This window comes from Cydia pomonella, chromosome 14, assembly GCF_033807575.1.
Source record: "Cydia pomonella isolate Wapato2018A chromosome 14, ilCydPomo1, whole genome shotgun sequence".
Taxonomy (NCBI): domain Eukaryota; kingdom Metazoa; phylum Arthropoda; class Insecta; order Lepidoptera; family Tortricidae; genus Cydia; species Cydia pomonella.
This window is the reverse complement of record NC_084716.1, coordinates 12,013,251-12,301,608: the sequence shown is the minus strand read 5'-3', so window position 1 is coordinate 12,301,608 and position 288,358 is coordinate 12,013,251. Positions and strand designations below refer to the sequence as shown.

The 288,358-nt window shown below is 35.7% G+C and overlaps 3 protein-coding genes and 2 long non-coding RNA genes across 6 annotated transcripts; 3 read left to right on the top strand and 2 right to left on the bottom strand.

The window, feature by feature from the left end:
• Positions 1–118,248: 118,248 nt before the first annotated feature.
• Positions 118,249–145,807, top strand: LOC133524972 (guanylate cyclase soluble subunit beta-1). Its single transcript, XM_061861146.1, has 15 exons — positions 118,249–118,412; positions 119,195–119,214; positions 120,544–120,617; positions 121,425–121,525; positions 121,732–121,850; positions 122,209–122,364; positions 123,138–123,291; positions 124,012–124,166; positions 124,374–124,505; positions 124,651–124,733; positions 125,241–125,411; positions 140,027–140,264; positions 140,845–140,982; positions 141,246–141,403; positions 144,691–145,807. Exons 2-15 carry the CDS (start codon positions 119,212–119,214, stop codon positions 144,809–144,811), a joined length of 1,803 nt encoding a protein of 600 aa, XP_061717130.1. The 5' UTR covers positions 118,249–118,412; positions 119,195–119,211; the 3' UTR covers positions 144,812–145,807.
• LOC133524973 (uncharacterized) lies at positions 141,557–144,325 on the bottom strand. Its single transcript, XM_061861147.1, has 3 exons — positions 143,667–144,325; positions 142,550–142,783; positions 141,557–142,232 (listed from the first exon to the last, which is right to left on the bottom strand). The coding sequence occupies exons 1-3, from the start codon at positions 143,794–143,796 to the stop codon at positions 141,571–141,573; spliced, it is 1,026 nt and encodes a 341-aa protein (XP_061717131.1). The 5' UTR covers positions 143,797–144,325; the 3' UTR covers positions 141,557–141,570.
• A 1,658-nt stretch (positions 145,808–147,465) lies between the features above and the next one.
• LOC133524970 (uncharacterized) lies at positions 147,466–148,554 on the top strand. The gene is made up of 2 exons (XR_009800497.1): positions 147,466–147,745; positions 148,314–148,554. It is a non-coding gene; the product is annotated as an uncharacterized LOC133524970 (long non-coding RNA).
• LOC133524971 (uncharacterized) lies at positions 148,553–150,176 on the bottom strand. Its single transcript, XR_009800498.1, has 2 exons — positions 149,922–150,176; positions 148,553–149,809 (listed from the first exon to the last, which is right to left on the bottom strand). It is a non-coding gene; the product is annotated as an uncharacterized LOC133524971 (long non-coding RNA).
• Positions 150,177–156,770: 6,594 nt separating this feature from the next.
• On the top strand, positions 156,771–287,249 carry LOC133524968 (glutaredoxin domain-containing cysteine-rich protein CG31559-like). 2 transcript variants are annotated; one of them, XM_061861142.1, is made up of 5 exons: positions 156,771–157,014; positions 216,139–217,697; positions 257,236–257,469; positions 279,023–279,088; positions 285,706–287,249. In XM_061861142.1, exons 2-5 carry the CDS (start codon positions 216,312–216,314, stop codon positions 285,880–285,882), a joined length of 1,863 nt encoding a protein of 620 aa, XP_061717126.1. In that variant the 5' UTR covers positions 156,771–157,014; positions 216,139–216,311; the 3' UTR covers positions 285,883–287,249. The 2 variants fall into 2 exon arrangements, with proteins under 2 accessions (XP_061717126.1, XP_061717127.1); XM_061861143.1 differs by lacking the exon at positions 156,771–157,014 and adding an exon at positions 198,028–198,048.
• Positions 287,250–288,358: the final 1,109 nt, after the last annotated feature.

Here is a 288,358-nt window from a genome sequence, read left to right as displayed (position 1 = left end):
TTAAACTATTACAAATGATAATTATAAAAGACAAATATTTTTTCATCGACTTTCGCCAACATTTGAATATATGTAAAAACTTCGAAATATGTCACCTACTCCAGCCACTCCGAGATACTGTGTTGTAAAAAAGGATCCCGCGATATAAAGAAACACATCTCAATTTACAGCGCGTACAGGGAAAACGGAAAAAAGTCGCAACATTCCTTTAAAATCGCATCACGTGAAGCCTTCGGGTAAGTCCATTACACACACGATCGGCCTCCTTTTGTACCCTTCTTTATGGATCCTATCAATTGTCCCTTTCGTCGGCTTTAGGTGCGAACGTTTTTTATGGGGCTGTTTATGGAACTTTTTGTGGTATTGTGAAGGCGATTGCGTGCGAGTGGACCGTGGGAGGTATGGTGTTATTGGTTTTTTATTCGATGGATTTCATGATAGTTTGGCGATAGAAAGACAATAAATTAGGCTTGTACTTTTTCACGTTTATTTCCCATAAAAAAGTGCTTGTATATAAAGTGGAGTCCAATAGAAATTTCAAATAATGTAACTTCAATACTTCGTAATCTTCTTCTTCGATCTTATCAACAGTTAATATACTTATACATTTTATTTTTATTAATGTCTTGAGTGAAATCAACCTCCATACATATTTGTTTAGAGTTAGACCAAGATAAGTCTGCAATGATTTTGATAGCACACGCAGTGCAAGTACTGGTTGCAGACTTGTATTGGTCTGACTCTACATTCTTTGCTTTTTCTATAGGACTGCATACATCTGCGAAGAAATTCAAAGGTATATGTGAAGTCCCCAATCCGCATTGGGCTCTCGCGCATGAGACGAGGCCTGGGCCCAGCAGTGGGACGTATATAGGCTGAATTATTATTATTATAGGACTTTGGTATACGAGCACCTTTCAAACCTCACTTCAGTTCTGGTTGCATCCTAATAAGTCCATTTACTCTGGTTCTCTCGGCTACCTAATTCCAATAGGGGTATAGACACTTTATTTTAAATAGAACGTGGCCCTTACAATCATAATTAGGTATTCCTAGTTTTTCCTACAGGATCCAGGTCAGACCGCAGTCATTTTATACCATGAAAGTGACAAAAACACAACACTTATAGACACACGTACCTACGTATACAGTTACGTGTTAACAGTATTATTTTGGCTGTAGTCTTTTGTAAGGTACGTCCCCAGTCATGATGACATTTAGCTGTGCCCTACCTCTCTTTTGGTTGAACTAAATTTTATGTCATATCCAGGTCTAAAAATATACTCGCAAATTATTACTAAGATTTCACTAACAAATTCAATTAATTCGGACGCTACTCACAAAACTACTAATACAGTTCGTTTCTTGCATCGTTTTGTGAAAATTTATATTAGCTCGTTATTGGAAATTCTAAACATTCCTTACTTCAAATTTATTTATCTAGAATGTGGAATGAACAGCAGCGGGTGTTAAGTTTCTTAGGCGAAGTTGAATTATAATTAAAAGCTCCAATATCAGAGATGTTTTGAAATAGAAGGAACGTTCCTTATTAAAATAAGGTCATGACCATGACATGTTTAGAATCCCGTACTCGAAGTGTGCCAACAAAAACTTACATGTAATGATTGAAATGGTTAAATTTTTATTATAACGTAGCCTGCAAAGTCAATAACAATCTTTGTTACAACCGCTAAGAAAAAATATTCATTTCGCGAGAGCCAATCCTATTACCGTGGAATTATATTGCAATCTTATTATTGTTGCACTCAAAGACCCTTTAAACAATCTCCCGCTTTGCGTCCTGTGCGGAAAATTTTAATTTTAGAGCCGCAAACCAATCTTCTTAGCATAATTTACGGGACCGTTACTGTAAATGCACGTTTGATCCGCTTGCGGAATATTAAATAAGCTATTCGCTATTTAATTCCCACACTTTTATGACAACACTAACTTTTGCAGTAAAAAACTTCTTGCATGAGGAATACGGCAATATTCCCGGCACCAGGCCGTGAAGCGAATATTAGTTTGTCTTTTTGCGTCGTCGAACTCTCCAGTTACTTGTTCAGTAAAATATTGAAGCCTTGTCTGCTTCAAAAATCTAATATGCTAAACTACGTTACAGAAGAAAACTTTAAGCAATGTTTAAATTTTCAGATGACCCCGTTCCAGAAGATGCAATGTACAGAGCCACAATGTTCCATGGTAAACTCCTAGTGGAATAATTTACAAAATCTTCTTCTTCAGTCGGTCCCTCAATGCTAGGATCGTGACATCATTTCCTTCTGTTGAAGACCAGATTCCTCCCGCCAAGCGCATGGACTTGTGCGGTATTAATTGCATAGGTGCAGTGATTTGAGCACACCATCTAGTAGGGGGAAGGCTCCCAAAATTTTACAAAATATGATATGTAGTTTATGTCCTTTTGTCTATAGAGAATAAATCAGAATAAAAACAGACTATTTAATTTAGTTAGTTGAGAACAATGCTTTGATTATAATATACTGTAAGGGCTAAATTAATTTTTGTAGTCGGCGAGGAAAGGCGCCGCCGTCAAGGATGCACATGGTTCTTACTATATAGAGCGACACACATTCTGGTACTTAATAGCCAGTCCAGTATGGTGCGTAGGGAGCGGTTCCAGCGTTCCAATATGGTTCCTTTCAATCAAGGGTTCTTCAATGAAGGAGGACAATTTGGATTGCAGATAAATCATGAACACGTTACAAGTGAGGTGAAACTTACATATCGAGAATTTAAAAAAATGTCGAGTGACACAAAAGTTTTGTGCATACTTAAAGCTCGCGTTATATCATTCTTTATGAACTCAGAAACCGTAGTATCTTTTTCACTTATCATCTGTTACCCATCAAAAACGTTTTTAAACTTTGTCCACTCGCAATAAAGTTGATATTTAGCTAGTGTTCAAATAAGTTTACCTTCTTTTTGCGTGGGACATATAAAGTCTGAACGATTAGATTTTCTCGGACATTTCACGCAAGAGTTTTTCAATCACGCAACGTGGATCACTGTTTTCGAAAAATTGTTTTTTAGGCATTCTGTTGAGTAGTACCTATTAAGGGTTAGCGTGGCACCAAGAAACTTGTATGGATGTTGTTACGGTATTTTTAATTTACTTGCAAGTAACAGAATAAAAAATATAATAATTTTGAGACCTACTTTATGGACTTGTGACTTTTTATCATTCAAAAACTGTTGAAAAAAAGTATGTGTCACAACAACCCAGTTCGAAAAATTCCTGAAGATCAAATTTTATAGTCGCAAGAAGTCTAAGTCGAATATTTCTAAATTTTTTTTTTATTGTATATTAACCATTTACATAGGACTCCCTCCCTATTAAAGTGATCAAACGTATCGAAATAAATATTATACTAGAGTTGAGAGCCCATACATGACAAGTACGCAATTATAGTTTGGAATACGAAATCTTAATTCAACCATTACAGTCGACAAGTAAAAAATTGTATAATTAAGATGTTATCCAAACAGAGCTCATAACATTTGGAAAGGAAGGGAATTACGGAAATAATACAATCGAATAGGATAATAATAGTCTTTTTTATAGCCAGCAGGGTAAATCGTTTCATGCTCATTTTATCAAATAACTGTTAAGGGCCTGGTTTTTGTAGAGTTCCGTACCCGAAGGGTATCAAAGGGTTATGCCTTTTTTTTGTCATGGGAGGCAAATAAGTAATAGATTAATCGCCTTTTGGTAAGCAATATTTTAAGAAAGGTATGTGTACTGTGAATGTCATCTCGTTTTGTGTGGTAGGGCATAGCACAGCCGATGTCATTCCAGATCTAGAGCGGAGCCCAACTGGGGAAGTACCTCCATCTTGCAGAAAACCGCAGCCAAATAACACTAGACCCTACTCATAGTGTTGTGTTCTTGCCGGTGAGTAAGGTTGCCAGAGCTCAACGAGGGTGCGGAGTGCTGGGGTCGGCAACGCGCATATGACTCCTCTGGAGTTGCAGGCGTTCATAGGCTAGCGAGACTGCTTCATCAGGCAGGCCGTAAGCTTGTTTGCCACCGACAAAGTATAAAAAAAAAATAGTCATCGCTCATGGACACCTGAAATACCAGAGGGCTTGAAAGAGCTTCGCCAAGTACGCTCTTTTCTTGAAGGATTGAAGGTCGTATCGGTCTACAAATAGGTACCACATTTTACTATAGTGTTTAGTACCCAGTATAAGTGAGATAAACGTTTTTTTTTTAAGTCGATAATGAAAACAATTTCATATTATTTACGACATGCATGGTCACTCTGAATATAGAATACTTCCGTCAAATAGCGGTACCCTTCGCTTAATCAAGGACAAATGTCAAATTAAATGTTTTCACATTTAAAACAGTAACAGTTTAATTTTTTTAATTAAAGTACCTACTGTCAGAACAGGGAAAAAGGTTTTATCTTTGTGTAAGCTGACCATGATTGAAAAGGATTAAACTTTTATTTGACTAAAAGGAAAAAATAAAATAACAAAAGTTTGATTGATTTTCTGAGATGAACACGATGGGTTACGATCCATAAACATTTACTGTGTGTGTTGGGTTGCTCCTGCTTACGTCCCCGAATCAGCCGGTATTTTTAAGGTGGAGACTGACTTGTAACAGTTGTAACATTTCGGTGTAATGTAACACGATACGACCCAAGCCGCTCGATGCGAACGCTTTGTGCTCCACTCTGCTGTCAGTTTTTACGCGAATCCCTTTGAATGTTGCATTACAAGTTTGCGAATTGGGTGAGTTTGTTTTGGGACGGGATTTTTCAATCAAATATCTCGAATATGGAATGGGATAGAGAGAAAGTTCTATCATTTATTGACGCTTTGACAGGTTATTCGTATAAAGATAAGCATCCCGCGATCTGCAGTTCCGGTTAGCCTGAGACCTCGCGCTTGCGCTCGCGCAGCGGATGAATCTGCGCATGGTAACTGAGCTGGCTGGTGGTGGTGAACTGCTCGCATACTTGTTTGTGTAAGTTGCTGCGGGAAAAATATATAAAAAATGCCTACCTATCCACCATATTTCTATGTCAAATTTTATAATAACCTAAAAAAAATGCATACGTTATAAACAAATGTACTCGTCAATATAATCAATTCTTAGTATAAGTATGTTTACTCATGTGAGTGAATTGTAATATTCTTATGAGTAATAAAGATTCTTTAAATCTAAATCTTGTCCTTATAGAAAGCGATGTTTTGTCGGTCTCGGTCAAAAATGAGCGAGGCGCTTAAGATGAGCGTTGTAACACGATCAACGTGAACTTATACATAACAAGCAAAGGTTACAAGTCAGTCACTACCTTTATAAGATCCCTTGTTTACCGCTCCCTCTGTTTGAGTAAGAATTTTTTTCCGCATTAAATTCTATAATAAGCTTATACTAGACTAATTACCTCTAGGTCGCGCATTATGAGGCATAATCAATCCTTACCGCTCATCGGTAATTTGTAGTCAGGTATCACACTAGGCACTTACATGTAAGTTGACGTGAGCTCAAAAAAATGAGGCGACCAATGTATAATAACAAAAATACAGGAAAACTAAATATACTCAGCAGATCTCATCCTAAATTTTTAAAGTAATTTAAGTAAATGGTATATATATATATGGCCGTTTGAGTATTAATATTGAACTGAAACTGAACTACTGAACTGTACTGGAACTGACACTGTAGACTCACACTCGTAAGTACTTATGAGGGCGTTGATAAGTGATGAACGCGAGCCTTATTTCCAAACCGTATCAATGTTGCAATTCATTGAAAAAAAGGGTTGTCAAAAATACGTAGGTACCTTAAATTCGCCTTTAGTGCATGACATCATCTTAAAAGAGTATGCGAAAGTTTCCCGCAATACTACACCTTAGTGACCTAAGCCGCAAACTTAGTTCTAAAGTTAGCAAATAGTACCTACTTTGTGGAGAGAAAAGCGCAGCATTGAGTCGGTGTCAGTTGTAGTTTACTTCAAAAGATGTTCTGCTAGGCTATATAACGGTTTTCCTCTTCATAAATCATTATTTTTTAAGAAAAACTGGTTATAGATTATGTTATATGTAGACAAAGACTTCTGTTATGTATAGGACAGTTTTATGTAGTTATACAGTTATATATTAAGCGGGTACCTAATTATAAACTATCTCATTTTGGAGAAAATCCATATTTTCATCACACTTGCTCGAAAAAGATCTTATTTCATGCAGGTGTGCTGAAGGACAAAGGCCTATAATTTGTCCCCGCGGGAGTTATGGATTGTGAAAAGAAAAGTATAGTTTCTTTAATTATGTCACATATTCATACAAACCAAGTAGCTTAAATAAGTTCTACTTTTAAAATACTGACGTTTATAATTTAATATTATTGTTTATATATAAAATTATTTAATTTGATAAATTTAACAACCGATTAAAATATTTTTACATAATTTTCAATAGTGGCTGAATGCCCAATAGGTCTGTGCCTTCGATACCTCACCTGCCAAGAAATAACAAAATGACGCACGAATGTTTGATATGTCACCGTATTTAAGAATTATTTCGCTTAAAATTTAGTTTTTTCTTTGCAAGTGTGATGAAAAACATTGTGTGTAACTCCGGGGTAAGAATATTGCAAACTCGGGTCTTTAATTACCACCGTTGTATCCAAAATGTCACTCACCCTCGTTGCAAAATGTACTATAATCTTCGAGCAACACCGGCATTCGTACTATTTCCCTTCTGCCGAAGCATAGATAGGTACAACTGTACCTATGGCGGTGCATGTTGTGACTCGTCCATACACAAGAAGAGATCGATTGGTGCAAGATTTGTCTGTGACGTATGTCATTTTGTATGTATTTGTGTCGTCATTACAAATTGAATTTTGTATGTAGTGAGTGAGAAGTGCAACTGTGTCCACGTTTCCCCCCGCAAAAAATCAGAGGCAGAATGCTTTGTACGGTTAGATATCGCTTAGGCTCCTCCCTTTCTACGTGTCGGAAGCCGGTGTTGCTGGAAGATATTAATAAATAAGTTTCGAAAACGCTTTCGAGTCTATGAAGGCGCTAATGAAGGGTAAATTATAAAAAAAAATTGTAATACTTAGGCAAAAAAAATTCTAGGTGTAGTACTAAACATTTTTCATCATTCATTCAGGTTTTAAGGTTTATTATTTGCCTTAAATTGGAATATTTAAATTTATACCCCGTGAAAAAACACCTACAATTTCATTAATTTCATAAGATAAAAAAAATATTTACATCTTACTTAGGTACCGCAAGTCTCGTTATTTACATTTTCCTGGCTCTTCATATTTGCGTGCACACTTTTTAAAATTAAGCAGGGTCCGACCCAAATATTTACCCGCGGGCTGATTACCATAAGGCCGCCTCGATTATTATGATGACGTCATTTACTTAATTGCTTTATTACATCGCAAAATATTCCATTATTGATTGATGGGGTGTTTTTAGTTTAGCAAAGCCATTTCCGCCAGTAGAATAAGGCGCTGGCTTTTAAAAATGTAGACGCGATGGGTTTTCATTCCATAGAAAATTGGAATTTTGCGGTTTTTTCTACTGACAAAGAGGGTTCCCCAGAATATATTTATTCTACTAGATACTGTACCGACGGCGAAATATATAAAAAATAAATTCCGCGCGTTCAACGTCAAATTTTATTACAAAAAACGAACAAAATGAATTCATACTAATGTTATTATCGTTTTTAGCACAATAGATAAAGAAATTTTAAACAACAACTTAGAGTGAGGCCACACTGGTTGCGTTGTGTTGCGTCGCGTTGCTTCGTCGGAAGCGTCATTGTAGCGTCACGCTGCGCCTTTTTACATATATGTTTTATGACTTGCCACACCAATACTCAACACAACGCTATGCACAAGTGTGGCCTCACTCTTATGAAGTTGTCTAGTTGACAATAGTCTTATGTTACAGAATAGACATGCAAAGTATGTCGGCACCCAAAGTATTGTAGTATATTTTTATTGATTCCCCTTTAAATATTGTCATTAGTCAATAAATTGTATATAATAAGAGGGCCCATTTATTATCAGTTCGCCGGAAGATATCGGCCTGTCAGTTATTTGCAAAAGCTGACAGTCGCAAACAACTGACAGGCCGATATCGTCCGGCGAACTGGTTAAACGCATTGATACGCTTGATCAAGTTTGCTCGGTTAGTCAATGTCTCAGGGCCATAAAGAAAGATTGGAAACACCAGAGCACGCACACATAGACCACTAACAATTATAGCATATTTTATACTTATCTAAAATTTGCGTACTCTAAACCAACCTTGACAGCGCTACAGACGTACCAGAATTAACTAATCCACATAAGCGTTCCTGTGGGCATATTACAGTGTCCACGGTAAAATATTATCACTATATTCTCCGCCACGGAGGGTGATAAATTTGACGCCCGTCTGAGCCACAGAGATCCTAGTTGAGAAATCCAAGTAAATGCTCTTTATAGCTTAGAATTTTCTAGCTCAAATTGTGGTTTGTTTATAGATCCCGGCGCATCCATCAGATGAGATGAGTCTGGTTCCATATTTTCATCAATGTTATCGTAATACGATTTTGAGTACAGTATTTGCAATTAAAAACCGACGTCGACTCACTTGCCTATTTATTGTTAATGTTTTAATAGAAAATCCTGTTCCCCGTTAATTAAGACTGCCGAAAATATATAATATAAAATAAAATAAAAACTATGCCAATCCTCGAACGCTACTTTTTTAACGTAAAAAGTTTTGAGATCCCATTTAGAGCCAATCTTGTCATTTCAAAGAAAGTTGCCATTACCGAAACTCAAATTACAAGGTGTAATATATTATTCCCTAATGAATAAACAAGGCTCTGCCGAAATTTATGATATTTATTTAAATCACAATATCTGATTGATGAAACCAGAAAGGATCAGAAAAACAAGGCAAATTGCATAAATAAATGCGTCGATTGTATTAATTTGGATTTTTAATTGGAATTAGTCGAACACTCGATCTCCTTTAGGAAGCTGGATTATTACTATAAGACGACCTAGACTGCTTTCCAATCAGTCTTCAGTCTAATATTCAATATTAGTGCAAACGTCCTTGCTACGGAATGCTTTGAAACATTTTCGACGTTCTATCTTACCGACCCCAAATGTATAACACTTTTGCACTGTATGCCGTTGCAATAAGGCACAACTTATAACTTATATATTTGATGAACACTGAGAGCAAAGCCTAATTAATGCATGGCTCGTTGAAGCATTCGATGAACTTATTACTATGCGATACACGACTTGAATGCATTGATCACTAATAGGATTCCTGATCTTCCGAGAACTTTATACCTAGCTGGTTAGTAGGCTAAGGAGATACAGTCAAGTTTAAATACGTTTGTCAGTGAGGACAGCTACCAGATCATATTCTGCTAATGTAAAGACGCTAAGCACGAAGAATTTCGTCGTTAGCGAGCTATGGAGTAGATATTAGCAATAAAATTGCTAATATATATTGCAATGGTGGACTGGTAGACAATGCCTCAAGGCGTTAAGTCCGCCATTTGTACTCTTTTTGTAAATTTGGGCAATAAATAAATAAATAAAGTTGAACTCATACTCATTCAATTATTTAATTAGTGATTTTAATTTTATAAATACACCTAGGCGACTCCATTGTCATCTCTGTCCATAATGCTACCATCACCTGTCCGTCTACTAAAAATAAGAAACGATCAATCTGGTTTTAATATTTTGGAATGATAAACTAGTTATTATGTGACGTAATATGAAAGAAGATCCTGCTCAATATCTCGTAAAAATGTATATTCCTCTACAAAGAAAAAGCATCATATAAACTTTTCTATCAACGTTAACACCAGCTAGTCAAAAGTGGCGTACCTACATTCGTACTTTTAGAGATCCTTTTCAAATATAACCTGCGACGATCCGTTACATTGATTTACATGACATCGGCTTAAGATCTTAGCTGTATTGTTATAGGGCTTAAAGCGAATCACCTCAGACTAACTAGTGCAATGAGAGCTCAGAATATGAATACTGGCTGAGGATCTTAAGACCAAGATAAACTGGTAATGGGTTTACTGTTAAGACCTTTTTTCTCTAAAACATTTTACTATACGATTTATTTGAGAAAGAATCTGGATTTTTAAACAAGGTTATATTTACTCTAAACCTTGTTTCAGTGGATTACGAGTACCAGGTATGTGTAAGGTTTCGGTCTTGTCTGTAATTCAGAAGTATAATTTAATTAAATTACTTGAAAACTACGAGTATTATAGGATAGTGAAAATCAGACAATATCTACGTAGGATATGCATGAATATTTTTACTTTTCGAGTAGTTGACCTATGCCTTACAGCTGAGGACCTACCGTGAATCACGTTCCAAGTGTTGCCTCTCTGTTGCACTTGTAAATTCGTTCGTAAGTGTGACAGGGAGACAATACGTCGAACGTGGTTCGAAAGCTATAGTATTGCTGACATTGTAGGTACCTACTTAATCGATAACGCCAATCGAAAATCTAAATCGTTCATGACAATTACCGCGTGACTTTTCTTTTCAAACTGGCATTCCAATGCATCCATTCGAGCATGTCATGAAATATCTACCTTATTACCTTCTCTTAATAACAAAATCGCAAAATCTGACAGTTGGATGGATTTATGTTTGAAGTTAAGCGTATGTGGTAAAAATGTTTTTGTTTCACTCGGTGGCAATTTTTTTAACCCTCGTGCCTTGAAACCCTCGCAACGCTCAAGTTTCTACCTTTTGAACCACTTGCTACGCTCGTGGTTGAATGTTGGTATCTTTTGCTTGTGACGTTGTACACATCGCGCGCTTGATCAGTAAAGATGGCGGTGCTCGGGTCGAAGATCCTCAAAAACTAATAGAAACATGTCGAGTGTTTATTTGACTTATTACGTGACATTAAAATAATCTAAATATGTTCGAGTCTCACGGCAGTAACTATATATATAATTAAACGGTAAATTTTATTATGCGGGTAATAAATATAACTTTAAAGCTTAGGGACAGGGACAAGTCCCTGTCTTCTGGGAAAATGTGGTGTTTATCACGTGATCTTATTAACTTCTTCACGGGAGTGCAATTCCATTAATCGTGTTTATTACCTGAAGGAAATGAGATATAGCAAATGCAATGAAAGTAAATGAAAGGTTTTCTATTTTATGACAAAATGGAGTAGGCATATTTATTCTCGTGTCTATCGTTCTATATCGGTATTAAGTCTTAAGTTATTTATTAGTTAAACAAATGTACACGTTATAATTAATATAGAGCATATTTACATACGTCGTAAACATATACAAATAAAAATCAGACATAAATATTAATAAATTGCTCTGATAATTAGCTTAAGATCTTTATATGTAATACTGTCTTACTATTCGTAAGTGCTTGTTGCTAGGCCTACATGAATAAAGTATATTTGAATTGAATTAAATTGAATTGAATAATATAAAAGTACACATTACTTTCCTTTTCGCGAAAATTTAAGTATTCATTATAGTGGTAGAACGGATGCTCATCAAGCCAGCGTTTGAGGCGACATTTAAAAATGGCCATGTTTGGGGCGCCGGTGATGGTATCAGTTAGGTTATTGTAGACGGCAGGCCCCATGACATGAGTGAGCTTGGCCGTCTTGGCCAACTTGCGGCTCACGCCCACGAGCGTTACGCGTGTTGTAGTTATATACCATACTATATCAGCCACCTGTAAGGTGACTATAGCTGGTAAGGTCAGTATTCCGAGTTTTTTGAAGTAGGGTCTTGCAGGAGTGTTGTGCGGTACTCTGGCGATTATTCTAACCGCGCGCTTTTTCGCGCTTTTATTAAGCCCACCGTTTGGACTTATTTCTATTGTCCAACAATGTTTAAATAAATAAGTAAAGCAAGAAGTTTAAAACATACTTCTGAGTCGCAAATAATAAACATCAAATATGAAACACTGATTTCAACTTCCATTTTTAGGCCTCCGTACCCAAAGGATACAACGGGACCCTATTACTTAGACTCCGCTGCCCGTCCGTCTATCTGCATGTCTTGGAAATCGTAGCTCTCCAACGGATGGACCGATTTCGATGCGGTTATTTTTACGTGAAAGCTACTTTCCTTGCGGTATTTGGTGGTAGTGGTGGCTTAGGGGAATTGAGGACATACGTTTGCCGAGCAATTTTGCATTAAAATTCGTGAGTGTTTTAATGTGTCTGCGTATTAGAAAAGTTTTGTTATGTACATATACCTACTGGCTAGTTTTAGATGTTATTTTTTGTGAACCCGTGTATCTGTGACACTCAGTACACATTTATTAATCTAATAAAAGTACTGAGCAGCTTCTTAAAATTATATAACACTTAAAACTTCGAATATGGCAATAAGGATTTAATCTCGCTCTAGTAGGTATAAATCGCACGATAGAGATTGGGATAATATAACCTTAATTAAATCTAGATCATATATCACTGAGTTATGCAATACAATACAAATCCTCTTTATTGCACAAACTCAGAATAAATGTACATGGAAACACCAGTGGCGTAGCGTGCCTTGGCGGGGCCCCGTATAAAAATTCGTTTGGGGGCCCTTAGGAAGGGTAAAGATTTCTCACAAAAACGCACGTTGGGGGCCTCCGTGGCCCGAGGGCCCCGTATAATTGATACGGCAGATACGGCGGTAGCTACGCCCCTGGGAAACACATAATACATGAAGATAGAGGTAAACAACAGGCGGCCTTATCGCTACAGAGCGAACTGTTCCAGACAACCTTTAGGTAGTGGAGAAATGAAATTTTTAATTTAACTAATTAGGAGGTGCAAAAAAACTAAATTAAAACATTATAGCAGTAGAGACAATATCTTTAAAATTTAAGTCTACAACGTAAGGCAATACATAAACATACATACTACTTACATAATTATATACCTACATATATACAATACTATATAATTGCCAAAAGTGATAACCAGTAACGCGGATAGAAACACTAAGGAAGAGACAGATAATAATACCTACTGTTACATACTTATGTAAATACTTATGTAATGTTTGTGTTATGTTATACTTACTGTTCTTTATATCCTGCTATCCTAAGGTTGTCTGAAAGAGATCGCTTACAGCGATAAGACAACCTTTCTTTACATTGTAAATCTGTTTTTAAATTTGTTTTCTTTGTGGTGCAATAAAGAATATTTACTTACTTACTTACTTAATAGTCTAAAACGGGATTTGAAAATAACAAGGGATGAGCGCGTCTTAGTTTGACAGGAAGAGAGTTCCATAACCGAACAGCCCGAAAAGTGAATGTGCAGTTATACAATTATTATTGAGGCATAATATATGTTGCTAGTACTCGAAGCTATAGATAGCAAATACAAACTTAAAATCTTAAACTCTATTTAAAAAAAATCTTTTGTTAGTTTTTATTTTAAGTTCATATTTTTGTAAGTAGATTATAAGATTTTCATTTTGTATTATTAAAAGTCGAATAAATTTTGTTTGGAAAAGTCTTAAAAAAAACTTTACCTATCTATATTAAAAACTAACAATCACAAAAACTATTCACAAAATTCGCCCCGCGTCCCTCCAGGTGCAAAGGAACCCAACATGCTCGCCGCGTTGCCTCGTAGAACCGCGATGGACAACCTTTGCATAAGGAATGACCTGGAGCGAGGGTCATGACCATTCTCTATCAAACGTCTGCCCACTTCCCCAATAAACGTCTTGACTCCAGCACACCAGCAGCCAGAAGTTTTCACGGCAAGAGGGACAAATAGGCAGTTCGTCAGCACCGCATACTTTTCCCGCTTTCGAGCCGCCGCTAGCTCAGACACTGTCCCCGCCGAACGCACACGGCGCGGCTAATATGCGAAACAGCAAAAGCGAACCTAATATAGAGAGTTTTCGAAACTCCTTATTAATAACTTCCTTATTGAAGCCTTATAAGGTGCTCATTAGGCCTTAAACAGCTTCATTCTAAGCACCCTGTTACATTATTCACGATTTCTCCACATCTCATGCAAATGCGTTTCGCTTCATTTTTCTCCCTAGCCCGTTTTACACCCACCTGTCTTGTTGAACAATAACGATTTGCTGTAGAGAAAAGTTATTACATGCTGGTGAAACATAAAATTTCAGACGTGCCGTGCTACGTCAACGGCACTATATTTTGTCGATATTGTATTATGTAATTTAAATATGTGTTACAGATTGTGTGCAGTAGAGACTGCACGATCCCACAGTCAAACCATGTAAACTGTTTTGTGGGACTCCGTATCTGTTTGAGATGTATCATTTTATGTTAATAATAAATAATAATAATAATAATCGGATAGATATCGGCGTCAGCAACGCCGTAACGACAGCGTTGCAATTTATGTAGGAGATTGACAGTCAGTGCCCGCGTCAACGCCGCAGCAGCAATGCCGCTGCCGTTGCCATTCGAATGGTTGTCAGCTTAAAAGCGAGTGACTGCACATAGCGGTGTAATCTTGATTCGTCAAATAATTTTTAAATATAATAATTTTCTTCAGTCGTTCCCTTAATGCTGAGGACCGTGACATCATGTCCTTCTGCTAAAGACCAGGTTCTAGGTTCCAGGTTCAGGCCAAGCGCATGGACTCGTGCAGTTTTAATTGCATAGGTGCAGTGATTTGAGCAAACCATCAAATAGGGGGAGCCCCCCCACCCCCTCCCTAATACTAAATATGATAATGTAAAATTAATAGTAAATAGGGATTATATCTACGTTAATGGATTTCTACGGTTAAAACGTGAGTCTTAATTGAATTGGAGTGGATTAAAAGGTCGAAACTAAAGTAATCGTCCTTTTTGCCATTAACAAGAAGCATGAACTCTATAAAACCTTTACCAGCTACATATATTTTAATGTTTTACAGCGCACTAACTGCCCACGACTTTGTCTGCGTTGGATTATGTACTTCAAAGACAGACAATACATTACAATACTTACATAAAGACGGAGGTAAACAAAAGACGGCCTTATCGCTAAAGAGCCAATCTCTTTTAGAAAACTTTCAGATAGTGGAGAAATGAAACTATACATTTTACCAATTACGCGGCGCAAAAAACTAAAATTGATAACTTAAGAATAAGATAACACATATACATATATATTAATTACAAATAGAACAAACATTAATCTATATGTAAATAATACTATAATACATATACACCTACATATACATACCTAGTTTCTTTAATTATAATTATAATACCTATGAACATACATTCATGTAGGGATAGGGAACTTATTATGCTTTGTTGAAGGTACTTACCCACCTGTTTTTACATGAAAACGATTTCGCTAAAGACATTTCGGTCTAATGATAAGACATCTGTTAATAGATTTTATTTTCATTCTGAGATGGTTGTGGTATAATATAATAAAATATCAACAACATACCTCGTTGATGTCATTTCGCTCAAGTGATGTTAAAGCGATATAATATTAGTAACCTTAAGTGCTCTTACTCAAGTATACCCTGAGGTGATTATAGATGCTCGGTTGTTCTTTCCAACTAAATTTAATGGAATTTTCTGCTAGCTAAACTAAGTAATGTGTACTTTTCTGTCTGTGGTGTAGGATCAAGTACCGAGTACGTAAATGTATTTACGTAGCATTTTACATCGTCTTGCACTTACATATTATTTATGAATTGAAAGATATGTGATTCGTTTACAGTACGTTTGAAGGTGATCGTTTAATCTTCCAGAAGATTGAAAATTTCAAGCCTTTCTTCAATGCTGATAATTGAGCTTTTACATAAGTAGGTAAGTACATAAACTGCTATTATAATTCTAATTAGTCTATTCCATATATTAAATATTCCATACTGGACTTACTCCGTTGGTTCAGCGACCCAAAATGAGATTTGGCCTCCGACTCATGACGCGCCACCTTTCTCGTTCTTGTGCGACTTCTCGCCAATTGTTAACTCGAAATTCGTGCGGATCCGCCTCCACCATGTCGCTCCAGCGATACCTGGGGCGTCCAATAGAACGTCCACTTACTAGACGACTCAGGTATACTCTTTTCACATTCCATTATCTCTAAGTGACCCAACCAACGGAGCCTGTGTGAAGATTTTTTTCATACTAAGTGACCCTATTCTTCCTCATCTGATGAAAATTTACGACAGAGCTTAAGAATAAGCTGGTTTGTAGCCCAATGGCAGCTTTCAGTGACCTACTGAGATTGTATTTATTTAGTTCCTATCAGTATCGTAACGTCTGCGTGCATCCAGTATTTTAAAGTCCGATTGCAAGAATAGAGAATATGAATCTCTCCTGAATAATAAAGGATAAATTCATTATCTCCCTCCTTACTATGTATAAGCCTCTTATGTTGCGTTAAACATATTAAACCAGATTGTTAGAGGTACAAACCACTTTCCACGGATCGCCATTTCTACAGCAGAAAAGTGCGGGAAGCCATTGAAATAAAAAAACATTGCAATTTCAATCGGGACGAGGGTTTCGGGATCTCATCCACATGGAATCCAGTCATTAGTATATGTAAGCGAGAACGAATATCGACAGTCGAAAAATCGAATATCGTTAGTCTAGTGTGTCGACAGAGTAACATCCCTAGTGCGCAAAATGTTCAAGTCAATAAACAAGATCAAGTGCGGGTAGTTCGAAAAACTCGCGCGGCTAGAAGATGTTGATGTCAACTTTAGCCAGTCTTCTCCGAGACCACGGGGACAACGCCGTCCTCGAAACGTCGGAGGTAAATTTAAAACTTAATACGCGATTAAGTCCCGTTTGTGTTACTTAATAAACCACGGTGAAATCTATTTCCCTCTCTAGGAAATTCAAACCCATAGACCGTCGAACTTTACTTTAACTAACGTAGCTGAAAATTTAATTAAATATCCAGTTCCCCAAACCTTAAGTCGTAAACAATTTTGAAATTTAAGTTCATTTAGTTATTAACAGTAAAATCGCATGTAAAGCAAAATGGACTTTCGTCATTTCATCTCTCGAATACAGATTATAACAAAAGGTCTTTACCAACTAACCCCAAACATTCAGAGGTCTCATTAAATAGAGAACTAAATCGATGTTTTCCGAAGTAACTTTTCAGTGACTGTTAAAATGAACAATTGGATAGCTCTAAAATGCTAACGAATCCAAAGGATTTGTGTAGGGGAGAAAATACAGCAGGCATTTTGATCCAAGGACCGATGCGAATGACGACATAAAAAATATCGAAAACAGGGTCGAATATCCTTCGATCTCGTCGCGTAAATAACTCTTAATTCATGATTGAAACAACTTACGCTGATATCACAAAACGTTTAAATGGAACATCTATAAACCGTCGCATTTAGTTAAGTAGAACTTGTTGGACACTCTGTCATAATATATTTACATTTAGTCAGAAGAGACCAATAATTTTATTTGTTTGTATCATTTTTATATTGAAATTTGGTAAGTGGTGATAGATTAGTCAAAAATCAATACTTTTCTTGTGGTTATGGTATTTGCCTACCATAAGGCTTGCTGTAAGCTTATTTTCTATCACCGTTGTATTTAAAAACATAAAGAGGGGATAACTTTTTGCGATAACTCAAAAATAGCTTTTTTCGGAGCGATTATTTCCGAAAATGTTCACTACTTAAAAAAATGGTTGCTGATGAACCATATTAATTTCAATAGACCTATCGCATGACACTTATCATCATAATTATATAGAGTTATTACGAAAAATAACATCCCCACTTTACGAACACAGTGGAGGGTGCCCTATAAAAAAAGTCTACTTTTATTTCACCATTTTGTCGGCATGATTGATCTTTATACCCATGCCAAATTGCAGCTTTCTAGTACAAACGATCACAGAACAAAGCCTCGAACGGACAGACATACATGGCAAAAATGGTTTAGTTGACTACGGAACCTTAAAACGTAGAATAAAATGTAACTGAGTGGGTGTAAGCACGGTATTTTGCCAGAAATGTCAGAGACATCATTCGGATATACTTGTATGTACCTACATTTAAGTGCGATCACGTTAATGAATTATGTTCCTGACTAAATGCTCTAATAAAGCAGTTACTAATGCCCTGATCACATACCGGGTACAGTGGTGTGACAGCAAATTGGTACTCGGCCGAGAGAGTAGGGTGTGGCAGGGTGGGTGAGCAGGTGTTCACACGCATTTTGATTTTCCTGACGAGTCAGTTCACTCTCGAGAGATTCGTCAGTCCGTCAACGTGAATAGCAAAAATAAAAATAAATCTCCACTCGCAGAACACTACTGGCAAGTAACGTGTAATCGTGTTCAGTGGCGAGCGAGTCGGCGCGGGGTATGCTGAAAGGAGTGCGGGCGTGGGCCCTCGGCCTAGTAAACAAAACGAGGTCCGAGTGACTCGTTCGTCAGTTTGTGTGCTGAGTACTAGGCCGAGTACTCGTCACAAAGTACACACGGACCGAGCACTCGGCCGAGGCACTGTCTCGCCACTGTACTCGGTACATGTGATTAGGGCATTATACCATACTCATATAATATGTATCACAAGTTAAAACTTAATATTTGACTGACGGATCTTTTTTTAAATCTGGCTAATTTAACGAAGTATTAAGTTTGCTTTCAAATGACCGTCTTTTGTTTTTAATTAAATATGACAAAAACAAAATTATAAGTAAGTAGTTCTACCATACTTCGTTAATGGATTTCAACAATTAAGACTTGAGTTTTGATTGAAGTAGAGTGAATTAAATATCTGAAACTAAAGTAATATCCTCTCTAGCATTTTCAAGCCGCATATGATTTATTTTAATTCTGAAACAGTCATATCCACGTAGAATGAATTCAGTAAATATAATGAAATGAAATGAAATTAATGATATGAAAGCATTTATTTCGGACAAAAACATCCATATTATGTTAGTAATGACTTACGGCTCATTGTGTAAATCGTTGTATTATAAAATAAAATAAAAAATATTTATTAGATATCTTAATTCAATGTATAAAATACTCAATACAATATTTATTAGTAAATGATTTTTTTTTTATAACTAATGATTATAACACGAGACTTACTTTTCAATATGAGAGCAATAAAATGGAAAATCGCTAACAAGCCCGATGATAAAGTCAAGAGACAAATATTTCCTCTTACTAGAAAACCAACTTGATAACTTTATAGAATGAACTAGAGTTTATATTGAACCAAGTTTAGAAGCGTCTCAATCAAAGTGCAAGAAGCGGAAGAACTTCCATATTGCCATTAGAAGAAATAATAACGCCTAATAGAAGAAAATGAAATAGGAAATTTTAATATAAATATCATTATTCTCTTTATTTATCTGTCATCTTATTATTATCAAGTTTTATTATTATTATAGGCTCTATTAAAAATAACTATACTTTTACAGCTTAAAATAGTAATACGTTTCAACATAGGTGGAACCGTTATTTCTAAAAACAATTAAGTTACAAATATACTTCATGTGAATACTATTTTTATACAATAATACATTAACTAATTTTAGAAAAAATACATTTGATTAACAATAGTTCAAATGATATTTAAATCATTTCAACAATAACATTTGGGAAGTCGTTAATAAAATTGTAACATTTAATAAAAAATATCTAAGTCATTAATTAATTTAATTTAAAATTAAATTAATATAAGTATATTGAGTGGAAAATGCCTTATAGTTAATGTCACCATCACATAATGTAATGAGACTCAGCTTAGAGATAAACGAAGGTTTCAATAAAATACTCCGTTGCGTGTATTGGTCGATCCGTGGTAAAGAAGTTGGCATCCAGTCCCTTGACTTCGACCCCTTCCAGCTGGTCTCCTGTAGGCAGCATATGTTGACATTCCGTGCCTGCAGTATTTTCGCTAGCTCTTGACTTCTACCCGTGAGGGTGCCCAGATTCCACGTGGGCAGTCTTAGTCAATCTTGTATTCGGAATTGCGAAATTTTGATCTTGTCTTGTACGTCGTTTACGGGGGACGCCTTAGTATAATCTTCTTTGTTCGCATCTTTCGCATTTCCATCACTGACGTCGCTTCCGGGGTACGTCCTTACGCCTTTTATCATGTTTGATGAGGATAAATAAGGTTGACTTAGTTTTTACGGCCGGTTGTCATCTGACACCAAGGCTGTATCTTACTATAAGCCGTTGACCCATCAAGAGGGCTCTTCCGCCACCATCCCTTCTGAGTGCTCCAGCCTAACCACCCAGCGCTGCACAGACCTCGCCTCCGAATACGTCAAAGAAGTCCTGTACAGAGGTTTGATAACAAAGTGTCCTTCTCCGGCCTGTTGGTCTGCGGGAGGTATTTGATTTCCCTCCTACCCTGCATATCTGTCGAGTATTCCCCTATCCGCCACCTGGGGTGGGTGAGGCTCCCCCGAGAAAGCTGAAAGGAGCATATAAATTTGAAATATTGGTGTATTTTGTAAGCTGCCACTGGATTAAGTACTCAAAATTGTAAGAAATATTTATTTAAGGGGGGCACTCCATACATGTAACTAATTATCACAAAAAAAAACCGTTTCTAAAGGCCGAAATAATGTTTATCCCTCTTTAACTGTCAAACCAAAGTTCAAAAAAATATGAAAAAAAAATCGTGAGATTAGCCGTAGAACAGAGTACTAAAAAAATATACTTTGAACATGATCGGTTGAGCCATTTTTGAGTTTTTTTTAAACCCTTAATAAAAGGTCGTAAGTGCAGCGTAAAAACGCACTTTTTCGCGACATGCCGTTATCTAGAACATCGATAGAACTTAAGTCCCATATTTCTAAAGTAAATACCTACCTTCTTATAATTTGTCTGATCGGTTATTATTATTTCATTATTTTAAACTTTGATTCAATATTACTATAATATACATTACAATTTAAATTAATATTTAAATATAATGTCAAAGTCAGACAGGCAAAATATATGAAACAAACAACCAATTGTTTTTCGCGATTTCGAGGTTGGTCCTATAGTAAAAGTTGCTCAATATGACCTATATATTCACCCCGTAAATTATTGCAGGTGACTAAATAGACATTCTGTATAAGTTTAAATACTGGTAAAAGTATTAGTTTTTATCGTCATCCCAAAAATATCCCAACAAAATGTAGGTTTATTTTTAAGTTACATAATTAAAGTGAATAAAGTTTAGTAGTTCAAACTAATTAAAATGATTTATTTCCAGCGCAGCGTTAAAACGTAGCTCCTCCTCTTCGCAGAAGCATTAATAATTAGGTATGCCACAGAAATTAATTTTAGCATTGCGTTAATATTGCAATTAAAATCTCAGTTCCTTTTGTAAACTCGTATCTTCTACACTTTGTATTGAAATGTGGACTTTCTTGTTTCGCTGTTATGGTTCCATTTTCTGTCATATAATTAATATACCTGTATATATCGAGGGTCAAACTTAACTTCTAAATTAGCCTGGAAAGTAAACTAATATTAATAATGTACAGAGTTATTTTCGTAAATTGGAGTCAATTTTAAACTACCACTTATTTTAGGTAAGTGATATTTAATATTGTAACAAACATTAACATATTAAGATATCCAGAAGGACACACATTGATTGATTAATTTGATTATTTATTAATGTTAACAACTTTTCGATGTCTGCTTGCTATACTCGTACTATTGTAATTTCAATGACAGTGCTATAACATATTTTTCTTAGTTATGGTGGCCATTAGAACTTCGCAGAAAAAAATCAATAACTAATAGATTTAATGCATTTAGTTGTACTTAGGTTAGCCTAATAATTATATCACGATAATTATACACAACAAAAACAAATATTATTCGCATTTTTATATTTTCGCTATGCAAATAAAATCATGTCGACTCGTACAGAAAACTGTCGGAGCGTAAATGTTTTCCTACGGCCATACATGACATGTAAATACGAGAAATATGACCCATTTCTACCCTTTAATCTCTGCCCTTTTAATGAATATGCCTGTGCATGTTGGCCAGATATAGCTTGCCGTGTTTGTTGCCGTGTTTCCGTTTTCCTGCGAACTTTGAAATAGGATTGCGTACCATGTTTGTCGAGTGAAACATTGTGTACCTAATGCGGAAAAGGAAGCATGCCACATTGCAGGCGAATCTGCAATATGCGTGAATCAGAGCGATTCCTTTCTTTATAATTCCTAAAATAGCGTAGCATTCGAACTATAAAAAACTTTTTTTTTTTACTTAAATCTTCTTTATTTGCCATGCCACGTCGGCGACCACCTTTGTCATCTCTCTCCTGCTCTTGGCCATTCTTGGCAGTATGGCTGCGTTATTCACGTTCGTCCATTTTTTAATGTTGTTAAGCCAGATGAACTTTCTTCTTCCCCTTCCCCTTTTGCCATTAAGTTTTCCTTCCGTGAAAAATAAACAAATACAAAACAGAAACATTGAGCGCTTATAAGGGAGAGGTAGAGGTCGGTCTTATGATGAGTGGTACAGCTAAGACCGATCCCTACCTCTCCCTCTATCTCTAGCGGCCTTCACCAAGGAGGAGTTTGGGCCAAAGAGTGTCAAGTTTCGGCGGTTGCGCAGCCGGCTCCCAGAAACTGCGCGGTTGCGAACTATATCGCAGCTATAATTCTATATTTTTAGTTTTAATATATATTAATAATATGCATGCTAGTTTTAAGGTATTTATCTATGGGCAACTATTGGTGCCTGAAAATTAAGATTTTCATTCATTCATAATGCCGCGGCAATCCGTCGCTCTGGATTTCATTGGGGGCCTGACTTTAAACTATGAACTACTTTGCAGCGGTACATTGTGAGAAAGCCACTATACCTTATCTTACATTATACCTTATATTTTAATGGGAATCCAGCCTTAACGGTGGCGCTTTTGTACTCTGTCGCTTGCCAAATTAGTACAAAGTTAACTCCGACTGATTATATTAATTCGAGTGCCGCTCCTTCGAGGAAAAATATATACAGCTATTGTGATCAGAGCAAGATACAAAGATTTGACGGACAATTTTTTACTTTGACAAACTAGCTAACCAAATATTAAACATACGAACGATTTTTGACTGCGAGTCTTGTAACATTATGAACACAGTTATTACAACCTTACAACTGTTATTACAACGAGGCAGCTCTACCAGTAAGGCTAATGTGTTGCTGTTTGTATTATGTTGTTTTGTACAGAGAGAATTGATTGTAATAGAGAGGTAAACCCTAAGACAAAAACATGTCCCTTATTTTATGGTGACCGCAAAATATATGGCGCTGTACTGCGCCATATATTTTGCGGTCACCGAATTGTCAAACGTCATCTTTTGACAATCAGAGTTACCACAAAATGTATGGCACTGTACACAGTGCCATCTCGTTTACCTGTCAAATTCGAAGCGTGAAATTGTCTTAGATTTTACGCATCTTTGGTTTTGTAAAATGTCAACTTCAGACGCCATTATTTGCAAATATGTATTAACCCAGATCCTTATTTCAGTGAGCTAAATAAGTGTTCGTTTTAAAGCACTGAGGAATTCGCAAAGAAAGTAAAAAAAAGAAGATTTATCTGTTTGCTCAACTTTTTAAAATAGCCAGGAGATAGGTCACGTGGAGTTTCAATAAACTTTCAAAGAGTGAGATTTTAATCAACGGTTTTTCCAGATATTGAACGTTACAAAGGAAATTCTTTAGAAGAAAGCAACCAAGCCAAGTACAAAAGCTTTCTTAGTAGCCTCTCATATATAATGTTGCTTGTGTAGAAAACTATATATATTAATATAAATAATAAATACTATAGATAGGACGTAATTACACAATTTTACTAAGTCCCACATTAAATACTGTTTTTAAATACTGAGATACATATAAAACACTCAATTTCAGGAACAATTATCCATGCTCTTCACATAAATAAATGCCCTTACCAGGACCATCGGCGTCATAGGCAGGCTCGCTACCCACTAGGCCAGACAGGGGCCCATTTCTCGAAGGTATGAGTAATTATTAGTGTATTGCCATGGTAACCCATACGACTTGACAGGGGCCCATTTCTCAAACGGTACGTATTAGTCTAATATTATTAGTATGTTGTTGTTGCCATGGTAATCCATGCGACTTGACAGTTCGTGGACTAATATTATAAGTGTCATACCGTTTGAGAAATGGGCCCCAGTTCGTGGACTAATAATATTAGTCTAATACCGTTCGAGAAATGGCCCCCAGGTAAGCCAAAACGAAAAGAATTTCGACCCAATTACCCGACTAGAGCGAAGCAAAAGGATTAGCACAGCGGTTAATGACTTACTGCCTAGATTTTATTATTTTTATGTAAATTCTGCTCATGTTACATTTTATCTTTTACTTCCTTACAAAAGACCAAAATTAATGTTTTTGAAAACTCCCTAAAAAGGATAAAGGTTGTTATCGCGAACGTAACAAAGGTAAACAAAATAACTCACTTTGTGCTTATTTATGAATGTCCCTGCTATTCGCAATCTTGTTTCGGGAGCCATAAAATATTTGTATACAATTCTAGCCAAAGCGAATCGCACGGGAGAATGTTTCCATCGAAAGGGTCACATGAACATAATAGCGCCGCCATACAATAAAAACCGTCCAAGTGCGAGTCGGACTCGCGCTCTAAGAGCTCCGTACCATCTATAAAAACGGCATAAAAATCATATTTGTTGTATGTGAGCCCCCTTAAATATTTATTTTATTCTGTTTTTAATCGACTTAAAGATTTCAAAAGGAGGAGGTTATCAATTCGGTTGTGTTTTTTTTTTAAATATTTGTTACTTCACTTCATAACTCCGTCATTTCTAAACCGATTTTAAAAATTATTTTTTGATTGAATTTGTATATATAGGTATAGATTGGTCCCGTTTTTGTCAAAACTCAGTTCTGATGATGGAATACATGAGGAATCGAGAAAACTCCTCAAATGTTAAGGGCATAAATACATATAAGTAGTAATTTTTGTATTTTCATCAACAAATCAAGCATTTCCATTTAAAAAAGTGACATTTGATGAAGTGGAACTGCTGATGCTGATCAGAATGGAACTCTTCAACAAAGCATAGTTCCCGCTTGGCGATCTGTCGTCTTCGTTATGTTTGATAGGCAAATTAGATTTTTTTTGTCAAGCTTGAGTTCTGATGATAGAATCCACGAGGAATCGAGGGAACTCTTCAAATGTGAAAGGCATATATAGTAATTTTTGTATTATCATCGACAAATAAGCTTATGAACAAATTCATATGAAACATTACGCAATGACGTCACGGTCAAATTACCTACTTTTTATATTTCTATCCTTTTTAGGGTTCCGTAGCCAAATGGCATAAAACGGAACCCTTATAGTTTCGCCATGTCCGTCTGTCTGTCTGTCTGTCTGTCTGTCTGTCTGTCTGTCTGTCTGTCCGAGGCTTTGCTCCGTGGTCGTTAGTGCTAGAAAGCTGAAATTTGGCATGGATATATAAATCAATAAAGCCGACAAAGTCGTACAATAAAATCTAAAAATTTAATTTATTTTAGGGTACCTCCCCTACACGTAAAGTGGGGGTGATTTTTTTTTTCGCTTCAACCCTAGAGTGTGGGGTATCGTTGAAAAGGTCTTTCAAAACTAACAGGGGTTTTCAAGAAACATTTTTTGATAAAGTGAATATATTCGGAGATAATCGCTCCGAAAGAAAAAAAAAATGTGTCCCCCCCCCCCCCTCTAACTTTTGAACCATAGGTCCAAAAAATATGAAAAAAATCGTGGAAGTAGGGCTTAAGAAAGACATTAAACGAAAACTATAGCGGACATGATCAGTTTAGCTGTTTTTGAGTTATCGCAAAAAGTTTTCCCTTCATAGTAAAAAGACTTACTTTAATTACGTACTGATTATGCAAATTTGCCTATTTGTTTAACTCGGGTGAAAGGTACCATTTACTACACTTTAAGCTCCAGTTTAGCTTATTGTGACGGAAGAGTAACTACGGAACCCTACACTGAGCGTGGCCCGACATGCTCTTGGCCGGTTATTATTATATAGAACTTGTGTTTAAAAATAACTGCTATCTATGTTTTCCTAATAATTATCTGGTGATTTATTTCATGCATGGTGTGAAATAATTTATTTTAAATACAGTCTAATATGAAAAGGGAAATCTGAAATGAGTTAAGGTGGGCGCAGTGACAAAAAAAAACATTTTTTTACCTTCTTTCTACATAACCCCATAAACCCAAAATCAACAATCATCTTTCTTTCACCTGGTCTCACTCATTGAAGTCGTTTTTTTTCTTAAAAATTATTTTAGTATTTGTTTTTATCACTAATAAGCGATATATTCCAGACAAACTTCAGATAGCGATTCAGTGGCTAGAAATAAAGTTTAAAAAAGTGATATACATCATCAGTGAAAATTTCAACTGTCTAACTATCACGGTTCATGAGGTCGATTTAAACTCCTACATCATATGACAACGACATACATTACGGAAATATTTGCCTCTTTTCATGAAAATATATAAAAATGGTAATATTTTCAGCTTTCCTTCGTTTGCAGAGTTTTCGTTTTTTTGCGGACACGATTTCCGTGCGGTTCTAAAAAAGCTTACATTATTCTGCCTCAGTATGGTGAATAATTTTATTTCCGGTCCTTTTAAGTTCTTGCTTTAAAATTACGTACGATGAAAACGTTGAATTATCATATTAAATGTTGATCCGCAGTTTTAGCTACGGAGTAGCTTTTGAGATTTTTTTTCACATTTTAAGCTTCTTTTGATGTATTTTTTACATTTGCGACTGCAACATCTAATAATGTTATAAAACACGTAGTTACGTACTTTACATACACATTTTAATGTACTTACTGATTTTAAGTACAATTTCTTTGTAGACCACTGTAGGTAATACACGAAAATCGTTGACTTCGAAAGCTGATTTGATAGGTATCGTCAACTTCTTTTAGGTCGAAACCCTGCAAAAGCCGAAGGCTAAGCCCAAATGTGCAGCGTTTGAGAACAGTGCTTCTCGCGAGGTTGAAGGCCAAGCAGCGATAGCACGTTAGTGCAAAAAAAACAACAAATACAAAAACAAGACACAACACAAATAACAAAAAAAAAACATAACACAACAGCACCAAGTGCAGCGTAATGGAAACCCTCCCTCACCACCGCCGATGCACGGCGCGGCGTACACTTTTCCGCTTGCTCTTCCCAAAACTTTTCGCGCAAAAATTGCGCTCATATAACAAAACATGGCCTGTAATTCCAGTATTTTTCATCACACTTGCTCGAAAAATATCTTGTTTCATGCAGGTATACTGATGGACTAATCTAGCCCCATACAAGACATGCAAACCATCTTTCAAAAGACTTAGGATCTTACCGCTGCTATGTTTATACATCTTAGAAATCTGCATGTTTGTAATGAGGCATATGTATTTATTTACAACAGCTGAAAGCGCCTCTACCAGAAATCAACGGGATCCTGGAAGGTTGGTTCATAATTGTGTTCCCAGGACAGCATTATATTCCAATCACTGTTTCGTTATGTGCATGAAACTTTTTAACAAGTTACCAATATCTATAAGAGAACTGCCTGTACATAGATTTAGAAACAAATTAATGAAGCTATTATCTGATAAAAGCTATTATAGTGTAAAAGATTTCCTCTCTGAAGATATACAGCCAGATTTGTAGTAGTTTTAAGATTTTTGCATGCTAGTACAACCTGTTTAGTACAAATAGCAGAATAAGCAACCAATTGTCACTTACCACCTAAAACACTTTTGTACCTTCTTATTCTTTGCAAATAAATAAATACAATACAATACAATACAATATATTGTTCCCGTGGAAGTTATAATAATATATAAATATTTATATAAATACCTGGTTTTTCAAAATTTCACTTACCCCCCTCGTCACACAATGTACCATAAAAAAATCTACAAGCTGGCTTAAATGGCTCTTTATTCTCTCATTAATATTCGTGTGCCGTCTTCCTCACGTTTCTATATTTTAAAGCCCAAAAATAATTCCTTTTTAAAGTTCAGAAGGCGCGCAATACATGAATTATGCATCAGAACAACCAAGTACGTCTATCAGAGGTTTATTTTTAAAGCTTAAATAAGGTAACCATAGAATATTGAATGAGGCATGAGAGCAACAGAGTACGTTCGTATTTGCATAGATCTTTTTTGCAAAAAACGCATCGCAACGTCCTCCCCCCTATAATTTGGAAGTCCCTGTCTCATGTACAACATCTGTTAAGGCAAAAGATACACCAGTATAACGATAAAGTTTTCATAATAAACCCCCGCCGGTAGAATCACAATGTTTGCGAAAGCCACCGGCCTATATGTTGACTTAAGCTTTATTCTCTCGTATATTGAGTTTACAGTGCCCTCTACCGGTTGCAATTTAGCAAGTAATTATACACTGAAATGGCGGTATATTTGCAACATATTATGTTGCAAATTAAACTGGCATTCTGTACAAAGTATAAAACTTAATAGATTATATACAAAACATTTAGCGGCCTGGACCATTCAAATATCTTAAGAGTCCGCAGCAAGCTCGGCCGAATTTCACCTTTCCATACAAACAAATTTTCGTTCTCATTTTGACAAAGGTATTGAAATGTAATTAAACTTTGCACATAATTACAATTAGTTTATATAGCTCCAGGTTATAAAACAAATAAAAAATATCAAAAACAAGTTTTGTATGAAAATCTTACATTCGTTGAAGTATTTTAACTATGGTATCTGCTATATGGTACCTTATCCTATTGTAAGTACACAGTTTCAGAGCAATCTAGCTAGGCCTTTTAAAATGAGAGCGTAACTACGTTTGTATAGATAACCCAGATTGCTGCGGACTCTTAAGATCTTTTCCCAAATAAAGGTCAAGTTCGTTTAAATAAATATGTTTATCATCTGTTGATCATTAATTTTAAGTGAGTTGTTATGTTCTGTTCTTAATTACAGCCTCTTAAATAAATAAAAAATCCTCACCTAAAATATGACCTAGCGAAATAATGAAGTTCTTTCAGCTTTAGCTCAGAACCCATGAGAAAGAATTTTGAACAACAAAAATTCCTTTTCAAAGAAAATACACCGTTTATCTGAAAACTCAGATGCTCTTTTGTAAGCTGATTCTAAATGAATAGTCGGAGAGCCGGATGAACGCTGAATCAGTCTCATTATTTAAAAAATGTTGAGAGGCTTGTGTACACGGCGTTAAAGTGAAAATTTTAAGACATAACTATTGGTTGGTACAAAGTACAATTTGTAATGAAATGAAAAATTTGGAATTTTTTTGGTAATTTCGTAAATCGATTACACACAAAATAACAAGATTTTATAATACAGTCCCTGGCTAGAGCTCTATTCTTCCCCCATGTCCTTGCACCTATTGTCTGATCACTAACTGCCCGTCCTATACCACCACCACCAAAAGCCCCGACAATTTTTTGCTTTTCTGTTGAGACTGGTGCTATCGAGGTTTCGCTGTACTATTCAGCTCTAATAACATATGCCAGTAAGGGTGTATTCCCATTTCTACCCGCCGGGCACAGATAGGAATATGTGCATGCATATGAATCATTCCCATATGTCCCTGCCTCATGTATGGCGGCGGTCATGTGTGGCGTGGACAAATGAGCATACACCAACAGTAAGTTGATGACAAATACTATCGACGCTTGGGCTCCTGTACTTCGTTGGGTTCAAAGAGATTCAAAAGGCGAAGGTCAGAGTTTAGCCTCTGATTGATTAATACCTGAAATTCAATACTCAACGAAAGTTTGGATTGGGAATTAATAAGTTTGAGGCCCCTGAATAAATTTTATAGCGTAAAGATATTTAATCACTCACAGTCACATACCTTCACATAAACACTTTCACTTACATACAACTTAGTGAACTTACCTTTTTAACTGACTAAACTCATCATTCGCTTGCCCTTATCCCATTCATTTGGGGTCGGCGCAGCATGTCTTTTCCTTCCATATCTTTCTGTCACCCGTCATCTCATCGTTCACTCGCGTTCGTTTCATGTCATCTCTCACACAATCCATCCACCGTTTCCTAGGTTTTCCTCTGCCGTTCCATCCCTACACATTCATTCGTAATACCTTTCTCGTCACATGACTTTCATCCCTCCTCATTAACTGAGTAAAGTAAGATGACCGGTTTGGCCTAGTGGGTAGTGACCCTGCCTACGAAGCTGATGGTCCCGGGTTCAAATCCTGGTAAGGGCATGTATTTGTGTGATGAGCATGGATATTTGTTCCTGAGGCATGGGTGTTTTCTATGTATTTAAGTATTTATAAATATTTATATATTATATATATCGTTGTCTAAGTACCCTCAACACAAGCCTTATTGAGCTTACTGTGGGATTTAGTCAATTTGTGTAATAATGTCCTATAATATAAAATTAAAAAAAAAGTGTTTGTACTTAATTAAATAGGAAGTCATTAAAAAATCTTATATATAATATAGTAACTTTAAAAATAATAATGATATTCTGTTAAAATAAGAGCCGCAATATTTCTACATTCCTCAGAGATTCCCACGTTACAGGCTAAAAATAAATATATTTTTAATTTAATTTCAATTTAATTCAATTAAAAGTATCTTTGGTAATCAAACTATTAATACTGCAGTATTGCATCGAGACATTATTGCCGCCTGCATTGCTGACGCAAATGTCAAAATACTGTGCAGCAACAACGATTTTACAAAAGGTAGTTTTATCTAGAAATGTATATGAAATGGCGTTGGCGTTGAAACTAGGTCCAAGGGTCCCGGCGCGGACAAGTTTTTTTCAGAAATCGCGAAGAATTTTTCAAATATTACATAGAATTACTGGTGCAGTTTAAATCCGAACGAACGGTACCTTTCGATTTAGATTTACTATTTGGAATAGAGTACTACTTAGTTAGGTCACATGTTTTTTATACCATTTTTCAAACATTACATAGAATTATGCAAAACTGAGACAGCAAATTACGTTACATTCTATTTTAAGTAATTCAGCCTTAAGTAAGCTTTCAACCCAGCTATAATGAATAATAAGGGATCTGTACTTATAGTTTTTTTTATCAGTCACCTTTTTGACAGAACTTATATGACCTGACTAAGTTTTCTACAGACATGTAAATTTGGAAAAACGAAAAGGAATCAGCAATAATCATGTTCAAATTAAATTCGCATTTTCTCAAATGATTCATTACTTTATCTCCTATTTAAACTAATGATCTATTAAAACTTTTACCTAGTTTATAACGTATTACGTGCTTAGATGCCAAGGATGCTAGATCGACTCGAGACCACTTAAGGCTGTGTTTTCAAGATTATCAGATGGGTACATCAAAACAGTTTACATATTTCCATAAGGTTATATACAGTGCTTAGAAATAGGTAAAAGAGTAATACTTTTGTCACGGATAGATATGTCTATATTAAAGTTAAAATATTGCAATTTATGTGAACATTCTTTCATTAATCCAGGTTAGCGAAGCACGTAATAAAAAAAGGCAAGATGCAAAGCTGGCGTGGGGTGAACGGAAAATTCTCTTCTCTAATACAGTAGACGCTGCGGAAGAATGCCATAATAGGGCTGCGGCAAAGTCGCGTAACTAAGGATTTAAAAAATCTGAAATTCACATTGTCAAGTATATTAGTAGTTATCTTACTGTAGACCTCGCAAAAATCAATGGCTCCATCATTTTTCCAAGAAAATATTAAGAAATCATTTATAAGGTACTTGACCCATGTCAGGCCCAATGCCTAATAAATGTTTTTTAATCAATATTTTCTAAACCAAAGCTAATAGTCTAGACCGTTACTGGGCATTAGGACCATACATCGGGGTTTTTGGTACGGGAATAATTTCGTGTATTTATAACTTTGCTTAATGTAAAATAATTACAAATCAATGAATTAAAAATAGGTAGTAAGCTCGAAATTTGCTTAGAAATGATAAAATAGTCTCGGTTTTTAGAGTTTTTACCTATTTTTTGTGCTAGCCTCAAAACATATCCGTACTACAAACCCAGATATATGAATTTAGGACATGTAACAAACACACAGACGTAGAGTCAACAAAACTATTATCCTAGCACCATTGATTTTTAGAGTTCCGTTCCAAAGGGTCAAACGGGACCCTATTACTGAGACCCCGCTGTCCGTGCGTCCGTCCATCTGTCGGTGTCACCAGGCTGTATCTCACGAACCGTGATAGATAGCTAGTTGAATTTTCTACAGATTATGTATTTCTGTTGCTGCTATAACCACAAACACTAAAAACAGAATAAAATACATATCTAAGGGGGCTCCCATACAAATAAGTGATTTTAAGATAATGGTGCGGAACCCTTCGTGCGCGAGTCCGCTTCGCACTTGGCCGATTTTTATTCGTTACCCTCAAACTCTGTCTGAAATGAAATGAAATGTCTGAACCGATTTGGATTAATTTTTTTGTTAACCAAGTACCAAGTTTTAAAATTCAGTTCTTATGATGGACACATTCTGGACAGGAAAGGATAATGAACTCCTCAAATTTTATAGGCTTGGAACCCACTTCACGCATATAAATAGGATAATATTTTATTTTATCTTGTTTTAAGTTTTCCCTTAACATATTCACCGCTGAGCTACGGTCTTAGTGCTACGTCGTGGCCGATAACTTAGGTTTCCCGGTATGTAGCGGAAATGTTTCGTAGAGGCAAAACGACAACGTGTCGTCATTAGCGCTGAATGGGTTAAAGTTAATATTTCGGCAATAAAGTACAAATTATAATTACCCAGTTTTACCTTTCCGTCATCGCAAGTATAGCGAGGCGTTAAAAATAAATAAAAAGGCCTGGAAAATAATGGGCGACTCATTAACCCAAAGGATTTGCTCCGTTCTATGACAATGACAGTGAATGGAACTGCGTTTTGTTCTGTTGGTTAAGAGAATGAGGCTTTTCATTGTTTACGTTTTAACGCTTTTCTTTTGAAGGCTTGGATAAATCTGTCGTCGTAAAATGGATAAATCAATCTTGTGTAGACGACTTAGACGAGGTTATGTTGTGTGTCTTGTAAATGTGGCTGTTGATCTATAAAATAATAGCTTCTGCATGTTTCGCCTGCGTGGAATGATGATGATGATTGATACAAAAACATCATATATTGTTCTGTCTCGGGATTCAAACTGTATTCATACCAAGAGGTGTAGCAGGGTACTCTATCAAAAATTGCTTGCAAGAGTTTCATTCTTATTTATTTCACACTGCCTTTGCGAATTGAAATCAAACACGAGTGGCATCTCGGCCGCCTGGCAATTGTTTGTTAATATGTAAAAAACAACTTCTACTCGTAATAATGCTGCCTGCGTTGCATAGTAAAAGAAGGTACTAAACAGTACATTTACATGTATTTCACAGTGTTCCATTCTTGCCTAACCATACTTACTAAACTTACATCCTTGCTAAACTCACACATTATATAGATGAGCTTTTGGCCCATATTTATAAAAACATAGTGTTAGTGCCTCGAGCCTAACTTGTTATTGATTGATTGATATATTTATTCGTTATAACATAGGTAGGTACATTGTATTGGTCTTAGAGGTAAAGCATATTGCGAACACTATGTTTTGCCGCTTGACGTACGAGTTTGTTTTTATATAAAATTAAGTTAACATGCACAGGTCTAAGGTATTCATGCTTCATTAGTCAAATCAATTACAAAAATAATAAATCACTTCAGAAAGATAAACTCACAATAACAATACAATATTAAAGAATGTCAACAATGAAATTTTATAGAACTACAAATAATGAACTAAAAATAGAAAAGAGCTATAAATCATTATCATTCATATATAATTATACAGGTTGTTTCATTTTTATTTTTTATATTTTTTCTACAATCATTAATAAGTAGAGAGCTGATATTTTTCATTTATTTTCTATAAGTCACGGCAATATTCAGCAAAATTTGATATTGACACTTTTTGTGTGAATTATCGCTTGAATTCCTTATCGCTCGCCGGTTCATTCAGTCTCGGTCCACCCCTTTTGTTGGATGTATTGTTGTGAACCCTATTGAAATAACCTTAGAGCTCATTATATTTATATTGCTGTGTAATTTGGGAGCTAAATCGCTTGCAGTAAATCATAATTGTATTTACAATTCGTTCTCAGTACCGGGCTTAAATATTTTTAAAACTTATTTAAAGTGTACCCTACTTATACTCCCGAAAGAAGCAAATCAGTTGAAATATATTATTTATAACGCGTATTGTACTTGTATTATGAAGTATATATTTGTTATTAATTTGCGCATGCATTTAGCGATAGTTAATTCTGTACGACATAACTTCTATTTTACTTATAGTCTTAATTTTCCGGTCATAATTTAAACATATACTACCAGAATACTAGAGGATTGCGCACTAAAACTAATTCATTTAAAAGAAATATTCAATTGAACACTTATGACGTCATATCATTAACGGAGACATGGCTATTCGACGGGATTAGTAATAGTGAATTGTTCGATGATCGATACCTCGTATGGCGAGTAGATAGGGACTACAGTCGCACTGACCAACGGTACGGAGGCGGAGTTCTGTTGGCAGTTCGGAAAGAGTTCACCACTCACGGGCGACCTGAGTGGCACTCCTCGGCGGAGGATGTCTGGGTCACAATACTAACAGGTTCGCGTAACAATCGTTTGAATATTAACATATGTACATTGTACTTATGCTCAGAAAACAATGGTAACTCTTTTAATACCCAATTGCACAATTTTACAAACAAACTAAATGACATAATGATATCTGCTCCAAATGATATATTTGTCATATTAGGAGATTTCAATTTACCTAATATAGATTGGCATTTACTCCCCGATGGCCTTATCGACCCACGTGGGCTGGCCGGAGAAACTCAAGTATTTTTCTTTGATACCCTAAATCAACACAATTTGGACCAGTTCAACTTAGTACATAATGTTAATAACAGAATCTTAGACTTAGCGTTCTCGAACGAACCGCTTCTAATAAATCCCTGTCTCTGTCCCCTTGCTGAACCTGAGGACGCTCACCACAAGTCTTTGACATTACAACTGTGCTTAATTACCTCGACACCCCTTGCGTCTAATACAAGACAAGTATATAATTACAAAATAGGCAATTACGAAAAGATACGCGCCGAGCTAAATATTTTAAACTGGGATACAATTCTTAATGATGGGTCTTTGGATGACGCCTTATCGGTTTTTAATTCAACTATTTACAATTTAAGAGATAAATTTATACCTCATAAAATTGTTTTCCCAAATAAGTATCCTCAGTGGTTTAGTCCGGCTTTAAAAAAAGTGTTGAAAGAAAAACATAAGTACTTTCAGAAATATAAAAAGTATGGCTGCCTTTCTGATTTACAAACTTTTTCATTACTTAGACGGAGAGCTAAAATGTTAGAGGAGACTTGTTACAAAAACTATATCAGCAGAGTCGAAAACGCGGTTGTAGATAATCCAAAATATTTTTGGTCATACACTAAATCGCTCAGTAAAGGATCTCAGAGTCTCCCAGCTGTTATGAAATATGATTCTACTCAAGCCGATACTGGTGAATCTGTTTGCAATTTATTTGCCGATTATTTCAAAACTACCTTTCTCTGCAGTAGCTCAAGTGGCGTTCAACCTATGATTGAACCTACCGCTACTAACACTAGCATATGCGACATTGAAATTAACTCTAACGAAGTCCTTAAACTGTTAAAGTCTGTTGATCTTAACAAAGGGGCAGGTCCCGACTTTATACCGCCTATCTTAATTTCAAATTGTGCTGAAAGTCTCGTTAATCCCCTCTGTGTTATTTTCCGTCGATCCCTGGCTGAAGGCACTGTCCCTAGAATCTGGAAATCTGCCTTTGTTACTCCTGTGCATAAGTCTGGTGACCGTTCTAACATAAAAAATTATAGACCTATATCGAAATTATGTATTTTTGCTAAAATACTAGAAAAAATCGTCCATAGCCAAGTTTACTCATCTCTTAAAATATCTTTTATCACCGAACAACATGGGTTTGTTAAAAATAAGTCTACAGAGTCCAATTTATTAATATTTTGTGATTATACTTCACGTAACATGGAGTCTGGTGGCCAAGTAGACACCATATATACTGATTTCAGTAAAGCGTTCGACAGAATAGACCATCATATACTAATTCAGAAGCTATTAAATTGCGGCATCCACGGAAATCTTTTTAGATGGTTCACTTCTTATGTGCAAAATAGATCTCAATCGGTTGCAATAAACGGTTTTACTTCATCCTGGGTTGGCATTCCTTCCGGTGTGCCGCAAGGATCTTTGTTAGGTCCTTTACTATTTGTCATTTTCATCAACGATATCCACTGTATTTTTAAACACTCTCATTTTCTTCTTTATGCTGATGACACTAAAATATATAGAGCTGTTAAGAATGTTAACGACTGTTTGTTATTACAGGATGACCTAAATAGATTTTCTAAATACTGTATCGAAAACAGATTAGACCTTAATGTTGCAAAGTGTCATACCATGTCGTTTACTCGCAAACCCAACCCAATCTTGTTCAACTACACACTTAACTCGACTAGCATCGCCAATTCACATTCAACCAGAGATTTAGGTATTTATCAAGACCCCAAGCTTCTATTTGATAACCATATAAACAAAATAGTACAGAAAGCCTCCAGGTCTCTAGGCTTTATCATGAGATCAACATCAAAATTTAAAAAAGTAAAGCCTATAAAAATATTATACTGCTCGTTTGTGCGATCTATCCTCGAATATGTATCCGTTGTGTGGAGTCCTTGTTACGACATCTACATTAAACGAATTGAGTCCATTCAAAGAAAGTTTTTAAAATTCCTTCAATTCAAAACTAAAACTACAGACTTGTGTTATCGTGATAGGTGCGTAAGACACCATTTTCTTCCCCTAGATTTAAGAAGAAAAATCACTGACTTAGTCTACTTAACTAAAATCTTAAACGGATCTGTTGATAGCCCGGAACTGGTTATGAATATTAGTTTTCGTATCCCCAGAGCTTCTTCTAGACACTACCGACCTTTGTCACTTCCACCGACCAAAACCAACTATCGTCAAAATTCATACTTTGTCCGAGCTCCGAGGTCAATGAATGAACTGTGTCATAGCAACGATCAACTGGATTTACATCTAATGAAACCTGCTACAATTAAAAACCTCATGGCATCTAGTTTCTTTGCTCCCCTGCCTGCAGAAGATTAGCATAGGTTTAATTTTAATTTATTGATTTAAATAAGAAACAAATTACTTCTTTCTTTTCTCATAGCATGTTTTGGCGTTTGTAAAGTCTTTAATTTTGTGCTAACCTGTAATATGACTACCTTTGTATCCTGTCTGTGGAAACCTGTAATTGGCTTCCCTGATACATATTTATGTTAACCTAGTTCTAGTTTATTAAGCTGTTGGTTTTCCGAATAAAATAAAATAAAATAAATAAAATAAAAATTTGAAAAAAATACTTTTTAGGGTTTGAGGGATGCCGTGAGGTTCCAGGGGGCAGTAGAGGGCTTAAAAAATTGTATGAAGTATTTTCTCATCACAGGACATCATCTGGTAAAAGTTTCGAAGTCACACTCTCACAATTTTTGATAGACTACCCTGCTACACACTTTCAGCTCGATCGGTTCAGCGGTTTAGGCGTGAGGAGGTAACAGACAAACAGACTTTTGCATTTATAATATTATATTAGCTTTTGCCCGTAACTTCGTCTGCGTGGAATTAGTGATTTGGGTAGCTTTTATTTTACGCAATCTGCTTTTTATTGATTCCCCATACAGTATTCCTTATTTGAGAGACAACTAAAACGCCTAGATAAAAAATAATGGCAATCATTCAATTTGAATATTATGCTTACATCAATTATCAGGCGATGCATCGCAACTATCTCACATATCTTACTTCCACCCCGCTTATTACCCTCTTAAAGTATGATTTCCGGGATAAAAACTATCATATGTCCTTCCATGGGACTCAAACTATCTCTGTACCAGATTTTAACTAAATCGATTCAGCAGTTTAAGCATGAAGACGTAACAGTTTGACAGACACACTTCCGCATATGTATAGCGGCATTTAAAAATTATTCTTACGAACGATAAAATCAAAGATGAATTATTTATATAGTATAGTATAGTATAGAAAAATTAAAATTGAACAAATCGTGCCTTGAGCAGCTGAAGAAGATAAATATGATGAGATTCTTATACAAATTAACTAAGCCCCAAAGTAAGCTCAAGAAGGCTCATCACACAAATAAATGCCCTTACCGGGATTCGAACCCAGGACCATCGGCTTCATAGGCAGGCAAGGTCCGGCCAAATATTTGTTCCTGAGTAATGGGTGTTTTCTATGAATTTAAGTATATATATATACATTGCTGTCTGAGTACCCACAACACAAATCTTCTTGTGGTTACTGTGGGGCTTAGTAAATTTGTATAGAGTGTATATTTGTTATTTATTTTATCACATAATCTGTAAGCGACAGCAATATTATATTACCAAACCCACATCAATATTAAACTATCAACGTGGAAATTCATTCAACAAAATCAGGACAAAACTTGCAGAAAACCCTTACTTCACAGTTGATGCCTAACTTCGCCCAAGTAAAATATTGAAATAATTTTACCAAGAAATAGATATTCTTTCAATTCACTGCAGAACAACTGAGTAAAAATACTTACTGAAACTAAAATAAATAAAAATTATAAATTAACCTATCTTCGCCACACGTCCCTAACTTCGCCTTATTTTTTTAATACTTAATGAATATACTTAATAGAATCAGGCTTTACTTTGCGGAAATCCATACTAATTAAAGGCCGGCAACGCACTTACAACCCCTCTGGTGTTGCAGGTGTCCATGGGCGGCGGTAATCGCTTACCATCAGGTGATCCGTCTGCTCGTTTGCCTCCTCCACCATAAAAAAAAATATATTCAAACAATTTTTTGTTTTAATTCTTAATCAAAATTATACTAAAATCGATCCCTATAAATAAATGTTGCATACGCCCATGAATTCCATGATACAATTTATAATATAATTATGATTTGATGATATTCAAGGCAAAGTTATGTACTAAAGGGTTACTTTATTTTTTTGTTTGTAATGAACTGCAAGATTGATTACGGGGTTTATTCGCTATGTGCACGACTATCACGCAACCTAGCAGCCGCAATTCTAGAGGAAAACGTCAATTCACTACATTTTATAAAACTACTCCAAAACTAAAAACTACTGAACGGATTTTCACACGACTTTCATTTATCAATAAAGTGATTCATGAGGAATTTTCAGGTATATACGTTAAGGTTTTGTGTAAATTGGTTGAAATATAACGTTGTTGTCGGAAAAAAACACACTGGCAAGGAGCTTTAATCGAAGATGCTGCCTAATCCGCTAAGCCTGCCTAATAAGCTATAACAACACAATGTATGGTGGGGTTGTCTCTCTTTCATAAGTCAAAAAAGTCCGCAATCTTGAATGTCTATCTTTTAAGGATAACTTACTATACCCGTTCTTAACTTCTAGAAAAATATCATATAGTATGTGGCATTTGCAAAGTTATTTACACGGATTAATAATTATCAAATTAAATACGTTACTTATATGCATTTCATACAAATTACAATGGTCTCTTACACCATACAATTTAAATGAATATTTCAGGAGTAATCGTAAATTAATGTTTCATTTCGAGCCATATAAGTTGTACGAAATGTAAAAGACGCTATCCACAGTTAGTTCTAATTTTTACCACCTTATGCGCTGGGATCGCTCTACTTACCCCCACTATGCACTTCGCACGGTCCCAATAGTAAACCCATCAAAACCACCAAACCAGTAACAATAATCACTATAATTACAGTGAGTGCCAACAAAACGAGCCATGAGGGTGCTAATGCATGCCCTCATTGTTTCTAAAGGCTTTGTGTACGAATGATGGGCGTGTCCCGGCGTGAAAAGAGGCCGTTTTTCGTGCACTGACTTTTACAAAGAAAGCTGGATTTCCTGATTGTAAATGTTCGTAAAAGAGCGTTTTTGCTGTGAAATTTTGGGAGACACTTAATTTCGTGCCTTGTTTCTTTTTTTTTTGCTGACGTTTGCTGGCGGAATTGTTTTCATTCCTACAATAAAATTATCCTTGCATGAAAGCGAGTTCGATTGCATAAAAAAAGCGAGTGATGCATGAGGCGGAACTCACACTTGGTCGTTTTTAGGTTTCCGTAGTCTAGTACCTATTAGGAACCCTTATAGTTTCACCATGTCCGTCTGTCTGTCCGTCCGCGGCTTTCCTTCGTGATCGCTAGTGCTAGAAAGCTGCAATTTGATATAAATACATAAAATGGTAAAAAAAACTTAAAATTTTTTTTGGTGTGGGGTATTCTTGAATAGGTCTTTAAAAGCGAATACGGGTATCCAACAATTTTTTTTGATAAAGCGAATATTTTCGGTAATAATCGCTCATAAAGAAAAAAATATGCGTCGCCCCTTACACTTTTGAACCATGGGTCAAAAAAATATGAAAAAAATCGTAAAAACAAAAACTTAATAATGACTTTGAATAAAAACTATAAACCATTTTGGAGTTATCGCAAAAAGTCTTCCTGCTTAGTACAAAGACGTACAAAGCGACGCGATGGTACCCCCTTTTGTACAGTCAAGTAGGTACACGATGCTTACAAATATCCTCGATTTTATTTTTCAGCTCAAAACAAATTAGGACAGTATGCCCTTCAACCCCCGTCAATCAGTTAATAGACTAGGTATTTTATAAAAAAACCGGCCATGTGCGAGTCGGACTCGCGCACTGAGGGTTCCGTACAAAAATTTACGGTTTTCGCAATTTTTCCTTTATTTCTGCTATAAGACGTTGCTTCGTACCAATATAATAAATTTCAAGATTCTGAGTTTACGGGAAGTACCCTGCAGGTTTTGATTCCCTTGCGAGTGTCGAAAATTGGGAATAAACGGTTGTATCTTTTGATTGCGTTGGCTTAGAAGTTTGATTTTTTCACAGCTGTAAAGGACAATAGACCTGAGTATTTCATATAAATTCCAGCTTGATACCTCCAGGCGTTCCTGAAAAAAGGGTCTTGACAGACAGACGGACGGACGGACGGCCAACAAAGTGATCCTATAAAGGTTCCGTTTCTTCGTTTCGAGGTACGGAACCCTAAAAATACTATATTTTAGTACTCAATCTACTCACTAATGGACTTGTTTCTAGTCCCATGAATATTGATGTATTTTATTTATTCTACGATCTCTCTACGAAGACCAATCATCGAGTAATTGGGTATTTTATTCATGTCACGTTCCGCAAAAATATAAGGCGGGATATTACGGCGCCAATATAAATATCTGAGCAATAGCACCGTGTTCAGTCCGATTTTTAAATATGTATCGATAATAAATTAAGATGTGTTGTGTTAACAGTTGAAATAAATAAATAAATATTTGGGACTAAGATATAAACAAATCTAATCTTTAAGTAGAGATTACGCTTAAAGGTATCGGTCGCATTTTTTTTTAATTCCGTTAAATTCGGGGTACGGTAAAGTAGGTACATTGAAGAAAACTGAATGGCATAGTGTTTTTTTTTTAATTTTTAAAACTTTTTTTAAATTTTTTTTTTCATTAAAAGTAATTAATAGCTTTGTGTTTTAACACTTTCACGATTTTTACACATTATTAACTAAATTTGAAACTTGATACGCGCTTAAGTCCCGTTATATTAGTTAGCAACACGGTTTTGTTAAGCAGATAATCTGTTACGTTATTTGTTTCCCGCGCTTTTCAAACTGCGATATCGGTTGTATTAAAATCGGCGATGCTGACATATCGGCCGATATATCGGTATCGGTATCAGTATCGTTACATCGGTGATGTATTACTTAAAGTATTGAACTAACAAGTAGACTTCCAGTTCTTTGCCTGTTTTTTGACCTTGTTTGGTATTCATTTTATTTTTGTATACAATATAAATTTAGAATATTACAAAATCAAGAGCTGTTTTCTAATTTCAGTTTAAAATCAATAGCGTGAAGCAGTAAACAAGTTTTTTCCAACAACAAGTTTCTAACGAGCCAGGAATAACTGTAGATGAGAGTTTATTTTCTATTTTCAATTATCTTGTTTTCTTGTACAGTCGCTTGAAATTATGTTGAACGGGAATTTGTTTATGTTGTCTAATTGATTTGTTTTTTGGGGAAGAAATAAAAATGATGAAGCCACAAAGAACAGTCTTTTGCAAAGACATTGCATGTCCGTAATAATAAAATCTATTCTAGGGCTAATGTTTATTACTTAAAGTAACCTCGTGTTGCATGTAAAAATATTTCTTTCCATTTGAAATTTAACAGCTGTCAATAAAGTTTAATTTTTTTTATATATGGCTTCGTATGCGGTAACGAGTTAAAACTACGTGTCTAATTTTAGTATATGTATGCTTACATAATAATAACCAAGTATATAAGTATCTGAGTAACAAATGTGGACTGTATTGTTTGATTTATTTTTATTCATTTAAAATATTCACAAGGGTTTTTATTTATTTAAAATATTCACGCTCGAAACCGAATTTATAGTTAGAAATCACTAAAAAATTTAGCATGGGGATTAAATCTTTCATGGCATATTAAGGTTTTTAACCGACTTCAAAAAATAAGAACGCGCGAAACTCTTAATTTATGTTCTATTTCTAATTCTGTACACCGAAGGATAAAGTTTTTGCCTTGACCAAAATTAAGTGCTCGAGTGGAGACCATGGACTAGCAAGCGCAGCATAGGACGACCACCCACAAGATGGACAGACGACCTTATTAAGGTCGCCGGAAGACGCTGGATGTGGGTCGCTTCCAACCGGTACATGTGGAGGTCCAAGGGGGAGGCCTATGTTCAGCAGTGGACGTCTTATAGCTGAGATGATGATGATGAAAATTAATAGCATTAACTTTATCAAGATTAATTTAATATCTTCGGAAACAGGTCATGAAGACAATTTAGAACCTAAATCAACATATCACCTAGATATTGCGGGTTTTGTCAACTGCTGTTGACTGTACACAACATACGGGAGTTGCCAGCCAGCCTTAAAGTTTATTTCCACAGACTTTGCTTTGATCCCGAGTATCACATACACTCATCCGTTTGGGAACAACCGAGATGGGTCAACAAACAGCTGTGACTCTGTCCTCAGTTTCGTATTTGGTTTTATATATGCCTTTATTTATTTAAAATTTATTGCAAGAAATAAATAAGAACAAAATGCATGCCTCAAATTTCAAAAACTTTAGTACGAACGAAACAGATACATTTGGAGCTAGGCTCAAAAATGTTGAAGAAGAAATATAATTTCCCTGAAACTCTAGGTCCATGGGGTCCCAGCGCGAAGTTTTTTGCAGAAATCGCGAAGCGTCTGGTTGACGTAACCGGTGACCGAAGTGCTGGTGGTTTCCTCGCACAACGTATCAGCATTGCGATACAACGAGAAAATGCCGCCAGCATCCTTGGTACAATGCCTCAACGGCCTATTTTAGATTTAAGTTAGTTATTAATAGTAATACCTCTGTATATATCCATAATGTAAATAAATTAATTACTTTAATATTTTCTGGAGTAACATGGCATCACTAAAGCGACTTGCGAATATCTTTCAATAGAGGACATATTGTTTCTTTGGAAATATTATACCTGGGGCCTACCCCAAAAACGAAATTCGCAGATTGCGGGGATGTTTCTCTTTTACTCTTGCTAAGACGTAGTAAGAGAGATAAATGCCCGCAATTGAAGAACTTCGATTTTCGCGGTAGGCCCTCTGGGCGATCACCGTAAAGTACCTAATCCAGTGCACTGGGGCGACACTAGCAAATGAGCTGCTAAACGTAAGATAAGTAGGTACTAACATGGTTATTTAATTTTAATGTAATCGGAATATTGTTAAATTTTATTAATTAACTTATTTATTTATTTAATTTATTGTAATGTATTATGTTTGTTTGTATGATCCCAGATGGTCGAAATAAATGATAATTTAATTTAATTTAATTTAATTTTTAAATATAGCTTCTACCAGGCGGTCCACTTTTCGAAGAATTGGGAAGCATGGAGAGCAGTAGCATATGGTCACGATCCTCAAACATAAGGGAATGATTGGAAAAAGTAGAACTATTTATCACATCGTCAGGTGATAAACAAAACGCTCCTAGCCTAGTCGGGAGTGACCCTGCCTATGAAACAGAAAGTCTCTGGTTCGAATCCTGGTAAGGGCATGTATTTGTGTCTTCATTACGAATATTTGCTTGCTATAGTACAAGCTTTGCTTAGTTTGGGGCTAATAGGTTGTAGGTACTGTATAAAATTATCCCCAATGTATTTATATTTATTTAAAACTCACTAATTTCTACCACAAGGCCAGAGCCATATTGATCCGCACGGTAGTACTAAAACAAGGTTGTTTTTTTTGCAACTACTTTTGTTTTCACCCGACGACGTATGGATTCCAACGACAACGATACCGACGATAGTATGTACTCGTAAAGCCGTTTGGAATGTAAGCCTAATACAAACTTATACGTTATACACTCGAGAATCATTACCCTCCCTTTTCCGTCTGTCGGTTAAAGGAAACTTTGATCACATTTCCGCCAGCATTAAAGCCACCAGTATCAAAGAGATGCGAAGTTAATGCAACCACTCCATACAGAGAATTTGGATTACTTCGGACATTTTGGATATTTCGATCAATCGAAACGACAAAATTAGTGAAAGGCAAAAGCAAAAGTAGTATTTAATGCCAGAAAAGCTAGGAATGAGGCGCGCCTTGAAAATGGCACTATGTATCTGATGAAATTTGTTTTGCGCACCAGTAGCTCGTATACCACAACTTTCGATACATCTCGCTCGCACTAGTTCGCGAGTTCTAGCGAGACGCATAGAAAGCAAGTTACGCATACGATAGCGAATATGTAATTGTGAAACTGGTGGTAGCCTTACTGGTTTAACAATCTTTGAAATGGTTATGCTCTGGTTTATTGGACAAAACAACAGCAAAAAACAAGTTGATTGACACATACCGAGCGCTCACCGATGAATGATAAATGTCTGTTGAAAATTGTCATTTAAAATATAATGAAGGGGCCATTAGACATCATCATTATCATTTTAGCCTCCAGTCTGTGTCAGTGCTGAGCATAGGCCTCTCTTCGTGAACGCCACTTATCCCGGTCCTGGGCCAGTCTCATTCAGAAGTGTCCCGCAATTTTTCGAATGTCATCTACCCAATGAGCCAACGGACGCCAGGCGCTTCTTTCACCCGAAAGCCATCACTCTGCCCGACAACATGTCCCGCCCCATTCCATTTTAGATAAAATATTTTAGCATTACACATAAAAATGCTATAACGCCTGACACATACAGACGACACCATCGCCGCCGCTATGCTTATTTTTTTTTCATTTCGCACTTATTTGTATTTCTCTTGTTATTCTCCCTTTCCTCCTCCTTTTCTTCCCCGCACCTCTTTTACCAGACCAGACGACAACACGGCCAGCATCGCGTTAACCCCCTTCACCGTCCCTTCCAAATCAAAATCCCTTTCACCGTCTACTATCTACACCAAAGATTTTGCGAGATCATAGCTAGTCATCCAAATGGGCCCTTATTTTGTGACACGTGTTTGTCTTACGTCGCGTCACGTTCCTGGCGTCACAAACGACTTCAAATCATAACAATGGTTGTACGTGGCTCGTGAGTGCTCATGTTAAGCAAATTCGAACCGTGCGTGCTTGGCTCTGAATATTGATGAAATGTAATAAGAAGGAAAATTCTGGGCTATAACTGCGAAAATTGGATTTCGCAAATTGCAGGCATCTTGCTCTGTCACTCTAATTACGCCTTCGTTTGAATAAAAGTGAAAGATCCCCGCAGTTTGCGAATTTCGGGTTTCGCGGTAGGCCCTCGGATTTAAAAATATAAGATTAGGAAAGTCAATCCATAGGTGCATAATAAAAAAAATAGGCTAACAATGTATTATAATATTGAGACCCTGCGAAGTGCATGGTGGGGGTAAGTAAAGCGATCCCAGCGCATGAGGTGGTAAAAATTAGAACTAAATGCGGATAGCGTGTTTAACATCGAAATGTTAGAGTGACAGAGCAAGATGCCTGCAATTTGCGAATTTCGGGTTTCGCGGTAGGCCCTCGGATTTAAAAATATAAGATTAGGAAAGTCAATCCATAGGTGCATAATAAAAAAAATAGGCTAACAATGTATTATAATATTGAGACCCTGCGAAGTGCATGGTGGGGGTAAGTAAAGCGATCCCAGCGCATGAGGTGGTAAAAATTAGAACTAAATGCGGATAGCGTGTTTAACATTTCGTACTAGTTAAATGATATTAAAAGCGTACTAGTTATATGGCTCGAATTGAAACTTTGATTTACGATTACTTCTGAAATATTAATTTAAATTGAATGGTGTACGGGATCATTGTAATCTGTATGAAATGCTTAATATAAGTAACGTATTTAATTTGATAATTATTAACACTGTATCCGTGTAAATAGCCTTGCAAAGGCCACATATTATGTGATCTTTTCCTTGAAGTTAAGAATGGATATAGTAAGTTATCCTTAAAAGATAGACATTCGACATCGTGGACTTTTTTGTAGACTCACGGAAGAGAGACAACCCCACCATACATTGTGTTGTTATAGCTCAAACGGATTAGGCAGCGTTTTCGATTAAAGCTCCTAGCCAGTGTGATTTTTTCCGACAACATCGTTATACTTATTTCAACCAATTTACACAAAACCTTAACAAGTTTTATACCTAAACCTTCCTCAAGAATCACTCTATTGATAAATGAAAGTCGTATGAAAATCCGTTCAGTAGTTTTTAGTTTTGGAGTAGTTTATAAGATGTAGTGAATTGACGTTTTCCCCTAGACTTGAGGATGTTAGATTGCGTGACAATCTTGCACATAGCGAATATTGATAGTCTACCTATGTTTGGACATAACTATATAAATATCTGGTAGACCGACCGTTGCTCGGAAAACATATAAAAACTAGAAAGGAACATCGAAGTCGATATATATATATATATAAGAATTTCTCATTTAAAGGTATAAGATAGATATAGATATAATTACTTATATTAAATTCTCATACCTATCACGTTGTATTCAGGCAGTACGGATAAATTGGTTGCATTCTTATCGTATTTCGTGTCGACTGTTACTCTTGCACTTATATTCTTGTTAGGTTAGACCACACGTACATCTCAGGTCCCCAGTTTTTATTTTATTGCACAACAGATCGTTTTGACGCTAAGCCGAGTCAAAGAAAGTACTAACAGCATTCCGAGTGTATTTTCAGACAGGTGCGACTGCCCAATTTTAATGGGTTGGGCACTAAGGTAATTGCTTAAGAAGGAAGAATCGCTTTTCGAATCTAACGAAATAAAGGTAATTTTTGTATGATTTTTTATTTGGGGAGAAAACGGTTTCCACTAACTAAATCTTAACAAATCACTTTGATTTTGATATCGATCGCTTCAGCATAATATATTCCTGGTTTATAGGTTTCGCATTAAAAAAAATATTTGTTAAGCAAATTTTGAAAAAAGGAAAACCTATAAACCTAGTTTTTCATTGTGTCAATAACATTAATCATGGAGAATGGTAAATATTTAGAAGTGGAAAAATGTTTTCCCTTTTTGTATGGACGATCACGTGGTATACTTCCCTCTTAATTTAGGTCATGTAACAACTCGCCTACCCTCTATTCCAATATGATTATTATTTCATCACCGGTTAGTAATTGAGGGTACATATAACTCAGGCACAACCAGTTGGGGCGCTACTTGACGTTATAAAAGGCAAGGATCTAGCTCGGAACGAACAGTTCGTGTTTAACTTTAGACTTGTACAGTTGAATTTAAGAAAGTATTGTTTGATATTGAAGTGAATAAAATTGGTGGTTTTGTACCAAAGTGTATTATTGCCACTACCTCGGATTTGCCTATTGGAAGGTTTTTAGTGAAAATAGATAATATTAGTTTACTCGTATTTATTTTGATCTAGTGAGTGTAGTATAATTTTAATTGTTTTAGAATATATCTACTAACCTACTTTTTTAGGTATCTAGTTTTAAAAAACTAGGTACCTACCTACTAAAAAACTTTGAAACTTTGGTTCAAAATATAGAATGAGGAATTACTTTCAGGGTTTTCGGATTTTTCTTAAGCTTACACGCAACTACATTGACATAAAAAAAAAACAGATGCTTGAATAATCAATTTAGCCTTAATCTTGGTTGGATTCAAGAAACCGCTTATTTGTAGCAACTTATCTTTGAAACTATCAGCCTAATGACCGGATTTTATCTTACTAATCTTCAAAGTGGCTACCGGCTTACTTGTTGATGAATGACCGACTAGAAAATCCATTTGGGGCCTAATTTAATGGATTTCCTAAATAAGCAGTGTTATTATTAATGAATAAATTACTTCCCCTTTTGCAGTTCGGATAGACTGAGTTATATGATGGGAAATGATTTAAAATTATTATTATTATTGATGTATGCTATTTCAACAAAGCGTTACGTAATATATTTGGATGTATTTCATGAATGATACAATGTGTACCTAAAACAACTAAGAGGCCAATTTAAACGTACACTGACATCATATTTGAATCATGTTATTTTTAATTGTATGAATCGTTGACGATCCCCAACTCACAAGCGGTATTGAACCTTTAAGTCTAAGGAGATACTTGGCCTCCTTGTGTGCATGTTCTACCGCTTGTACAGTGGACTGTGCTCTGCGTGAAGAATTGTTTGACATGATGCCAACGGCCGCTTTCTATCACCGCATCGCTCGCCGTCGGCAGGGTGTTCATCCTCACACCCTAGAACCTAAATGGTTGCGTACTGTGCGGTTTAAGAGGAATTTGCTCCCGCAGATACTTCAGCTGTGGAATGAGCTCCCTGTCGAGGATGCCATACCAAGCCTACAGTATGGGGTTCTTTTAAAGGGTCGGCAACTTACTGGTGACTGCTTACCATCAGGCAGGCCGTATGCTTGTTTACCACTGACGTGGTATAAAAAAAATGTTGTTGTGCGTTTAGCTTGCGATAATACATGTACGGACAAGTACGACCCAATTGCAACTGATGTCATGCACAATAACTGAATGACGTCAGTTAGATATGTCATTTTGATATCAGTGTACGTTCGAATTCACCTGTGAGACGGCGAACTGGTAATCAGTGGGCTCCGCCGATATCCTAATATCGGCCTGTCAGTTGTTCGCGAAAGCTGACAATCGCGAGTAACTGACAAACCGATATCGTCCGGCGAATTGGCAATCAGTGGGCCCCTTTAGTCGGTAAATATTGTTTTAAATTATTTATAAGTAACACTTATTAAGTATGGCAACAATGTTGCCTACCAAGTTATTTAATTCATTTCATAGTAATTTTATTGCCAGGTAAGGCTTGTTTTGGCCGCAACATCACGCATGACATGACATGATCCAGCATACATCAATCCAGTGAATGATGACGTGTCAGTACACCTCACGGTAGTGAGACAAGCGATGTACTATTAATCATATCATAATTGTCATGCGCGGTAAGCATGACCATAATACGTCGAGTATTCGGGGTAGTATTGTTCAAAAAATAATATCAATTGCTTTCTGTATTCGTCTAATTCTTTTTTAACAAAGAAATCATATTGGATCTATTGTTCTATATCAAATAGAGAAAAATATCATCATTTATAATTTTCGACGATATTATATAGCCATAATATTATACGCCTCACCACGATTGCTTACTTTTAATTTTAATGAGATAACAGTGATGACCAAAAAATCTTTTACATTTTCGTTTAAACGATGATGCAATGCACAAACACATACCTACATGTATTGTACATTATTTTCATATAGGTTTATTCACAACAATTTTAAACTTTAAAGGTTACAACGTAATTTCTAATTTTCTACTCCAGCTGTTAGTAGCGCTATTGGCCCTCCGCTATCCATCTTTGAGACTAAAAACGGCTAAGCCTCTTCTTATTTTATTCAACTTACGTCCTTTTAATATTCGGCACAACAATTCCTTGGAAACGTTATTATGGCGAATAAAGCGGTTATTATGAAAACGCTGTTTCACGCTTCACTTGTCACAGTCAAGGCTCAATATCTTGAAATTGAAATTTACAGTTTGTTGGGATTTTTTAAAGCGCTAGTAGATTCTGAAACGGAGTTTTAAAAAAGTCGAAGCGCTTTGGATCACAATGCGGCTGCCATAAATTAATTTAGCAATCTTAAGGCGTTTCTCGAGGAACTGTATCGATTCGAATCCTGAGTTTTTTACTTTCGCTCGATTGAAAAAAAAATCACGAACATCACAACAAAATGCACTTTCTTTTTACAAATTATGCACTAAAACTAAAAATATGAAAATTGCTTCTAAAAATCGGCAATATAATGTTTGATAGAACGTTTTGAATACTTTATTTATTTTAACGTATAGGAGATTAAAACTAAAGAACATGATATTCGCGCTGTTAATATCATAGTCCATAATGCCTTTTTCTTCCCTATAGCTTGTAGCCTATACGCTTAGCATTAGTGCACAGCGACAGGATCTCGCGCGCGACAGATACGCGTATTTTTCTATCTGTATAAATAAGAAAGGTATAGATAGTTTCATGTACGAGATAATGTCGCGACGCAACTCATACTAAGCCTACTAACAATAAGTGACAAACGCTACGTTGCGTGATGTTATGAAATAATGACGGCGCCGCCCGGATGGGATTGGTCTTTGTCATTTCCTCCTTTTCCCCGAGGCAAGGGGTGGATTTCTAAAAATAAAATAGCCTATGTAAAACTTCACAGTTTCAAAGCTAAATTTGATGAACATGAGTTTAGTAATTTAGCTGCGAAAAAGTAATAGCCAGATAAACAGTTACTTTCGCATTTAAAATGTTCCTTTTACGGTTGTATAGTTCCGTTTTTTCTAAGAACAAAACCAAATTGTCCCTCGTAAAACCTGACAATATTAACAAAAAAAAAAACCGTACATGTACGAGTCGGACTCGCCCACCGAGGTTTTCGTACAAATTTAACTTATTTTTATTTTATTTTAATTTACAGTTTTCAGATTTTTCCCTAGTAGTAAGACGATATTACTTGCCAAATTTCAGAATTCTAGGTCAACGGTAAGTACCCTATAAATTTTGATTCCCTTAAGAGCGTAGAAATATAGGTACGTTTTTTGCGGCATTAACGGCCGTATCTTTTTTTTACGGCAACTTAGAAATTTGGTTTTATCACAGCTTCAAGGGACTGTAGACAAGAGTACATGGTTTTAATTTCAACTCGATACCTCCACGCTTTCCCGAGATAAAGGGTCTTGACAGACAGACAGACGGACGGATGGACGACAAAGTGATCCTATTAGAACTCTAATAGTTTTTTTCCTTTTGAGGTACAGAACCCTAAAAATGCTGATCTCCATATTGTATAAATTAATCAACAACTTGTATTATTCATTCAATTCAAATTCAAACAGACATAGGTACTATTTTTTATATTACTCTGAAAATTTTCAATTTCGTCACACTAACATTATAAATGCGAGTAGGTATGTACTACTATAACGCCGCGCCGGTGACTGTGAAACTGTAGGGCTTGCAAGTTTGCGGCGATCCTGGATTTGTTAATGACCGAGTTGCCCACGCCCCCCTCCTTTGTGGCAACCCTGACGCTGCTCTTTGAATTTACTAATTAATCTAGTTTTTGCTATTTCGGTTTCGTGATAAAGCATATATGGTTCTGTGCATAAATTTGTGGGAAATTAATATTTGTTTTTGAGCGCTAAGCTAATTTTAAGTCTATTTTGCCACATACGCGGAGTCATTGTAGTTTCCATGCAGATGTAAAGTATTTTATACGAGATATTATTTATTTTAATTCACAAATAAATGAAGGATACACGAAAAAAACATATCTTGTGACTTTAGTAACATTTTGAGTAATTGTGTTTTTAAAGTTTTGAACGATGTATACGTATTTTACGTAAATACGTTACTTCCGTGACCAGTATTGATATGATGGTCCTATTTGTCCTCGTGACATCGTGATAAAGACAGCGTCCGTCTCTCTCAATCGCGTGTTGTTAAAAAGTGACATAGGATAAAGCCATCAAAAAACGGTTATTTAAAGCTCTAATAGATCTAAAATACCAGGCCCAACATTAAACTTAATAGGTATTCTTGCTTTAATGCATAATAGGTACAGGATAGGTTAGGGAGGATGGCCCAAATGTCAAACATTGAAATAAAAATTAAATTAAATTTATTGGGTTATAGCTAATATTATTTAACGCAATTGCAAACTTAAAATTTTTGGGACAAATATTCGAACATGATAGAATAGACACTTTAACCTAAGCTTCAAAATATCGAGCCGCAAGCTAAAGTAAACAAAGTTTTTATCCTTTTGTAAGCAATAAAGAATTTGCATAATAGACACCGAAAGTGATCCAGCGCGCTCCATAAATATTCATCGCGTCTAATTTGTGATTAGACCTTTATTCAGGCTCGTTATTCAGGGTACGCAATAGTTGAGTGCCCATTACTTTGCTGCGTTTTGTGGTGATTTAATCGCAGTGATACTTAACGAGAATTGGTTAGTTATAGGTTAGTGAGCATTTATCCCACATATTAGGCTAGTGTTTAAAGATGTATGTGAGCTGTAGTGTATTGACGGTTCGAGCGCTTACGTCATAGTGACATCACTGATATTTAGGTGTCAGTCGATGTCAGACCGCGAGCAAAGCAGTCGTGTCACGTGATGTTTGTGTTGGCGAGCCGTTGGAAATCCATTACATCGTATGATTCACTATCGTAAATACAGAATATTACACGAGCTAAATAGGGGTTTATCCAGTCTACTTCCGCTTAAAACAAATTCTTTATGTGACCATGATAATATTCCCTATCTAAGTATAGTATTCCCTGTCTAAGAGGAAGTTGGTCATACGTTCCTAAAAGACATCGGGGCAGCTTATTTAATATGACACTACAGTGCTTTGATCATTCCCCTCTCTGTGTCAGTTTGGGTATTTCGATAGACAATTGGAGCCCTGCGTGTTTTCTTAGGCACTGGTCCCACTACCGATGATGAACGAGAAGCGATTATAGCTAGACACTAGAAACGAGTCGGCGAGCAGTGAGAAGCGGATGTTTACTTCAGATAGTTTTGTCGCTCAGCTATAAAGCGAGTGTTCTAGTGCGACGCGCGATTACTCCCACCACTCGCTCATGCGGGACGTTCGAGCATACAGACCTGTACAAACCTACACGCGAGACGCACGCATTCAGCAGAAAAAAGTTTATTTCAAGTAAATATGGATGAGTTTTTTCTTAGGTAAGTGTGTAAAACTATCCCTGTCTTTTATAAAATACATCATCATCGTCGTTCAATTCAAATGATTATTAGAAATTCATAGTAAATACGTGCACTCAAATCCACGCTGAACTGTGGCTGAATGATCTCTGGTTGGTTTAGCGAGCACAGCTGAGCGAGATTCATTGTTGATAGCTTTTATCGTTGCGAGTAACTAGCGAAAAGACAGTCTCACTGGCAGTGTGAAGAGCCAGGGATCAACAATAAATCTATCTCTCTCTTTTCCCGACACGGGATCTTTATCTTTTGTTCGTTTCGATAAAAAAGTCAATAGCTAATCGCTTCCTCACCCTTGGTGAGACTAGTGCCTTAGACCCATTTGTAGTAAACCATTATCCCCATTCAGTACTACCCGCATTTTCATTCTAACCTGTCTCTAATTACTAAACCTTACCTCATTTGTTTGCTATAATTACTTTCGTATCAAGTGATCCACCTCAACGCTCAAAGCATTTCTAACAAGTTTTACTAATCCTAAAACGTCAAGGTTTGTAAACTCTGAAAACAACACACTTAAACATGCTTTCGCACTCTCCTATTTCCCTGACCACGACGTTTTAGTTTCGGCTTCATGCCTTGGTGTTAAAGTTCTAATTTCATTGACCAAATTTTTGTTTGTGGCATTAAAGTGTGATACCTTTTATAAAGCGTGAGGTCGCAAACAGTTGGTTTCGTTAGATTAATGTAGTGCGATGTAATCGCTGCGGCTCGTTTGAGTTACATTGCTGTTTTTATTAACATTGTTTAATTCAGTGAATGTTTATGTATTACAGACAGGGTCGGTATAAATTATCCTATGTTCGGTCGGTATTAATTAACTAATTACAAAATTACAATTTTAAAGTACATTACTAAAAATGACATTCACAACCTAAAGAGGAAAAACGGGCTACGTCAGAAACGGGTGAATGGAGTCAACGAATCATAATAGCCTTACAAAATAAGACAAATACACGTTTTATTTATAACTATTTATTAGACATGCTACCCCTGTTCTACATTGTACTCAATTTCTATACAAGAGTACCTCGTTTTTGCTCTTAATTATATTTCAAATTAAATAGTTAAGTACAGCAAAGCAATTACCTATTTCCGTCATGCAGCGTAGTTAACAACGATTTTCAGCACACTGGTTCTAATTCTATTTCCCTTGACATTAGCCACAGACCATAAAATGAACTAGACGTAGCAAACGCTCGTACTTTGTGTTATTATTAGGACAATGATCAAACACCAAACACCCATCTGTTGCGCTCCTATTTTGTGCCGTTTTAAATCTCGGATGGTGGGTGATATAATAGAAAATGATTTTCCTCAATATAATGTTACAAATTCAATCGAAGATGAAGAAAAGTAATTTTCCATAAGTATATAGATTCCTTTTTTGAGGTGAGGTGAAGCTGGCGGTTGTGGCATCTAGTTCAATATACCGGTCTGTGACATTAACGATAGATGGAGGCAAATAGATCCGAACGCCGAGCAAATACGGGTCGGGCGCTAAGTCTCAAACGAGCGTACATGATTGGACGATTTAAACTTGACAACGCTTTATTTGGCTTGCGAGTGTGATAAATTATCGTTGATAATGAACAGAAACTGTTATGTGCCCCTGACTGCTTTGTGTCTTATATAAACGGACTGTAAAATGTTTAGGTAGGTACACATTTCGAAAACGTCATTTCTTAGAACTGACAGTATATCTTGTTAAATGTACTTCAAAACAGGCGTAGCTAGTTTAACATAAATTAAAAGGGAAACATTTTTTCACTCCAACGCTAACAACCATTATCAGCACGCAATGTACAACAAAACACCGCTCCTCTTAGAATTGCCTTAGAAATTAGCAATTTATTATAAAACGTCTTAACTCCAAAGTCGCGCTGTTACATTTTGAACTAAGATGCAATGCGTGATAATGTCTAGAATTGAATGGTGGAAATACAGAGGATAGGACCGAAATTTGTGTTGTTGTATGTTTTATTCATGGGCAATGGCCACGCGAAGAAAATACGTTTACCTGAAGCCTGATAACAACTAATGAGAGCGTTTATTTTACGAAGTTTGCAGCTCAAAAGGAAGTAGATAATTTAGATAAAATAATTGAGTGAAGTATACTTTAAAGTAACATTTTTTTTCGAGATATTGTACCTAATATATAAAGTGAACCATTTGTATTACAGTGTAAATTATAAAATAAGTTAACTGTTAAATAACTTATTTATTAGGTATACATAGTAGATTGTAAACTAAGGGATGAAAGGCACTCATTTCTGTCGAGGTAATTTGGCGCTCAAACGCAGTGAGAGCGGCAATAGTTCGAGACTGAAATGGTTACTTTCACTCGATTAAAACATTCTACTTTTCACTTCGAAGACAAGGAAAGTAAAATACATGTTTATTAAAAAAAACATGACTAAGTACAAACTTAAGCCCTGGCACTTCCAATTAACAATTTACGTAAAAGTATCGTTATTTATGGTATGGGGAGTTAAATATCAGAATGGAAACTCTCCAACAAATTCATTTATCAAAAATTAATTGCTTATCGAAAAAAATAAAAAAACGTACTTACTTGGAATGTAAAATGCACTAGTTGAGAAACGTATCATTCATAGAACAACAAGGACCCACTTTGAGAGCATGAGAAATAAAAAAATCATTTTTTGTATATTACGTCAACTGCTTCAACGTTGCGTACCATGCAAAATATTGCTAGGTTCGAAAAAACAGTGATTTTCTTTAATTTTGTGGTGATATGTCGTATTTCTCTTAACGGTCACCCTCTTCCCATTACTGACAATTAAATATATATAGTGATTTAATTGGTTGAAACACTAAATCGGGAGTCGTTGAATTTTATAATTATTAATAGTTGAAAAGGGGCCTTTGCCCAGAAGTGTGACACTTAAATTGGCCAGGAAAAAAAGTGATTTGGTGGTAGAGTACCAATGATTTTCAAGCCAGCCAATGTTGAAGCAGTTTACGGTATGAAAAAAATTACGATTCAATTTTTATATCGATTTTTATAATTTTTGCCTTTGCTTGATTTATGCTATATGTATATATATTATCTAAATTAATGAGAACATAATAAAAATCCTTAAATACGCAATGAATATATTTTGTAATATAAATAAAAAAAGCCTACTTTAATCGAAAAACATCATTTTAATTAGTAATTATCCTTTTTTCTTTATTGTAATTAAAAGAAAATTGAATTTTGTAACCTTGTATTGTGTACTTAACAGACTGAAATAATAAAACAGACAGAAAACCAAATTGGCAAGCCCGAGTCTTACATAATAAATCAGAATTCCATTTTTATTTTAAGTTATTTGGTCAGAAATTACTTACTATACATATTTAGCCTTTTTTCACCCTATCAATAAAATCTTAGGCGAATCTCTCCACCAGACATGCTAGGTACTACGCGCCACGAAAAGCGCTATGAGCAGCCACAGATACAAAACTACAGCTTTTTACAAAAACAATACACATCGCAGCAGCAGAAGATTATCTATTATCTACTAATAAATTGTTGACAAAAAATGCATGTTTGTCACAACCTTTTGTCGCTGACTGTACTTTTCTTACCACGGGCAACTCACACTCATCGAGACAATTCTAAAAACCCCAAACACAATTCAGTTGCGTTGTTTTAACACAGAGGTCTTATGGCTACCTCCATCATCAGTTCAGCTCATCATCCTCCTGTCTTCATCATCAGATCAACTCGATGGTCTCATAATTGCATTGTCTCCCGACTTTATATGCAAATTTTCAGCTCAATCGGAATTCCGGAAGTGGGTCAAATTCAGTTTCCAAGATTTGACACCAACGAAATAACATACATATTAACAGGGCAAGTTAAATAAAAGCTTGTAAAAACAGCAACACAGTTCAGCAAATAGACCACAAGGGCACTTTTACACGTCAACATGGAATTTATATACAAGGAAAAAAAGCACATCAATATTTATGAAAAATAATTAACTGAATACAATGTGATGTTATTATTTAGAGATTCTGAAATAAATTCATTTATTTAATAATAAAACATAATTAGGCTTAAATAACGACAAAAAAATAACTGAAAATATCTATGTAAACAATATTATTATTAAGTAGTTAGAGATCTATAGAGTCGCTTATAGTCGAATTACAAAAAAAAAAAAATAACAATCTAAAATTATTTAGAGGTGTAAATGTCTCTGAGTGTCAGAACTAAAAGATAATATAGTTCATCAAATTATCGTTAGAGATGTATAGGGTCTCCAAGAGTCAACATTCTGTGTAACTAAAACATCCATTAAGATAAAAGAAACACAGGAACCGAATGACGCAAGGTTATTGCCATCTATTTCTTCTACATAATACCATCCTTACAAATCAAATCACTCTCAACAGTGGAGTTCTTTTTTTCACAGTTTTGCTTCTGGAGTCACACTAACCCACCGCTAAAAAGCCGCTACGATAATAACTAAGTAATGCTCTCGTTTTAAAACGACATATCTGCTTAAAAAATTACATGAAACTTACCTTGTACATTAACGTAACATATATCGCATACTGGTAGTTTTCGTTGCTAAACAGTATTATACAAAGAAAATAGAGCGAGTAGCAGTTTTGTATTATGCGAGCTGTACGCACGTCAGATACCTCGAGACAGGCCTCGAATGAACGAACACGAACAGCATCCTTGGTACCAATACCTCAAGGACCTATTTTAGATTTAAGCTAGTTAATAATTTAGTTTAGTTTTTGTACAGTTACTGTAATGCCTCTGTATATATCTTTTATGTAAATAAATAACGTTATAATTAAATATAGTTATTTTCAATCATCTTACCTTACATACTAACATAATATACAATATTATTATGATAATGCAGTTTATAGCATAATTAATGCTGTAATTTTTTTTTCATTACAATGACAATTTTGTCGCAATCCTGAAAAATAAAATAGTCTGCAGCAACTCTTCAATACTGTTATAGTTGGAATAATACCTTTAACCGACTCTGTTATTAAATCATGCATAACTTATGATCTCTGCCTCTTTGATTCTAACACACGGAATCCTAAAAGCAACATTGTTTACCAGAAGACCGATTCTGCTTTTTCAAATAGTGATGAGAAAGTTGTAATTTATCCGCAAGATTGGAAAAGTCATTTGATAGCAATTTTGCTACCTTTTTGGCTGATACATCTTTTACGTGATGATTTTAAATGATCAATATTTAATTGTGTTCACTTGGATTTAATATGTATGTTTGTTATTATTATTTTCCTCCCTTTGGTGTGGTGTAAATTTTGTGTTTCACTTGGTAGCAGGTTTGCTAACCCTCGTGCCATGAAACCCTCGCAGCGCTCAAGATTTTTCAATTTTGTAATCTTTTGCTTGCTCGGGTATCAATATGAGCACCAAGGGGTAAAGAACAACTTTCCCCTTTGTAAAACTATCTCATCATGTCTATTCGTTTCACGCTAAATGCTATCAGCGTCTCATTAAGCATCCTGTACGCACTTATTAATGTGCATAAGATGCCTGAGGTCTTTGAGTCGGATGCATCCAAATAATTCTAAAATAAAAATTTGCTTCCGTAATCCGCGCAAAAATGCTAGTCGATCAATGCTAACCCGTTAAACTTACTTGCATATTTTTTGCATACAATTAATCTTACCACCCTCCCACCGCGAAAGTAAATATGAAAATAGATACGCCAAATAACGTATTAGTCAATCAATTCTAACCCTTTGTACTTTTGTAATTTTTGCATACAATTCATGTTAACACCCTCCCACTGCGAACGTAAATTCGAAAATAAATATGCCAATAAATATTTAATTTAAGTACTTAAAATACCTGTTATGTACCTGTCAAATGCAATATATAAATACAATACAATTCCTCTTTATTGCACGACCTCCAAATAACATTTCAATACCTGTGTCAAGATCAAGGGAAAACTCAACGTCGTTTCGTATCAGGCTTTCAAAGAGAAAGCAGAGGATCGCCAAACATGGAAATTGCTCCACCGACAAACGTCTTACTTTTAAATATACGTCAAGAGACACCGCAAAGACAAAACTAAGATAAGATTATTGATTAAGATGAAAACCATAATTATCAAATATTTAACAGAATCGGTCCCCAGGAAACTGTTTAATTGAATTGGTATACGCGGGAAAGCTTTCTCATTAAAGTTGTTTGTGCTGATTTAAGACGTTTCCGATTTAGTCCGCCATTTGTATAAAATATACATTAACATGAGAATCACGTAAATGGCTGTCAAACCGAGTAAGGGAATTAGGTTTGTTGAAATTGGATTTAATAGGATACATTAAACTAGGCTAGATTATAATTATTTAGTTGGCTTACCGTTGGAAATAGTATGATTTACTGATGTAAGTAAGTACATTACACTTACTATTTACTTGTACAGTGTAGTGATTGTAAATAATATGAAAAATGGAATGGAACAAAGACGTGGCAATGTAAGTAAATACTTAATTACATACTGTTGTAAATTCTGACTGATTGTATCTAATCCGCAACACAATGTATCACGCTTGCGTAAGATTGTTCTTGTATACATATACGTAAGGTGAGTAGCTGATAAAAGTCATGATCTATGAGTATGAATTTATTTTTATCTAAAGTCTGAAAATAAGAAAGAAACAAAAAATATGGCGCCCCGTGTAAAACTTATGACGGAAGACATGGCCGTCGCGTCGCTGAAAATATACTTCTGTCTTTACCTTTTTTGCTCATCAGCATGGCCCGTACATTTCATGCCGTTGACAGAAAATTGACTTCACGCTACATAGAGTATGATTCCAATTAGTATTTTCGTAATAATTAATCATTTGTCAACCTATTTAGCTAATTGATATATATATATATACTTGACAATCAGTACAGAACGTCTGACTTTCATCTTTTTGTCACTCAAATAAATAATAGATTATCAATTTATCAAATAATACATATTTTTTTATTTTTAACAGCGTAACAAACTTTTATTCACAGTACAAGTATTTATTTTGATACCCGTCAATGAGTAAGTTATCTAAATTTGTAGTGTTGTAAAAAAGCTGCCTGTATGTTAAATTACGTAATTTTTGCGTCAACGGCATAAAAAGTACGGGCCCTGCTTATCAGATCTCGACCTCGGCCATATCACTAGCTGTTTAATAATAAAATTAAACTACTATAGTATGTAGGGTCATTATTACCCTGCTTACCAAATAAGATTCAAGACCCTTACATGTGGCGTCACTCGTTTGTATGGCATGACCTCTTCCTTGTGTTGCCGTTGCGGAAATTCGCGAATTGTGACTTTTTTTTATTCACATAGTTATATTTATTCACACAGTAAATTAAATAGACTTCGTTTGTGTAAAATATACTTTTTAGTATGTCGATTGGTTTGCTTATAAAATACGTATTTTCACCACTGCTATGGAACCTGGTGGTGAACGAATTGATAACAAAATTAAACAACAAACATTTTATGACTATAGGGTACGCAGATGACTTAGTAATACTAATCAGCGGCCTAGTAATAAACACACTGTGTGATCTCACACAGACAGCACTGAAAATAGTAGAGAAATGGTGCAAGGAGAATGACCTATCGGTAAACCCAAAAAAGACCGACACAATTCTCTTCACACACAAACGAAAACTGGGTACATACGAACTGCCAACCCTTTTTGGCACAAGATTGACACTTTCAAAGGATGTAAAATACCTAGGCATAATCCTGGATGATAGACTAAACTGGAACAAACACCTGGACAATAAACTAAACAAAGCAACAGAAGCCTTTTGGCAATGCCGGAGGATGGTGGGCAAGAGATGGGGACTTGCTCCTCACATCATACTGTGGCTATACAAAATGGTAATAATGCCAATGATCAGCTATGGCTCGGTCGTATGGTGGCCCCGCACCCAGCTAACCACGGTAATAGACAAACTAAACAAAACACAAAGACTAGCATGTGTGGCTGCGACGGGCTGTATGAGAACTACTCCGACTGCGGCGCTAGAAATAATGCTAGGACTCCTACCATTACACATATATATACAAAAAGAAGCGGCTGCCACGGCTCTTCGGTTGAAAAAGCTAAACCTATGGACATCCTTCAGCTCATCGCACAAGATCTATGAAAATATGATCTCAAAACTACCCATGCTGGAGGCGCCCATCGACAAAACACCAAAAACTATGATCTTCTGGAAAGAATACGCCATATCATTAACAGAAGATCCTAAAGAAGGACTAGACCAAACAAACCTAAGAATATTCACAGACGGCTCAAAAATATTTGAAGGGACAGGATGTGGTGTCTTCTCGGAGGACCTGAACATACACATCTCAAAACCCCTGGGAGAACATAACACGGTATTCCAAGCTGAATGTGTGGGAATAATAGAAGCTTGCAATGCTATAACAAGACGACAGGTGAAACACGAAAATATACTAATACTGTCAGACAATAAATCAGTACTACAAGCGCTATGCAGCGACAAACTTAATTCAGAACTCATACTCGAATGTCATCGAAGCCTCACGGAAGTGAGCAAAGAAGGCAACAAAGTAACAATTCAATGGATAAAGGGGCATAGTGGATCAAGAGGAAACGATGCAGCGGACGAACTGGCCAGGAAAGGCTCAGAAACCGGCATATGGACCCGAGCCCATCATACCCCTACCAATATCCTATATACACAACCAGCTAGACCTACATCACAGACAACTGCACAATAAATACTGGAAGGAAATGGACACATGCAGGCAGACCAAGGATTTTCTACCGGAACTGAACCACAAACTCACCAAAATACTACTGAAAACACCTAGACATCAACTACGTAAAATAGCAGGATTAATTACAGGACATAACACACTTAACAAACACCTACACAATATGGGTAAAACAGACAGCCCCATGTGCAGAGCGTGCATGGAAGAAGAAGAAACAACAAAACATATTCTCCTAGACTGCAAACAGGTAGAAGTATACAGGAACAAATACCTAGGGAATCCGTGCACACTAGGAGAGGCAATTAGCAACCTGAAAACTTTGCTAGGCTTCGTGGAGGAGGTGGGGTCATTTCTGAAACCGGATTCCACTCCGTAATCTAATTCCACGAACCACAGGAATTAGTTTTTACAAAAGCAACTGCTATCTGACCAGTAGGTAAACTAAGCCTCACTGGGATTAGTACGGTTTCCTCACGATGTTTTCGGAGAAGTCCTGAAGAAAGGCCAGAGCGAGAGCAGAGCATCCTATCCTATCGAGCGTATATGAGGAATGTTATGAAAGTGAAGGAAGCGAAAGAGTATGTCAGGATCGTACCAAGTGGAAATCCGTGGTCTCTGCCTACCCCTGCGGGAAATTTCTTTGACCCAAAAGCGACTGGAGAATCCAATCATATAATAAGTTGATTTGTATCGTAGAGAAATAAGTAAGCTTGGTTGGTTCATTCGGTACATGGATAACAACCTATGTATAAAATGTTTTAATCGAGCTTTGAAAAAACTTATTTACAGTAAGATTTAAGCTTATTAAATATTACATTTCGAGTGTAGTGCAAACTTATTTACTTATAATAAGTTTTAACATACCATAGGAAGTATAATTATTTAGTAAGAAAAGCATGTATTGAGTGAGCACTCTAATCTCACTTATTTCTCTATTATTTATATACACATGTATAACCTTGACTGTACGCAAGAACCTGAGACTTTCTCAGGCGGGTCGTAAACACATAGAATTAATTAAGCCCCAAAATACTCAATAGAGATTGCGCCCTTTTTATTGCTAGGAACCAAGCAATAAAGTCTTGGAGCTACTAATTTGGAAGAAAGTTGGTGCTAGCATGGCGTCAGCCTTTTTTCCGCATTTTGCTTTTCTTTGTATCAAAATACCCAATGATTGCTTTTTTACATAGATAACTTTATTTATTTTCTTAATTTTCGATTCATTCTGGTCTATTTTTATTAAAATATTTAGTAAATAGGCTGTGATGTCCCTTTCATTACCAAGCTTATAAATGATATATTTCTAGAAGATACAAAATATATTAAAATTAACTATAAACTTAACAAATCAAAACTAAAAAAAATAAAATGAAACAGATACCCACCTATGTTAAGTCCCCAAGGTCTCGCCCCTGAGGAAAATGCCCATAAGGCTGGCTAAATTGCTTTTTAAATTTACTTTAATAGATTACTGACTTACTGTACGTGTATAACGATGTTAGTTGTTTTTTTTTCAGAAGAGGATTGACTATTGATATGTAAATACAGTATATATTGAAGAAGAAAAAAATTAAGAAAGAAAATTATGAAAATTTCACACCAGAAACCACCACTCACCCACCGCTTTTTTAATCCAAAATCTAAATTAAACAAATGATTATGTTTAACTATTTGTGTCTATATTTTAGCACGCCTCACTACCTACATCACACTGCTTGATAAATTGTATCGTGTGAAATGTTAATAAATTCGTTTTAGTTGTGGCAGTAATGCAAGCACATTAGGAGCATTAAATAGGTCACAGAGGCCTGTCGTCAAACAAATGTCTTTTTGCTTGCCCGTCCTGTAAAAAGGCACACAATTGGCTGATTATTATCTACTATAATTATACAATACAATACAAATACTCTTTATTGCACACCTCAATACAGAAACAGTACAAATAATACAACACATAAAGAAGAGGTAAACAACAGGCGGTCTTATCGCTAAAAAGCGATCTCTTCCAGACAACCTTTATGTATAATTATTTTTTTCATCAGAGTTTAATAAAACTTGGGTAAGTTTGGAAGCTCCTCATTCTGAGTGGAAAGAATACGAAATCCCAATTTGAGACAAATTAACTGTATGTCATTTTCGGTTGAGTTACGAAAATACCATTGTTTTACGAACTCGGGGGAAGATTTTGTACATATAGTAAAATTGTGCTTATATAGATCGAGTCACTCACGAAAACGCGTGGATTGACGAGTATTGTCATGTTATTAAAGGAGAGATTACAAATCTGCGCGTCATCGTGATTGAGACGAACTATACATATTGTACAGAATAGGGGACTTAACATATCCACCAAATTATATCGAATTTTAAGGGCCTATTTCACAATGTCCAAGTAAAATCCTGAAAAAGCTACTTGCCACTTATCTGACGAATAAAGTCATCGTTGGCATTTCACAATCTTCAAATAAGCTTAACTGCTAGATAAAGTGCTAAGTTTTGCAGGAAATAAAGTTTTATCCGGCAGTTAATTTATTTGTAAGTTAGCTATCCAATACTTTACTTGGACATTGTGAAACAAGCCCTAAGAAAACTACAACAAATTAAAATCGGCTAAAATAGAAAATACGATACAGATTAAGATTTTCTCTCCGTTGCTGCTGTAAGATAATCTTGGTATCACGTTCTGACCAAGAAATGAATGTTGTAGGGTAAATTCAGTATGCTAGTACCGCAAAGAGCGCAGATGTTACCAGTTATTTGTGGTTCTTGAATCTTGGCGTACACCGCAACTTACTATCGTAACTTTAGGATAATTAGCAAAGTATTATTATTAAAGTCTTTAAAATTTTAAATTTAAGAAAATATTGACGTAATTTTAGGCTTTTATTTTAGTTATAAAGATACACTTTTTAAAGTAAGTAATACTCTCTTGAATCGCCTACCGAGTGAGTATTTTTACATTAGGTAATACTGTGACAGACGAAAAGCTGAATGGATTCATGATTTTGAGAGTAATGAGAATACTATAGCAAGTTCAGCGACGGAGCATAATATATAAACGGCGAAAGTTGAGATTATTTGATTAAGTTTTGATTGGGTAAAATAAAATAATGTCAAACCTCTTGCGCGGCAGTTGAGTCGCTCGCAGCACAATTCCCGTGGAATCATTTTTGAACTGCTGTGAGACTTAATTATAACGTGTAAATTGGTTTTACTAATGAATAACTTTGACTTATGACTTTTATAGTTATGTAACCCGAGAAAAGTGGCGCTGTCTTGTGTCGGAGGGCAAGTCTCATTTTGGGTCGCTGAGCCAACGGAGTAAGTAAGTAAGTAACCCGTAGGAGCCCGTGAAGCAAACTAACTGGAGCGGTTTCGTTGCTATCATTAATTCATTGTTAAGTACCACTTTCCGGGGCTAGCTCTTAGTCTATAAAAACTTGATTTCCAATCTCCATCCTGTATAGACCTTACAATACAAATACTCTATGTGTAGACATGACGCCAATCGTTCACGCTCCGTAGCATATCGTAGCTATTTCTCTCTATCGCTCTTCATATTAGTGCGACAGAGACAGTTGCGTTTCGTTCGCTACGGAGCGTGAACGATTGGCATCTTGTCTACGCGCCCAGTACTTACATATTTATGGTGCTACTTTCCCGCACGCGTCCGGGAATGAGGACTTTCCGTGCATATGTCGAAACTTTAAAGAGCCATATGTACTGTAAAACGTTGTACGATACACGTGCGAAAAGGTACTGCCGTCCTATCCCTAAAACCTATCTAACCCACAAATTATAGTTTTGAGATATGGGCAAAAAACGTTCAAACCAATATCTCTAGAAAATGTGTACATTTATTCGGGATTTCTTTTATGCAAAAATTAAAACTAAATTTATGCTTACTGTTTTTGAAAACCATTTTCTCAAATATTATTTTATTAATTAGAAAATCACAATTTTGTGTTTTAGTATTGCAAATAATTACTAAAATATGTACGATATTACTCCTAAAACACCGTTAAGTATACTTTAGCCGTTCTTTAGAATTGAATAATATATAAAAAATATCTAAATAACGGCCAAAGTCAATTTACGTGTTTATAGTATCGTAATTGTGAATTGTGTAATAAACAAAACATAGCTTAATAACCGCAAAGGTACTGAACAATTTTATAATATTGTATCTGTTAAAATATTACCTAGAAAACATTTATAATACACACGTTATTGGATTGTGACCGTTTTTTAGCTATGTAATGACCCTACATATTGAAGTAATTTGTATGCGTTCCTATTCTAAAACCCCGTTAAATGACGAAAGCTCACTGTCGTCGTTAAGTCGTGGAAATATTTGCATTTTTTTAAAATAAAATCACGTTGATTAGCATTATAGTACTAAGTTTATAGAGTTACTTATTGTTAAATGAATAAATCACACCTGTATCGTATATGTATTTATTTGCATTCAAAAATAATATTAAAAACGTAAAAAATACTGACAAATCAGTCTTCAGCTTTGTACAATTTTACGCGAAGGAGTAAAAACGAAAATTGTGTCAGTCTCAAATATTTGTTAGATGTAGGCGTAGATTACTAACCATTGTAAGGTAGGTATCAGGTGATCCATGTAAGGCCCAGTACCTAATAAAGACCACTTTTGAAAAAACGCCCCCCGCGCTTTGATTGCCAGTTCAAAACCCTAGTAAGGCTAAATGACCACACTAAAATCTATTAGTTCTCAGATTCCTACTAGTTTTTTATATGGGATTTGTGACTTCCTGAGTTTTACGATGGTAAAAGGTAACTCAACATGCTAATTACTAGGTTTAGAGGCATCGAAATCTGTAGTAATTATGCCGAATTTGGAGCAGTTGTCTCTGTAATCGGTGAGGACTTACTAGTTGGATACACATAAGATAAAAAACGAATTTACAGAAATGTGTTACCTACTTTAGCATCTGCCTTTAACATCTTTCGCATAAATATAAAGCTAAGTGTCATGCATTACGGAATCACTGCAGTACAATATGCGGAGATGATCAAAGGCTTCAAATTCATAATTTCGTTGAATTTGGGGACCAACTAAAGTTTGGTAGTTTCTTAAGTTACTTGGAGTTGGAACCATCAAAAAGGTGAATTAATGACTTCTTTGGTCTCGACTCCCTTAATCTGGACTTCTTTTCTTCTGAAAAATTTTCTCGGTAAGTAGGTTATCCTAAACTTTCCTTCTAATGCATCAACCTAACTTTTTTTCAAATACCTCAACTTCTGTCTATCCTTCTTCCTCCCTTGATCAATTCACTGATAGTGCCCTTAGAGAGGACGTAATGTTCATCTCGTCTAATGCCGTTGGAGTCGACAATCTGAGCCAAAACTCTAATTGACCTTATTGATCATATCATCATATGTATTTCTTCTTATATTTTCCCGTCGCTTTAATAAGATACCGCTATTACTTATTCCTTTGCTAAAAAGTCCAATTCCTCCTTCTTCTTAGACTACCGCTCTATTTATTTCCATTTCTTCCTTTCCTCTCTAAAGTTCTTGAGTGTCTTTTGTACATCAACAGGTTACTGTTTTGAATAGACATGCGCTCACAAATCCATATAAACCAAACCCGATTACCCCACATGGCACAGCACTTCACCGCTCTTGTAAAAATTACTGCATATATACGTGCAAATATGGTATATCAGGGTGTTATCGTTCTTGGATTTCGGTAATGCTTTCAACACGAGTGACTTCGACATCTTACTAGGCATATTGCGTTCTCTTAATGTATCTCCTGTGATAGATATCTAGTTCCATAGTTATTAAGTCCCTACTTACTAGTTGACGCCCTCGTCAACAGCATATAAAGGTGGATTCCTCTTGATCTTCATTTTTCTTGCACAGAACGGCGCAGCGTGTTGTCTTCTGTTTTATTTCATAACTGTATAAACTCTAACAAATTATATTTTCTTCTTCTATCACTTTAAACATACCGTCAAGGCTCTTTTACTCATCTAACATAGACTATCTGCACCATGAACACGAACACTAATTTAGAAAGCATTTTGATTTGGACTTACACGTTACGGTCTCAAGGTAAATCCACTGAAATTCAAGTTATAGTGATAGGTACATAAATCAAAGCGTTCTGCCAGGGTTGATTTTAATACTCTACTGGCCATTGTTTTTAACTGTACCTATTTAGATTCCCTTCTCTCTAGGTCTGCTAAATCTAAGCCTGTATTCTGAAAATCGTATAACGCATAAAAGAAATAACAATTATAAATTATTCCTTATTTCATTACTTATTTATGTAGTCTAAAAGATGTGTAGGAAAATACAAATTCTAAGATAGTTAAAATCTAATCTTAGTGTGCCTAAATCTTTAATATAAAGAGATATTTAACACTTACATTCGCATACCGGACATTTTTGACATAAACATGCATCCATTACTCACCAACGAAAACAGACAACTTATTGCGCGCGCCGCATTGAAAAACTGTCTGTCCTACGTAATAAAATTTAAGGGAATATGTTTTATACTTAGCGGGGTTTTAGCGTAGCATTGTTAGTTGGCCATGTTTAACTGTTGTATTATTATTCTTTTTCTCAAACATAATTACCCGTTAAGAAAACTAAATAGGTTTTAGTGGTGTATTTGTAATATGGATCGCAATAAAAGTCTTTTAAACACACAGTTAAAGAACGTTAGCCATGTTTAAGCGTAGTAACTGTTTTTTTGTAAAGTATTTATTATAAAAAAGTGTACGTGATAAAACATAATAATAGGGTTAAATGGCTTTAATGGAAATTTATAAAGTTTTTCCAAGTAAATGTGTTTTAGCTTTGTATGTTGTAAAAGATTAATTAAAATAAACAACTGGCTAAGCGCTTTTATATTACTTATAGAAGAATAATGTGGGTTTGCGATTTTATAGTATCGAGAAGTATCAAATTATAATGCAGTTAGCGTGTTAGGTCGAGTCTGTATCTCCGTAACTACAAATGATAAAAATATGATTCCAAGACCAGTCGATAGAGAATTTTTTCCTGTCTTAGAATATTCATCCAAACGAAAACTGGTAATATGCAGCTTTGATAGGTTTTAGTGATAGGACGGCAGGGTAATTCGCAACTCGTGTCGATTTAAAATACTCCTTTCGGTCGTGTTTTCCATTCGTTGCGAATTTCCTATTTTCTGCACTTGTATCGTAAATAACTATTATTGCACACCTCAATAAAAAACAATAAAGAGAGAATTAGTCGATTATTTGTATAAGATTAGCAAATAATATTTATTTATATACAATAATTTAGTCAAATTTTAAACAAAACAAAAGTTTCTCGGATTTAAGGGGAAACTCGGATGAGTTGAGCCACTTGCACGGTGGGCAATAAGAAACAGTCAAAAAGCGCATAAATTTTACATTTTCCGTCCATAGACCCCCTGACCGAGTTTGAGGGGCACGGGTGTAATCAGACCCTTTACTTTCTGATTGCACAATTGTGAGTGAAAAGTTGAAACCCAGTTTAGTTAAAGCGTCAGTAGGCCGCTGTGAAAGTTTTAACAGGCTACGTTTTGAATAATCTTGATATTAAAACTTTACAGTTGGTTAATAACAATATTTTTTCATGCATTTCTAAGGATGTATTTTACAGAAATATTGAAATGCACGGTAATAAGATGTTTGTCTCTTTAGTTTATCGAATGTGATAATCGGGAAATTTAGACAAAACCAAAACATTACAAAAAATCATGTTTAAGTTGATTCATCTTCAATTATTCTTCATAAAATCGGCCAGATGACCTTTCATGACGAAAGATAGACTAGGTGCGGCTGGGCTAGCACGACGATCGATCTGTGATTTTATGGTTTCCAAAGATTTGGATAGGTCGTCGGTATAGTTGTCGTGGACCTACCAGGGTCCGTAGCCAAAGTGCCAATAGTTAACGCTCCGTAGCGAACGAAACGCAACTGTCACTGTCGCACTAATATGGAATAATGATAGAGAAAGATGACTACGTTACGCTACGGAAGGTTAAAGACTGGCATGTTGGCTAAGCACTCAGGCTACGCTGCGTTATTCAAAACGTTTTCGTCATTCAAGTAGTCTTTCACCCTTTACCCATTCAGCGCTAACCACGACACGTTGTCGTCGTGCCTATACGAAGCATTTTCGCTGCATACCGGGAAACCCATGTATTCCGCTACGACGTAGCGCTACTAGCGGTGAATGTGTCAACGGCCATCACCTCCTCGATCAGTATTTTCCACCGCCAGCCACTTGAATCTGGCAACGACCGAATTTGCCTTCAGAATGAACAAATGTATAATGTATGGGTATTATCTCAGCAGATTGCACTTCCATTTAAATAATCGTGCGTGTTCTCGCCTGAGCACTTTACAGAAATACTGGAATGTATTTTCTTTTGCAATTTATTCAGTAATTCATATTTGAACTGGCGTAGGGTTGCGATTTTCTGTGTAAACCCGTTTTTGTGTCATTTTAATTAGTAGGGTAAGAGTGGGTATTACTGCGGGTGTAGATATTACTGCGGATTTTTTAGTCTTATTATAATTTAACGATATATGACTTAAAAAATATAATGAATATTTTATATTTCCAAAAACAAAAAGGCATACTATTTTTACATGTACAGTAAAAATCAAATCAATTATTGAGTTATCCGCAGTAATTGGATCATTCGCAGACTACGAATCGCAGTAATAAGTACGCAGTAATACTTCGAATGTTTTTAGTCTTATTATAATTAAATATTTTAGTCTTTTTTTAAATTATAAATACGAGCATTTATAATTTAAAAAAAGACTAAAATATTACTCTTTTAAATGTATAATAATAATCAAATGAATTATTGGGTTATCCGCAGTAATAGGCATGCAGCAATTAGATCATTCGCAGTAATAGACACGCACACTTTTTATAAATACTTATTAAATAAATAAATAAGCTTAAAATAAGACAAATTTTGATTAAAAAAAGGTTATCGTTATCTTGTCATAACTTTCAGAAAACGCTTTCCAAGTAAAAAAATCCGCAGCAATATACCCACATCTTCCCTTGAATTAAATAGGAAATTACATAGGAGTTAATGGTCACTTCCTTTTATAAAATACATTCAAATAGCACCAAATAGATAAAATTTATTGTTATTATAGAGTTAGAAGTACGTATAAGTTTCGCCTTTTTAAATCCATTGCCATTAGGTACCGTTCACTCATGGTACGATTAATCGCTTCGATCGATTGGTCGTTACGATCGATGCGCGATCCTGAAATGCAGCGAGTGCGGCGCAAGCAACGAGACAAAAAGCAAATCTTTAGTAGCATAGCCATACAATGTCGATTAATCGTTACTATATTAATGATTGCTCGGGTTTTTGTCGCGATTTCCGATATCGTCTTCGAATAAGTAATTCGTTAACAATATTAACATACATTATCAATCGGTCGTTTCGATCGGTCTGTAACGATGGATTGTAAAGATGAATCGTACCATGAGTAGGGCCCTTTTAGGGTCGGCAACGCGCATGTAATTCCTCTGGAGTTGCAGGCGTACATAGGCTACGGACACTGCTAACCATCAGGCGGGACGTGTGCTCGTTTGCCACCGACGTAGTATTTCAAAAATACTATAATTTTAGGGTTTTCATCCGCTAATGAAAGTAAAACTACTGTTCCACTTTTTTGACAGCTATACGGAGCAAATTACGAATCTCTGTTAACAATGTGGACGAAGGTATGTAACCCATGGATACTTGTATGTTTATGTGGACTCCACAATCTCGTTCAATTCATTTCCTGTCAGCAAGCCACACTGTTGAAAACGTACAGTCGTTTCCTGTCTCCCCTTACATAACGTTGACAACCCAATCGAAATAAACAAATTTGTATAAATCGAATCGCCTGAAGTTAAACACTCGTCGAATTGATTAAATCGAAAATCGTCGGTGAAACAAATATTTGTGTTGGAATTGGGTCGATCCTCGGTGTCATAGCTCGGTCAATAGACAGACAAATATGGAAAGAATCGTAAAAAATATGAAATAATTAAGGTTGTAACATTGACATGTCAAAATTATCATATTAGAATATATTTTTATATGCCTTTATTTTTTACAAAAAATTACTTTTAGACACAAATTCTGATTCAGATTATTACTTGAGTTGATGAGTTGTACAGATTGTATATAGATATGGAGATTATAATAGTTGTATTATATATTTTGTTGTCTAGCACCACAGGTCACAACACAAGCCCTATTGAGCATACAATGGTACTAGGTTCATTTTAAGAGATTTTCCAATATCGATACACTAGTTCATAGTCGTACTTACACGGAAAATTCGGTTGTAATAACAAGTTTATATTTGTGAACTAATTACAAAAAAAAAAATCTCCGGTATTAGTACTGATATAAACTAGGGTCGATACCTTATATATCGATAAGATATCATCATATCGATAAGGTATCAGTTTAATATACTTACAGCGTGTAAATTCAGTATGGGCAAACCTTTAACCATACAATATAATTCTGTCCGCAATATAAAACAATACAAAAGTTACGAGATACGAGCTTTTTATAGTAAAATGTCATGTCATGTTATATCCCGTAATATTTGCAGCACATTGCTGCTCGATAAAATGTCTAAACTTAATAACGGGATCATAATTAAATAAAACTTAAAAAATCTGCTTAATATACACGGGTGAATTATGTGTCTAGTTTGATTTATTGCTTATTGGATTTAATACACATTGAATGTCTCTTGCTAATGTTGGGGTGCATTTTACATGCACACTTATATACCATGTATTAAAGAAGTATAAAGATGTGCATAATAGTTTTGAAACTGGATGTAGGGCGGCTACATAAATATAAAACAGTTTGGAATTAATGGTCATCAAATAATGGTTTGGAAGGTTTATATTACCTAGATAGTGAAGATACTTGAAATGATGTAATAAAGTCAATTCATCTCATGTAGGTAAGTACACAACTATAGCTCTGCCCTTTACTAATTGATCTAACGAATCTAAACTTCAAAGTAGATATCCTACAAACATGGTTTCTAGAGATACAGTAGATAGTCATGACGCGGCAGAGCTGTCGCGTAGGTATACGCCGGTACCGCGTATATTTGTTTCTAATGGAAAGGGGTACAAGTTACATGTTAGTTATATGGGACTTATACCCTTTACACAACACAGTCAACTTTAATGATATCGTCGGCAACTCGATCTTTATTTAATCCCAACTGCTCGTAAGTTAGCTCCTAAGGATGGTTGATACCCGGAAAGGTGCAGAAAACTTAGTAAAGTTCGATATGGGGAAAATCCGATCCGATTAGAGATAGACATTTGAGATAAATCTGAAGTACTCTGCAATTTATTAGGAAATTGGCTACTTGACAGATTTTTGTAAAGAATGTCAATCGATCTCGATTTTCCTGAGGATCAAATGTCTATATAGGACTCATAGCATTTAAGCAACACAACGGTCAGAAATGAGAGTTAAAGTCTGACGCTCGCACTTGACATTACATTAGTCTATCCTAAATGTATGGAAAGTCAAGAAAATTGCTATTTTGACCCTGAACTATTGCGTTTATGTATATAGTTGTTGTACTTTTTTTTTTCAATAAAATGTAAGGAATCGATTGGTACCATTTTCTTTTTTCTTTTTAAAAGTAAAATTAAATTAAGAGATAAGAGAGATTAAATTAAGAGATAATATAAGATAATAGAGAAAAGAGATTTTGGAGCCTTGTATTTTTTTATTTTCTCAATAATATGTCTTTTTAAATTCCACTTTTTTATAATGGATAGCTCATTTACTATCCATTTAGCAAAATTTTGTTATAATATACAACATGTGTCAAGTACCCAATTACTTAGAAATAATACATGTGGCTCTATGAGCTGTAGACCTCGCGAATCCCCATGATTGCTATTTTGAAATAAATCAAAAAAAAACTGTATCATTATCAAACTTGCTCACGAAATTTCACGAGAATCGGTTTACATAATTATGCGACTTGCACCTACACCGTGTCCAATAAGTTCAAATAGGTAGACGTTTTCAGCACTGGTTTCAAAGATATTGGCAACGAAGGGGTCGTTTGATATTTTATGGTTTTTATGATTTTAAGAGTTAGAAGCATTAAAAAATTTGTATGCAATTTGTATTTCGCTTCTAATTATTATAATAATAATACGACGAAGCTTGTTGCGGAATTTATAAGTTGTTTTAGTGTTAAGGTACAATAAGTTTGTGACCATGCTTGTGCGGATTACATTTGTGTTTTGACGAAGCATGTGGCGGATTGTATAATGTAATAATAATAAAAACCGAACAAGTGCGAGTCGTACTCACCCATCGAGGGTTCCGTACTTTTTAGTACTTGTTGCTATAGCGGCAACGGAAATACATCATCACATCATAAATACAGCCTGGTGACAGATGGATAGATGAACGGACAGCGGAATCTTAGTAATCCCGTTTTACCCTTTAGGTACGGAACCATAAAAATTTAAAAAAGTCATATTTTTGGCCCACAGGTTATCCGGCATACGGCAGTCGTCTCCTGCCCAGTCCCATTTGAGCTTGCATGGCGGTAGTTTTAGTTACATCAGTTATTCTGTTTTTGTTTTGCGAGCCACATAAGGGCATTTCATAATCCGGACAAGAATTGTTGATGGAGTCGCCATTGCCGGATACGGCAAGGAAGGAGTATATATTCTGTTTTTGGAACGTAATATTGTATATTTAATGCGATCGGTTAACTTCATGCTCAGAATACCACGTTCCATGGCTGTAAAATTATTAGAGGGGAAAATGGGGAATACGTGTGTATGGAGAAGCGGTCGTACCCTTTCCTCTTAAAATTAAACACGTAACTTTTATTCCTAGTATCGTCGGACTCCGTTCTAATGTCCGTTATTTATAATAAAAGTCAGTTAAATGTTCGTTCCTAGTAAATTCTACATGATTGACTAAGCATACATACATATAGTTTGTTCTTCACCAATTGAGTGTTTAATCAGTTCATGAAATTAGGACATTTCACGCATGGCTGACGCTCATTAGACTTGAGCACGCATTGTAAAGCAAGGCCAAACACTTTCAAGGAACATAGTCCCCACTTACGTAGGTACATACATATGTAAATCGGCGGGCGACGTTCATGCGAATGTGAAATATGCATATAATTGTGTAGAAAGGTCAGGGCGGTAATAAAACGGGCTGCATAGCCGGAATGCCCGGTGGTGCACCACATGAGAAACAGCGTTTTATCCTACCAACATTGCAAATGTAACGTCAGGTAAAACTGTCAGGTAAAGCTCGCTTCTATTTCTTGCGTTTGTACATATACTGTACTTAAGTACAGAAGAACGGTAGAGTAGAATCAGGAAAGCTTTTCCTTTCTGACAGTGTCTGAGCGAAGAACGTATTTTAATACAAGTTCTTGTCCTATGATGACGGTATTAAGGTTAAGACACAATAAAAATAAAATATATGCAAAGGCAAACTTAAATGTGAAAACTCAAGTGTGAGAAGTGGAGTCCATAACCATAACCGGAATGTCAAAACTATGAGATTATTTTTTATCTTAAAGAATTATCGTCTGAAAAGTAATTTTTTTCATGGATTTGTACCACATGAGTACCAACATAATCCTATGTGGTCGTGATATCTGACATGTAAATCCACCCCAACACGTAACTAACGAACAGAAAGTACAGCTGCAGGTATAGGAAAAGTCCTACACTTGTGATTTATAATGATATAATATGTACCTTTAACAGCTTCGACCCACCGAGTTGCTGGTATTAATAATATAAGTCGAGCTACAGATGTCGTTGGATTGCGACGCAGCAGCGTTACTATTGCAGCTTTACTGCTGTGGTATTACAGCAGCGGTCAACGGTCTATGTCACTGTCAATCATCTTGATAACTTGAGTGACGGATTGAACATTCTAATCGCAAAAACAATGCGACAATGTCACGTTCCGATCGTTACGTAGTGTCCGAATATAACCTCAATCTGTATTTTACTTGTTTCATACGTACCTAAGATGACACATCACAATAGTGATCAGCTATGAATCCTTTAAGTGCAATACAAGCTCTAATTTTAAACTTATAAATTAAAAACGCTAACCGCTAGTGACTTAAATTTTAAATAAATGACACACTGACCCCGTATTTTTCACAGTGAAATTAAATTTCTCCTCTGTGTATAAACAGCATTACTCGTGCTTTCTCATGTTTCATGATATTCCTGTTTGCGTTTCTACCATGATTGTTTTCAGTAAGATTAAAAATAATGAAAATGCCTTGACCTGCTTGTTTACGTTTGATCTTAATTTTTTCCATTTTCTTTTCCTGGTGTGTTTGTAGCAAATATACCTTCAGTATACACATGATGTTTTATTTCTACTTATAACAGTATCTAATAAAAAAAAATCAACAGCGGCCAAAAACGAAGAAATAAGATTTATCGCTTTTAATTATTTTACAGTACATATGGTGCTACTTTACCGCACTAGTGCGATAATTAGCACATTAAATAACTATGTCAAAATCTAAAGGACCATATGTACTGTTAAACGTTTTATGATGCATTTGCGAATAGGTAATTCGATTTAAATTTAACGTTGCGTACGTTTAACGCCACTCGTTGCGAAATTCCTATTTTTCGCACCTGTATCGTAATGTACTATTATCTACACACATATCGTAATCGTCTATGAATAAAGATAATGTTTTGTTATAACGATTTCTTTATCTATGAAAATATTATTGCATAACATCAATATTACATTCCAATTTCAAACAACTCCGCAAAAACAAAGTAATTTGATATTTTGACCACTATTGTAATATCAATCGAGACGATGTTTTATTGGAAATGAAGAATCAATAGCAAACCATTTTAACAATTCTCGCATGTTACTTGATACCAAAGGATATGGCAGTTGGGACTGCCTCTGTCTCCGAATAAAAAAAACTACGGTTGCGAGACATGAGTGAAAATAGTTTTGATTTACCCCCATTTGCGTTTAGTATGTCTGAAGTGCTATAAAAATTATAAACTATACTCTGGTACAGAGACCGTGTCAGTAGAAAAAGGCGGCAAACAAAAAAATGTGGGAGCGAAGAGTTGACTTCCAATAGAAATTTGATATTCGGGCTTCCTTCTACTGACATTGACAAGTTGGGTGTGTTTTATTATAACTAGTACCTGGGCGACCGAGCTTTGCTCGGTTATAACTATTTATTGTAATATGGTGGTGTATAGGTGATAATTTTAACTAATTTTTTTTACTAAATTAAACTTGTCTAAAACAATAAAAATTAAAAAATTATATATAAACTTGAACATATAAAATAAAAAAAGTTAGTCACCGGGCGAGATTCGAACCCGTAACACTCGTTTAGCAGTCCGCATCTTAACCCGCTGGACCAGACGGACAGTGGCAGGCAACACGAAATTAGCGACCATATTCTGCGTCGAAAGAAAAACGCATGAAAAATCGAAAACACGCGTTTTCCCAAACATAAGACTAATCTAGATAGATTGTATACCCCCAAAAACCCCCATATACCAAATTTCAGCGAAATCGTTAGAGCCGTTTCCGAGATCACAGAAATATATATATAAATATATATACAAGAATTGCTCGTTTAAAGGTATAAGATTTATAGCGAGTTTTTAGATTTAGAGTTTCATTGTGACGTCACAGAATGCGTTCGCATAGTAATAGATTTCATAAATATAAGTCGAAGTTAGTATACTGTTCATTTCTGTTGATAATTTATTTTACAGATTATAAAAGTAATATGAATCATAAAAATATTTACAAAATAACAAAATTTATGTATGAACTTAGGTCATAAAAAACTTCACTAAAGCCTTTCCTTTACTTGAAATGAACAAGAAATCAAATCAGAATTGACGTTTGTTTATTTGAATTTTTGGTTAACTGAAAACTTAGACAATTTTTATTTTTTACTTTGACGTAATTTACAAAACGTCTTTTGATTTATTTTTGAGTAAATTAATATTTACTAAATGACTTATTCTTCTTCTTTAGTCGATCCACTAATGCTGAGGATCGTGACATCATGTCCTTCTGTTAAAGACCAGATTCCTTCATAGGCTTCTATTCCTCGCCAAGCGCATGGCCTCTGTAGTTTTAATTGCATAGGTGCAGTGATTTTAGCACACCATCTAGTAGGGGGAGGGCCCTGAGGTCTGGTGCCTTCAACTTTGCCTGTATTAATAACTCTCTCTTAGCTATCCGGGGAGCGGCGTGAGAGATATCCGAAGTATATGAGAATTAGGTCCTGGCATACTGTTGACTAAACGACTATCTTACGCTGATTTTTTGTATTACGTTTAATAAACTCAATTAAATACTTGATATAATACTTGTCGTATAAAAAGGCAATTCAGCCTAAGCTTACTTTAACAGCGTCTCTTGCACCTGCTCAAATAGATAACGAATGAGGTTTAATAGGAATCCTGTCTATCAAATGTCAGCATGTAAACGCTTAAGGGTTTATGCCAAATTTACGCTTCAATATTTATTAGATCCACTAAATCATTGGATAACTTAAAAAAGTGGAAGAATATGATTATTGAACATTTTATTTACAAGAAAAATATACATAATGGCTATATACAGAGGTATTACTATAACTAGTTTAAATTTAAAATAGGCCCTTGAGGAATTGTACCAAGGATGCTGGCGGCATTTCCTTGTTGTATCGCAATGCTGATACGTTGTGCGAGGAAGCCGCCATCTCTTCGGTCACCAGCTACGTCAACTAGACGCTTAACGATTTCTGCATAAAACTTTCTGCGCGCCGGGACCCCATAGACCCGGAGTCTCAACGTGAAATGGTATACCATGGGCCATTTCCCTCTGCAAACCAATTTCCTTCTACTAATTTATATCTAGTCAAAGTTTTTCTTAAGATGATGAAGTACCTATTATTATCAACTAAGGTAAAATAGTGGCGGAGCCCCCGTAGAACTCGATAGCTTCCTGTTTGCTTATTTTGAAAAAAATAAGGGACCCATCTTATATCTTCAATTTACAAGCTGGCCAATGTAAAGTTTCGACGCCCTCATATATATGTACGCTGTATAATTAGGTACATTATTAGTAGTGACACTAGAAACATCTTCAATAAAAAATACAATTCAATATTATCAGAATCTTCCAAGTTTATTCAGACCTCAAAATAGTTCACAGCATTATGCTATTGGGTTGTGGTTTTATTTCAACCTTTGACATTAACCCCTCTTACCCCTCCATAAACCTAATAAAAAGCTTGTTGTCATCGCAAAACTAGATTATGGTGTGGGTAGACGATAAAATTGCTACGTGATCTGAAAATAACGTATCTTCAAATGTTATTTACTTAATCTACAGGACGGCCACAAACAATCCAACTAACTTTAACTATAGTTTTCGATGCTTATTTAAATGATCTATGAAATAAATATTAGAAACGATTATTAAACGAATTATTTTTATTTTTAGTAAATAAGACACAAAATCACAGACGATGAAAGTTTTTTTTTAAAGATATTTACATTAAAATAAGAAAAATGTATAAAAATTTATATATTAGGTACTCGGTTTACCATCAAGAGTCCGTTTTTAATATGTCCGGTGTCTCCCGAAAGTTTTGTTATTAATAATACCTACGTGACTTGAAATTCAGTCGTAATTTTTCGAGCTCAACCTGTATATGTTAAGGTATCAAGTATATTGGGTAAGGGAGGATGTTATTGACTGTTTCAAATACAATATTGTACGATTTTATGAGGTTTAACTTCCATAGAAATAATATATTTATTTTAAGCTTTATTGGTCGCCAAATGTAGTAGCCCCACGTTGGGCGCCATAAATATTAAAAGGTTCGCCTTTTGTACAACGTGTTTTTTTTGTGCATTAAGATTAAATGCATATTAAAAAAAAAACGGGAAAACCTGACTGTAACTTTGTTAAGACGCTCATAGACGCCTATCCGTATCAATCCGTAAACGGCGAGCTCAACATTTTTAAAGATCAATACCCAATCCAATTTAAAAATCGCTCAATCGCTACCATATCAGTATAAATTGAATAAATCACTGCACAAACATCCAATCACGGAATTGACGTACAAAGAGAACGACTTCAGGCGCTTTGGCTAATTAAAAACGTTCATGTCACCTACCAATTAAAATCTTCATCTACTACAACAACGACAAGTTAATTTTAACCCTTATTAACATCGAGTTAGAGCATTCGAATTATATTTCAAATGTCCTATGGCTGCATTGATAAGTATGTCTCCATACGATTGTGAAGAGCGGTGTGATTCATAAATCATTTTAAATATCGAATCAGTGCTCCATAGACTGTTTTGTGTTTTTATTCAGTTTTTGATTGGATATTGGTGATATCTGTTGAATAAAAGAGTTTAGAAAGGGTTTATTGTGACCAATATGTCGATTCGGTTTTCTATTGAACAGACCCTTCTACGTGTAATTGTGTTAACAACTACACTACTTATAGTGTAGTCAAAATCCGGAATTATGGCATTTCTACATAAATATTCGTTTACTGTAAGATAAATTAGGCTAGGTGGAATGTAAACGGTTTTTGAAGAAAACCCAAAATAGAATCTCAATAAATATTATGTTCCCAGAATCTGTAAGGAAGAGGTGAAAAGAAAACGAAAAACATTAACAATTATCCACCATCCGTCTCAATCTCGAGGCTCTTAAAATAGTCCTAAAAACGATCCGCCTCCGATTCGAAATTGACAAATGTCGCTAGATTATCCGCCCCGTCAACCCCGGCGATAAACGTTTGGCTGTGTATTCTCACTGCTTGGGCGAGTGAGTTTTTGGACGATCCTGTGTTCTTCAACCTCCAGATGGGTAGTATTTACAATATTAGTAGTGCGAGAGCATATTTATATATTGATTTTACGTTCGTCCTTTACACAAGTGGTTGAAATAAGTTTCTTGCGCGATTCTGATTTTAGTTTCATGTTCTCTCTAAATCATATCATATCATATCTTTCCTAAAAATAGTCTTAAAAATATTCGCTCTCCTATTCGAAATCACCAAATGTCGATAGATTATCCGTCCCGTCAGTCACAATTTGGCTTTGTATTCTCATACTGCTTGCTTGAGCTACTTTTTAGACGATCCTCTGTAAGGTGACCTCGAGATATACTATGTAACAAGTATATAAGTTACCCGATGGTAAACTTTTACTAATTTTACGAAGCGTTTTCGTCTACGCGACAAGCGGCTGGAGTGAAACTTTTGCCATGGAGCAAGCGATTCAAGCGATCCAGTATAAAATGTAGGGAATTTATAAAAAAAATCTTGATGTTATCCTGCCAGAATGTATTTGAAGTCTTAAAATAGGAAAGAAAGGCATATTTAATCAGATTGATTACCAGAGTCTCATAATAAATTCAAAAGCATCTTCAGCAACTAAGCCGAAAGGGTGATTTGGGTCGTGATGGATTAAGATGGTCATGCTGAACAAGGTTTCCCATATATATGTAATTGTGTCTGTGTTGAATTCTAAGGTCACATTTAAACAGTTAACCTAAGGCGAAAGACTATTTTTGCTTGGTAATTGGCCGAGCTAGCCTTGGGCCTAGTATCCACTGCTATAAGCGATAACTAGGATCAGTGCATTATTTAACTAAAACAATATTTAATTTCGAAATTATACATTAATGAAATTGTTTATTGAAGGAGGATGCGTGATAATTTTACCATACAGTATACCAAACCTCTGCAATTGATAATTGTGACAATTCCTATTTACTAAGTACATTTTATTTTATGGGACAATGATACACACTGCGGGGCCTTGGGCTGTGGAGGCCAGGGACTTTGTGAGGGATTTGGGTCGGCGGCTGAGGGACAGGGGGTGCGACCCCCGGTCCGGATCGTACCTGGTCTAACAGATCTCATTGGCCATTCAGTGCGTTAATGCTGCCAGCGTAATGAGGTCATTTGAGCCAGGCACAATTCATGACGATTGTTTAATTTAACTGAAATTATTATTAAAAAATGTTACATGTTGTATTTGTAGCTACTTGACGACGCCTGCTTTGCGGATTTTTTGCATATAAACCATTTTTTTTTTTTTTTTTGTGAAAAAAAAAAATTACTAATACAGAAATTGAGCTAGACTCACAGCAAGCTCAATATAGCGCTCATTACATCTAAACTGTCGCTGGGCATTGTTTGTAGAAAACCCAACCGGCCTCCCTACAAAAAAAATGCCCGACTACCGCGTAGATGTATTAGTAATGGCTTAATGGTGTAAGACGACGACATATATAATATGTAGCTACTTAGGACCTCCAATTTTGTGTAGTTTATTTAAAAATGTCAACTGGACTGACTGTTTTTCGACTTATACGGTAGAGTAGTTTGTATAGGTAAAATACCATCTACCAGGTTTTGTTCTGCAGCAATTGCTCCGATCGGTCCAAAAATACTTTGACAAGTGTTTGTGATGTTGATCGATTGGAATGGTGAAAAATGATGAAGCTTATAGTACGTGATTGCCAAAACTTCATTCGTATATAGGATGTATCGAGATTTAGTTCTTTAATAAAAGTTTTAGCATACAGTTAGACTTTTAAAATATTCTGCTTCGAATGCCGAAGACGCTAGTTCGATCTGGAGGCCTTAGTCACTTTTTCTGTCTTAGGTATATATGACATAAATTTCTGTTTATAACGAGACTTTTGTTGTAAGGACGTAAGTGAAACAAAAAGGTTTTTTCACATACAATCATCTCACTATATGTGATTATTTTGGCCTAGCTAGAAGAAACAAACATATAAGCAGATAAATATAGAGGTACCTACATTTTCCTGTTATGCCAATTTATCGACATGGATGTGATCAAAAGTTGAAACGAGATCAGATTCCCATTGCTCTGAGAATATAAGCGAGTCGAACAGATCAATCTATGTAACCGAGGCGTAGATAAATATAAAAGCTCTGCATAAACTTAATGATCTCCTTTATTGTACAGAAACGCTCATTTATAATTTTTATATTATGTTTTATTTTATTACTCTTTTTTCCGTTTTTTTTTTGCGATTAAGTACGTATTTCGAAACTAACATTTGTCAAAATGGCGTCTTTTACTAACTACACCATATTCTTCTTTTCAAACATTACGGCTTATCAGACATTAATGTTTACAATGGTAAGACATAAGTTTTCCTGGCAAAAGCGAGTACTTGACAAAATGAAACATAAATAATTCTTATAATAAATAAAAGAGCATAAAACATGCTGTAACTTGCCTAGAAGTTTCAAAAATACACTTGAAGGTTTCAAGGTCGTATCGGTCCGAAAATACCGTAGGCGACGTAACTTTTTGGAGAAATGCACAGTTGAGGACCGCTAAGCATCTAAATGGTGAAGATAGAAATGTTGTTGCGTAGATTATTTTTAAACCTCGTCGAGTTGTGGCCACAAATACCCTTTATCAGTTAGCCTGATTGTACGACTCGCTTGCATTTGGAAGTATTGGAATGAAACCCAGAGAAAAATATGCTTACGAAATATCACGTTTTTGCCCAGTTCTTGCATCAACTTTTTGCATTTCTCTCCGAACTTTGCTTGTTATGATATGACATGTCGTTTTCCTTGTTTGGAAACCATCAATACTAATAGGATTTCTTTCAATATTACACAAAAACATATACCCACTCACTTCCTTGATTACTCATCAGACTATTCAGCCCGTTTGACGGTAGTTCTAATTAAAAAAAAACGACTTCAAAAATGTAAAAAAAAATATTTTTCCAAATTGATTGACACATGTGTTGAGGTAACAAAAATAACCTCTCCCTTTTTTTGAAGTCCGTTAAAAATATAAGACTAAATTCTAACTAGATATTTTAAATTTCTACCCGCAAGGGTCTATGGTAGAATAGGATTCTTTTTTATATGAGGTTCAAACCTCCGACTGATTTTGATTTGATTTAGGTTAGGGTAGTTCGGATTCGGTAGTAACAAACCTGCTTAATATTTCATACAATCGTGATATACATAATAGAGAGCTTTTTAGTCGAGTATCGTGTTTAGGCAAACGAAACTTGCTGAGTTGCCTAAGTAAGGTACGAGAATGAAAAGCTTGATTATATCACTCTTGTTTATCATACTTTTTCAACGAGTCATATAAAATAATACTTTTTTTACTATACAACCTAAATAATTACTGAAAATTGGTTACTACCAAATTTTTGCTAATTATTTAGGTCTCAATAGACTAAAATATAGTGCAAAAGATATAAACGTGCGACTATTTAGTCTCGCCCCACGCCCGTTTAGTCTTTTCTATAGGAGCGCGGCGGCACGTGATTGATATTTTTTTATAGGTGACTACAGGGTATCGAAATGAATATTATAGAAAAGTACGCAATGATAGAATGAATGAATGTATACGAATTCTTCATTCAACCATTACAGTCGATGAGTAGAAAAAATACGTTTATATTGATTTATTGATTGAAACCAAAACGATTTTCATTCATAATTTTAAAACTAACACGGGACTTTCGCGAAAAGTTTCGTTTATTATATGGCCTGACGTTTCGAACGTGACGTTACGTTCGTGGTCACAGGCAGACTGAACATTATTTTAAAAATAAGTTTTGCAACAGCGTCTCAGTTTTTCTTTCTAACCACTTGCTTAAACTTTAATGTCAGTGACCTATAATGCACCAAAAACGGTTGTTTGTAGACCTGACTTTACAATACTAAAATGCAGATGATTTAAAGTCTAGTTCAAAATAAAGCTTCTTTTTTAGTATTCATTATGTCTTTTGTATCCAACTTCAATGCAAGTCCTGCAACCTAACGTTCCCTCTCCTAACGAATGTTTTGACAAAAGCATACCTATTGTTTAGGTTGTTATACATTTTATTGTCCACTGGAGAGAACCTTTCATAATATATTTAATTTTCAAAAGGTTTCAGTCGTCATTTGTTTTGGGACAATGAGTTTTAAGCAAACGGAACTCATTTTCTCCGAGCATAAATTGTACTATAATCTTATTAGTACCAGTCTTAAATATTAGCTTCGTAGTGCTTTGTTTTGATGAGACACTCATTTCTGCCGAGGTAGTTTGGCGCTCAAGCACGGTGAGAACGCCAATAGTCCGAGGCTGGAATGATGCCTTTCACCCGAGTTAAACATTCTACTTTTCATTTCGAATACGGGGAATGTAAAATACATGTGTCTTTTTAACAACATGACTAAGTATAATTTTTATAGCATTTCTTGAGGGTACTTTAAATTAAACATTTAGGTAAAAATTTATGGAATGGAGAGTTAAATATCAGAATGGAATTTGTATAACAAATCCATTTACAACCAGATTTCAATTTCTTATCGTAAAAAATGGAAAACATCGAACTTGGAAAGTAAAAGTTCAAGTACAGAAACGTATCACTTTCTGCACACTTTTTAGAACAACAATGACTCTCTTTCAGAGCATTAAAAATGAAAAAGCTTTACCACGTGTAGCTTTTCAAGGATTGAATCCATTGCACGAGCACAATTGCAACTGAAATAGGCTTTTTTAAATTAAATATTGCGAATGCTTGCAGAAACACTGCAAAGTGGAATAATGAAACAACCTTTCGCTAGGGCAAGTGACAATTTACGATAAGGAGGGAAAAGAGTGAAAGTACGACAAATAAAATTTTAAATATCTGGCTTGTTTACTAATATTTTATTTTTGTTTTCGTGATTAATCATAATTACCGACTACTTTACTTACAAAGGGCAACATTATAAAATCTAGTTACTAGGTCAAGTGATATATCATATGAAACGGCTTGAGTTGTTCATTCAATTTTTTTTCACAGACATGACAGGTTATAAAATACCTACCACAGAAAATACCACATAAAACCATAAATTTGATTGAATTTTTCATAGTTGCTTGTTGTTTCTTGTACACATTACACAAATTTCAACATCCTAACTTTTTTAATTTCGGTTATGCGTTGATGAGTCAGACAGTCAGCTCATACGTATAACTAAAGCTATGTTGCACTAGACACAACCGCTAACTAGCTCTTAACTAGGTACATAAGTTGAGTAAATTTATCCATTGCGATCAGAAATCCATTGCGATTATGCAAATCGGCTAAACGAGGACATCTATTATATCGATTAATTTAATTATATCCCACGCTCATCAAGTCATCACTATTCCACGTTTTAATCTCAACAAACGTGCTTATAACCATTGTTTTGTTAAAACTGCTTCCCTTAACTTTGAATTTGTAACATTTTGTACGGAAATAAATTTAGTTTAATCTTGTTTTAGTGAAGTGTTTGCGGACTTTGAGCGTTCTTTTGTTTTGGAATAAATTGATGTTTTGTAATTGTGATAAAAATAAACCATTTGGTCGATAAGCTTCCACCTCTTGTTTATTATTATGGTTAAATCAAAATATTTTTAAATATTTAATACATATCACTCAGTGAATCGTTTTAAAGATATTTAAAATGTTAATGTCTCACTGAAGCTTTGTTATCAAAATATTTTTGTTGAATTTAAATCATAATTTGTGTATATTCACCACTGTTGAACCCATTTTATGTGTGCAATAATAAATTATTTTTTCATTTATCAAATAACAAAATGAGGTCAGCACAATCATTTTCATCTACGTAATTTATTTCTTGATTTTTATATTTTTGGTTATTTTGAGAGATACGGTTATTTATGAATCGTTCATGAAATGTTCGCTAGATATTCAAATCCAGTATTCCAAAAGCTAGGTCTGCTCAATTTTTCCTAGCTAAAAATACCACAAAAGAACTAGCTAGTTCGAAATAATTCCCCGATGGTCTAAAAGGCTTTATCCCATTGTGAAGGTGTCTGGGTTCGGTTCACAATGGCCCATTGTTGTATTGTACCTTTCGATATTTAGCTTCGTTATTCGGTGCATTGTGGCGATGAATGATTAAGTTAGGCGGAAATTGTGACTGCGATTATAATTGCTGGATTAGTTGCACAATTGATTTTACTCGTATATATATTTTGAAATAAAGTTTAGATAGGCCATAAGTGGCTCTATAGTGGCTTAAAGCGCTCTATTACGCCAATGACCTGCGATCTGAATTCCTTAGTTTTCTAATGTTTTCGGTAGCTTTTCATATTAATAGCAACGGTCTTAAGCAATCCCATATTAACTTCAAAGTTCGCTGTCTTCGATATATATGGCATCAAAGTTGAACAATTTTAGGTCAATAAACTAGTTTTCTGGCTATAACTTTTGTGTTAATTAGTTTAGAATTAAAATTTGTGACCTGTTTTTAGAGACATCAAAGACAACCCCAAATGTGTAGATTTCGTACTTATAAAACCTTTACAACAATCGAGTATCGAAAAAAAGTGTTTTTAAAGACAATGTTAAAAAAAATAATAAAAAAAATATGTTTTCATTTCTTTAAAAATCCAGCAGACCAAAATGGAGATATAAAAATTAAGAATCGATAGCCGTTTGTCTTATAATTCTATCTATAGTGCAAATGTAAGAGTAACGACTTAAAACTTATCAAAAATCTATGAAAACCGCGAGGAGCCCCTTAACATGTCTATTGCCACTGCGAGTTATCCGCTACAAGCGTAGCCGAACACACGGGAAAACCGTATGTAGCGAAAAGCGCCTACAAAAAGAAAATCCGAAGCTGGACGCTGGCAGTAAATGTGTTAATGTGGCGGGGTAGTCGGGGATCGTTTAAACGTTGTATGCGTACATTAAATAGGCTGCAGAGATATTTAACGCTCGAGACGTGTTTGCAGATGAAATTATTTAGTTCGGAAACTACTTATAAGTTTAAGTAAATAAGTACGTTGTTCAGAATATCAACCTTTGTTGTAGTTCAGTTTATCTGAGAAGCATTTTTTTAGAAAGATTGTAAGATTAAACTCGTTACGATATAGTCTCCATATTTTCAAACAAAAGTAAATAGGTACCTACTGACATTAAGAGTAATGAAAAACTTTGTATCAATTTTTTTTAAATAAAGTGACAAGACTGTCAAAAGATAGCTAACATATTATAAACTTCTTAAATTTATTTAGAATGTTGGACAATTTCGAATCTGCATGTATTAACAAATTTATTCATTGGGTTTCCGTCCAAGAACGCAAAGATCGTCAATCGTATTCCTAGCGAAACGTATATTGTACTTCCAAGGTGTTACATTTCAAGAACCGTTTGAACGTTCGGTAAAATATCTTACACTAGTCGCATTTTTGGCAGGATTCAAAATAATAATCAATACTGCAACGACCCTCAAGTACACTTAAAATATTTTCTTTGAGTAATGCCCTCCTAAGCTAAAAGACGGTACCTCAAAAACAAATCAACTCGAACTTTCATACTTTCAGAAACTTTCTGATTTTTTTAAAGTACATGTTTGCATTAAATTTTCATTTAAAATACTGCGTTTTAGCTTAGCAGAGTAAATACACCTACAAAGCCTGTGGCTTTGCACCGTGGGCTGCTAGCATTAATTCCCTTGATTAATTCTCCTGCGCTTTGATGAAATATTAATTAAATACGTCGATTACGTTTCCATTTCAGACGTCTTTAATTGTGAGAAGTCCGACGTAAAAGCTGGATGTGTTTCTTTAATTTACATACGATCTTATTTAGGAGTCCTGGAAATTTGCCTTGGTTTTTTTATCAATACTCTAATAACTATCACCTACTACACCTACAACGATGCGTTAGCGAAGGCTTTTTTTTCTCTGCAGGTAGCATTTCTCAACCGAGTCCCGTGAATTTTTTTGAGAATGTTCGGTAGTTACGATAGAATTTTCCTGTTTCTTCGTTTTTTTTTTGGAAAATGTTCATAATGGTGGAAAGTCGGCATAAAGGACTAGAGCCAGTAGGGTCTATGGCACTAAGGCCATTGTGACTCTGTGATAATGAGTCAACGAAATAAGTATTTTTATTTTGTCATTTTTCAAGCTTATGAAGCTTATCGCAAGGTCTACAGCTTACTATAAAAGAATTCAGTTCCTTGACCTGGAGATCTCCCGACATAAGTTGTAAGTTATGATTGTAGTTGGAGGCTGTGGAATGAGCTCCTTGACACTTTCTCGAGGTTCTACAGAATGGGGTTCTTCAGAAAAGGAGCTTACAGGTTTTTTAAAGGGTCAGCAACGCGCATGTAACACCGCTGGAGTTACAAGCGTCCTTAGGCTACGGAGACTGCTTACCATCAGTCGGGCCGTATACTTGTTTGCCACCATAATAAAATATACCTAAGTGTCAGCGATTCAGGACTATAAAATTAAGATAAAAAAAGATATGGATCGGAAAAACGAAGTACCTAACGGTTTTGTGATTCACCCAGATAAAGCAAACTGTCCAAGCAATAAAACAGGAGCAAGCGTTTTATGATGACAGCAGATGTGTACACAGCTTTATCGGAACAAAAAAGGAAAGATCCTGATGTTGTAACATGCAAATTTTACGCTTTCCTGAAGACTCTGGTATATCTGTCATTTTCGGATTACGGATGTTTTGACGGTCTGGCCTAGTGGGTACTGACTCTGCCTACGAAGCCGATAGTCCTGGATTCGAATCCCAGTAAGGGAATTTATTTGTGTGATGAGTACAGATATTTTCTATGTATTTAAGTATTTGTATACTATATATCGGAAAAACATAGTGATTTATCGGGTTTTGACTACTTTTGACTTTTGACATCCCAGCCCTTGATATATCGTTGCCTGAGTACCCACAATACAAGTTTTCTTGAGCTTAACGTGGTACTTAGTCAATTTGTCTAAGAATGTCCCTTATAATATTTATTTATTTATCTATTCATTATGTTTCAGCTGAACAACAATAAATTATTGAAAAAAAAAACACTTTTGGTATAAGCTTTTATCGAGGAGCAAACAACAGTTTCATACAAATTTTTAAATGCTTCTAACTGTTATAATAATTAAAAAATCGAAAAAAATTAACGGGACATAGCTGTGGTCAATATGCAACAAATTCTGTCAAAATCTTTTCAATTCTGTTAATAGCCAGAGATGAAATTGAGGAATACGTTTGTAGGAAAAGGCGATTTCGCGCGGGTCCTCCACCTTCATCTTAACTACAGCATACCTCTTTGATTTTTTCTATTGGTGATTATAATAGTTAAGAGTGAAAAACAAATTACACACAAGTTTTTAAAAGCTCTTAACTACTTATAAGGCTAAGCAGGGACGAATTTTTTTGTGCTCATCACACAAATAAATGCCATTACTGGGATTAGTACCCAGGGGCAGTAGGTTAACAACCCTGCTTTTCGAGGTTAAAATCCAGTTACAAGTTTAACCTTTTGAACGCCAAGGACACCTATAGGCGTTGTAATTGGTCGTGCCTGCAGCGCCAAGGACAACTATCGGCGTTATGGCGGACGCTGTCAAAGTAACCTTCACACTTTCAAGTAAGGTTTACATTAGCTTCCTTGCGTCCAGGAACTTGGCGTTTGATTGATGTTTGTATTTACGACATGAAGCGTTTTAAAAGGTTAAAAACTAAAACCCAACTGCGGACTTTTTCGAATATTAGGAATATGTTATTCATTACACAAACGTTAGCAATCCAGTTACCGTGATGTTTAACCGCGATATTTTGACAAACATCTTACTTTATAAACCTCATATCAGATTAAACCACCTAATAGTAGTATATATTTTATTCCACACACAACATGGGCAATTTTAGTATCCACAACTTTATTTGAATAATGCGTACGTGAGTTATTATCTGCCAAAATGGAAACGCAATTTGATTCAGCCCTGACACTGTTTAATCTTGTTAAATTCACCAATCTTCATAAATAATGGAAACCGTTATACGAGCCAAATTATACTTATCAATGATTTTCGAGATCATTTTGAGCGTTTAAGACTTACGAACTCAAAAAGCCGCTCCCATGCAATCGAACAGGCGTATTCTGATTTAATAATAAGTTAAGAATTGGATCCATACCTAATCCAAATCTAATTCTGAACATGTTATTAAAATCAGAATATGCCTGGAAAATACGCTCTCATTTTTAAAGGACATACTGTAATAACATGAAACTTGGCATAAACATTTAAGTAACGCACGTTTAGAATGAAACCGGCATAACTCAAAAACTCATGAAATTTAGTTGATATCACCGATCGTCTCAATACATCGTATTCTATCGCTTAGTTAATCAGAAACTGACCCATCTGTGCAAGAATAGTACGAACTCGGCAATTTTGTCTCTTAGGTTCTGGGCGCGGGAAGGGCCCGGGTCGGAACACTCGGAACGTCAGCCGCAAGCGCATCATATTGGCCGAACGCAAATAAAATAAGTCGTTTTCAATGCGAAAGTAAGAGTTAATTTACTCTCCTTTTAATACAAAAATGGCATAACACCCAAAACGCCATACATCATGTTTAGGTTTGTAAAACGAAACTGACCTAATTCATATTAAGTGTAAACGATATTAAACAAAGCAGTGCGGTCAAAATTGATCTTAATAGTGACTAGTTTCTGAAAATCGTAATTTTTAACTACTATTTATAAAAATTAACAAATAAGTTGTCAATGGTTATCAAGCTTAATAGTTCATTAAAACGTTTCAATAATAAAAGGGAAATTTACTTTTTTAATTTAGGAGATATACTTGAACTAATGCAACAATGACTCAATATCAAATCTTATTTTGCGATTTCCTAAAAAGTTGAAATTATGAATTATGTAAGTTTCGTCCTAACGGTGCGCTATGTCTGGTACATATTAGTTTTGTTGGTAAAATAATTTAAGACACAGAAAATGAATTAAATCTTTTTTTAGATTTAATTTTATTTAAATTTTCTTGGGGCAGAGGTGTCTCTGTCAGGTTAGAGCCGGCGTAGCATTATTTGACATTCAGTTCGTCACTAATTTTATTAAGGGAATTGACAGGCACAGCGGCCCATTAATGTAAAAAACTGAACAAGTGCGTCGGAGTCGCTCACCGAGACTTCCGTACAAATTTAACTTTTTTTACAAATTTATAGTTTTCTTATTATTCCCTGTATTTGTAATATAAGACAATACTACTTACCAAATTGCATAGTTCTAGGTCAACGGGAAGTACTCTATAAATTTTGAGTCCCATAAGAATGTCGAAATACGTTTTTTTTTGGCCTAAACGGCCATATCTTTTTTTTACCTTAACTTAGAATTTTTATCTTAACAGACAGTCTTTTTTCTTTTAAGGTACGGAACCTTAAAAAAGGTACAGCGGCGGAACCGACGCCAAATTAATTTAATCTCCTCAATTACTGACGGATTGATCGTTCTAATCGCGACAATGCGGCAAAGATATAAACAAAATTTATCAAAAAAAATAAAGTGACATGGCCTGCGTCAGGCGCTGCAGGGGTAAGGTGTGAGAATAGAGATTAGCCTCTATTCTCACACCTTACCCTAAATACATTTAGAAACGATTTGTAATACATATTAAATTTGTGCACACGAATTGACAGCCGAACAAAACTAATTTGTATATGGCGTGCCACCACGGAATAATACTAGCACTATCGTACAGAAAGGAAACGTCCCACAAAACTGAAGCTTGACAGCGATTCAGGGCCGAATCGTTGTTCCTTTCTAATGTATGGAACTATCCCTTTCGGTTGCTTACGATCGGAGCCGAGAACGCCCGAACGCTCTAGTTTCCTCCCCCTAGTGCCACGCGGTTTTCAGTGCAGGGGACAATCAAATTGACAGTTACCTTCCCCTTTGATATCGAAAGCGGGCAATAATCGTCTTCTATATTTAAAGTACGGACGGAGAATTTGATAATCTATAGGTAATTGACGGGGTTACGTCTCTAGCCGCCTAATTCTGAACGTTTAGCAGCTTTCAGAGCGAAACCTGGTAAATGGAACTTGAATAAATTATTATAACAAAACTTCAGTGAGACTTCATCATCGTATATTTAGTAGTAAGAGTCTTTGTCGGTGGAGTAATTTCCATGTTTGGCGATCCTTTGCCTTCTCTTTGACAGCCAGATACACGTCGAGATTTTCTTTTATTTCTTCTTCTTCTCTTTCGTTTCGTTCTTCTTGGTCTTCCCTTCTGCCTCTTTGCTTCAACTCTCCCATAAATGATGTTTTCGATAAATTCGTCGTGTCGTAACAGCTCTTCTGTTATATATAGTTCTTATTAAACTCCGCCTGTCTCCTACTATACGTGAGATAAATATGTCTCTACTCATGGAACATGTCGAGCAATTTTCGCTCCATAACGAGTACTTTCAATACCGGAGCGCGCGTTGACTGACCAATCCTCTGGTTGGAAATTATCACTTAAAATGGGATATCTTTTTGCCGATAACCCAGTCATTAGACTGCCTAAAAAGCTGATATGCCTAAGTCTAAATCTCAGTTAGGGCCAGGTCTGGTACTTCTGTGATAGCGCGGATAATTTGTTTTACTTACATTACTATACTATATACATATGAAGCGCTGGTGGCCTAGCGGTAAGAGCGTGCGACTTGCAATCCGGAGGTCGCGGGTTCAAACCCCGGCTCGTACCAATGAGTTTTTCGGAACTTATGTACGAAATATCATTTGATATTTACCAGTCGCTTTTCGGTGAAGGAAAACATCGTGAGGAAACCGGACTAATCCCAACAAGGCCTAGTTTATCCTCTGGGTTGGAAGGTCTGATGGCAGTCGCTTTCGTAAAAACTAGTGCCTACGCCAAATCTTGGGATTAGTTGTCAAGCGGACCCCAGGCTCCCATGAGCCGTGGCAAATGCCGGGACAACGCGAGGAAGAACATATTTAGGTATTTCGGAGGATCCCAAGAAACTTGCCTAAGTCGGAGACTTGAAACCATGAAAACTCGAACCATGTTATAAAAAGGGCCAAAATACAAAATATTTTTAATTGAAACAAAGGTCCTCGTTCGTTAAGATTCCATTTGTCCAGGTTTCACTGTCGGTACTCGGCTTACATCAGAGACAAAGAGATTGAGGAAATTAAGTGGAGTGGAAATTTGCGAATAAGGTATTTTGCTAAAAAGGAGTTTCGGTATCGAAAGACAATAGATGTAAATGAGTCTTTAAATATTATACCTTGTTTACAGGAATTGTTTGAATATTTGAATTTTATTCCATTTAGGGTCAATTTTAGAAGTTTATTTTGAAACCGATAGTGGAATCCTATGCTAATTAATATTATCAGTAATAACTCAATATTAAATCTAAATAGGTACCAATGATAATAATTTTGAATTGACTACAGTTAATTTGTTTCTAATTTTGTTTCATCAGGCAAGAACATGCTCGGAAAGTCCCATTTTTTTATCTAACATTTATTACTTACTACTACCAAAACAAATTATGGATGGAAAGTATTAAACTTCTAATTCTAAGACATAATAAATATTTTATTTTAAATATTATAATTGGCGTGTTATTTCTAATTTTAGAATTGACTACAGGTAATTTGTTTCTAATTTTGTTTCATCAGGCAAAAACATGCTCGAAAAGTCCCATTTTCTATTATATAACATACTTACTACTACCAAAACAAATTATGAATGGAAATTCAATATTTTGATTGTATTAAACTTCTAATTCTAAGACATAATAAATATTTTAATTGGCGTATTATTTCTTATTCTACAAAAACTTTACAAAGACCTACGGCCCGATTCGAACTTTAAGATACGTCAAATATTAGGTCTATATACGATATGGATCTGATATGTATCGGATATGTATTTTTTTTAAGAAACGTCACTTTTGACACTGTCATATGCGATGCATATCGTATATAAACCTAATATTTGACGCATCTTGAAGTTCGAATCGGGCCGCATAAATGTTATACAATAACGTTGATATCCTTTACTCAGTATCCACTTCAAAGGAAAGATTTCCTTTCCTCTCTAACGGTAGGGATTCCACTTTATATATATTACGTATACATACATAAAGCAAAATAACAATATGTTTACATTCTCTTAAAACACGTTCAAGTTAGAATAATACAAAAACCTACTTGAATATAGTAATTATTCTAATTTCAACATTATTGCGGTTACATTAAGGTTAAATTCCAGTGAACATTACCGTGTGTTATGTCTTTATTTTTTAAAAGGTGTGAGATTTCCTACACAGCTCCGATGTGAATTGTTTTGACGTTTTCGCCGCAAACTTTTGAGTGAGGAGCGGAAGGGCGGTCAATATCGCGTAGCATTATTAAGGGGCAGAAAAATATTAATACAAAATACCTACAGTGCCTTATGTACCGTCTGTAGCATTCAGGTATTGAAAAGGGCGCGTAAACCCAATGCATGCGGATGACAGCACGGCAGCAAGGTGACACCAAGACCATCAGGGAGACCATGGTGGAACGATTGAATTTGTTCTTGGACGCCGAGTCCGAATGGGGCGAGGCCAACTTGGTTGGATGCAACGCCACGAAAACACAGGCGTGTCTTTTCATCGCAAAACGTGGCCAGTCCACCTTGAAAGTGGAAGACTAACCTAAACTTCGGGTTGAATATTGAGTCCAATATTCAACCCGTCGTAGGGTTGATGCGTTCGAAATGTGGTGCTGGCGGAGAATGCTCCGGATCTCGTGGACTGAACGCCGTACAAATGCATCAATTCTCGATGAACTTAACATTAACACAAGGCTCTCCACTGTTTGCACCTAACGTGTACTTGGTTTCTTCGGCCATCTGAGCAGGACAGGTCCAGATAGTCTGGAAAAGCTCATAATCACTAGCCGCATGCCAAAGAAGCGTAGGGATGGACGTATGGCCATGCGTTGGGCAGAGAGAATAACTTTAGAGGCAAAAACCACATTTCAGGCTAGCATGTACCGGGCCCTAGGTAGAGCGGCTTGGAGAGCACTGGTGAAGAGTGTCCACAGTCGTCACGTCCCTCAGTTATGAGGATACGACCAAAAAGAAGATTGAGTCCAGGGCTAAAATTCACGCCGAATCAGCTTCTCTCGCTGTACTAAGCACGGGTCCACTCGTGCATGCATAAATACTGCTGCCACCTATGGGTCGGTTCCGTCAATATCGGTATGAGCTGGCAATTCTGGACTCGATAGAGCGCCGGACCAGCCGGGCTCATAGTTTCATGTTTTCGTGTTTTTTTTTCTATCAAACCAACTTTAACTTTTTAAAGTTTCTATTAGAGACTGACCCCTAAAATAAATACAGCCTAGTTTCCGTGTGATTTTTTCGATCAAATTGCCTTTCATTAAAATGTAAAAATTAAAAATATAAACTGCAATTTTTGCCCCTCCCTCCCCTCTTAATCTAAAAGTATGTACACTTCTACTGCGGCGGTAGCACGGTCGCATTTTTATCGCCAGTCACGATGCCTGTTACGTTAGGTTATCCTAATACTGACTATATTTACGAACAAAAAACGAGGAACGCTTAAAGCATTATTTTATTTTCAAACTCAAGCAAACACACAACAAAAACAAGCAAACTTTAAATAAATAATAAATAAAAAAACTGTGCAAAATTTACACCGCATATACTAATGGCGCTATTCATAAAATAAAACCTTACTAGCTGTTGATAATCGATTGTCCCTATCTTTCATTATGACATTTGTGTTGCTTAGAGAGAGTTTGCTAAGTTTTATGAATAGGGTAGTTAAAAGCCAGCCTCAACATGCAAAATTAGTTTAGTATCGCTTCCGCACCGATATTCTATTAGGCGAGCCACATGTTGCCAGTGATTCCATTAGGCGGTGGCTTCAAAACAATTAGTTTACTGGCGACACTGTCCGTACGATCCATTACACGCTTTCAGCTTTGAGCTGTCATGGATAAAAGTAGGTATAGCCACCAGACCAAGAGTTTACCAGACCAACATATTAAAAAAAAGTCAGCGAATTAAAAAATATATCGGTTTGGTATTCGGAACCATTAATAACACCAGGTACAATTTATACAATATTATAATATAATATTGATATAATTTGTTTAAACGTATATTAAGAGAAGTACCCAAAATCAGAGTTTAAGCAAGCCAACTTTGTCACCATAAAAAGGTGGCAAAAGTTTCATTCAAATTATACAAATATGCGGAGTGAAGCTAAGTAAAAGTGTGTAAGAAAAATACAAGGACTTTTTATTCTATATGGCTTCAATGAAAATGTGAAAGTGTTGACTACATAAAGTAAATAAATAAAGGTTGTGAACCCTCGGCCATAAACTGAACAGTTTACCACGCAGGTACTTAAAACCTCAATAAAAAATTAGTTTGTGATGTTGCCTGGTTTCCATTAGAATAGAATAGAATAGAATAGAATTATATTTATTCAGACAACACATCAATTATTACAAAGAAGATAATACATTACCCGCGGCTTCACAACAATTAGGTTACTGGCGACACCGCCCGCACGATCCATTACACTCTTTGAGCTTTAATCTGCCATGGCCAAAGACAAGTATGCCTGGTCGTATTCAATTTGTTATTAGAAAAAATATGGGTATGGTATCCAATTATCCATACGTGTATATTGTTTACTTCAGATACAATATACATATACACGTACCGCCTGCTAGAGTCTGTTTGGAAAGAGAAGAGTCGTGGAATGTATTGGGCCCCATAAATTCCGCGACTCTTCTCTTTCCGAACAGACTCTATAATGAATTGACCTTTTCGACGCCGTGTCAAACACAAACGCTGTCATTCAGACGCCATATTGCCGAAGTGTCAAAACTGAAATTAAACTTTATGTATATGCACGTATGTTTTTTTTCTAAAATCTAAATCATACAAACTTTACAAACTAACTCGACTTAAAAAATAACACAAAATAAACACAATTTTGACACAAAGGCTTGACTCCGCTGCTCATCAGCTCAAAAAAAATTGTAGCTACAACTAATATGTCTTGTGCTAAATTTTTGTAAACAGCATGACTTCCTAAATGTATCTAAAACCAAAGTTCTAAACTACCTATATACTTAAGTATTATATTCCTTAATTATTTTCGCAAAATGTCTTAAGTCATATTACCAATATTCTGACGTAACTTGTAATAGCACTAAAACAAGACGTTGACGCATTCGTTAACTTTTTTATGAGCACTTAAACTTAACACTTTAAGGAGAAATGCACTTAAGGTTAAATTTACGGGGATAGAATAAGGCTTTCATTATGACTCGGAGGATTTAATTATAACAGTAGGGCAATATTTTATTATAATATTTTAGCATTCGAGGATACGTCTATACATCACTTATTCGGAAAAGGGCTTTTTCTTTTCTGCTAGGAGGGGTAGAAGTCGCACTTTTCTATTCTAGGCCACTATTTTTATTTTTATGCAATTATATTTTTAGCTTAAATTATTTATTTATTTAAACTTTATTGCACAAAAGAAAAACTTAATGTACAAAAGGCGAACTTAATGCCATGAGGCATTCTCTACCAATCAACCTAATAATATTTAATAATAATAATATTTTGAAACAATAATTTCTTCAAGGCCGCAAATGCTGTTTTCAGAAGCTTACGAACGCTCACGTGTTAATCATTTAGCTGGCTTCAAAAACTTACTAGACGGACCAAATACCCGATTGTTAATTTATGAGATTTAAATAATTACTTCTATTCCAACACTAAATGTGAACTATTTCACTAAACAGTCCCCGCACGCTTCTTAACTCAAATTGAGCTTGAAGTACTCAGTTTGACAGAGTTGAGCGTTGAGTCGCAGTTGAGTGTTATCACGTATCTACCTACAACTGGAATGAACGCAATTACTATTTAACCACACAACACGAACTAGTCCTAGTTGCCACAATACAAAAACAATCGTGTTGTATGTAAATAAAGTCTAAATTCTAACACGAGATATTGTCTTAGATATGAGGTTTTTAACTTTAAAGTTGAATTAGCCTAGCATGTCTAATATGACTTTTGAGGTTTTATGCTTATTAGGTGACAGGGGATTAACGAGGTTTGTTACGGCGGTACGGTACTTATAACTTGTGAAAAGTAGCTTTGTTTTAAAGTAATAAAACGCGTTTATATGTAGCGTTAACAAAAAAGATCATTACCGTAATTAAAAATTTAAAAAAATATATATATATATATATATTTATTTGGTCACATACAATGTTCATAATATAATTGTGCTAGTATCTCTTTTTAAGTATTGGAAATACTTGTATTAGGAGAATACCGCTCTTCCACTATTGGTAAGTAACAGAGTTATTTTATGCTTATTAATAATTATACGATCGAAACTAATTTGTCTGCAAGCGACACTACTAATGTATTTTTTTTTTAATATTAATGCAATGCACGTTCTCCAAGACGTGTAAACAAAAAGGAAGGAAAGGAAAGATTCGCACGCTTCTGGGAAGCTTCCGCCGTAGCTCAGTTGGTTAAAGGTCCCAAAGGTGTTAAAGGTCCCAAAGGTCCGAAAGATCCCAAGTCATGAGTTTTGCCGAAAGCAATTTTTTTTTCATGTGTCTTATATAAAAATATTATACGATCTTATCGATAGACTTATAGATATATTTGAGATTTATTAATTTAAATACAATAAAGCATGTTATTCTCATGAATAATAGTTCAATAAATAAATCGGACAAGTGCGAGTCGGACTCGGCCACCGACGATTCCGTACATTTTAGTATTTATTGGTTCATGAGATACACTGAAAAAATAAATAGCCGAACTGGTTTTGTAACTTTACTGAATAACTAAACTACGGTTATAAGAAAATAAACTTTGCATAAATTTACAAAACTTATTTTGTAGTGTATAATAAATACCTGAACACTGATAGCCAAACACGGTTTTGTAACATATAACACATAGTTTGCAAGTCCCAATTTTTGTGTAAACAGTAACCAAAATGTTTGTTACAGTTATGCAAACATTTCTTTCAGTGTACATCCTGGTGACAGGCGGACTGACGGACGGACAGACAGCGGAGTCTTGGTAATAGAGTCCCGTTTTACCCTTTGGGTACGGAACCATAAAAATAAGAAAGTATGTACAACCTCTCAAGAAAGTAGTCCCTATTTAATTATTTTGTAGTTCCCAGTGAGAAGAAATTAGGACAACCTTAATTTAAATCTCAGCATTTGAGATTTTCTCGCTTAAACATTAATTAAATTAAACGCTTCCTGCAGCGTTTCGCTATTTGAATAATAAAATGCCATCAAAATACACTACGCCAATTTATTTTGTATTTCTTAATTACTTTAATGGTATGATATCATTATAAAATAAATGATATGGTAGTTCCAGCACTAAAAAAAATCTTGTATTCTGTTGCTGACATTGTAAACAAAAACACTAATGTAGGAAATCATTATTGCCTTAATAAATTACTGGATACTTAATTAATAAAAAAACTTATAGCTCATAATTTTACTTCAATAACTGCTTTACCTGATAGGGAGACCGTTCAATTAAAAAATGAACTTGAGTATTAATAAGAAAGCATCCACTTAAACCCGGAAGAAACTAAACTTGCATCGTCATGAAGTAAAACAATCCATCATGGCGATCATTAAGGCACTATTGTTTCAAATTTCCATAGTGGAAATGGCGACGAAACTTTTGACAAGAGTACTTGAAAATTCATCTTGCATTTGTGATGAAATAATTACAAACAATTGTTAAAATTTGTTTGACGTATTTTCGTCAAATACTTAGCGAAACAACCATTTCGAGCCCCGATTCCTGTCGAGGGATTACAGTACCTATGGAGTTTTTAGTAGTAAAGGAAAAAAATACTCAAAAGCTCTAATCAAAGACTTCAACAGAAAAAATGCTAAGGAGCTTTTAGGGCTCAAAAGACACAAAACTTGCGCGGCGACTAGAATATTGATTGGACACTGTCAGTTGAAACACATGTTTCAAATTGGAAAGAAACAAGATGTGACATTCAGTTCAGGATCTGCCAGAAGATACTTCTTTTGATATTAGTGGTCCACAAGCACAGAGAACGTGCATTGCCGAGGAAAACCTCTGGCAGCACCTGAATGTCACGTCTTGTTTATAACATAGGGTTGCAATACATGTCGCTATAAGTAGGTACTCCTACTTACAGCGGCATGTATTGCAACAGTACATTACGGCCCAAAGAGTATGAAACTTCCTGGATTAATAGCAATAGCAATAGAAATGAACTTTAAAGGGCCATCACAATAAATTACTGCTGATCGACGTGGCACTCAACGGCCCGCAACACCCCAAAAATTATAAAATAATGGAGTTCTTCAAAAAAGGAGTGCGCAGGAGACCGATTTTAAATTTAACAGTTTCTTATGTTTTTGATATGGCCACGACGATCGTCTTGGTGATTGGTGCGCTTCTCACGCTCAAATTTTACTTAATTTCGCATGCACCAATCAGCGTGAGCGATCTTCAAGGTTGTATCAAACCCAATTCAAACCCACCCAATTAAATTGTTATCTAAATCTTAATCAGGCCAACGTTTCGTCTGCTCGTTTGCCTTTTATATCATATAAAAAATAGGACACCAGATTTTTTACCACATTCACCGCTTCACGGTCGTAGCGCTACGTGGTAGCCTGGTAGCCGATGTTGGGTTTTACTCTAAGTATATGTAGCGAAACTGCTTCGTAGAGGCAAAATGAGTGTATCTTCTTTTTACTAATGTGCCGTCGGAAGGTTTTTAAAATTGGGAAATTTCCACATAGAAAAAATTCGGACACTTTTCATATTTCGGTATAGGACTCGAAATTTACCATTTCAAAAATGAAAGCTTCCATTCAGGGGTATTTTGATTTTAATAACGAGTTACGAACTAGGTCTGTCTAGTTATGGATATTCTGATCTGTCGTTGTCAAAAGTTTCTTTGACACCGACCGTTCTGAAGAAATTTTCTTCACCCAAAAATCTCACTTTTGTCAGTGTGACGATCTGTCTCACAATCTGTCAGTGTCAACCTCAACCTCATTTTTGACACAGACAGATCAGATGCATAACTAATCCAGATCTAATTCATATGCTGTTATTAAAATGTTAATGTTAATACGCCTGTTCGTTTCATGTGAAATTTCCGACAAACTTTTCAACTTTTTGGACAACTTTTTATATAAAATAAGGACACTCCAAGGTCTTAATTTAAGAAATGTTTTTGAAAACATATTTATAAACGACTATTTTTTCTTAAATAAAACATCATCACATCATGGCATCGTGAGGAAATTCAAACGTGTATATGAAGTCCCCAATCCGCATTGGACTAGCGTGGGGATTATAGCCCGAGCCCTCTTGCGCATGAGAGGAGGCCTGTGCCCAGCAGTGAGAAGTACATAGGCTGAATTATTATTATTCATGATTATTTAAAAAAATCCGCAACTCGCACATCTGTACTTCATTGGATTGGGCAGCCACAATTTTGCAAGTCAATTTTCGGATTTTTCCACTGATATTTCATACGCGAAATGCGCAGGCAGATCCGACGGTTAGTTATAAAGAAGAATAAATAACAAATAGAATTCAGTTTCTGTGTTGTTAATTGGCTAGAGTTAACTAAAGATAACTAACTATTCTCTTTTTAAAACAAGATTACCTCTCTGTGCTTTTGTGAATAACTTGTCTTGAGCAATATCGTGTCGAAAAGGGACCCGTTTAAACATCGGCGCTGGGTATAGATCGAGTCTTTCACGCAGACGCGTGGCTTGACTCATATTGTCATGTTATTAAAGGTTAGATTTGCCAATCTGCGCCTCATCGTGAATGACACGAACTAAGTATATATACACATAACTAGCAAGAGGCTGATACTAGAACCCATTGCCTATACAATAAAATCACCTATTAGGTGTAGTTTACTGTTCGATTGTATGCGAAATTTTTTGTAGTTGTGGTTAGAAATTTTTTTTTGATGTGATAACTTCTTTAACGGCGCTGTGCACTTTTTGTGATGGGGAAAAAATGTTAAACTCGCGTCAGGTCACGCGACCGTCAGTCGCGTCAGGTCACGTGACCGTCAGATTGAAAATTCGTAAGACAGACACGTGACATCATGGTGACGTGCAAACTGAATGTCATTGAGCCTGGTTACTTTTGAAAAATCGTATCTCATTCAAGTGTGATATTTTATTTTCTTCATAATCAAAGTGCTGTCATAACGGTTAAAGAGGCTTAATCTTTGTTACTTGTGTTGTATTGTATCTTTGTATGTTGTTGGGTGCCCATGATTATAGATACTCAAATTTTTATTTTGAACACAAAATTGAAAGTGGTTATCTGCCTCTCTATCGTTCTTGCATATTTGAGCGACAGAGAGGCAGATAACGTTTTACGATTTTTCTATGTTGGCGGTAGAGCGTCAGCCTTCTTCCGCGTAGAAGCCGTTAATAGTACATTTCAATGCAAGTGTGCAAAGTGTGTCATTATTTAAGAGTACCGAGATGTCTTTTATGAGTCGTAGGCGAATCGTCCTAACACATTTTTTTTACTTTTACTTTAAGATCTATGACAATATACTTGTACCGTTTTATTATCTAAGGTAAGTACATTTTCTTGTTTACTGAGTAAAAGTTATATTAGCTTTAATTTTAATAATTAAGTAACAATAAAGACAAAAGAAACTTTGTTTTCAGCTCATTTCATTTTAACAGTTTAAAATTTAGCTTTCAACAAAACTTTTCTATTTCAAAAGTTTATAAAAAAAGATAATGGGAATTTTTTTGATGAGATTTGAATAAAACATTGACTAAGCGAGTCAAGTTTAAACCTTCCGCGTAAGGGGAGAGTGGGGTAAGACGGCATGAAGGACAAAGAAACAACCATCTCAAACCATTTAGGAACTCACCAACTGTGTTTGATTTGTCTTATTCGAACGATTTTTAAATCATATTGGCACCTGGTGTTGCGCCACGTTATAAAAGACAAGTATTTAAACAGTGTGTTGTATGTGTATTTGACTTCAGCAAAAAAATTTAGATTTTTGCAAAAGTCTAGTTATTGCATCATTCTCCTTACAGCTTAATATGATAATAAGATCTAATAGATACGATTAAACTTTCAAACAATATTGATGTTGGCTACATATGGCCAAGCATAGTCTTATAAATATTTTATTTTGGGTTATTTGAAAGTAGAAACACCATTAATAAACTATAATTGGCGAAACGGCTGGTGGATGGGACCGGGGATAAGAGAGCTGGCAGCTTCCTCGCCCAACGCTTGAGCATAACGATCCAGCGAGGAAATGCTGCCAGCATCCTCGGTACCTTGCCACGGGGGCCCATTTTAGATTTAGATTTTTAGTTTTATATAGTAGTTTTAGTTTAGTTAATTGTATTACTTATATAATATTTTTAATTAACTTGTCAATAAAGTGTTTCAACAAACAATTTGTACGATAAACTATAATCTATGCCATATATAGGTCCTAATAGTACTAATAGAAAAATTGGCCAGGGAGATAAACATTCATAAAGTTGCAAATATGTATTCGAGAAATTCGGAAGATTGCTTTCATGATCGGGTTAAGTTATGGTATCCATCAGATGCTGCTTCAAATCTTCTCTTGGGCACCGAATACTTTTTTACAAGTTTTTATTTCATTTGACCTTAGTATTGCATGTATGTCTTAGTATTTTAGTTATAATTTTGAAATACCCTAATAGGGTCTCTTGTTGTGCCTTAATTTTGTAAGTTTCACTTGTATTTGTTTGTACCAACGTGATCGCAATAAATATATGAATATGAATATGTATGTTATTTTGTTTGTGTCAAATCTTCGAAGCTAAATTTGACACACTTCCCGATTTCCGATTAAGCTTCTTCTTCTCGTGTCGATGGTTTCGTATTCACATTAAGTGGGGCCAGGAGGTAGCGATGCTAAACGCCCTATCTGTTGCGTCCCGAACATAGGTGCGGGTCCGAATGAGCTGAAAATTTGTATACGTATGTAAGTCGGGTGACAATGCAATGTTATGTTACCATCGAGCCGAGCTGATGATGGAGATAGGAGGTGTCTGGCATTTTTAGAATTGTCGCGATGAGTATTAGTTGTCCGTTGTAAGAAAAGTACAGTCAGCGACAAAAGCTTGTATTAAAAAAGATTTTTTTGCCAAAAACTTATTTTTCTTTAGTACATAATAGTATATGTATATGACACCTACATATTTTAATTAAAACCTAACCTAACTTTTAAGCCCAATGCTACAACCCAAACTAATTTTAAAACGCTTCTCTTTTCTCATACTTAAACATACCTGCAGCTCAGACATTTCAGTTTAAACTTCGCTATTACTTCTCCGTCATTGTACGAACTTTCTTTGAAATGTCTGTGTGGGAAGATTTTATTGAATAAATTCCGAAAGTTTGAGAATCTCAATACTCAAGCTTTAGTGGGTCACGAAGAAATACGAACTCTTTGATATTCTTTGCCGCGTATCTATGGAAAGTTTTTAGTTGCTGATAGGTAATACCTAAGAAACCAGTTTATTGTGATCTTTACGGCTAAATATTATCAATAATACCGTTGTATTTAAAAGGGTGCCGTAGTTCCTAGTTGAGGAACCCTTATAGTTTCGCCATGGCCGTCTGTCTTTCTGTCCATTCGAGGCTTTCCTTCGTGATCGTTAGTACTAGAAAGCATGGACTAAATAAATCAATTAATCCAACATAGTGGTAAAAAAGAAAACATTGATTTAGGCTACCTCACCGTACACGTAAAGTGGGGGATGAAATTTTCTTTTCGCTTCCGCCCTATTATGTTGGGAGTCGTAGGATAGGTCTTTCAAAGTGGTCCTCTTCTAACTTTTGAACGTTGGGTCCAAAAATATAAAAAAAAAAACGTAAAAATAGATCTGAATAAAGACATTCAATGAACATTATAGCGAACATTGAGTTACCGCAAAAAGTCTTCCCTTCATAGTAAAAAAACGTACAAAGTACTGTGAAGATTCTTCCTTTTGCTTGTTATGTACATGATACTTAAGTAGGTATTAATAGCACCCGTTCAAGATCTTTTGTGATGGACGGGTAACTACGGAAATCTACACTGAGTATGGCCCGACATGCTCTTGATCGGTTTTTATGATATACCTAAAAGACAAACGATCAGACGAATCGCCTGATGGTGAGCAATTACCGTCGCCCATGGATCCTGTAATAACAGAAGAGTTGCAAGTGTGTTGCCAACATTTAATAAGGGAGTAAGCTCTTTTCTCGAAGGTTTAAACGACGACAGTTCATTCTAAAGCTGTGTGAGGCAGAAAGTTTCTGGAGAACACAGGGGGCCAACCATCTAACGGTGAAGATGGATATATCAGCTAAAGAACGTTCGCTTTTGAATAGGAGGATGTAGGAAACCACTCTCCCCCTAAACCCGAATGATTACATAGTAGAACCGATCCTGCCCTCATGTACTCCCACAATCTTGACCAAGGCGGTGGTCCACCTTTTGTGAGGTGACAAATAGAATCGAAATTTTCTGTAGAATTACCAAACTTAAGGCAAGGTACCTATAGGTTAAGTAGGGTAGATGTAGTACGCAGGGAACAGGGAATTGCGACTAAACTATTTGCGACCACAGATAATATTAGTAAAGTGACAATAACGCAAGAATTGATTTTTAACAGTTATTAATTGACCCGCCAAAAATCAATTCTTACGTTACTCCGACTGTAGCTCACATGAGGCGATTAATTTGTTAGCAATGGAACTATGGACGCGAGTATCTAAACTACATATGTTTGTTTTTCTTACTTTAACGATTTCTTCGTGCATATTGACAAAAAGACAAAAGTTTGACGGCATTCTGAAAATACAACCTCATTATAAATTTAAATCTGAGCTATATAATAAAAACTATATCAAGCGAAAGATAAGTATAATAGACGCCTCTAAATTTAACATTTTTTTAAAAGGTTGGTCATTCAATAAACCATTTCAAATACAACTGTTCCACAACATCAGTAAAAGCATTTCGCAATTTTAGGTACTTTATGTTTAATTCAGCAAGCAAATTTATGGTCACGTTTACCACACACGACATGACATGATATAGGACTAGACGTATGTACAATGTATTATCCTATCACGTGTTATAACCGTGACCCTTCATATGCTGGCTCAGAGCCGCTTCGTCTACAATCCTATTTTGTTACCTTTTTAAATCGTCATGTCGTCAGCATACTATTTCTAAATCGTCACCTTCATTACTCGTCTTCACACCTCCACATTACTATCTTGACTACATTCCCAGATCATCTACATTCCTATTTTGACCACAGAGCCAGCTTGTCAACAGTATTGCATCACCCATTATCCTACCTGTCTTCTATTAAATTACGAGTAGACAACTATTGCACTTTTCATTTACTTGTGTATTGCTTTTTTCTAACTGAAAAGTTTTGTTGGCCTGTCATTTTGACTACCACCAATGCCAGAACTGTGGACCATGCAGGAACGCGGACGAATTATTTTTAGTTGGTTCAATCAATGTGCCGATAAAGGAATGTTAACGAATCAGAATAGTTGACCGAAATAGGATTGTGGACAAAGCGGTCCTGAGCCCATATTATGTTTACAGTTAGTTACTTTGAAGGTTCATTTCATTTTAGTACTGTGTAGGTATATACATTTGACTGCACCTTTTATTTCCACATTATTTCTGTTGTACACAAGTTCGGACCACCGCTAAATTTAATATTGAAATCGAATCTGTGTATGATCATATCAATGAAAATTTATAACAGTCCAATTTATAACACCCCCATCTTAGTCAAAATGCCATGAAACTGCATTTTATGTTGTCCTTGATGACTACGGTGTTTCATAAGTGAGCGGTTCTTATGCCTATAAAACCAATATTGATCCAATATTCTTTCAAGTATGAAAACAATGTGTAACCATAAAATATCTTTATTACCTACCTATAACCTTTCTTAGCATTAAAAGTGAAGTGTCTATCGAATATCGGCTGCCACACACTTTTTTTCAGAACTTTGTACTTGCAAGCAAAAAAGGACTGTATAACGTTTTCATAATGAAAATTATAACTACGCCATGATTTCTTCTATTTTATTCAGATAACGTAAGACACAGTATACGTAAACATGGAGACGGTAAAAAGTACATAAAAGAGCTGCTCCCTTAAGTAGTGATCTGAAGAGGTAGTAGATGAGAGGGGTCTTGGGGGACTTTCAGTTTATGATTCCTGCACCATCTTCGTACTACGCCATAATTGATCTAGCTCCATATACAAATAATTGGTGTATAGATAATTTTTTTTATTCTCGAAACTTGTGCCAACACATTTATGTACGTTTCCGTTGCAGAAATAGGTAAGTTGATAAAACGTGTGGTCACGTTTTCGTAGCTCAGAGGATTATGTTTAAGACATACGTAAAAATTGCGTTTATTTAGCACAGAATAGGGAATTATCTAGCCATCAAATTTTATTGAAATCTGTCAAAACAAAATTCGAACACATAAAAGACTAAAATCAAAGGACTCAATTAAGCATCAAAAACTAGATGTGCTGCTCATCTTTGGATAATTTCTATGAAACATCTGCCGAAGTTTACTAAGTAACTCCACTTGACGTGAGTCGACTGAAGTGAAACAAACAGCTGACAGTAAAACGACTGTAAAATGACCACCCTTGTCGCATTCTTTTACGACTGATTACTTCCTCAACCTCGTATCTCTTGCAATATCCATGTTGAAAAGTTATCTTTAAGTTAAACTGGATAGAGTCGAATTTGTAATGAAACAAATTGAAATTGAGAGAAATGCGAAATTAAAAGAACAATCCAAAGAATTATACTAGTCTTCCTTGTCAGCAATACACCTTATGTTTTAGACATGAAAGTATACTATCGTGTGGTTGAACTGTAAGTTGGTTTTACAACATTCGGTTTTCAATGCTTTTTATACAATGTTGGGTTTTACGGGTAGTAAAAGGTTATAATGGTCGGAATCTATGTCACAGTTGGGAGTGATCGTAAAAAGGGTATATTGAAAACTTGCATACATGTGATGGGTTGGCTACCATATTAAAGAAAATATGGCGGGCGTGAGACATTTTCACTGTTTGGTTAGGGGTGAAAAAGTGGATATCATTGTTTATAATGAATATGTGGTTTCTGCTTGTAATGCCTTACGGGGTTTCTGCATTAATTTATGTACAGTTAATGGGACATTCTATAATAATCACCTTTTTGTAATAAGAACCTAGTTTTGTTTTGATATTCTGAAGTCTCCTTTTTTGGGTCGGTTTAAAATAACCAGACATAAGCCGTGTTTAACGTAAGTTTTAGAAACGTGAAGGTTCTTGTGAGCAGGATTTTAGTCTACTGTAGTGTGGGCGATAACTCTTATCGAAAAATGTTGCTTACTTAATAATTAGGTACCTATGACTCTTCGCGATAGTGCTAACTTTTTTACAGATCATCATTTTCCTAACGTTTGTCCCGTGCTGTGGCGAGATCCGTTCTGCTTTTCTCTTTCCACTTTGCTCTATCCAGCGGCTATAGCACGCTGGCATTTTTATCACTTGTCACTACGCCTGTCATTCATGAGTATGCGACCGTACTATACAGCTGCTGGACATCGTATTTAACTAACCCACAAACGTTTGAATCTTTGGTGATGACATTGTTGAGCTATCGCTGCCGTGATTTCCCCTTTCTCACACATACACTTGACTTTTAATAATTTTTCACAGATAAAATATTTAAAGAATGACAAAGAGATTGTTAGGATTTTTAAAATCATAAAAACTATACATGGAAAGTATAAATGCACCTACAATACCAATTTAACGTCCAATACAGTTGTGAATGTGAAACAATTGAAGTGACCGCGGCCGCTGATCGCCGATGACGAGTCATGCGTTAGCGGATGCATATTCTGCGGGGCATTATTCAAATGAAACTGACTGTATTTTAAACGGTTTTAAATGACAATTACCTACAATACTTACTACACTAGGGGCCTGTCACAGTGTCCACGTTAAGTCCTGAATAAGCTACTTGCCACTTATCTGACGAACACAGTCATCGTTGGCGTTTCACAATCTTCAAATAAGTTTAACTGGTAGATAAATGCTAAGTTTAGCAGGAAGTTTTATATGGCAGTTAATTTATTTGTTAATTAGCTATCCAATACTTTACTCAGACTTTGTGAAACAGGCCCTAAGTTGCAAAGAAAACGATCACTTTAAAACGCTTTGCACCATACATGGTGGTTGTTATTTCTTGTAGAAAATCTTTGTAGTTTAATACATGTTTTCCTCCGTCCAATTATCTTCCTAACTTGCGTTATCTGATATAATTACAATCTAATTCAAAATTTACATCTCTATTATGTAAAGGGTCGCCACTTCCGACCGTTACCAGTCCTTCTGTATTATCTGGTCCTATGAGGCGGCCTGCCTGCTGCCCTAGACCAATAACATCTACACACATAAGCGATTAAATACCTAATATCATCAGGCGAACTAGTAATCTGTGGGTCCCTTAAGAATTATTTCATTGGCGCGATATGATAATAAGGCCTTCGAGTCTAGTCGATAGTGACCGTGCCTGTACGTAGCAGGGGGGCGCGGCTTCGAATCCTGGTATGGGCATTTATTTGGTTGTTTATCATAACTATTTTTCCTGACTTAAGAATGTTTTCTACGTATATAAGTATTTATATCGTCGTCTGGTACCCTCAACATAAACCTTTTTGAGCTTACTTATTGCCCCATTATATTTATTTATTTTAAGCTGATTGAATTGCTGACGAAAACGTATTTTCTACTCTATCTATTTTTTACAAAGTATTAGTACAACCCTGAGGCTCTCAGCAGAAACAATTATTCTGGCTCGGTATTTAAAATAACCTGCACAGACTCTTATTGTCTTAACATTAAAATTGATTTTAGATCATTTTGAACATCTCGCTAGCATAGTCAACAGCATCCGGCCAAGAGCATGTCGGGCCCTGCTCAGTGTAGGGTTCCGTAGTTACCCGCCTGTCACAATAGGCTGCCTTGAACGAGGCGGACTTAGTAGCATCCTGTGTATAACAAGCAAAAGGGAATACCTTTGCAGCACTTTTAGCAAAAATATAGTTTTCACTGAACGTATTTACTCAGCTTAAAGGATAATTCACGTTAGACCGGGCCGGGGCCGAGCCGGAACTTCTAGCGCTGCGTTTTCTATGGCAAGCACCACGTGATCACCGATCAGCCGTCATAGAAAATGAGGTGTTGGACGCCTCAAGGAGGTGTCGGACGACAAAACATGGCTAAAAGCGTTTCAAGATTCGTTTTTCATTAGCTGCATACTTCCACGATAGTTCACTGCATAATGAGCTATCAATATTACACTTTAAACAACATTACACAACAACATAAAAAAAATCTCGATAAGTCATCACCATCTTGAATCTCAACAACCCCCACCTTTTAGCTATTGTAAAGTTAAAAATAACGTTCAAAATGGAGCTGACATCTATCATTCATCCCTCAATTATCCAATACCCTCGGATATGACGACGGTCTGTAGGAATTTCTGTTCACGAACGGTCCAATAGGTCCTTATTGCATTAATTTTACAACGCATATTATGTTTTCAGGGTCAATTGGAACGGCCGAGGATGTAAACAAATAAATTTACTGTACCCCACAATTTAGTGTATGATAGTAACGATTTATATAATATACTATTAAGATTACTACGAAGATTGAGGTGTTTGGTTCAAATCCCGTAAGGTTACTTATGTCTGAGTATTTTTTTCTCTGTATTGAAAAATATCGGTCTATTATAGAAGTTTATCGCCATCTAGTACCGATAACACAAACGCATTATTAAGCTTACTGTAGGGCTAGATCAATTTGTGTGTGATCAAACCTTTCCCATCACGGAACAATGGTGTTTTGGGCATTTGGGAGGAATGCGTGGAGCCGAAGGGGCCCTTTTGACACTTCAATGAAATATAAGGGGTAGGTACATTATTTTATAATTATTATAATTTTTCTATTTCGAGTTTGAAATCACCGAACATAAGCTAACTGACCGAGCGTTATCGAAGGTGTCTGTTTAAGCTGGGGCCAACATTCTTTCGTATTTTCTCATTTCCCAACCGATTCTCTTGCAGTTTTGTGAGCAGGTTTGGTCGTCAGATTTATTCTACCGTTTCGTTTTTTGGAAAATATTCAAAATGGCGGACATTGGCATAAAATACTTAAGCGCCAGTGGGGTCTATGGAACTTACGACTATTATGAGTTAGTATGACTCAACAAAGTAAGTATTTTTTTATTTCTTATGCTAATGGCGAGGTGTATAGCTCACAATGTACCTAATAAATTAAATATCGGACTTCAAATTTCTGTCTACTTCAATAAAAGATACACATTCAAAATTCGAATATGTGTCTAATTTGATATACATATTTAACTGTATTCAAATGTACAAAATATTAATTTAAATTTATGATATCACATATTTTCTTCTCTCTATATTGCGATCTATTTGAGGAGACACTCATTATATTCGTACATCGCTTCGCATTGAAATGGGTACTTTAAGTACTGGATTGGAATGAATGGAATTGAACGATTTGAATGGACGACGTGTACTCTCCTTGATTGCATTTAAAGCCGGTATTTGCTTAAGGTTCTCCTGAAAATCGTTCTCGACCAATGATGTAAACGGCACGAACATTATAATACAACTTTATTTTACTTAAAAAACCGATTTCACAGTTATTTTGGCATTGTTCCAAACTTTAAAAAGGTTATTGGTACTCAAAATGTTACTACAGTGACTAGAGATGTTCTTTCGTCTACTATTTATTTTTATTTTCTTTTTGTATTACTTATTTGATAAATCTTAATGTATAAAAAGTACTCTAGTAGTAAGAATCTTTAGTAATTTATCGAATACAACCTTGAATCAAAGAAGACAAAAAGCTTATAGCAATACCTACTGTATAAACCATTTCTCACAGCAAATGTTTATACTTAGGTTAAGTAACTTTTTAAATATTGTGTTTTCTGTACTCGCTATTGTGGCAATAAATATATCTTCTTTCTTTATTTCTTTCTACTTGGCGTTCGTTTTTATTGTAAATATGCAACTTCACGCTACGCTAGAATTTGGCCATACCGTAAAACTACCCAACTCTAGTCCAATACTGCAACTATGGTCCACAAGTTCAAAAGGAAATTAAGTATCTATACCAATGTTCCTTGTGGTTTACTCCTAGTTTTACCTTCCATTTATAAACATACTTTGCCTTAGAACTACAAAAATATAGTAAAATACACACCTGAACGAGAAAAATTGAGTTTATTTGTGGACCATAGTTGGGAGCTTTGGACTATAGTTGGGTGGTTTTACGGTAGCACTCTGTGTCCGAAAACGTCGGAATTAAAGTAAACTAAAGTAATTTACCATAGCTTTTTTGTTTTACGAATAAAAACCCCAGAAAAAAACAATAATCAGATAACAATCAAATGGCCTGAAAGGTTATACTATTAGACTAGACACGCAAACCAATGGATACTATTAGAGATTATCACGTGTGTTGTCGAACGAGGCTAGATTTACACAAATTACGCTTCAAATAGTTTTCCGAGATCTAAAAACAAAAGGTCTGATTTCACAACGATACCAAACAGGGCACGCCGACTAATTACGCAAATGTAACAGGGTTTGGTCTAATATCCGTGAAAGCGTGTTGATTTTTACAAATGGAAATGAATATTACCACTCCGCCATATTGGATTACACATGTTTAACTAATTATAATAAGTAGTCAAGTGTGTGTTTGGGGATTAGTTTGTTTAGCTTTCCGATTCGATAGACTGAATGTTTAGTTGTGTTCGATTGGATACGTCTGCGCTGTTTTGTGTTGCTCGTAATCTGATGTTATTTGTAAACAACACTATCGATCAAATGATCCTTATTACTTATTCAATTATTATTTTATTTTAAAGTAAATTTAAAGTCTGTCTTAGTTGTAACTGATTTTATTAAATTCAAAGTACTCCAATCTTAACAATAAGTCTGCACTGATCAAGTGCTGGCACTTAGAACCGGACAAGAAATGAGCGGATTGGCGTTTAAATACTCGCCTGTGATTGGCTGGTTAGAACCGGACTTAATTATTGTGACCAAAAGATTGTAAAATATGAAATTATTGTTTTTAAAATCACAACACTACAGTTAATCAGAGGATAAACAATACGTGTATTTTTCCCAATTTTGTTTCCTTTTTCAGTTTTTAATTACTTACTCCTAGAGAACTTATTTTTAACTCATTCTCCTATTGTAACCCTTACTCCTAACTCCTTTTTTAAACGGACATAAGGGTGTCAAAAATTATTAAAAATTGACCCCTGTCATTTTGTTAAAAACATCCTAAATCATAGCGGGAAATATATTCCCTCTGCCTTATAATGGGTTAAAATTCAATTCTGGTACAATATAAAGTCCCAATTCGCATTGTGTCAAAGCAAGGTCTATTTTTGGGTAATAGACCTTATTGTAAAATAAGAGCAACACTTTCTGTGGCATTAAGGTTCCTTTAGCACGTTGAATTTAAGTTAATTTATCTGTTAGGTAATGTCATGAAATGGACTGTCATGTCATGATCAACATTTTCCCCTAGTCTCTTTTAAGTACTATGACATAGCCGATCGATATACGGTATGTAGCAGATATGTCACCAATTTGTGTAATGCTGCGTGGGTAAGCATAAAAATCTACAAAATCTAAATTGAATTGAGAGCATCTCCTTAATTTAAATCGAAAAGAGTACCGATATGGATGAAGCTTTTAGAAAGTTTAAACTGTTAAATATTAATACCAACGCAATTTCGATGAATCTACCGCTGCGTAATCACCTCTTCCAGAGTCCTCCTCAGTTGCTCATTGGCAGATGTACTCACGCTCTGACTCGCAAAGTCCCCCTCGTCGGTACTGAAATCAACCCGCGGCGCCCCCGATGCCAGGTCAGGTGCGGGCATCGGATCCGGCGACGTGGCGGGCAGATCTCGCACCGAGGTGGAGTCCGCGCGAGCAGAGAGAGCCTCCTGGCGAAGCCGATCAAGTGTCGCGTCATCCAACCGCTTTAGCCGCTGAATGACGCGCACCTGATCCGATAATCGTTGCTCCGATACGATGATGGTAGGTTCAAGAGCCTGAAACAGAGGAAGTATTCTCGAGCGATACGCGGATAGCTGTGTTCCCCCCTCTGTAGCCCCATAGTAGGCGCGCATGACGTTCTCATTCATGGATTGAGACCATCGCATGCGACGCACTACACCACCGGCAGCGGGAGCCGTGGGCGGGGCAGGATGTCCCGCAGGCCCCAAGCGTGCCGGCAGCGGTAGATACTTAATCTCAGCGACTCGCGTAATAAATATTGACGGAAGGCTTGCAGAGTCAAGTCGTGAGGAAAAACGTGTAGTATTGAATCAAATATCGGATAAAATTACGTGTAAGCTTAGTAGAATTTCGTGGATAAACGTAATGGATTCGAAAGTCCTCTGTTTTTTTCAACAGCGGTAGCTCTAACTTCTGAACATATATATGAAAATGGCAACTATTGGCCCATAGATAAATATCTTATAAACTAGCATACATATTATTATATAATATATCTAAAAACACTCAATTATGACTGCGATGCAGTTCGCAACACCGCACCTATGACATATATGCACAATAGTACTTGATACCTACCTAAGCAGATATTTTTTCTTTTTGTAATTTCTGAATTAAATACTTAATAAATGGGGAGGCATGTTTAGTGTAGGTAGTATTTGTATTTGTGTTGTATAAGCGCTGGTGGACTAGCGGTAAGAGCGTGCGACTTGCAATCCGGAGGTCGCGGGTTCAAACCCCGGCTCGTACCAATGAGTTTTTCGGAACTTATGTACGAAATATCATTCGATATTTACCAGTCGCTTTTCGGTGAAGGAAAACATCGTTAGGAAACCGGACTGATCCCAACAAGGCCTAGTTTACCAGAGGGCTTGGAAGGTCAGATGGCAGTCGCTTTCGTATAAACTAGTGCCTACGCCAAATCTTGGGATTAGTTGTCAAGCGGACCCCAGGCTCCCATGAGCCGTGGCAAAATGCCGGGACAACGCGAGGAAGAAGAGTATTTGTATCGTGGCTCCCGGATCTTAATACACCTTTACCCATGTAAAGATATTACTTGTATACGTTGCTTTTTTACTTTTGTATCACTGGGTAGACTATGCACGCGCCGAGACCACTCAGCGGCCGCTATCAAGACTTCAAGAGGATACAGTATTGTTGTTTAGCGGTTCTGAGGTAACCTTTTATGTTTTATATACTCGTTTCATGTTAATTATGGACAACAGCGAGCTACTATCTTTTTGTAAATCTATCGATATACATGTGAAACCGTTTTCTGTGCTGTCAGAGTACAACCAGTATTTTAAATCCAGACATTGTCCTTCTACCAGTGCCGCGTACTATGCTAAAATTATTTTTTATCTTTATTTATTAATGCTGCTTTCAATATTAAAAATATCCAATAATATCCTGATTTTATCTGAACGCTGATTTGAAAATTGAAGTATTGATTTTTCTTCCATTTCCAACCGACTTCGTTTTGTTAATCAAAAAAAATCCTTATAGGTATCTCTTTAAAAGCTTTCACCATATTCTATCACATTAAAAACAATATTATTCTAAACACCCTATAGTCTAGAGCACCCTAAACCGGCGAACATGTATGAGGAATGTTATGAAGTGAAGGAAGCAAATGAGGTATGTCAAGATCGTACCAAGTGGAAATCCGTGGTCTCTGCTCACCCCTCCGGGCAATAGGCGTGATTATAATTATGTATGTGGGTATGTAAAAGCATATTCTATCACTTTAAAACCTACCCACAGCTCGGCCTACAATGAGAGCTCTCATAAAAATTGTTTTGTTAGGTACACACCGCTCTGAAGTCTTATTAATATGCTAATTAATGATAACATGACTGAACACTTTATACCACCATTACCTATTCAATTTCATATTATAAATAAGTCAGACTTTAACACGAATTTTTAGATTTAAAAAAGAGATGGTTTTATAATTAAGACCCTATAGGCAAAAAAAAAATATTGATATGACTCATTACAATCCCATTACTCTTCGTACGTTGCCTCTTCATATGATTTTACGTACAGTCAGCATCAAAAGTAGCGGATCAAACAAGGTTTGAAAAGTATCTCCCATTCTGTGACAGCTTAACAAAATGTGGTGGTTCTATATGTAGAACAATGAAGACTTTAAAAGATATACTTTTGAACGTAAATTTTATGGATTTATCAATATTTGGAAAAGTTATCTGGAATATCAGATACTTTTGGAGCGTTGTTTCATCCGCTACTATTGATGCTGACCCTACATACCTATATAACATATTTCGATGTTAAAATACCCGATCTTGATTCCAGAAGTGTACTGCGTTAAACTACTGCTGTCGCCATCTAGCGGTGAATAGATTCTTAAACAAAACCATTTAGTATAAGGTAATTCCGGTAAGCGTCGCTACTTTCTAAAATTAGATAAATTATAACTGTACGCTCTTAATTGGACTAAAGTAACACATTTATTTCAAGAAATCCCTCTATATCAATCAGAACATTATTATTGTTAAAAAATATTTAGGCGAATTACCATGTTTGACTTATTTTCGAAAGTTTGCATTGTATACGTAGGTTTTTCAGGAGTCCGTCAGTATGCGCCGACCGCTCGGCGCGTCGTAACGTATGACGGGAAAACTGCGCTTGTTTTTACAATATTAATAAGAAAATTAGTTAATCGTACGTGTTATATGGCATCGGATCGGTGAAATTGGATTATTGTGAAACTTTGTGAGGAGAAAAAGGTAAGTTGACTATTTTGTGGCGTTATTGGTAACTGTTTTGATACACCATTATAACAGTAAAACAACAGTATCCCAAGAAGTTTTAAAATAACATATATAATTATGATATGGGGTATAAAATTGTGAAAAGTGTTCTAAAAGGTATCAAAATTAATTACCTATCAAACATACATCACACATAGGTTACATCTAATATAAACATTTCTTTTACTATTAAAACAGAACTATTACCACTCAATTTTTACATTTTTATTAATCACTATTGTTTTTTGTTTATTAGCAACGTTTATTAGATTAAGTTTGATCAGCCATCTAGTGGCAAGTAGAAACTTCACCTCCCCAGATATTGCCACCTAGCGGTGAATAGACAGAAGCTTGTTTCACAACATCGCCAACAGGTGGTGTGACTGTTAGAGGATCTGTAACTAGTGGCTCTGAGCTGTAGACCTTTAAAATGAATACTTGTAGGGTTCCTCCATTTTGAAAATTTTCTATCGACAAATACAATCGTTTTAATCATGGAACCTACTCACAAAATCATGATAATTGGTTGAGAATTGCGACTTGTAGATATCTGGACCGGACATATGAAAGCATTTTTGCCCAAGTTGAAACAGAGTCGTAGACCTTCGCTAACGCTCGGTCAATAACAGGACTAATAATATATAATAAGTTTTAGACATTGTTGATGTTTATTCTTTTCTTGTTATTTCATCAACAACATTTTATTATTTCAACTATTAAAACACTATTGGTGTAATTTTTTAATTTCATTGTTACAGGAGAAAAACACGCCAAAATGGTAAGATGACTTGGATCTAAATATCTACCTTATTTTTTTAAGAGTAAACCAAAATCCGCAGAGTAAAATTTTATAGTTAAATTTTGACAAGTGAAAACTGATGCTGTTCGGCACCATACGTTTTATGGTAACTGGATTGTAAAACTTTGTACAGTCGAGTTCATAAATATGTATACATGTCTTCACCTTAATCCTTTGCGATAAGGTGAAAAAATGTACGCATAAGTATGAACTCGAGTGTAAACTTGCCGCCAGTGGCGTGACACTCCTACTTTCGGGCATTGTCGGCTCCGTCCAGCTCAGCATTGCTGCGAGCAATTTATTAGGCTTGGCACAACTTGACGTCCCTATGCGTGCACTACTACAGATAAGTTAATTATTTGAATTTTGACAACCCTAAATAGCCGCAAGGCCATAAATTAGAAATGGACAGCATGATTCATCTCTGAATCGCTGTCAAACTTCGTTTTTGTAGGAAGTGTTTTCTTTACGCTAGTACTATTATTTATTCTGTGTTGCCGTGTAATATACTTTGCGAGTACGAGTACCTACGAGGCCACACGTCATCTAAAGATGGCAATCAATCGACATTGGTCAATATGGTAATTTCTAATACTCGCTTCCGTACAATAAATTATTTGTATTTATGTTGATACTGTAACTACGCGATTAGGTTTAATATATATATTGTCTGAGTACTTACAACTACTTTTAAGATAAAATACAACGTCATGATAGAGCTTTAACGCTTTAACTCTTGAGTCTTGACGGTATCAGTTATTTAGATCTTCTGATGACTGTAATTTGCAAGTAAGTGCTCAAAATCTTAATTTGATAAAATTATGTAAATTTTAGTACTGTATATGTATGTTGTATATGTAAGTAATAGGGAAGGCTATATATTATTGTACAGCCGGTTAAATCGTCTAGATGAGATCTTTTTTTTTTATACTACGTCGGTGGCAAACAAGCATACGGCCTGCCTCCGTAGCCTATGTACGCCTGCAACTCCAGAGGAGTTACATGTGCGTTACCGACCCTAACCCCACCCCCCTCGTTGAGCTCTGGCAACCTTACTCACCGGCAGGAACACAACACTATGAGTAGGGTCAAGTGTTATTTGGCTAGGGTTTTCTGTAAGGTGGAGGTACTTCCCCAGTTGGGCTCCGCTCTAGATCTGGAATAACATCCGCTGTGCTGTGCCCTACCACACAAGGCAAGATGACATTCACATTGCCCATACCTCTCTTTATCGCTCCTTTATTAGCGATAAGGCCGCCTGTTGTATACCTCTGTCTTTTGTATTATATTTTATTGTAACTATTTCAGTACGGATTCGTGAACTATGCTCTCGAGCTGCTCGTGATGAAGACGTTTGGACAAGCGACGTGGGAGGAAATCAAGTAAGAAATATTTTAGCATTTTATGATAAAATTGTCAGTTTGATCTTTCTTCAGCCCTGGTTCACGGACGACGATGACTACTTTTAATCAGCTGGCTGATTCGAGTCGACTTTTGACTCAAAATATCTCCATATCGTTGAAAAAAATGAATAATTTCTTTAAAGTTTGTATGTATAGAATCGTATAATCACTTGTATACGAGCTAAACTGCTTGTATGACCGACTGAAAAGTCTGGATGAGTTACACTAAAAAATCTATAAAACAATATAAGAGCAGAAGGTAATTATATAGACAAGCATGATTGATCGCATGGGCATGACCATAGCGCGCCTCTTTTTACAAGCTTTTATTTAATTTGCAATGTGCCGATGGCACTCACTGCATTCGAGCGCCATTTGCATTTGTGCAGTAAGTGGAGTGCATTTCGTCCCTTGGTTAACAATCTACGATCAAATCTTGAAAGTTAAATTTGACCCTCTTCTCGGTTTCCGATGAAGCTGAAAATATGCATACTTATGTAAATTGGGTGACAATGCAATCTTATGGTATCATCAAGCTGATCTGATGATAGAGACAGGAGGGGACTATGGGAAGGACTATTGTTTCAAAGAACACAAGGTTGCCTGTTGAAAGAAAAGTGCAGTCAGCGATAAACGCTTGTTAATATTTAAAAAAAAAATTCTTGACAAAAACTTATCAATTCATAATTCGCTTGATTTGACATTTTCGCATAAGCATGGCATGACTCGTAATTTAAACGGCTGTTGTATCAGACCCGATGTTCACTTCAAAATCGTGTATTACAGAAGAAAAGCCGATGTTGCGATGGAGGGCAGTTTCCTGGTGCGGCAGATATACGACGATGAGATCACTTACAACCTCATCACGGCTGCCGTGGAGATACTGCGTGAGTTCCACTAAATCTTCCATAAATTATTAACTTTTCATGAGTGACGGAATAGGTGTTTGTTTCATTAGTTATTCCTGCTGTGGTGTAAACAGTTCTGCAGAGAAGTACCTACATAAGTGCGTGTATATTTACAGTAACTTACTAAACCTAACTTCGCTTTAAATATCATGGCAACTAGTAATGTTATTCTTATTTACTTACAGAAATACCAGCAGACGCTATATTGGAATTATTTGGCAAGACTTTCTTCGAGTTCTGCCAAGATTCTGGATATGATAAAATATTGCAAGTGTTGGGCGCCACACCTCGTGACTTTTTACAGGTGACATTATTTTACTGATAACGTTTCCATAATAAACGGGTAAAAGAAAGAGAGATGAGTCGTTGCGTTAAGACAGACTACAGTGTTTTGCGTTATCAAATCGAGTATATCGGACTATTATGCATTGTTATAAACCAGTAAATAGGCCAATCAGCTTTCTACTTATTTTGTTTGTTCTGGCTAGGCTTTTGTTTAAGTCAGAGCCACTCTATTCTCCTTAAATTGAAACTCTACGCCAAAAGAACTAGCTTTTACCTGCATTTCCTAAAATAAAAGGGTAAATTAATACTAGAACCTTGTGTATTGTGTATGAGTTACGAGTAGACATAAATTTGAAGCATAACCATTAATATTTCAGAATCTAGACGCGTTACATGATCACCTCGGTACCTTGTACCCAGGAATGCGTTCACCATCATTCCGATGCACGGAGAGACCAGAAGACGGGGCGTTGGTCCTCCATTACTATTCGGACAGACCTGGCTTGGAGCACATTGTAATTGGAATTGTGAAGGTACGAGTAAGAACTTCATTTCTAACCTGTTGTTATTTAACTTTTAGCCAGGCGCCAGTAGCCAGCCCGGTCACGGCGGTAACCGTTCCAAATTCTCGATTAGTAGGTATATGAAATCTTAGAAAGACTAGTCGCCTTTGACCAACTCTAAAGGGCGAGCGGTACGTGCTTGCATCAACTAATTTTGCTCCCACATTGGCTGTTATAAAATTTTAGAACATGACAGGGACATTATGATAGGATTGATAGTCATTTATTATGTTGTCCCTGTCTCACGATGTTAAATAACATTTTATAACAGCCAATGTGGGAGCACCATAAAACAAAAATCAAAATATTTAATTAATTAATGTATTAACTGAGGCCAAAGCTTTCTCATTTAAAAGGCGCAGTGTAAAGGATGAGAACACCTTCCAACAGTTGTATTACAGTCGCGCCTACCACGCATGACTTGATGTAATATTAATAATATTATTATACGCTGACCCTCTACGCATCTAAGAAATGAGCGGCATGCTCGTTTTAAATTATGCACGATCAGCTCGATCGTGACAGGCATGTTGATTGACGTGGATGCGTGGTAATCGCACCGTTTTCACTGTCAAGTAAGGGCCTACAAAAGTACTACATATTGACGCTTTGAACGCTACGCCTATCGTGTGCTCGTCATCGTGAACATTGTCGGAATGCACGAAGGTTGATATTGGCCTGTATTCGCGCGCATCAGTTGACACTTTTGGCAGTCAAATGGTTAAGACACCTTTTTTTTTCAGACCGTAGCCAGCAAGCTTCACAATACAGAAGTGAAGGTGGAGGTCTTGAAAACCAAAGAGGAATGTGACCATGTTCAATTCCTCATCACGGAGACTTCTAATACTGGACGAGTATCCGCCCCTGAGATTGCAGAGTTTGAAACTTTATCTCTTGGTAAGACTATCATTGTATAAACATTTTAAAATATGTGAAAATGGTAATAACAGAGAAAATAAAAAGCATAATGATTTTATGGCTAATGAAAAGAGATATTAAATATTCATTGTTGTATTGTATCGTATTGTTAACAGTAGGTATATACAGCAATGCGCGTACAGAAATTGCAAAGGCACTAGGCCAAGCCTGTATCTCGGGAGACCAGTATACCATTTTGTGTCATGCCTTAAATTAAGTAGGTATATAAAGTTAAAAAATAAATATTGTACAAACTAATCTGGGTACTAATTGTCCCAACAGACCAAGCCTTTTTGAACGTGCACTGACATCAAGCCGATATTAATATTAGAATGATATTGGAATCATATCAGTTAGCTGTCATTTGCGCGTTTATTTCACTTAGACTAGTCCGCGCAAATATTAGTATGAGCAAGACGCCCGCACGAATGACAGATGGTAATAACAATGATATATTACATTATGGTTAAGATTTAATTTAATCCCAATAAGGCCTAGGCTCCATCTCCGTCAGCTAGCTTCCCCTCTGAATTGGAAGATCAGATGGCAGATGCTTTCGTAAAAACTATTGCCTACATCAATTCTTCGGTTCAGTTTCCAAGCGAACTCCAGGCCCCCATGAGATGCGCCAAAAAGCCAGGACAACGCCAGAAAGATGATAATGAGTTATGAATTAATATCACAAAAATACATTTTCAGAGCCGAAAGTCAGTCCAGCTACATTCTGCCGGGTGTTTCCATTCCACCTGATGTTTGACCGGGAGCTCAACATCGTGCAAGCCGGACGTACTGTGTCCCGTCTCCTGCCAAGAGTCACAAGACCTGGTTGCAAAATTACTGATGTTTTGGATACGGTAAGCCAGTGGAATAACCATCACAACATACATGTGCATGATTATATTACATAGGTCAGAAACAGGTTAAAAAAATTATCTCAAAGCACACACCGTATAGCAGTTCTACCAGATTTTTCGCACTTCTACGAGTAGCATTATGAGAAGTACCAAAAGAGAAGCGTTCATAAGCAACACAACTACTAAATATTTAATTCGTTTTGGCAGGTTCGACCACATTTAGAAATGAAATTCGAGAACATATTGGCACACATCAATACTGTGTATGTCCTGAAGACGAAGCCAGAAGAAATGAACATTACTGATCCACATGAGGGAATTGCTCCTCTTCGTCTCAAGGTAAGTAAAAAAAAAAAAAAATTATGTTTTGTTTGCGAGTTAAAAAAAGTGTAACTAAATTATAAATAATTACTTTTTGGAATCTGAGTCAAAAAAAGAAATAATAACTTCTCCAAGCAAGTTGATCATTAATGTTTATTTTCAGGGACAAATGTTGTACATCCCAGAAACAGATGTGGTCGTCTTCCAGTGCTACCCGAGTGTCACCAACCTTGATGACTTGACCCGGTACGTATTACCTAAATTTATGTGTAGGTTTGTTATTTCTGTACCTAATCGGTTGATAAATCGTGGATACATAAAATGCATTGTAATGTTCTACAACAGAACTTACTGTTCCATGAATTCATTCTTATTCTGGTGGTTATTTTTACCCACCTATAGAAGAATCAAAAAACTTTGAGCGTTTACAAACAGAAAAGTGAGACGACGTTTCTCTTGATTAAAAATGTAATATGACATCAACAATTTAAAAATTTCTTCTACTAATACGTTACAGAGCTTATGAGTGAAAAATCTACTTCTTCACTCGTATGTAGATTCGGCAGATAAAAGCTAAGATGCTAATACGGCAACGGTATCAATAATTAAAATTTTGTCATATACGGTGTCAGTCACAAACTATATTCTGCCAACAAAAAAAAAACAATGGTGCAACAGCAAATATCGTTTAATCTACCTACTTATTTAACATGTCTTTTCTTTATTGAAAGTTTGGTCTTTTCATTTCCGCAGCCGCGGCCTCTGCATCGCCGACATTCCTCTGCACGACGCTACTCGTGACCTAGTTCTGATGTCAGAGCAGTTCGAGGCCGACTACAAGCTCACCCAAAACTTGGAGGTGCTCACAGACAAACTGCAGCAGACCTTCAGGGAGTTGGACTCGGAGAAGCAGAAAACTGACAGGCAAGTTTACTTTTGCCCTTTTCATTTTTTCCTTGTGATTTGTTGCCAACTGATCATTTCCCTGGAGTCCTGAATCATCCTTATAAACCATGGCTTTATGGGATTGCACTATTGGTCGTTATAGATACATTATATTATACGGAGAAAATAAGGAGTAGTTGGTTAGCGTGGTATGGGTGTATTGGGCGTGTGATTAGGTAACGAACAAACAATTAGTATTAGGTATATACCACGGTTTATTTATTTAACCCTTTTATATTATCGAAGTTCGTCGACATAAAGGTTGACTCACGCTACACAGGGGCAGGGCCGGGCCGGAGCTTCCGGCGCTTCGTTTTCTATGGAAAGCATTACGTCATCACCGGAGCTCTGTAGTGGCCCGGTGCGGGCTCGGAGCGGAGACTAGCCGGTCATGCTATGAGCAAAAATCGGACTTCCCGGAGCCTCCGGGCCACCCGGTGACTCAATTCTTCCTTTCGGGTGATATTCCACTAGTCTAAGATCTTTGTCCAATGTGCATTGCGTCTCACTCTCTCATTAAGCAAAATGTCAGACGCAAATACACATTGGACCAAGATATTGGAAAGATGAAAAACCAGAATACCACCCTTCGCAATGTGCATGCTCGGATGTGTCGGTATATATTTGCCAAAATAAGAAGGTTACAAAATGTCATAAATTTGTTTGTTAAATATGGATGGTATAGCCAATACATTACTTGGTCGGGTTATATTTTACTCGGCGCAGAGAGAAGTTAATGAACAATGACTGTCAATCTCTATATGAAACCAAATTTCTGTAAATAAAGCTACACAATTCTACATATTGCCGGTTTTATGGAAAGCAATAAAAAAATAGTACTTATATTTATTTTAGTCACGCTGGCTCCACATTTTACTTGAGATAGTTGATAGCGCCAGACAAGTTGCCTAAGAATTTGTTACCAATTTTAATAGTTCCTAGATATTAACCAGTGTGTTAATTTTGTGGGCTTAAATGAAGTGGAATAAAAAAATGTTCAGAAGAAGCAGAGCTTTAAGAACTAAATACTGCCGTTTCGTACATATTGTTGGATTATCATATTATTGACAATGAAATACATTATATAACAAAAGAATAACGTACTATAAGTATATATAAGTCGTTACGTAGCCGCCTGTTGTCTGCCTCTACATTTAATCAATTGTTTGTTTTGTCTTTTCTTTTGTATCTTTTTACTGAGGTGTTCCAATAAAGAGTATTCTATCTATACATCTATCTATCTACGCAAGGTTTATTACAAGGGACTTAGTTAAGTATTTATTTGACCTATATATATTTCCCGAACAACGCGGTCTCCGTGAAGATTCGGTCTCTATTATTTACTTTTCCATGTTAGGTGTTACTACATGAAAGTCGCAACGGTCGCAACACGAGCGACTCGGATATATACGTCAAAATTATATAAGTTGCATAATGTCTTGATTTATTTTGTGAAATACGGAGGTGTTGCGGAAATGTAATTAAGTCGGATTATATTAAATGAGACATTTAGTAATGTTACTGCTTGTAAAAATTATTCATTAATGAGCATGTAGGTTATAATTAATATAAATATACTATTTTTTTCTCATATTCCCACGTATTACTTTTCATTTCGTACGAAGTTATATATAATAAAATATCTCGTTAATAAATTTGTAGATTACGGGAAACCATTTCTTTTACTTAATTTAGAGTCCAACTGATCTTCTGTAAATCTGCCTGCAGAGAGTACGAACATCATATTTCAGTGCAGTTATTGAATTACTCATAAAGGTGCCTATATTTCATTTGCAATCTGTCGTTGGCGATATTATTGCTAACTGCTCGCGTACGATGCATTCTCCTGAAATAGATAGGCCATACATTTTTTCAGGCTGTAGAGAGCAGCACTAGCATGTATTATAAACCTGACAGTAACTTATGCATACTATGCCTTAAACAGTTTTTTGACAAGTTTTCACTATGGCATTGATGCATCAAGGCGTTTTGGTTACAGATGGTCTAACGCGAAACGCGAAAATCGAAATTTCGTTACCTATCTGCCTCTCTGTCTATCGAATATGCAAGAATGATGGAGGCAGAAACCACAATTTAGATTTTTCCATTTCGCGGTAGGCCCCGTGTGTGTTAGTATCGCCCTCTACGCAGAGTTTTGCGTAATATTCCCTATTTTATGCCCATTATTACTGTAACTACTGAAATAATACAATAATACTCTTCGTATGTTTTATTGTTCTTAAATTAATGATTAAGATGTGGAACGCATAATTTCGTCAGGGGGAAGCCTATGTGCCTCTCTTTCGCACAAAGATAGATCGCGCAGTGATAGAGAGGCGAATAGATGAACTAATGAAGTGTATTGTAGTATCGTAAGTGTCAGGATGTCAGGACGATGATAGCTATTTATAAGTTTTATAACGATATAAATAGCTATCATGGTCCTGACATCCTGACGCTTACTCCAAGTTTTAGTACCTTTTTTGTACTATTTGGTACATGATATCAAAAAAATTGTACCTCGCTAAAAATCGAGAAAAAATATTGAAAATAATGTGGTCAGCTATTCTGACGTCAGGTCGACAGGCCCAAGTCCAGTTCTCCTAGCTGTAGGCGTTATATTGAATTCATCTTTTGGCAAAGATTTAGTACCTAATTTGTACCTTTCATGGTGATTTATTTTACTTTGACTTACCAAAAAAAAGTTACAGTTAGAATAAACTTTGTATGCGCACAGCGGTGTAGCCACTCAATGTGAACCGGGCCTTCAATATAGTTCAACAGTTAATATTTTTGGCTAAAACAGTTATCTATTTTACGAGGGGTCCATAGTAGTTGTTTAACCAATACAAAAATGAGAAGTGGAAATCTTGAGCGTTTCGAGGGCTTTAATTTTTTTCTAACGAGACAGACAACATTTATTTTAGTACATATGGTGCTACTTTACCGCACTAGGGCGGTAATTAGCACTTTACGCGCCTATGTCGAAAATTTAAAGTGCCATATGTACTGTAAAACGTTGTATATGTGCGAATAGATAATTGGCAACTCGTTTCGATTTAAAACACTCCTTTCGGTCGTGTTTTAATTTACTGCCACTAGTTGTGAATTATTGAACTCGTTATGAATTAATGTATAATTACCACACCAACGCGAAAAAATACTTAAACTTCAAAATCATCACAAGTCGTCGTCGTCGTTAATTTTACATTCCTAGGTGATAAAATATTTCAGATTTGAACGAAATTACTTTGCAACTCTTGTGAATAAAATGTAACTTTCCCATCCGTTTTTAAAGAATAAAGAATGACGGCAATACATGCGAAAGACCGACTATGACTGTTATCCACCTAATCCCAGCGCCATGCTTAAAACAATCCACCATTTTGAGAATAATATGGTTAGCTATAATGTTTTTCCGCCTCTCATTTCTTGAAAATATAAGTAATTATGTTGAAACTCAGTAAGAGTTGCTGGAGAGATGCTATCTAGCAACCCTTACGGACTTGTACTCCCTATGTAGCTATTTTTTAATACTCGTAAGTACAAATAAATGCAAAAAAGCAGTTACTTCTTTTACAGTGAAATATCCATTAACTATTATAACTTTTTAATATTTTGTGTTCTACGTTATATCGATATATGTGTACCAGAAGTCGATAAATGAGAACTCTCTATGACAGTTCAAGAATGCCACAATAATTCCGGTCTCTGTTAATAATAGTTTGCCACCTTATTGACGTGCATTTTTACATATAAACAAATAGAATAAACATTTATTGAAATTATCCCCCTTAGACGTGGCTGCTACAGTCTTCAGGATTTTGTTTGCCGTGTGATCATCGCTTTCCGGTTGCAGCTTGGTGCCATCGAGGAATGTCCATGGTATATGAAAAAAGAAAAATGTTTATAATACCATTCTATAGAGGGCATATAATTACTACTAGAGGGCACCTTTAACCTTATTTTGGCAATGTTAAATATCCTTACAATTAATGATAGTTTTCAGTAGCTCATAATTGGGTAGTTTCTCCACTTGTATCCCCCCTGCAAAGAAACTTGTTTGCAGGCCCTCCTGGTCAGTTATCTGGGTAGCTTACTGTTAGGGTATATACCTGTAGCTTGAACCTTAAAAAAATTAAAACATTTATAACAGGAGATACGATAAATACACCAATTATTTTACACTATTGAAAACTGCAACTAATTCGTTCGATACGTTTTGGAGATATTTGGGTACATTCATTTGTAAGTTCAAACATGCCTCCCATTACCCTACACCCTAAATTCATCCAACGAAATAAAATGTTCCGTAGGGTATACACGGTGGCCCACTTAGATCGTTACGAAGATCTGTTCCTAGGAATCATGCCATTGATTTTCATAACAAGAAAAACTGCATTCATACATTTGTAATATATAAAGACGGGACAATACGAGTAACACCTGCTTTGTATCTATTGTTTTATTTTTGAAGATTCTATACCTATGTTATAATTATCACCTATTAAGTGTTGAAATTAACAAAATTAAAGCAATCTTAGTCAAACAAGCATATTGTTATACTTTCTCTTTCACACATGTAAACTATTGAATGAAAAACAACAGCCCATATGTAAGCCCATATAATACCTAAGCCCTAACTCGTAAAATACTTGTCAAGGAGAAGTTATATTCTGATCTTCATGAACACGTTCCATTTCAACAAATAGCACTGTTTAAATGCAAATATAAAAACCGGCCAAGAGCATGTCGGGCCACGCTCAGTGTAGGGTTCCGTAGTTACTCTTCCGTCACAATAAGCTAAACTGGAGCTTAAAGTATAGTAAATTGGTAACCAAGGGATGAAACGGTACCTTTCACCCGAGTTAAACAAATAGGCAAATTTGCATAATCAGTACCTAATTAAAGTAAGTCTTTTTTACTATGAAGGGGAAACTTTTTGCGATAACTCAAAAACAGCTAAACTGATCATATCCGCTATAGTTTTCATTTAATGTCTTTCTTAAGCTCTACTTCCAAGATTTTTCTCATATTTTTTGGACCTATGGTTCAAAAGTTAGAGGGGGGGGACACATTTATTTTTTCTTTCGCAGCGATTATCTCCGAATATATTCACTTTATCAAAACATGTTTCTTGAAAACCCCTATTAGTTTTGAAAGACCTTTCCAACGATACCCCACACTCTAGGGTTGAAGCGAAAAAAAAATTTCACCCCCACTTTACGTGTAGGGGAGGTACCCTAAAAAAAATTAAATTTTTAATTTTTATTGTACGACTTTGTCGGCTTTATTGATTTATACAACGTGTCCCAAAACTCAACGATAAGCCGGCACCAGAGGATGGAGCTGCTTATGATTAGTCGAGAAAAAATAAGGAAAAAAATATATCTCAATTATTTTAGAAATTACAGAAAAAAAATGAAATTCATTGAAAATCGACATCCCTAATGGTATTTTTAACGACCATGTCTACAAATATTCAAATATTACTGTTTTTTATTTTGTTTTTGGAAACTTCAGTAGCCCTGCTATCTAACACAGTTCTTAAAAATACCAAAATACATGTAGTTTTTACACAAAAAATAATCAAAATTCATTTTGTCCCTACAATTTTGAAAGATTGTTTCTTACAGTCCACTTTCAATCATCATGGTGTAAAAAAATAGTATCGACACCACTATGGCAATTATTTTTAAAAGTTGACGCAACTAACCAAGATTCCAAAATGGTATAATACTTTGGGAAACCTAGTCACAACAAAAAACAACGAATTTTTAAACAAGAACCGACATTTTTAAATGTTGATATTAATCACTTTTGAAAAGGGTTGTTGTTGCAAGTTTTAAAATTTCAATGGAAAATGTGGGTAGTTAATACAGTTTTCAAGTCAGTACACTCTGATCCTTTGTTCGCTGTGCACCGTTCCGTATTAATTGATGTGGCTCTCATACTAACAACTCTTGGCTTTGCTTTTTGGACTGGTGATCTGCAAACTGTACTGACCTGGCATTATTTTGGACTGTGATTGTGTTTTGTGTATTGGACTTTTTCCGTATTCTGTAATTTAAAAAAAAAGGAAAAAAAATTGTACCATTTCTTTGCATTTATTCAACATTTTTCAACAACAAAAATCCTTTTTTGGGTACAGTAAAAGTGATTACCGCCAACATTAAATAATGTCGATTCTTGTTTAAAAATTCGTTGTTTTTTTTGTGACTAGGTTTCCTAAAGTATTATACCATTTTGGAATCTTGGTTAGTTGCGTCAATTTTTAAAAATAATTGCCATAGTGGTGTCGATACTATTTTTTTACACCATGATGATTGAAAGTGGACTGTAAGAAAAAATCTTTCAAAATTGTAGGGACAAAATGAATTTTGATTATTTTTTGTGTAAAAACTACATGTACTATGGTATTTTTAAGAACTGTGTTAGATAGCAGGGCTACTTAAGTTTCCAAAAACAAAAAAAAAAACAGTAATATTTGAATATTTGTGACATGGTCGTTAAAAATACCATTAGGGATGTCGATTTTCGATGAATTTCATTTTTTTTCTGTAATTTCTAAAATAATTGAGATATATTTTTTTCCTTATTTTTTCTCGACTAATCATAAGCAGCTCCATCCTCTGGTGCCGGCTTATCGTTGAGTTTTGGGACACGTTGTATATTCATGCCAAATTTCAGCTTTCTAGCACTAACGACCACGGAGCAAAGCCTCGGACAAACAGACAGACGGACATGGCGAAACTATAAGGGTTCCTAGTTGACTACGGAACCCTAAAAAGATACTATATGTAAACTATTTGAAGAGTTTCATCCATTCTTCCTGGAATCCATTATCAGAAATAGATCTTGACTAAAATGAAGCTTAAAAAATAACTTGCAGAACAATCGCAACGAAGAAGATATCGCCAAACGTGAAATACGCGTACACCTATATTAAAAAAAAATAACTTCCACTTAACATACCGCTGTTTCTTTGTACATATCTACTCGTACTAATCCTAATATACGAGTACGACCTCTGTTCATGGGCTCTGCTCGTTTGCCTCCTATATTTAAAAAAAGACTTCTACTTAACATAGCGCCATTTATATGTACATATCTACAAATCTTATGATACGACCTCTGTTCATGGGCTCTAATCGTTTGCCTCCTATATTTAAAAAAAATAACTTCTACTTAACATAACCCCATTTCATTGTACGTCTCTACAAATCTTATGATACGAGCTCTGTTCGTGGGCTCTGCTCGTTTGCCTCCTATATTTAAAAAAATACTTCTACTTAACATAACACCATTCCTTTGTACATCTCTACAAATCTTATGATACGACCTCTTTTCATGGGCTCTATTCGTTTGCCTCCTATATTAAAAAAAATACTTCTACTTAACATAGCGCCATTCCTTTGTACATCTCTACAAATCTTATGATACGAGCTCTGTTCATGGGCTCTGCTGGTTTGCCTCCTATATTTAAAAAAATACTTCTACTTAACATAACGCCATTCCTTTGTACATCTCTACAAATCTTATGATACGAGCTCTGTTCATGGGCTCTGCTCGTTTGCCTCCTACATTAAAAAAAAAATACTTCTACTTAACATAGCGCCATTTCTATGTACATATCTACAAATCTTATGATACGACCTCTGTTCATGGGCTCTATTCGTTTGCCTCCTATATTAAAAAAATACTTCTACTTAACATAGCGCCATTCCTTTGTACATCTCTACAAATCTTATGATACGAGCTCTGTTCATGGGCTCTGCTGGTTTGCCTCTTATATTTTAAAAAATACTTCTACTTAACATAACGCCATTCCTTTGTACATCTCTACAAATCTTCTGTGACGAGCTCTGTTCATGGGCTTTGCTCGTTTGCCTCCTATATTTAAAAAAAAACTTCTACTTAACATAGCGCCATTTCTATGTACTTCTCTACAAATCTTATCATACGAGCTGTGTTCGTAGGCTCTGCTCATTTGCCTCCTATATTTAAAAAACTAAATTCTACTTAACATAGCGCCATTTCTATGTACATATCTACAAATCTTATGATACGACCTCTGTTCGTGGGCTCTGCTCGTTTGCCTCCTATATAAAAAAAATAACTTCCACTTAACATAGCGCCATTTCTTTGTAAATATCTACTTATCCTATGATAAGACCTCTGTTCATGAGCTCTGCTCGTTTGCCTCCTATATAAAAAAAATAACTTCTACTTAACATAGCGCCATTTCTATGTACAACTCTACAAATCTTCTGATACGAGCTCTGTTCATGGGCTTTGCTCCTTTGCCTCCTATATTTAAAAAAATATTTCTACTTAACATAGCGCCATTCCTTTGTACATCTCTACAAATCTTCTGATACGAGCTCTGTTCATGGGCTCTGCTGGTTTGCCTCTTATATTTTAAAAAATACTTCTACTTAACATAACGCCATTCCTTTGTACATCTCTACAAATCTTCTGATACGAGCTCTGTTCATGGGCTTTGCTCGTTTGCCTCCTATATTTAAAAAAATACTTCTACTTAACATAGCGCCATTTCTATGTACATCTCTACAAATCTTATCATACGAGCTGTGTTCGTAGGCTCTGCTCATTTGCCTCCTATATTTAAAAAACTAAATTCTACTTAACATAGCGCCATTTCTATGTACATATCTACAAATCTTATGATACGACCTCTGTTCGTGGGCTCTGCTCGTTTGCCTCCTATATAAAAAAAATAACTTCCACTTAACATAGCGCCATTTCTTTGTAAATATCTACTTATCCTATGATAAGACCTCTGTTCATGGGCTCTGCTCGTTTGCCTCCTATATAAAAAAAATAACTTCTACTTAACATAGCGCCATTTCTATGTACATCTCTACAAATCTTCTGATACGAGCTCTGTTTATGGGCTTTGCTCCTTTGCCTCCTATATTTAAAAAAATACTTCTACTTAACATAGCGCCATTTCTTTGTACATATCTAAAAATCTTATGATAAGACCTCTGTTCATGGGCTCTGCTCATTTGCCTCCTATATAAAAAAAAATACATAGCGCCATTTCTATGTACATCTCTACAAATCTTATCATACGACCTCTGTTCGTGGGCTCTGCTCGTTTGCCTCCTACATTCAAAAAAATTACTTCTACTTAACATAGCGCCATTTCTTTGTACATCTCTACAAATCTTATGATACGACCTCTGTTCATGAGTTCTGCTCGTTTGGTTCCTACATTTAAAAAAATTACTCCGACTTAACATAGCGCTGTTTCTTTGTACATGTCTACTAATTCTATGATAGGAGTACGACCTCTGTTCATGGGCTCTGCTCGTATGCCTACTATATAAAAAAAAAACTTCTATTTAACATACCGCTGTTTCATTGTACATATCTACTTATCCTATGATACGACGTCTGTTCATGGGCTCTGCTCATTTGCCTCCTATATTTAAATAATACCGGACAAATGTGAGTCGGACTCGCCCATCTAGTGTGCCGTAGTTTTTAGTATTTGTTGTTATAGCGGCTACAGTAATACATCATCTGTGAAAATTTCAACTAACTATCACGGTTCATGAGATACAGCCTGGTGATAGACGGATAGACGTACGGACAGCGGAGTCTTAGTTATAGGCTCCCGTTTTACCTTTGGGTACGGAACCCTAAAAAGTAACTTCTACTTATCATAGCGCTCTTTTTGGATATACTGTATAGTAATATTGAATTTACTTCTCTTCTGACCTATTTCGGTATTACCTTTTACGCACTTAGTACTTACATACATATTAGGGTTATACAACTCTTATTTCTAGAATCAAAAAATCAACATACAAATAAACCTACGTAATATACACGTATGTTAAAAACATAATCCTCGAAACTCGAAAGCTCCTCATTTTATAAATGCAATGCAAATAAAACGGATTAAACTTAATCATGAAGTCACGATCAAGTATCATTTAATAAGGGGCGTTTCGTGCGTAGATAACGATTGTCAGATTTGACTCTCATTTCTGACTTTTGTATTGCTTCAATGTTATGGGTCCCATAAAGACATTTGTTTCTTTTATAAAAACTTATTATCTAGCCTAGCCTTTTGGCAGTATTTTCTTGAGCTTTACGCAGTTGATTGAGGAAGCTGCCATACAAGACAAAAGCATTTTGAAAGCGACGTTCTCATAGAACACCCCATCTATCCGCCTATCTATCATAATTTATTTATACCTTTATTTCAGGCAACTAGCGGCCCATTAATAAATACCTTAAGATTATTAGCATACACAGTATAAAAATATATTTTAAGACTAAATACTACAAATCACATTATTTTACTGCGACATGAAACTAATTATCATAAGACATACCGTTTGAGACTGTCTACCCATTGTTTTTTGTATATGACAGCTACACATCCTTTCAGCAGTGGCTTTTAGGAACTGCAAACTAATAATCTATGGCCCGCTGATTTTACCAGTGCAATCAGTCAACTTAGGGCAGCTTGTGGCGAGCTGTTGGGGAGTAACGACCTCATGTACCCGAGTGTTCCTAGGGAGTTCTGTCATTCGAAGGGGGGTGGGTGGTACAGGATTCTCTGCTTCTGGGTACCCTTGGCCGGCCGGCCAGAGTGGAGTCGTTAGAGCTATAAGTTCCAGGGGTGGAAGTGCAAGACGCGAGTTGGCGCAGTGGCTGTTACAGCCACTGGGTTGAAAGCGGTGCACGCCTCTCGATACCCCTGAGCCGCTCACACCAGTGTTACTCTTGAGCCATCCCAGATGTCGCTTTTTGTGTCGTCTGCCGGAAACAAAATTGTATACCGTTTTATTAGGCAGGCGTCTGGTTTTTTATCCCATAGCTCAGTATTTAGCCCATCGCTTTCACACAATAACCTAGTTTATTTTAGATTCCAACAACTCTCAATAGTCCTTACACCCTGTCGGTCCTGCGTCTGCGTGCGTCCTATGACATGGGCAAGGGCAGCATCAGCTCGGTGTACATCTTACATTTCATGAACGTGTCAAAAGGACCTCTACGTTAGGTTAGGGCTCGGCGCACGCTTCTCAAAGGTCCGGAATACCATTGTTCCGTGATGGGAAAGACATACGTACAAATTAAAATAATAATAATCGTTAATGCAATGCAGTGCTCTATTTGTCAAAGAAAATAAAATTGTTTCACACTCACAAAACATTCATTCTTATTTTTGCTTATTTTTCATACATTAAGTATCTTTCTGTAAATAAGATCACTATTTTCTCTCTTGTCATATTTATCTTACTATTTGAATAACATGACAGCGTCAAATGTCGTAAAAAGTATACAAGTAAAAAGGTTTAAGAAAAGAGTCCGCAACATATTATTTATTAGACCTATTAGCAAAGAATATCCTATTAGTACTTACAAGCTAAGCCTAAAGTGCCATGGCAATTAATGCAAGCTTACGAATAAATACAAAAACCGGACAAGGGCCAGTCGGACTCGCCCAACGTGATTCCGTACTTTTTAGTATTTGTTTTTTTATATACTACGTTGGTGGCAAACAAGCATACGGCCCACCTGATGGTAAGCAGTCTCCATAGCCTATGTACGCCTGCAACTCCTATGCGCGTTGCCGACCCTAACAACCCTCCCTCCCCTCGTTGATCTCTGGCAACCTTACTCACCGGCAGGAACACAACACTATGTTGTTATAGTGGCAACAGAAATACGTCATCTGTGAAAATTTCAACTGTCTATCACGGTTCATGAGATACAGCCTGGTGACAGACGGACGGACGGACGGACGGACGGACAGCGGAGTCTTAGTAATAGGGTCCCGTTTGGGTACGGAACCCTAAAGATGAAAACTGCTGCCATGTTACTATACATTTAAGAAACACAGGAAATCTGGAATTGACATATTGAAAAAATTATATTGTTATCTTCTTCTGCACGACTTTTTAGTGAGAGGAAGCTACTTAGGTACGTAAGGCTACCCTCGATTCATTTGTTATGAGGGGGCCCTCGGCCTTAGAGTACGCATAGCATAAGGGCTACGCCCGACTTTCTCAATATGAGGCCGCCGCTGTAGCCCGCCGTCAGAGCGTTTATATCATTTCGGGCTAGCAGGTCGGGCTACGCAAGACTTCCTTTGCCATCTCACTTACTTAAAAAAAAAACTTAAATTTAATACTCTACTACTTTTACTTGAGTAACCTTTTCACTTTTAGTTACATGTATGGCGTGCCTAAAAATTATATTTTTATACATTTGAACTTTTAAACTAAGTAGTAGCTTACCATCAGGCGGGCCACCAACGTAGTATAAAAAAATACCTACTTTCCACTTTTCTCTTTTGGTTATCTTATAGTTTTTGAGTAAAATAACTGTGACATATGGACAGACAGATAGACAGACAGATGGACATGACGAAACTGTAAGGGTTTTTGCCATTTTGGCTACGGAACCATAAAATGCACACTGTAAATTTCAACTACCTAAGCCACTCGTATTATAGATCAAAATATCCTTTTTCGCAAGAAGTAAGTAGTTTATTTTTTGTACTTGTTAGACAATTCTATCTTAGTGTACCGAACTTAACAGTTATTTTTTTTACTTTGAGAGCGCACCACCGACATTCTTAGTGGTGTACGCGTATTTCTCTGTAGCTGAATGTTTGTAGATGATTATCTTATATCGATGCTTTAAAATGTTGTGGTATTCCTACAGCCATTTTAAATATCTTCTCTTTTAAACTTAAGTTTTTCATGCATTCCTGAAATGGAACAAGTCTATGATAGGATTGATGGGAGAAAATAATGCAAAAACGCGGCATTAAGCAAAATGATCATTTGTGATTCAGGGTTAATATCTATCGGGTATCACTGAACCCAACGGATATATTTTTGCAATACAACACAAATGCACACCTCAATAGAAGAAAATAATACTGAAAAACAATAGGCTTGTCTACTCGCTAAGAAGCACTTAGGGCAGCTTGTGATGAGTCAATCTCTAAGTAATCTGCCTACCTACCTCAAAACGAGACCGCTTTTCCATACAAACGTAGTCCCCATTACGGAAAATATTTTAACAGTACATATGTTGCTACTTTACCGCACTAGTGCGAAAATTAGCATATTACGTTACTGTGTCGAACATTTAAAGAGCCATGTACTGTAAAACGTTGTACGATACATGTGCGAATAAGTAATTCGCAACTCGTGTCGATTTAAAACACTCCCTTCGGCTGTGTTTTAATTTATCGCCACTTGTTTCGAATTTCCTATTTTTCGCACTTGTATCGTAATGTACTATTACAAAATTGGATGTAGAACGAAGGGAATATCAATATCCAGAGAGGAAAATGGGGACTATGTTTGTATGGAGAACCGGTCATCCCCTTTCCTTTTAATAGTTTAATATGCTTCGGCACATGATTATTTGAGACAATATACACGCATTGTATTTCCATTACCTTAAGCAGAGAACACGGTGGCTTCGAAAGAGTCTCGGGTCATGTGGAAATAAAGCTCTTCACATAATATTGTGTAATTCTCCTTTTTCCGAAAGTGTCCGCGAAATGTCCAAATGCACAATTGCCCAGAGTATGCAGTATTCTCTTCATCAGCTATTATGGCAGCCAGGGCCAATATTTTGATTTTATTATTTATTTCTATATCGACTTGCTTCCCATCGAACCAATTTTTTCAATATGATTGACATTTGTGACATTTGTCATGAACAGTCCGTTGCTTGGACGGCTCGGTGAGCTCGGACAGCCCGGCCCGGCCTGTCTCGCGCTCGGAGACTCAACGATAGTGTCAACGCATAGAGATACTATAATGTAGAGATGATGGCCCGGTCGCCCCGGCCCCGGTACGGTCCGGCGACGGTGGCGCTCCTGAAAGTCCGTGTGACGGCTTGCTCCGGTCCGCCCCGGCCCGGCCCTGGCACTGTGTAGCGTGAGTCATCCTTAATTGATATTGGCTTAGATTCAGAAGACATGAACCTTAGGAAGTCTTCTATTCCAGCAAAATGTAGTGGAATAAAAATAAATAATTAATAAAGTTCTAAATAAAAAAACAACCAAGTATTGCATAAAGCTTAATGACTTGAAGTAACTCACCGAAGGTGACATGTTGGTTAGACTTATTATTTGTCGGACACAGAAATTATCTTCCCTGATATAAAATACACGCGGTGTCTTTCACTTTGTTGTTTTTTTTTAGTTGCTTTTAGTAAAGAGATAGCTGGACTTTACTAAAAGCCACGATGGATTGCCGGGTGTTGATTAAAACATGGTTAAACGAGTTTCAAGATTAGTTTTTCATGAGCTGCACACTTCCACGATACTTCACTGCATAATAAGCTATCAATATTACACTTAAAACAACGTTAATGAGCAAAACACAAAAAAATATTCTCGAGACGTCTTCGCCATCTTGAATGTAACTATTTCTTTCTTATAATTTTTATTGACACTGACAAAATATGTTAGAGATTGTAAATGCATAGATAAGAAACGTCTACCAATAATAATACTCCACCAGTAACGTTTTGTTGCTCTATATTAGTAAAAAAACATGGAAGAACTTATTAAATTGCAGACTTCTTTACTCGGTGCTACCTCGAAGTGTGGCCACAGAACTTCGCCACCGACGTCCTGTCCCTGCCCGGCGCTACGACCCTGTGACCCTCCTGTTTAGTGGCGTCGTCGGTTTTGCTAACTACTGTGCCAGGAATACTGACCATAAAGGCGCCATGAAGATTGTGAGGATGCTTAACGATCTGTACACCACGTTTGACGTTCTTACTGATCAGAAGAGGAATCCGAATGTTTATAAGGTTGGTACACCATAAACAATATTAACACAATATTGACATATGTTCACAATCATCTTGTTGGTCAGCTCTTGTTTTTTGCTACTATATTGTCACTATACTGGAACCCTGATAGACTCTGATCAGGCTAACTTTGCACGAACTTGACAGTAAGAATGCATACATATTTCTACTAGTTCCATACTTGACGTAACACTTGGCATGAAAATTTAGCGTGGTCCTACTAATCCGGGCAGCCCTGGGGCAGTGCACAAGGTCTCGAGGACCGCGGAAATACCTAGGGCCGACTAAGCCTGAGTATAACATTTCATCATCAACTGCCCGTTTCTAAAGAACATTAATTAGTAGAAAACAGTAATTAATTTCATTTCATTTTATGAAAAGGATATATCGCCCTGTAGGGCTAAGATGGTAAGCTCTTTATCATTTGTCACTATGCCTGTCACGTTCTAACAAGTATGTAAGTGCGAAAGTGACGCATGATATAACAAGTGATAAAAACGACCATGATACCGCCGCAGCAAAATAATACTTCTATAAAAAAATACACACATGATATTATGATATGAGTTATTTATTACAGGTGGAAACCGTGGGAGACAAGTATATGGCAGTTTCTGGACTTCCAGAATACGAAGTGGCTCATGCTAAGCACATCTCGCTTCTTGCCCTTGAAATGATGGACAATTCCAAGGAGATCACTGTAGATGGAGAACCTGTTGTAAGTATTATTTGCATTTATGTGTTTACCCTTCGAACACTTACATATACGAAAACTGTATTCTATAGCATAAAATTCATTTATTTTCGATAAAATTTGGCACATAGCTTGATAGTGGGTTAAAATTATTCTTAGGCAAGCTAGATCTTATTTGGTCTTAGTCATCTCTGTTGTACATGGATGCCCAGCCACTGGAATATCAGAATGTATTTCTTACTGATAATTTCGTTGACGAATTTCAAAAATTGACATGATTTTTTCAGGGCATCACTATCGGTATTCACTCCGGCGAGGTAGTGACCGGTGTCATCGGCCACCGCATGCCGCGCTACTGCCTCTTCGGGAACACCGTCAACCTCACCAGTCGCTGCGAGACCACGGGCGTTCCAGGCACTATAAATGTCAGCGAGGATACTTACAGGTGATATTAAATGATCTTTCTATGTGATTGCTAATTGCTATGCCTAGAGCCGGAGTCCATTGATAGTTGACTACGAAAGGAAAAAGGCAACGAGCTTATAAAAAGTTACAGAACATGACTGAAGGTGAGTATGTTGACACACAAAAAACCGTATCGTTAGTAAAAGTTTAATCATCCAAAAGGTCTAAATATCTTTGCAAAGCAAGCGGTATTCCTAACTTCGGTATACCAAAAGGCAATTCAAAATTATTCCACAACATTTTCCGTACCACACATCTACACAGATGCTTCAATTCCACTGGCTGTAGGCCACACCTTGAACTTGGAATCAAATGGTCCTCTAGTATTTCCCCATATTTCACTAAAGCAACTTTTCTGTCATAGTTATAATCATCAGGCAATTCCAAATGCTTAAATGCTCTCTTGTCAACCGTGAAAGTTATTTTTGGTATTGCTCTTAGCACTAACTTTAAACAACTAACTAATTCATATGGATACACTCTGTTGTAGTCCTTTAACCTATCCAGGATGGATTCTACGGGATTTGTTGCAACATTATCCGAGAAAATTTGGGCACCAAATCTAAGTAAGATCATTAGCATTTCTGATGTTCCCATTTGTATGACTACCCTCACGGGTGATGCTTTTCCACAACTTTCTAGAGGAACGTCGATAAATCGATAGACTTTTCCCTCTTCTGTGTATTCCAAGTTGGCGTTTGCGGCGTGATCCAAGAAGAAGACTAGTGCGTGTACGTTTTCTTCTTTGTCCATGAAATCTGATTTCCAACCGGCTAGGAAGTAAGGCGCTGATGTACCAAAAATAGCTCCTGTAAATAAATAAAAGGGGAATCAGTTTTTATTTAAGCTACATTGTCGCAAGGAAAATCAATGCTTCTTTGACAATTAGGCCTTCTGCTAAAACTGTTATATTGACAGTACATCTTTTTTATACGACTTCGCATGTTTATCTAGATCTGTAGTCTAAAATTAAAATTAGGAAATATGATTTGCCATAACGGAAATTTCACCGTTTTGTCTATCGATTTTGACAAAGCACAGGATTTTGAATCTTTGAAGATACATTTAGAATTTAAATGACAGCGCTAATGGTGTCTGCGCTAGGGTTTCTCCAATTTAAACTCACCCAAAAATATTCTCTCAAACGTCTTTTCACATGCATACAGCTCATCCAAGAGAGCTGCAACCACTCCATTATCCTGGAGGCTCCAATCAAACGACAACTTCATGGCTATATACAGAACGTTGTGGTATTTGCCCATGAGGCATACGTCTCCGTTGGTCGCTTTGCAGTTGTTGTGGTACTTCAGAGCAGATGTGATGAAGTTCTTGCAAGTTGTGTTATCGGTGTGGTTCTGCCCTATAACAAACGAATATTTTAAGTGCCTATTAAAGGGCGGAAGTTTATGTATCCCTCTAAAAAGTATTGAATGTACATTCACGACGAAGACGGGCGATGGTAATCGTAATCGCTTATCATCAGGCGATTCGTTTGCTCGTTTGCCTCCTATGTTATTTTAAAAAACACAATATTTTACCACTTTTATTGTATCGAATTAATCGAAAAAGGATTAAATTTGATCCATAAGGAAGGTAAGAACTTCTTTGTGTCGCGCAATCGAATAAGATCCCACCTCATGTGAAGTGGTTATTGAAGCCTAAGGACGCTTGCAAATTCAGGTACCACATAAGCATTTTCTTTTAAAACCGGTTCTCGTGTCCTTTGAAATACTCTCATAATATCGCAACTACATAGGTCCCACTAGAAAACTTAGGTATGATGCTGCTCACATTATAAAAGATACGGCAAATAATGGGATTTCTGTGTAAACGGAATATGGTAGGTAATCTTAATAATAAGTAACTTTTTATTAAACAGGCGTCCGGTATTTTTATCCCAGAGCCCAGTACTTAGTCCATCGCTTTCACCAATAACCTATAGGTAATTTTATATTCCATCAACTTTCAATAGTTCTTACACCCGAGCGGGTGCTGCCTGTGCGTGCGTCCCATGACACGGGCAAGGGCAGCATCCGCTCGGAGTAGGTATAGGTACCCCTTACATCTCCTTAAAATAACAAGAAGTGTTGGCTTCGGTTTCGCGCACGCCTCTGTCCGGAACACCATTGTTCCGTGATAAGTAAATACAAAAACGTATGTAAGATTTACTTATCTCAAAGATTTATTTAACCCTCGCAATTTTTTTCTTAATGAACGTAATTTGCAAAATCTGAAAAACAAACCTGCTGCACATCCAGCGATGACCGTGCTGAAATACTCCACTAGCTCCTTCCTTTTGTATCTTTCATTCAAACAGTCACGGTCCAAATTACAGAACACTTCCTCAAAATAATACTCCATAAACGAATCCATATTGATTATTCACAAAATCGACAGAAAATTTTGGATTATTACTTAAACAATATTAACACAAAATTTTGACGATCTGTCAATATTGAAGCTGTCACTGTTAAACTTGCGTCCATCGCCGCAGTTCATACGATAATAGTCGGAAATCAGTCCACCCTCTCTGAAGCCTTACAAGTGTAATCTACTTAGGTCAATGTATGGGAAACCATACAACATCCCCTAGTTCATAAAGTTTTGGAGTAAGAATGTCATTCAAGATATTCTGGTGTTGTATTAATAGTAAGGAATAATTAGAAAGCAATTCATTAGGCAATGAACCCTAAATCTGTTTATAACTGTCCCATGGAAATGACCGAGGTAGCGGAGCAATGTACGAGATGGTGCGAGATTTAAAAAAGTACAAATCCCATTTTCATTATTGGCGAATTACTTTTGATTGCACAATTTATTAGAGTCCGTCTAAACTAACTTTGCACTGATTTTAATAGAACAAAATTAAGGAGTGTCATTATGAACATGATATTTTCTAAGAAATTGGACAATATGATATCCGTGATATGATACGAATGTTGTCCGTCCGTCTGTCTGTCTGTCAAGACCCTTTATTTCGGGACCGCGTGGATGTATCGAGTTAAAATTAAAACCTATACACATACACAGGTCTTAGTAGACCTCCTGGACCTGGTAAAGACTAGTGTCTTTAAGTCTAAATTAACGTAAAAAAAGATACGGCCGTTTAGGCTGCAAACAACGTATATTTCGACACTCTCAAGGGAATCACTAGGGTACCTTAACGTTGTGTGTTGACCTAAAACGATGAAATTTGGCAAGTAATATCGTCTTACTTAGTTAATATAAAACTAATTTAGATTCTAATTTTGTTATTGTATATTCCAGCTACCTGATGCGTGAAGATAATTACGACGAATCATTCAAACTGACCTACCGCGGCCACGTCTCCATGAAGGGCAAGGCTGAGCCTATGCAGACTTGGTTCCTTGAGAGGAAGAAAGTCTAAAAACCATCAAAATATAATTTACACCTAAAATCTTAAAGAGGTAGTACACCCTAGAAATATTACTAAAGTTTTAGCTTCATATTACAATTTTTTGGTGTGTTCGTGTAAATTCGTACGTAAGTGTGACAGAGAGGCAACACGGCGATAAATATTACACATCGGCCTTTGGAAAGAGACATGGCTAATTTCGGCTTCATAAAGCGTTGTCACATACTCGTGTGATTTGACATAAAAAAGTCCATAAAGTGCAGTAAATAAAAATCATTTTGGCGACAAAGTACAGTCACCAGCCTGCGTAGCCAACATGCCAATCGTTAACGCTCCGTAGCGTAGCGTAGTCATCTCTCAGTGACTGACTCGACAGTGACAGTTGCGTTTCGTTCGTTTCGGAGCGTTAACGATTGGCATGTCGGCTACGCGGGCTTTTCCGCCGCATTATTTAGAAGTATAATCACCGAATCTTTATTTCCTTAACCCCTATGGAAATATAAGTTAAAAAAAAAATCTTTATTGCGTAAGACACACTTTGTTTATAATGTAAGGTGATGGAGCCACCCGGTAAGCAAAAATGCCTGTGTTGCAGTTAAGCTTATTATGAGATTAAAAAATTGGTGTAAGCTGCGGTGGGGTAAGGCGAACATAGTTTATTTTGCTCGGGGCAAGACGAACAGTATAAGGATACCATATAAGCGTTTGTCTTGTCCCGGTGATAGTCTTACCCCAACTTATCTTAGATAAATTGTTCTAGTCGGCTCGTATTTATTTTTGCTAAATTACGTTTATCTAAGATTTCAAGCAGCAGGTAAATGAGCGAAGTAGCTTTAAAACAAACAATGCACAGATAAACTTTACCAGCAAAAAACTTAGGTACTGCAACAATGCCACAATTGCATTCAGATTTCCTCAGTTTCCATTGACTGGCATTGTTCTATTGAAGCATAACAATTTAAGTATTTGATGGGAAAAGTTTAGAAAAGAACAAATATTTTCAGAGAAGGTGTAATTGAGTAAACTGAGGGGGGGGGGGGGGGGGGCGCCATGCCGTCTATGTGTACCCTTAAGATTGTGAAAATTGATGGCCTGCGTACTACGAGAATATGTGAACTGTGGTACTACCTAATGAAAAAGGGGTGAACATGACCGAAAGGTAGAAAAAAATGCTTCCTTGCTTACCTGACACAGTAGGATACAAGGTGTAGACAGAATTGCACGTGGATCTTGCGGAATATTTCCAAATTGTTGGATTTTTTTTTACAAATTTCATGGATATTTCACGGGAAACAAAGGTTGCAAATTACGATTTCTATACAAAAGTATGATTAGTTTCAATTTTTTTCCTATTTGTATGTTTTGCAATTTTGGATACTTTCCGATGGCATATCAGTAGACAGAACACCTACAGAGTGGCATGAATAATAAGTTTGGTGTTAGACTGGCACTGAAATCTTAAATAATTTAGGTATAACAAACAAGTCTTATAAAGTGACAAAATCAAAACAAAATCCAAAAACATTGACAGGATTTTGAATAGGTATGGTGAGTGCTATAATTATTAGCCAGTACATAGTAACTGGCCACTCTTAGACATAAGACTTACATATATTAGCTTGTTGCTTTCTGGAGTGGCCAATTACTGTTTAGTGCCCAATAACTGTAGTAGTCACCCGACTCGGGTCCTTTCCTATTATCTTCAACATGTTTTATAAAAACACTTCTACCTATGCTATTATTGATAGTGATATTTATGTAATTGTACGAGTTATTGATGTTGTATGAACCTAGATAATATTTCATTATTTACTCATGTTACTTTTGATTCATATCTTCAAAGTTTTATCATAAATATTCTAGTCATTGTTTTTGCTGACCAAATATTATTTAGATAATGACTTTAAATAATGTTATTTTGTCTGTGATTTATTTATCAATCTTTTAATATAAGGCCTACTTTAGTATAAAATATAGTGTACCTAGTTTATTCACAAGCTACTAACATTATGTGTAGTAAAATATTGTTTTTGTTGTCTCTTTTTTAATAAAGTTTAGATACACGGACTTCATTGATTCATTAAAACCTATATAAACATTTGTCTGCCGAGCTTAACACTTGCTTGGCTCGACAGTATCTCGCAGCGAGATATACTACCCGTCCTTCTTCAATTAACATAAAAAAGACGGGTAGTATGTAGCCGCGAGATAATGTCGCGTCAATCATATGCTAGGCCAACTGTTGTTATAATTCTTCCAGGATTTAGTCAAGTGTTTAATATCCTTGTTCCGAAACAGGCAATTTTTTTTCATTACTGTTGAGGTATTCTCAAAAAATTGGCAAATAAGCTGGGTTTCCCATATTTAGGCTGCCCAGGGGAAGCCGAGTTCTATGTAGGTTTCGCCGATGCTACCAGCTTAAAGGGCTACTAAGCTAAAATGTTTTGAAAAGATGTTTCCCGCCGAAATTCTTGCCGATCCCCTATTTGGATACAATTTAGGAGGGATTTAAATCTTCTCGGGTCAGAGGTGTAGAATAAAGACCGGCGGCGTACCTTTCTTTATTTGACTATCATAAGCGCATTGTTATATGCGTACTTGGAAAAAAACTATATTTATAGTCTGTCAAGCAAAGTCTGTCAGTAGCAATGTAAAACAAACTGAAGTATGGCAACACTCACATAGCAGTATTGCGCTAAGAAAAGCAGCAATGTACATCGAACCGAAACATATTTTTTTCCGCTGAGCGCGCTCTTCGTACGTCAACTAAAATTGCCGCTCGCGGTTTATTGAAGCATTTGGAAATTGTTATTATTATGAGAGGGACAATTTAAACTGGAGTAAAAACGATGTCAATCAATATGATAAATGAGATCAAAAAATACCTATTTGCAAACGGACTATGCTGGAGAAAATAATGTTTGAATCAAATCATTGCTTCCGCAGGTAGCTGGATTTTAATATATTATCAGATTTCTCGGTTGGAATTCAATATTAAAGATATATCACGATAAAATGCAATACAAATGCTCCTTTATGCAACCTTCAAAAGCTAATTAGACATATTTAGGTAGGTACAATCGAAAAATATATCAATATATTGAATTAAAATAAAGGTTTGTATGCTTAGTAAAAGGTGGACGCAAAAGGCGAGCGCTCGCATTCTTAACCTTTGGTATGCTTAGGAACAGATCTGCTACATATATATTCAACTTAAACATGAAGATGTCATAGCTAAATAAATGTAAAGGTTAAGGCATTTGCACTTGAGTACTTTTTACCAAAACGAGCTGTTAGTAGGTACCTATACTACTGAATTTAACTAGAATAAAACAATCCATTGTTTTAATTAGGTAAATATTAAAACCTAGGTAAGTAACCCCTGAGCCATCACTGGCAGCGGTAGCCCTGGTAGGGTATCACTGTAACTATTCTTGTCACAATTGCAGGGCTTATTAAATATCAAATATCTGGACTATTTACATCATTTTGATATGGTTTTATTCTGTTTTAGCAAACTTAGAAGACAAATAGGGAGCAAAGAGAACATGAGCACCACGGTAGAAAGCTGTTTTTAACATCAGTTCAGAAACTGAAGAAGCCCAAAGAAAATAATTATGCCACTTGTTAATTGTAAATTAGTGTATTTCTCTTGAACAATGTCACATTCACATACCAGTGTAATTTTGAAATGGTTTTACAATATACTTATATAAATATACAGATTAAAAATAAATAAAACACAACTGCAGATATTTTGGTGTTCATTTAATTTCAAGGCAATTAAGATACGGATCACTTTAGCTTACTTACACTTAATTCAGGCCATTCATTGAAAAAATATCATTAAGTTACCAATGCTACTGGTCCACTCCAACCAAGCATCAGAATACTTTGTACCTAGTCACTTATTGCATCTTAAGCATAAAACAGATCTGTTTGAAAATTTGTAATTTCAAGTTTAAAGTTTCCATTCCAAGTTTCAAAATTTATTCAGTAGTAGTTACACATAAAACTTAGTCTTAAGCAATTTGCCTAATTTATAGTACAGAGATATTCCAATATCTCTGAGACCACTCTTACATGCTAGCTTGGTAAGGTTTTGCTCACACTACTGTTTTTATACAGGCTAAAAATGTTAGATATTTACATGTATCGGCTAGATCATATTTTATATGTAGATAATTAAAAAAGTCATTTAGAAATCAGGAGAATGCTGTTAAGAAATTTTATTAACTTTCACATTAGTCTATTCAAGACTTGTCAGGAACTGACACAATTTCAGGTACTCAAAATATTAATAAAAGATACCTTGACAATGGAAACTTAACAACTTCCACTCATGTGAGTAATATGGAGTTATATTGTTTCTGGATAATAGAAGGTATGATTTAAATGTTAAAATATTTTTCTAAAATTATGCACACTGAATAAATTATTTTAATTTATTGAACAAACAGGTAAAGCGACTTAAAACTTCTCTTAAATAGGTACATACCGACTTCAGAAAGTATAAACTAGGATTTTCCATAGGTATACATGTGCAATAGCTGAGTGCATGAAACAAATCAGCCTAAATAATATATTTTCGTGATGATTAACAAACAGACAACTTTTACAATAATAATCTAAACTATTGTACCAATTTTTTTAGTTTTTTTAATTAACAAGTTTATTTTTCGTCTTGTTTGCGTTGTACACGTATGTACGTAAACCGCCGTAGGTAAGTTTTGTATGAAGAGAAACTTTTACGAACGCCTTATATTGGGAGAGTTTTAATCCTGCAACAAACATATGGAAGTATTAGGTAGATGTTGCGAAAGAAAGTAGGTATAATCAAGGTTCTTAAACGTCTTAAGATTGTTTAAAAAAGTTACCTTTGAAAATATTTGAGGACTTCATCTGTTGATATTGGGAACAATCGAATCAGTTGCGGTTTCGAGGGCACAATTCGTGGTCTTATTGGATATATTGAGGCATACGTTTTATCTTTATTTAAGCCTTTTAACCCTGAAACAGAAAAAACTGCACATTATCTTAAAAATTCTCCGGGATCTTGCAGTAATTATCATAACCTCAAAATTTTCTAATGGTTAAGATCAACGAGCATGATTTTACTTACATTGTAGGCATCTTGACTTTGCTTATGGTCATGCACAATATTATTTAATATATTGATATTTATTTTAATGCTGGGAGCAGAAATTTCTCTTGAATTAGCACCGATTCGGAATGTAAACAAACAAGATGGACGATCCACATTCTACAGATAAAACACAGATTACACGCGATTTTGGAATTATTCGAACACAGTGTTGCTAGCCCGCGATTTTTCAAATTTGCCGCGTTTTTCTACTGACAAGATTTGCTTGACCAACTATATCTTTAAAACCGCCGTTAAGTACCTAAGTAGCATAAGCTTAGCTTGCAGTAGACCGTATTAATTACTATTATGAAAGCAATATAAAACAATTATCTGTGAAGGCTCATATCGTAGCCGCCGTCATCAGTCATTGTCCCAGCGATAGCATCTCAATTCAAACCGGCGTATAAATGTATCACACGTTTTAGTAGGCTAGGAGGTAGTTACAGAAAACGGTTGCAGTCGGATATTAGGGGATTTCGAGGGTATACTCAGGTTAAAACTATAACTATTAATAAGTGATTATTAATACATATTAGATTAGTGTATTTGCTAGCTTTAGAGCACCAATAAATGTATTAATTATATTAGAGCAGACGCATTATAACAAATTGGCCAAACACTTGGTATCTATTAGAATTTGTCTTCGCACTTTTTTACGCGCTCTTAGAAAATGGACCAAAATTCATCCCTACAGGTCATTACTTACTCCACTTTATTCTCTAAGTATTTTTAATATGACCATATCAATTCTATTATCGAAAAAAAAACGGTATTTCGTTGAACACTTTTTGTTTATGTCTTACAAGCTTTACTAGTTTGAAATTTTTCAAATGTAGGTACCTACATAAGTATTTGATACGGTTCATAATAAACAACGGCACTAGTATTCTACAAGTGACTCAAAAACAGCATATTGTTAACCTGATTGTCGTGTTTTATGGTTTCAAATTGTGTGAAATATATTACGGGAAACTTGTACATAGAAAACACCACTTATGACCTGGGATATCCATTAGGAAAAATATTTTCTTCAAAAGATTGCTTTGGATGCCGCTAAATAATGTTTTTAGGTACCTATAGTCAATTTGTCAAAATCAGAATGAGATCATCATTAGCAACCTAATCCTAGACATAGTCTTTTTTTTAATGTCAGGCTATAATCCTTGAGTTCAATACATTTTTATTATATTTATTTTATTTATATTTACTACCTACGATTAGTTAGGGGAACATCACTGCTACCAGATTGGATTACCTACTTATAAGCAAGAACTGAGTTTTAGTTTCTACTTTAAGAACAGCCATAATACTCTAAGAGCATCTAAATTCACTGTTTAATACTTTTATAATAATAATTTAAGAATCGGAAAAAGTCAAACGAAAGGGCATAGCTATTAAATGCTCACAAAATTGTGTAGTAGTTATTTATCTTACAAGGGGGCAAAGTTGTTGTTTAACCGCTCGTGCAAATATTGATACCCGAGCAAGCGAAGGAATCCAAAATTCGAAAGTGGCCAGTTTTTGAGCGTTGCGAGGGTTTCAAGGCACGACGGTTATATGACTTTTGCTACCGAGTGAAACACATTTTTCATCACACCAACGCGAGAAAAATTCGAACTGTAAAATATCAACAAAAAAAAAACGAACCAAATCAAATTCAAAATTCAAATTAACGTTATTAAGTAAATATTTATCATTCAATCATCATTTAAAAGTCAATTATACCAGCTAACATAAGGAAACAAAGTAACTCAATATTTGCATCAGATTATATTGCCACACATGTGGATGAAATGCAACTTTCTCATCCGTTTTTGAACTATCAAGAGCCATTACCAGCCGGTGTGGTGAAAAATATTTTCCATAATGTAAGTATCCAGAGAGTTGTATGGAGAAACGGTCATCCAGTCCTATATTATATATATTTGGCTACCTAACACATGAGATATGTCATTTACAAAATCGTCGATGTATTCGCCGCGCGGGGACCGGTCGCGGCCGGTGGAGGTCGTTTGGTGGCATTCCATGTCATTGATTATTTTTAGGTATGTGCTTTTGAGATTGGAGAGCGATAGCGAAAACAAATCAGTATTTTGGTGAGAATCTTTGAACATGGAAAACGTTGATAGCGAGGCAGTTTCTAACAAGATGCAAAGATGATGTCACTGCAAAAGTGGGTTGTTGCACAGGTGTCAGAAGTGTTGGTGGTAGTGACACCTGTTTGGGGGTGACTAAGAAGGGTTAACCCTTTTCCAGGCATAGTACGATTTATCGACCACATACGCGCCATTAGAATTTCAACTTTAGCATTCCGATATAAGGTTCAAATTAGATTACACTTGCAGGAAATGTTACTTGTCTTCAAATGAATCAACAAAGCTGTATTAATTGGAATATATTTGAATTTTTTGGGAAAACCTTGTAGATTGGTGCGGCCTGGAAAAGGGTTAAAAGTGTCGATGTCTAGTGTCACTCTGTAGTGTCAGGACCAAACCCCGTTATCAATGTTGGAATTCATTGGAAATCATGATTGGCAAAAGTATTTACAGTAATAACCCTAAGAAATGACGAAAAATTTTAATATTTTAATTAAGAAATTTCAAGAAACAGCTGCAAATAAATCCCTAACTTCACCTTTTTTCCATTATATGATACTAAAACTTATCCCAGATGCTAAATGTTGAATACGTCCCCGTTGAATGAATCCCATGGTACAATTTGTAAAATTTATAGTGGATTTATGATTTAATGCTAGTTCAGTCTAAGGTTATATACTAGAGGCGAATTTTGGGGTACGTAAATTATGGGGTCGTTTTAAAACTGCTTACCGTGATACTATAGGTATTACGTAAAATTAAATTAAAAATAATTTTCGTCGTTTTATTGCCCCGATCTTAAAACATTTACCTACACAAAAACATTTAAATAATTAATCAACAGTGTGACCTCTCAAGTTCAAACTCTAGTTCAAAAAACTGGCCAAGTGTGAGTCAGACACAAGCAAGCAGGGTTTGCACACAATACGGTTGTTTCCATCTACAAATCTTAGGGCAGAATTGTATCCCAATAAATTCTTTTGGATTATAAGAACATGTTAAACTACTTTTAGGGGACCTGTAATAACCATATTTTTGTAAATATTGAATTTAAAATATCTTTTGGCACACGTCACGTGACCAAACTCGAAACGTCTTTGAAGATTCTGATGACGTCACAACTCTCGGATTGACACTGTTGACAGTTAGGCGATAAACAACAAATGACAAATGTCAGTTGACAGCTCGTATCTTCTACGTGTGTATGTAGTTATGTGTCAAACCGTAAACTGTGACGTCACACAATTTTCAGAGCGTTTTGGGCGCGAAAGCATCCGTCAAAATATATTTTGTTAATTTAACATATTTAAAGCCGTTTTTAGTATAAAAGTTGAATGTTAGGGCAACTTTTAGTTAATATAGAACGTAATACAAGCGTTTCAAAAAATTGGAAACAACCCTATTATCTTTTCTAAATTATAGGTACATATTAATGAGAGTAAGTTCTTTAATATATTAATTACTTATGTAAATATTTTAAAAGCCGCGTAAGGATGCTCCATCCAACCAAAAGCAGCGTATATACTGAGTAAATTTTATTAAAAAATCCAAGTTTTTAAGTGGAAATAGATGTTTAATTTATAAGTTTCTTTCGTTGCACGGGAGTATCGTAACCTATTGTACCGTAAAATGGGGTGAGTAGGGATTATGAGGGCAGTTGGGTTATAAATGGGGTGAGTTGGTTATTACAGGCTACTCCTGCTGAAATCATATATTCTAATAACAAATCAAGCTATTATAAATAATCCCAAAGTGTCGATCCAACAATTTTCAAAATTCACCTTAGTAGGAAATCCCTTCTCACCCCACTACAGGGTGAGCTGGGATTTCCTACTATTTCGTACATATCTTTAAAATTATGAAATGGAACTACACAAAAAAAAAAAAAACTAAAATTCAAATGACCGGAATAATTATTATGTATCATCAGTTTGCCACATGTAAAAATAAAGTTTTATCGAGGTCTGAATGTCAGTTTTGTCCCTGCTCAGCCCATTATACGCCATGTCATTATAGCAGAAAGAAAATTCTTTCATATTTCCATTCAGGTAAATTCGAACGTACGCTCGCATCAAAATGATATCTAAACGTCATTGATTATATTTATTTCGAACAATTAACAATTAATGTCATTTAGTTATCGTGCATTTCGCTCGTACAGTCAAGGGTAAAAATACGGGTGTACACATCTTACTCAAAAATATGTCCCATAGCATCTTATTCTAGTGTAATAAGAGCGTAGTACCATATTTATGAGACGATTCTTACGATACATATTTTTGCACTTGACTGTACTTGCCCGTACAGTTCGTTTCATCCACGATGACGCGCAGATTTGTCAAATCTAACCTTTAACCTTTTGAACGTAATCGTGAACCTTGTCGGTACGCATGAAGGTTGATATTGGGCTGTAGCCGCGCGCGTCATATGACGTCTTTGGCGGTCAAAAGGTTAATAACATGACAATACGCGTTGTCCTGAATGACACGATATACCTACATGCTTGTCTACCAACAGGTGATAAGACATGGCACGCGGAAAGATGCAGAGACAGAGACAGATGGACAGCGGAAGACCCAGTAATAGGAACCCTAATAAGATACAAAGGCACACGGGTAACGTGTCCACAAAAGGATGTTTTGCCAACTTGTCCGACGACTTTTTCAAAGGCTTTTTGCCACATACAACCATAATAGCTATACCTTAGCTGCTACACCAATATAACTCTTAATGACTTAACTTAAGGTCTGTATAAAATTTGTATTATAGCTATATTTATTGCTAACGGATTCTGCGAGACGCGTGCCCAATATCTCGGCACCAAAAATCTTTCAAAGATTGTTTTCTATAATAATGTTTTGTTTACACTACGGGCTGTCAATAAACTAAGTGACATTACTAACGTGTATGCTACGCAATGTATAGGATGATATACATTGTTTTCGATTTTAACTTAATCTCATATTACACTGTGCTTAGTTTGATGTTTCAGATGACATCATTGCTTTTGGAAATACACATGTTTATCTTACACTTAGGTATTTTACATAGGTGTGTTTATTTATATAGATACTTACACTGTGTACGGCCTTTGAGGCTAAATTCTTTACAGAAATAAGTATCAGTGTCCCTCGCTAAGTTATTTTGATGCTCTTATTATCTAAGTAGCATAGTGAGTAATCAATAGCATTTAAACTACTATTTAAAGTACCAATATTATTTAAGTGGTGACCAATACTACTTAGTAGATTCTAAGTGTCATTTTGCTAATACAGTATGTTTATTTATTTATTGAGAAGTTCTACAGCGTTTATAATGAATAATATACAAAAAACATGACTACGCCAACTATGAACCTATGAACTATGAAACTATGTTACTTATGCAAATAAACGTATTTCAACTAAGTTAATGACAAAATTTAATCTTAAATATGACTTAATAATTAATGATTTGTTAAGATTTCTCACAAAGAATGTTTTTTTTTATTCGTTACTTCAGACACCATTTCTTTTTTAAGCGGAAGTTTTCAACGATCCTATGAAAGTAGCGTAAAGTCGTTTTATTTGCTTATTTATGTTTAAAAATTGAGATGGGGACTGCGCTAGAATCACTTACTATAAATAAATATATTTACGTACTTATATATAGTTTTCCTATATGTAGGTAAGTGTGGCACATATTTACACTAACACAAAAACACGGTTTCTTATCGTATTTTGTTACATTTTATTGCTTAAATTCAAAGCGATAGCTGAAGCATTACCACAGTCTTTAAGCAATCATTCGTACCCACTTGGTACCTAGGCTTTGTATAAGTAGGCATGTTATTGCAAAATCTAGATTACACAAAAAGTTACTTAATTATTAGTAACTAATGTTAAAAATGTAATGTTAAAGTTTGTCTTACTTACTAGTAAATAATGTAAAAATTTGCATAAGCCGAATCATATAAAATGCCTCAATGACAAACTGTATGTTAAATAAAGTCTACCATATTTGTAAAACTATGAGCAATCACTAGAAGTTATTTAAATTTAAAAGTATGCGTGTTTTTCATTGGCATAATAAAACATAAATATTAATGTTACTAATTAAAGAAGTAAGGCCATTAAGATAAATCATGAAATAAACATTTAGTGTAATAACACTTAAGTATATATATTAAAGTGAATTTAAAAAAATACGGGTTTAAAACCACGCACTCTAGGAATATGTCTCGAGATAGCCTCCATACATTAGACATCAACGTACTTGTTAGAGTTAAAATTAAATTAAACAATCAGAAATAATTAGTAAGTCTATTTATTAACATAATTTTATCAAATACACATGATCCGACATGAAAAATTCTACTTATTTCCATAATGATTATTATGAAATATAAAATAGAAATAAATTGATATGAAATAATAGACGATACCTACTTTAATACATATTTTCCTTCTCAAAAATTTACCAAAATTACGTTGCGGAATTTCAACTGTTGAAAATAAACCTAGAAATTAAAACAAGTTGGTGCAAAAAAGCACTCGTGCGCATGTGAAGGAGACCGAGGTGGCAATGCGTTTAGCTCTAATCACATAAAGTCGTACACGCCACTTTCTGACAACCGGCAATCAATCATAACACTGTACCTTAAGGTTTATTTTAAAGTAGTGGACGTGGAATTAACTTGACAGTGTGAATGGAGTCTCATCGACTACCAGTCATTTGAGATTTTTGAGAAACCACCTCAGTCCGCGTCAAGCACTTGTCGCCGCTCCACGCACGTCACGCTATTGGCCAATTTGAAATTCGAACACTCCAATCGACCGGCCAATCGCGTTCGAACTGACGTTTGATTTCTTTTTCGCGCAGTGTCCGTTATTTGTGGCCAGTGTTTACCGCCTTTTCGGAGGCTGATTTTATTTATTTGTGACATTGACTAGAAACAGTGACAACACATTAAGGTCGGATTTTCTCACGTTACGGTAAGTTTTGTAAATGTTAATTAGACATATCTTTTGTTTATAAGTTTAGTGTAACGGCATTTTGTGTGTCATTCCTGTCATTTCTTATTTGAGGTTGCAGAAATATGGTGTGGTTGTTGCCAATAGTGGCCTTTGTACCCACTTTAGAAATTAACTAAACAATTTAGTGCTATTATAATTATAATGAATACTTATTATAACTAGGTAGCTAGAAATGAATAGCTGTACTGAGTTTTTATTATTGGCATCTAACTAGCGTTTATGCATGTGAACAATAGAAAATAATTAACAACGTAGTTATTATACTCTCATAGTAAATATGAATCTACCTCCCTACGTCATTATCATTTAATATGGTTATACTTATACATAGGTACTTTTACCTAATCATTATAGAATGAATTGATGTAAGTAGAAACTCTTCTACTCATACAGGGTTAAAAATAATTAATGGGCCCCGGAAAACAAATAGCCAAGAACTACTTAAAAGATACTTATTACTTTGATTTTATTCATTTTACTTGATTATTAACATTGGTAAGATACATTTTAATGGTGTTTTTGTGTTGTGATGTCCCCTTTCCATTATAGTCCTAAAGGAAACATGTTAGGAAACGAGCTTTCAACAACATTGGAGTTGCAAACGTCCATAGGCTGCAGTAGCCGCTTAGTACCAGGTGGACCGCTAGCTGATTTGCCATCGTCGTTGTAGAGAGAATAGAAAAATAATATTAAGTAAAATTAGACATCATAACGATTTAATGTAATTCCAATACAGGTGTATCTATTTTTCCACCTGTATACACGTAAGTATATAAAGCTATGTGTGACATTAAAATTGAATGATAAATTTAATTTACTCCGAGGATTGCGTGAATGGACTGTAGTAATCTTAAAATATCAACAGGTATGTAGCTGTTTCTTTCTCTTAACCTCTCGGACTATTTTTTTGTCCAATAGTTTCCTCGTACACGGATCCGCGTTCCGGCGATAGTATGATACGAAGGCTTAAGCAGTCAGCAGTAAACCTTGAATCCGAATATTTGCAAATAGTCAACGATATTTGGCTATATAGTTATAAGCGTTTATAATATATGGTATCCACTTTTCATGAGACTTCAGGTTCTGCTGTTCAGGGCTATAACCGCGAAAATCGAAGTTTTTTAATTTGCTGGCATTTTTCTCCGTCACTCTAATTACGTCTTACTGAGAGTAACAGAGACAGATCCCCGCAATTTGCGAATTTCGGTTGATTGATATGGTAAGATTGCTCGCGCTGATCGTTGCGCACTACGGATGGTGACATTTGGCATTCCACTCACACTTATAGGTACGTGCGAACTCCATTGCGAGTCGTGCTAAGGTATCCTAAGAATATTATACATTAAAGAAATTGTAAAATGTGAATGAAAATATTTAGTTAAATATCGTTCTTTCCACAGCGATATATGCATCTGAACAATCATCTGACATAATATCAAACGGGAGGCGATGTCAATTTTTTTAACTTGTTTCGGTTTCTGCTATTCCTCAACCCACCAACGGAGCGGCAGCTGACATCTACGAGGGTTCATCATACATAGACGTTAACCCCTATAGTTTTTATAGTCATATAGTTTTCGCCCGCATCATAGATAGACGTTAACCCCTATAGTTTTTATAGTCATATAGTTTCCGTACCTCAAAAGGAAAACAACGGAACCCTTATAAGATCTCTTTGTTCTCCGTCCGTCCGTCTGTCAGTCTATCAAGACTCTTTATCTCGGGAACGCGTGGAGGTATCGTATTGAAATGAAAACTATATACTCGAGTCTAGAGTCCCTTAAAGCTTAAAAAAATCAAACTTTTAAGTTAATGTAAAAAAGATACGACCGTTTATGCAGTCAACAATGTAAATTTGGACACTCAAGGGAATCAAAATGTATAGGGTAGGTACTTCCCGTTGACTTAGAACTATGAAATTTGGCAAGTAATATTGTTTTATACTACAAATACAGGGAAAAATCTGAAATCCATAAATTTGTAAAAAATAAAGAAACAAAAAATTCGATAAAGTACGGAACCCTCGGTGGGCGATTCCGATTTGCACTTGTCCGGTTTTTCTTTTTCTTTTGGTTTGGCGTCTGTCGACTTACAATTGTCATCTCGGCTAGGCTGCCTGGATTTATTTTTGCGTTTTAAAATGTGTCGATGTTATAAGCAGTGTATATAGATAGGTACAATACAAGTCACGTCACACCTTCGCCTGACTTAGCTATAATTACAATCTCCTTGTCAATCAATAAGCGGCGACTCAAGAAAATTATGGCAATTAAAAGCACAATCATAGCTACGTTCATGTACTAACTATAACACTGACCATAGGTGTATCTTAAGGCTTTGAAATAAGGTTTATTTTATTGTCAATTAACGGCGACAGAGTCAAGGAAAATTAAAATAAGCAGTGTATCCGGTAACACTTGTTCTCTGCACGTGATCTGAGGTCATCTAATGTGAAATCATCAGTTAGAAGCTTTGTTTACATCCGGTGGATCACGAGTAGGTTTTTTATAAAGTTATATTCAAAATTAGAACTAATCAAATAAGTAGTAAAACAAACACACAAGTTCAATACATAACTAAATATCAAAGCCAATGTTGTTTTTGACTTCATGTGGTTTTTTTTACCCCAATAAAATATTTTGCCTCAGAAGTGCGTCATTTATATAATGTATTCACACGTAAACAAAGACGGGTTTTAAACCATAGCATAGTTGGAAGATTTTGGACTATAAATGGGTGGTAAACGGTACTGTAAAAGAGATACTGTCTATCTGAGGTGGGGAATGTAAATGCTCCAGGTAGATTCTGACAATATTTATATATTTTTTCTTCAAGCAACACAATAAAATACAACTATCGACTAACTCAGATGCTTGCTACTTTCTGAATGAAATCGCCTACAGATCTTTATTCCTTCAGCAGGGCGATAGTTCTGAATTCAAATAATCGTTGCCAGTTATCTATCTCGAGACTATGAAGGTTTCCAACCTTCACAATACTTAAGTACATATTCATGCGTCCGTCAGATCTGACTGACAAATCTGTCAATCTATGGCGGGAATTCGGCATAGTTAGCGACGGAATATATACAATGTGTTTGAACACGTATAGTGGAGCCGTTAACCAAGTATAGTACGATTAATTTTATCGACAAATCGTCCACCATTCCTAAGTTTTTTCTTAACCATTTTAAAAATGCACCCCTTCAAAGTCATATGGCGCCAAACACGACTGCACTTGGTTAATGTGCCATTATGTGTCCATCCCGTCGGACATAAAAAAAATCATCATTAAATCATTCGATAGATTATGGATAATTTCCAGCATAATTGTCACGAAGAAAAATTACTCGAGACAAAAAGAAAAATTGTGTTCGAAAATTTACTATGGTGAATTCCAGGAATTGCTGAGTTAAAACAATTAGCTTAGCATCTCTGCATACATACTTGTATATGCACTTATGCAGCTAATAGTTTTGCTACTTAAAAAATATTTGATATAAACCCTGATTACGGTTTCATTTCCGAAGAATGCCACGGGAATTTCTTACACCTGTCCGTCAGCCAGCTGTATGTTTTTTTATGTCGCCTTGATGTATTTTTGATTCTTTTGACCTACACCTACACCATAATCAGGTTCTAGAGGCAAATATGGTCCAGTAATTATAGCTTATTTAAAATAAGGATTTTGAGCCATATTTAACTTCTAAAAAAAATTCTTCGATATAGCTGAGCTCAATTAATATCAAATTTACATAAAAAAAAAACAAGTAAAATGATTTTTTTAAATATTAAACTTTGAATTTTATTGTACCTTGAATTGTATAAAAACTTTTGAATAAAAATTTCACTCCGTGTGTGTGCTGGATCATAAAACATTTAAGTTAGTTGTCTAGATATATATATAAGAAACATAATGTACCTACCACATTATAAAAATATTTTCCCTAAGTAGCGGAGCAGAATTGCCTGTAAAGTTAATCCATTCACATTGATACTAAATTCAATTATTGTGTTCCTCGTACCAATGAGTTTCAATGAGTATCATTTGATATTTACCAGACGCTTTTCGATGAAGGAAAACATCGTGAGGAAACTGGACTAATCCCAATAAGGCCTAATTTACCCTCTGGGTTGGAAGATCAGATGGCAGTCGCTTTCGCAAAAAACTAGTGCCTACGTAAATTCTGGGGATTAGTTGTCAAGCGGACCGCAGGCTCCCATGAGCCGTGGAAAAAATGTCGGGACAACGCGAGGAAGAAGAAGATATTTATTAAAAAGACAGACTAAGTTTATGAATAACGCTATTACACCAATAAAATGTTTAGGCGGAGAAATCAATGAACGCCACATTACATCTGCATGCCTGTGAAGCCTAGACTTTCATGACCACTCTTACGATTTCTAAAAATGTTTTCGATCAGTAATTCTCGCAATAAACTTGAATATTTAACAAATTCTTCATACGAAACGATATACTTACACATATTTTTACGAGTATGTGTATTTTCTCTTAGTTACTTTTATTTTCTAAAATATATGTCATAAAATTGATTCATGTATGTAATTAAACATTAACAATTTAAAACTGTGCTCCCTCTGCTTACTTTATATTTATTTGTGCAATGTGGAATGGTGTTACACTATTACTCGCTTAAATTTTATTTGATTTATACCGGAGAATATACACGTTTAGGATTTTTTTTGGTAAACACGCTACGTTTTCGCTTGAATAATCGAAGCAGTATAACGAAAAAAAAATGTCGTACAATTTTAATTAATTAATTATTTACTGGATGTTACTAGGAAATACTACCATAACGCTTAGATTTTTATCATTTACTAAAAATAATGTAAAGGGGAAATAATAACCTATAATTATAATACAGTCGGGATTTATGTAAATACAGTTGATTACCTGACTTAAGTAGTAAAATTTGCAATCTTGAATAAAATTATATTACTTACTTATTATGGTTTCCTGTGTTAGGAAAGTAAATTATTTCTTATGCAGTACGTATATTATCTTGGATAATTTTTCCTATCAAAATTGATGATTCGTACCGGAAACCATGTTTATTCATGTAGATTATTGTTAAGAACTTATAAATTTTGGCAATTATATAAAATACATTATAGTAGTCGTAAAAGTACATTAAAATATCTTTATTATTTTTAATAATTAAGGTTCAATGTAGGTGTCTACTTAATCACTTTTTTAACGTTTTAAGAATAAAATAATTGTTAAGTATTAATTTAACTATCTTACTTACAAATGAAACTTATGTAGGTAGGTACTTAAATCAATTCTTATATCGTCACGCTTAATGTTTTACGATTCAATTAATTATATATTAAATATTTTTTAATAAAAAAAACATCCCAGGCGGCCTCCAACCTCTTTAACTAGCATAACTAGGAATTAAGTTGAAGATGGCCACTATTGGTCACTGATGGACACTGTTGTCAAGTCACTAAATCATTAATGATAATTTTTACATAACATATTAATACATAACACATTATAAGATCTATAAGGCATCATCAACCAAATTACGCGAACGGTCAACCCATAAAAAGCTTGAGAAAATTTTCCGTTGCACCTCCACAGAGTAATAAATTAAAAATGTCATCCCATTTTTATCTTATCTCAAACTGGTGAAAACGTCAAACGTATCAACCCACGATATAGTGGTTAAAAAGGTCAAGAATATATGGGAGTTGATTGTAACATAAGTCGTTTTAGAACTGCGGGAGTTACAGACCGGACGGTGATGCGCAGACGTCGGTTTCACTTTAGCGGGCAGTGTTCCGAATGCACGCAAGTCTATCGAATGACCAGCCGGAGTTTAACCAAGATCTCAAAATCCACTACAACTACAGGTTATCAGAGAGCATACTTATAGTGGTTAGTTAGACCGTTCGGCTCGCCTACGCCTGGTACGCGATTAGAATGGTATCGCAGATGGCGTCCATAACTCGCGCGTTTGACGCATGCGTGGAAAGCGGCATAGCGAGATAGCATCTATGTAGAGGAAACATTTGCCGACCTCCAAAAACGTAGTTCTCAATTTGTATGCATGTTTTGGTGTCAATCAGAGTTGGTGTAGAAAATTAATTAAACAAGCATAATATTTAAATTGCTTTGATCCAAGGTATGTCAATCTAAATGGACATAATTAGGTTGAAGAGAAGTTATAACTCGCGTGTCTTAATTTTTTATTGAGATATCGGAGCCAAACGTTCAGATGAATATCCGGATAATAAGCAATAACAGTTAACCATGGACATCTGCAACAGAAAAGTGGTGGCAAATGCGTTGACGACCCTTAAGGTGGGAGAACGGTCTTTTCTTGAAGGTTTGAAAACCATAATGCGTATACTAATGTGTTTACTGTGACATTCGTATCGAAACATTAAACAAGTCCTCATGTGCGGGTGAGAAATCTACCTGTTAGCAGTAATAAAAATAAAGAAACTAATTAAGTTAAAGATCAAACATAAATATGGCCTTGCGTAAAATCAAGATTTTCGTGTCAAAATATGTCGACTGGACATTTAAAATTTTGATTTTAATCAAAAGTGCAACACTTAACCGAAAGTCGAGGTCAACGTTTATGGCAGTGAAACTAGAGCGGCAAGAATAAATAGCTTCACCTACTGCACTTGTACCTGTACAAGCCGGATCGTTGGTTGACATTATTTTGTTCTGCGTAACCTAAAATATTTACCAAATAAATCTCCAAAATTATCATGCAGATTTATCACAAAATACGCAGATAGAGCGATTGAGTTTTGGTTTCATGCTATAATTAATTACCGTAGTATAATTATAATGCCAATATAATGTCAAAAACTGAAAATTGTTGATTTCCTCTCAGCCAGTTTTAAATATTTTAAAATGAATATCGCGTTTTTACAGAGGCGCGTGAATATTTTAGCTGTAAATATGTATACATTTCACGATAAACTTGCATTCCCATAGCATTTAACATTATTAAAAATTTAAAACAGGTACTTACCGCGTGTTATTATAAAATTTATCCAAAGGATATCCGCCGGTGTTTTCTGATGGCACACAAAAAACCAAACTAATGAGGAATAAATAAAATAAAGAAATATAATGGACCCACGTGAATTTTAGGTAGCACTGGAGTACTTTTGTCGGATTTTATAACTGTGATAGCTGTGTATTTAGCCACTTGTTACTCTTTATTACACTCATGTACGTTGTATGGTTCACACTGCGTCCCATATAGTGCCATTAGTCAGCCTTAAGTCCGATGTTACTACTTAAACTGCTATTATAATGCTATTATACTGCTAATGTACAGCCATAGTGAACTTAAGGCTGTCTAATTTGTGCCCAAACTGGTTCTATAAGAGCATTATAGCAAGCTATACAGCTCTTATACAGCTGACTTACACAGCTTGTGGAGTACATGTGAACGACTAGACATCTCATATAGAACCCCGAATGCCACTTGGGTATGGTACAAACTGTGCGAAATGCCTTTCGAGTTCTCAAGTACACGAACTACAAGTGACGTATCGATGCCCGGTGGCTATGCAAAAAGTAAATGTTTTCAAATTTCAAATGCAAGCAAATTAACTTGATTAAGTATACCGGTTGTGGCCTGTGACAGGAGCTATAAGCTAAACTGTAGGCTGTAGTGTATTCCTTAATTAAACTGACCAACATGTTCAGCGACTTTTAAAAATGGCTTATATTTTGAATTTTAGTACACTTTAAAGTTTCTTCTAAGATGTACTGCGTATTTTGTTATGTTGAAAGCATGAAACGTAAAATATTTTTTTATACCTATTAAAAAGAAAAAAAATTATGAATTCATAAAAGTTGTAAGTACATACTTATAGTATGAAATTGTATAGTTTCACAGTGTACTAGTTTTAAATTGTAATACTGTCAATTAATGAAAATGAAATAAAATGATAAGGATCCTGACTGAATTTTATTCATCTTTGTGATTTTTTTCTGCCTTCTTACACCACAACCGAAGTTTGAATCCTCGATGTTTTGACCACCACACACGTATAAAAAGTTACATTTTTCGTTTTGATTGAGAAGTAAAACCCAATTCGGTCATTGAATTTAATTAGTTAAGGTTAGAAGATGGTATATTCAGATACTATTTGAGATTCGTTTGATGCATTTATAAGTCATCAGGTAGAAATTCTGTTATTCGTAAGTAGGTACGCAGCGACGTACGAGTATGTAAACATATGTTAATGATTAAGCTTTCAATATTAAATCCGAATGGTTTTAATATTTCTTAGAAGTATGTTATCTACCTAAATGGGAATGTTTAACGATGTCTTTGTCTTTTACTCCTTACTGAAGAGTTCAAGAGACTCACAATTTTCGAAATTTAAACCAGAACTAAAACGAGTTCTTAATAATCTTCTCGAATACCGACTTAAACAATACAAGAACTTAACAATTCAGATTAAACTTTAGGCGTACACATTAAAGTTGAAATTGAAAAAGACGATACAAGAGATGAGATCGAGTGTACCATTTCTAATGTTTATGTTATCGATCAAAGTTAATAGCCCCGTTTCAACGTGAGCTTCACAAGTCTCTAGAAACTGGCTTTTTGCTTAGCTACATGAAAGTATGTCTAGAGGATCAATAGAGTACATGCACGATGATTTATAAAGAGCTGCATTAGAAGACTGATGTAATGCTTTTACAGTACGTACCTATAAGATATATGATGCTCGTTATGGATGACTCTGACAATACCTATAATGTTATCTTCAAGAGCTTTAATAAAAATCAAACCTAAATTTAAAAAAAACACCAATGGCAATTTATTCATGTACCTATAACGAATGCAAACGACTTTAAGTAAAATTACTTAAATCGTTACGTTAGACTGAGAAGATAAACAATTCAACTTATAAATCCACTAGTCTACGCGAATACGTCCCACATGCTACAAAATGCATTTACCGTCCCTTGGGCGATGAATAAAAGAATATATCTAAAATCCAATTAAACAAAACCTTTAATAACACGATTTATCAAACGAGCAGACATGTAAATTAATTTCTTTGGCGGCTCTTGCGGCCTGTAATTTGAAGGGCATGTCCCTCCAGCCTCCGTATAAGGCTTAGTTAAAAATACCCTTTATGAGTCCGTCATTTTTTTTGAACTGACACGACTTCTTCCCGCTCGGGATATAAAGAATGACATCATGCGGTGTGTATGCATATTTTAAATGGAAATTTTGTATTTTATATCAGTGCGGTCGTTCTTTGCATAGCTTCTTGGTTAACGCTTTAAGCGCAGTGGCCATTACTCAATACGAACGTACTCAATTCTTTCCTCCATTGTTTTAGACCCTAAATCAATGATTTTTTGAACACGGATAATATTAGTTATCATATCTGTGTCGGACTGTTTTGCTTTTTTTACATTTTTTAAGGGCTCTAGCCCTCAAACATCACCTGAATAGCCTTATAAAGTAGGCCTCAACGAGAATACTAGTAGTTTTTTTTTATTAGAATTAAAAGAAGATTAGACAAAAAGCCTTTAACTATTCAAATCTATTCTCCTAGATACCTGATGAAATATGTAATGGAAGGTCAAAAATGTTGAAGTTCAGCGTGCAGCAAGATTTGATGACCGTTTCTTGATCATATTGAACTCTGGAAAGAATTTCCATGATTTTGAATCATTGCGTTATCGACTCATCTTGCAACAGCACTTCAACATTCTATTAGAAATTCCGTTCCAAGGAATTCTGTTGATTGCAATACAGAAATTGAGGCGCCAATAAATATTCCACATTCCTTGATAGATATAAATTCTGTCAGTTCTCTTCCTCGAACATTTTCTAATTTAAACCTCTCATCCATAGTTTGAGTTATTAATGTGCTTTTGAGGCATTATCGGTTTCGCACATCTTCCAGACATGTTTATGCATCGATGGCGGCCAAAGTTATGGTCGTGGCAAACCTGTTTAGTGGAGATCAAGGACAATATACTGCTTGCACTGTTCTGGAAAGTTCCATATTGTTGGGAGTTTGCTTGAGGGTTATTCACATTAGTAACAAGTATGCCTTTCTGTTCTTATGATAAAATATTTTTTATTCAAATTTAATTTGTAGTTAAAGGAGTCAGAACAGGGATTAGCTGTGGATTTAATTGAACACTGTAGAAATTTTCTTGAATTTTCCAAACAAATTATGAGAGAAACAGATAGATTTCAAAATTTTATTACGAGTAATTTAGCAGGTACAAGATTTACATAAATAAAAAATATAAGTAATATGGAAATGGTACTTGTACCTAATGAAAATTTTCGTTACGTCAATTCTTGGTAACGATCAAATCAAACGCATTCATCAGTAACACTTGATTACAAAACGATACGTTTATATATAACAATGTACACAATTTCACTGGTTTCGGTTGATGAAGCGTGCAATTGTGTAGCTACCGCATCCTGCGATGATCTTCTGCTATTTAATTTTAAGCTTAATTACTAAATAGTGAAATACGTTTTTTGCGTTTTACATTTGGTAAAATTGACTTTTGTATATATTTCGGTGCTGGTTACACCCGCTATTGTGATAGTTTCCCAAACGTATTGTTCAATACTCCTGCGCTCATTGAGTAAGACAATGTTGTGGGAATCTCGACTAGTTTTTTTTAACCAATATGTTTCCTTTGACCTAGAACAGTGGAAAGGCAACCTCTATCTAGATTCGAAAAAGCCACACTCGCCAGCCAGCCACACAGTTCCAATGGTTTAATAAAAGTTAATTTTAAAGTTTTCTTTATTAAAAGAAAGCCAAACTAACCTATATCCAACTTCAAAAGTTTTATAGTCATTAATTGCTTAAATATTTTTAATTAAGTTAAAAAATAATTGAAAATTAAAGCAGTTCTTACAATAAATTCAAGTTTTGAATATTTAAAATTTTCCCTGGGTCTTAGGATATTCTAAAAATCCGATTTCAAAAATTCCCAATTCACATCAAGTTATTCCTTCGATCGGGTTCCAAGGACCAAAAGTCCTTTAGCCCCCAGGCCAACGACCTGGGAACCCGTTGGTCCCACGGTTCGTGGCTTCCACACAAAGCCTTAACATAATCATTATAAAAAGCCACTTGGGTTACTTTCCAAGAAAGCTTGATCGATTTTTTCCTCTGTGGAGAATTTTGAAGCATACCATAATGTTGCTATAACAAAATTAAGGTTGCTTTATTTTTAAAAGTAGCATTTATTTTCTTTAGAATTGTATAAAATAATTAAATATATCTTAGCAGATTTTAAAATACTTTTCTTCGTTAACCCTTAATTCGATACAAAATAGGAAAGTAGGTATTAAATACTTAAGTGTGAGTTCAAACCTATTCTGCGTGTAGTAGATTCTGGTTAGGTATATAATGCAAAAAATTGTGACAAAGATTATGGCCATTATTCAATTATTCTTAACATATCTAACATCAAAGTTGAACAACATATTTTCCACGTCATACAAAAATATGTTGGTATGTAGAACGAGATGATAAACTGAAGAAATTCCTCAGGCTGTCTGCTTTCAACTTAAACGATCGAATATATCTACTGCACTTCATTAATATCTTCACATATTAACTAAGACATTGAATGATGCGAAAAGGTTAAATATTAAAAACTTGAACCAGAAACCCGGTCACTGAACAGTTACACCTACTAACCAATAAGTTCAGTAACGTACGTATTTAATCTTAACATTCTATGGATAAGAAATGCTTTATCATCGTACGAGGCTTAAAACCATCCATATTGTGATAGTCTTCACCAGAGGCACGTTTTAATGACTATTTGTATACCTTAATACAATGCCATAAGGTTTACTTTTCGATGTTGTTAGAACCAAGATGTTATTTATTGTAATGTTTTAAAAGCTATTTGTTCTGGAATGGAGTTCTTATATCGGAAAATGTAATGTTCTTAAAATATCGTGGCTAAATGATGAGAGTACGAGAGAATCAGCTTCACGAGACCGAGAATGTATCGAAGACATAACACATACAGTGCTTGTACCTACATCAATATACGTTTTTAGCTGATATGACAAATAGACATAAGCGTTGTTTCTACTTACAGGACAAGTCAATTATGATATTAACTGACTTTCCATTATATGGTTAGGTACTATTGACACAGTGCAAGAGTACATATACGACGGTAGCAAACAAGCATACGGCCCACCTGATGGTAAGCAGTCACCATAGCCTATGGATGATATTACCTAATGTCGCATACAGATTTCTACCTTCGCGCAATCGTTCAGTATCTTCGAAACATTGTTTTTTAGCTATTTCAACACAAGTAACCGTGGAATTCCCCGTTTTAATTACGAATTGGATTAAGTAACATTAGCAGTCCGTTATGGTATAACGCCATGGTGGTAAATGATGACTTTTCACGGTTGCAGCGTAATTTTAACGGATTAGTGGCTAAGTTTGTTGCCGTTTTTCATAAATTATATAACTGAGTAAAATTTAGATACTGGTTGAAAATTTATTGGTTTTTATGTTTGAATAAGTCTATTTACGCTATCTATAGCTTTCTACAATAATAAGAATATATACCTACTTTTTCTTTTCCTTCAACCTAGCGTTTTCCCAGTCTAGCGCCAGGGTCCGCTTTCCTACTTAATCTTCTCCACTTTGCCCGGTCTTCGGCATCCTCAGGTTTGAGATCGTTCTCTTCCATGTCCGCTGTCACGACGTCCAGCCAGCCCTTCTTATAAGAATATATAATATACCTACTAAATAAAATAAAAAAACTTAACAATAATAACAGACTTGTCTTTTTTATATATTACAAGAAAGTAGAAAATATTGTCAGCTTTCATTTTAATTCGAAACAGGACCTCAGTGTCGTCATATTTGCTTTTAATAATAGTAGTAGTTCAGCCGCAGCGCTATGTGATATAATACGAGTATCTATTCTTATACACCTTATATTTTTCTAACCTGTGCATCGTCGCGTCGGATATAGGTACTTTTCTTCTATGCAAAAGCTATAAAAACACAACAAAAGTGATTCCATTTCCAACTTCACATAAGGTAATTATACGTGACTGTTTCCTATTCACTTTTCTTTTCCTATAGCGACTCCATCGAATTGTCGCAGTTCCGGGAAAGCTTCATTAATCGATCGATGCACGAGGTTCAGGCGCGTTCACACGTGAAGAGGTGTTACCTTCCGTTTAGTGTCTTGAAGCATCACTTATATTCTAAAAGCATGAGTGAAACCAGATCAATGAAAAGAACTATGTATGACACTCGTGAAATTGAAACATTATTTTTAAATCTTCATTATAATCTATCATTATTGATACTGATCGAAACACGATTTGCCGAGCGAGCGGTAACAGAGTAAATTATTTACCTGAGTGAACGTTTTAAAATGGTATTGTGAAAAAAAAAGAATATCAAATTGCGTAATAAACATTCGACAAATAACCATTAGGAGGTACAGTTTAAGAAAACTTTAAAACACAACTCGAACAATGTACAGTCAGCATCAAAAGTAGCGGTTCAAATAACGTTTCTTAAGTATATATAAGTTTCATAATCATTCTGTAACAGCTTACCAAAAAGTGATGTCTTTAATGTAGAATAACTAAGACTGTAAAAGATATACTTTTGAGCGCGAATTTTAACAATTTATCTATATTTGGAAAAGTTTTCCGGAATATCAGATACTTTTGGCGCGTTGTTTCATCCGCTACTTTTGATGCTGACTGTACTTATCAAACTATTTAATATAACGATGCACTAAATATAATTGATTAATTACTTTTGACTTCAGCTAAATTTAATTCAGTTCATATGAGACTAGTTGGAATCAATCAAATCCAACGGATTTTAGCGTAGTCACCTGCAATACAATGTCACCTTGCAATTCCAAATTAAGTAGCATAACTCGTATAATCATATATGGTACTAAGAACTTATTTGGGTATAATCTTGATCATGTTTTACTAAATACTTAGCAACGATCGATCCTTAACCTTAATGTCTAAGTATAGATTATAAACTTAAAATGGAAACGTATTTTTAAATTGGGTTGTTTGTTAATGAATAATAATTTGTGTTATACAGCTGTTGTAAATAATAACGATATACAGTTTTATAGTTCGTGTCATCCATGACGCGCAGATTTGTCAAATCTAACCTTTAATATCATGACAATATTAGTCAAGGCACGCGTCTTCGTGAATGAAACGATCTATAACTGCAATCCTAACCCACGTCAATAACCTATGTTGACAGTGACAGAATGTAGCTATTGGTCGAGAACGAAAAAGTATATAGTTACTTACAAATTTATAAATGACAGTTGGTGTAATTTGTGATCGTCAATTTTGTAATTATAGCAGAACGCGAAATTACAACAAATGACTTGCATTAAACAAATTTATGCGAATCATTATGTTTGTTGATTATCTAAGCCCCGTACCAACCAGTGGCATATAAGTAGGTTAGATATAGGATAATAAATGTTCCTAGTTAAATTCAATAAACGCTCTATATTAAAAACATGAAACAATCGAAAGAATTATTCACATTTGCAAACTTTGCAATACCACATATTTTGAAATTTAGTTTGGGAACTAAAAACTCAAGCAACCACGATTAAAAATAACAATGGTAAATATTATTTCTTGTCTAAATTTGACAAACCACTTAATGGCCGTTACGCACTAGCGAACGGACTTTTCTTTTATTCATTCATTCGTTCGTTGAGTGAAAGTGTACCGTTTGTCATTTCCAAGTTTGTTTACGTGCCTTGTTTACTAAAATGACGAATTGACGTTTCAATTGTTTTTAGTTTTTTGACGCATGCAAGATTGTCACGCATATATTTAGAGATCATTTAAATTCTCGTATGTTACTGTTAGCGTGTGCTGATTTTGAACTTTAAACGAATGAAATAAGAGCGTTCTTAGAACACCAAAAGCTAAAGATATGATCTTTCTATATTTATGAACGCTTTTCTTTTCTATTACAATTTGCATATTCACATTGAGAAACAAAGTTATAAAATGGTGTTTTTTGTCAATAGCATGGGACATTAGTCAGATTTTCTGCACCACGCGTAACAACAGTGAGTACTTATTTGGATAGTTTTGCTAACTCGGGGCAGTGGGGCAACACTCCTCATTGCGGCCATTCTCTGCTCCGTTCGGCTATGCATTGCTCCGAGCAATTATAAGGGTTGGCACAACTTGACGCCCCTATACGTGCATTACCACAGATATGATAATGACTTGAATTTTGACAACCCTAAATAGCCGAAAGGGGTAGTGCGCTGTCAAATTTCAGTTTTGTAGGAAATGTCATTTCTGTACGGTAGTTTTATTATTTATTCTGTGCTCGGGGCACATTCGAGGAGTTTGATTAGAGGTCGTTAAATTAGATGTTGCCTTATAGAAATCGATTACTATAAAGAAGTTCGATATCATTTCTGATATTGAGCCACTAAAGAAAATAAAATTATGTCGATGTAATTTCAATCAAAATAATCACATCTACCATGAAAAAAAAATTAAGGTTTGAAAAATAATACACGTTTTAATTTGTTTATTGTTTTATTTATAACTCAAGAGAATAAATATAATATTTAGATTTTGACGTGATACATTTTTATGTTGATAAAATATTTTGCTACATCACATTAGTATTTGTGCCTGTGTCAATATTTTTACAGACTTTACTATCACTATCTATGTCATCGGGTGCCTATTTCACCAAATTGACAATTAACACTTCACACTGATCATTATATGGACATTTCTGGTCCGGCAAGTAATGACCTTCAATGTTTACTTGTTGGACCAGTAATGTACAGTACGGTGAAATGTCAATTGTCAGTGTAGTGAAACATGGGCCAGGTTTACACTGGATATAGCACTGAGACGAGGACAGTGGCTTATTAAAGAAGAGGCATATACTCAACAGAAGAGACATATACTTAAAGAAGAGGCATATATTCAACAGAAGAGGCATACACTCAACAGAAGAGACATATACTCAACAGTGTATATGGGCTAAAAAGATAGATGCTATCACCTATTCTATTATGCCTATTAAGCGTAAATAGATTGCAGATATGTGCACCAGTAACGTTCACTCATTGTTTCTATGCCGTGAGACCGGAATGTTCGCGAACTTTCAATAATTAAGAGAAACGTTGATAAATTTTATTGTGATCTTTTAACAATAAGGTACCTCCCTATTGCTATTGTTAGATAAATATCTGTTTACGTGTTAGATGATATATGTAAGTAACACATAGGTCATAGGTACTATCTCGAGCTAGTGCTCATATTTTGTACTATATCACTCTCTCATGCCGCTCCCCGAATAGCCTAGAGAGAGGTATTATGACGGGCAAAGTTGAAGGCACCAGACCCCAGGGCCCTCCCCCTACTAGATGGTGTGCTCAAATCACTGCTCCTATGCAATTAAAACTGCACGAGGCCATGCGCTTGGCGATGAATGTGGGGGCCTATGGGGGAATCTGCATGGTCTTCAACAGAAGGACATGATGTCACAATCCTCAGGACCGACTGAAAAAAAAAACCGTTTTGATTTTTCGTTTATAGTTGATGATTGTATGCTAGGCCTCTGTTTACGGCGCATTTAATTGGCCGTTTTTAGCACATTTTAAAGTAACCTAGTTCTTGTACAAACAAGAATATCAAAAAAAGCAAAACGTGCAGATACAGGTAAGCTGGTAATATTGAACTCATATAAAAAATATTTATCTAGGGCCAAAATTCAGAGAGGAAAATGTCGAGAAAACTGTATGGAAAAATGACCACTTAGTTCCTCTTAAATATCAGTTTTGTTTGTAAGTCGCTCATTCTACCTTCCGCTATGTTCTTTTAGTCTAATCAGGATCTGACTAATACAATCTAATCTCATGTGCAAATTTAAGGATATGTAAGTGGAAAGTTATTAGTGACTAACAGACCTCCCGTTTTGTCATTTTTGAAATATTGCAAAAATTTTAGAAATAAATGAATAGTGGAAAAATTCAGTTGGAAGAGCGATGGGCTGATCCAGAGTCGCGAATTCGAATGTCGCCCGAGACAGTGAATTATTCCATTATTTTTCCAGTGAATAATTCTAAACTTTTGACAGACATTTCTGCTTAAAACAAAATTAACTCTATTACAGATAAAATGGCGGCTATTGGGTGTTTTTTTTTAAGTTCTATGAAATGGTAAGCAGCTGTGGTTATTTTGACGAGAATGTTAGTACACTGTACTGTAATTACATTGTACTTCTAATTCATTTACTCATGTTACTGTTTGTATTCTAAACAAAATAAAAAATACAGATCATAATCAATACCTATTCTTATTCATTCGAGTCCCCTGATAAAATGAAAAAGTGTCCATCACACCGTTAAAAAGTCCTCCAGTTATAAAATAAGAGTAGGTATAGGGTATGTAACCGCCCGGTTACATTCGCAAACGTCAAAATATTCAAGCGGTAATGCAAATTATTTTAAATAATGCCATATTTTACCACATATGTTTCACTTTCTGATGACGTCACAGTGTGAACGACCCGTATGCCTAACGATTGAGCGAATGCTGATCCGGCTGTGATATTACCATTGGCTTCGCGAGTGAAGGCAAGTCAGGGGGCATAGCCAAGGTGAGAATTTCGCTACGACAGTGAAACACTTTGGGTCTCTCTATCACTCTTCCATATTATTAGTGCGTCAGTGACAACTGTCGCATTATTGGCACGTTGGCTATGCACCCTGGTCCTCTGATATTTTATACCTTTAAACGAACAACTCTAGTATATTTATATTATATTTCAGGGATCTCGCAAACGGCTAACGATTTTGATGAAATTTGCTATATGGGGGTTTTTGGGGGCGAAAAATCGATCTAGCTACATCTTATCCCTGGAAAAACGCGCATTTTTGAGTTTTTATGTTTTCCGAGCAAAGCTCAGTCTCCCAGATATTACATACAGAACGTTACTTTGCTACTACTTATAGATTCTGTGCGAAAAGAGAAGAGTCATATATCTTATGTATTGGTTCCCTTATATTCCACAACTCTATTAAATATATTCGACGTATTTGTCCTGAGGGATTCCCACGGTGTTCCCATTAAACAAGATATAATCACCCGTAGTCTGCCTCTTTTCTGTTCAATCATGAAATGTTCATGTACGTGATGGCTTCCCTTTTAGACACTTCATTTATCTTTAAGCTTATACGAGATTGTAGATAAATATTAAATTAAAAAAAACAATTTTATGCTAAGAATGCCTTATATCATTTTGTAAAAAGATGATACTCTTCACACTGCTGGATCGATTTCTATAAAACATAGCTTAGAATTACCGCAAGGAATCTAGCTTTCACGTAAAAAAACCGCACCAAAATCTGTTCATCCATCGGAGAACTATTATGCCACAGACAGACGGACATCAGCGTCAAACATATAACACTCCTCTTTTTCCATCGGGGGTTAAAAACTTAAGTAAACTCACTTCGCTCGTGCTCTACAAGCGATTGGAAACATCAAGCAATATCGATACTTTCTTCTGAATTCTGAATAGATAAAGTTCATTGGCTTTTTAGGGAAAATTATTAATAGCTATACTATGACTAATCAAACTCTATGTTTGAAAGCGTAGCGTTTTGTTGCAATGCGAAATATTTAGTAGACGGTAACAAGAATTTGCTATGGGCTTATGATGAAATAGCTAGTTTGATTTTTAGTGCCTGTATACTTTTAACTCTAACATATTATTCATACTGTTTACAAAAATTGTTGACCTGACCTTTTAACGGGCAAAACGACGCGTGTTTAAATTGCGAATTAAAGTATGAACGTGTTGTCAGATTAGTGAAACCGATAGAAGACTTCAAACGAATGAAGTACTAGTTACAAGTAGTATAATTTTATAATTTAACCCATAACTGTACTTATTTAACCTAGTATATGCAAAAGATAACTACACGAAAAATTATTAAAATCTAACTTCAATTATGTAACATGATATTCTTATTGTTCACGCTGGTTAGTAAAACAAAAAAAAAACGATGTCCAATGATTGGACAAGGGTATTCTCAAAATGGCAGTTGCAGCCCAGGGTTTATCTTACTGATTCGTGTGAAAGGTCACAAAGGTCTTCAAGCTCGTTAAAATTCTCGATACCAGTAAAGATATATTTATATGACAGCCAAGGATATCGTTCGTCCAAGTAAAATTGTTTCAACGTATACTATAAATATTTAAGGGTTAATTCTTATTTGATCATTATTTTTGCAATAAATAAGTATATCAAGAAATACCCATTCATGAAGCAAATTCCTACGTACATTTAAAATGAAAGTGGTAGGTAGTAGTAGTAGTGGTTCAAAAAATTAAACAAAGTGTTTTATTTAAATTATTCAAATATACATAACACTATTTATAAAAACATAAATTCAACTCGCTACTTATGTTTCCAGACCTGCTAACATGAGTTGCGTTCTCGCGCGCGATTCCATACATCTTGCGCGATTTCAAGTAGGTATCGTTCGCGCGCGAGAACGCAACTCATGCTAAACGCAACTGATCTACCCTCGAGAAAGCAACTAACTCCAATCTGTGCGGCCAGCTAAGGCAAACCACAGCCGAGATCCTGTTCATTTACGAGTAATATTACTGTTTTTTATATATACTACGTGGTAGCAAACAAGCATACGACCCGCCTGATGGTAAGCAGTCTCCGTAGCCTATGTACGCCTACAGCTTCAGAGGAGTTACATGCGCGTTGCCGACCCTAACACTCCGCACCCTCGTTGAGCTCTAGCAACCTTACTCACCGGCAGGAACACATCACTTTGGGCAATGGGCACATAATATGGCCACTTCCTTTGTCAATCATCTTTCAATAACTAGTAACACATGTTAGCGTGCTTTGTATGTGCCTTCCCCTGACCTTGTGATTTGTGTAATATGTGTACCTAATACTAGAATAACTATCGACATATAGTTATTGTATAAAATAATTCTATTAATATTTTACTAACAGCACGAACTAATATTTTTTCCAAATGTTCACGTTCATGGCTGGCCTTGGTGAAGTCGTGTTCGCAAGTGACAGGCAGACAGACTGACAGACTGATATTACACATGTTCACGGTTGATTGGTTAGTATTATGATTCGTATTTAATATGAATATTTTAACAATTGTTTGTCTTTGCACGTTAAATTAAAAAAAACGGGCTCTGGCATACACCACCAACTAATTCCGTACGAATGATTTCAAGTTAGCAGCATTATCCTGGCTTGAGCTTTACGTCCAAAAAGAGTCGTAATTTATCAGTTGCCACTGATACGAGTAAATTACGAATCAGATTAGTGTTCGTTAGTCTTTCATGTTTTACTTTTGACTCTCAATTGCTCAAAGGTTGACTGGAAGAGATCCTAAGTTCGCCTTTGTACATTGCCAACATATTTTTTTTGTATCTTTACCTGTCCCTTATGTACAATAAAGTGTTTACATACATACATACCACCGTTAAGTTTAAATAACAGGAGTTACATCACTATGTATTCACTGAGTAGGAACTGTCTACTCTACTGAGTAGGATCATAAACCCGTGAGCACATGCAGTACAATTATACGAATACTCGATAAACTTTCCACTCTTTCTTTGTAAGTTCACAGAACGAACATGAATTAGTACGAACACTGTAGGAAACACTGTGGCAACGTGACACGTGACCTTTTAGAGATATTCTCGATTTTCGATTAAATTAACTCGATTTTTAGGTGAAAGTATGGCAAGTGTTGCGCGATCTGATATGAATCGAACACGCAATCGATGATCGCGGGTCTCTTTCTTTACTTTTTTTGAGAAAACGTTCAAACTATATACAAATCTATATTTGTTTTAAGACAAATGTGCTCGACCGCCTCGAAACCGCCTTTCCAAACCAATTAAGTCCCCATTATCCTCTCTAAAAATATTTTGTGACATAAGTCCTTAGTTTGTTTTCTTTTTCGAAATTGTATTATCAATGTTTATCTTATAATAATAAAAAAACGAAAGAAATCCAACGCCCCTTGGCATAGCTATGGTTAATATACAATAAATTGTGTAAAAATACTTTCTATAAGGGAGCCAAATGGGGATGTATGGAGAAGCGGTCGCCCCTTTTCCTCTTAAGAAATTTTATTTGAATAGCTTGGCAGTAAAAGCCAAAATATTGACTAATGTACTCTTATAATGAGTTTAAATAGCTACTCAAACTACTTGCATGGTGTGTGCCTGATTCTCATGAAGGCTTCAAAATTAAATTTGGATCCACCGGAACCTGGCTATTGGTTCAGTTGTTATTATGTAGCATAAAGGATGACTCACGCTAGACCGGGCTGGGGCCGGGCCGGAGCGTCCGACACGTAATTTTCTATTACGGCTGATCGGTGATCACGTGGTACTTTCCATAGAAAACGAAGCACTGGAAGCTCCGGCCTGGTCCTGGCCCGGTCTAGCGTAAGTCATATGGTCAAAATGATAATGATGAAAATTTAATTCATGTACATCGCACCTCTCTTAATACGAGTATATGTAGAAATTTTATTCAAACAATATTATTTGTAAGAAAAATGTTGCAATGAATACCTAGTTAAAGCCCGACCAGAAATTAATATATTATCATTGCCAAGAAGGCGCTGTTATTCTCATGTAAGTATAGGGTAACAGTTCAGTTTTGTATAAAAAAAATTGGTTCCAATGAAATTCCGCAATATGGCGCGTGATCATATATTACTGGCCAGGCTTTACTTAGTTTTGGGCGAATGCAAAATGCAAACCTTTCACGTTGGTCAACATAAACTGCATGCATGATTGTCTCAAGATATCTTAATAAAGAAACGAGTGAACGTACTTTTAATAATTACCGCAATCTCAAGTTATTGCCGGCCCAAGGTTGTTCCATTAGTAGATTTCGTTTGCTCTATTTGTCTTACGTGTTTCGCAGTTTGTTCAATGTGGGTTTTGTAAGCTTATTCATAGATGTTTCTATTTGTTATAAAAATATCTAAAAATCCTTAATTAAGTTTACTAATTTAGTACCCAGTTATCGTATAACGATCGGAAATGGAAACTACAATCGTTTCAAAAGAGAAATTACCATCTACTGTTCACTGATTTATCGGTTTTGCCAAAAAGATTTTCAATCATTTAAATACCAAGTCGGTGGCAATAAATCGTTGTCACTGTATAGACAACCTACGAGACTACACTCAAAACCAATGAGTTGTCACTTACCTCTTTTCATGGGGTCCATATTGGCTCATATACAATTTATTATTCGAATATTTTTAATGATACCGCTTTCTAGTCGTAATCATCGTTTCTCCGAAAATTGTTTCTCATATTTTTTTTTTATGGTTTTTTTATACTAGTACCTACGGGTCCATATTGGCTCATATACAATTTATTATTCGAATATTTTTAATGATACCGCTTTGTAGTCATAATCATCGTTTCTCCGAAAATTGTTTCTCATATATTTTTTAAATGGTTTTTTATACTACTACCTACATTATTCATAACGATACATATTCCGTTTTTTTTACTCATAATGTTATTACTGAGAATGTATCGGTGCCCATAATGTTATTACTGAGAATGTATCGGTGCTCATAATGTTATTTGTATGAATTTCTTTATTTATAAACTTATTTTATACAATTGCTTGATCAGAAGTTATATTAAAATAGAATATATATATATATATATATATTATTATATATATTATTTAGAAGTTATAGTAGTCAAAACGAGGACTAGCATAATATCGCCCACCTTTCTGGCAGGATTTCGGTTCTGCGAGGGTCGCAGTTCTAACCTAACCTAACCCACCTTTCTGGCAGGATTTCGGTTCTGCGAGGGTCGCAGTTCTAACCTAACCTAACCCACCTTTCTGGCAGGATTTCGGTTCTGTGAGGGTCGCAGTTCTAACCTAACCTAACCCACCTTTCTAGCAGGATTACGGTTCTGCGAGGGTCGCAATTCTAACCTAACCTAACCCACCTTTGTGACAGGATTTTCCAATCATTTTTGTTTAAAATTAAAATTAATAATGATCATTACTATGTAAAATTTTAATACTAATAATAATCGAATTTCCAATTTTATTACTTTAAATCGATATTCGAACAATAATATATGCATCAATTTTAGCAATAGAGATATTCATGAGGAATGACATTATGAATATAATAAATTCGAAGTTACAATCATTATTGTTTAAAATAAATACGTGTAATGATCATTAGAATGTAAAATTTTATGAGAAACATTTTCGGAGTTTCAATAATCGAATTTGCAATTTTATATGAACTTTGGCGCACCCACTACCTACATTATTCATAACGATACATATTCCGTATTTTTTTACTCATAATGTTATTACTGAGAATGTATCGGTGCCCATAATGTTATTACTGAGAATGTATCGGTGCTCATAATGTTATTTGTATGAATTTCTTTATTTATAAACTTATTTCATACAATTGTTTGATCAGAAGTTATATTACTTATTTTAAGTGAACGTATATCGGAACGTACACGGAGATTATGATTTATATTGGAGGGTGTGCACTACATAATTCCAACATAGTCTAGTTTGACAGCGAGTCAGGTGTGTTGTGAACGCAAGATACCTAACACTCCTCCTCGCTTCGCTCGTCGTCGTACCTAACGGTGACTCTGGCACTCAATTTCTTTTTGTCAGCGAGTCAGGTGTGTTGTGAATGCAAGATACCTAACACTCCTCCTCGCTTCGCTCGTCGTCGTACCTAATGGTGACTCTGGCACTGTATGTCATTTTTAAATAGCAATATCCTATATCTGTTAGCATAAACTTAATAATGTTTAATGAATATACTATTGTGAAATGTTAAAAAAAAAACCTTATTGTTATTTACCCAAATATTCATAAATGCATCAAATTAGGATCCAAAATGTTTTTGCTTGAAATCGATAGTTCGAGTAATAATATATGCATAAATGTTTATGTATGCATAAATTAGGATCCAAAATGTTATTGCTTGAAATGGATATTTCGAGTAATAATATATGCATAAATTTTAGTATTAGAGATATTTATGTAGAATGACATTATGGATATAATAAATTCGAAGTTCCAATGAGTATTGTTTAAAATTAAAAAGTATAATGATCATTAGGATGTAAAATTGTATGAAATACATTTTCGGAGTTTCAATAATCGAGTTTGCAATTTTATATGAACTTTGGCGCACCCCTTTTCATGGCGTTTGAATGTAATATTTAATTTCCTATTTTTTTTTCCTATTCTCATCTTTATTGTATATTTTTTTATTTTCTATTTTCTTTTTTTTTGTTTATCTTTTTTTAGGGTTCCGTAGTCAACTAGGAACCCTTATAGTTTCGCCATGTCCGTCTGTCTGTCTGTCTGTCTGTCCGAGGCTTTGCTCCGTGGTCGTTAGTGCTAGAAAGCTGAAATTTGGCATGGATATATAAATCAATAAAGCCGACAAAGTCATACAATAAAATCTAAAAATTTTTTTTTTTTAGGGTACCTCCCCTACACGTAAAGTGGGGGTGAATTTTTTTTTTCGCTTCAACCCTAGAGTGTGGGGTATCGTTGGAAAGATCTTTTAAAACTAATAGGGGTTTTCAAGAAACATTTTTTGATAAAGTGAATATATTCGGAGATAATCGCTCCGAAAAAAAAAATGTGTCCCCCCCTCTAACTTTTGAACCATAGGTCCAAAAAATATGAAAAAAATCGTGAAAGTAGAGCTTAAGAAAGAAATTAAATGAAAACTATAGCGGACATGATCACTTTAGCTGTTTTTGAGTTATCGCAAAAAGTCATAGTAAAAAGACTTACTTTAATTAGGTACTGATTATGCAAATTTGCCTATTTGTTTAACTCGGTTGAAAGGTACCGTTTCATCCCTTGATTAACAATTTACTATACTTTAAGCTCCAGTTTAGCTTATTGTGACGGAAGAGTAACTACGGAACCCTACACTGAGCGTGGCCCGACATGCTCTTGGCCGGTTATTTCCACTTAGTAATGTTCGTGTAGATTAGTTAATGATTATTGATTTTTGTATTGTACAATTATATTGAATGAAATAAACAAAGAGCCATTATCATAAACATTTTGATTCGAGGTATTCCGCGCTTTTAACATAGCACATCATCAGAAGATATTGCGCCTTTGCGTCTTACTAAAATTGCTATGTTTTTGCTACGCTGACATCATATAGGCTCGCATGATTTACCTGCCAAGGATTCCTTTGAATTGACCTTCCAAGAATTTCATTATATTACCTGCCTAGCGCATCTGTTAAGTCTGACGTATACGAGTAAATACAAGAAACGTAGTATCCGTCTGAATAACACGTGTATTTCTTAAAGACACAACCTTCGTGCACAATGATCTCACTTCCTGGGCCCATCGGTAAAAACCTTGCTTTGATCTTTTCCCACGGGATTCAAACTATTCAAATTGAGCTTTTTGCGACCTTTAAAGTTTCGGCTTTGTTAGTTTTTTATCCGAATGTCGATTGATTGATATTGTTTAATGTGTGTTGTGATTATCTTCGACAAATCGGAAGCCGTTTCATAAATGTATGCGATTAAAATCTTACTTACCGGAACTAGCTTTTGCTGGCAACTTGTCGACATGTAATTTTATTGAAACTATGTCTGACCCGGGCTTTAAAAATAAAATAACATGATTCAAATATGATTCTGTACCCCTAGTGTAAATTTATTCGATAGCGAAACGTGACGTACGCGTTTGCGTTAAGTGTCATTTTGTATCGGATTTGAGTGTCCAAAACGTTCCGCTTGGCGCGCTGTGCCTAAATCCCATACTAAATGAGACTTAACGCAAACGCGTACATCACGTTTCGATCGAATAAATTTACACTAGGGGCTCTGATGTCAGTGTACGTTCGAATTGGCCTGTAATAGTTCAAAAGTATATTCATGTGTGAAGAAACTACGAGTATGTACCTGAAATTAGATGCGCTCTAAGCCTAGGTTTGGTTCGGTTATTGTTTTTTTTTTTTATAATATATGATGAGTCAGTTATTTTGAAACTAAATGACATAAATAAAAACAGTTTAAATTTACACACTATATTCAGGATAAGGAAATATAGCTGTTATTATTCAGATGGAAACTTAATGAGTTAACTAGAACAATTTATGTATTATTTTGTCAATGGCATGCAAAGCGTCAAAGGCGTTAAAATCCGTTAAAATAGGATCTTACCTTCACTGCTTGCACTACATAATCCTGTCAAGTTTGAGTTTTTTCTACACAAGGTGCTGTTTTATAATACAGAATACCATAATCATACCTTTAAAGGAACCTAGCAAAAAAAGCATCAAAGACCATCCGATGTGGTCTTGTACGCTTTTTCTACTTCCATTTTTATTTCCTATGGGGCCAGCATGGTTTTGCGTGACAACGCGGGTTTGAATTTTAATAGGACATATGGGGTTATTTTATCGTTTATTCTTTGATAGCTTAATTTGTAAGACGACTGGGTCGCTATGAATGTATATTGCTGTATCGTTCGTACTCTTTTGCCGAAATCGTTAGTGGTGTGAAGACCGCCTACCGCTTTACAGACGTTTGAGGCATCGATCTAATATATCGGGTACATTAAATCGATGGTTTGAGGGTGTAATCGCTATCAATTAATGTAGCTGCCACTTAGATATGTTGTATTAATTATCAACAGTTGTCACCTAGCCCCTTAAATTCGTCACCCTATAATACTATCGTCTCTTAGTGACCTATCGATCCGGACGAATTCATCAAAATATGCTGGTTACTGATAAGGGCGAATATTATGACATCAAAATATCAACGAGGTAGACGTATGATGGTTCCTACTGACCCTAAACTTTCTATGCCGTCCTACCTTTCCCACTCTCACTAACTATCCGGAACCATCCTTTCTTATAGATCCTATAATTACGCACATACCATGCTAGCCCCATTCGATCGTCAACGGACCGGAAACAGCTACCTGCCCTAACGCATGCCAAGTAACTATATTTTCAACAAAAGGTCGTATGTCATTATGAATCCTATAGAGTTTTTTTGTCTTAGCTTGGTTGCTTTGAAATAATAGTTATTGGTCAGGTATAAGTTTTTGTCCGTAACAGTGTTAGGAGAAAAGGTGAGTGGGTAAGTTTAAGTCTTTATTCATGTAAAAATATTGACCACCGGTAATGGCGGTAACGTAGGGACGGTAACCGGTGACGGTTGGTCGCTACGCTACCAATGACCGGCAGTGTGAGGTTATTATGACATATTTTAAACTTTACCAATAATACAAATTAATTAATATATCAATCCACAGCGCAGGCTTTGGGATAATCAATATATATGCGTCGTCAATAGTTATGTAACAATTTTATAACTACTTAAAAGGTTAAAGTCAATATATACTATTAATAGTTATTTATTATTGATAGTTTTATTTTATTTTAAGACTATTTTTATTTTTTTTTAGATCTAGGTTTTAAGTTTTTGTAGTTTAGTTTTTAGTATATTTACCAAATTACAATCTGTAACTATCTTAAATAAATATATACTAAAAATAAGAAAGAACACAACAGTCAATTTCATTTTAAATCATATGTCATAATAAGTTCAGTCTCGTGTTAATTCTAATTTATGTAAGCACAAAGAATTGGTATCGAAATAGCCTGAAACTACCTGTAACATACTTTAACTTAAAATTATATTATAACACTAACATGACTGTGATACGTTACACAACTTGCGGTGTGAGGATAATATGCCTATCTCATCTACGGAGACGGTACGTGCCTACGATATAAAATAATCAAACACACTAAAATAATACAATTCGTAGAACAGTGAATTTACTTACAGTTTTCTCGGATATCGGTTTTGAAACGGAATTCACCGTATTGGTTTGTAATCTGACTCTTGGTTATAAAGCAATCAAACATCATGAGATGTAGATGTGGACATGTTAAGTATACAACATAAGTGTTTGAATAGCATTTATACTCTTATGTATACTTACTATCAAAACACTCAAAGAATTCAAGTCTAAGTAACATGCTGTTTAGAAATCCTATAACATACAGTTGCTTTCAAATCCGACCTACGTATAAAAAATACTTAAGTCCATTTCATTAAACGTAGCTTAGTTTTTTTATATTAAAAATTGTGATGGATCGTGTCGTGGTTTATTACACAATATTATTCCATTTGCGAATATTACTAGTAAGTTTCCAATGTTATCTGTAATATTACCAAGAGCTAAGATACGAAGTCAAAGATTTTTTCAACTTACCCAACGCACCCTAACGTTTACGCCAGAAATATATTTTAAGTCATTTGTCGACCATTACGTAAGCAGTTTTTAAGCAAATATTAATATTTATTGATTGTCAACAGTCCAACAGAACTGATGAAGATGTCGAATTTGGAATGACATCTTCATTTATTTGATGTTTATTCCCTTGTCATAAGGAATATTTTAGTTTGTCTTTACTTTCAATGGAGGAATGTTAACAAAACAATTGCCTAATGTCAGAGTAACATCTTCATGTCAAGGTCTATGAGCGGCTTTGTTCCTAGAATAATAATATGATTGTGCTTGGTTTACATGTGAAGAATATGGCTACCTATCTCATCTCCGCAAAATTTTAAAACCGATTATTAAAATGCGGAAATTTTCATTGATTTCTCAAAACCGTTGAATTCTTAGAAAGGTAATCTAACCTAACCTAACCCAATGGCTTCTACAGTAGATCTTCAGTTTGGAAAATTTGAAATTAAAATGCGCTCGTACAAATGAAAATTCGGCAAATGAAACATACTGTAGAAATGTTTACTACATTTCATTCAAAGTACTTATATATATATTTTTAGGTCATGGAAGTTTATGCGCTTAAACGAAATTTTCACATGATTTATAAAATTATGTGTGATCGATTTCAATTCTTTGGAAGTTTGGAGGAATAATACATCTATGATAATTGTAGAGTGATTTAAAAACCTTAGTAAGCTTCTTAATAATGACTATGAGCTAAATTCGAATACCAGGATTATTGAGGGTTAAAGCTGTATTTACCACGAAAATTAGAATATAGATATTCTTATGGAAAGTTTATAGAATTTTATTACGTTTTATTAATTACATAATATATCCGGAACACCACGCTGCGCTCTAAAACTCAGATTATAGATGTAGCTCGAAAAGTGGCCAATTTAAAGTGGGACTGAGCCGGGCATGTCTGCCGCATGCCGAATGACTTGTGGGCCAAGATAACCACGGATTGGGTGCCCCACGAGTCAAACCGGGGATCTGGCAGACCGCGTCGGCGATGGCGGGATAACTTAGACTCCTTTTTGAGGGACTGGCCGGTCGTAGCTCAAAACCGGGATGAGTGGAAGAAGAGGGGGGAGGCCTTTTCCCAGCAGTGGGACACAATGGGCTCGTTATAATATAATAAATAATATGATTATCAGTCTTTAGGTAAACATGAGTAAATAACTACTATGCAACAACAGAAGTGTTCCTCATCATAATAGGAGGTTTGTATATTTTTGCTGAATGTTTGTAAACATTATTACATTATGACATGCTGACTATGCATTTTAAAATTTAACGGTCCGATTCGAAGAATGATTAAGACACGTTTAAAATGTTGGAAAGATCTTTAAAAGATCGATAACTAAACGACATGTCAAATTTGCCGTTTATTTCGATTCCGCTGTGATCCCAGTCCTTCTATCTGCGATATTTCTAACGTCAAAGTGACATTGGTTGCCCGAATCGAGCTGCTTCTGTCAATTATACGACATACAAACGATATCTAAATGAGAACTTATATAAACCAGAACTTATCGTTATCGTATCGCATTCTTCGAATCGGGCCGTATGTTTATGTTACGCGAAGTCGAATATCGCGACGCTTAGTCAGCGGTAAAATGCGGACTTTACTCCCTAGTGCGTTATAGATACTCATCTATTTTAATTATCTAATAAAATAATAATTATAAACTTATAGGTATACTTACAGGTATATTGACTTGCTTTTAATAATAGCTGTGACGTATTCTGCTCCGCATTACAAAAAGGTTTTATTTATGGTTTACTTTTCATGTATTATTTTCTATTTGGTTTTAGAACCATGTCACAGTAAAATAGAATAATTTGAAATGTATGTAACCATGGGAGTCTGAAAATATCGTCGTAACAGCGATGACCTATTAATTGTAATTCTTTAAATATATTTTTGTGTTCAGTTTATCCAAGTGTTTCAATAAATAACGCGAGTTCAATATATCTGGCGACCGTGCATAAATAAAAAATAAAGATGGAATCGTGGAAACGCAAACGAACACAGTTCAGAAGAGAATTTACAACTCTCGCGGACAAGACGGCGAAGGCGGTGGAGAATAAAGATTCGGCAGCACCGCAGATTTTCGACCTCCTGTCCGAAGCGGCTTCGAGTTTGTTTGAAGCTGAAGCCACATTGCGAGACTTATGGGTCGAAAGTGAAGAATTTGACGAGGAACAATTTCATTCAGACCAAGAAAAGGCGATGCAATATAAAATACGTTGGCATCAAGTAAAAGCCGCATTTTCAAAACCACTTCCTTGCATCAGTAGTGCGTCGTCGCTACATTCAGCACAATCCAGCATCCAGCGAAGCCTTAAGCTGCCCAAGTTGGAGTTGGTTAAGTTCGACGGGAATATCAAATCCTGGCTCTCATTTTGGGGTCAATTTAAGAAAATTCACGAAGATAAAGTAATGGACGCAACTGATAAGTACCAATATCTTTTACAATCAATGACCCCAAATAGCAGCGCACGACAGCTTGTCGAGAGTTACCCACCTTGCGCAGAGAACTACAGTAAGGCAGTGGAAGCTCTAAAGGCTAGATTTGCTGGAGACGACTTACTCATTGAAACTTACGTAAGAGGTTTGTTAACATTGATGCAACAAAGAGGAGAGCCTAAAAACTTGTCGAATTTGTACGATAACCTGCAAACACACCTGCAAGCATTGGAAACACTCGGCGTGACAAAAGACAAGTACGCTTCAATGCTGTTTCCTATGATAGAGTCGGCACTGCCAGAAAGCATACTTCGTGCTTGGCACCGCAGTCAATCTGAAACCAGGGACCTAGCCAACCTGATGCAGTTCCTGAGAAAAGAGGTGGAATCTGAAGAACGGATTAAGCTAGCCAGAAGTAAAATGGAAGATATTACCCTAGCAGAGCAAAAGCCACCCACCGCTTGTTTTGTACAGTTGACAGAAGCCAAGAGTAATAAAGAAGCTTCCCGCAGACAAGGTGAGACATTTACATCAGCATGCATATGGTGTAGCAAGGACAACCACTCAGCCGTCGAGTGCTACAAAGCGGCCAAAATGACAGTGAGTGATCGTATCGAATTTATCAAAGGCAAAAAAGCCTGTTTAATTTGCTTGAAAGGCAACCACATCGCAAAGAAATGCAAATCTTTCCCAAAATGTCTATATTGCAAAAAGCGTCATTTTACAATCATGTGCGTCGACATTCCAGCGGATCAAGGCAGCAGCAATAAACAGTCGGAGACATTCAATAACGTGTCGTGTGTACAAAAGTCTGCAAGTACAACTTTATTGCAAACCGTGATGGTGAAACTTGTACACGACAAGAAAGAGGTCAGTATTAGAGCATTTATTGACAATGGTGCACAACGGTCCCACATAAAGAAAGACCTAGTGCAGAAGCTCGGCCTAAAATCTATCAGAAAAGAGGTAATAAGTCATTGTTTGTTCGGCGGGTTCGAGACGAAAAAGGAAGACTACGGAGTGTTTGACATATGCGTCAAGAACGTCGAAAACGACTTTTCTATGAATTTATCTGTTGTAGAACAAACAAATATTTGTAATTTTTTACCTAAAATAAGATCTTCTGTAATACTAGAGCAGCTGCGTCGAAAAAATATTATTTTGAACGACTCCATGACCGACTCTCCTGACGAAGTAAGTTTATTGATAGGTGCTGACTATTCTGGGTTACTACTTACAGGCGACGTAATACAATTAGATAATAACTTGACTGCTATAAAGACGAAATTTGGGTGGACCGTTCAAGGTCCTATAACGGGGCTTTACAGTTCCATGACAAACTCGACGACGACTTTCCATTGCTTAACAAAGATTGATCTTACAGATTTGTGGTCTTTGGAGGCGATAGGTATCAACGATCCCGCGGTACAAGCAACTAAGACAGCGCGCGATGAAGAAGTCCTCAGATCCTTCGAAGAAAACATCAAGGTCAATGAAGAAGGTCGTTATGAGGTAAGTTTACCCTGGCGTGACGTTCCGCGACCAAAAACTAATTACGATCTTGCCAAAAAGAGGTTAGATAGCACCATGGCTCGCCTTAAGCAGCTCGGTAAGCTCGAAGATTACGACAAGGTATTTCGCGAGTGGTTACAGCTAAACATCATTGAGGAAGCACCTGACCATTCTGTCCAAGGCCATTACATGGGACATCATGGTGTGATCAAGACCTCCAGTTTGACAACCAAGCTGCGTCCAGTTTTTGATTGCTCAGCCAAGGACAGGCATGGGATTTCATTAGTTGCTGATCTCGAACGTAAGAAAACTGGTACTGTTGCCATGCACGTTGAAGAAGAGTCTTTCCTAGACAGATTAACCTACTTCTCAAGCTACATCAAGTTGGTTAGAATGTTGTGCTGGATGTTACGATTCAAGAAAAAATCGACATCGAAGGAACTAACTTACGAAGAGTTCGAATACGCTGAGAATACACTAATAAGGTTAATACAAAATAAGTGCGTAAACTCTTTAATAAATAATCAAAACATACAAACCTTTGCGGATAAAAATGGCATTTTACGTCTAAACACGAAACTGTCACTTGGTAATGAAAATTACAATTTCAAGTTCCCCGTGATCCTTCCTGGTTCTGATCCGATAGTTCGGCGTCTAGTTGAGTATAGGCACATCGAGCTTAAGCACACTGGAGCACAAACGTTACTCAATAATCTACGTCAAAACTTTTGGATTATCGGTGTCAGGAAATTAGTCCGTAACGTTATACATCGCTGTATAAGATGCAAAAGATTTAAAGCAAAACGATGCCAAGCACCCACTGGAGTTTTACCAAAGGAACGAATGGAAGCGAGCACGGCATTTCAACATTCGGGCGCCGATCTAGCTGGACCTTTGACTTTACGCTCTGGTGCAAAGGCGTGGATCGTTCTATTTACCTGTGCTACCTACCGTGCTGTGCACCTAGAAGTGGTGGAGTCGCTGTCAACAGGTGAGTTTTTAATGGCACTAAGAAGATTTGTAGCACGACGTGGACGGGTAGAAACGTTATTTAGCGATAACGCTACAAATTTTCGCGGCCTGGACAATGCGTTTGGTTCCCTAGATTGGGACGAAATTCAACGATTTTCCTCAATAACGCGGATCAAGTGGAATTTTTTGCCTCCGGCTGCTCCTTGGTGGGGAGGGTTCTACGAAAGATTGATAGGATTTCTAAAACAAATCCTTCGTCGAGTCTTAGGAAAGGCATCTATCTCGCTTATGGAACTGCAAACGGTGCTCTGTGACTGTGAAGCGGTAATAAACAGCAGGCCACTCACATACGTAGGTGGTCAGAGGGATCTGCAACCGTTGACCCCCTCAATGTTTATTCAGCCGTTGATGTCAAATCGTTCAACCGACTTTGATGAAGTTGACAGAGTAGCCCTTAACGTCAGGCAACGATATTGCCAAGATTTGCGTGAACATTTGCGTAAACGTTTCAGGGACGAGTACATAAGTTCACTCGTACAAAAGCGTGAGCGGAATGGACCTGTACAACTTCAGCCTGGAGACGTCGTCTTGGTGGAGACTGAAGATAAGCGTGTGACATGGCCACTGGCCATAGTTGAAGAGGTTTACCCTGGTGCTGATGGCATGAGTAGAGTGGTTCGAGTTAGAACTGCAGCCGGAACAAAGGTGAGACCTGTACAACGCATTTTTCCTCTTGAGTTAAACTCTCATGACCGACTTGACTCGTCTTTTAGGCTAGTTGATACTGACTGTACTAGACAAACACAAACAGAGACAAATGATAGTAGTGAGGTACGATCGACACGAGCCAGAAGGTTGCCACAACATCTGTTTGACTATATTCTGGACTAGAGTAGCTTAACCTTCCGGTTCTTCCCGTTTGGGAGTGTGACGTATTCTGCTCCGCATTACAAAAAGGTTTTATTTATGGTTTACTTTTCATGTATTATTTTCTATTTGGTTTTAGAACCATGTCACAGTAAAATAGAATAATTTGAAATGTATGTAACCATGGGAGTCTGAAAATATCGTCGTAACAGCGATGACCTATTAATTGTAATTCTTTAAATATATTTTTGTGTTCAGTTTATCCAAGTGTTTCAATAAATAACGCGAGTTCAATATAATAGCAAAAATCATATATCAAATCCAATCAAAAATCATTCATTTTACGGCAACAAAGGCCCATTTATAGATACATTATAGGCTAACATAGATACAATAAATATAATCTTACAAACTAAATATATATCACTTTGGCGACATAACAGTCTTCTGATGCGCCACCTTTTCTCTAGTGTAGGTTTCGGCAGATTTCCAGGGAACCGCCATAACCGGAACACGGAACCAACATGTTGGTACAACCATAATACTTATCTAAACAAAGGCATTTTGATATTTCATTGTTAGTCAATATCGTAGTCGTTCGTTATTATGGTAATTTTAGGCTTCGGACCTTTTGATGCTAAAAAAACAAGGCTTGTTAACTGACAGCTTAAAGAAAACGACAAAACAGCAGACTCTTGGACGTAATAATTCCCACTTCAACACCAACGGGCTACAAAGTCAATTTTATTAGTTCTTATCTCGTCACCATAAAGTTCAAAAATCAATCTTCATTGGTACTAAAAATGAAGTTGTACTCATGTAAACCTGTCCATCCTCCGACACGTAAGAGTCGTGACTCCGCGCCGGTCGAAATCAGCTCTCATATACTGTTAATTGCCAATCAATTTGTCAAATTGGCCGGCGACCAAAACGAGGTGCATGCACGACACGACGGGCTACGAGTGGTAGTTAATTTGAGGTAATTCATATTCGTACTTGTTGAAACAAAAACCGACCATGTATAAGTGAGAAAAGCTCTAGTTACATTCGGACTTTACTACCGAATATTGCGGAGAGCAAGATACAATGCGAGTGGTGTTAAAATAGGATCCAAAGGAAATTTAATAAGAGATCAAGTTCAGACCAGTAGTGGAGATAATTCGTTATTATGATGAAATGAAGGCGGTTATCACACTGGATGCGATTCGCACGTCGCTCCGATGTGTGAGCGAGACAACGATATGCGCGTATTATAGCGACATCCTGCTCGCATCGGAGCGACGTTCGAATTCGCCGAAATCCTAAAAACTGTAAAATATAAAATTTACCTTACCATTCTTGCGGCTGATGGCAGTAGGTACATAGGCAGTAGTACATGTTTTCACTTTTGATCTAAAATCCTACACACAAGCTTCAAGCGGCAAGTATGAAACAGTCAATCTTAAGTGCTTACGAAATGTTAATATTTAATCTTAAGCTAGCAATAAAGGACTAAATCTATTTTCTGTCTAACTTTTACGGGAACAGCAGGCTTAAGACGGATATGTTGCCAACATTATGCCGAAAGAACCGTGAAAATATATTTTGTAGTCTAGGAGTGCAGTAGCGACTAAGTTGAAAACGTCCTAATTATAATATAAAATGTTATTTTTTTTAACAAGAAGATTAATAATTACAAAGCAATAGTTAGTATTTTCCAGAATGTTTGGTTGGATGGTTTACAAGCCTTAGGCATTTAAAAGTGACCATTTTACGTAATTTCACGTAGGGATGCGCCTTAAGACTATCTTTAGATATTGTTTCCTCAAAAACTATAGTTAGAGCAAGGGCCAATATTCTGTCCACACTCTTTTATAAAGTTTCGTTGCTTCAAACTGACCCTATCTGAGCCCTAGTGAAAATTTATTCGATGGCGTGACGTGACGTTTGCGTTAAGTCTCATTTTGTATGGGATTTAGAAACAGCGCGCCTAGCGGGACGTTTTGGAAACTCAAAATCACATACAAAATGACACTTAACGCAAACGCGTACGTCACGTCGCGCTATCGAATAAATTTACTCTAGGGGTACTGAACTAGCTTCGATAATATATTGGTGATTATTTGAATGTGACAACGAGCTATGGCGTCCATTTAATACGTCTGCCTACGCATAAGAAAACATACACAGTATGAGCTGTGAGCAGAGACCGAGGTTCCGTAGACATTTTTTAAATGGTATTGAAAAACTATACTCGTATTTATAGTTAAAATTGCAAAATAAAGCATGAATAGTTATATACCCATTTCCTGAAACTGCCAGACGTTTATACTTGTTCAAACCATTTACGTTCTTAATTATTGCGTGATAAAGATTATTATTAAGTACAACTATTGATTGTAGTATAAACTAGCATGACCTTATTTAACGTAAACTTGCTTACAATTAGAAAACAGTCTTCGCGTAATCTCTTACTGTGGTTATGAGCTGTTTAATAAATACCCTGCCTATGAAGCCGATGGTCCTGGGTTCAAATCCTGGTAAGGGCATTTTTGTGTGATGAGCACGGATATTTATTCCTGAGTAATGGGTGTTTTCTATGTATTTATGTACTTATATATATCGTTGTATTGGTACCAACACAAGCTTTGTTGAGCTTACTGTGGGACTTAGTCACTTTGTGTAATAATGTCCTATAATAAATAAATAAAAATGTGCTGTTTTAGTGAAACCTTATTGATATTTATAGTTTACAGTCCAGTACCCCTAGTGTAACTTTGATCGACATCATAACGTGACGAACGCGTTTGCGTTAAGTCTCATTTTGTATAGGATTTTGAGTTTCCAAAACGTCCCGCTTGGCGCGCTCTTTCGAAATCCAATACAAAATGAGACTAAACGCAAACGCGTACGTCACGTTTGGAAATCGAATTTATTTACACTAGGGGTACTGATTTCTTTACGATTTGACATCTGTCAACTCTCTAAGAATTGCAACTACATACTTGTATATCCCATAGGCGCTAAGCACACTGGATCCGATTTGCACGTCACTCCGACGTGCGAGCGGGATGTCGCTATAATACGCGCATAGCGTTGTCTCGCTCGAACATCGGAGCGACATGCGAATGAGATCTAGTGTTCTAAGCGCCATAGCCTCCAAGTTGGCACCGCTATCGCTCATACAACCAAAAGGTACCTATCATTTTTGTTATCTGCATTGCGTGATAGTATGCGTATTGCTCAAACACAGTATCACAGCATCTGTCATCTGAGTTATTTCCTATATAACCAAATCTGAACCCCTAGTGTAAATTTATTCGATAGCGTGACGTGACGTACGCGTTTGCGTTAAGTCTCATTTTACACGGGATTTAGAAAGAGCGCGCCAAGCGGGACGTTTTGGAAACTCAAAATCCCATACAAAATCAAAGTTACGTTTCGCTATGGAAAAAATGTACACTAGGGGTACTGGTTTAAATTAGTGTTACCAAAGTTGTGAATACTCGAAAAGATTGCAGAATTATGAGGTCGCTAATGTTAGAAGGTACATCATTTAGTTTTTTATTGTTAAATGTTTTAGTTGCTATCTCTTTCTACTCAGGGTGCGTAGCCAACGTGCCAAACATTAACGCTCCGTAGCGAACGAAACGCAACTGTCACTGTCGCGCTAATATGGAAGAGTGATAGAGAGATGACTACGCTACGCTACGGAGCATTAACGATTGGCACGTTGGCTAAGCACCCAGTACCCAATGAAGTCAGTGCGAAGGGAGCGAAAAGCCATATATTATCAGACGGAAAATAAAATCATGGCCAACTTTGTTAGCCCTTCTGATGGCCGTTTTTTTACAACATACATACAACGTATATCGCGTGTACGGTTAGGGTCAGTTGTCCTAGGTTGAAACAAACGGACACAGTGAAACTTTGCAATATCTTGGAAACTAGATGTTACCAGCTAGTGCCGGCTATCAAACAAGGACGGGCTCAGGGACCCCCCGCATCTCCCCAATACGCGAACACGCCTCGGGGAAAGAGCACGTTGCTGCGCGCGTTAATATAAATTCGTGTGGCAAAAGTAAGTTGTTTTATCTATTTTTCTCGATTTTTAACCAAGAAATAGAAACGAGTTTGGTGTTATTCAATTTTTTGTTGTGTTCTATGTGTATTAAAGTTTATTTGGAGCTAAATTTTTTTTTAATATCGTTCACTCTTTGGTGCAGTTTTGTTAAATTGTTTGAATAAACATCCGGTTGTCCGGATTCCATTCTTACATCCATTTTTACAATAGTGTACAATGAATCATGTCTCGTGTTTCATTGTATATTATGTACCATTATATATTATGTAGAATTATACACCAAGTCATAAATTGCAATAGGTTACCATTTTTACAAAATTATTTTAGATTGGTTTTTAAGTTGTTTTTGTTAATATGTTCAGTTCAAAAATTGTTTGTCAAATTCGTTTTATGCCAATAATCTGGAAACCACCTCCATACATTGCCTTATAAAAGGCGGAGTAGTCAATGTTTTATAGAGTGGTTATTAAAAACCTATACCAGTAGAGGGCAGTAGAGCGTTGGTTGCCAACTAGGGATTAGAAACCGGTTAACCGAAAACCGGTTAACTGAGATTTTTGGGCTCGGTTAATAACCGGTTTTGCGGATCCATAAACTGGTTAATAACCGAAATTTCATTTCTTTCATAATTTGTTTTTGACCATCCTACTTTTGTTTTTTTTTCTACACTTTTATCTAAATTATCAACCTACTTGGCCGTATAGCATTGTTTCACTGTTGATTACCAATGCCATTTTTTGTTGACAATGAAACGGCATTGTAACAGGCCAGGTGTTTTACTGAACACCAAGTTCCAGTATACAATGAAACAAAACCATTATTTTTTAAATAACTAAAGAATTTATGCGAAATTTGTGGAAGTAAAATACCATGAAAGTTTATGATAATTTGTCTATCCTATTGCAACATATAAGATACTTAACTTTAGCAACGACTGATATAGGATGGTTTATATGTTGAACGTTTCATTGATGGCAAGGTTTAAGGTCACATGTCTAACATTAAAACAGTCGTACACAATAAAACTTCACGTTATTTATAAAACACTATGTTGCCAGAAAGTGTATGATATCAAGCATGGAGATGCTCAAAACCCTCCCGGGCCCACCTAGTTGGCAATCATGCTCCGTGGACATAAAAGGCGTACCTTTCTTGCAGCATGCCGTACGCGCCGACCAGATTCTCGATTCACAATGAAACTTTAGTTGTGTACAATGATACAAGTCTTTCGCTCTTATATATTATTATTTCGGCAATCTTATAAGAGTTCCATATGTCGGAAACCTCTTAAATAACCAATTTCAGAGTACCACTATTTTCTCCTTTCCTTTCTCATTAATTGATTTAAAGCTTATATGTATTAATGTCACGTATTTATAACACTGTTTCAATGTTTATTAACCATGTTTCAGGGTAGACTAAAATTATTACATTTGTTTAACTGTAAAAATTGGAGTGTTTCATTGAAAACATGCATAAGTACACAATGAAACAAAACTCATTTAAAAAAAAGGATTATAATACAGAAGCTGTTAAAGATAAGTAGAAATCAAGAATGTCATACGATAGCCAACTAAATTGTTTATCTTCATACGAAATATCATACTCATAACTTTAAACAACAGAGATAGGAAGGTTTGAACTTTTGGTGTTTCATTGATCAACAACTTAACCTATACATACCTTAATATGGGAACAGCATACTTTAGTATTGAAATTTGAATCTGAACATGATTTGATAAAGCGATTAATACCAAATCAATATCAAATTTTGTTCAATTTAAGTTAAGTTGGAAAGTAACGCCAACACCGACCTTTACGGACCTAATTAATGTAGGGTTGTATGGATCAACTCATCGAGCCTTTATATCTCATTCAATCTCATGTTATTCTTTCGTCTATTTTGATACTTACTAATAACTAGATGGTGGATATTTAGAGTGTGACACTCATTACCATAATAATAAAGAGAGCGCTGGTGGCCTAGCGGTAAGAGCGTGCGACTTGCAATCCGGAGGTCGCGGGTTCAAACCCCGGCTCGTACCACAATGAGTTTTTCGGAACTTATGTATGAAATATTATTTGATATTTACCAGTCGCTTTTCGGTGAAGGAAAACATCGTGTGGAAACCGGACCAATCCCAACAAGGCCTAGTTTACCCTTTGGGTTGTAAGGTCAGATGGCAGTCGCTTTCGTTAAAATTAGTGCCTACACCAAATCTTGGGATTAGTTGCCAAGTGGACCCCAGGCTCCCATGAGCCGTGGTAAAATGCCGGGACAACGCGAGGAAGAAAAAAAAAACTCATTACCAAAATAATAGTTACAGTCGACGTTAAATATATGTTTTCATTTTTCACCTTATTACAAAGGAGTAAGGTGCAAAAGTGTAAACATAATCTTAACGTTGATCATGTCATTCATGAAGACGCGTGCCTTGACAGGTAACGTCATGTTATTAAAGGTTAGCTTTGACAAATCGTGGATGACACGAACTTATAACGTGTAACGTAAACTGTACCTAAAATATTCATTGGTTTTTTATCATTATCAAAATATGTTAATAAATTAATGTTTTTGTTCACAGGTAATAGGACCCGTTTTTATAAATTGGCGCATATAAATATCCTGATTAAAATCTTCCGACAGTAAAGTACTGGTAACATTAAAAGAGAAAATACGTGATCGCGGCGGGCAAAACATCCCACCTTATCGCTTGCCATAAGGACGTGATTTGATTGTATCTTTATAGGAATAACCTGACAAGGCGTTCTTGCGGCAAGCGACGAAGTGGGACGTTTTTCCGGCCGCGGACACATAATTTTAGTTAAGGCAGTATGAGCCATCAACAGCTTAGCTTCATCAGTCCAAGGAACCTAACGAAGTGTCATTAATTGATAGAAAACGCCAAAAGTGAAATAATGTATGTACGGAAGGTAGAGGTAAGCAATAGAATCCCCATATACCAAAAAGTGTCCGTCAAAAAAAACAAAAATCAAATCATAGACAGCGCACTTCAGTCCGTCAATAACGTCTAAGTTCTTTTCTTAGCTACTCTAGTGCTGCTCTGGAGAAATTTGGAACTACTATTTATAGCTGACAGCTGGACACTTTTGCAACAGTTCTGCCTATGGAGACTGTATTTCTCACCTCTACGTCTAAATGATCACGTCACTTTTCGTAGCAACTGTCTTCACAATACATTTTTACAGTTTGGCGTTTGTCATCTTGGCTAGAGAGGTTTGATGTACGATTGTCATCTTGGCTAGACTCACTAGTTTTCAAAAGTAGGACGTTTTATAAAAATAGTACAGGGTGATATGTAATAAATATAAGGATTATACGTATATAGCACAGGATTTATACTGTATTAATGATTTATAAAAAAAAACGGACTTAAAACTGTTTTTTTATTTATTTTAAAATGTGTTAAATTACACTTGACGGTTTTGCAAATATCATAAAATACTCAAAACAAAATTTTACGGCAACAAAACATAAAATGACAAAATAATTGGCTTAAAAATAATTACTTAGTTAATCTAAAATTGGCCATTACGGCATGGTACCGAAGACGCTGGCAGCATTTCCTCGCTGGATCTTTAAGCTTATTGAGGTAGCTGCCAGCTCTTTGGTCTCCTATTTCGTACCTATTTTTAAAATAAAACCTATTTCATCATATAGATAAAAGTTGTAATATGTTTCTACGTTATGAACCCACTAAGTCAATGACATCCATAAAAGTATGAATTAACAAATCCACAAAAACGGAACTCTAAAATAATTTTCTCCCAAAAATTCTTAACTTTCTAAAAGTTACGCAAGAGTCAACTAAATTAAACGTATACTAAACAGGCTTTAAAGTCGTGTTATAAATAAAAAACTAAATTCAAAGGTCGTTGAAAAAAACGAGCTTTATAAATATGTATTAATGGTCCGATTCCAGTTTCTATGTGAGATACAGAGTGATCATATTTCTTTTCGACTGGAAAAATATTGTCTGATCTAATGATGTAACGGATTTTGTTATCTAATTTTGTTTTAGGAATATATATTGAAACTGATTAAATTATTCAATGACAAATAATGTAGTCAGGTTGAAGATGGACTACCGGTCATTAAATTTGAGTATTAGTTTTGTATTTAAATTGTAATTTTGTGGTTTCATTGTTTAATCAAAACAGTGCGTTGTATCAGATAAGCAATACCAGAAGTAATTAATTCCCAATTAAGTACTTTTATCAATTGGCTCATTCAAATGGTTCTCAACAGGCAAATATAGTTTATAATACAAGTACAGGTAACAGGAGACATCTGCACTTACGCATCTAGTATAGCTCATGAATAGCAAAGAAAATTTGAAATAGAGGTGGATTTGTCAAAGAAAACTTTGTAGTCACAGTAAATTTACTGCCATCTTTAGGCCACTAGGATCTATATTAGAGATTAAGAGATCACTTTTTAGCGATAAGACCGCCTGTTGTTTACCTCTTCTTTATGTGTTGTATTATTTGTACTGTTTCTGTATTGAGGTGTGCAATAAAGAGTATTTGTATTGTATTAGAGTTCCACCAAGCTATGTCAAAGTTTAGGAATGTCAGCGTAAACGATAAATTTGTCTGACTGCGGGGTTCGACTATATTACTGATTATTTTATACAAAATTGTAATTTTGTTGCAATCGTGTGTTTCTGACACAAAATATTAAAGTTTACGTCTTTCTTTGAGGATTCGAAAGGCTACTAAATAAATGGCCGATAAAACAGACCACGTTGCTAAAAAAAATCAACCTGTAAAGCCACTGGAAGTTTGCAAATGGCCGCCATTTATGGCGAGTCCATCCGTCGCCCCAATGCTAAGTGGATCAGTGGAAAGCTGAAGGTAAACTAGCTAACTGGATAATTTTATTGAGATAAAGTACTCTTAGATAACTTGTCACGACTTATTAGGTTTATAGAAGACGTGCAAACGTGATTATGTAGTGGTTTGTAAAAAGGACGTATGCGCCAAATAGTTTATATCATTGGTTTGCCTATTAATTAAAGCTACATAACATTTAGATCCTCGTTTGCAAAAGGACATAGGTACTATTATATTTTTTGTACTAGTAAACATATTTTCGTGAAGGCCGTTTGAGATAAGAAAGATTAAAACATTAAACATTTTGGAATACGAATTAATACTTCAATTGTAGGCGCGTTTCATAATAAACCCATTTATAAATTATATTTTAAAATATGAATGTAATGAGTTTGAATTCATAAGTATGCATTCACAGCTATGTCAAATGCTGTCTAGAATTTATATTCGGTCTGATTGCCTCACAAAATAAAACTACTTGTAAAAAGCATAATTGTTCTATAATTTTATTATATGATTAACTTCTTACCATTTACTTTAAAATAATATCTTCAGACATCTAGCTGTCACTTCTTAAGTTTTATGGACTTACTGGCATAAAATAATGATGATATTATGCCACATTATGTCACAATGACACTTTATGAGAAATCGACCGGATGTGAGAGGTATCTATTGTTTTGTATTGAAATATATCACCGAACATTTATCTATGAATATGTTAAGTGTTATACAGTAACGATGACAGCAAATACATAATATAAAACTTAGTGTCAAATGTCATAAACTACATATATTTAACTAATATCCGCTGAATAATTTTAGTTTAGTTGCTATATCTCCTCTTAAAATTTTATAATATATGTTATGTTGTTTAGAAGTTGATTTTTGCATAACTTATTATTATATTTACATAAATTAATTTTATTTAGTGGAAAATTTGCGAGACACCACAGCTGTTGAGATGTTATGTCGCCATGACAATACGTAACTTTGTGTCGATAAAAGTCGGGAATGATGTATATCGACAATATAAAATAGTATAGGCGTTGCCATTATTTCCGTCTGATCTGATATTTTAAGGACCCGCGCGAAATCGCCTTTTCATACAGACGTAATCCTCAATTTTCCCTCTGAATATTTACATTATTCTAAATATTTTGACACAATTTTTTGTATATCAACCACATCTGTGTCCCTTCGATTTTCGAAACTTAGGAGCGTAGCTATGGTTAAAATGCGTCATATTGTCTAAAAATATTTTTCATAATGTCAATATCTACAGAGGAAAATGGGGACTACGTTTGTATGGAGAAGCGGCCGTCCCCTTTCCTCTTAACGCGCTAAGCTTTCAAACTACCTCTTACACTAAAAAAGTCTTACCGAAACGAATGGACTCCATTATTATTTTAAGTTAGATACTTAATCTTATAGCTTGGTTTGAGAATAAATCTTAGTAAGTTGGTTGTTTTAGATGTACCTATGGCTTATAAAATAAATAAGATTAAAAAAAAAAAGTTGGTTGTTTTGTGTTAAGTTACATCAAAAATTTGTTTTGTATACAGCGTATATTTTTGATACGACCGCATAATCAAAGGCTAGTTAGTTTAGGCTTTAATGAAAACACTGTCATAGGTTTTATAAAAAACATGGACGGCTTTTATTTTTCCATATAAAATAATTCAGCAAACAATGTATCACTACATACATCCTTTGTTTTAACTCAAACTCCTTTATATGATTTAAAGCTAACATGGTCATTTTTAGAAATAGGGTTTACTATGAATATTTATTTTGAAGAGTGTCCCATATTTCGGACACATTCCATCTTCTCGAAATAACTGGCACTTGTGAATATCTCGTTTTCATAGTAAAATAAGGTCACGGGTAAGTGTGGCTGAGAGCTAATGTGGCTGGCCTTCACATTGGGGCATATTAACACATTTTTTTTGTTCTACATCGGTGGCAAACAAGCATACGGCCCGCCTGGTGGTAAGCAGTCTCCGTAGCCTATGTACGCCTGCAACTCCAGAGGAGTTACTTGCGCGTTGCCGACCCTAAGACCCCCCCCCCCGCCCTTGTTGAACTCATCCCCTCCCCTCGTTGACATTGATTAGTTTTTTTTATTTCAAGTTCATACATTTGTTCCACACAACAATGTTTCTTACATTAAACTCGCTTTAAACACTAAGCAATGATGAACCAGGCCTATGTGAAGGCCAGCCGCACTTATCCCTCAGCCGCACTTAACGATATTGACCTTACCTACTTAATAAAAGTGGCAGTTTAGGCAATTTTGATACCTGCACACCGAAAATAACTACCAGTTACCATTATAAATGTCAAAGTGACTGATAACCACAACATGTTGCCATGTTGTAACATGCTTAACTAACATTGCACTTATGCCATTCATATTTTACTTTACAGCGCTTAAAAAAAAATAAAAAATATTTTGTTAGTAAAGAATCCATGTAAACATCGACGAAGCGAGTACAAGCTGGTCCTCAATGGTAATGAACGACTTGACAACCGTGTGAACATTTGAGCATGCATTGCACAAACGCCCTTGTGGAGTATGTTGATTTGTTCATTCAGTACCACGAATACGCATAACCTGCAGGCATTTTAAAGCTTTGTTTATTTAGCGTGTTTCGCTTTTTGCATAAGTTGTACGAGTACCTTATATTTTTACATATACCTAATATATTTATTATAAATATCGGTCAATCTTACGCAAATCGACCTAATCCCACAGTAACCACGGTGTGCTCAATAAGGCTTTTTGAACATCTTGAACATATTGTATATATTTATTTATATATTTATTGCATATTGTAAACATAAATGTGTGCCTAATTAAGTTTCATATTAAGGCTTGTAATGTTTTGCAGCATTGCCTGTAAACATTTTTCAATGTGGTGTTAAATAAAAAAATTCTATGTCTATGTCTATATGGCTCTAAGACACAAATAATAAGGTCGTGTTAGTATTTTTGAAGTGAAAACTTCTTTAGCGGCGCTGTGCACTTTTTGTGATGGAGAAAAAATGTTAAGCTCGCGACAGGTCACGTGACCGACAGATTCGACAGATTCGTAAGACGGGTACGTGACCTGATCGAAAATCTGTGACAATGTCATTAAAATTGTAATAGTTCTGAAGTGTTACATGTTTAATGTAATATAAATTGTCATGTTTGTATACGATAGCGCAATAAACGAATATTGTTTTTTTACCACATAAATGATAGTACTTTTACACTGATAATTAAAGCAATTCGTGCTAAATTATTCCCTAACCATTCCAGAATATCAAAAATGCACAACGTTAATATTCCAATTTTCACTTATGCCGGCACTCCCGGCAAAAATGTATTTTTCTACTCATCGACTGTAATGGTTGAATTAAAAAAAAAAAAAAAAGCATTTATTTCGGACAATATCCATAGGTAAAACAATCAAAATATTTACATATAAATTACAAAAAATAAAATAAAAATATGAATTAAATTAAATTAAAAATACGGAATAAGATTAAGATTAAGATTTCGTATACCAAACTATAATTGCGGACTTTTCATGTATGGGCTCAACTATAAAATTCATATCCCATAGAAAAGACTTCGCTCGTTTATGTCTTTTGTACTACAGTTTTGTCTAGTGAGATACCAATTTTCATTGTTATTTAGGTTTTATAGGAAAAAAAATCTTTAGGTCACTTTTTTTTTTACAATAGCGACAATAGTAATTTTGTATACAATAGTGATATAATCAAGTTTTTCAGTCTCGTACCTTGCTTAGGTAACTCAGCGAGTGTCGTGCATAAACACGGTACTCTGAACTGAAAAGCTTTCTATTATATCACGATTGTATAAAATACTGTCAAACGTTGGCTTGTAAATATGTTTGTGAATTCGACCACGTCCACGTACTAGACATATTCCCTTATGGCTAGATGTTAATAAGATTTTTATATCACCGATCTGAATACTTGAAAGGTTCGTGGACTAGTTTTTAGTGGGGCCCAACGCAAAAATATAAGTGTTATATTAAGTTGTTACACAAAGGCGTACACAAAGGCCTTAACGACAACATATGTCTTAACGATAAGTACCGTACTATTATATTTAACCATTGTGAAGTCGCAAGCAATACTATCGTAATTTTAGTTATAAATTGGTTTTGTTTACATCGATGCAATGATTCTGAAGTAAGACTAGGCAAATCCAAAATGCGGATCAGTTGCCCAGGAGATCTACTAATTTATACTGTTAAGTATTTACTAGTATTTTAACTAAGTATATTGTAAATTCACGCTATGGTTACATTTCTTTATTGACTGATCGAGGGTGAAGTCTCTGTCTCAGCTTAAAAAATTTTCACCGATTCAGTTTTAGATAGAAAAGACCTCAGACTAGCGTCTTTTGAGCGTCGGCGTCTAGTCAGCGCTAAGGAAAATGGCGTCACTGTGCAGTTGCGCCAACGTTGCATCGACCAGCAGCCATAGAATTGGCTAGACGCCGACGCTGGGGTGTCGCTAGTGTGGGGTGACGCTTCTTCAACCGGAAACATCACCTGTGACACTCATATACATACACGTAACATATCCAGATCAAGTTCATAACCGGTTATTGCAATCGGAATACACCGCCCAGTCTCCTTAAATACCCCAACGGAACTACAGATAATATAACATAGTCGCTTCGGAACGCGCGCATCTCGGCCTTGACAGCGTGACTTTTGTAAATGTCGGGAAGTAAAGGCCGCCATTATAGTCTCATAACAGGCATCATCACTCAGCATCATACAGTATAATGTGCATTCTTGTTATTCTGTGTTAATGAAAATTAACATGGCATCTGGTGGAGTGTTTAGTGATTGGAGATTTTATTGATATTGGTTATAGTACATTGCATCCATGATGACGCGCAGATTTGTCAAATCTAACCTTTAATAATATAACAATACGAGTCAAGGCCCGCGTCGTCTTGAATGACACGATCTATGGACCAATTATTTATAATTATTTATCAATAACTTTCGAGCAATTATCAGAAATATTTTATATTTGTTTATCGCGTTTATCTACTGGTTTTTATTAATGTTATTTTTACACGTAAAGATGAGTTATAAAATAATGTCATAAAGTCGGAGGAATGAATATTTAAAACAGTGTTAGGTGTGTCAAATATTATGAAAACTAGAAGCGGATATTTTAGGTACATTATTCTGTACGCTACTCCTACTATTGATATTGACTGCACCTTGGCAATTGGATACTTAATACACCATTAGGCTATCTATACCTAATATGCGTATGCGTCCTACCTAATCATGAGTAATAATCAGTAAGTTGGTGCCACCGCCTCAATGCCTTAAGTATTTCAAGGTAGGCTGCTCTAATGAGCAGGGCAAATATTCGTACTTAATTTTTTGCGACCTAATGACATTTAGGTGCGCACTTGTAATAATTATAGCCTACGTTAATACAGGCTGTTTATTTAGTCACCTGCAAAAATTTACGGGGTGAATATATAGGTCATACTGAGCAACTTTTACTATGGGACCAACCCCGAAGACGCGAAAAAAAAATTGGTTGCTTCATACATTTTGGCTGTCTGACCTTGACATTTTCTATGGGAGAGTAAAATTAGCGTAGCCAACATGCCAATCGTTAACGCTCCTACTAATCTGAAGAGATTAAACAGGCGTATTTTGATTTTAACAACAGATTATGAATTAGATCTGGATTAGTTGTGGATCTGATTTATCAGTGTCAAAAGTGACGTTTTTGGTTAAAGAATTAACAAGCAAAATGGAGTTTGTTCCTCAAGTAACTGGAATTTGACTAAAAATTAACATTCGCCGACGACGCAACTGAGCTCAACTTGGTTTGATATTGATTTGATATTTACCTACTCTATACCAGATAAAACAACACGCCAAAAGTACCTGCCGCCCTCTAATACTTTTCCAAATAATAATAAATCTCTTAAGTTATCATTCAAATGTATTTGTAACAGTCTAACGGTCAAATTTGAACTATGTCTCATCGTCAAAAGTGACGTTTTGATTAAAGAAATGCAACTTTTGTCACTAACAGATCGGTATCGTATCGATGTGATGTCTTTTAAGCATTGTTCGAAGTGGACTGTAATTTTTCAGCTATTAATAATGCCTACATTTGACGAGTAATCTGATACGTTACTTTTGATGTTGACTATGTGAACGAGATGTACTTCAAGTAGTCTAATCAAATCCATATCAAGATAAGGTTTGTAAAGTTCGAGCGGGGCTCCAGTAAGAACATACCTATCAGGATTCGATGCACACACGACTGTCACCTCACATGTTTCACTGTTAAAAATAACTTGTTCATCCAATTCCTAGTTACGCCTTGTTTTGTAATCACCAACAGCGTAGACTGCAAATTATCTAATTATATTAAATTATTCTGTTTTAGTACAGCCCTGTATTCTAATGCCTCAAGTGTACGGAGATTTATTCAATCGATTTAAGAGTAACATTTTAAAATTTTAATGACCTTAACTTTGGATCTGATTTAAGTAGGCACAACCTGTTTTATAAATACGAGTATAATATTTATTTATTTATTAGTTTTGTCAACATAATTACAAGTTTTACATAAAAATGAGAAAGAAAGCAAAACCCTAAGACCAATCCCATTACGAAATGATCCGCTTAACGTCAGTTTATACCTAACCATATTGAATCGATCCGAAAATGATCATCATCATGTATTTAAAAGTCTTGTCGGTAGAACCATTTCTATGATCGGCGAAGAAGGCAGAGCTTCTTTTTGACAGCCTTATACGACACGACGTTAAGTTTTTCCTTTATTTGATTCATGTACGCTCTTCTTGGTCTTCCCTTCGTCATCTTTGCTTCAACTCTCCCTTCTATGATGTTTTTGATAAATTTGTCGTGTCATAATAGTTGTCCAAGCATCTTTCCTCTTTTATTATTTATAGTTCTTATTAAACTCCGCCTCTCTCCTACTATACGTAGAACTTCTTCGTTGGTTTTCTTTACAGTTCAACTGATCTTAGTCATTCGACGCCAGCACCACATCTCAAAAGCCTCCAGCCTCTTCCTATCACGTTGCCTCATTGTCCACGTTTCGCACCCGTAATGATAAACTTAATTATTTCGTTTCAGTTTATAATTTAGTTCAGTAGGTATCTTACCATTCGTTTGATTTATAGCCAGTGAATATTCTGTTTGCATCCTCCACTACTTTTTAGCTCCGGTCCAATTTTTTTTCTCCATTTTGTCTCTTTTATAAAACCATTTGCTTGCATTCCATCCTCCCTCCCTTAATTTCTGTTCGAACTACTACATTGGCCGTTTCAAGACACGTTTTGGGTAAACATCTAGACGGACACAGGCATATCGTAACATACAAATATTCCTTCTTTACATTCCTTCAGACATCCAATACAGTATGATCAGTTTTCGCCATGACACTCTCCAGACGTTGACTGACTTTTCCACAACTTGCGCCACTAACGCCATTTTGGCTAAAATAAGATAATCGATTAATTAAAGAAATACCTACTAACAACATCCTTGTTAGACGCATAACTTGGTTCTTTTCAGTCTAATAATTTTATGTAGATGCGTTAAAAATAAACACATTCTCCTAAAATTAGCAATTAACTAAGATATAACTAAGACGTTTCACTTTCATTTTAGTCTAGTCCATTTTATTCATACTAATATCATAAATGCGAAAGTAATTCTGTATCTTACTTCTTCACGCTTTAACTACTGAACCGATTTAGATGAAGTTTTGACATGGAATGGACATAAGGAGGGATTCAGTAAAGAAGTGGCAGTGAACTATCTGTTTTTTTTTCTTGCTTATTACTAAGCAGTTTTTTTAAGTAATTTGTAGATCTAATACTATAAAATAAAAATTAAATCATATAGAGAAATATGATATTGATTGAGTTTCCTCATTTTTATTGCAATATACTTTGAATCTTTTTGAACAACACAATTTGACAATCTTTACTTGCCGTTTTCCACAATGCCACAATTGAATTTCCATTTTCACAACTTGTTTTATGCTTTTAGGAATATCAAATGCGTTATACGAATTAACTGGATATTTTCTGGGGTAGTCGCCTATTAGTGTCTGTAGTTTTTCGCAAAATAGTTCACAGGAAACCATTACTCTACTAATTAAAACATAACCAAGTTGTTATCGAATCTGGGCGTGCGTATTTGATTACGTTTTTTTACATCATTTCCTGTAAACCATGAAGTAATAGTACGGATCGCTGGTCAGAAGTTTTCGTGCTTTTGCGATGGACACGGGTCAAATGTTTAATAACCAAGACTGTATAAAATTGTCAAATCGGTGACATTATTGGAGCAAAAAATTGACAGTTGTTAGTTTTGATTGTGATTACTGGTGCGTACTCTTATATAATCTTAGTAAATATTGTTTAGAATCCGGAATTTTGCAATAAAATTATGCTTTCTACAAGTTATAAGGTCAAACCATTTGTGATTCTTTTTTGGAGAGAATTTCGTACCCGTTGGCAAGTTCAGTAGACTAGTAATTTGATATAAATTACTTACGGTTATAAGTTATAACTTTCAGGAAAATTGGCGTCATTTATGTGGACATTAAAAGAGTAAAGTGTACATACAAAATTTAAGAAGTAGAAGGTTTTAATATGCTGATAAGAATAAAGTACAACATATAAACTTTAAAGTTCATTTATTTTATGATGTTCACAGGAAAGTTGCATAACCTAAACTCATACATACAATTTTTTTACCAATAATAACGAATCTATTGATTCTTATTTATCAAACTTGGCACAATAATAAATATTCTCGATGATAATACAGATACTTACGTTGTAACATAAACTATAGAGCATTTTGATATACCTAGCTGTAATTGGGTCCACCAAATATTTATAGTCTATTCAATTAAGCTTTTAAATTTTAATATCAAAATTTCCGTGACACGCAAATTCTCACTAAAATTATTTATTTATCCATAAAAAAGCATGGTACTCGGTGCATGTAAATAACATTTTCCCAAATCTTGTTTAGTGTATCAAAAATTAATAAAACAATCACAAAGATATCGATTTCATAACTTAAACCAGTGATGATACTGTATCAAGTTATTTAGATACAATCAGTCTGCTAGCTATTCGCATCCGTAGATGAAAATCATTCTCAAAGCGCTAACCAACTGTTAAAATCGAACAGAACTATCAATTACTGCATCCGGTGTATCGCAATTACATGTAGAATACCTTTTGCTAGCCTTGACTTTCATAACAATTGCTCGGCTATTACCACATTAAGCTTTAAAGCCGTAAAAACACCTGGCGCAGTGAAAGTGTTACAACAATCAGCAATTCTATTGGCTGAATTTGAGTTAGGTTGAATGACATTTCGATTATGCAATGACGGGGGAATATTCTTTGGTTGACAATAATTTGGTAGGTACCATTAGCGCTGCTGTTTTTTTTATCTCAAATGTTTTTTAGTTCGTAAAGACCAATTTGACAGTCGTTTGAATAATGGACATTTCAATAAATTCACTCAATGATTATCGTTAAGATTGGTATATTTCTTACATTGTATATGAGACTATTATAGTTAAGTACCTACTAATTATTTGCATCATAGATTTTTATTAGCGATAACTTACGTGTAGAAATTAAATGTAATGTGCAGAAATTAATTAAGTAAAACCAAATGTAAATACCTACTTAGTTTACCTATAAGATGAGAAGTAAATTAATAAAAAGTTTGATGTACCTTTTATAGCTCTTGATATTCCTTATATTATTAATAAATTTCGGAAGCCCACGCAGACTTATTTGGTAAATTATTGTAAGGATATTTGGTTATATAATGCAGGTATATTCGCTTTTACGATGTTTCCTAGCATTTCTTCTTCGTCATATCATTTTCTCGAGTGTTTCTTAAAGAAGCTCGGGGTCCGTAATTGATAACCCTATTGCAAAAATTAGCCCAAATACTATTTTTTGTTCCTTAGCACTAGGTGATATTCGGGTGTTAACTTCAGCTGCATTACTGTTGCGACATTACTGCTGCGGCAATGATGTATCTGTCAAATTCCTTGGTAAAATGTGTGACGTTCGTCGCTGTATACTGCTGCTATTATAACGTTCAATTCGTTACACATTTCATTAAGGAAATGGACCGATACATCGGTGGCATCGACCAAATTACACCAAAATTAGATGACATAAGAAGTGTTGTAAACATTCGTTTAACATTAGATAATTCAAATTTTCTCAAACTTGCAATGAAATAATGTCATGACTTACTTCAAATTAGATCCGGAAATACTACGTATCCGGTGCGATGAGTGAAGATGATATGTATAGGAATTTCATATAGCCTTACACACCTAGGTCTGTAAAGCAACCTTCTTTTGTTTTTAAACGTCAAATTATGACACAACGTCTTAGTATTAAATAGTAGAAGATTGTGTAAAGCTACGAATAAAACAAATTGACTCCTTTTTTTCATTTCAAGTTTGAGAAAACCACTATACAAATCTCGGCGAGAAACAGGGTTGCCGGCCGCGTATCTCTACCCGGCCTCGCAACGCTCGGCCGTCTATATCTACTTGGCCTGCAACTCTTTGTTCCCTGGCGTCTATAGTAATGTACTATTACGATGCCAAAAGGTTTCTTAATATTACATCTTCATACTATTTTAATACGACTACGCACTGTAAGAACACCACCTTCGATATCTTTCTGTCCCAGCTTACAGAGCGTGACAGTGTCACTACAGCTAACTTGTTGCCAATCACAATAATAATAGTTTCTTTGTTTGGCAACTTGCTCGGCTGAACTAAGTGGTTACGTCACTCATATGATTGGGTGTAACAAGACGGTAGTTTTGAGCGATTAGTTGAAAGTTATGCGTACAAATTTGTCGTATTACGATTACGTGGGCTGAAATAAATAATAACGCAAATTATTGATGTATTATTAGAATAAATTACTGATCAGCATACGTATACTTATACTATATTATTATTAATAATAACTTATAAGGCGCCCCTCTACTGGGCAAAGGGGTCCCCCCTCGATCTTTATCCATTTGGGTTTTGAGCAATCTCCAGCCAGCCGTTTCAGGTTCTCACGCCATCTCCTCCTGGGCTTGCCAGCTCCTCGCCCATCTTGCGGAACCCACACCGTGGCTATTTTGGCCCACCTCTGTGGGTGCATGCGGCAGACATGGCCGGCCCAGTCCCATTTCAACTTGGCTTATTGAGGTTTCCGGGGATCGCACTTTACTGTTTAATTTTTAAACCATTTATTTAATTCACGTCACAAGTGGGCAAACAATTATAAACTTAAATTAAAAGTTTATAAATATAAAAAATGCCCTAAATCGTGATCGCTTGGTAGGATGCCTAGGAGGCTGGCCGTATTACCCCTCTGGGTAGCAATATTGATCTGCTGAGCAAAATATAGACCAGCCCTCTGGTCACCAGAGCCTATAAGGTGCTTTACTATCTATATTTTTCTAAAACTAATAACAAACTAGAGTAGATATATTAACTACTAATAAATAGACAGCTGGGTTTTACGCAATTTCCTGTTAGTTTGCGAAACGAATATTCGTGATTATGATAATATGAGTATTTAATTGATTTTAAGGGCCCCAATTTAAATGTTGATTTCCCTTTTGCAATCGAGTGCATAACGCTCTTTCTCCAATAAAATTCAATGATTAACATATTTTCAGCTTCTAAAATGTTCATTAACGGACCTTTAATAGTTCTGTGGTTAATTTATTTTCATTTGACGGGTTACAGATGTAATTACAAACGTTCGCACTATCACACAAATATTTCAATTTCACTGACAGTACGAAAAACTGTTTGTAAGTACGATGATTTATAGACTACAACGAAGATAACGCAGTACATAGACTACTAAACCAGTACGATCATTATTGGCTTTGATTTTAGTGTTAAATGTGATAATTTAGGTTTATTAATATCGTGACTTGAACGTTACCTATTTAGATATACTCGTAATTATTAATGTAGAATGTGAGTAGGTTGTGATCGTCAATCAACTGCTAATGAAGTAAATATCAAATTCTTTCTTTGATCACCGGTCGTATTACATCAAATTCTTTCTTTGATGACCGGTGTAGTGGGTAATAGTGACCCTACCTATGTAGCCGATGGTCCTAGGGACCTGAATTCGAATCCCGGTAAGGGCATCTATTTGTGTGATGAACACACATAAGTATTTGTTCCTGAGTCATCGTTGGTTTTCTATGTAGGTATATACATTTATGTATTTATCTACGAGTATATAAGTACCCATAGTACAAGCTTTGCTTGGTTTGGGGTTATATTTATTATGTCCCCTTATATTTATTTATTTATTTTATTCTTAACCCGTACATGACAAAATATAAAAAAAAAACTATGAAACATTACAAAATACGACACCAGATTTGCATACCTTTCTAGACTCCTAAGCAACATGCAAAAATCCGCATTTAATGATTATTCATGAACCATACGTCTGCTAAATGTTTCAGAATTGCTTTATCGCACACACATTTGCATAAACGTACTATTAGAGTCTGTGTACTGTGACGGTGCCTAGCCACCGGAACAGATTCTGACCAATTATGTATCGTGATGTTAATACTTGCTATCCACTTTCTATTTCAAATTGAGCCATTTGTTTTATTTAAGGGTATCGACTATTTTGAATGTATCAGGTGTTTAAAGTGGGATCTAGGTCATATTATGTCATAGAATGATTATTTAAACAAGACTGAGTATCAAATATATACCCATACGAAATTACAAATCGGCAATAAAAAAGTACCTCTGTTACGAGGTTTCTAAGAGTAGTGACAGATTTGTTGATGAGTTCTGTTTGTTAACTTACGATGTGACATGGCAATTAACATGACATGTCGATAATTACACAGGAAAGGATCATTGGGACTGTAATAAAAGATCAATCGTTAAAGTCCAAGTATCATTCAACAGTGATTGATGATTGTTAAAGCTTAAAAATCATTGATAGATAATAGAGGGCTATTGTTTTAGAGGCATGGCACACTGCGTCCGATCCGCACGTCGTTCCGATGCGCGAGTGTAAAGACGCAAGGGGACGGCCGTTTCTCCATTCAAACATAGTCCCAATTTCCGCTCTGTATGACATTATGGAATATATTTTTATATAATTACATGTATATTAACCATAGCTATGAAAATCAAAATCTAAAAAAGTCAAACGTAGGGGACGTTTGACTTTTTTAGATTTTTTCATTATTATAAAAATTAGGAGCGAAAAACAGATTTCATACACAATTTTAAATGCTCCTAACTCTTATAATAATTAAAAATTTGAAAATATCTAACGTAGTCTAGTAGTAACGTAATCTAATAATTGTGGTTCATATACAACAAATTGTGTCATAATATTTTCAATAATGTGAATATCCAGAAAGGAAAATGAGGACTACGTTTGTATGAGAAGGCGATTCCGCACGGGTCCTCTACTTTCGTCTTAATTAATATAATATTGTAAATTTAATAAGAAAGATAACACTAAACTTGCCGCAAAACTAACTGGCGACTGAGATCATAATTTTATCTCATTTACTCTTGTAAAGACCAACCAAGAGTGCAAGAGATGGCATTAGGACCTGACTCGCCAAGTTTTGCGGCAAGTATAGATGATGTTATATAGGTATAAATCATTTTTAAAAGTCGTCATAGTGTGGTATTTTTTTACATCGACTGTATATTTAGTTGAAGTTAAAGTAAAAGGTCTTTAAAACAACAAATAATCATATTTTAGAGCTATAATTATCATTTGCAAAGTGATTTTTTTGTGGAAAATGAAATTGTTCGGAAGGTATTCATTAGACAATTAGATTTGACTCGACACTTAGAGGATGACTCACGCTAGCCCGGGCCGGCACCACGTGATCACCGATCAGCCGTCATAGAAAAAGACGTGTCGGACGCCTCGGCCCGGGCCCGGCCAGTCTAGCGTGAGTCATCCTTAAGCCAGAGAAAGTGTTTTTCTATACGATTCTGCAGCGTTTGTATGGCTCTCTTCAGCTATTTTTAATCATAAACTGGGTATTTATTTGCCTAATTATGCATATAGAATCAACACTTAATTTGAACAACCTCTATTTTTTTGAGACAAGAATATGGAATTTCATTTAACAGAAATATTAGTAAACGACATCGTGTGATGACTTACACATACTTGTTATACTCATAGTTAAGGAATACCTAATTATAGTTAAAACCTCAAACCTAACCTACCCATATCATGTAGTGATCAATTCTAAAATGGCGTTTCATGAAATGGTCAAAATCTATGAACTGACCACGACATATATGTATTTGATAAATTAACATAACCGTTTCTTTTACTACTAGGAGTTTCTCCAATTTTTCCGAATTATGTAAAAAAATTCACAGGTCACTCAACTCACTCGACGTAAACGAATTTTGATATTGCAAAATAGTCCATCTTTTCACCCATGAAAAACCGTATAAATTGCCACAACTAAGTTACAACAGCGACGATTTGCTCAAAGTGTGGGTGTGCCTACAAAATTGTATTACACACCATTACCAAGTTACATGCGACATGCACAAAACAAAAAACACTGTAATTTGATACCTACTGCATGAAGTATAGAGGCTGTATTACCTTTTATGACTCTCGTAGTTATCGTGGGTGGCGACACGTAGAAAAATAATGACAAGACGTTTATACAAATTGCTCCATATATTCGATTTACATGTTATGTAAGTAGATGTTTAGAAATTCGTATTGACTTAGTGACACTGTAATTGAAATGTCATCATACATTTTATGGCTTAGTTGTTGTTATGATTTCTGCTGACATACTAAATAGGTTGTTTAAAATGTATACATGCATACATATGCAGGGAATAACACCATTAACTTTAATATTACAAATTTTTGGCATTGACAACCATAAAACTAAAAGTAGTTTTTTAGGTGTAGGGGTAGGGAACTGTAAAAAGTTACAGTTCCCTACCCCTACGATAATAACTAATAAGTTTTTGAAAAACTTTTCTTTCCACAGGCAACTAATACTCATCGAGACTATTTTAACAACCCCAAATACAATTAGTTTGTGTTGTTTTATCATAGAGTTCACGGGAAATCTATGGTCAAACAGCTCCTGTCTCCATGATCAAATCAGCTCCATGTCATCATAATATTGCATTGTCCTCCGATTAACATATGTTTCCAAAATTTCAGCTTAATCGGAAATCGGGAAGTTGGTCAAATTTAGCTTCCAAGATTTGACCCACGCTCACTAGCAAACTAACAAATATTGTATTATACTAACAGGGCAAGTTAAATAAAAGCTTGCAAAAATTAAACGAATGTCAAGAAAGTACGCCAAATGCCATTAAGATTGAAATTGCATAGATTTTCTTTTATATAAAATGTAATACAGAAACAAGTATTTTTTTTAAATCAAAATTTCATACAGTACTGAGTTTTTTAATTTATATTTTTTAAGACATTATTGAATATTTGATAATATTCAATAATGTCTATCAAAAATGTTATTGGGTGATAGTAGATTTAAAGTGATGAAAGATTTTTAAGTAAATAATTTCTCGTAAAATAAAGCAGTAAACTATGAACATAGGGTATTGAAATTAAACTGTGCATAAGCTATAACAAAAATGTATTTTGCTTTAACGTTATATTTTCGCTTGATGACTTGATTGATGACTATGTTCCAACGAAACCTACATTTGAACTGCAGACAATATTCTAAAGCGGAATTTCTTCTTTACAGGTCTGAATAAACAGCGCGCTAGAAAAACCGGTCAGCGGATTATTGACCCAGTCTCGATCGGTCACCGGAACCATTATGCCTTACATATCCATCACTATCTAACGCAGCGGACCTGACTCGCATTGCAACTGACAATCACCGTTACTTAATTATGCCAGTCTAATAGTTCCACTATGATGGAAGACGTCGCGCCCCGCCCCAGCGTCGAATACATCCCGCCACTGCCACCTAAAGTCAAGCAGAAGGCCACTACGTTTACACAAATAACTAGCGATGATACTAAGTTAAACGGTAACATGGATTCGCTCAGTTCGATGCACTCACTCGTCCTTAATTCTAAGCCTTCTGCAACGGTATTCATAGCGGCGACTCAGCCAGAACGGCCTGCAAGCACGTCTAGTTCGGACGCTCTAAACGGCCCACACGTGGTCACTATCAGAATAAACACAGACTCCGACAAACCGAAAGCGCCTAAAATCTCGAGCGTTCACCTGAAAAGCGACGCCGACTTCGACGCCTTCAAACTCAACGACATTTACAAGAAAAACAACAGCCTGGTCAGGCTCAATGCCGAAGATCGAACCAAAATTTTAGATGAGGAATTAAAAACTGATAAACCACCGTATATCTACTGCAGCTCCTATATGAACTCTAATATGGTAATGTCAAGTGGGCAGTGCTCGCCGAGCGATACCCTAGATTCCGGAACCTGCAGCGACCTTGACGGCACACCGCCCCCGCTACCTAAAAAGAAGCTCACGAAGTCTACAAAGAAAGTCTCTGTGACTCTAATTAGTTCCACGAACGGCAGTCATGATGAATATGAAGACAACGATTCTAACATATCGTGCGATTCGCTTAATAGTAGTGAGCTTAATGGAAGCGTACACGCCGACGAAAGTCATAGCGAAGATGGCAAGGACGTAAAGAAACCACCTGCCGCGCCGATGATGCCGGCTTTTGAAGCTAATACGAACAACAAAGACAGCAGCTTTCTACCACAAGGTCTGCTCCAAGATATTAGAGACCGTTCTGTCAAACTCAATACGGTCGAAACTGAAAGCGAACCGGCCAAGCCTCTGGAAGCGAACCAGAATATTAATGAAAATGCTAATTTATCGAAAGAAAGCGCGCAACTAACGTCGTTCCGTCTAGTTTCTCAGTGTAATAGTGAAGTGACGACTAATTCAGACGGAGATTCATCACTGAACGTCTCAAAAACCCCTCTAATTAGCGAAAGCACGTACGAGGAGCGCAAGAAGGATAAAATTAAACAAGAACAAATGTGTTACAGTAGCAATTATTTTGACGCGGATAAATATTATGACTTCCATCTCAATGAAAAACAGTTCGATGATGTTCAGTCCTTGAAAAGTGTTAGTGGTGTGAGTGTTAAAAGTGATGAGTTATCAGAATTGGAATATTTTGCGGGAATAAAGGATTACAAGAGTGAAGAAGCTCCTTCGACGATAAGGAGTTCGAAGGGCACGATACGCGGCGTGAAAAATCGTGTCCGAGCCGGCATAGCAACATTTCTCCAAATCCAGAACACGACAAAGGTAATTTTAGTTTTATTGTTTCACTTTTTAATTTCCTAGCAGTTTTTGTGTCAACTGCCGCTCGTTATACACGTACTTGATTTTAGAGGTCGCAGTAACGTATTCGAAAGTGTACGCGGGCACGTAGCCGGCGTTTATTAAAAATTATTTTTGGCGCCCGAGATAAAATGTCTTGTTATTGAATATTGGGCCTTCACGGTGCGTTGTTCAGAATAATGGTCTCAAGGAAGGTGGTGTAAGACAATTGACACAGGTTGTTGATTAACATTCAGAATTATGAACGGACGTACTAGCTTGTGTTGGACTTGAGTTCAACAATGCCGATTGTTGTCATTCTGATAACACCGTTGTTTTATCATCGTTGGTTGGTGTTTTGACAGGTGTTATTTTGCGGTGTTCAATACGTCAATGTTGGTGTATATGTAGATAAAGTGTTTTACTGATAGCAGTAGGTAACATAATTAAATAAAAACTATAACTACTTAAGTGTAACTATTTCGATATATCACGTTTGTAAAGCTACGTAAATTAACATAACTATTAAATTAGATTACAGCATTTCATTAAATTACAGCGACTAGTCGGCGCTTATCACAAGCCTGAAAGGTAATGCCGAACACAAAACATTTTGTCACAAAATTGAAAGTTAAATCTGATTTTAATTGAAAATGCGCCTACACACATGGGACTCGTACTCGAGCGTAGGTCTCAATTCTAGCCTCATTTCAAACTTGATATAAATAATCATTGCTAACTTTATGACTTCAAAGCTATCTGAATTCTGAATTACACTTCTTAATAAGTTCCCTAAGCACATCTTCCGCTTTTCTAACCACACACCTAGCAATCGGCTTTTCTTCTAAGCGTTTAGCTGTCTCTAAGTGTGTCGGAAGCAAGAATCATCCAGTTTCTAAGTTACTCGATGGGAAAGTGCGCTGGAAAAAACAGGCATGACTCTACGATTGTTAGAAAACTTGGTGAAAAGCGGTGTAAAAATATTTCCAGGCTATTAATGGTTTTTGTTAGATTAACTAGTTGTTTGGTGAGTTCTTGTGTTATTACTACTTTGTAAATGATACCACATGATACTTACGTGACTGCCGTAGATATGAGACGCTTTTAAATCGCTCTTTAGCATAAAACATAAATAAAAAGATTTTCATAGCATGGTTATATTATATTGCATACTTCTGATTGTAATGCATCTTTATTTAATTTATCGTAACAAAACTTATTGATGTGCCTTTAATACATTCTTTTTTGCTTTGATGATTTTTAACAATACGCGAAAATGTTGTATTACGATTTTCACTTTCTTCACTGTTAGCAATATGGCTAAAACTACTAGGTCTGAAAAGATTAATCCCTGTCTTTTTATGACGGATACGTGACCATTCTCCATTCATCGTAAACTTGACTTGCTTATTAACTTTGTTCACTTTTAAACCATTCTGTGGCGTGACATACCAGACGTGAATATGCAATAATTCAATGACAATGCATATTTATGGAGACGAAGTAGGCGTAGGGTAATGTACCTGTATGTATTAGTGAACTAAGTAAATAAGCTTTATATCGAGGTTTTTTCAAGAGAATCTTTAAAAACAGTAGTGTGCAGGTATTTATGGGTACTTAAAGGTATTCGTCGGCACGTGACATCCCTGACAGTTGCAAAAGTCAAGGCGGAAACACATTATTAAAACGCGACGCGACCCGATGATACGCGTCACGTCGGATGTTCATTGTACCTGTATGTATTCGTGAACTAAGTAAATAAGCTTTAAATCGAGGTTATTCAAGAGAATCTTTAAAAACAGTAGTGTACAGGTATTTATAGGTACTAAAAGGTATTCGCAGGCATGTGACATCCCCGACAGTTGCAAAAGTCAAGGCGGAAACACATTATTAAAACGCGACGGGACCCGATCATACGCGTCACGTCGGATGTTCATAGTGTGATTCTGATCATAGAAAATAATACAATTTGATTCGACTCAGCACGCGTCGCGTTTCATCGGGTCGCGTCGCGTGTTAATAATGTGTTTCCGCCTTATAATAATCATAATCATAATCATAAAATGCATAAGTAATATCTATACTTATGCATTTTGATTGGACTGAATACATTAAAAACCGTTTTGAATATTTGTTCTAACTATGGCGACTATTTAAAGTATTCGACCTCAAAAATTAGGACTATATTGAGGTGGTAAAAAATTCTATGGGTGCCATAGAAGCTACCTTCTGTAACCCTACGTACGAGTAATCTAATTACTTATACAATCATTGTGAAGGTATTCTATGAAGGTTATAAGTAAACTGTCTGAGTAGGTGTTTATGCCAATGTAAATAAACAGAACCACGTAACTCAATCATTCATAACAATTAGGTTAGGTGCTTTGTATGGCTGAATGGACGATTTATAGGCTTCGGTCTGTTTTATTTAAATTATGACATACATAATTTATTTTGTATCAAGCAGATACCTCTGCAAACAATACAAAAAAATGAAAGACATCACCGCTTTTGGGTGTCCAATATCTCTTAACCATCTAAGCAACTTAATTTTTTTCTTTCCTTCCTTTTATTTACGCGCCTTAGGGAGGCGCATATAGATCGTGTCATTCACGAAGACGCCTGCCTTAACTCGTATTGTTATGTTATTAAAGGTTAAATTTGACAGATCTGCGCGCCGTCGTGGATGACACGAACTATAGCAACATCTGCCATAAGAATACGCTGTTTACGGATTTTGTAAATAATAACAAAACTGTATCCTATGTTAAAAAGTAGACCTGGTGCCTCTTGCATAGTATAAATACAAGCTAACAACATTAGTCAGTTTATATGTAAAATCACTAATAGTATTAGCTTGTATTTTATTATGCAATAGGCCCCAGAGCGCAGTGCACAAAATTAAAAAATTCGTCCCCCTGGTAACGCAGTAGCACCTATGACCGACAGGAACCTATAACCGATACTTATATTTTCTATCCATGAAAATAAGGGTAGGAAACCGATGTCTAAATATGGCACCACTGTGCAGCTATTACCGGGTAAAAGTGTCGGTTATTGGTTCCTGTCGGTCATTGGTGCCACTTCGTTACGTATTCTTATCTTAAACCATTAGACAAAAATAACTCTATTAAGTATATTTGCTAGACAACTGATTAAGTATGTTCAATAGAAACATGATACAATTATTCGTTTTACTTGTTAAGAAAAGGTTAAAAAGTTGTAATTATTTACAAATTTATCGCTAATACATCTGATATCGTACCTGTTGTTATATCATTGACCGAATGACCGAGTCAGGAGTGATTTTATTTGTTTATATTAAACGTTATTGCACAATGGCTGAGTTAATGTCAACCAATGGGTCAAACAGAAACATTTACTCAATTCTGTTTCTTTTTTATAGTTTTGTTTGTTTGTATCAATTTCAATACCTACTGAACATATCTGTATGTTGGTCCAGGTGGTTAGTAGATCTTATAAGCCAGCGTTCTAAATCAGTTATTTACGATACAAGTGCGAAAAATAGGAAATTTGTAATGAGTGGCGATAAATTAAAACACGACAGAAAAGAGTGTTTTAAATCGACACGAGTTGCGAATCACCTATTCGCACGTGTATCGTACAACGTTTTTCAGTACATATGACCCTTTAAATTGTCGATATAGTTACATAATGTGCTAATTTACGCCCTAGTGCGGAAAAGTAGCACCATATGTACTGTAAATAATAATTATTTATGTCCCAAGGGAGCAAAAGTAGGACATTGCGTGCCGCGTGTAAAATTGTTACCCGAGCCGAAGGCGAGGGTGGCAAACACGCGGGATGGAATGTCCTACTTTTCCTCCCGTGTGCGCATACTATTTTTCTGCTCGACGAAGGCGGGAAGCGGCAACTTCGTTTAGCGCAGCGGGAGCAAAGATGACGCTTTCCGCCCGGAGGGCAGAAAGGCATAAAAATATATTTACATGCCTAAGGGCCTGTTTCACAATGTCCAAGTAAAGTATTGGATAGCTAATTAACAAATAAATTAAATGCTAGATAAAACTTCCTGCAAAACTTAGCATTTTATCTACCAGTTGAGCTTATTTGAAGATTGTGAAACGCCAATGATTACTTTATTCGTCATTAAGTCGCAAGTAGCTTATTCAGGACTTTACTTGGACATTGCGAAACAGGTCCTTAGTTACGGACAATAAGGTCGTGTAAATATAATTTTGATCGTCGTTTTGTAAAGATATGTGTGTGAACTCGACCGTACGTATCAACACATCGAGTTTGTTTCCTTTGTATAATTTATTTTCTGTCCCAACATAATTGTGTCTTGTACCACTTTTTGTAATCATTAGCATGTCCGTGTTCCGGAACTTACCTAAACCTACATATTGTTTATTAATTAACGGAACCGATTTGTCAAACACGCCATTTTACACTTCATAAAAAATCATGAATTCCTATTCGGCGTCTAGGTGAAACTGTGGCTGACCATATTAGTGCTGCATGTTCCTAGAAGACTATCCAACCGTGACATTAATGTGCGATGTTTTCTACTATAAAATGTTGGGCACCCCTGCATCTTTTATATACTTTTGACGGAATATCTATTTCCGAATTCTATTCTGTCATACTGTTATTCGTCAATGGTCAGGACGTAATCTTGAAACAGGAGTCTCACACATTTTTCATTAGCTTTGGTGTTTATATATACTTAGCGAAATTCCATTATTCTATCTAATATCTAACTTTAAGATATTTCATAATCGATTCTCACATCTTTCTTTTGATAGGTACTTAAATTATTTTTTATTTTCCGGTATTATGTCGCAACTTCTAAAAATGTTTGTTCGATATTTTGTCTGCAAAATTATCATTTACCGACCGCATTTATTATTAAAAAAAAAAAAACTTAAATTTTGTACATGATGCCTATCACGTAGAGGCCATTAGATTACATTTGTTTGTGACCCTTCTGAAAACCTGACGGTTCAGGACTAAAAACGCGTTGGTTTAAATGAAAATTTGGCAAATAAAACATCGGACAATAAATGTGTCGAGGTATCAATAGGTAACATTTTTTTCCTGAAACTATTATCGTTTTGGTAATACAATACAGACCCAACTTTGTCTTTCGAGAAGCTTCGGAAAAAAACAAAAATTCGGACTATGATTACAATATTATCCATTTCCTCATAGTATTCTATTAGTTGTCTAATGTTACTTGCTAATTTGACACTAATAAACATTACACTCTCATTACGCTAATACCCGATGCGTGAACGAGATCTCATTTCTTTGCCTTTGATTGTAATGGACTTATCGAGATATTCGTTGTGTATTGCAGATTAATTACTTTATTTACTTCCTAGAACAGTTACTTCCGCGTTAAATAGACCTTGTATGTACCTTGGTTAAGTATATGGTTCTAGTGACATTGTTCAAAGGCTTTTTGGTTTTATACGGTCAATTATATAAATATAATAATTCCTACTAATCCCTACTTAATATTAAATGTTTATATTTTAGGGTTCCGTATTCAACTAACCTTTACAGTACATATGGTGCTACTTTACCGCACTAGTGCGAAAATTAGCATATTACGTTACTGTGTCGAATATTAAAAGGGCCATATGTACTGTAAAATGTTGTACGATACATGTGCGAATAGGTAATTCGCAACTCGTGTCGATTTAAAGCACTTCCTTCGGTCGTGTTTTATTTTATCGCCACTCGTTTCGAATTTCCTATTTTTCGCACTTGTATCGTAATGTACTATTATAGTTTCGCCATGTCTGTCTGTCTGTCCGAGGCTTTGCTTCGTGATCTTTATCTATTACCGGAGGTCCCATACAAAATGTTTTTTTGTTTTCGCTTGATCTCAATAGTATGAGATATCGTTGGATAGGTCTTTCTAAATAAATAGGGGTCTCCAAAAACTATTTTTTCATAAAGTGGTTACTTCCGGAAATAATCGGTTTGGAAAATATATATTTTTGCCTTTCCCCATCCCCCTCTAACTTTTGAACCAAATGAATGGGTCCAAAAAATCTTGAAACTAAAGCTTAATAGAGACTTTCAATGAAAAATGAAAACTACTTATAGCTGATATGATCAGTTGAGATGTTGAGTTATCGCAGTGTTCCCTTCTTAGTAAAAGACGTATGAAACGCTGCGAAGGTATTCTATTTTGCTTGTTATTTGATAAAGTGAATAGTTTCAGAAATAATCCCTCTTCAAATCCGAAATAACATAACACCACTTCCAAATACGGAAAGTTTACCTAATTGCTCGCTAGATGGCGTTGGAGTCAAAAGAGATCGCGTAAGCGTCAGTCTTTCATAGTTTCCTGGCATGTATTAGGCATTAGTATGCAAACCGTTCGCTAGATGGCGGTGGCGGCGAAATAGAACGCGCAAGGGTTTGTCTTCCTTAGAAAAGTTAAGTTCTAAGTTTGATTTTTGTTTATTAGGAATAATCGATATAAGAAAATATTCACTACAATTTCGAAATTTTCGAATAATGTATGTGTACGGTGTTTTTTTTTTTATGGAGGATAGGCAGGCGTTTGACCACGATCACACCTGATGGTAAATAATGATGCGGTCTACGGTGGAGCACGCTTACCTATGAGATACCTATTTACTCTAGCCTTGAAGAGATTCAGATTGTACTCATACGGAAACACAGACTCGGGCAGGGCATTCCACTCCTTGGCAGTTGCCATTGGCAGTGATGGGTTTAAATAACACTGGCTTGGATTACCTACTTAATCGAAATATGTTTTAGGTAGGTAAACATGTCGTGCAAAGTGCCTGTCCTGTTCATCACAATGTCTGTGCTGTGGTATTATCAAATCTTAAGGCTGAACTGACATTCGAGCATATTTGTATGATAAACCATAATTTTCGCAACTAAGTATATTCAATATATCTTTAGTTCCAGTAATCATTTAATTTCTGTTTTTTGTTATTTTATGTGCCTATATTTTTGCGTGTTTAAACTTTACGGTAGATACCCAGTGTAGATATTTTTGCAGCAGCCTGACGTCCAAAGGTTTCAAAACAAGGCAAAACACGTAGAACTATGTTATATTTCTCTCGCAAGAGCAGGAATGCGGAAGATTTGCGGTAACGTTACTCCACAGCCGTGTCCTGGTATTCGTTTTTATCCACACTTATTACTGACGTCCAGAGCTAACGTGAGATGACGTAACAATTCAGGGAGGATGGATGGGGATGTGTCGCATTGCATTCCAAGCTGGAGAATGTAATTATAACAAGTGATGTGGTAGGAAAGCTCTGCCAACATTTTCGCGAGATATTAGAGTATGAGATTCTTTAGAATAAGTGTATATAGCTTTCTAAAAGTACCTTCATATAGGTGATATATTGCTCTGGAGTTACAGAGCTATCGCGCTATTTTTTTGATCGAAGCGTTAGCGAAGGTGTCCGGTGCTTTCGTATGTCCGGATGTTCCTCTACAGGTCGCAATTCTCAACCGACTCTCATGAAATTTTGTGACCAGATTCCATGATTAAATAGTTTTTTTGTCGATCCAGGTGCCAATAGTGCCTATCGCAATTGTCAACTTGTGTGTTCACTGTGATAATGACTAAACGAACTAACAGTGTTTTTCACTCTTACAATATCTAAGCTTATGACAAGGTCTACAGCTCACAGAACCACTAGTTTTATCTGTCTATACCTATATAGGTGTCTGCGATAGAGATGCGGATAACACCTTTTCGAATTTTGTTTTTGGTGGTAGGCTATCATACCGTTACACCTGGCTTCCATTCCGTAACAGCTTACTTTCAGCCAGACCGCATGTCAAAGTTAATTTGATAACAATAAAAATCCAGACAAGTGCGAGTCGGACTCGCCCACCGAGATTTCCGTACTTTTTAGCATTAAAAAAGTCATTTATTGTCGCAAAAACGTAGGACCTTTTTTTTCATACTACGTCGGTGGCAAACAACCATACGGCCACCTGATAGTAAGCAGTCACCGTAGCCCATGGACGCCTGCAACTCCAGACGTGTTACATGCGCGTTGCCAACCCTTTAAAAACCTACCTACATACAGCAACGGATAAGCAAACAAAAAATACACACAAGACAATAGGGACAATAGGGTGTACGTCCAATAGGGTTGTTGACTGTATTACAATATATATGTATTATTATATATACTTATATTGTAATATTTTACATCGTGCATGGTTAGCACAAAATCGATATTTGTTGTGATAGCGGCAACTAAAATATATAATGTGTGAAAATTTACAGTTTAGCTATCACGGTTCATGAGACGGACGGACGGACTGGTAACAGACGGACATACGGGCAGATGGACAGCGGAATCTTAGTAATAGGCTCCCGTTTTACCTTTTGGGTACGGAACCTAGGAACCTCTTTGGGTTCGGAAAAAATAACCTAATCATTTTAAAAAACCTAATCGGCAATAATTCTTATCCCTCACGGCAAATTCCAATAGGTATCTACATAATATTGTGGTGGAAAACTATGCCATTCCACCACACCACATAATCAAACTAACAGTAGAAAACACAACCGCGCTTGATTCCAATGTCCGTAATCAAACCAGGCAAGTTTAGTAGGCAATAAATGCAGTAAAATAACTTTAAGTTTTTATATTGTTAAATCCTTTTTCTTTTGAGCAAGAAGAGCTACGATTACTACAAACGGTTAATATCTGATGTTAATCAATGATATTGTAATTTAAAACCTTATTGTTATCTATTTAAAGTATATTTTTCCGTGTTTATATCGACTAAGTTGGCTAAATCCGTATCGTGTAGGATAACCTCAAAATTACCGCAAACATAAATTACCAATAACTTCAGAAGGAGAGTTTTGGGCTGATGGTTGTACTTTCCAATATTGACAATCTGCAACTATCTATGGTTAGAAATGCATTAAAATAAATAAGTGTGAAGTGGAACATGGGAAGACGATACTTGCGGTGACAAATCAAATAGTGGTAATATTTACAGCATTTTCTAAATGATTACGACCCACATATTGTTAATATTGCTTCAATGATACTTTAATTCACAAGTGTTTAAGGTTTCTTAGTTATTATTGCAATCTTATGGCCTATTAATCTAGGATTCTTGCTTTGACGTAAAGCGACTGCTATTTTACCATCCAACCCTTAGGGGAAATTAGGCCTTATTGAGAATAGTCCGGTTTCCTTGCGATGTTTTCCTTCATCGAATAGCGATTGGTAAATATCAAATGGCATTTCGTTGATTATTTTTAAGAAACACGTTGGAATCAGCCGGGGTTGTAAGTTGGTACCTATCTATCTAGTAGTAATTGACCGACAATCAGAGAAGGTCTCAGGTTTAGCTTGGGCAAAATGCTTTCGTATGTCCAGATGTTAGCAATTCTCAACCGGTTCTCGTAAAAAAATTGTGAGTATGTTCAATGTTTTTTTTTATCGATTCCATTTTTGGAATTATCTCAAAACGGCGAAGTCATGGGGGTTCGCGAGGTCTAGAGCTCACAAAGGGACTAGTTTAAATAATAACATTTTCCTAACTTCCTCGATTTTAATACAGATTACAATTGGATCGGGGACAATAGCGTGCGCTTAACCATCATCACAATTCACTAGACTGTATAATCTAATTACCGAGGGATCTTGCACTTTTTCTCTTGCATATAGCATTAATACTGACTACGTTTGGATACTAGTTCGATTATGTTCCTTAACACAATAGGATAAGGTTTAATTTGAAAAAGTTTTCAAATGTAAAGGCAGCTAAGGTACACAGCTCACGGAGAGCGCTTGTGTGGTCTGAATTGCTTGCAACCGGCACATCAATTCGTATTGGATATTTATTTAGATAAAATGAATGTCGCATCTGTCAAATAAAAATGTTAATATAAACACGAGTGTTCTCGGTATTTTATATGTCTGAGTAAATAGAGACTCTTTTTCACGCGCTACACTTTTTTGAGGTCGCACGATTTTCATTCATCGGCTACACGCACGTCACACTATTCAAATCAGCCTAACAGTTTTTCTGGCGCAAAACTGCCACCATATAACGAGAAATTGGTACTGATTTGCTCGTCGCGACAGCCAGGACGATCTGAACCCCTAGTGTAAATTTATTCGATAGCATGACGTGACGTATGGGATTTAGAAACAGCGCGCCAAGCGGGACGGTTTGGAAACTCAAAATCCCATGTAAAATCAGACTTAACGCAAACGCGTACGTCACGTTTAGCTGTCGAATAAATTTACACTAGGGGTACTGATTATTATTTTATTTTATATAAATTTTAACCTCGTACTGACCGGGTTTCGAAATTTATTAGCTTAAATTCAACTCTTTCAAATTGACAAAGAGTCAAACTTATTGGTCGCCCATCGTTAGGAGGCTAAATACTAGATCCGTAGATTAAGGATCATATTTCATAATTAAACTATACTTCCAACCAACAAGTCGTCTCAATTGACGCCACTCCTCACATGACGATCCTGCCAGGATCGCCATGTCAGGTGTAGCGTCAATGATACACCGGTTGCTGTCTAAATACGAATATATTCTCCTAAAGGAACGCGTACATGCTATTATATATTACAGCTACGTACATGTGGGGGTGAGGCATTGTACACTCACTACACCCTGGATCATGGAACTTGATCGCTCAGTATATTCTGCGCCTAAAAGCGTCAGTTCAGCTGAGCAGGAAACAACGGCGCGTTCGCACGCTTCCGAGAATGCAGTGTCAATCTGAATTGATTTATCGATCATTCAAGACAAAGGAAGCGTGGATTGGTTTGGAACAATGGTGATTAGTCTACGGATAACTATAAGTGCTTACTGCATTTTATTTAAAGTATGCGTCTTGGCAATTGTAGACACAATAATAATATGTAGCTAAAGGTAAAGACAAACTTGTAACGGGTTAGGCTTTATTATAAACTCTGCGCATTCCAGAACTCATTTGCAGCATCTTGTAGGTTATTAAGGTAAATATGTTTCATTAATGTTATAAAGAACAACGCTTATTTTTCTGAAATAATTCTGTCTAAAGCGTAAGGATGACTCACGCTAGATAGCCCGTCGCCCGCCGAGGCGTCCGACACGTTATTTTCTATGGCGGCTGATCGGTAATTACGTGGTGCTTTCCATAGAAAACGAAGCAGTGGAAGCTCCGGCACGGCCCCGGCCCGGTCTAGCGTGCCGTTTATCCACAGATTTAGCTCAACATAATAAATTATACCTACAGAAGTTTCGTAGGAGTTGACACCTTTGTTATAATAACCCTAACCCTACAGTTTAGTGTCATTGCCATCCATCATCATGCAAATATAAGCAACAGCCTCGCCAACAAAGTTCTATTATGTATATAAAGGACAGGTGCAAGGTGCATTCCTTTTACATTTTTTCCGTCTCGAAGCATAAAGTCTACAAGACACGCACGTATCATGCAAATCACATTTCAATAAACAAGTAAACCTCGTAGCTCGCGCCAATAATATATGTAGCTTTGATCTTTATTTGTTTTAGTTTACGATTTCTTTTCCAATAGCTCGATTAGCTAAGTTAAGAGTTTGACAAAGTTGATTATCGCCGACGAACGAAAGTGTAGAGGCGTGCGCGAAAAGTCAAGGTTTGAACGTGAACATTTCAATTTTCGAACGTAAAACATGGACTGTATTTTTATTGGTGCTTGACCTAGTTTCCGGGTATAAAGTGTGTGTTTTATGTGCTAGATGATAAGAATGACACGATTTCCATGATCGGAAATGGTCATCGACGTCATCGTTGTCCATGGTCATATTGCAACGTGACCACACATAACACACTATTAATTTTATTTGTCATTTATTGTATTAATCTCTTGTCTATATATGACATGGATCTTGACCGAGTTCTTAGTCATTTTTGCATTTTTTCGAGATAGATTTTATTCTGCGTCATACAGCACAATCGAAGTTTTTGACCGCCACACAAATGAAACTCTAAAATAACGCTTATCTCTTGTAACACAAAGTTTGAAAGCTGTTCACGAACAGCCAGATCTTTACTATAAATGCTACACATTATTAGAATCAGAATTTTATTATTACCACAAAAAAAACTCATAAAGAAAAATAGGTAATAACTTAATAAGTAACTAATACATAAATACATGATGATTGGGCAATGGGCTCCAATCTCAGCATATGCCAAGCAGAGGGCCTAGCGCTGGTTTTCAGACTGAACTGGACCCTTGACATCGGTCGGTCGCGGGAAAACAAATTACCGTGCTTTGCTAGACTCAACAAAAATAAAATCATAACAAAAGTAAATATAAGAGCAGCGAATAAAATGCTTATTAATACAAAAGTAGATCCAGAAGATCATAGTTAATAACAATAATTTACTAGCACCAATTCCGTTTACCTGAATTGACTTTAGAATGTATTTACTAGTAGGACTGACTGTCAAAAAAAAACAAAATTAAGATCGTTACATTGAATTATAAAAACACTAACCAACGAAAATAAGTACCAAATAAGGAAAATGGCCAGAAAAAAACATTGTCCGCTTTTTCCGCACAAATAAAATAACATTTCAAACGAAGCAATTCATCATAAGCTTACAGATCATTAAACAGAAACATCCAGCCGACCAATTTGCCACAATTAGCACCTATGCTCTTATTCACAAAACATACACACTGCAATGTAGATGGTTATTCCAATATACACCTAGCTTCAACTAAATGTAAAAGTCACCGGTATAGAGACCAAATTATACTAGGAAAGAGCTCAGGATGATTAGAAAACTTTTTGTGAAAAATTGAATTGGCGTGCGGGAATTCATATCTATAAACGAAGTGATCTACTGATAATCTGAGAGATAAAGTTGCGTTCATTGGAAATGCAGTATGAAAAATTACTTACGATATGAGCATGTTATATGGTTGCTAAGCCGGCTTTTTTAGTTGCGTGCTATCATTTGACCATGCCGAGTTTAATATGTTAGGTAAATTGAAGCCAGTAACTGGTACATGTATTTATTATAGAGATTACATTTCTGTAAAATATTTTAATACCTCCTGTATCCATTGGTCATCAGTATACGTTCCTACACCAAAGAAAGCTACCATAAGCTATGGAATCTACATTCCATCCAATTACGGGTGAGTTATGACGAAACGATAACCTCCACCAACTCAAAAGGGCCAGTTTTAGTAAAGATTCCCAGTTACTTACGTCCTTTTGGGGAGAGGTCGTCATAACTTAGTTCGAACGCTGTCCGCCTTGGCCAGCCTACACGGCTTGGCCATCCTGACTACGCTAAAATGCAGTAAGTCCCTATACCACTCGCATATACATACACTGTTTTGACCGAGCTTGGCAGTACAGCCCACGGCTAAGATCGGATCTGGGGTAGACAAGGCAAGTTTACTACGGTGTGGGGAATTTTAATTGGAGCAGCTTAAATGATGTGATTTGTGAAATATATAACGAGGAATTTTGTTATGAAATGAGAAATTTGTGAGGTGTTTAGGAGACCTTGAAGAGTAATTTAAATTTATTATTATATCGAAGCTTTTAATGTAAATTAACATACTTTTGGAATATTTAGATTAAATAAAAGAGTATGCTTTATATCATTCAGTAGGTACAATGAAGGAATTTAATTTCAGTACTTAACATTTCGTATCTTTTCTTTTGTACGATTGTGAGTCCCTCACTTAATTGTTGAATAATATTATAATTTTTATTCATAATTAACAGTTTTAAAAGTAGATTTGAAGATTTTGTAGTAATTCATACATTCCTGACTTTTCTAAACATTACACCCAAGCAAGATGTATGTTTTAGATTAATATTCCAATAAAAACCGTGTCCAATCTTCATTATCATTTACCATCGAAATACTAAGCATTAAATCAAGATTATATTTTAATTGCTTTGAATTTATTATTCTTGTGTAATTTTTTTTTTATTAACTTTATTGCACACATAAAGAAAAATGTACAAATGGCGAACTTAATGCCAAAAGGCATTCTCTACCAGTCAACCATTGGGTCAAACAGAGACATAAATTATAGAGAGATGAGATGTCACATACATTTCTCTATTATTTACACAAGAATATTAAATTCAAAGCAATTGAATGCACATTCAATTTAAAAATATCTCTAATTAATTAAATTTATGTAATATGAATCGTCGATGTTGGGATGAAGACCGCTAGGCTAAAGTAGGACTGGGCTGGATATGTCTGCCGGATGAATGATAACAGATGGGCCAAAATAGCCACTAGCTGGTATCCCCAGAGTAGTTGTAGCAGAGGCAGACCGAGAAAGAGATGGCCGATTTAGATTTGTTTCTGCGGGATTGGCGGGATCTTGCTCAGCACAGGAAGGATTGGACAGAGAGAGGGGAGGCCTTAATTTGCCCAGCAGTGGGAAACACTAATAGGCTAAATAAATATGTGTTATAACATTTTTATTTGTATTTTATATATAGTTTATTATGTTTTACAGTTGTTTGCAGCAGTTCTAAACTTTTACTTTTCTTTTTGCACTGTGTTTACGTCTCTGTTTAGATCTTAAGGCATTAAGACGGCCATTTGTATTTTTTTGTATCTATTGAAAAAAAAATATGATAATTGACAAAAAAAACTAACCTATCTCCTTCCCCACGCCTCAAACTATCTCCATGCCGAGTATCATCTAAATCAGCGATTTAAGCGTGAAGCGGTAACCGGACAGAGTACTATAAGGTCGGGTTACTTTGGCCCAACGGACGATAACCTTGACCCACATGAATGAGGTAAAGATGGGTGTCAAATATAAAAACATGGATGCACAGCTATGTAATTTCAATTTAATAATGAAACCTGCACCGAATTAATCCCAATGGCCAAAGTTTTCCTCCAGGGCCAATGTAACCCGACTATACTTTATCGTGTTTATAATATTCTTGTACAACCATATGAAGAACTGCGTCATTGAGCCCCTACAGTGGGAGAAGCAGGCCGCCAAGCACCCTGGGTAGAGATCTTTGATTAGGAAGCAAACGGATATTTTTGAATCCCGTCGTCGAACAGAACTGGACGACAAGAGGGATGAGCTGAAAGCCCGACCACCAGCGGTGATCAGCTATAATTATATTGATGGTGTCCTCTCGTGCCCGTTGTGCGCACGGGTCCTTGCCAACAAGATCGGCCACGTCAGCCACACGAGAGCACATGAACACCAAAAAAGGAGTTGAAGCAGTCGCCGTGGCCGAAAACGGTCAGGAGCATATATAATATTCTAGTAGGGATCATACAAAGTCACAGGTGTTCGAACAAATCGAGGTATTTAGTTCACCAGCGGTCAGTTCATCTGCATAACGATAATATTATCCAACACGCGGTTTACACGCTGCGAGACGGACACGATGCGACACGGTTTCTTTTTTCTTTCCCAGTATGCTTTCCGCCATTAGTGGTTTATAGTTGCATTAAATTACGATTGTGCATGTTTTTTTATGAACTAGATGTGGCTATAATTATAAATACAAGTTGTAGATCACTGTTAAAAAGTGACATGTGTTTTTGTTATTGTAATAATATAGAAACATAATAGCTTAATTTAGTACACGTCTAACGAAAGTCTGTCAAAAAGAAGTAATTAATAAAATTGCAATCGTTTTTTAGCTTTAAACACAATTTTCTGTTCTGAAATGCTCATGAAAGTACCTATATGAAATAAAAAAACTTATCTCTTACTAACCCACCGTCGTAGATACACAATATAAATCCATGTAAGTTGAATCGCTGTGTCATACAAATTAACATTAGAAATAAAATAATTTGCATTGCTGCATAACGAATTAACACAGGTTGTTTGAAACCATTGATTGATAAATTATTCGTGTACCGAGCGGAACCACATGTACCGAAAGTAATTAATACCAAATATTATATCTCGAAATGTTTTAATCATCTTGTAACCTACACAAGATGATATTGTGTCGCAATGCTAGAAACTAGTGGCTCTATGAGCTATAGAGTGTAGAACTCGCGATAAGCTTAAAAAATTAAGAAAAAAAATACTTAAGACTTCTTTGAGTTATTATCACAGCGAACTCACAATCGTCTTAAGTGACCCTACTGGCGCTTAAGTTCTTTATGCCAAATTCCGCCACTTTAGACTTTTTCCAAAAAACGAAACGACAGAAAAAAATTTAACTACCGAACCGGCTCACAAAATTTCATGACAATAAGTTGAGAAAAGCGACCTGCAGAGGAGCACATCCAGACATACGAAAGCATTTTTGCCCAAGCTGAAACGGAGACCCTCCCTAACGCGTCGGTCAACAAGTTGTATTAAAACATAATGATAACCATTTCAAATAGTTTGTTGCTATACGGCATGAGCCCTCGGCCAGTGTTTATAGTGTGATTAACTTAGATCATGTAACTCATTGCAAAACTGTTATTCCTTGTGATGCATTTATGTCATTAAATCCAGCAGAAGTACGTGCATTAAAATGTAGAGAATTTCTAATTATCTCCACATAACTTACATATTGCAACTTCTTGACAGTGGTGCAATATGCCAATCAAACTTGCATAACAACTGCATCTCAGGCTGAGTTAGAAGAGTGAGTTTCGGTATGTTTATGCTAACTTAAAAGTTTTTTAATCCATGTTACAAAAAATACATCAAACCAACATAACGTAGTGGCACCAAAGACCGAGTAATCCGACATTTCCATTTTTATCCAAAAAATAAGGTTAGGAAGCAGATTAATGTGGCAATACTGTATAGTAGCAGCCCGGTGTTTCTGTAGTAGGAAATCGCGATTCCATACCCTTATTTTCTTTGATAAAAATTTAAGTGTCGATCAGTGGTTCTCTGTCAGTCACTGCTAGTAACGTAGTGGACGTTAACTTCTTTACTATTGCAAGTTCTGACTTCTGATGTTTGTCATGAATTTTGTACATTTTCCTTACAATTTACTCTGAATCAAGGGTAAGTGTTTAGACATGACGCGATAATGATAATTGTCACTTATCGCGCTGCCGCGTTATCACTTCAGCCGAATAATGCATCGTAACATTCGAAACTCGCAACCAAATTAAACAGCTCTGCTTCAGGTCCCTGAATAGATAACTGAGTATGTACAACAATAATACTCTACTCGAGTATTAGGTATTGCTATGTACTTATTACTCTTATTAGTGTTTAAATATGTACTACTAAAATATCTCGTAGAGTTCTAAAAGTCTTAATAATTTGCTGTCGTGCCCTTATACCTATTCGAAGTGAACTTTCGCGGCTTTTTAAAAAACCTGTTTCCACTTAGCGGGTTTTCTTGGTAAAATCTGGTAATGATCCGCTGACGGTGGTTTTGAGGTAAAAGGGCAATTGCAAAAGCGGATACATGGTAAATGGTATATATATAGAATATGTATATACATTGTATAAATAATCCGGCATGTAGAAGTTTCCTCAAAATATTACGCTTAAGCTATTCAGGTCAGAATTTATTTAGCTATTTAAACTACGAAGTACGCGCGAGATGCACGGACGAGTGATGTCAAAATAAGATAAAGTTGACCAGGCTAAGCACCCAGTTTGGCAGCGGGCATACGCCGATAAGCTGTATCAAAGTATTCAAATGTACTGCCAGCAAGAAAACTAATTATAAATGTATGACAACATAATAGATAATAATTGGGGGAACGTGAAAGCGATTAAAACATTTCAAGATCTTTCTTGACATTGACATGTGCTTAACATGATATGGAATGTTTAGAAGCAGTCAAGCTGAAGCCTGTAGCCAACAACAATTTGATGTCGTTATTATTATAGTCTTTAGCTTTATTATTTATATATTGTTTTCAGTAGTATAGTGATTAATTTGTAAAACCCTCGATAAGATTTTCTGTCTACCAAACTTGTTTAACGGGGTGTTTATTTAGTCGTCTGCAATAATTTACGGGGTCAATATATAGGTCATACTGAGATGACTGAGCATCTTTTACAATGGGACCAACCCCGAAATCACGAAAAAAATTGTCTATTTCATACATTTTGGCTGTCTGACCTTGACATTTTCTGTGGGGGAGTAGGTTAGGTCCCATAGTAAAAGTTGCTCGGTATGACCTATATATTCACCCCGTAAATTATTGCAGGTGACTAAATAAATACTATATTGCTACGGTTATACCTACGTTTAAAATGGAGATGGCTCGAAAAAATCGCAAAAATTTAACATATTGGTGTCCGCCTTTAATTTTTTTTTGTACTTCTAAACAATTAACGTAATCCTTTTATTTGTTTGATTTTATTGTATTATTAAAGTCAATACAATTCAAAATGTATTTCAAAACCTATTGTCAATGTACAATTAAGTACTTCAAAAGAAACGAACTTAAAACTAGTCATCTAACGATTTATTTTGCTCATGCTACCAGTTACGTTCGTAGAAACAAAAGGTAGTATGTTATTATTAAACCTTTATGAAGATCCGACTTTTCATTTCAGCAATGCGGCTCGCGCATTTGTTTCGATGAATAATCATCTCTGTCCATTTTTTGTCGCATCTTATTTGCTATGATTTGGTACCCGTTAGACGTACAGTAATATTGGATACCGTTTGAAACATGTACTTAGTGTTTACCACGTATATTTGAACTAGAGTTCCATGAAACAATAGGCAAATAAAGCATATATTTACTAGTCGTATTCCTGCCTCATTTAAAACTCTTATGTAGGTCCTACTTGACTAAAGTCAGACCAAGATAAAATAGTGTTATTTTAAATGACAAATTTCTATGAAATGATGACGTATAAAGGTGCGACCAGACCGCAGCTTAAAAAACGGTCACGATACGGAATCGCAATGATGCGTCGTATGCGTACCGTTTTTGACGCATGCTCCCCACACCACTGCTTAAAATACGCTGACGCACCGTAAATTGATCTGCGTAAAAATCGCAAAAAATATTACACGGAGATCTTATGGCAGACACCACACCAGTGACGTAAAAGACGCAACTGTTTTGTAAATGCAGCGTTTTTTTACGCAAAGATTTGCGAACAAAAAAGATTCGCGTGAAGCACGTCACTGCGATTCCGTACCGTCACCGTTTTTTAAGCAGCGGTGTGGGGAGCATGCGTCAAAAACGGTACGCATACGACGCGTCACTGCGATTCCGTATCGTGAATTCGGTACCGTTTTTTAAGCTGCAGTCTGGTCGCACCTTTATACGTCATCATTTCATAGAGTCAAAATCGTTGCAAACTTTTCTTGGTCTAACTCTATACGTTTCGTATACTCTATATTGCCAACATGTTTTCTAAACTGTAGCAATAAGAAAATGCTAACAGATTTCTACTAACGATATTCCTTGTCAATCAAGAACTATCATAGTTACTATATACTACATAAAAAAATGTTGTTATGTCAAGCAGCGTCACTAGTGCTAAAAATGGGAACTAAAAACTGTCAAAGAGGCGGCTAATGACTCGCTGTATTACATTACGGCTAGCTGTATTGAAGTACGTTTGGGGCCGAATATATTACGGCGGATTTTCATTCAGCCGCATTCAATCCGGCTAATCGTTGAACCACCGCATTTCTAAACGGCTCTATTTTTGATAACGGCTAGCCATAATGGAATACGGCGGATTATATCATCCAACTGTGACAGATAGATTAGTCTTTGATAGTTTTCACGCGTAGTCTGATCCGTTACTTTTGATGCTGACTGTACATGATGACGATGTGAACCTGCTTTTGTATTTTAATTTCATCAATGGTAGTAGAGATCTACCAGTAAAATATCGTTTAATTGAAAATATATCGGATTATCGCATGCGATATCTCAATTTACGGTATGTGTAGCATGCAAGAAAGCGTGGGAAGATCTATTGTCTCTCTCGTTCCCATGTAGGATTGTTAATATTATGATAATATAGCCCTTGAGAGACTACATTCCGACTAAGGATTTTCTTGTTTTGTATGTAAAATGTAGGGTAAATGACAGTAGTTATGTACCGTTTCTCGAATAAGCATTTAATTTTTAGGATCATTAAAAAAAGCGGCCAAGTGCGAGTCGGACTCGCCCATGAAGGGTTCCGTACCATTTATGACGTATTAAAAAAACTACTTACTAGATCTCGTTTAAACTAATTTTCGGTGGAAGTTTGCATGGTAATGTATATCATATATTTTTTTTAGATTTTTCATTCTGTTATTTTAGAAGTTACAGGGGGGGGGACACATTTTTTCACTTTGGATGTGTCTCTCGCGCAAACTATTCAGTTTAGAAAAAAATGATATTAGGAACCTAAATACCATTTTTGGAGACCTATCCATAGATACCCCACACGTATAGGTTTGAAGAAAAAAAATTTTTTTTTTTTAATTTTATGACGTATTAAAAAAAACTACTTACTAGATCTCGTTCAAACCCATTTTTGGTGGAAGTTTGCATGGTAATGTATATCATATATTTTTTTTAGATTTTTCTGTCTGTTATTTTAGAAGTTACAGGGAGGGGACACAATTTTTTTCACTTTGGAAGTGTCTCTCGCGCAAACTATTCAGTTTAGAAAAAAATGATATTAGAAACCTAAATATCATTTTTGAAGACATATCCATAGATACCCTACACGTATGGGTTTGATGAAAAAATATTTTTTTTTAAATTTTATGACGTATTGAAAAAAAACTACTGACTAGATCTCGTTCAAACCAATTTTCGCTGGAAGTTTGCATGGAAATGTATATCATATATTTTTTTAGATTTTTCATTCTGTTATTTTAGAAGTTACGGAGGGGGGGACACACATTTTACCACTTTGGAAGTGTCTCTCGCGCAAACTATTCAGCTTAGAAAAAAATGATATTAGAAACCTCAATATCATTTTTAAAGACCTATCCATAGATACCCCACACGTATGGGTTTGATGAAAAAAGATTTTTTGAGTTTCAGTTCTAAGTATGGGGAACCCCCAAAATTTATTGTTTTTTTTTCTATTTTTGTGTAAACATCCTAATGCGGTTCATAGAATACATCTACTAACCAAGTTCGAACAGTATAGCTCTTATAGTTTCGGAAAAAAGTGGCGGTGACATAATCGGACAGACGACGGACATGACGAATCTATAAGGGTTCCGTTTTTTGCCATTTGGCTACGGAACCCTAAAAACTAGATTTAATGATTAAGTTAGATTTAAGCAAAGCGGTCAATATCAAGTCCATCATTTTAGTCAACACTTGCTTACAGGTATTGTTTTTGGTACAGTTTACAAAGAACAATTGGATCAAGTTATTTTTAAGCCAATCCATGAAATATCTCATACGCCATATTTAATCTTAATCTTTTGTACGTACTCCGATTTGAAAGAGCGTAATCCCATCTTAAATCCCGCAACGCATTTACAACCCCAGAGTTGCGGGTGTCCATGGGCGGCGGTAATCACTTACCATCAGATGACCCGTCTGCTCGTTTGCCTTCTATATCATAAAATAACGTCTATAATATGTAACAATTTAATGAAGTCTAATGAGTGAATAGAATGAATGCTGCCAGACCTAATCTAACCTAACCAGAACTAATCGTTATCGTATCTCATTCTTCGAATCGGGCCGATAGAGGAAGAAAACAGGCGGTCTCATCAAACGTATCATGTACACAAATGGTGTGTCTTAGGAAACAGACAGTTAACAGCATCAGGACGCCACGCCATTAGAACCGGCCTGCCGACCTTGCGAGGCGAACGGGTTACATAGCGGTGCATACCGGTTGCCCGGACATTCCTGTCGAGTAATGAGAACGTTCGTAGCTTCTCATTAGGTGAAGTTTGATAGCGCTCGTAATCTAGTGCTTAGCTTAATTGTGCATAACACGAGCGGATTATGTGCGTACTTTTATGGCACCCGGGTTCTTTGCTTATTATAATTAGGATTACATACCTACCTAATACTACCGATACCTATTAGAAGAGCTTATTAGCGGCTAGAATCAAAGACTTAATAGCGCTGTCTAATTAGATTAGTTGTCGAACATTATTCTTAAGCTGCTTTTCTTTCGAAAGCGAGCGGATTATTATACATACAGATAGGTGCGTATTTTCTAAGATTAGATTATACATGTTTAGCATTTGACTTACAAAACGAAACATAGGCAAGTATAGGTATATAAGGGCTGGGCTAGCATCAGGGCTGGGTGAGTGAATAAAAATTATCTGATACTGGCTCAACTATACATAATTTTTTTAACAAGCAGATACGTCTGCGAGCGATACTCCATATTTTATATTATAGGAAAAAATTGAAAAAGTTACGCTTCCGGCAGGACTTGAACCCGCAATCTCCGCAATCCGTGCGTTGCTCTAAAGTCTCTTAACCAATTGAGCTACGGAATCCTACGAGAACCTCGCAAATCTTTCCTTTCCTTCCCTTATGTATCCTTTTTTTTTAAATATAAAATATACATAAATTATTTTAACTACAGAGTGGAAGTAGAAAAGTAGGAAAGCGGACCCCGTCACAGTACTGGACAAACGCTAGGAGGATGATGATGATGATTTTAACTTTGGTTTGGCGAGACGCGGCAAACCAGGAGTTCACAATTAAATGTCCGTTTTATCAAGAATTGTATTACTTAATTCACTGTGCCTCACTTGCCGTTGGATCATAACATCTGGGACAATAATCGTTTATAAAAACCGATCGAAACTGAAATAAAATATGGAAACTAGTCACGTGACTTTCCATCTGCTCTGTTATCCCGATACATTTTTTTTATTCGTTTGACGTTTGTTGATGTCATCGTGATAAGGCTGGCGTCCACTAGGCTCGCAGAGGCGAATCGAATCGAATCGCAATAATTCGCCTTCCATACATTTACTATGAATGGTAAATTCAATTAAAAAAGGTAAATTGCGTCAATAGACGCAATTTCAAAGTCAATGTAAAGAAGGCGAATTATAAATAAATATATGAATATTATAGGACATTATTACACAAATTGACTAAGTCCCACGGTAAGGTCAAGAAGGCTTGTGTTGTGGGTACTTAGACAACGATATATATAATATATACATATTTATAAATACTTAAATACATAGAAAACACCCATGTACAAATATTCATGCTCATCACACGATAAATGCCCTTACCAGGATTTGAACCCGGGACCATCAGCTTCGTAGGCAGGGTCACTACCTACTAGGCCAGACAGGTCGTCAAGATTAATGCGATTCGCCTCGACGAGCCTAGTGGATGCCAGCCTATAGACCTCCTGGTTAGATAAAATTAATATAGGCATCAGCGTCGCTTGCGACGCTCTCTGATTGGTATAATATTCTAAAACTTAAATACACCTCCAAGTCCTTGAGCGATTAAATTTAGGTAAGTATAGTTGACGACGTTTTTTCCTGAAAATCTCTCATTGTATGTTACGAAAATATTAGCGTGTCACCATAATTACGGGTACTACAACTGACAGCAATAAAATTTTAATAAAACATTAACTATTAAGGCCTCTCGACAATTGCAAAACTATTTCACATAAACTTAAAACGTCGTTAACCTTGCAATTAAGAAATGAAATATGTATACTCATTCAAGCTATTAAAATCTCATCTTCAAGTGCAACAATTGCTGCCAGAGAAGGCGTAACTACCATTTATTTTTCAGTCATATACGCCCTATTATACTGTTTCCGTGATGACATTGACATAAACTTGAACTTTAAGATATTAGGAATAAGGAATGTAATGCAATGGTAAATGTTTTGCGGTTACTTGTGAGGTTTTACAGAAGAATCGTGGTCATTTTGTTGGTAATTAAGATGATTTTACTTAAGGTAATTGCTTTTAGATCAGCATGATGAGAACACAGTCGGAGATCAATTTGAAAAACACGTGTCAAATATCTTTGAATTTAAGGTAACCATGTTTAAACCTAATTCAAATAAAATAATAAAAAGCAAGTAAATTAAACTTATGTAAATATAATTAAAAACTAAATATAAAAGATCCCCCCATCACTCCCTTCTGGTTCCGGCATGGTCGCAATAACGCTCGCGGTGTTACCCCTCTGCACCGCCAGACTTAGCCTCTGGGCAAAAAAAGCGCCAGCGAACGACCACGGGCCTAATGTTTCCATTGCAAGCGCCGCAAACTCATACTCCTTCGTCAAGAATGCGTATATTTGCGGCGCTTGAGGCATGTGTATCTGCAGGCTTGTTTCATTTAGTTAACATAACAATTTATGTTACTTAGAAATAAGGGTATATTCAAATACCTTATATATTACCTAAACTTTCATATGTTATTAATAGGGGTGCGTTCTTTTCGCCTTTGATACTGTACCTCCCTAGTATTTTTTTAAGTTGTTGCCACTGCTGGGCAAAGGACCTTCCTTTCCTCCACTGATCTCTGTTGTTTGTACTTTCCGACAATCCGGATAAAATGCGCCCAAGTCGTCCCGCCATCTTCTTTTCAGTCTGCCTGCACCCCGTGCTATGCTGTTTAAAAAAAATGCATACCTACTACGTAATTACCTCTTTAACATCACTAATTAATGACAACATTATCAAATACCGCCAAACTATCCAACTTTACCCATAAACCCTGTATCTGCCCAAAAATACATGTTTACTCAAATTAATTTATATACCCAGATATATAAGAATGAAAGCAACATTACTATTTTAGTAAAATGTTGGCGAAAAATAGATGCAAGGTACTTATGGAATACAAAACAAATAACATATAAGAGATGTTTTAACACCTCGCCCGCTTATCGCTTTTACTAGTGACTTCACCTTAAGCTATTCCCGATATATAGATATATAACCATTTATTTATTGACACAGGTAAAAATACAAGAAAACGTAAACCTGTTACATTAGCCAATGATATTTTAGTCAGAGTTCTTGAATATTAATTCGAAAATTTGAATGAAAATTATTTTCACTACCTAACACCTCCTCCTCCTACCTCTACTAAACATACCTGCTGATGACAGTTTTTACGATTATTTTTATGTTCAAAGTTCAAAACCATTTTATAACGCAATAAAATAATCGTAAATTAATGTTACGAGCTAGTAAGCATTCGAAGTCGCATGTCGTGTAATGTGCAATTTAACTAACTGTTCTATATGGCATTGAAAAGACTTTTAGATTACACGAGCTACTTTATTATACTATTACATTATACTATTTACTTCCACGGGTATCCACATTATTTCCCTCAAAGCGGATTTTTATGGATGAGAATAATTTCATACTGGAGTCTAATTACTAATTCTGGCAATGTTTTATATCAGTCATTTAGGTCTTTTAAATTATTATCATCTTTGGTTACGACAACTTGGCAGATGCTTAATGCATTATCTGCTTTGTGAACTGAGTTAACATATCCTGTGCCGTGATTCTTTTTCTCAACTAGTTTCCTCGTACGCGGATCCGCGCGCTTATACGTTCGCTTAACGTGACATGTGAATAACGACTGCAGTAGCATTACTGTAGCAATGTTAAGGTGACATTCGGATGGCAATCACTATCAATTTCCTTGAAACCAGACGACACCGTCACGACATCGCTAGGTTTAAAACACTCAATAACTGCCCAGTTTAATCGTGCCTTCAATAATTGCATGCTAATGTAATTACTACTCTGCCTACACAATCTAGTTAAGTAAGAATAGTATCTGTATACCCTTACGCTTCTATACTAAGCACATTAAGGTCCATTAATAAATATAACGTTTTGAACCAAACGGTATCATTGAATCCTGTATTGCTGCAAAAAAACACCGAAAATGTTATTTTAGCGAGAAATTAGAAATTAATATTAAATTTGACATTTACGACAGTAATGCAGTCGACAGTAATGTTACTGCAGCAGTAATGAATCAAATTAAAGAAACTGTATTTTCGGGCAACTATTGGCCCATAAAAATATCTTAAAACTAACATACCCACATATTATTATTAAATATATATTAAGAATAAAAAACACACAATTATGGCTTCGATGCATTTCGCAACCCCACAGTGTCAAGGAGCCGGCGCCGCGGAACTACCGGAACTTGACACCTTTCGGTCAAAACTCCTCAGTCGTCACTTCAATCGGAACTTGTAACGCTCAGTAATGTTGAATTAGTCTGACTTCAAACGGTACCTAAGTGTAACTAACACTAGACGTAATGACATAGGTACTTAATTTTTTTTTAATTAATAGTTACACTATTGTCTTAGGTTAACCTGTAAAAATAGTTTTAAGTGTGGAAAATAAAAAAGTAATCTTAGAGTTTAGAGTGCTCACTTCATACGTAGATACCTATTTATTTAGTATGGAAACTGATATGTAAAAAAGTAGGCTTCATAAAGTTTCTATAACACTTACTCTGTTTACGCTACCCTAGTTTTCTGGAAGAGATCGCTCTTTAGCGAAGACCGCCTGTTGCCTGCATCTATGTTTCATCAATTGCTTTTCTTTAAGCTATCTTTTACTGAAGTGTGCCAATAAAGAGTAAATAATAATAATTTAGCCTTCTTATTTCCTTTATAAAATTTGATTTACAATGATATTGTGATTAAAGTGCATGCAACTTTTATAAATGATAATTTTTAATAATAACAACAAACAACCTTCAACACAAATAATTAATTAGAACGTTTTTATCAAGGACCTCTTCATAGAGTAAAGGCCTCCACCATTTTTCTCCACATACATCTGTCATTCGCTTTATCAGTCCAATTTTTTCCTGCTGCTTTCACAACCTCATCGAGCCGTCTCTCCGCAGGTCTGCCTCTGGGTCTCTTGCCTGAAGGTCCCTTCCATGAAGTTATCTTTTTGGCCCACCTGTCCTTGTTCATACGGGCAGTATGACCAGCCCACTTCCATTTTAATCTTTCTAGACTGAGCACTCTAAATTTACTTATTTTTCTCTGACTAGACAGAGCGTCATCTGTTTATCACACTCCGTTATGTCACTCGATTGACCAACGCATTATCTCTAAAAGCGCTTTTAACTCTAGCACTTGTTAGTACATTAAGTGACCGCAAGGGGCTGACGTAAGTTAACGGTGAGGTCTTAATCGAGACCGGTCAGGTGTGAGACCTAATTTCAGACTGCGAGGGCTCTGTTACCGTAGGTAAAGTCCTTTAGCTATCCGATGGTAATGTTTATAGACATTTTGTTACAATATGCCATATTTGATACACTCTCGGATACGATGATGCGATGCATCTCTCGAATTTTATTTCCTCTGCGTAAATAAAATAATGGCATAAGTTTCTAGAACCGAAATAAGCTATCTCTGACAGTGTGTTCAAAGTTAGCATACAAAATTTCGTACATATTTTACAACCAAATTTGAACTATCCTTCAAAAACTGATGAGAAATGTTTCATTTTATCCACATGTTTAAGTCATATTATGCAAATTTTCAGTTGTTTCTTCGTGTTGACAGCTTCAATTGGCTTTTAAGTGGTGATTTTGTATATTAATATTTAACAACGTTCACATGGATTTGATTAGTAATGTTTTACTTATTTTCCTCGCGTTAGTGTGGTGATAAATCTCGCCACTCTCAAAATACTATTTTTCAAACCACTCGCTACGATAATAGTTATATGGAATCTTTCGCTTGTTCAGATAACAATATTAGCACGAAGATTAATCAACAACTTATTATCTAACTTATAAAACAAACAATTATTCCGTCTTCCACAACACTATAGGTTACCTACACCCAGTAGTTCGAGTTCCAACCTAATCTAAGTTCACAAACTAATTAAATCAAACAAAAGCAAGGAAACATCAGTACAATTGTACGTATGACTGAATGAAAGTAACGAAATGATCCGTGACCCGGGAAGGTCGGAAAATTGCAAGCAATAACAACTTCTACTAACATCACCATTGCAATTTGAGTCTTTTGAGCGGGTGATAGAGTTCAATGTTCTTTCTAAAAAAACTACGTTGTTTAGGACTTTCTGTTTTAAAGAATGTGCTGGCGCAGGGCCGCCGGTGACGCAATTAGCTGTTTCTTGAATTTTCTTTTAAAAGTACTCTTTTCAAGCTATAATTTAATAGTGTGCTTTATAAAGGACCTACTTAAAAGTCAGCCGTACAGTTCGCCGAACGCTATCGGCCTGTTAATGTTAGTTTTTTTGCGATTGTCAGCTTTTGCGAATAACTGACAGGCCGATATCGTCCGGCGAACTGGTAATCAGTGGGTCCCTTTAAGCTCTACGTTGGAAGACACGAAAGAACTTAAACTAAAAAAGGAATTCACCTCTTATCAAAAAAAATATATATCATATTATAACGTAGATTTGTTTTAAGTCTATACCGATTTGAAGTTCTGAGGGCCTAGCCAAGATGCCAATCGTTTTGTGCCGCCGTAGCGAACGAAACGGTAATGTCGCTCTATCACTTTTGCATATATTATAAGTGCGACAGACACACATTAGCGTTTCGTTCGCTACGGCGTAAACGATTTGCATCTTGGCTAGGCTATAGATTTGTATAAAGTAGGTAACCATTCACGTTTCAATATACATACGAATACCAGGTAAAAACTAGTATAAATAAGGTAAATATTAGCAATTACAGTTACACTCACATCTATAGAAATTGTATACTAAACTAAATGGCCGAATAATGTAGTTAACTAAAAGGCATGGGTAAAATAATGACATCAATTTTATCTTGTTATTAATGTGAGTAACATGTCATAATCCGTTGTCATTGAGATTCCAGATGGCAAAGACGTCGCGAGATTTTTTTTGTTTTACTCATTAATTACGTTCAAAGTAATAATAAAAATAATATGCGGCCTTGTGGACCGCGAAGTACCGTACTACAAGTACTCACCTGCGCCAGTTCTCGAAAATGGTCGTGCCACGCTCTATTGGGATCGATCTATTATCACTGACAGGACTATTGTAGCCAATAAGCCTGACATCGTGATAATAGATCGATCGCAACGCCGGGCCGTGCTCGTCGACATCACCATCCCCCATGATGAGAATCTCGTGAAAGCCGAGAAGGACAAGTCCAGTAAGTACCTAGACTTGGCTCACGAGATAACCGCCATGTGGGATGTTGATTCGACGATCATTCTCCCGATAGTCGTTTCAGCGAATGGTCTCATAGCGAAGAGTCTCGACCAACACCTTGAGAGACTCTCGCTAGGTGGTTGGATCAAGGGTCAGATGCAGAAGGCGGTGATCTTGGACACGGCGCGGATAGTCCGCCGGTTCCTCTCTCTGCGGCCCTGACCACCGGTAGCTTGGGCCCTGCCCCGCTGCTGGCGGCACCCTAGGTTAGGTTTTTTATAATGTGTTTATATGTATTTTGTATTATTTTTGTATGATTTGTTGTATTTTACTTTTATATTCATATTATAAAATGCCTAATCTAAGACATAAGATAAATAAAGAGAAAATAATAGCTTATTATACAGTGAACTATCGTGGAAGTGTGCAGTTAATGAAAAACTAATCTTGAAACGCGTTTAACCATGTCTTAATCTATACCCGGCAACCTATCGTCGCTTTTATTTAAGTCTAGCTATCTCTTTACTAAAATCAACTACTGAACGACGTCACACTTAAAAGTTATTACTGAATACGACACTTGATATTGGAAAAAATCATCATAGATTTGATGTAGGCCATATTTTTAAAGAAGAAGAAGATCATATACATAACAAATGCTGATCAAATTCAGAATCTTTACCCCTAGTGTAAATTTAGTCGACAGCGAAACGTGACGTACGCGTTTGCGTTAAGTCTCATTTTGTATGGGTTTTTGAACAGCGCGCCAAGCGGGACGTTTTGGAAAGTAAAAAATCTCATACAAAATGACACTTAACGCAAACGCGTACGTCACGTTTCGCTGTCGAAAATATTTACACTAGGGGTACTGTTATTAAAAACAGAATCTTCCGAGTGTACGTTTTTACGATTACTTCATATACAATACGAACCAATGAATCGAAAGATATATAATGTATCTACAATGTTTCAATGCTGCCAGTGTTTCAAGCAAAACATTTATTACATCGCCCAGCAGGTGTGTGGTCATACTATTTGCGGTGATGATGCAACGCACCGCGAAATTCCCATTGACCTTTGCGTGGACCACACCTCAACGAGCTTTTTATCAAATTATTGCATTCTTCGCTAAAATGAGGTTCAATTTTTTACGGATAAACGTATCGATAATGGTTTGCGTAATTTTATTCTCATAAAGTGGCGTAAAAAGAGTTATTGCGCTGTTTTTAGTTGACTTTATATATAAGTATGAATTTTTTCAAATGATTTCTAGGCCTAAGACTCTAATTGTTCAAAAAAGCCATTGTATCTTTTATACGAGCAAGCAAAGCAACAATGTCCTTTAAAAAGCTATGTAATAATGAGTGCTCGCCTACATTGAGGTGGTCGATCGTCCTACATTACCAAAACATGTTATCTTATGTTTGAGCTGTGACAAGATACCTTAACACTATCACGATACAGTTGATTTAGTTGCTTTCCAAGCCTCTAACACGGGAGCCGACCGCTCGTATAAAAGAAACAATGGCGTTTCATTAACAGATTAGGGACTTAGGCGTAAAATTCATTTCAGAAAATACATATCTATATATTTCGGTAGGGTGCTGACCTGCAGCGAGTGTGGTCTCATATTCACTCCTAAAATTGGCTATGTCAGTCACTTGTGAGCACACCAACGCCGCTCTTAGCGATAGAACGCAGTCGCTGTGGCCGAACAGTACACGGCCAGGAGATGATGATGATGATACATTTCTAAAAATTGGGAGCTCATTTCTTTTGCGTTGCTGTGCAGATAAATAAGCAGATAAATAATATATGGTGATTTAGAATGTTTTTGTTTTCGTGTATCATTATTATCACCGTCTGCCCCAAGTAGCATTTTACTCCATTTAAGAGTACACATTTAGTTCCCAGGTGTACTTGAAGCATTATTACAGTTCACTCGTGATGTATAAGCTGCATTATTGCGATTAATAACACCTATACCTGTCTAAGGGACTTATAGGAGGGTAGAGTTATACTTTTATACGACTGTTGGTGTTATAATACTCTAACAACTATCCTTTAGTCAGCCGTCTGACTAAGAGCATTATAGGAGGGTAGAGATACGGCAACCGCTGTTTAACAGCCTACTTGTACGATGTTGTAGAGCTAGCATTTTAATAGAACACACACGGTCATTTATAAAGCCAAAAGCTGTTATGTTTACTTGTTTGAGACTGTTATACAGCTAGTAGCTGTAGTAGGACTTGTTTGTGATCATTAAAATAACCTTTTTTTACTAGCTGTACATTAGTTCACATTAGTATAAATTTATAGACATTGGCTCTGTAGTGGTACAAATGTGGGACTTTATATAGGTAACAGCATTCTAACAGAACACATGTGAACCTATTATACGCTCACCGCATTAAATTGGAGTTATATCAGTTCACATAGCCGTATTTCATTTCCACCATTTTGTTCTGCGTAACCTAAAATATTTACCAAATAAATCTCCAAAATTATCATGCAGATTTATCACAAAATACGCAGATAGAGCGATTGAGTTTTGGTTTCATGCTATAATTAATTACCGTAGTATAATTATAATGCCAATATAATGTCAAAACTGAAAATTGTTGATTTCCTCTCAGCCAGTTTTAAATATTTTAAAATGAATATCGCGTTTTTACAGAGGCGCGTGAATATTTTAGCTGTAAATATGTATACATTTCACAATAAACTTGCATTCCCATAGCATTTAACATTATTAAGAATTTAAAACAGGTACTTACCGCGTGTTATCATAAAATTTATCCAAAGGATATAATCCGCCGGATGGCACACAAAAAACCAAACTAATGAGGAATAAATAAAATAAAGAAATATATGGACCCACGTGAATTTTAGGTAGCACTGGAGTACTTTTGTCGGATTTTATAACTGTGATAGCTGTGTATTTAGCCACTTGTTACTCTTTATTACACTCATGTACGTTGTATGGTTCACACTGCGTCCCATATAGTGCCATTAGTCAGCCTTAAGTCCGATGTTACTACTTAAACTGCTATTATAATGCTATTATACTGCTAATGTACAGCCATAGTGAACTTAAGGCTGTCTAATTTGTGCCCAAACTGGTTCTATAAGAGCATTATAGCAAGCTATACAGCTCTTATACAGCTGACTTACACAGCTTGTGGAGTACATGTGAACGACTAGACATCTCATATAGAACCCCGAATGCCACTTGGGTGTGTTCATGGATAATTTAGGCTACAGTCCCAACTCTAGCCCAATCTGAATTAAGAACTTTATACAAACATTTTAATCAGTCCACAGATGCATATCCCCACACGAATTTTTATACCTAATTACATTTCACACAGTCGCGTTCACCAACATAAAGATGAACTACAACTACTAAAGACAAGCCAACGTTGGCTTGCAAAAGATGTTGGTGAACTCGACCGTACATAAGTTACAAGAAACTAATAGTAAAAATCACGACCTCCTCTCGGCTATCAATGCTTGGTGTTTGGCAGGGCACAGACACCCCTTAAGGATGACTCACGTTAGATAGGGCCGTAGGCCATAGCTTCTTATATTTTGAAATTGAGAACAGTATTTTCCCACACAATACAGTTTTTGACTGAATATGAACACAAATTTCAAATGTCGTGTGTTATACGTTAGAACTTATATCCCAGTGTTAATTAGGCTTAATGTTTAACTTACGTATTTATAGTCTTTCGCTCATAATATTCCGAATCATATTGTCCGAGTGACTAAAAATACGAGTTAAACCGTAAAATTAGCTTAATGTAAACTTGTTGCATAAACCCAGCATTGATAAAATGAAATCCATTAGATCTAAATTAGTATCAATATAATCTTTTAAAGAACCCTAATTGTTTTACAATCACCTGTCATATCTCGAGTGGCAATATACCAATCAATACGGTGCAATTCGACAAACTATGATATAACGACGAGTACAGTACGGTGGTTATGTAATGAAGATGGGCTTCGGTACAGTCGGCGCTCTTTAATACAAATAATTGTGTACTTACACTAAGTGACTCAGTTACTAACATTGTTTACACGTTTTTCTATTGCCGTTGAAACATACGTCATGTTAAGTAAATGTACAGTCAGTTCTTATCTACACCTGGCACTACACAAATCTAAATCTTTACAAATGTCTATGATATTGATGCGACCAACTTTCCAAAACTATAATTATATGACCGATGTTCGTTTCCTTCTAATTAGCTGGATGTAGAATCTCGTTTCTCTAAAGAGGAAGAGATCGTTCTTTAGCGATAAGGCCGCCTTTTGTTTACCTCTTTATTCTGTGTTTTTCCTTGTAAATTTATTTTGAGGTTGTGCAATAAAGAGTATTTGTATTGTATTGTATTGTATTGTTGGGTTTGATAAGAATAAAATTTGAGTCATATTCTTCTTTACTTATTATCCAGCCTATATTCATTTCTGACTGTCCATAGAAAATGACAAAAAGGTGTCAAACCTCAAACAAATATTTGAGCATCCTGCATTTCTCAACCTGCTGCGACTTCGTGCAATCTTCTTAACACATGTCTGTCTGCCTACATACCTACTTAGGATCGGTCAACCGTGGCTTATGTTATGCAATAGCGAAATGACACTAGCAAATCGGACATTGTCTCTACGAAGTTGTCACGTATGTGACGAATATACTTTTTCGTACTTAAGGGGTTCATTGATTACCAGTTCGCCGGACGATATCGGCCTGTCAGCTTTTGTGAATAACTGACAGGCCGATATCGTCCAGCGAACTGGTAATCAGTGGGCCCTTTTATCTTGTCGAATATTTCTTTGAGGTAAAACCTAAGTACAGTCAGCGTGAAAAGTAGCGTATGAAACAACGCACCAAAAGTATCTGTCACCCTCAAATACTTTTTCATATGAAGATATATCTCGACAGTTTCCGTTCAAAGGTATCAGCATCAATTATGATACGCTACATTTTATTTTGACACGACTTCCCAACTGATAAATTTAGTCCAGAAAAAATATTCAGTGCATCATTAAATAGCACACAAGGAACTAATGAACTAACAAATGAACTTATGTGAAATTGACGTAAGTACAGTGAGCTGCGAAATTGCATGGAGAAATTATGAATCAATTCATTTATTATAACGTCGCTATGCACTTTTACGGCTGATGGTACCTACTAGTTTGTTTATTACAATACATCTGATCTAATCGTCTAGTGGTTAAAACACATATTACAAACACGTGTTCATAACTTATAGTTTTATTGTATTTCAGAGTCGAACAAAATCAAAATAAAAGACAATAAATTTTTTACTATAGCGCCATCTATGCATAATAATTATAACTGAGTATAAAGGTACACCAAGTCTGCCTATTACATCGCAAGTTGTCTAAGCATAAACGTGATTATCCTACTCGACGATAGAGGGCGCTGTTTTCAAATTTTAACAATGATGGATATAGAATAAAATAGATAAAAGAGTGCATGGAAAAAATCTCATATTGCGTTTTTGATATTGCCTTATCGTATTATTACAGCTTTATTGGAGATAGCTTTCCTTCATCGCGTTCACCGCCTTATGTTTTGCATGTAGGTACTTACTTCATAGGCTGCAATGTCGCAGCGGAGGCATTTCATCCCTGTAGAGAGAGATTAAACATAATTCCCAGGATTCTGCTGACAGTATGAATTAATCGACATTCATGCCAATATCATTTCTTCCTATTCGCAATTCTACACAGTCTAAATTCCTCACAGTAAGTATTTAACCACATTCGCTATTGTGCACAGTCATTATTTGTGTACAGTAGCGATTCAGCCTTTTCGCAATTCTGCACAATCTGAATTCTACACAACGGCATTTCACCACAGTCGCTACTGTGCACAGTCATTATTTGTGCACATTAGCGATTCAGCCTTTTCGCAATTCTGCACAATCTGAATTCTACACAACGGCATTTCACCACAGTCGCTACTGTGCACAGTCATTATTTGTGCACATTAGCGATTCTCCCTGTTCGCAATCTCGCACAATCTTAATTCTACGCAATATCATGTGATAATAATATCATTATTTATTTGTTAGGATAATGAAAAGACGACTAAAAGCTAAAAAATATACTATAAATTCTATTAATAGAACATTATTACAGAGGCCGGGATGAAAGGGGTTGCCGGCCGAATGCATATAGTTATGAGGCAGGCAATCTTTTTTCACGCCTAGGTATGTATAGTGCTTCTCTCAAACTAGCAATGAAATTAAAAACAACTATTAAATAAGAAATATTGTTTTCAATTATTTTTTTCATTTCTGAATGTCATGATGCTGTGTTCCTATATCTGTGAAATGAAAATTAAAAAATAGTACTTAGTCGGCCTAGGCCTTTAATTTAATTGCCGGCTTCTTAGATGTGCTCCGCCCGAAACGAAATGTTTGAAGCCTAAAATACCGAACAGAATGACAATATTTCATTGCATGCTTGAGAGAATGATATTGCGTAGAATTAAGATTGTGCGAGATTGCGAACAGGGAGAATCGCTAATGTGCACAAATAATGACTGTGCACAGTAGCGACTGTGGTGAAATGCCGTTGTGTAGAATTCAGATTGTGCAGAATTGCGAAAAGGCTGAATCGCTAATGTGCACAAATAATGACTGTGCACAGTAGCGACTGTGGTGAAATGCCGTTGTGTAGAATTCAGATTGTGCAGAATTGCGAAAAGGCTGAATCGCTACTGTACACAAATAATGACTGTGCACAATAGCGAATGTGGTTAAATACTTACTGTGAGGAATTTAGACTGTGTAGAATTGCGAATAGGAAGAAATGATATTGGCATGAATGTCGATTAATTCGACAGTATGAATTAAGTCAGCTTTTGCAGTCAAATAATTGCTTCCTTGGGGGCTTGGGCAGTCTTATCTTTATATGATATTATTAAAAATAAAGACTGCCTTTGTCTGTTCGTTTACCTCCTATTTTTTTTTCCTCGCGTCCCGGCATTTTGCCACGGCTCATGGGAGCCTGGGGTCCGCTTGGCAACTTTACTAATCCCAATAATTGGCGTAGGCGCTAATTTTTACGAAAGCGACTGCCATTTGACCTTCCAACCCAGAGGGTAAACTAGGCCTTATTGGGATTTATCCGGTTTCCTCACGATGTTTTCCTTCACCGAAAAGCTACTCGTAAATATCAAATGATATTTCGTACATAAGTTCCGAAAAAACTCATTGGTACGAGCCGGGGTTTGAACCCGCGACCTCCGGATTGCAAGTCGCACGCTAGGCCACCAGCGGCCAGTCCGCTAGGCCACCAGCGGCAGCGCCAGTGCTAATCTCATACAAAATAAAATATAGGTATTCATATTATTCTTTTACTTGTATAAAATCTGGTTATAATAAAATAACTAATTTGCATCGACCTTTACTCTTTTAAACATAAGATAGTACTAGTACTAGTAAAAAAATACCGAAGACGTACATAACATTTGAAGACTATTTGTTGGATGAAATAGGTATGTATCTTCTTCTTCCTCGCGTTGTCCCGGCATTTTGCCACGGCTCATGGGAGCCTGGGGTCCGCTTGACAACTAATGTATAGCACCACAAATAATGATTTTGAGTTGACATGACAATCATGGCCAGTCATCGGTATCTACATTATAACTTCAATAAATAATCGGGAAGTCTTAAAAACAGATTGAAATGGCAAATAGCCCATCATTAGGTTGTAGTTACATTTTACAACACCACATACTTACCACAGTAAGTTCCTAATATTCCTAGTAAGTATGGCCAAGGAAACCTTGTAGAAATTTACGTTTTATTGCCATCTTTCGACACATAATTAAGATTTTTAGAACGCCGTTTTACTTCGCTACCAAATTTTTTGTCTATACAAATCAAATAAAGGTAGGTATACCCATCCATTTCGTTATTAATAATATTATTAATGCAAAAGTAACTCTTTATGTCTGTTGCATCTTTACGCTTAAATCGCTCGGCCCGGGGAAGGTAAAAGGATAGTTTTTTCAATTATAAACATCATTCCACGCAGACAAAATCGCGGGCAAAAGCTAGTTTTAATGACATGATGATGATAATGATTTGACATGTTCTCATTTAAATTATTTTTTAACAAGCAGAAACGTCTGCGAACGAAGCTTAGAATACATTTAAAAGTGTAAAAATACGGTCTTGGGTGAGACTTGAACTCACGGCCTCAGGATAGATACTCCAGCGCTCTGCCATCTGAGCCACCAAGACCTCATCTATAGGCAGCAAATTTTTCCACCATAACCAGAGGCCGTGAGTTCAAGTCTCACCCAAGACAGTATATTTCCACTTTTAAATTTATGTTCTCATTTTTTGTTTTTTAACTAATTTGTACCTACCTAGTTTTTATTTTAGAACATGACAATCATTAGGAGATACCTACTCGTACTTTATTTTATTCCCGAACTTTGTTTTGACATGAATGATAAAATTGTTGACATAAGATTGATTATTATTTTTAGGACATGTTTTGAATTGTATCCATTTTATTAAATAATATTATGTAGATATTAATGACCATCATAATATAAATTCATGTAAATTACTTTAGCATAATTTATAGTATAATTTTATATTATGAGAATAAATATCTAAATCTAAATCATAACGCCAAACATTTCTTAACATTAATACCCAATTATAACAAGTAACAACTATTTAAAGTTTCAGTAAACTATGATCCGAATAACGAACATAAATCAAAATTACTTAAGTTCCATTTATTTGGCTAATCTTTTCTGTAACATTGTTATTTTAATGGAGCAGCTCAAACTTTAGTTTTTGGATAGAATGTTCCAATTAAAATAAGTTTTGTTACCACGTGAATGTTGAATTATATTGCTTTACGATGTGAAGAATCTCGTTAACTGAAGTTTATACACATACCTAGAGAAATGTGTTTGCGATCTATTCAAGAAGGATTTTCTTGTTCGATGGTTTTCATTTTAACTTGCAATAAATACTTATGTCAATAGTCCATTATACTGAGCTCCAATCCAAATCGACGTGGTAATATGGAATACGTAGTTTCCATCATAAGGAAATTACGATTATTATATATAAATAAGTAAATATTTGGGGACAATCTTACACATATCAACCTAGCCCCTAAGCAAAGCTTGTACTATTGGTCCCATTCGAACTTTACGATACATCAACATTTTTGGAAGGAGGGCTTAGATCGGATCCCTTTGTTTGACATAAATCATTGAAAGTCATAATGTAATGTAATGTAATGTTGTCAGATTATCATTAGTCATAATTCTGAAACCGTTAACTTCTTAGGATTTTTGTAAGATTTGTTTTATGCCAATCCTGAAAAGTTATGCGTTTCTGAGAAAAAACAAATTATTACGAAAATGCGGAGAAACAATACATTCCGACTTAAAACTTAATGGGAAACAATAGAGACCCTCTATGTCGCATCTTTGGCAAATGTATGACGTATCTTAAAGTTGCAATCGGGTCGTATTGAGTGCTAGGGGACCATATATTATGTACACTAATAATAAAGATTCTTTTGAATGTGAAATAAGCCATTCCTAGCGTCCGCTATTGCTTCAAGGAATCATGTAAAGTTCTGCAGTTGAAAAGTAGAAAACATGGAAGAAAATACGATCGGAAGTCAAATGAAACTCGTAATTGAAACACTGTCAATATTGGTCTGTGTAATGGAAAGAACACATGTTGACACAGTATTTGTCAGACGGTGTTGATGGGCGTTAGCAGACATTTTTTTATGCTCGTATCTAGAACAAGGAAGAGTTGACGTTTATTATATGATATAAAATAATTACCGCGTTATCGCGTAGACATTTTTGTGGCTTAAAGTTGCGTGCCTGTCCTAGCTCCCTTTCTCAATCATATTTTGCGTAAATATATCATAATCAAATAACAATCATATTTCTGTCAACTTGCTCTAGATAACCTTACAATCGTCCATCGATAAATGCCAATTGAAAAGTAAAAATATATCAAAATGACAAATAAAACGAAAAGTCACGTAAACATTTTCATACGTTATCTGTTTCAATTGTCATTTTCTGTAAATGATTATTATTTGACTAGATTCCTATCATGGGTACTTCATTTTATAGCACAAACACCCAATCCTCGTAATCCATATAAAAATAATATGTACAGTAAAAAAAAGAGGTTTATCCAGCGACGGTAGCATGGTCTCGTTTTTAACGTCTGTCTTGGCATGCGTCACTTTTGCACTTACATACTTGTTGGAACATGGCAGGCATGGTGATAGGCGATAAAAACGAGACGATGTTACCTCCGCAGGCCTGATTTCAGTATTTGCCAATCGTTAGCTTGAATCTTGATTCGTCGATCTAATTATTATGAATTTCTTTCACAGAGCTACAAAGAAAAAGACGCCGGTAAAGTCGTAGTCTACACCACCACCATGGGCATCGTCCGCAGCACGTACCAGCGCTGCAACCTCGTGAAGAAGATCCTCAGGAACCTCCTGATCAAATACGAGGAGCGGGATGTGTTCATGAGCACAGAGTATCAAGATGAGATCAGAGATAGGATGAAGAGCGACCAGATCCGAATTCCGCAATTGTTTGTGGATGGCCAGTATGTTGGGGTGAGTTTAGATTTTGTTTTTATTATTAACGCTTTGATCACCAAAGACGTAGCCTGCCGCGCATGGTTACCAACAAAGTACACTTTGCCGCGCCACACAATACGCATGGAGTTCAAAGTATTTACAGGATCCTCTAATCGATTGTGAACGCAATCAAATAATTTACTCAAAAATTAAATTTAAATCATTTATTTCAGGTACAATTTTCATAGGTATAAAACAATAAATACCTAAAACTAATTAATACTATTTATTTCGATGATGCGTTGGGCCGTTGGGTTCATGTAATTGGTTCCAACGTCTCATCAGTGGGCAGTTCACTCTGACGACAAATGCGTAATATCGGCCAAGAGCATGTCGGCCCACGCTCAGTGTTCCGTAGTTACCATTCTGTCAGAATAGGCTAAACAGTTCCATTCTGGGCATGCCCGGGATCGTAGATATCATGTCATTGAATTGTTATTCTAAGCAAATTTTAACAAGAAGAAAGGAATCGATGATTTCAATAAAAACGAAATTGCGCATTTGTAGAATCAATTTTCGTATTTTATTAAAAAATAAAAAATAAAAATGCAATAATTCTTACAAATTTATAAGGTACTTTTTAAACCATGTTTGTGATTTTTTCTATCGAACGAAAGTCACAAAATCAGTTTTTGAATCGATGAAGCTTCTTGAGAAATGCTGCAGAATTACTCATTCCTCATTCCCCCCAGGGTTATAGTCTAAAAAACTTTTTTTTTTCTCAGTGCTGACCGAACCCACTGTACCTTAAAGAGTAACATTAACGAGATCTGTCACGGATTTTGTTTGTTCCTATGTGACTACAGCTGATCTGTATTTGTATTCACTCGACGAAGCCTACGTTGCGGATCTGATTGTAATTCTGATCGTACGTTCGTCATTTTGCCTGATAGGATGTCAGATAAATACGTAAACAAAGAGTGTAGCGAACAAAATATAAGAAATTGAATTACTTTAAGCAGGAAAATTTAAAGTTGGTGTTCAGTTGGTGTTGCTATTGTTCGTTTTTTAGCATTAGAATGAAAGTAAGCGATTTTAAAGCGCCTTTTTATTGAAAAACACTTTTGAAAAGTAAGTCACGGCAAATATATAGCAATTATAAATCATATACGATCATTTACATTCTCTTGCTAATGCTGTAATAGTTACTGATTCTTATAAAGCACATTTCTATAAAAAGTTATGCCATGAGTTTTTACCTATATTCTAATGCAAAAAAACGTAATATTCCTTATGGGCACTAACTCTCTTGAAACATGCGTCATTTGCCTTCAAACTAAATATGCGTTACAAACTTTAACTATGCCAATACTAGTATACTTCGCTTGTATTATACTGATATCATATTATGTATCCGTAACTACCTATTGTTCCAAACTAGCTGAACTACCAGTGGGTAGTTTACAGTGGTAAAGGGCCAAGAAATGACAATACAATTTTTCTACTACCTACTAGTAGAAGGTACGTATCTCATATTGTTTTTTCGGCTTACTCATTAACATCTTTGTTCGTGCGATCGTGTTTGTCCCGGCTCTTCGCCACGGCTCATAGGAGCCAGGGGTCCGCTTGGCAACATTGTAGTAATTGGCGTAGGCGCTAGTTTTTACGAAATCGACTGCTATCTGACCTCCGAGCCCAAAGAAGAGGCGTTATTGGGATTAATCCTTTTTTTTTCCTTACGATGCTTTCTTTCACCAAAAAGCGACTGGTATCAAATGATATATCGTAGGTACATAAGTTCCGAAAAACTCATTGGTACGAGTCGGGGTTTGAACTTGTTTGTTGAAGTTTTTCGGCTCATTATGATTGTTAAATTTGTTCGTTAAGGACAACGGTGCCGTCATTGCGGACGCAAAAAGAATGTTCCTTCATACACCGCCCTCTAGGAAACCGTGCGATTTTGTTTACATAGACAACGTTTTAGTGACGTCATTCAACCGCTGTATTACGGTACGGCCGCTATATGACGGCACCACTATCCTCGGCAACCAGAGCTTAAAACCTATTGATCCCCATATATTGATATACGAGTAAGTTCTCAGCGCGACACTCCGCCACGAAATACAAAGAACTGCTAGGGTGCTTCGAGACTTCCAAAAACCCAAAGTAACCGAGAATATTGTGTTATGTCGAACAATTATAGTGTTACTCATATTACACTACACCTACTTATTACCCTTATTACAATGTGCCTCCCATCCGTTTGAGGTTTTAATTAAGGCAATATTAAGAGGTCGCCTTACAGAGCCCCGTAAAGCCCCGGCAGTGTCACATCATCATAATGGGCCGTTAGGGGTGTCACAGCTATTTTCCTTTGAAAATAAACTTCAGAAAAAATAAGGTTTTTTGTTATTCGGAGTCTTGGCAGTATTTTCGGAAGTTTTCGCGCTATTGTTTACGGTTTCTGTTCGGCTACTTTTAGGGTGACCGAACCGTACCAAACGTATAGTGAGCTGCGAAATTGCATGAAACAATTATGAATAAATTCACTCATAAAGCCGCAATGCAATTTTACGGCTGATGGTACCTATAGTCAGTCTGAGCTAACTTTCACCGAATTGAACGAAACAATGTGAGTGAGTGTGACATTTATGATAAAATTTCCACACTTTGTAGTACAGAGTTAGCTTGGTCCGACTGTACGTAAAATGCCATTTAATGAATGGCATGATGTTGATAAAAATATCCTGGACCGATAAAATTACGAATGTGGAAGTACTTGAAAGAATGAAGAAAAAGTTGGAGCTTTTGGTTACGGTGAAAAAAAGGAAAATATCTTATTCTGGACATATGTATAGAAATGAATAATATAATATACTACAACTAATATTGAAAGGAAAAATTTATGGCGAGAGGGGAAGGGGAAGAAGGAGGTCCATCTGGCTTGACAACATTAAAAAATGGACGAACGTGAATAACGCAGACATACTGATGGTAAGAATGGCCAAAAGCAGGAGAGAGATGGCAAAGGTGGTTGCCGACGTTCGTTAGGGCATGGCAAATAAAGAAGATGATGTTGAACTACGATGTTACAACTCTGTCTAAAATAAATATTATTCAATGAGTCTATTCAATACTAGAAGGCCAATTTCGATGTCAATTCTTTATTTCTAATGAATTTTATGTGATGGTGAAAAAATATGCAAGCAATAACATATGAACCGCTAGGTATTACTATGTCATAAAATCATTCTGAAATCAGTATGCTGTAAACTTTATTCTAAGGACATTCTTGAGAATTAATTGATTATTTGATTTATACAACCGCAAGTAAAACAAATTACTTAGTTCAGTATTTACTGAACAATTGATGTTATTTTGTATGTAAATAAATCTATGGCAATTTGTGGGCCTCGGACACTGGTTGGTTTTAAAATCATCGATTTCCACCCTTCACAATAGTGTCGAAATCGAACAGTGAAAACCGTAGCGCTCCAGGATATTACTCGAGCAGTAATGACAGGTAGCATTCTCTAGCGCATTGCTGGCCGCTCGCCACCGCTATTGACTTTACCAGCTGCACATTCTGTTAGGGCTGCAGAATACTCATAACTTCATTACCACATTAGCTCAATTATAAGAACCACAAAATTGATGATTTCTGTGAGGCGTACAATATAACAATTACACTATTGGCAAAAAAGTTTTGAATTTAAGTTGACTATACTGAAGTGAGAAATCAACACCTTCGCTGCGGCAATTTGTGTAACATGAAATCAAGCATACCTAATTACAGTAATTACCTACTTTGTATGGGGTCTTTCGACACCAGTTTTGCAGTGAACCTGTTGAATACTGAACACTCTTTCGTCGTCTGTTGATTTCATTTCATTTTTGACGTAAAAAAGGCACCTTTATTTTTCAGGAAACATACAAAATGACTATTTATGTGACGTATTTCTAAATAACACTTACGACCTACGTCACCCTTCTCAATATACGTGTGAAATAAAAGCCGAGTGTAGGTAACTTTAGTAAACTAATACTAGATTGACTTTGACCTAGTTTTCGTGGTCTAGTAGCAGATAAAGCCAACGTTGGTAGAACTTGATACCTGTAAAATAATAGTGTGGATTTAATACGATTGAATCTTATGACATCAACGCCGCCCGCATTGTAACTCAATTTAAAACACTTTCGTGTCATCCACGATGACGCGCAGACTTGTCAAATCTTACCTTAAATAACACACACCTCGAGTCAAGGCACACGTCTTTGTGAATGACACAATCTATAGTTCACACTTTTCTTCGTGTTAGCATTGCATGTTGCATTAAATTGCTGTTAAGTAAAGTTTTAAAAACAAATTACATAGGTACGAGTAAATCTGACGCCGAACGTACATTTTCGACGTCTTGTAACAATACATTGTGGATAAAGCTAATGCCTGAATTTACATTAATTTATAATGCATTTTTTTAGTCTAACTTACTCCTGTGCAAAGGCCTACCCTCGTTTTCTCCATTCGACCCTGTCGTTGGTATTTCCATACATTTTGGTTAGAATGCGTCCAAGTCGTCCAGTTACATTTTATTTTGGGACTTTGATATACAAAATATTTCTAATTAAAACAAAAAATATTACTTTGTTAATCCGCGAAAAGAAAACGTGCTAGTCAATCAATGCTAACCCGTTATACTTACTAGTATATTTTTATATGCAATTAATGTTCTCACCGCAAAAATAAATACGCAAAAAATCAATTTATTTCACAGATATTAAATATTTTATAACAATAAAGTATAAATAAACTTAATAATAATAAAAAAGGCTACAAATAAACTTAAAGTAAATAAATAACGTCTCCCAAGTCGCTGCCGATGGGCAGTGTGCCCAGAAGGCTGGTCGCATTGCCACGTTGGATGGCAATGCTTATCCTTTGAGCAAAATACTGGCCAGCCCTCTGGTCACCTGTGGCATCTATAAGGCGCGACGCTAGGTCCTTGTAGAGCCGACGCGCGCTTGGCCCCCACGGCCCCAGCGTTTCGACCCCAAATGCCTAGAAAATGTAGCTACTGACGAGGGTGGCCTATTTTCGGCGTTTGAGGTCTTCGGCCGCGGACGCGGGGCGCCCAGCACCACTGCTGGTACCCGGAAGGTGGGACGGCGCGAGGGTGTCAACGCATATGGCATCCCAAACTAGAGGCCGACCCAGCTTCCAAGGCACCAGAGTCATACCGTCGGGCCTCTTGCCATCGTCCCTTAAACCACCACCAAAAGTACAAAACTCGACACGTGTTTCGCCTTCTACGAGGCATCCTCAGGAGATGCTGGGAATGTTGACGGTCTGTCGTCCGACAACTGAATCGGTTGGACTTCAGACCGTTTTAATTAGAAATATTTCCGCAAAGTAACTCCTGATTCTATTCATTATTTAAATATTTCTAGTTTATCAGTAATACGAGTACACTCAGTTACCCGCAGATTACCAATATTTGAACATAAGAATAACACTCCTCTTAAATGTAAACATACCTACTTATTTCTGTCAAAATATATTACTTTAGACGTATTTCCGCTTGCCTGATTATTTGAACTGCTATCATTTTGGGTACGATTATACGTACAGTCAAAAAAATTAAACTGTATCCCATTTCGTATCTTGTTACAGTAACAATAGTTGTATGAAGTCTCTAGCGACTTTCATTTGTTTGTCACTCTGACTAGGTACGAAATGGGTCACAAATTAAATCTTTTGACTGTACATACCTAAGTATTGAAAAAAGTTAATTAAAGTATGTTTAGTGTAACTTTGAAATTAGATTAATAAAGTTTCTTCGTTATCACAGTAACCAATTTTCTCTCGTTGTAATGATATCCTTGTTACCTAACTCTGAAAGTAATATAAGTTTCATACTTATATTACTTTCAATTAGGCAAAGAACTCTGTACAACTAATTATTACTGGGGAACTGTCAAAGAAAGATTTTGTATCGTTATTGAAACTGAAAAGTGTTTGGCTAGTTACTGTTTTGTTTTCTGTAAAGTAGGTAACTATGTTACTTTAACTATCTTGATCATAAATCGAACTTACAAGCGCGCGTAAGATAAACACCTATTTCCATAAAACCCTATAAACGCAGTCCTCCTTTTGAAAAATATATTAGTAGGTACAATTGATAAAAATTAAACGCGCTATAAAATCCCCTTACTTATTTTTCGGTAGATTCATAAATGATAACTAAAACGCTATAATAGTTATTTGTTTTACAAGAGGACAAAGTTGTTGTTTAACCCTCGTGCTAATATTGATACCCGAGCAAGCGAAACATTCCAAAATTTAACCACGAGCGTAGCGAGTGGTTTGAGAAGTAGAATTTAGAGCGTTGCGAGTGTTTCAAGACACGAGGGTTAGACAAACGTTGCTTCCGAGTGAAACACAAATTTTTTCACCACGCTATCGCAAGTCAAATAATAACTATGAAGTTTCAAATAAATCAGACCAAATTAAATCCAACTGACCGTAATAAAAAATCATTCAAAATCATCCTTTAAAAGTCAATTTTACCAGCTAACATAAGGAAACAACTCAAAATTTGCATCTGATTACTTTGCCCCACATGTGCATAAAATGCAACTTTCTCATTCGTTTTTGAACAATCAAGAGGGCCTTTACCAGTTGGTGTGGTGAAAAGAAAATTCACAAATATAGCGACAGCATTAACGTCGCCGCAGTAATGTCGCAATAGTAATGTAACTGCAGTTGACATCCAAATGGGACCTTAACAAATATGTGGCTTAATATGTGGCTTTCCATAGAGGAAGGAACCTTTCCATCAGAAAAGGGGTCCTTATACTGATGGAAAGCCACATATAATAAGATAACTCATATTCGTGATTTCAAACGTCACATTGACGGACAGTTTTGACATTTCGAAAAAAACCGGACAAGTGCGAGTCGGACTCGCCCACCGACGGTTCCGTACAAATTTGAATTAGTTTCTTTTTTATTTATTTAAAGTTTTGAGATTTTTCCTTGTACTTGTAGTGTAAGACGATATTACTTGCCAAATTGGGTTATTCCCACTAGTTACCACCAAGTTGTTACCAGTGGTAACTACTGGGAATTTTTTTCCCACCTTTTACCACTGATAACTACTGGGAAAAAAACCCACTAGTTACCACCAACTTGGTTTGGTGGTAACTAGTGGGTGGGCTAAATCGAAATGCATTCATAGGCTGTCTACCTCGCAGTCCTAGGCAATTCTCTGCAAGCCCGTTTCACGGCGGTCGATAACCACCTGTTGAGCCACGTGCCTCGTCTGTTAATGTTACAGCACACTGGGACATGGGAGCTATGGAGTCACTAGAGTCAACCACATACCTATAGTCCTATGTAAAGAAAACCGGGCAAGTGCGAATCAAACTCGTGTCCCAAGGGATACTTTGCACATTTTTCAACAATTTTGACGTGAATCGTCTTTAAAAGCCCGTATAAGGGGTCGGATCGAAAACCAGATGTCGGATCGAAAACCAAGTGTTATGGCGCGGTGGCATAACTAACACTAATGTGCATAGTTTTGATATTGATATGTAGAGGAAAGTAGCCATTACTATAAATTAAATGTACTACTGACATAGATGGCGCTAGAAATGACGCATTGGGCTTGATCGAAACGCATTATACCTTGCCGTCCATGGCAATTCTGCAAGCCCGTTTCTCGGCGGTCGATATCGCCTGTTGAGCCTAGTGCCTCGTCTGTTAATGTTCCAGCTGGAACAAAAGAGGCATGGAGTCATTAAAGTATTAAGTACCTAGTTACATATAAAAAAAACCTAAAAGCTGCCTCACGAGACTTCTCACTAGGTACTATGAAAACACTATCTAAAGAAATCGCTATTAAATTCCAATGTAGGGAAGACCACTTCATCACTTCTAACTCTTGCATTTTCACTCACACATACTCCATTTAGAGAAGGTCGGAAGCTCTTCCTTTCCGATTGTGTCTCAGCGAAGTATAGTTCATGTCATCATCGATGACGCGCAGATTTGTCAATTCTAACCTTTAATAACATGACATTACGAATCAATATACGTATACAAATAAGAGAGTTATGACGGTCTTCTGAATTCATTATACCTCGCCGTTCATGGCTATTGGCTATTCTCTGCAAGTTTTCACGGGAGTCGATAACATCGATTGAGCCACGTGCCTCATCTATTAATGTTACTTGAACGATGGAGTCATTACAGGCAACCAAGTACCTAGTAATTTATTAGATAATATCCTAAAAGTAAATACAAAAATAAAATTTAAGAAAAATTAAATTCATCACTTTGGGCAAGACTCAACTTGCGATCTTTCAAAAAACCGGTCTAATACTTACAATCATTGTCTGGTTAAATAAAAGAATCTAAATAGAAAATAAAGTACAGTCTATCTACGGAAATATTATCCAAGACTTCTTGCTATCTTGACCTAAGCATTGTCTGATAATATTACATCATAGGAAATACGTAAGCTGAAATAAATGTCATACACTAAGAAAAAGTGACCATGGCCTCCAGTGCCCCAGGCTGGAATCGAACCAGCGTTCTCTGCTATCGCATTTCTGCTATTTCAGTTTATAATTTATATAGTGTTTCTACTTGAAATAAAATCAAGATAAAGTATTTTCTGAAAATAATGTAATTTGTTCTTATACTTCTTACCTAAGGTTTGATAACAAAAATAGTCCAAGTAGGAAAGTACATTATATCAACGAAAATACATCCCACGACGTCCTGATCTCTTAAACTAATTACCAGATCCTATTTAAAGGCCCTCCTACTACACTGCATGTTCCAATGGCTAAGTAGCCAAACGAAGTCTTATTCCGCTCTAGCGGCCATCGGTTCTAAGAGGAACAGTTTAGGTAAATTACTAGGACTTTTATTTAGTTCTTTATACACAAAAAAAAACAGGATTCCACAATAAAATAAAACTTATTTAAACATAATATTGTTCTTGGTTACCGCGATAAAACATACAACGAAACGGTCATGAAATAAAACGCACTTCTCCCGTTGACCATGAATAATAAATAAATAAATATTATAGGACATTATTACACAAATTGACTAAGTCCCACAGTAAGCTCAATAAGGCTTGTGTTAAGGGTACTTAGACAACGATATATATATAATATATAAATATTTATAAATACTTAAATAAATAGAAAACACCCATGACTCAGGAACAAATATCCATGCTCATCACACGAATAAATGCCCTTACCAGGATTTGAACCCGGGACCATCAGCTTCGTAGGCGGGTCACTACCCACTAGGCCAAACCGGTTGTCAATGAAGGGAACATGAATGAAACATTGGGATTTATTTTAAATTTATTACACGTGATATAATCCGTTTACATAGTTTTAAATTATTTAAAGCTGTTAAAAAGTCCTCATGTTTGATCCAAGCTGAGAGAATTACGAGTTTTGTACTTAATTAAAAATCAGTTAAAACAAAAGTAGAACCTCCAAATAAGCATTCAACCTTTCAATTAACCCTTAACCTTTTGAATTTAATTACCAAACAAAGTTACTTCCCTACTGAAAGTACATTCCTATTCATTGTAAATTTTTTGAGTGTCTAAATTATGGCTGATAATTATTTTGCCGTATGTTCAAGTAGCAACTCAACATAATAATTCGTATGATTTCCCAGCCTACCAGCTAGCAAGTTGTATTTTTGAACAACATTTTAAAAATACCCTTTTTAAAACTCAATTTATAGGTAGCAGAATGACTTTGCTAGTCTAATACGAAACATAAAAAGTTTATTTTTGTAATCTAACATAGTTCGATGCAAAAAAAGTCGGTTCTGACGCTCGCCTGCCGCTACCGCAGCACGGTTGCTTCATTCGCTCGGCTTCGCGTGCTGTGAGGTCGCAGTTCATTTAACACGCTCCTCCTCGCTTCGCTCGTCGTCGCACCTATCTTGTCTCTGTCAAATGACTAGACTTTATGGTATTATTATTTTTTAGCCAAATGAATGATTTGGCGAAAGAAATGTATTCCAAATGTAGTATGTCATAATAATAATTATTCCATAAAGAGATCAAAAGTTACAAAACATGAAAATCTGATGAAGCCAGAACGATAGGGGACGGATACTAATAATTACCTGAAAATGTAGAGATTTTTCTTTGTCTTACATTTATTTACCTACCTAAAGAAATACACTATAGACACATCACGTGTTATACACGTGTTTTCTTTTTACTTATAACAAGAGATTTCTTTCTTAGGTTCTCGAGGTATAGAGTTTTTTTTTCCCGCCTCGAAGAAGGACAAATTTATCGAAATTTCCCGCCTCAAGAATTCTCGAGCAGAAACCCTATTTAATCCTAATTATCTAAGGGTCTACTCTATTTCTTGCACTAGTCCAGACTCCAGACATCTACAATGCCACGCACACATGCACTGCACGGGAGTGGACATTACAGATGGCTTAAGCGGTTAGGGCTTAGCTCTGACCTGGGGAATTAATATCCTTTGTTAATTCGTTTATTCCTACAACATCGTGATACAAGTATTGTGATAACATTAAGTGGGCACGTATAGAAACGCCCATTACCATTATATATACAGAAAATCACTAGTATATGGGAAAAGCATCGATAATTAAGTTCATCTATGTAGGAACTCCCGACCAGTCATTATATTTTGCCCCCTAATATCTGGTGTTTTATTTATTTTTATACTACGTCGGTGGCAAACAAGCATACGGCTCGCCTGATGGTAAGCAGTCTCCGTAGCCTATGTACGCCTGCAACTCCAGAGGAGTTACATGCGAGTTGCCGACCCTAACACTCCGCACCCTCATTAAGCTCTGGCAACCTTACTCACCGGCAGGAACACAACACTATGAGTAGTATGAGTAGTATGGTGTTTGATCATATTATACCATTTTCCAGGCTAGCTCTCCGTCTACAATGCTTACTTGGGCCTAATTTCAAATTCACATGAAAACGACGCATTTATGAACATTAACGTAATAATCTGACACATCGTAATTAATTTACAGTGTTTCAACCGGTGCAGGCGAAAGGTCAGGCCTAGCTAGTAAGTAGGTAGCTGCCTATGAAGCCGATGGTTCCGAGTTCGAATCCCGGTAAGGGTATTTGTTTGTGTGATGAACACTGATATTTTTTCCTGAGTCATGGGTGTTCTCTAAGTATGTGAGTATGAATTATCCTAGTACCCATAGTACAAGCTTTGCTTAGTTTGGGACTAGGTCGATCGGTGTAAAATTGTCCATAAATATTTATTTATTTAATTCGGTATTAACGCGTATGTTGCCCTTTTCGACTTAATTTAATAACCTAATGCAAAAAAATCTTATCTCTTTCGATATGTTTTTCAATTCCAAACCTTAGTATCAATATGCAAAATTGGTTTTGGAATACCGATTCACTGGAGATACGCTATTGTTAAGTTCGTGTGACAATAGACGTGAACGTGCCTATTGGGGTATTCGAAACACGTTTAGGTTAATCCCATTATATAATATTATAAAGTAGAAACATGGAAAACTTTTTTACCTAATTTTCATATTAACGTGATATATTACTTTCTGTATTTGTTGGAAAGAACCTTGAAAGATTTTTAGTTCTATGCCCATGGAGTGGCATGGATACAGAAACGAACATATTACAGTTTTTTTCTCTGGTGATTTCATTAGTATATAGTACAGTCCGCATCAAAAGTATCGTATCAGATCAGATTATCTGTCTAAAGTAGATACTTATTCTTAATGGTATAACATTTTCTATTTAACTTAATAATTTTGTTTAAATAAACTTTTGACACTGACATATACGATCCATATTGTATCTAGAACTAATATTTGACGTATCTTAAAGTTCGAATCAGACCGTTTATATGTAGAACAATTATCCTATAGCAGATACCTTAGAAAGCAAACTGTAGAGATATATCACTATTTGAAAAAGTATTCAAGGTAATCTACTACATATACTTTTAGCGCATTGTTTCATCGACTACGCTAGCTTGTGATACGATACGATACGTTCCTCGCGTTGTCCTGGCATTTTTCCACGGCTCATGGGAGCTTGACAACTAATCCCCAGATTTGGCGTAGACACTAGTTTTATGTACGCGACTGCCATCTGACCTTCCAACCCAGAGGGCAAACTAGGCCTTATTGGGATTAGTCCGGTTTCCTCACGATGTTTTCCTTCACCGAAAAGTGACTGGTAAAATATCAGACGAAGGATGATGTAAAAAAAAAGTTTATTCACGAATCATGCTTACAACTACAACATACTCGTGGTTTGTTGACAGATAAGGCTCCTATAAGTTTATGTAAGCTAGGTAGTTTATGTGTCTATGTTTGTGTCATCAACGATGACGCGCAGATTTATCAAATCTAACCTTTATTAAAATGATAATACGAGTCCTTGGCACGCGTCGTCGTGATTGACACGATACAAAGTGTGAGAGTTAAAATATAAATAAATTAGTAACATAATTTCCTTCCACCCTCTTTTATTATGTTAACCGCAACAACCTATTTCCGAAAATTCCACACCCTCTCATTAATATCACTAAAACGACGCCCGCTCAGCAAACAAATCATTTGAATCTATTTTCCCATTTAATGTTAAACCGTAATATTTTCTCATCGTAATTAAATGAGGGGTCATGTGTGCTGGATATTATACCAACAATGCCTTAAGTTCTAAAAGGGTGTAAGTGTTAAAGGGTATAATGAACAATTGACCATTTTCTAATAAGTAAGTAGTGCAGGCACGAGCCTAGCACGAGTCTCGGGCAAGGTCGATTCGCACGTGTAGACAACTTTAACGGCGATTTCAATATACATGTAGAACCGTCCCCTTATAGTGTGAATTTGTTTTTTTTTTGTTTTGCTGCGGATTATAAAGAATATAGGAAGTTTTTTGCTGTAAATAATGGATATACTTACCTATTGTTATTTCTGGGTTACATTTTACCTACTTTTTAGTTACTTGCTTCTATATCTGGGTAATTTTCTTCTTAATATCTGAACTACCTCGGATTCTGAAATACTTTGAATAATGTGCAAAAAAAAATTCGTAGAAGTTGAAAATCTGTTCTCCTACATTCCAAGTGGACATTTTGAACAAACTTGTACTTAACCTGATTTTCTCCGAAGCTCGCAAATACGTCAGTAGCAAAAGAGAGAAAATTTATAGACTGATGGTAAAGTACCTAAACAAATATTCACGCTATTGATATATCAAATTTAGTTATTTAGTTTAGTTTAGATAGGCGGTTTGGTGGTTGGCTTGAGTTGAAGTTCTGTGAATGAAGTCAATGGCAAACTGTAGTATTTTAAATAAAATACTGGGTTTTTGAGGATTGTTTTACATTTTCCCATTAATTTTATAGGTGCCATTGGTGTCAAATGACTTTGGGACCGAGTTGACTCGTTAGACAGCGCTCCACTGGCCACTTTATTTGCAGCTGGTCTTGGCCAGCAGTTTAATCCGACCATTTTTAGTGACGAAATTATTGGAAAAATAAAGTACATAAGATGTGTATTCAATTTTATCCGTTATTTTTCCATGTCATAATACATACTGTATAATACAGAAGCAGTTTAGAAACCTACATTAACGTAGATTTTTCTTTGTATACCAAACAATGTAGCCATCTGTTCAACAGTTAATTTGTGAAACTCCAGCGAAGATTGACTTTCTTATTATGCTGTACCAAAGTGACATAAACTAAAGAGTAAACGAGTATTTGAGTAGACGATGGAAAAATAAAGACTGTATACGTTTTATTTTCATACAAATTCAAGGAGATGATTTGTGTAGATGACACGGTTTCGATACAGGTTGCTTTTTCAGTTTACAATTTATACCTAGTACCTAATGTGACGACTTAAAAACAAATCAAAATATTTAAAAGGGAAGAAAAGCTTTGCGATCCTAGCGAAATAACGGGACTTTTTCTATGAAATTCCATTTCGGGAGAAAACGTTTTCCATTAACTATATTTTAACAAATCGCTTTGATTTTGATGTCGATCACTTCAGCATAATATATTCTAGGTTTCGCTTAAACAAATGTTGTTTTGCAGGTTTTCAAAGAAAGAAAAACCTATAAACCTAGTTTTTCAGGGTCACAATAATATACTCAAAGATCAAGGAGACTGGAAAATATTTAGAAGTAGAAAAACGTTTTTTTTTCTTATGGACTATGAAGTGGTATATTTCCCTCCTAATAGAAATAATATGATTTGTTGGACGCCTTTTCTCTCGCTTAACCATAATCCCGTAAGGGATTAGTATAAAAGATGCAACCTTACTACTTGGCCTTTAGACTTGGTCAAAGGCGCTTAGCCCTTCAAATGCATATGCTCAAGGAGTTGGAGACGGGGACCGGTTCCGTGGCTTAACCTCTAAGCTGAAAACGGCGGTTTCCAGCTTGGACCACTTTGTCTGGAGTAAATGACATCTATTTTAGACTGCTATTTGTCTTCAATGTCTAGTCATAGTCCTCCATGTTAATTAATACCTCAATCTTAAGTAAATAGAGAGGCTAATAAATAAATATTATAGGGACATTCTTACACAAATTGAGTCCCACGGTAAGCTGAGAAGGTGGGTACTCAGACTACGATATATATAATATAATACAAAGTATTTAATAGATAATAGTTTTTATAGCTTGCAAGAGTTTTTTGAAAGTTAAATTACTGGTAATAAACAAATTACAAGATCTCATAGGTATATGTAAAATTACTATATTTATATTTAGATTAAGAATATGTTAAATATTATTATTGGTTAGTTAAATGAATAATTTTAAATTTGCAGTGCCCTTACAGGGTTCATAGCTGTCCGTTATCCAAATGTAACATCTAATGTAGTTACCTATGAAAGCAATAAATGATTACTGATTACTAATTAATATACACTAACATTCATGACTCAGGAACAAATATCTGTGCTCATAACACAAATAAATGCCCTTACCAGGTTTTGAACCCAGGACCATCGGCTTCATAGGCAGAGTCACTCACTACCCAATAGGCCAGACCGGCTCTATATAACGCCTTGTATGTCGCAATTGCTGTCAATCGCGTTGTTATTATGTTTGTAGTTTATGCAGGTGACAACTATCATTTCAATGCGTTTATGATTTCAAAATTGATCTTCCGTAAAAACAGAACTGTATTTTTTTTTTGGGAAACAAAGAGGCAAAAAAGTACAATAAAATAATTAATTTAGACAATTCACAGCCAAAACAGTTTCCACTTATGACTAATATTATTTATGATTGCTTAGACAATACTTAATTTATTAGGTTACTACAACACCAATATATTTTGTGATATACATTACAGAGATAATTATATTAGAAGACACGTATATTTACCATTAACATTTTTAAACAATTGTACTTACATTTATTTATTTTTGATAGTATATTAAAATTCCCTAAAAACAACTGATATCATAGTATAGTAAATGTTTTAGGCGGGGCTAATGAAGTACAGATCTTTTTAAACCCTCTTAAGAGTTCAGTAGATGTCGCGGTGTTGCTGCACTTTGATTTATACCCTAAAAGCCTTACTAACGTTTTTTACTAGTTGGGCTGACTTTAGGAAAAATACTTTGATAGTTTTAAAACGTTTCCGAAATTCGCATTATTCTGTTTAGTCAAAATGTTCATATAACTAGTTAAATTATGAATAACTTCATATTTACCTACTAACAAACACTATTATAATTCAAAAACGGAAATTTAAAGTCACCCCTGTACGCATTTCAAAGCCATCTCGTTATACCTTTCACTGTCTTTTTTAAAACGAAAAACATCTTTTATAATAAATAAATATGACTGTGTCGTATTTATGATACGTGTGTATTAACTATCTTAACCATCTTTACCACACAAACGTATTTATTTCACTTTCCTCAAGAAGCTGTTACAGACATGATTAAATCTTTGTGACCATCCTCATATCGCCGGGGTGACATACTAAGATGACTAAACTTTCCACCATTTCTCCTGAGAAAGTCAATCCGTCAGCAAGTTTTTGTGCTGTGACTTCAAGTCTTGTCTTGTTGAGTGAAAACAGTTGGCAATAGGAGTTATATATAGATGTTGCAGTCAACTGGTTAAATTAGCTAGCAAATTAGTTGGCTGAAGAACAACCTGCCAAGTCATTGATCGCAACGTTTTACCAGATGGCTGAACGTTGTCTAGCCATTTAGTTAATTTGGACATTGATGAATTTGATTGTACGCTAGGTTAGGTTAGGTTAGTATTTTTGAATACATTTATTTATTGTATCTTATGTTATTTCATTTCTTTAAGTTTTTAAGTTACATTTAAATCTCTTGGCTGAGTGAACCAGTCGTTTTCAATTAGATGGCTGCGACATAGGTTCACGAAGTCACTCCTGTATACATATCGAATGTATAGGTATATAGAATAAGGCATTTTCTCGTGATTATTTTCTATTAGGCCAACTTGAACATTTTAAGGTTTTGGTCACATTTTAAGGTTTTGGTCATCGTCTGCCCTTGCAAATTAATATCATATATATCTACAATGGAAACTATCATGTCGGAAAGTTTTTATATGAGTACTATTATTAGCTATAGATTTATCATTAAAAGGTTATTTTGTTCTTAGTCATCGTTATGTCTTATCTACATTTGAAAAAAAAAATGCTTAAGTGTGAGAGTCTGTTTCTCTGAAGATTATTATATAACGATAATAAATAAGCAAAACTGATACCGACACGGAGGCCTTTTCGGATATTATTTTCCTGTTATTATACCCCGGTTTACGGGTGCAATTGGTTTGGTAAGTAAGTAAGTAAATATTCTTTATTGTGCACCATACATTTAAAAATAGACAGGAAATGAAAAAACACGTAAAAGTTAGGTAACAACAGGCGGTTTGGTTTTGACTTTTGGTATTAAAAATTGAGAGTACAAGTGAAACTTACTCTTAGTCGATTTGGATAAAATTATGACGTTATGACTGTTATAATAAAAGTATGTCTCACATTATGAGGCTTTAAATTTAGGTCTCGATTCAACTCGCTAAATCGAGCTACTTTTACTACTAAATAAACTGACATTCCATTTTGAGGTCGGTTGTGTTTACTCATGCAGAATTTCTACATAAAAAGTGTTGCTTTTTTTCTCATAATATACATGCAAAGTTACCGAGACAGCTTCCGCAAAACCCTGTGACAGACGGACAGAATGGAAAACTAGTAACAATAGCACTTTCTCCTATAATGATCGGGGAAAGAGGAAATGTGTTCTGTAGTGCATTTGTGGTTAAATGACAACTTTACATGCTTTGTTTGTATAAATGAACGTGATAGAGCGGAGATAAAAAATTACTTAGCTCCGACATTTAAAGTGTCCGTACTATAAAGGGATTTTACATAGGCATAAAAGCCACAGGCATAGGAAAAATATACATTCTTGAACCCTTTTTTACGTGGAGGAGTATTAGGCATCCCGCCTAGCCCGGGAACTAGGAACTTGGTATGTTAGACTGACGGACCCGCACTACCAACTAAACTATCCACTGTATGCCTGTCCTACAGCTTTAGCGACGGTGAACACGGGGTCGTGAACATTCAACCGCAAACACTAACGCCTGCTGCGACATCCGACGCTGTCCCCTCCCTAGGGTAGAAGCCCCCGGAGCCGATTCTCTTCTCACGAAAGTAGCGCGTAGGGCAAAACCTCACGCTGGTTCCTCATGACAGCTTCCCCGCCCGGAGCGAAGTTTAACGGAATAAAGGTTGTTGAGCCCTGCTCTATCCTTCACAAACTGTTTTGAACATTTCACGATCGACACGAAACCTCGTCAATTTTAAGATTGATAGATATATGAAAATATTAAGATATATCATGTGTTCAGTACTCGATCATTTTATCCACTTTTGACAAGATTTGACGTACGTTTAGTTTAGTTTATGCAGTGCATGTCTTAGTCTGTATATTGTCGATGCAACCTAAGACACGTATTTATTCTTCAGTGGATTTTTTGTAAGATCACATATAGGTATTTGACAGTGAATTGACCCTTATGTATAGGAAACTAAGACCCACCGTTTACTTAGCCATAAAGACACACAGTTGATCAGCAAACACTATATTTCTTCCATTAATTTAAAGATGTGTTCAGTACCCTTAGTGTAAATTTATTTGATAGCGAAACGTACGCGTTTGCGTCTAACTTTGTATGGGATTTTGAGTTTCTAAAACGTCCCGCTTGGCGCGTTGGTTCTAAATCCCATACAAAATGAGACTTAACGCAAACGCATAACGTTCTGGGTTTCTGATCTAGCATATTATGGCATGGTATCTGTATACGTATACACGCAAGAAGATAGTAAGCGTATCATATACATGATATATGTTTAAAGTAGTAATATCATGTAAAATTTATAAGAAGCAAAATAATCAGATCTTCAGTAAATATTACTCAAACATCAACACAAATCGTAGCAAATACCTGGCACTCAACTAAACGTAATTTATTCCATTTCCACCGACCAACAAAATCAAGCTCTCAACTCATCCAATTGTGTAAATGAATTTCAACCTTGCTCTTAAATAGTAAAATTTATATTTATACAACGATTCGAAGCAGTGAGAGAAAAATTAAGTTAACATTTCGTATTCGTATGAAGTAAAGACGATTTATTACGGCGTTCTTAGAAAGATCAGGTTAAGGTGAGATTGAAGGGTTTTTTTTATAATAACTTTTCTGATTAAACTGGTTGATACTTTTGATAATTGTAAATATTCTCCTACAAGGATCTACCAATGTAGTGACTTGGGCTTTTTCGAATATGGCTTAGGTATTTGGAATCTTCTTTAAACGAGTAATAAAGGTTGGAGTTAACATACCGTCCTCAGACACAATTGTAGGTAACGTGACACTTGATTTGTATAGACACAATCCTTTTGACCTTTTAACCTATTTATTATGATATTGACACATGAGGGCTCTTGAAAGACTTGCTTTTAAGTAAAACAAATAAAGGCGAATAAAGGCAAGTAAATCAGGTTTTATAATGATAAGTTACGCCTACGCAATAGTTAATACGAAAGAGTGTGCGAAATCGCATTTTCATACAAATGTAGGACCCTCATTGTAGCGCTTGTTGCGTATGCAGCTGTAATGTTCAGCCAAGGTATGGTTGGACCGGACCGATACAGTGTTATGTTTACGATGCTTGATATAAAACTAATCTTTACTTAATTTAGTCGTTATCTTTTATCTATTTTTCAATTTGTTCACTCTATATTATTTTATGTCTTTTTCCTTCTTGTCTGTTACCTTTCGTGATTTTTCTCACTTGATGGTCTCATCGGAAGATCAGCGCTGGAAGCCACCAGCATCATGCTGAGATGAGGCCATTTCGTGGCACTTTATACTTCCTTTGTTTTTGTTATATCATGTAATTTAATGTGTCTTGTTTGTGTCTACGAATAAAAATTATTCTATTCTATTATATTCTATTCATTTTCCCTGTCTGGATATTATCGTCATTGAAAATATTTTGACACAATTTGTTGTATATCAACCACAGCTATGCCCCTACGTTTTTTTTTGTATTTCTAAATACTAGAAGAGTTAGGAGTTATTTAGTAATTTGTATGAAATCTGTTTTTTGCTCCAATTTTTTACAATAATCATAAATATCGAAAAAAATCTAACGTAGGGGCTAACAGCTATGGTCAATATACATCAAATTATTTAAAAATATTTTCCATTATGTCAATATCCAGAGAGAGAGAAAATGAGGACTACTTTTGTGTGAAGAAGCGACCGTCCCCTTTCGTCTTAAAGGTAACGTAAACAGAAAAGCTTAAATTAATTTTCATTATTTTTGGTCAGTTAAGGTTTAAATTAACGTTTAGCTTCAATGTAGGTACACTCAGACACATTTTTGTGCAAGTAATTATGTTTAAAAATTTACTTGGGGCCTAGCCAAGATGACAATCTTACATCGATAAACGTCAAACAAATAGAAAAAAAAGTACCGGGATGATATATGCTACGAAAAACCACGGGACTATTTCCATACATTATTTAAGAGCCCCCGGCAAGCTCGGCCGAATTTCACCTTCCCATACAAAGGGAGTTTCGTTCTCATTTTAAAACTACGTGGTGGATAGTAATGAAACTTTGTACTTACAATGACATGAGATATATATATGCCTGTAATAAGTTTATTATTATAAACTAATCCAGCCAGCTCCAGCTTAAAAAACAAACTAAATAAAGCAAAAACAAGTTTTGTACGAAAAATCCAAAACAGATCTACGACTTTCTTAAAACTCCGATTTCTAAACCTACTGCAACTTTTTAAACATCCAAACAACCGTCCTATTCCTGTTGCGAGTGTACTTAACTCGTGACAAACAGCGATAAATAATGTGTTATCTAATACCCTAATACCTACCTACCGGTTACTCGCACATCGCCGAAAGGCCGACTTAGGATTTCGACTATTATCGCCTTAATTGGCATGTGTGGAGGCAATCAGAAGCGATTTTCTCCTGCAGCACGGTGATCAGACCGTCAGAATTTCCTAGAACCCTACATATGTAGCCGATTGCTAATTTCCACCAGTCGGACGCCAGCTTAAGAGGAGCTAACACAAAATGTTTTATATTGAGTCTTAACAAATTTTATTCAACGGAAAATGACACACAGAAACTAAAATATATTTATTTGCAAGGACGGACTCCAATGAAAACCTTAAACGGTTAAAATTGGCACAATAGAAAAAATCACGAAACATGTCAAATTGTCATTTATTTTTAGTTGTATTTCTTTACCATATATAAAGTGGTGGTAGGACTCGAGTCTATTGAGTCTGAATTTGAAGAACTTGACTCGGTTTTACGAGACTCGGCTTAAAGAATTTCAGAGTCTTTTGTCTCGAGGCGAGTCCTTTATTGTCTTTTTTAAGAGCAACTCAAAAGGACTCGAGCCTCCGAATAAAGAATCCGTCAACAATTTTATAGGTCTTACCTACATAACAGTAAAGAAATCATGCGTTATTGTATGATTTGTGTACCTAATCTACGAATATTACTAAAAAACAATGCATTTCGGAAATTTGCAATAAAATTAAAGGCTTCTCTGAAAAAGACTCAAGTCTCTATAAAAGACTCGGGTCTCTAACAAGTTGAAAAGAACTCGAGATTAGACTTAATTTGTGAGAAAAACTGAGTCGAGTTTCAAAGCAGAGGACACAAAGGACTCGAGTCTTAACCAACACTATGTATAAGTGGTTTAGTATAAAGTAGCTAGTGATATAGCTGAGGGATTGGACGAGCAAAACTTGAAATAGAAATTTATTTTCAGAGTAATTGAGATAAAAGGTAAAAATACGTGCGACGGCCACATCTACCGTCGCAGGTTCGCGCCATATCTTTTATCCCGTTCTCATTGACCGGCTTTACGGAGGGGTCCTTGAGAGAAAAGTGGTAATTAGCAAGTTTTAATTGGATTTCCTATTGTTTCAGGACGCGGACACCGTGGAGAAACTCAACGAGAGTGGGGAGCTAAGGAAAATGCTTAAACCTTATAAGGTATTCAATTTTTTTCTAAAACTGCACGTACTTATACAAAGTTGTATGGGAATATACTCTAGAGTTCCCATACTACATTAGTTACCATACTACTAACTCGCACTTAACCGGTTTTTTGATACTTATTCCAATACCACTCAGAATTTACATAGAAAAAGCGTTGATCCACAATTTTTCTTGTATGAAAAAAAATCTTAGAAGACATCCATTGATGCCAGTTTTTGCTTTGATTCATTTCATTATATTTATCAACATACATTTCTGGCTACTTAAAAGCTTTCCAGGATTTACTTTCCAAGAAATTACAATGAACAGAGATGCGCGTGTTAACTTCCAATTTCAAGTTCCCAGGTTTTAAAGCTAGAAACTCTGTAGGAAAGTTCATCTTCATGCTTGACAAATTACCTGTCAAAGAAAATTGACAATTACTTTGAACGGGTTACTGTTTAAGGGGCAAATAATTACGCTGTTTGTAAGAAATTGCCTGTTAGAAGCCTAAGTTTCCAGTGTTGAAAAAGTAGTTCTATGCCAACCCTGCTTATATGCGAGCTGTTGCGTAGATTGCCTGATATTTATTTATCAATGCTATATTTTAAGAATGAAGCGCTGGTGGCCTAGCGGTAGCGGTGGCTGAGCGTGCGACTTGCAATCCGGAGGTCGCAGGTTCAAACCCCGGCTCGTACCGTATCTGATATTTACCAGTCGCTTTTCGATGGAGAAAACAGGTTAGATGGCAATAGATTTCGTAAAACTAGTGCCTACACCAATTATTGGGTTCAGTTGCCAAGCGGACTCCAGGCTCCATGAGCCGTGTCAAAAATGCCGGGACAATGCGAGGAAGATGATGACGATATATTAATGATGCCTTCTCATTCTTAATACGATCACCATAATGAAATTATTGTATTTAATTTGTGCATATACAGGGTGGGGCCTGTAACTAAAGCAAAAAATTAAAACGTAGATTCTAGTCCTCAAACTAGACAACTTTTGTGTAGCAACTTTTTAAAATCATAAAGTTTTTAGATTGTTCTTTTTTCAAACAAAGTAAATAGTATTTTCAATGTACTTAAAACTCCGTCTAATTGACATCGCCTATCAGTCTAGTCACTCTACAGACATAATCAATTTCATAGTACATTGCGTGTTCGAATTAACTTTAAAATGTAACAAAATTCAAACCGCAAGTTTTTTTTCAAAGTCCTCAAACAAACGTTGCGTAGTTTGAGGAGAAGAATGTACATTTTAATTTTTTGCTGTAGTTACAGGCCCCACCGTGTATATGTATGTATATTACTGTGTCATGTTACACCGCGTGTAAAACAAGTGTTGATTAATGTAAATAGTTAAAAACATTTGAACTGCCTTCACTTTTGTGACACACCTATTTTGTGACTATACGTTTAACCCCCTTATTCATAAAACTTTACGGGCCTGTAGGGCTAAGAAAGGTCGGCTCTTTATCATTTGTCACATTCTAACAAGTATGTAAGCGCAAAAGTGACGGGCATAGTGACAAGTGATAAAAATGGAACCATGCTGCCATCGCTGATTTAGTTAAATTATGTTTTATCCCTTTCTTTCAAATATATACGTCAAAATGATAGATAAAGACACACGATTTATAGCTAATTCAGGCCAGTAACGCGTTTATGAATAACGCCAATGTTTGGATCTAGGTTGGGTTAGGTTAGGTTAGGTTAGGTCACAAAATGGATTAGCACTATGCTTAATTACCTTTGGGCACCATTGCCTCGATTATTTACGATGGTAAATTACTACAATGAATATTAACAAATGATCTCTTTTAAGACATCTCATTTTTATTACTTTTTATCATAGTAATTTAATGTTTGGCAATAATAATGATAACGTCCTGCATTAGCAATCCAGTGCATCAAATTTCTATAAGAACGTACTTTTTCTGTTTGTTATTTTCTGTTGTTTTTTTATTCCATATCAATTTAAATTGTATTTTTTTATTGAATTCATGTTAGTTATAAGCTGCAATGTTTTGAAAAGATGTGTCCCGCCGGGTTTCTTGCCGGTCCCATATTGGGATACCCTCCTACAATTTAGGAGGGATTTAAATCTCTGGTTAGAGCCGGCGTAGCTTTATTTGATGTTCATAAGCGCATTGTAATATGCGTACTTGGAAAATAAAGTATCTTTATCTTTATCTAATGATTACTGAATGATAATGTATGTGACTTATTAAACACTTTAAATTTCTTCGTATCTACTACACTGTAATTACTAAAAATCAGTGAGCCTGACAAAAAAGGAAGATTAGATTAAATACCTATTGGGCACTGTATCATAGCCTTAACTAATAACAACAGTTTCTCTTGGAACCCCTTTGTTGTAGCAAAAGTTTCCTTTAATTTCCTTTGTAAGTTATCCAATTTCTTGATCTGTTCAGATCGTGAGCTTTGTTTTCCATATTTTCATTCTCTTTATTACTTTGAAAAGTCGAAACTGGGATAGCTCTTGTAAATCAATAAAGTTCGAAAATGCGGGAACTTGGGAGACAGTAGCGAAAAAACTATTGTATCAAGTTTAGGGCGGCGTTATCCAATGTGGAGAAGGCAAAGTATTTTTCACCACACCAACTGGCAAAGACACTCTTGATCGTTCAGAAACTTTTTTTTATATACTACGTCGGTGGCAAACAAGCATACGGCTCGCCTGATGGAAAACAGTCTCCGTAGCCTATGTACGCCTGCAACTCCAGAGGAGTTACATTGCGCGTTGCAGACCCTAACACTCCGCATCCTCGTTGAGCTCGTTAAAGTTGCCATTACTCACCGGTAGGAACACAACACTATGACTAGGGTCTAGTGTTATTTGGCTGCGGTTTTCTGTAAGGCGGAGGTACGTTCCCAGTTGGGCTCTGAACTAGATCTGGAATGACATCCTCTGTGCTATGCCCTACCACACAAAGCAAGATGAGATTCACAATACTCATACCTCTCTTTTGGACGTATTAGTTTAAGGACGTCCCGGGTATGTCCAACTAATGACAAAGTTGCATTTTATCCACATATATGTGGGGCAAAGTAATCAAATTTTGAGTTGTTTCCTTATGTTGGGCTGGTAGAATTGATTTTGAATGATTTTTTTTTATTACGTTCATTTGGATTTGATTTCGGTTGATTTTTTTGGTGTGGTGAAAATTTTGTGTTATACTCGGAGGCAAAGTTTATTTACCTAACCCTCGTGCCTTGAAACCCTCGCAACACTAAAGATTCCACTTCTCGAACCACCCTCGTGGTTCAATTTTGGAATCTTTCGCATGCTCAGGTATCAATATAAGCACGAGCGGTTAAACAATAACTTTGCTCCCTTGTAAAACAAATAACTATTAACTATTTGTATTTATAAATGAGATCTCGACGGTTCTGGCTTCTACAATTTGTGTTGTTTGTAAAAATAATACGCGACACGACTGCGAGCTTTCTGATCCTTATTTACTTTTTTTACTTCTGTAGATTTATCAAATTTAGAGAAAAATGATATCGAGTAAACCGTATATTACTGGCCACCCTCCAATTACTGGCCACCTTATACTAAAAGGGATTCTGTTTAATAATCACACAATCTAAGTTAATCATCAGAACGATAGTTATTTACTTTACTTGCATTTGGTAAATAAATAAATAGAATTCTTATTTTAGCCATTTTAGTATCAGGTGGCCAGTAATTGGAGGGTGGCCAGTAATAGACGGTTTACCCTAATTACATTCCTTACTTTATTATTTACCTACAAATATTGTGTAACATAAATACGAGACCTAATTAGATATAGAATTAGACATTCATTCCGAGTTAATTCTCTATCGTCGTCTAGTTACCACATTACATGCTTTACTGAGCTGAGTGTAAACAATTTGTATCAGATTGTCAAATAATATTTACTTATATTTAATAGGCACCCACGAGTTAACGCAAAATAAACCTTAAAGAAATCTAACAACATCATTTCTTGTATATCAGAGTATAATTAATAACTTTAATAATCGACATTAAAACGTAATGAATACCGTAAAATGTGCCTACTTTACTCCAAAATTCGAAATTAAAATCATTTTTAAATTATTTTACTGTGGTAGGTATGTTGATATACTCGTATGTATATGCTGACTTAAAGTGAACCATCACTATTATCATGGTGTAATACTGAAATGTGGTTGTAATATAGTTTTCATACATAAAAACATTTGGAGCACAATTAATTACCCAGTGTGGAGCAAAGTAGGCACATTATACAGTAAGGTCGTTTAAAGCTCATTTACACGGTGCGAGAATTCGCATGCGAGTTTCATTACATTACGGTATTTGATTGGTCGGCCGAATTGGTTGTAACCTCAATAGTCTGCAATTTAACTAAAATGCGAGTTCGCGTACCGTCTAAATCAGCCCTTACTCTCAGTACGACTGATAGGTCGGACAGTGTGTCTCCGGCTTTACTTGGCTAGCAACAGTTTGGCCAATCCATCACTATTAACGCGACGTGTTTACGTTTACACTGGCACATGGTGCTCATTTAATGGATTGATATCCGCCATTTTGTTGCTGGGCGGGTTTTGATTTGATTGAAATTGGTTCTCCGCCGGATGGTGAATTACAAGTTAGGTTAGGTGTAGACAAGGTACTCACTTGTAGGGCAATCAGAGATACTTAAAGATATTGAAAACGAAATCAAAAGATAATACGTGTAATATAGCAATGCTTACAGGGTTCTGATGGGATTGCCTCGTTAATCACGACACGTTGGCGTTTTGCCTGTACTTTCCGCTACATACCGGGAAATCCATGTTATCGGCTACGACGTAGTGCTACGATCATATCTCAACGTGTATGTTAATAAATGTAATGTAAATATTTTGCCTTTGTAATTTAATAATTATTCAGATAATATATACTTTTAAATATGTCCATTTTAGCACGGCAGTATGTACGAATAGGTACAATAATGACACGGGTGACCGAGAATACTCTGAAAATGAATTGTCTGTATAATATTTCACAATAATAACACCTGGGTGAGCGAATAAACTCTGAAAATTAATTGTCTCGACAATCAGATCGATTTGTAGCCCTCATAATTGCATTGTAAACTTAATTGAAACCGTTAAGGCCATTTAGAAAGAACTGACTTACACATTTTATTATGTAAGTACTTGCTGATGATAAAGTTATTTAAGAAATCGCCATTTTCTTGTTAGGCTGTTGTTGAGCATTAAAATTTAAAAGTTATAATTTTATATTCAACGTTCTTGAGAATATTTGATTAATTAAAATAAAATCCTTGATTTTATTAGCTTGCTTCGTGAGAAAACAACAAAGAGGTTAGAAACACTTTTTCGTAAGCAAAATTATTATTTTCGTGTTTCATTTTCCTCGTTCTTTTGAACACTGTCTGTATTTGCTTATTGCAATTCATAACAAATACGGAACCTTTCAGAAAGTTTAGTATCGAGTATTGGCTACGTGCGAAGTGCATGGTGGGGGTATAGTAAAGCGATCGTAGCGCATGCGGTGGTAATAATTGGCACTACCAAAGGCATCTTTAACATTTTGTACAAATTATATGCACAAAATGGAATTTTTAATTTACGACTCATTCTACACTTAAATTGTATGGAAAATTTTATATTTATTTATAAGTAATAAGGCCCCTGTGAACGTGTACGCTTGCTTTGGGGCTTGTTTCAATATGGATTAGTGTTTAGTATGAGTTTATGCATTTGCTACTAAACGCAAGTACTATATCGATGTTCGAAAGGATATTGATATGTCAAAGATTTCAATTATTTGGTTAAGGTCTGATTTTTCAAATGTCTGTTAAATATGACACTATCTTTTTCTTCTTGCATGTGAAAGAAAGGGAGCGTGCTATATATATCTGACAGATAAGTTTATCTAATATATGAAAAATCAGACCTAAGTTAAATAACATCCCCATGTTACAAAAATGCTATATGCAACATTAAATAATTTTTTACAAGTTATTTTTTATCTTAAAAAAAAACACCGTGTATTTATGAATAATACCTACGTTTGTGATACAGTTCAAAAGTCCGTACATAATTACGGCTACCACGAGCTTGTCACTGACCTGATACTGACATATCCGCTAGCGTGTGCGTAACTTACTTTTTGTGCATCTCGCTCGTACTGGCATATTAGTGCGAGAGAGATATATAGAAAGTAAGATACGCACACGCTAGCGAATATGTCGGTGTCGTAATTGCCATGTCAATGAAAAGCTCGTGGTAAGGCTATATAGAGCATTAAATAACGGGCTAACCGTATAATACGTTTAATACCTTTAATTCGGCAACATCCAAAATACTGGACATAACTTTTGACCCCCTTTTGGATTTTTTCTTAACCAGAATCATTAATATCTACTGAGGAGGTTTGAACACAGAACCTTCCGTGTTTTCTGTCGATTTAAGTGTAAAGGCAACGTTATTATGTATTTATTTTTTTACCTAAATTCAGACCCGTAGATTTTAGATTTTTAAGTACTAGGGCATTCTTATTTATTATCATAAAGCCTACTTATTAAATCTTTTTTGTATTTAACCAAATATTTCTCTGATTTCCAGAGCCCCGACGCTTGCAATACGTGTCAGATGTGCGGCGGGTTCCGCCTCCTACCCTGCAGAATCTGCAACGGCTCCAAGAAGAGCTTACACCGCAACCATTTCACCGCTGAGTTCGTGGCCCTCAAGTGTATGAATTGCGACGAGGTCGGGCTCGTACGGTGTGAGGTGTGCTCTTGAAGCTGGGAACATGCAGCTTTCAAGAATATTACAATATATGGTTAGCAGAATATGTCTGATATAAATGAAGACGGACTTTTAAAGTTGGTGAAATATGTCGAATAAAATGTGCAGGAATCATATCTGCATGAATAGGAAGGCATGATTCAAATCAGTTCAGACAGAAAAATCTGTACATCGTGAAGTCTAAAGCGTAGTACTTCTACTGTAGAGCTGCTCAAATTATTGACATGTCTGGAGAGCTGCTGATTCAACGACATAGCCAGAAGAAAATGCTTTGTGTTTAAAACGGAAAAGTTTTCAAGTGTTGTGTTAAAATGAAATAAGTATAGTGGTAAATTCACTGTGTAAATATTATTAATGGTGTTAGTTGTATTTATATTTTGTCAGTTGTGAGTAACAAATATAAGTTTCGATATACGATTTGAAACTAACATAATCATTTATTTACATTTTATCACAGGATATTTATCATGTAAATATCCCGCGATATTCTGTAGTTATCAATTAGGTAAGTGTATAGATGGGAAACTTTTAAAAATATACAGTCTTGGCCTTTGGTACTTTTAAAATTGTGTATATGATCAATTGGTCATAAAGTGCAAGAGATTATAATTCATATAGGTATTTTAATTTTGAGGCAGTTATCATTTTTCTAAAAATGGTAAATGAAAAAAATAACTACGTATGTATTTCTTTTAGAATTGTATTAATTGAACAATGTACTTCATTTAATTTTTAATTCAACGAAAATATTATCTTATGTACCTTCACTAATATTTATATTATTTTGTATTAAAATATTTTAAATAGAATAATAAAGGTATGTCGCCTCGAAGTAACAAGAAATAATGTAGGTACCTGTTAATTCTATCAGAATTATTCAACAAAATATTTTCTTTTTCCACGTTTAATCTTAAACTTAATGAATTAATTTCATAGTCTTTTCAATGTTTGTTTTCGTTAATTTTAAAGCTGTTAGCAGTCGTACGATTTTCTGTAAAAAGTGTATTTAGAGAATAGTAATATTATTCCATAAACATAAAATGAAATTAAACTTTTCGTATTTTGGTCCTTGTTTTAAGATTATGCTCTTAAATGCTATTAATACATGAATCAAGTAACAATTATACAGGTATATTAATATTTTAATTTACAAGAGGACATTTAAATAGAACGGACGGTTGTAAGACTTATCATATGTTATTGATAGGTACCTACTTACTTAATATTAATTTAAGCAGTAATTATAATAATTATGCCATAAATTAGTTAAAACATTGTAAGTTAATAAAATATTGGATGTTATAATGTATTTTAAGGAATCCTTATGAAACAAATAGGATAAATATATTTTTATGCATGTATTTAAATTTTTTTTTTCATTACGGACGGCCATTCTTCAAGTAAATTAAGTTGCGTGAATTATTTCACCCTAAATTTTTAACTTGAGATAATCCATAGGTACTAATATTATACTTAAAGGCCAGGCCACGCTGGTGCGTTGCGTCGCGGCGTCTTAACGCATTTCATGTGGCATGTCATAAAAATATGTATATGTAAAACGACGCAGCGTCGACGCTGCGAGGACGCCGGCGACGAAAAAACGCGATCAACGCAACGCACCAGTGTGGCCTCACACTAAATGCGAAAATGTGTCTGTCTGTCTGTAAGTCTTCACGCCGAGCCGATTTAGTTGAAATTTGGTAAAGAGTTTAAATCCTGGCGAAGCACATTAGGACATTTTATCAACCACCATCATCATCATCAAAATAGCGTGTATTTTAAATATTTGCAAAGACAAAGCATTATTAGGTATATTATTAAAATATTTTAGAATTTGTATAATCAAAAAGGTTTTTATTACTCGTATGATTTTAATCAGTTAAAGTTACGTTCCTACATAACAATCATCATTCTTGAAATTTTAGGTCATTTTTTTTTTCTAAAAATAAATCACTAACAAGCGGATATTGAAAATGTATTTATAAGTCAATTGTACTTTTAATAATTTTACTAAGAAGGGAATATCATGTCACAATTATTTTGTCTGTATATGTATTTGTCTATGCGCTATAATGGGCATTCTGTAAATAATTTTATTTTAATAATGCTGTTTAATTTCTAAAAAATAAGTACCTAATATTTATCAAAACTAGGTATATAACTGTTTTAAATAGTCGAATACCCTTGTATATTGTATATTCTCAAGGTGATAGGTTCAAATATCCTTAATTCTCGGCACATTTGTTTGTTTATATTGCCCCTTTGGAGTCGCCTTTAAGAGCTTACCTCTATGTCAATGCAAAAGCTCGGCCAATAGTCATAATTATGTATTGTATGGACTGGCGTTAATCTGACATGGCTACTTGTACGTTACGTAGGTATAAATAGCCATACATTTGATGTGCTCTCCCCCACAAAAATCGGCTATTTTGTACAGAAAATTACAGACCAGGTGTCTCCAGTCTTTAAA

Excerpts from the sequence above, each read along its gene's own strand:
- LOC133524972 (XM_061861146.1), top strand. Across the intron at positions 122,365-123,137 it reads TTGTAATTGGAATTGTGAAG|ACCGTAGCCAGCAAGCTTCA; the intron begins GTACGAGTAAGA and ends TTTTTTTTTCAG. Across the intron at positions 140,265-140,844 it reads GGAATCCGAATGTTTATAAG|GTGGAAACCGTGGGAGACAA; the intron begins GTTGGTACACCA and ends TATTTATTACAG.
- LOC133524973 (XM_061861147.1), bottom strand. The coding sequence starts at position 143,796 with ATGGATTCGTTTATGGAGTATTATTTTGAGGAAGTGTTCTGTAATTTG. Across the intron at positions 142,784-143,666 it reads CATCGCTGGATGTGCAGCAG|GGCAGAACCACACCGATAAC; the intron begins GTTTGTTTTTCA and ends CGTTTGTTATAG. Across the intron at positions 142,233-142,549 it reads GTTTGAGAGAATATTTTTGG|GAGCTATTTTTGGTACATCA; the intron begins GTGAGTTTAAAT and ends ATTTATTTACAG.
- LOC133524968 (XM_061861142.1), top strand. The coding sequence starts at position 216,312 with ATGATGGAAGACGTCGCGCCCCGCCCCAGCGTCGAATACATCCCGCCA. Across the intron at positions 217,698-257,235 it reads AAATCCAGAACACGACAAAG|AGCTACAAAGAAAAAGACGC; the intron begins GTAATTTTAGTT and ends TTTCTTTCACAG. Across the intron at positions 257,470-279,022 it reads TGGATGGCCAGTATGTTGGG|GACGCGGACACCGTGGAGAA; the intron begins GTGAGTTTAGAT and ends CTATTGTTTCAG.